The sequence below is a fragment of the Lagenorhynchus albirostris genome, chromosome 9 (assembly GCF_949774975.1).
Source record: "Lagenorhynchus albirostris chromosome 9, mLagAlb1.1, whole genome shotgun sequence".
NCBI lineage: Eukaryota > Metazoa > Chordata > Mammalia > Artiodactyla > Delphinidae > Lagenorhynchus > Lagenorhynchus albirostris.
This window is the reverse complement of record NC_083103.1, coordinates 88431885-88680549: the sequence shown is the minus strand read 5'-3', so window position 1 is coordinate 88680549 and position 248665 is coordinate 88431885. Positions and strand designations below refer to the sequence as shown.

General features: G+C 40.4%; 13 protein-coding genes and 1 pseudogene across 26 annotated transcripts in view; 4 read left to right on the top strand and 10 right to left on the bottom strand.

Moving 5' to 3' along the window:
* The window catches only part of BCO2 (beta-carotene oxygenase 2), a 42956-nt gene extending 36037 nt beyond the window's left edge, over positions 1 to 6919 (bottom strand). For both annotated transcript variants that reach the window (XM_060160393.1, XM_060160394.1), the window contains exons 1-2: positions 6744 to 6919; positions 1257 to 1461 (exon numbers count right to left, since the gene is read on the bottom strand). In XM_060160393.1, coding sequence (XP_060016376.1) covers positions 1257 to 1461; positions 6744 to 6831 — 293 coding nt within the window. In that variant the 5' untranslated portion in view covers positions 6832 to 6919. The remainder of the gene's footprint in view (positions 1 to 1256; positions 1462 to 6743) is intronic.
* Positions 6920 to 10246: 3327 nt separating this feature from the next.
* Positions 10247 to 17816, bottom strand: TEX12 (testis expressed 12). Of its 3 annotated transcripts, XM_060160401.1 has the most exons (6): positions 17734 to 17816; positions 14662 to 14867; positions 12776 to 12851; positions 11901 to 12012; positions 11756 to 11811; positions 10247 to 10997 (listed from the first exon to the last, which is right to left on the bottom strand). In XM_060160401.1, the coding sequence occupies exons 3-6, from the start codon at positions 12833 to 12835 to the stop codon at positions 10857 to 10859; spliced, it is 369 nt and encodes a 122-aa protein (XP_060016384.1). In that variant the 5' UTR covers positions 12836 to 12851; positions 14662 to 14867; positions 17734 to 17816; the 3' UTR covers positions 10247 to 10856. The 3 variants fall into 3 exon arrangements, with proteins under 3 accessions (XP_060016384.1, XP_060016382.1, XP_060016383.1); XM_060160399.1 differs by lacking the exons at positions 14662 to 14867; positions 17734 to 17816 and adding an exon at positions 14582 to 14640; XM_060160400.1 differs by lacking the exons at positions 14662 to 14867; positions 17734 to 17816 and adding an exon at positions 13143 to 13775.
* IL18 (interleukin 18) lies at positions 17806 to 41292 on the top strand. 3 transcript variants are annotated; one of them, XM_060160395.1, is made up of 6 exons: positions 17806 to 17987; positions 32289 to 32375; positions 33167 to 33178; positions 37348 to 37482; positions 38297 to 38430; positions 41048 to 41292. In XM_060160395.1, the coding sequence occupies exons 2-6, from the start codon at positions 32297 to 32299 to the stop codon at positions 41267 to 41269; spliced, it is 582 nt and encodes a 193-aa protein (XP_060016378.1). In that variant the 5' UTR covers positions 17806 to 17987; positions 32289 to 32296; the 3' UTR covers positions 41270 to 41292. The 3 variants fall into 3 exon arrangements, with proteins under 3 accessions (XP_060016378.1, XP_060016380.1, XP_060016379.1); XM_060160397.1 differs by lacking the exon at positions 33167 to 33178; XM_060160396.1 differs by lacking the exons at positions 17806 to 17987; positions 32289 to 32375; positions 33167 to 33178 and adding an exon at positions 33860 to 34017.
* Positions 41293 to 90081: 48789 nt separating this feature from the next.
* SDHD (succinate dehydrogenase complex subunit D) lies at positions 90082 to 101428 on the bottom strand. Of its 4 annotated transcripts, none has more exons than XM_060160387.1 (4): positions 101274 to 101428; positions 98533 to 98649; positions 95661 to 95805; positions 90082 to 91080 (listed from the first exon to the last, which is right to left on the bottom strand). In XM_060160387.1, the coding sequence occupies exons 1-4, from the start codon at positions 101323 to 101325 to the stop codon at positions 90915 to 90917; spliced, it is 480 nt and encodes a 159-aa protein (XP_060016370.1). In that variant the 5' UTR covers positions 101326 to 101428; the 3' UTR covers positions 90082 to 90914. The 4 variants fall into 4 exon arrangements, with proteins under 4 accessions (XP_060016370.1, XP_060016371.1, XP_060016373.1 ...); XM_060160388.1 differs by having other exon boundaries at positions 101283 to 101391; XM_060160390.1 differs by having other exon boundaries at positions 101207 to 101346.
* Positions 101429 to 101437: 9 nt separating this feature from the next.
* On the top strand, positions 101438 to 103471 carry TIMM8B (translocase of inner mitochondrial membrane 8 homolog B). The gene is made up of 2 exons (XM_060160392.1): positions 101438 to 101592; positions 103073 to 103471. Exons 1-2 carry the CDS (start codon positions 101509 to 101511, stop codon positions 103238 to 103240), a joined length of 252 nt encoding a protein of 83 aa, XP_060016375.1. The 5' UTR covers positions 101438 to 101508; the 3' UTR covers positions 103241 to 103471.
* Positions 103388 to 112682, bottom strand: NKAPD1 (NKAP domain containing 1). Of its 4 annotated transcripts, XM_060160385.1 has the most exons (7): positions 112622 to 112650; positions 112075 to 112104; positions 111369 to 111445; positions 109220 to 109320; positions 107525 to 107674; positions 106598 to 106651; positions 103388 to 106075 (listed from the first exon to the last, which is right to left on the bottom strand). In XM_060160385.1, the coding sequence occupies exons 3-7, from the start codon at positions 111435 to 111437 to the stop codon at positions 105568 to 105570; spliced, it is 882 nt and encodes a 293-aa protein (XP_060016368.1). In that variant the 5' UTR covers positions 111438 to 111445; positions 112075 to 112104; positions 112622 to 112650; the 3' UTR covers positions 103388 to 105567. The 4 variants fall into 4 exon arrangements, with proteins under 4 accessions (XP_060016368.1, XP_060016367.1, XP_060016369.1 ...); XM_060160384.1 differs by lacking the exon at positions 112075 to 112104 and having other exon boundaries at positions 112622 to 112682; XM_060160386.1 differs by lacking the exon at positions 112622 to 112650 and having other exon boundaries at positions 103388 to 106072; positions 112075 to 112591.
* A 117-nt stretch (positions 112683 to 112799) lies between these two features.
* On the top strand, positions 112800 to 118639 carry PIH1D2 (PIH1 domain containing 2). The gene is made up of 6 exons (XM_060160382.1): positions 112800 to 112993; positions 113767 to 113969; positions 114593 to 114716; positions 115094 to 115339; positions 116340 to 116605; positions 118440 to 118639. The coding sequence occupies exons 2-6, from the start codon at positions 113793 to 113795 to the stop codon at positions 118569 to 118571; spliced, it is 945 nt and encodes a 314-aa protein (XP_060016365.1). The 5' UTR covers positions 112800 to 112993; positions 113767 to 113792; the 3' UTR covers positions 118572 to 118639.
* A 2406-nt stretch (positions 118640 to 121045) lies between these two features.
* DLAT (dihydrolipoamide S-acetyltransferase) lies at positions 121046 to 145313 on the bottom strand. Its single transcript, XM_060160381.1, has 14 exons — positions 144951 to 145313; positions 144413 to 144514; positions 143559 to 143683; positions 143260 to 143413; positions 140443 to 140569; positions 138205 to 138392; positions 136928 to 137081; positions 131009 to 131076; positions 129493 to 129585; positions 129023 to 129130; positions 128343 to 128458; positions 124224 to 124386; positions 123092 to 123228; positions 121046 to 122530 (listed from the first exon to the last, which is right to left on the bottom strand). The coding sequence occupies exons 1-14, from the start codon at positions 145227 to 145229 to the stop codon at positions 122401 to 122403; spliced, it is 1944 nt and encodes a 647-aa protein (XP_060016364.1). The 5' UTR covers positions 145230 to 145313; the 3' UTR covers positions 121046 to 122400.
* Positions 145314 to 147888: 2575 nt separating this feature from the next.
* On the bottom strand, positions 147889 to 212279 carry DIXDC1 (DIX domain containing 1). Of its 3 annotated transcripts, XM_060160377.1 has the most exons (20): positions 211885 to 212279; positions 192071 to 192200; positions 186317 to 186442; positions 184155 to 184386; positions 183160 to 183267; positions 177676 to 177788; positions 176137 to 176285; positions 173375 to 173464; positions 171579 to 171632; positions 169853 to 169903; positions 167681 to 167785; positions 167257 to 167310; positions 166688 to 166780; positions 166548 to 166607; positions 165799 to 165888; positions 165291 to 165452; positions 164726 to 164792; positions 153708 to 153813; positions 152664 to 152772; positions 147889 to 151132 (listed from the first exon to the last, which is right to left on the bottom strand). In XM_060160377.1, exons 1-20 carry the CDS (start codon positions 211942 to 211944, stop codon positions 151052 to 151054), a joined length of 2040 nt encoding a protein of 679 aa, XP_060016360.1. In that variant the 5' UTR covers positions 211945 to 212279; the 3' UTR covers positions 147889 to 151051. The 3 variants fall into 3 exon arrangements, with proteins under 3 accessions (XP_060016360.1, XP_060016361.1, XP_060016362.1); XM_060160378.1 differs by lacking the exon at positions 173375 to 173464 and having other exon boundaries at positions 211885 to 212278; XM_060160379.1 differs by lacking the exons at positions 183160 to 183267; positions 184155 to 184386; positions 186317 to 186442; positions 192071 to 192200; positions 211885 to 212279 and adding an exon at positions 180390 to 180819.
* LOC132525394 (Krueppel-like factor 17) lies at positions 188401 to 189549 on the bottom strand (annotated as a pseudogene).
* On the bottom strand, positions 199880 to 200221 carry LOC132525393 (NADH dehydrogenase [ubiquinone] 1 alpha subcomplex subunit 1-like). Its single transcript, XM_060157949.1, has one exon. The coding sequence runs from the start codon at positions 200219 to 200221 to the stop codon at positions 200009 to 200011; it is 213 nt and encodes a 70-aa protein (XP_060013932.1). The 3' UTR covers positions 199880 to 200008.
* A 10188-nt stretch (positions 212280 to 222467) lies between the features above and the next one.
* Positions 222468 to 229616, bottom strand: C9H11orf52 (chromosome 9 C11orf52 homolog). The gene is made up of 4 exons (XM_060160376.1): positions 229510 to 229616; positions 224738 to 224775; positions 223630 to 223682; positions 222468 to 223397 (listed from the first exon to the last, which is right to left on the bottom strand). The coding sequence occupies exons 1-4, from the start codon at positions 229539 to 229541 to the stop codon at positions 223149 to 223151; spliced, it is 372 nt and encodes a 123-aa protein (XP_060016359.1). The 5' UTR covers positions 229542 to 229616; the 3' UTR covers positions 222468 to 223148.
* A 3244-nt stretch (positions 229617 to 232860) lies between these two features.
* Positions 232861 to 234205, bottom strand: HSPB2 (heat shock protein family B (small) member 2). The gene is made up of 2 exons (XM_060160374.1): positions 233996 to 234205; positions 232861 to 233505 (listed from the first exon to the last, which is right to left on the bottom strand). The coding sequence occupies exons 1-2, from the start codon at positions 234087 to 234089 to the stop codon at positions 233054 to 233056; spliced, it is 546 nt and encodes a 181-aa protein (XP_060016357.1). The 5' UTR covers positions 234090 to 234205; the 3' UTR covers positions 232861 to 233053.
* An 873-nt stretch (positions 234206 to 235078) lies between these two features.
* On the top strand, positions 235079 to 238486 carry CRYAB (crystallin alpha B). Its single transcript, XM_060160375.1, has 3 exons — positions 235079 to 235357; positions 236491 to 236613; positions 238143 to 238486. Exons 1-3 carry the CDS (start codon positions 235157 to 235159, stop codon positions 238344 to 238346), a joined length of 528 nt encoding a protein of 175 aa, XP_060016358.1. The 5' UTR covers positions 235079 to 235156; the 3' UTR covers positions 238347 to 238486.
* The last annotated feature ends 10179 nt before the right edge of the window (positions 238487 to 248665 follow it).

Here is a 248665-nt window from a genome sequence, read left to right as displayed (position 1 = left end):
ATCATCCAGCCATTAAAAGTAATAATCATTCAGATTTTGTAGCAACACAGATAAAAAGGCTTATGACAGTATGAAATTTTTTTTAATGAGGGCAAACAAATTCAGTTAATATCTAAAATATATAAAGAACTCATACACTCAATAGCAAAAAAACATAAACCTGGTTTTAAAATGGGCTGAAGATCTGTATAGACATTTTCCAAAAAAAGACATACAGATGGTCAACAGGTACATGAACAAATGCTCAACATCACTAGTCATCAGGCATGTGCAAATCAAAACCACAATGACATACCACCCTACACCTGTTAGAATGGCTATTATTGAAAAGACAAGAAATAACAAGTGTTGGGGAGGATGTGCAGAAAAGAGAACACTCACGCACTGTTGGTGAAAAAGTAAATTAGTACAGCCAGTAGATTAGTAGATTAGTAGATTAGTAGGTTTTTTCCTGACCATAGTGGTTTCTTCACATCACTTCATGTCCCTGTAGACACACAGAGAAATAATTCACTAAAGAGTTATTGGATTTTTTCAATTATTTACATATATTTATTGAGTGCTATTTAAGTACAGGGCACTATCCTAGATATTGGGGATATGGGTTTAACAAGAAAACATCCCCACCGTCATGGGACTGCCATCTAGTGAGGAAACACAGCTAATAAATAAATAAAAAAACAAAAATATGCTGGATATTGATAATGCAGAGAATTAAAATAGGTAATATAAAAAATAGTAGCATTTTTAGATTGGGAGATCAGGGAAGGCTCAAAGGATGTGAAATTTGAGCTCATATCTGAATGACAAGAATCAGACTTGGGAAGAGAGATGAGCAAGCCAATGCCAAGACCCTGAGCAAAAATAAACATGCCTGGTTTGAGGAACTGAAAGAGCCATTGTGTCTGGGGAGTACCGGGTAAGGGAGTGGTATGAGGTGAAGACATTGCCCCTTCCTTCAGGAACTTGTGATGAAATAGAGCTTGCTAGTCCTATAGATAGTTCCTGACACTTCTCTTTTAGCATAAACTTTCAGATGACTTAAAATTTACAATATTCTGCAAAGCAGAAAAGTCAAAACTTTTAAAAAAGAATTAAATCTCCATTTTTTTTTCTGTAGACTATAGTTTCCTCATCTGTAATCAAAGGGAGCGCATGGCAATGTTAGCCTCAGAGAGGAAGCAGATATTAATGCATATTCCATAGAACCAGTCCATGCTAAGAAATCCAAATTGTTCTCCAAACTCAAGGCTTACTTATCCTTCCCATACTCGAACTTCCCAGGTCCAATTCGAAGCAGATAGCCATTGAGCCACTTAGGAAAATGTCCCCGGACTCGAGCAGAGATGATCTGCGGAGTCTCCTCCACTGTGGTTAAAAGTGGTGCAATACACGGAAGGCTCTTCCGCTTACTGAAAATCACTTTTTTCTGATGAGTATTTTCCATGTACTTCTTCAACACTGTGAAGAGGAAATCAAAAGCACAAAAATTTTACCAATCTTCTATGAACATTCCTGTTTCTCCATAGACAATATTCTCATCTACTGGTAAGAGAAGTATAAACCTAACACCAAATATAGTCCCCAAATTCCTCTTCTTCCTCATTCTCAGACCACCAACTCTTTGGTTCTCCATTTTTGAACCACAATAATCCTTTTTGTGTTCTTGCAGTACAAATCTGCCTAAGAATTAACTCAGGACTTTAGTTACCACTATTGTCATTTCTCATAGTTGAACAATGCTGGTCTTTTCACAACACTGAATCTACATGCTAAGCACAGATGTACTAATAGCTACACATCATTGTTATAATAAAAAATACCCACCATTCAATATTATCATAATTACATTGACCTCAGTACTTTAGGTACACCAGAATGTGATCCCAAAGATTTCATAGTGATTTATGAGAATTTAATAGGATCTGCAATTTAATTTCTGCCATTTTTTAAAATTTTTATTTATTTATTTATTTTTGGCTGCATTGGGTCTTCGTTGCTGCGTGGCTTTCTCTAGTTGTGGGTAGCGGGGACTACTCTTCGTTGCAGTGCATGGGCTTCTCATTGCGGTGGCTTCTCTTGTTGCGGAGCACAGGCACTATGCGTGTGGGCTTCAGTAGTTGTGGCACGTGGGTTCAGTAGTTGTGGCGCTCGGGCTTAGTTGCTCCACGGCATGTGGGATCTTCCCAGACCAGGGCTCAAACCCATGTCCCCTGCATTGGCAGGCGGATTCTTAACCACTGCGCCACCAGGGGAGCCCCTAATTTCTGCTATTTTAATGGTACACACATGAGTGAACATGGCATTTTCTAGGAAAAAGGTATCATAAATTAAATTATGCAGTGAAACCTGGTCTGAAATTACCTGAAATTCAAAAGCCACAAAAAAGTCATTATTTTATAATAGAGCTGAAAATTATCCCTTTATTTCATATTTATTCAGTGTTCATAGGCAGTATTTCCTAACACAGAGGGGTGGTCAAGTACATAATTAATTAGATACTATAAAATATAGTCTTTTATTTTATTTCATAAAACTTTAACAGTGATGAAGTCTAAACTAGAAAACCTAACTAAAACATAGGGACACTATTGTTTTAGCAGAACATTTTATAATATTGTATCTATTATCCCACTTCTTTCAACTCTTTCAAAAATTGAGTTTAGAGCACTTGAGTCCTTCTACTTTCCTATAAGTAACAATTTGGTCAAACCCAACTATTTCCTGATTTCCCAAAGAAAATTCACTTTCACCCTGAATGTCCTTCCCACTAATCTATCCCTAAGGAAATTTTATCTATTGTTCAAAGTCTATCTGAAATGCTATTTCCTTTAAGAGGCAGCATAGTGTAATACTTAAGAGTGTGGGCCCAGGCTCTGACTGGCTCTAGAATGCTTGGGTTCAAATCTTGGCCTCCCATTTTCCAAATAATTAGCCTTGAGGAAGACCACCTCTCTGTGCTGCTTCCTCCTTCTAAGATAGGAATAATAATAATCCTTATTTCTCCTAAGGCTATAAATAATAAACAGGTTAGGTTATATTAAGTTTTTAGAACATAGTAAATACTCAAACAATTTTTTGAGTCTTTTTTTATAAATTTTTTTTAAATTTATTTTTGACTGCATTGGGTCTTTGTTGCTGCGTGCAGGCTTTCTCTAGTTGCGGTGAGCAGGGGCTACTCTTCATTGCAGTGCATGGGCTTCTCATTGCGGCAGCTTCTCTTGTTGCGGAGCACAGGCTCTAGGCACCTGGGTTTCAGTAATTGTGGCACAGGGGCTCAGTAGTTTTGGCTTGCGGGCTCTAGAGCACAAGCTCAGTAGTTGTGACTCACGGGCTTAGTTGCTCCATGGCATGTGGGATCTTCCCAGACCAGGGATCGAACCTGTGTCCCCTGCATTGGCAGGCGGATTCCCAACCACTTCGCCACCATGGAAGTCCCTCAAACAATGTTACCTATTATTTATGTAGCTTTCAATGACCAATCAACAAGATGTAATATCTTCTTTCTTTGAATTATTTATTCATTCAACAAAGTGATAGGCACTGCTGAGGGATAAAAAGTGTTAGAACTCAGATGTAAAGGAACTCACTGCCTAGGAAACAGACATATAAGTAGATCATTTATACTGTAGTCAGCGTTTTGTTTGAGCATTATTTCTCAAGGTCTGGCCTGGGGTCTACTTGTAACAGAAATACCTGGTATTATTGCTAATGAGCAGATTCATGGACCCCACTCTGGACCTAAGAAATCAGAATCTCTGAGGTAGGGCAAGCAGGTATTCTTAGGCATACTACAATAAAATTTGAGAACCACAAGATTAGAGGTATAAAGAGGATGCTTTGAAAACTTAGAAAAGGAAACCCTCTGGTATTTATCTTACTACTTTTATTATTATTATGCATATTTATCTTATTTTCACTCTTAGATTAAAATAAGTTCCCTGAGGTCAGATCTTTTACTCCTCTTACTTAAGTAGAAGTAAACTGAATACCCTGATTGGGTATTTGTCTTAATACAGATTCATGAACTTAAAACATGTTACATTTTAGAAAACATTTACATGTTTATATGTTCTGTACTCCATAGCATCCTGGTGGCAGTTTATTATATATTCTTCATATTTCCCATAGTGCTTGATATTGTAGGCACCAGCTCCTTAAACCCCTTTCTATTCTTAGCTTCTGAGACATTGCACTTTTCTAACTTTCCTGCTTCCTCTGTTTGCTTTATGCCAGCTTCCTACTTACTAGCTAGCAACCTTGGGCAAGTTACTAATCACTCTGAGCCTCAGATTTTTCAATGATAAAATGTGGATAATGAGAATAAAAGGCAGATAAAACTTCCTGTTCAAGTCCATCATCACAATTAAATATAATAATAATAGATAATTTCCAAAAGTTAATTCCCTTTATTGGTTCCTCTTCTTATCACCTCATGAATGTGTTCCTAAAGTCTGACCTTGGACCTTTACTCTTTAACCTCAGCACTCTCCCTTGGTAATCTCATCTAGTCCCTTATTTTCACCAATTACTTCTTGCAGGTGACTCTCAACATGTCAAAAGAGAATTTTTCATTTTCTCCCTTCCAAATCAATTTTCCCACCTGCTAAATAACATAGCTTCAAAATCTCTGTGGGCCTTGAATTTGTCTTCCTTCACTGTCCCCCTAACATTCAATAAGTGGTTAAATTCTGCTGATTATACCAACACAATGCCAGGAAGAGGACAAGGGGATGATATAGGGTAGCCATTATATATTACTAGGGCTCAGAAGTTTGCAAGGGTGCCTGGGACAAATCCTTTGCAAAGATTTTTACCAGTCCACCTCTCCTGGGTAGGTCCCCCAATTTTTCTTGCAGCCTGAACCTGTTCTCATAAGCACTGATGCTTCATATTCTCTTGCCTAGCAGTAACTTCCTTTCTACTGTCATAATTTAGGTCCTCACAACCTCTTAGATGGATATTATCACAGCCTCTTACATTGAAACTAGATAGGGAAGCTATCATCTATGCCAGAGCTTCCTAATTGGTGGGCCTCTTGATCCCCTTAGTCCTTAGGATGGCCGAGGCCCCATGTCAATCACCGCCAGCTCTACACAGCTCATGGGGTTCCAGATCCCATCCAATTTACTCCACTATGCAGTAAAAATATTATCATTTTCTATGTGAGCTATAACGTAAAACCATTAGGGAACACTGCTACTGAATTCATCTTCTAAGCCACAGATCTGATTGTGTTGTATATTCCTCTATAAAACCTTTACTTTAATGACTTTAAATGACTCCTTTAAATGACTCCTTTTAATGACTCCTCACTGTCTACCAAATAAGGTCTGAACTACTTGGCCAGGCATCGATGAAGGCACTGTACAGTCTCACACCAACCTACCTGTCCAGTAATGCCTCTCACTAATACCTTCTCCTCCAGCCAAACTGGACCGCTCTCCAGTCTCTTCTCATCATAATCGTATACCTGTCTTCACCTAGGATATTTCTCATCTACTTAAGGTGATGCATCCTTCAAGATGTCACCATCTTCATAAACACAATATTCCCATTTCATATAGTAAGAACTGATTCTCCTTAGTCTGAAATCACACAGCATCTGTTTTAGCTCTCTTACGGCATTTGTCTTACTCCACCTAGTGTGATAAAGATGAATATAGTTTATGACTTCTACTACCAGTACTCCTTGAGTACAGGGTCTTGTTTTTGTCTCCATCCCATTACCTAACACATTGCCTTACGTAGAGCAAGCACTACATTACTGAATTAAATAATTTATTTTTTTATTTTTCATTTTTTTGCAGCCCTGAAATTGAGCATTTATTCTTAAATCAGATGCAGCATATTTTTTTATAAGATATATTTTATATACTGTCCCTTTCTCAAAAGAAAGCAGCAAGACTCAGCAATTAATTACCCAAACCTAATGAGGGAAACGTTCACAAGTGACTGCAGCCTGGTATTTATCAGAAAGATATAACAGCCTGGGCGGTTGTTATTTTCCCTCTTCACGTGCCATCCCCCCATAAAGCAGGTTTCAAGAACAATGGGAATGTGTGGTTGAAGGACAATGAGGTTTTCTCTTGTTTTTTTGTTTTGTTTTGTTTTTGAATTTTATTTATTTTTTATACAGCAGGTTCTTATTAGTTATCCATTTTATACATATTAGTGTATATATGTCAATCCCAATCTCCCAATTCGTCACACCATCACCACCACCCCCGAATTAAATAACTTTAAAGTTTTTAGTGCATATCAGTATGATGTCTAATAGCTCTATATCAGCCAATTTCAAGAATAAAATCATGTAACAGTTAGTAGATACAACAGAAAGCTACAAAACAATAAACAGAGGTTTTAAAGCAGTCCCCCAGAATGCAAACAGAAGAACCAAACATTTACATTAGAACATGTAGCAGTGATTCTCAAATGAGAAAATTCTAAATAGTGAATATTCTTCCTATTGCAGATCCAAGAGAATTCCTAAACCCTGAATCCCACCCCTTTATGTTGTATAAAATATACAAAAAGAAAGGCTGTTTCCCTGAAAACAAGTAAACAAATCCTGACTCAATCTTCTTTAACTCCCAGCTCTGCAGTGCTGCCGCCTGTATCTGCTCCACACAGATTGGAAAACTTCAGAAGCCCCTAGTATTCTTCAGGAAAGAGGCACAGAGATCTAAGTTCAGGCTGGTAGAAAAAGGAGAAAGAGGAAGAGGAAGGGGCAAATCCCCTACCTGGAATCCAGTGTACTACCACAGAAAGGAAACCAGTTACAATGGTAGAAAGATTGCTGACGAAACGTAGAAAGATTTGAAAAAACATCTTTGTATCGAGTTCAGTAGCAGCAGATCCTGTGATTTCCAAATCCTCACATTGACTGGCAGTGAAACGCTCACTTCCTGGGCTGTCCCTGGCTCACTGACAGAATAGAAGGGGGTGGGGATTAAAGGGCAGGACTTCAAAATGCCTGCAACCACTCTTGGTCTCATTTCCAGAACAAGTATCCCAACAACCTATCTATAGTAAGTTGCTGTTAGAAATACTGAAATTGGACCACCAATAGTGGTCTCCCTCCCTAAACTTTCCGCTTTCAAATCTGTCCTCACACTACAATTCAGTTGATCCAGGGGATCAATTTCATTACGCCACTCCTCTCCTCTGAATGATTCAGATCTCCTCTTCCTTTACAGAATAAAGTCCAAATTTAATCTGTCAACAAAGGACTTTACAATCTGGCCACAACCTACCTTTCATCCTTTGTCTCTCTGCCTTTCTAGCATCTCACCTTTCCTTTTCTATTCACTTAATTTGCAAAACATTCTCTAACAATCTAGTATGACTAAAGCCCTGTGAAGGTATACCCTTAAAAAACTAATAATCATAAATAATTTATTAATTTAACAAACATTTCTGAGCTCCAATGTATCAAATACTGTGCTACAAATTGAGAACAGATTCTGTCCTGCTCTCTAGCAGTTTAGATGATACACTATTCCCCTTTGTGAATTCTCAGCCCAGTAAAATGACTTACCACGTTTTTTTCTTCTGTGCCTCTGATCAAATTTTTCCCTGCCTGAAATATCCTCCCTCTTTCCTTTCCAAAAACCCATTTCAAAATCTACCTATCTGGGGCTTCCCTGGTGGCACAGTGGTTGGGAGTCCGCCTGCCGATGCGGGGCACGCCGGTTCGTGCCCCGGTCCGGGAAGATCCCGCATGCCGCGGAGCGGCTGGGCCCGTGGGCCATGGCCGCTGGGCCTGCGCGTCCGGGGCCTGTGCTCTGCAACGGGAGAGGCCACGGCAGTGAGAGGCCCGCGTACCAAAAAAGAAAAAAATATCTACCTATCTGGTCTTCCCTGGTGGCGCAGTGGTTGAGAGTCCGCCTGCCCATGCAGGAGAGGCGGGTTCGTGCCCCGGTCCAGGAAGATCCCGCATGCCGCAGAGCAGCTAGGCCCGTGAGCCATGGTCGCTGAGCCTGCGCGTCCGGAGCCTGCGCTCCGCAACGGGAGAGGGCACAACAGTGAGAGGCCCGCGTACTGCAAAAAAAAAAAAAAAAAAAAAAAATCTACCTATCTGACCCCCTTGCGAAAGCCTTCTAGTAACTTCCACTAAAAGGAGTTAGTGCCACAGAAATACTTTTAACATTGACATATCATGTCTTCCTAGCAAAGACACGTAAGTGTATTTCAAGAAAAGAGTGGTTACACAGGGAGATCAGCTCGGCGCCTTGTGACTACCTAGAGGGGTGGGATAGGGAGGGTGGGAGGGAGACGCAGGAGGGAGGAGATATGGGGATATATGTATATGTATAGCTGATTCACTTTGTTATAAAGCAGAAACTAACACACCATCGTAAAGCAATTATGCTCCAATACAGATGTTAAAAAAAAAAAGAGTGGTCAAACTTGTCAGAAGGGAGAACAGAGTATCTTAAACTATTCTGTACTCCCCACAGTGTCTAGCAGATCATGATGTACAAAGAGACTCAAATATATTTTGATTTGTAATTAGTGAAGAATAATTTATAAACTTCATGAAATCTTATTGAAATGAGTGATAAGTATAAATCAAAGGGCAAAATATATTCCTGCAATAGCATATTTCCAGTTGTGAGATAATTATTCTCACATGGATGGTACCAAAGACATCCAATTTGATTAAAAAATAAGCATTAATTAGGCTTTCAGGAACTTTTTCCCCAGGAGGTAGCTGTTCTGACCAGTAAACACACTGTGACTAAAAATCAGTTCCCTAGTCTTATATACACCCAATGAAATGATCAAATTTAACCTACACAGGGAAGAACCAGATGCTGAACAATGGTGACACTATCAAGATATAACAAATATAATGCTAAATCCACTCTGAAACAATGTTAGCCTTATCTTTCACATTAATAACAAATGCTTAGGAAAAAAATAACTCAAGAACATTTCTTAATGATGATAGGCCAGCAGAGTCATCTTTGTATTTACATTAAATAACTCTAAGGTAACAGAGTAACTCAAAATCCAGCTGATTTGTCATATCAACTCAGAGACAGTCTTCCTGTTGCACTATTTAAAAATCCCATTTCTATGGATGGACCTAGACTCTGTCATACAAAGTGAAGTAAGTCAGAAAGAGAAAAACAAATACCGTATGCTAACACATATACATGGAATCTAAAAAAAAAAATGGTTCTGAAGAACCTAGAGGCAGGACAGGAATAAAGACACAGATGTAGAGAATGGACTTGAGGACATGGGGAGGGGGAAGGGTAACCTGGGACAAAGTGAGAGAGTGGCATTGACAAATATACACTACCAAATGTAAAACAGATAGCTAGTGGGAAGCAGCCGCATAGCACAGGGAGATCAGCTGAATACTTTGTGACCACCTAGAGGGGTGGGATAGAGAGAGTGGGAGGGAGACGCAAGAGGTAGGGGATATGGGGATATATGTATAGATGATTCACTTCGTTATACAACAGAAATTAACACAACAATGTAAATCAATTATACTCCAATAAAGATGTTTAAAAAAATTTTTTTAATAAAAAATTTTAAAAATCCCATTTCTAATCTTCATTGACCTCCAACCTATCCTGTGACGTTAACATATCCCTCTACAAACCAAGTAATTTTTTCCACTTAATAACCAATACTTTTAGTAAATATTCTTTTATTTCACTGTTTTCAGTGCTTTCTGGTATGAATATTTATTATATGTGGTATATATGCCTTAAAATAGTAATTTGATGAAATGAGATTTTAACATTTAGAAGGCAGCAAGGCAAACATGCTGTCCACCTGAGGAATACCAAATTCCCTGTAGTACTGCCTGTAAATATGTCCAAATTTGTAATTGCTTATATAGGCAAAATATACAAATAATAGATCGAATTATCTATATGATTGAACAATTGGTGCTGTGATTTTTAAAAATCTGATCAATATAGCTATCACATGTAATTATATAACATTAAAAGTTTTCAATAAAATCATAGCAGTACCTTCCAACAAAGGGAGAATTTTTTCAGCTAGATAAATAGTAGAGATTTCCTAGTCCGAATTCAATTTCTGAATTATAATAGGATTGAAATGACTCACTGAGATTGAATTGTTTAAACAATCTCTTTACTTCTGGACCACTAATCTTTATCCTATACCACACAGCTAGCTGCTAATGCTTCTAAATATACTTCATTAACTGTACCATTGATATGGCTGATGTGTAAAAAAGTCAATTCATATAAAGTTCTGGTTAGTAATTTCTGGTTTTTATTTTACCACAAGACAATAATTTTAAACCAAATTTTTATTAGCAATGTATAATAATAATAGTGAAAATAATCAAATGGTAATATTAAATAGCAATAGCACAGTTTAACTACATATTGAGAAACTGGACAAATTACTTTTGAGTTTTAATTTTTTTCAATGCTGACCATGAAAAACATCTTAAAACCATCTCCAAAGCTATCTATCTGCTATTTAAACAAAATATTCTAAAAGAAAAAGTACAATGTTGTTAAATATTATCAAATTAACTCACTGAGTCTTAGAAATTTAAGAAAGGTTAGGAGGTTTAAGAAAAAAAAAGAAGAGGTTCCATATACAATTTAAATAGTTTACACTTTTATAAAATATGACAAATATTTGACTCTCAAAAGAAAAGCTATGTATCATATTAAAATTTAAATTTTAAAATTAAAATTTAAATCGAGAAAAGAAATTTAAGGAGTTTCCCCTTCTATATTTAAGGTATACATTTTCTTAACAACTGGAGAGCATTCAGAGCACAAATGCCATTCTTTCATTACAACAATACTGGGCTTAAATTCTCAGCTTATTTTAAGCACACAATTTTATCTGTGTAGTGTGTTTGCAATCACCGTAAACCTCTGTCTCAGGAGCTCTCTTTTCTGTATTAGAAAGTTTTCAATAGTATTGGCTTCTTTGAAGAGTCCATCTATCTCGTCAATATAAGATGCATCTACTGCTGCTCTCTCACTAATGGGGAAAAAAAGTTTTACATTAAACTAAATAGTCATAACATCTAAATACACTATCATAGTGACGTGTTCTATTATGCTATATTTGTTAGCTATTTCATTTAAATGGCTTTGTACATCAAAAAGCTTCATTAATTTACAAGCACTGCTCAGTAAAAGTTAAATTAGTTCCACAAATATTTTTGACTACTCAAAGTCCCTTCACACAGCAGAATGTGTATCTTACACATCATAATTCTAATACTAAACTATATACATTATCTTAACAGCCACACAAACCATTATTCAAATACAGTGACTGTCCAGTAGTTTTAAAAAACACCTTATAAAACATGATAGTCTCAGGCCAATAGAATATTTAAATTCAGCCTTCAAATATATATTGATAATATTTAAACATTTCATAAATATATTTATCTCTAATATCACTCTATTATTATGGTTAACTTCACCAAATGGTATCTTTCTGAAAGTTTTTTCATAAAAATTTAAGTGTTTTATCATCTATTGATAGTTAGAGAATAAAATATATCCAGCCTCGTTTCAGCTCTGAGAGTATCAAAAGATGTTTAGTAGAAACGGTAGTCTTTGAAAATAAACAACTAATCTATTATAAGAAACTGAGGTAGAATAAGAAATTTCAAAATTATAATTACTAGATAGGTTTTGTAGCCCCTGCACTAAACTTCCCATTATGGAGTTTCCAGAAGAAAACTTCTGTGTGTAAAATCAAGAGAATATACTATAAGTACTTGCCTTAAGATCTTTGCATATGTAGACAACATTAGATTAATTTCCTTGCTCATATCTGTTCAAAAATAAATCACTAAGTTAACTATAATAAACTTTCCATATTATAATATCAATGTATAGAAATACAAGCACTTTATAGATCACCATTCAAATCTTTCTCCAGGGCTTCATCTTTATAAAATAGTCCAGAGCTTTCAGAGAAAGAAGAATCTGATTTTCCAAGACAGGACAGTTGTGGACTATCTGGCATTTGAGGCTAACAAAAGAAAGTAGAGAAAATACGTAAATTGCTAGCAAGATGCTTAAGATATATACATTCTGTTAAAAAAAAAAAAGCAAATAAAACTTCTTTCAGAAAAAAGCAAACATGCTGGAAATTATATACTCTTGTGTCCTGATTAGTTATTTGTAATTTTATTAACCAGGAAACTTTTAGGCCCAACTTTGTTCAACATAATAATTTTATTATGTGTTTAGACTTTGAAAATAGTATTAATCCCCTGATGAAAAAGTTTCCTGTATCTTGAGCCAGCAGATGTTTTCCATAGCAAAAGAGCAAAACTTTCATTTGGATAACAGCCATATGTTCGGAAATTTTTGCAAGATAACATAATCTTTAAGGGAACAAATAATGTTCCAAATGTAAACAGATCAATTGGTGGGGTAGTAGTGATGAAGGGCAGGATGCAGTGCTCTTTTTCAGAACTATCAGCAAGTATAGTACCTAGGTATCCTACTTAGATATCAAAATAATTATGTAAAGTCTTATGTATTATAAAGGCATGAACCCACTTCTGTCTCTAGATCACAAATTACCACAAAGAAACCTCCCAATAGTTTCCTGGAGGCCTATACTTAGTGAAAAGGCAGCTGGAGTCAACACAGTTCCTGCTGGGACAATCCCAGCTCTGGGAATATGAAGATATTAAATTCCATTTATCAGTAGAATTATCTTTAATGGAAAAAATTTGAGACGTATATAAAATAAAAGAGTAAGGCTCCACAAGCACAAAGATTACCTCCAACTCTCTTGGTCTCTTGCAATTTCTAGAATCAGGTTTTACAAGGTGACTGGCCATATTCTGGAGGCAAGAGCTGAAAAGTTTAGAGCAATGTCAATTTTAGGTACAAACTCATGCTGCAGCTCTCTTGAATCCTTCCCTTTCTTTCCACTCCTGCCACTGTTAGTTTGGGCTCTCATTATTTGTCACTTACCTAACCTACTCAAATTCTCCCTTCTCTGTTTCATTCTACCAACTGCTGTTTGGGCAGTCTTTCAAAACTCTGATTACTGCATTCCCTTAACTCAAAAAACCTTCCCTTGACCATTCATTGCTCCAGAATAAGCTCAAATTCTATGGTAGAGCATCCAAAGTCATATATCACCTGGGCCAACCTGCCATCCCCATGATTTTCTTCTACTCCCTCTATATGCAGTCGGCCAAGCCTGTCTCTTTGGCACTTTCTGCCTTGTATCAGGATTCATTCAGGATTTTTCAGCCTTCACAAAATCCTAATGTTGAAACAAATCTTACAGTTCATCTAATTCAATCTCAATTTTACAGATGTGAAAATAGAGGCAGAGATAGTTGACCAAATTCAAACATGTAAAACCGTGCCAGACTAGAACCAAGATCTCTTCTAGTCTAAAAGAGACTTCTGTTTCCACTGTCCTATCTTACCTTCATATAGCATCAAATTTTACTTTTAAATTACTTTCCCATAAATTCTGAAGATAATTTCCCTGGGAGTCTGAAACATTAAGTTTAAACTTGAAAAATGTTGAAACCTAGAACGGTATAGTCTCTACACCCTAACAGATAAGGATCTCTGTCTACACTCAAGTTATCATTCACTTTGCTTGCTTTTTGAGAAACTCTGCTGACCTGGAAAATTGTAATGAATCTGTTTGCTTAGTCATGTATAATATTCATATATATGACAGAAAGACAGCAACAACAAATAATAAAGATGTCTGTTTTGGGCTTCCCTGGTGGCTCAGTGGTTGAGAGTCCGCCTGCCGATGCAGGGGACACGGGTTCGTGCCCCGGTCCAGGAAGATCCCACATGCCGCGGAGCGGCTAGGACCGTGAGCCATGGCCTGCACGTCCGGAGCCTGTGCTCCGGAACGGGAGAGGCCGCAACAGTGAGAGGCCCGCGTACCAAAAAAAAAAAAAAAGATGTCTGTTTAGTAAATTCCATACAGTGCTTCTACATTCCTGTCGGTAACTTTCTAGTATATAAATTTAAGCGCTATAACGGTAAGACGCTGAAAATACTACATATGCACAGTAGTGCTCACTCTGCCTGGGAAAGTCTGAGAATGTTTCAGAGAAGCGAACACGAGAGTGGTTCTCGTCTCCCTTCCTCTTTTTTCTCTTCCCTTTTCCTTTTACACCTCTTCTCACCTCTCTCAAAGTAAAAGAACATGCATGTATGTCAAATCAAAACTCTTCTAATTAGGTAATTCTGCTTCTGTAAAAACAGATTTTCTGTCATAGTTTAAGCCCTCAGCTGAATCAAGGCCTGGTCTAGAGACTGGGCCTCCCCACCTGTGACAAATACCATTCACAGCCATTGACCCCGGCTGTGCAATCTGAGGTGTTGGTGCCTTCGTCATTACCAAGCACTACCCCCAGGCCTTGTGCAACCGTTTCCTCCTCACCTTCTCTTTCCTCCCACCGCCATCTCGGCCTACCAGGCCATCCCACCTATCTTGCTTCTCACTTCCCGCCGCGCCCCTTCTTTCTTCCCCACTAGCGTTTCAGCCCCACTAGAGACCCTCCGGGTAAGTGTCCACCCTCTCTCACTGCCTTGCTTCACACCCTGTCACACTCCCATCGGCGCTCATCCCCACAGCCCCTGCCCGAGAGCAGTCTGCGGCTCGGCGGCATCGGGAACTTACTCGTCAGCCAGAGCACAGGAACGAGGAAGCCCGGCGTACACGCGAGTGCGCAGGCTCGGGGAGGCGGATTTCCCAGCGTGCAGCGCGCAGATTACGTAAGGCGCCTGCACCGCCTCCCGCGCTGCCGAGGAGAGGGGTTTTTTTCCCGCCTTGCCTCTCGCTTTGGGGTCTCCGTGAAACAGAACTCGCCACCTCCGAGTCAGTGTCTGGGGAAGAAGGGAGCGATCTGAGACTGGTTTCTCAAGAAAGACCAAGGAAGAACTGCCAGAGGAAGGCCGGGTGTGTCCCAGCCTTTTGGAACCTCAGAAAAGGAACACGAAATAGTAGCACACCACCACCACTTTCCAAGTAAAAGTTACATCCTGTCCCAGATGGTGGGTCTGCAGCAACGGTTTAAACCTGAGTTCCCCTGGCCCTCAAGCCGAGACTTTGTATCCAGAACCTCCGTTCCTTCACCTCTTTCTCTTTGGTGCAACCAAACTTTCGGAATCACACCGGTTGAGAAAATGCCCTTCTTGATGTGTTAATAACTAATCAACTTCATTGGCAGCTTTGAAAAAAAAAATTTGTAACACACGTGGCTCATGTATTTGAAGTTTAGCCTTATGGGGAGCTTTAATGTGGTGACTTTGACCTGCAACTTGAAAGACAGACGTTCCACACTTAATGCTCCGTTAGTTGTGGAAGAAAATAAAAAGCATATCACCTCATAAAACAAAGGTCAGTAACACTTCCCATAAATTCCAGGTCCACAATCTTACACCTTAGCAAATTATGTTTAACACATACATATTATTGTTTTTTTCCCTTTGGCTTATTTAACTGTTAGTTGTCAAGATGTAAGTATTGTGTGCATATGTTTATTTATTGGTTTGTGGAAAAGCCAATTGTTTCAAGTAAGCTCCTAGGAAAAAAGTACTCGGTTTAACTTGAGTTGGCATTATTGTGAAATGTAAGTAATTTAATAAAGATAGACTAGTGGTTATGGTGCAGTTATTGATAGTCATTAAAGGATTCTAATCACTATCTGAGGACTGATAGCAATCTGTATTGAAATGTTCCCTATTTGTGATAAAATGAAGGGAAAAGTAATGAGTTTTTCCTAAAGTTAATGCACTCACTTTAAAAGATTCTTTTATTCTGTTACTATGTCATAAATTTTTTGATGTTAACGTGTCCTCTCAAGAAACAAAAAATATAAATTTTTTTAGATTTTTAATGTCCTTACTTGGTAAAATGTAAGGTTATCCACTCAGTGTTTATCTCTTCTTCATTATTGTCATTGTTGTTGTTATTATTCTTAATGGTCCATCAAATCCAAAAGTCTGAGAAATACTGACCTAAATTCCTCTCCCAGCCTTCACATTGTATGATATCTAAACAGGTAGTTATCTAGTTGTTAAAATATTTCCAGGAAAAAATGATTCCACCTAATACATAAATGTTTACATCAGATTAAGAGAACAGCAGAGACATTTTAGTTTTTAAATCTTTTCTCCATTGTATAAGCTACATGAGTGAGAATAAGTGAGAGGGCACACAGGGTTATAGTTGTCTGGTGCTTTAGAATATTCAAAGAATGAGGACACGGGGAGGGGGAAGGGTGAGCTGGGACAAAGTGAGAGAGTGGCATGGACATATATACACTACCAAATGTAAAATCGATAGCTAGTGGGAAGCAACCGCATAGCACAGGGAGATCAGCTCGGTGCTTTGTGACCACCTAGAGGGGTGGGATAGGGAGGGTGGGAGGGAGACGCAAGAGGGAGGAGATATGGGGATATATGTATAGCTGATTCATTTTGTTATACAGCAGAAACTAACACACTATTGTAAAGCAATTATACTCCAATAAAGATGTTAAAAATATATATATGCTCTTATCTAGGATCTCAGAAAAAAATAAAATATTCAAAGAGCTGTCATCATCTCATTTAATCTTCACAAACAACCCTGTGAAGTAGGTAGGACATAGAGACATTTGGGTTATTCTATGTCAAAGGAAAAAATGTTTGTCCCAAAAGTAAGAAATGGGTGAATTATGCATTATATATCTTTATAGCTGGAGAGAAATAATTGGCAATGGACCATTTAAAATGAACTTGCTTAGTGTTCTACTTATTTAAATCACATTTTACTTAATGCTTTTGTGTTAATTGGCCTGATTGGACAACACAGAGGATAAAAACTTATTTCAGTTTCAATCGTGTATAGTCTTATCATACACTTTTTATATATATATAAATTTATTTATTTATTTATCTATCTATCTATTTATCTTTGGCTGCGTTGGGTCTTCATTGCCATGCATGGGCTTTTTCTAGTTGCTGCGCTTCTTAAATGTGCTTTTTTTTTTTCTTCTGATAGTCACTGCACCAAGCACCTTCAGCCATCCTATCTTAGACTTCCTTTGTAATCACTGCTGTGGACATGATGTTTTATGACCTTATGAAATGAAAACTCTATCTTGTTAAAAACAAAAGCAAGCAAATAAACAACGACAACAAAAACACCTCAACTAGCTGCTTATATAAGCATTTTGTTTCCTAACTCTAGAACCCCTCTGTTTCCATACAGTCTCTGTATTGGCAAAAAAGCAAAAACAAACAAAAATCACCTTGTTAATTCCCTTGCTAGCAAGGTAATACAATTTAGCACATGTTCAAGAGAAAATTGTCTAAGAAACTTTGTTTCTGCTAGTTACTTTCAAAGCTGTGATAGTAACGCTCTCTTCTTTAAAAGTTTCATTTTAAGTGGTGTGATTACATTATAGGAATTATCTTGTAGGGCTGATTATTCAGCAGTGGTAGATGAGAAAAAAAAATGTGCTGAGGTCTGAGTGGAAAGTTTCAAAAGAGAAAGATTAATGCGAGAAAAGATGCTTCTAATTGACCAAGCAGGTGCTTTTTTTTTTAAGTGCTTGGATGTATTTCGGGAAGAGGTACAAGCTTTGAAGGGCCAAAACTGCAACAGAAGAAATGATTTCATTAAAACCGTGATTTTACATTAAAAGATATTCCCGTATTCTCTGACACTGTATTTCAGGTTCCACTGCCCTAGGAAAGAGCTCACGTTTAAGGCGGGTCTGAGGCGTGCCAGAACAGTCTCCTCCCTCCACCTTCTTCCTCCTTTCTCCAAAGGGCTAGGCACCCTCCTCCCCCAGACGGCTGCTGGATCCGGAGAAGCAGCGGGGAGTTCTGCTACCCAAAGCTTTCTACATTCCTGGCTGTCTGCTTCGGCTGCTGAAGGGCTGCCTTCTATCGGGAAAAGAAAGGGACTTCAAACCTTTCATAAAACGTCCTCTCCTAGGAAATTATTGAGCACAGGTAAGAAATATCATTACTCGTTATTTAGAAACCCAGGCATGGCAATTCGAGGTAAATAAATAAGCTAGAAAAGCGATTGAGAGGTAACTTCTCTGACATCACTATGATGGGCGACTAGTCAGTAACAACATAAGGAACATAGCATATTCAGAGGAAAATCTTTTTCTCTCTTTTAGCCAGCCTTGGAGAGTATCACTTCAGAGGAAATGTTCTCAAACGTTTTGGTCTTGTGACCTCTTTATACTCCTAAAAATTATTGAGGATCCTGAAGAATTTTTGTTTCTCTGTGTTTTTTACTGTAGTACTGTCATTTACTGTATTAGAAATTAAAGCTGAGAAATATAAAAAAATAGTGACCTATTAATTTATTTTAAGATAACAATAAGCACATAACATGTTAGCATAAATAACATTTTAAATTACGGATAACTATATATTCCAAAAAAAACTACTATGAAGAGTGACATTGTTTTTATTTTTACAAATCTCTGTAATATCTGGCTTAGAAGACAGCTGCATTCTCATCTGCTTCTGCATTCAGTTTATGCAATATCACTCAAAATGTAGCCCCTGGTAAACTTTATTATACACTCCTGAGAAAATGAGAGTGAAAATGACAAATTACATCTTAGAATTATTATGAAAATCGCTTTGACCTCGTAAACCCCTGAGAATCACTGCTTTAGAGTGTTAAAATAAATAAGCTTCTATTTAAAGGGAGTCTCAACTCTGAATCAACTATTTTAAAAGCAAACAAAAAAATTGCAAAAGGTTGATAATCTTGATGGAATCTGCATCAGCACCCTTAGGCTGGCCTACGTTGGACAATATTATAGCATTCCCCAGGAGAATTTTATTTCACATGAAGGAAGGGCTGAGTAAATATCTCCATTTGAAAGTATAAATAACAAAAATTAGGACACTCTTAAACTCTTCTTTTTGCCTATATCTAGCTATTTCAAGTTCTATTAAATCTTTCTTCAAAATATCTTTTTAAATCTGGCCTGTCCGTAATATCCCTACATGAATATTATGAATTCTTACATGAATTCTTATAGTTTCATAGCCTGTCTAATCTTTTTCATAATACCCTTGCCAGCTCAGTAATCTGCTTTCCTATTGCCTGTGAGATTAAATACAAACACTTCTATGTGAGTTCCCAAGCCCTCCATATTCTAACCCCACCCTACCTTGTGTTTACTGCAAGACAGCAGAATTGTTCCACTACAGTAAAAAAAATAGCTCCAGGGCTTCCCTGGTGGCGCAGTGGTTGAGAGTCTGCCTGCCGATGCAGGGGACACGGCTTCGTGCCCCCGTCCAGGAGGATCCCACATGCCGCGGAGCGGCTAGGCCCGTGAGCCATGGCCGCTGAGCCTGCGCGTCCGGAGCCCGTGCTCCGCAACGGGAGAGGCCACAACAGTGAGAGGCCCGCGTACCGCAAAAAAAAAAAAAAAAAAAAGCTCCTTTCAGTCCACCCCCCACCATAATTTTGTGTTAATTATCATATAAATGCTCTTCCATGTTCTCCTCTATCTATTCAGTCAAGCAATCAGGATTAAATTCAATTCTCCTTTTCCCACAAGGCCATTCCAGCAGTTCTATTTTGGCTTCTTGCTTTGAGTCTGTATTTAGCAGTTGATTATACACACCTTTTTTTTTTTTTTCGGTACGCGGGCCTCTCACCGTTGTGGCCTCTCCAGCCGCGGAGCACAGGCTCCGGACGCGCAGGCCCAGCGGCCACGGCTAACGGGCCCAGCCGCTCCGCGGCACAGGATCCTCGCAGACCCGGGCACGAACCCGTGTCCCCTGCATCGGCAGGCGGACCCTCAACCACTGCGCCACCAGGGAAGCCCTATATACACCTTTTATCTTTAACTATTTACCTAAATTTTTACCTGAGTCTTCTTCCACCCCCACTTGTACCACGCCCACATACTTACCTTCGTAAGATGGCAAAATTTTAAAGGACGAAATGACTTACAGAACTGAAAATTTAGATTTTGATCTTGTTGCTGTAGAGATGATTACCTGCCTGATTTTAGTGAATTAATTAGGTAACATGCTTCCTCATTTCATCCCATATCTATTCCACAGAATGAGAATTCCAGAGCAAAGATAAACATAATCATTATTGCTTTTCAAGTTCAAGACATTTTTACTTTTAATCTAATAGTATGCTTTTAAACTCCCAGTGGCTTAGCAAAGCTGGTTATATAATAAATATTCCATCAATATGTGTTGTTTTAGAATTATGAGGAAGTGGCTACTAGGGCATTTGCCACATATAAATAGTTCTCTCTTTGCAGCCTTAACTAGAATCTACAATTACAGAATGCTGGAGCTGGAAAAAAACTTAAATATTGACCATGCAACTCTCTCTTGTCTAAATGAGGAAACTGAGACCCTCAGAATTAAATGACTTGCCCCAGAAAAGATTGGAACACATGTGGTTTAATCTCCATCATGATTTTCTGTTCACTAGCCTCTGGCTAGTTTCCAAGGCTTGTATAACTGAAACTTTTTGTTGTTGCAAAGAATCAATTATCGCTGCTTACTCCTGAGAGGATCTATCTGGGGTGGTTTATAACTCTTTTTTCTTTCAAGTCAATAATCTCAGAATCTTAGATGAAACAGTCAAAACATTTTTATCCAATGGGAACTATAATTTTCACAGATTAGAGTTAAGAAAGCAAAGGAACATGGATGAGAAAGGAAAAGAGGAAAATTAGGGGGGAGGAGAGGAAGAGGAACACAATACTTGTAACCATAGATGTATTGAGATCCAACAAAAAGTGCTAAGAAAATAAAGAATTCAAAATAAACACTCACATGAAATAAAAGAGAAAGTAAAGAAACTACTAGGAAAAGAAAGAAGAGGAAGAATATTAGAGAAATTATTTTATTTTTAAAAATCTGTTTTCAGACTGCCTTCATATTCTTTCCCTTTCTCACTGGCTTTCAGATGGAGTTTAAGTTTTAAGACAGAAAAAAATTTCTGCCATTCCCTTTACACACTGTTGTCATGGCGACAAGGCTTATAGCAAACATTTATTTAACATTTATTGAGCTCCTACTCGGTATAAGCTCTTTCCAGGTGTTAAAGATTGAAAAAACAAGACAACTCATTGCCTTAGAGAAACTCAGAGGGAAGTCGGCACACCTATTTGTAATCTTAATTAAGAGTAATAAGAGGTATTTTAGAAGCATGAACGTGGGGAGGGGGATGTGGGCACTGAGGAGAGAATGATTAGCTAGGAGTGGAGGAGTCAGGGAAGTTTTCCTAGAGGAGATATTTGACCTGTGACTTAAAGGATAAAGGGTGAAGAAGGGTTTGGCAGGCAATAAAGGGAGGGGAAGTTCTGGCCTGGCAGGGGAAATAAATGAGTACAGCATGGAGTGAGTGAGAATCTGAAAGCAAGAAAACCAAGTAGAGGAATATTAAATAGAAAATACCAGAAGTGACAAGGGCTAGATTTAAAATAGTGCTGGTGGAGATGGAGAGGAGATACCAAATTCTAGACACATTTCTGAGTTATAATCTACAGTATTTTTGAGACAGGAGAAGGTTAGACAAAAGAGTTGAGAAGGACTCCCAGGTTTCAGTTTGGGACAGGTTATTTGGACATACTTTAGAAAGTAATTCATTAGTATATCTTACAGTTGGAACTGTGGATCTGGAGCCAGAAATTGAAATTTGCAAGTTATATATCCCCCAGTAACCGCCACCCTCTCTCTTTATAGCTAAACTTCCTGAAAGAATAGTTTATATTCACTGTCTTTACTTTTCTTTTTCATCCCATTCTGTCCTAGATCTTTGTCCACCTGCCTTCCATTCCTCCACTTTCCCTAAACTGTTCTACTGATACCAAAACTTCCTAATTGCCAAATTCAATGAACAAGTTTAAGCTCGTATCTAAATTATGGACTGCAGCTTCAGACTCCAAGCAGCTCCTTTTGACGTTCCTTTGGGTTTTTTTGTTTGTTTTTGTTTTTGCGGTACGCGGGCCTCTCACCGCTGTGGCCTCTCCTGTTGCGGAGCACAGGCTCTGGACGCGCAGGCTCAGCGGCCATGGCTCACGGGCCTAGCCGCTCCACGGGGCATGTGGGATCTTCCCAGACCAGGGCACGAACCCGTGTCCCCTGCATCGGCAGGCAGACTCTCAACCACTGCGCCACCAGGGAAGCCCTCCTTTGTTTTTTGACTTCTGTGATATCTCTTAGATTTGCAAAACTGAATTATTTTCCACTCAAGCCTGTCTTTCATCCTCTGTTTTCTTAATGAGGTAACCACTCAACAAATTGCCCAAGCCAGAAACTTTGAAGTCATCCTCAGTTCCCCCTTCTTCCATTTGACCCACAACCAATCAGCTAAAAAATCCTGCTGTTTAAGCTCTCTTGAATCATCCCCACAACCACTGCCTTAGTTTGTAGCCTCATGAACTCCTAACTGTTAAAATTGCTTCTGCAGTTGTTTTCTGGCCTCTGTCCAACTTTATCCCATCAAATCCGTTCTCTACACTGCTGCCAGAGTGAGGTTTTTGAAACATAAATTTGACCATGTCTTTCTCCTACTGAAAGTAAGTCAGTACTTTCAGAAAAAAAGTTCAAACTCTTTAGCCTACTTAAACAAGGACTTTATAATCTGACTCTCCTTTACAAGCTTTTGGCAAACAACTACACTGCAAGTTACATTTTATCTGAATTGAACTAGTCAGAATCAAACTAATTTAATATAAAAATAATAGTCTCACTTTATAGGCAAAATGAAATATGTGAGCTCCAAATGAAATAGTTTATCTAGAATGACAATTTCAAAGCTGGTAGGCCAAGTAAGTTGTGAACTGTTGACAATATTGCCACATGGAAGTGTCTTGTATACCTGGTAGAAATAGCTGCTTTCATGTCATTATAATGTAAGCTCAGCTATTCTTTAAATACCTCAGAAGTTCTTGAGACATAACAGCTTATTGTGGTATTATTTTTTAACAGTTATTACTATTATAATTTTAGATATTTTTTCATTTATTCATTCATTCAGCAAACATTTATCAGACGTCTGCTATGTACCAGGCACCATTCTAGGTACTTGGAATACAAAACTGAACGTAACAGAGGTTCTTTCTCTTATGGAACTTACATTCTAGCAGGGGAAAAATAATAAAATAATAAAGAATGTGCTAACAAACCATGTTAAAATATTTGAGGCCAGATTTTGACGAAATTGTCAAGAAGGTATAATTTTTCTTTGGGAATCTCAGCCATTTATTTTCAATATCCCCACCCCCACCCCTGCCATGATGCCCTTTCATCAAGGCACTTAGATATTCCAAAAGCTTATTCTTTCTCTCTTTTGTTTTTTTATTTAAACAATATATATAGAGAAGCCTGTGGTTCTCTACACAGGTTTCTCTATAGATATTATTTAAATTAAAATATAAAAAAATTTTTAAATAAATTAAAAACCATACATATGTGTGTGTGTATATATATATATATATATATATGCTTATATATTATATATGAACTGAATCTAGATAAAACTGTTAAATAGCCACCAAATAGAGAGTTGGTTCAAGATGGTGCCCTCAGAAGATCTGGAACTCACCTCCTGCCACAGACAGCAGATCTACAGCTACATATGGATCATTCCCCCTGAAAAAGACCTAAAAACTAGCTGAAATCTCCTCCCCCCAAAAAAAAAAAAAAAGCCACATCTAGATGGGTAGGAGAGGGAGAGACATGGTCTCACCAAAAAACATACCTATGGTGCAGCAACCCACAATCAGGATTGATATCACAAAACAGAGCTACTACCTGAGGAGCAAGAGGTCAGTGCCCCACATCAGGGAACTTGGGAACCGCACCAAAGAGATGAGCCCCCAATACATCTGGCTTTGAAAATCAATAGAGTTTACATCCAGGAGAACCAAAAGGCTGTAGGAAACAGAGATTCCACTCTTAAAGGGCTTGTGTGCTGACTCGCTCACCACAGGACCCATCACAAAAGTAGCAGTCTGAAAAGCACCATATGTGAAGGAGATTCATTTGCTAATCTTAAAGCATCTGAGGGAGATGCAGGAGCGTTTTGGGACTCTTTCCACCTGGATGGAGGCACTAGCAGATGCTATTTTTGCATTTCCCCTCTATCTTGCTAGCACTGGCACTGGTGGGTGCTATCTTTGCACTCTACCTTTAACCTGCTAACACCACTGGGTACACCACACCCCCACACTGCTCTTGTGGCCCTGCCAAGGTGAGGCATGTGTGCACAGCCCACATGAGGGATGCTCCTCCAGCCCCTAGCTCTGGTGGCTGGAGGGATTGCATTTCTGTGTCCCATGAATCTGAAACAATCAGGGAGTTCTCTGAAGGCTACCACCCTCAGGGTACTGCACAGACAACAGACTGTACCTCCAGTCTCCCTGTGAAAAATGACTGATGACTTGTCCTGGGGCTTCAGCCTGAAGGGCACACTTCAGGTTTACCACTCATCTAGAGGCTATAGAAGTGCTCTCAAGGAACACAGGCTGGGGGAACCATCTCTGCACTCTCTTTCGCCTTTGCTACAGTTCACCAGCACCTACCAGAAAAGAGCTCACACACTCTACTGGAGCCCCGATTTTTGCAACTGTAGTCAGAGACACCTTCAGATGGCCAGGTCTGGAGGCTAGCAGAGTTTACAATTGCAGTCCCACAGGGCAATATATATTTGCATATCTTAAAAGCTGCTGCCTGAAGGTCTGGCTTCTAATCAGCCTGAAACTAGGTGCTGACTGACGTCTCCCCCTCTGGAATACCACAGGTCTTGGCACACCCTCAGCACTTAGGACCTATCAAGAATAAATCAGGCTGCATAGACAATCACAAAGGTTGAGTGACAACCAAGAACTAGGGCAAGGTTAAACAGTAAGGTTCATCTCTATACAAGGCCATTCCTTCCAGACTAGGAGAGATAGCTGTTTTGCCTAATACATAAAAACAAACACAGAGGGTCCAGGAAAATGAGGAATGAGAAGATTAGGTTCCAACGGAATTAATAAGATAAAACTCCAGAAGAAAATCTTAATAAAAAGGAGATAACTAATTTACCTGATAAAGATTTTAAAGTAACGGTCATAAAGATGTTCATTGAACTCAGGAGAAGAATGGATGAACACAGTAAGAACTTCAACAAAGAGATAGGATAAATAAGAAAGTACCAAACAGAAGTCACAGAGCTGAAGAATACAACAACTGAACTGAAAAATACACTAGAGGGGTTCAACAGCAGACTAGATGAAGCAAAGAAAGAATCAGTGATCTGGAATACAAGGCAGTGGAACTCACCCAAACACAGCAAAAAGAAAAACAAATTTTAAAAAGTGAAGATAGCTTAAGGGACCAATGGGACAAACATCAAGCAGAATTGCATTCACATTACTGGGTTCCCAGAAGGAGAAGAGAGAAAAGGGGGCAGAAAACTTGCTTGAAGAAATAATAGCTGAAAACTTCCCTAACCTGGGGAATGAATCAGACATCCAGATCCGGGAAGTCCAGGGAGTTCAAAAAAAAGATGAATCGAAAGACACCAAGACACATTATAATTAAAATATCAAAAATTAAAGAGAGAATCTTGAAAGCAGCAAGAGAAAAACAATTTGTGATATCCAAAGAAGCCCCATAAGAGTATCAGCAGATTTCTCAGCAGAATCTTTGCAGGCCGGAAAAGAGTGGCATGATATATTCAAAGTGCTGAAAGAAAGAAACTTCCAACCAAGAATACTCTACCTGGAAAGGCTATCATTCAGAACTGGAAAAAAGATAAAGTGCTTTGCAAACAAACAAAAGCTAAAGGAGATCATCCCCACTAAACCAGCCTTACAAGAAATGTTAAAGGGACTTTTTTAAGCTGCAAAGAAAGTGCACTAATTAGGAACAAGAAACATATGAAAGTAAAAATCTCACTGATAAAGGTAAATATATAATAAAGGTAGTGGATTAATAACATTAGTATAAAGATTAAAAGACAAAAGTAATAAAAAATAACTACACAATAACTATTTAAGGGATACAGAAAGTAAAAAGATGTAAAATATGACATCAAAACATAAAATGTTTGGGGAGGAAGTAAAAATGTAGTTTTATAATGCATTCAGTCTTGACTTCTTATCAACTTAAGATATACTCTTTTATATATAAACTGTTACATGTGACCCTCATGGTAACCACCAAGCAAAAACCTATAGTAGATACATACCGAAAAAATGAGAAAGGAATCTAAGCATAACACTATAGAAAGTAATCAAACAATAAGGGAAGAAAGAAAAGAAGAAACAAAGAGGAATGATAAAAAAAAGAGAAATGAACTATTAACAAAATGTCAACAAGTACATAACTATCAATAATTACTTTAAATGTAAAGGAACTAAATTCTCCAATCAAAGACAGAGAGTGGCTGAATGGATAAAAATATAAGAACCATCTATATGCTGCCTACAAGAGGCTCATTTCAGATGTAAGTACACATACAGATTAAAAGTGAAGGGATGGAAAAAGATATTTCATGAAAATGGAAACCAAAAGAAAGCTGGAGTAGCTGTATTTGTATCAGACAAAATAGACTTTAAAACAAAGACTGTAATAAAAGACAAGGATGATCATTACACAATGATAAAGTGATCAACCCAGCAAGAAGATATAACATTTATAAAGATCTATGCACCCAAAATAGGAGCACCTAAATATATAAATCATATATTAATGGCCTTAAAGGGAGAAATTAACAGTAAAGCAGTAAGCGTAGGGGATTTTAATATCTCACATCAATGGATAGGTCATCCACACAGAAAATCAATAAGGAAACATCAGCTTTAAATGACACATTAGTCCAATAGACTTAATAGATATATACAGAACATTCCAGCCAAAAGCAACAGAATACACATTCTTCTCAAGTGCACTGAAGTTCATGTGGAACATTCTCCAAGACAGACAATATGTTAGGCCACAAAACAAGTCTCATCAATTTAAAATGAAAATCATATCAAGCATCTTTTCTCACTACAATGATTTGAAACTAGAAATCAATTACTAAGAAAACTGGAAAGATCACAAATATGTGGAGATTAAACAACATTCTACTGAACAACCAATGGGTCAATGAACAAATCAAAAGAAAAATTAAAAAATTATCTTGAGACAAGTGAAAATGGAAAATTAACATGCCAAAACTTATGGGATGCACAAAAGCAGTTCTAAGAGGGAAGTTTATAGTGATACAGGCCTACCTCAAGGAACAAGAAAAATCTCAAGTAAACAATCTAACTTTATACCTAAAGGAAATTAAAAAAGAACAAATTAATCCCAAAGTCAGTAAAAGGAAAGAAATAATAAAAATCAGAGCAGAAACAAATGAAATACAAACTAAAATGACAGTAGAAAAGATCAAGGAAACTAGTATCTGGTTCTTTGAAAAGATAAACAAAATTGACAAACCTTTAAGTAGACAAGAGGAAAAGACAAAGAGCTCAAACAAAAAAGATCATAAATGAAGGAGGAGAAATTACAACTGATACAAAGAAATACAAAGTATCATAAAAAACTACTATAAACAATTATACAGCAACTAATCAGACAACCTAAAAGAAATGGATAATTTCTGGAAACACACAGTCTTCCAAGACTGAATTGAATCAGTTATCAAAAAACTTCCAACAAAAAATGTCCAGGACAGAAGTCTTCACTAATGAATTCTACCAAACCTGCAAAGATTAATACCAATCCTTTTCAAACTCTTCCAAAAACCTGAAGAGAAGTGAATGCTCCCAAACTCATTTTACAAGGCTAGCATTACCTTGATACCAAAATCAGACAAGGAAACCACAAAAAAAGAAAATTACGGACTAACATCCCTCATGAATATAGACGAAAAGTCCTCAACAAAATATTAGTAAACTGAATTCAACAATACGTTAGCAGGATCATACACCATGATCAAGTGGGATTTATTCCAGGAATGCAAAGATGATTCAACATCCACAAGTCAATGTGATACACTAGATTAACAAAATAAAGGATAAAAATCATATGATCATCTCAATAAATGCAAAAGTCTTTGACAAAATTCAACAACCATTCATAATAAAAACCCTCAACAAAGTGGGTATAGAGAGAGTGTACCTCAACATAATAAAGGCCATATATGACAAGCCCACAGCTAACATCATAGTCAACAGCAAAAAGCTGAAAGCTTTTTGTTTAAGATCAGGAACACGACAAGAATACCGCCTATTGCCAGTTTTATTCAACACAGTATGGGAATTCCTAGCTAGGGCAATTCATTAGGAAAAAGAAATAAAAGACATCCAAATTGGAAAGGAAGAAGTAGAACTGTCACTATTTGCAGAAAACATGATTTTATATATAGAAAACCCTACGACTCCAAAAAAAAAAAAAACTGTTAGAATAAATGAATACAGTAAAACTGCAGAGTACAATATCAATATACAAACATCTGTTGCATTTTTATACACTAACAACAAAGTATAAGAAAGAGAAATTAAGAAAACAATTCCATTTACAATTGCATCAAAAAGAATACAATATCTAGGAATAAATTTAACCAAGGAGGTGAAAGATCTGTATGCTGAAAACTATAAGACATTGATGAAAGAAACTGAAGAAGACACAAATAAATAGAAATATATTCCATGCTCACAAATTGGAAGAATTAATATGATTAAAATGTCCGTATTACCCAAAGCAATATACATATTCAATGCAATCCCTATCAAAATTTCAATGGCATTTTTCACAGCCATAGAACAATAAATCCTAAAATTTGTATGGAACCACAAAAGATTCCAAATAACCAAAGCAATCTTGAGAAAGAAGAACAAAGTTGGAGGCATTACACTCCCTGATTTCAAACTATATTACAAAGCTATATTAATCAAAACAGTGTGGTATTAGCACAAAAACAAACACATAGATCAATGGAACAAAACAGAGAGCCCAGAAATAAACCCACACATATATGACCAATTAATCTATGAAAAAGGAGGCAAGAATATACAATGGGAAAAGACAGTCTCTTCAATAAATTGTATTGGGAAAACTGGACAGCCACATGTAGAAGAATGAAACTGACCAACTATTTTACACCATACAGAAAAATTAACTCAAAGTGGATTAAAGACTTGAATGTAAGACCAGAAACCATAAAACTCCTAGAAGAAAGCATAGGCAGATATTTCCTTGACATCAGTCTAGCAATATATATATATTTTTGGCTCTGATTCCAAAGGCAATGGCAACCAAAGCAAAACTATACAAATGAGACTATATCAAACAAAAAAGCTTCTGCACAATGAAGAAGCCATCAACAAAATAAAAATTCAGCCTACTGAATGGGAGAAGATATTTGCAAATCATATCCAATAAGGGATTAATATTCAAAATATATAAAGAACACACACAACTCAATAACAACAACAACCACAAAAAACCTGACCTTAAAAATGGTCAGAAGGGGCTTTGCTGGTGGCACAGTGGTTAAGAATCCCCCTGCCAATGCAGGGGACACAGGTTCGAGCCCTGGTCTGGGAAGATCCCACATGCCACGGAGCAACTAAGCCCATGCACCACAGCTACTGAACCTGCACTCTAGAGCCCGTGAGCCACAACTACTGAGCCCACACGTCACGACTACTGAAGCCCACGCACCTAGAGCCCGTGCTACGCAACAAGAGAAACCACTGCTATGAGAAGCCCATAGCCCCCACTCGCCACAACTAGAGAAAGCCCACGTGCAGCAACGAAGACCCAATGCAGCCAAAAATAAATAAATAAATAATTTTATAAAAAATATTTTTTAAAATGGTCAGAAGATCTGAATAGACATTTTTCCAAAAAAGACATACAGATAGCCAACATGTACATAAAAAAGATGCTCAACATCACTAACCATCAGAGAAATGCAAATCAAAACCCCAACGACTTATCATCTCACATCTGTCAGAATGGCTATTATCAAAAGAACAAGAAATGACAAGTGTTGGCGAAGATGTGGGATAAAGGGAACTCTTGTGCACTGTTGATGGAAATGTAAATTTGTGCAGACACTGTGGAAAACAGTATGGAATCTCAAAAAGTTAAAAATAGAACTACCATATGATCCAGCAATTCTTCTTCTGCTTATTTATCTGAAGAAAACAAAAAACACTAATTCAAAAAGATATATTCACCCCTGTGTTCATTGCAGGATTATTCGCAATAGCCAAAATATGGAAACAATGTAAGTGTCCATCAGTGGATGAATGGATAAAGAAGATATGGTATATATAATGGACTACCATTCATAAAAATAATGAAATATTGCAACAACATGAATACATCTTGAGAGCGTTATGCTAAGTGAAATAAATCAGACAGAGAGATAAATACTACATGATTTCACTTATATGTGGAATCTAAAAAAAAAAACAAATGAACAAACAAAACAAAATAAAATAAAGCTCATAGAAAACAGATTAGTGGTCAACAGAGGGGAGGGGGAGGGGATGGGCAAAATGAGTAAAGGGGATCAAGAGGTACAAACTTCAAGTTATAAAATAAATAAGTTATGGGATGTAAAGTACAGCGTGTAGACTATAGTCAATAATATTGTATTGCAAATTTGAAAGTAACTAATAAGTTGTCTTAGAAGTTCTCATCACAATAAAAAAAGAGATTTTTGTAACTGTACAGTGACAGATGGTAACTAGATTTATTGTGGTGATCATTTCACAATGTATACAAATTTTCCATAATAAAAAGTAAAACAAAACAAAAAATAGCCATCAACTAGCATTTGTTTTGTGTTAGCTTAATTTGGATTAAGTGTTTTCTACTGGGTATTAATTTCCTGCTTCCTCTGTATATGTTTGACCTCAGCAAACTATGCTAGAAAAAATTTGAGTCATTTCTCAACCTCTAAGTATAGACGTATGAACACCCCCATATATACCAATTGACAACTGTGACCCAACCACCTTCCTTGGAGCACCAACCATAAAACTGTCCTCAGGAAACCAACGGACTTCTGAACTCTAGAGGAGAATTTCTTAATCATTTCTGTGGCATGGACCCTCATGGACAATCAGGTGAAGTCTGTGGATCCCTTCTCAGAATCACGCTTTTATATGCATAAAATTAAATACTTAGAATGAGAAAGGAAACCCTTTGTAATTAAAGGGTTATCAAAAAATTTTTAACAAATTTTGAGAAGGTATATATGTGCATCTTTATTAACACATTAACAACAAGATGTCCTGTTGGGACTAATAACTTCCATATATTTCAAAGTAGAAATGAGTTTAAACCATATTTCAAGATCTCTGCAACAATTACAATACAGTAAGAAATATGTATGTCTATTAATGATAGTCACAGGTACTGTGAATAATACTGTGGTTTGTTTCCTACACCATAATGGAAGGAACTGTTAAATTTCAGTTAGAAGTTGGTGAAAATAACTGTGTAATTTTTTCCCCATCCAAGTTCACAGATTTCCCAGATTTAGAACCCCTGCTCCATAAACAAAGATCTGGAAGGATATACACCATACTGGAGTGGGGTTGGGTGGGGTGGCACAAAGGAGAAGAGCAAAAAGAATTTTTAACATTTTCAAATCCTATATTATTTGATGTTTTACAGGAAGATTGTATTCATGTATTACTTGTGCAAAAAGCATAGTATAGTCCAGACTCCAGATCAAAAGCTGCTGTTGCTCAGAGAGAAAGAGAGCCATCAGATGCCAGAGCCCTTCAGCCTCCTCCCACCTAGCCCCCACTCCCAGGTAGAAACACCATTTTTTATCATTGCCTCACCTTTAGCACTTTGACAATGAAGTCACAATCTGCAGTCTCTCACTCACAGGATCCCATTGGTTGTAAGACAGAGATAGAACCAGCCCCTAGTTAAAGGACAGGATTAGGTGTGTTTCTGGCATCCTGTATTTATTCTGATAATATATGTATATTTCCACCAAAATACTGGAACAATAATTCAGTTCAATAACGGACCACACATCCACCCTTTATAACATTGTTTAATGAGAAAATGCTTTCTAGATTCCGAATATCTAATGGTTTGCGAAAGAACATTTGAACTTGTACATTCATAAACTGAAGATTCCTGACATTTATTAAATGTCCAGAGTGTTCGTCAGCATGCTGGATTTCTGAAATTGGAGGTAGAACAAGGCAATAAGTGGTAAAAGATTCCTTTTGTGTAAAAGGAACAATCACTACCTTTTAACAGATGACTCTTTGCTTTCATTAGGAATAAAGATGGCTGCTGACCCAGTAGAAGACAATTGCATCAGCTTTGTGGAAATGAAATTTATTAACAATACACTTTACTTTGTAGGTAAGTTCAAAACCGTAGGCCAAATACAGGGTTTAGATAAATGTATTCAACTAGAAAAGATGTTGTAAGGTGAACTATTAAGTGACTTGTTTTTTGTCACCAGATTCCATTGTAACACTAATGACACACTTCTCTTGAAAAAAAAAAAATACTGGATCTCTAGAAATTAACCATAACATATCCAAGGTCCCAGCACCTTGTCCTGCCACATGTCCTGGCACTTAGTTAGTAGTAGCCTACTCACAAGGTGGCTGCAGGTGCACGTCATGAAAATCCCAGAAAATTGGATATACGATTTCCCAAAGCAACCTGGCAAATTATGTAAGAGATACATATCTGAAATCTAGAGATCTTTGAGTTATACCATTTTATGTAAATACATTTGACAAATAAAAACAGATTCTTATGATTAAACTTCCTTGGGCAGTTTAGTTTCATTTGAAAGCTTCATAGAAAGTTCTTAGGTGACTTTCCATTGAAGCAATACATTTAAGAGTAAAATCTATCACTTTATAAAATTTCTTTTTGGCTACAATTTTCAATTTATAAACCCTAGATTTAGGTTTTATATCTAACATACCTGAGATCACACTAAGTCTAATTAGCTTCATTTTATGGGACCTTTTGGATGATTATATTATGTTTTTATGGGGCCAACAAAAGCCATCACCAGTAAGACAGGGGTTAAAGAATGCAGAGGGGCAGAAAAGAGTAATAAAAGAGAAGGGTGAGAGGAAATTGAGTAGAAATATAGAATTTAACATATTTTGTTTCTCTTTTTTCCCCTTTAGCTGAAAGTGATGGTAAAGTATAAATTTATTTCTCTTTCTTTGTAAAAATAAATAGCTACTTGAGTAAGCGTCCCACCAGCACATCCATATCACCATTCTCAGCTGAAAAACTGGTACCAATCTATTTGAGAAGCTAATATTCCCTCAAAGGAATGTGGACTCAGTAGCACTGCCTTGGAATAAAGATGACTATAAGGGAATTTCTAATAAAATACGCTTCTCTACATCTTAGGAAATTCTCAGCTATTAGAATCTACAAAACAGACCTTGCCTGTTACATAGATCCTGAGATTAGCAGAAAGTCATGGATTCTCTGGAGTACATAGGAAAAGGGGTTGAAGCATGAGAATTGTTGTCCAAAATCAGGAACATCTTCCTTCTTCAACCTTCCCTCTCAGAAGTGCTCTGAAAAGAAGCCTGGGAGGCTCCCAGGGTTCAGAGAATTCTGGAAGTAGAGGAGATGGGGGAAAGTAGAGCAAACAGACCTATTAGGTTGAGTCATTGTCTTCCTAAGCAGATGTACCCATTCCTTGTCCTGTTGGCATTCAGGGAGGATCATACGTGTATAAAGCCTATGATCCTCTAACACAGGGGTCCCCAACCCCTGGGCCGTGGACCAGTACCAGTACCGGTCCGCGGCCTGTTAGGAACCCAGCCGCACAGCAGGAGGTGAGCAGAGGGTGAGGGAGCGAAGCATCACCTGCTGCTCTCCATCACTCGCATTACCGCCCAAACCATCCCGCCACCCAAACCACGGCCCCAGTACATGGAAAAATTGTCTTCCAGAAACCGGTCCCTGGTGCGAAAAAGGTTGGGGACCGCTGCTCTTACGGACCCCCAGATTATTAAAGGTCATTAGTTTTTCATACTTTTCCTTAAAAAGCACTTTCTCCATTCTTAAGATGATCCTTACTGGACTGGAAATATACAACAGGAACTTTTGAAAAATACTATTCCTTCCAGTTTCTTTTCCAGATTTATTGAAATGTTATTGTCATATAGCTCCTCATGTTTCTTAAAGATTGCCCTACTTCCATTTATTTGATTCAATAAATATTGGCATCTGTATCTGTGGCACTATGTTAGGCCCTACAATACAGTTGTGAGCAAAACACAGTTCCTATAGGGGGAAGCAGGCACATTAGGGAGGCAAATGGAATGTGGTATGTAAAGTGTTATGAAGGCACAGATGCTATGGGAGCACATAGAAGGGCACCTAATTTAGTCCAGTAGATTCTGGGAGGGCATTTTGAAAGAGGAACAGAATTGAAGAGTAAACAGGGGTTAGCCAAGAGAAGGTATTCTATGCAGAGAGAAGAACACATGCAAAGATCAAGATACGAAAGAAAGCATGGTGTGAGGAATTAAGAGTAATTCAGAATGGGAGTAGAGTAAGAGTAGGAAAATGGTGAGAGAAGAATGATAAATAGGGTGTAGATCGAGAAGGTTCTGTTATTCCAAGATATGGAATTTGGACCTTATCTTTGGGGCAATGATGATTCATTAAGCACAATATGTATGATCTAGGATACAGATTAGCTTGCTGTAACAAAGAGATCCAAAAATACAGTAACTGAATAAGATAGAAAATATTTCTCTCAAATACGAATCCAAGTAGGCAGTTCAGTATTAGTATGGCTGGATGCAGCCTGATGATGTTGGAATCTAAAGTTTCTTCTGTCTTCTTCCATTCCATCATCCCTAGTTGTTGAACTCATTTACATACTTGAAAATCATCATTACACTTCCTGGGTCCATATCCCCGCTAGCAAGAAGGTGTTCAAAATAAGAGGAAGACAGGCCCACTCCTTTTAAAAGCTCTATTTAGAAGTTGTAAACATCAAATCCACTCATACTCCATTGACTAGAATTTAGTCATATGGCACCAACTGCAAGGAAAATATGGAAAATATAATCTTTATTCTGGGAGGCAGTGTCATTCATTAAAATTCAAAGATAACATGATTGTATCTCTGAATTTTAACTTTAATTAAAATTGAATTTTAATTCCTTCTGGCTTCAGTATAAAGAATTGCTGTGGGGGCAAAAAAAGAGGGGAGGGGAATGCCAATTAAAAGCTATTATTGTAGTCCCTATAAGAAATCATGGCGACATGAATTAAGGTAGGCACAGTGGGGTGCCATTGAAGAGCAGTGAATGGATTTTAGGAAAACTTGGAAGAATCAACAGGACATGGATTTGGAAGGGGATGGAAAGAAAGACAGAAAAGATGATGCCTATGTTTTTTCACGTAGGCAATTTGTACCATTAAGTGAAATAAGAAATGCAAGAGGAAGAGCAGGGTAGAGAGGTTTGCAGGGCAAAGAGGAAGACAGATGATGAATTTATTGATGATGAATGATGATATCTGTGGAACATCCTAATGGAGATGTCCAATAGATTCTTGGACATGTGGTTCTAAACTCAGGAGAAAATATGGGGCTGGATATACGGATGTAGGAGACATACATACAATAGAAATTACATCTGAAGCTATAAGAATAACATGACAAATCAGAGGAAATGTGTAGCATGAGGAAGTAAAAGCCAAGGACTACACTCTGAGGAATACCTACATTTAAAGGATTCAGTAGAAAGAGAAGCTAATAAAGAACAGAGCAACCAAAGAGGAAGAAGAAAAACAGAGAATGCCACAGAATCCCAGGAGAGCATTTCAAGACAGAGATAATAGGCACTGTGTTGAATTTTGTAGCCTTGAAAACCAAGAGCCAGAAAGTATCTATTACATTTAGCAACAGGGAGTTTGGTGATCTCGGTGAAAGCAATTTGATGGAGAAATGGAGCCAGTGAGGAGAAGCTTGCAATGAGTAGAAGGGTGAATAGAAAGTAAGGAAATGCTACATACAGTTCTTGCCAGAATCTTGGTTGTTAAAAGGAGGAGAGAAACAATACTAGCTACAAAGTGGGATTCTGTTGATGGAGGTGTTTTAAATCTCAAAATGTAAAGCCTTATGTTTTTCTGATTATAAAAATAATTTGTTTATTATAAATAATTCAGGCAATGAAGATAAGAAAATGAGAAACTAAAATATGAAAAAAACCCAAAATATTCATTTCTATCATTTTGATGTTATATATATATATAAAATACTATACCTAAGCTTCTTTTTCTAGTTTAATACACATGGACATCTTTCCATGGCAATGAATAATTACAATTATATTAAATTCATGATAATTCATAGTAAGGGCATATCAAAATTTATTTGATCGATTCCCAATTGATGGACATTTAAGTTATTTCCACTTTGTTTTTATTATTAAAGTGTTCCCATAAGCATTCTGGTAGAGAAATATTTACACATTTCTCTAATGTTTCCTTAGGATAAAATCCAGGAAGTAGAATTGCTGAGTTGATGGAAGAGAGGGAATAATTGATAAATCAAAGTTTAATTGAAAGTACATGCAGAGCACAAATGGGGTGAACCTTAGGTAGCAGAAGATCCACCTTTTTCACATGTCCCTTGGGACAAGAGGGTAGAGAAAATAACAGGTGATGCCATAGTTAAGTTTGTAAGTGGAGTAGCAGGAAATCATTTGCTGAAAGTGAAAGCAGAGGTGATGATGCAGAGATCCTGAGGAGAATGAAGAAGGCTTGAAATTGAAGCTATGGACTATGGAAGAGAATGCGGAACTGGAAAAGAAGTATTGACAATTGATGTGTTTGTTATGGCGCCAATTTGCACATTTGTATGATTGTTTACCAGCAGCGCACTCAGCAGCCAGGTTTAGAGTTTTGTAGTAAAAGGCAAATGAGTTTGGGATTTAAGATACTGGCAAAAGTGTAGATAAAATGATGAACCATGAGGTCCAGGCTGCATAGAGAAGAAAGGGAAGACAGGAAGAGGTTAGATAGGAAGAAAATGTAAGAATCAGGAAGACTCAGTAAAGTGGAAGAGAAGTATAAGAAGACTAAAAGGATAGGAGATTGTGGTCAAAAGTAGGATATTTGAATTTAAGATTTCAAAAGTAGCGTGGTTCTGAGTGATAACAAGAATCAAGGTATGCCCCTGGAAGTGGGTAAAACACTGTGCAACTTTACCTTAGCTTCTATAACAGAAGATAGTGATTGTTATTGAAAACTGGAATATATAATATGCTTATTTGTAAATTTAGAAAAAAAAGATTATTTTTTAAATGAGATTTCATGTGTGTTGTAGAAGACCTGGAATCAGATTACTTTGGCAAGCTTGAACCTAAGTTCTCAGTCATACGAAATTTGAATGACCAAGTTCTCTTCATTAACCAGGAAAGTCAACCCGTCTTTGAGGATATGCCTGATTCTGACTGTTCAGGTATTTTTTTATATACATTTGTAAACATGGAAATGACAAGCTACTACTTCCCATTCCATTTAACTGACTACATTTTCTGTGATAGACCTAATGCTTACATGAAAAGTCATGGTAGTAGTAATTTCACTTACAAGAAACTTTATAGGGTATCCATAATTTTTAGTTGGGCTGAAAAATTGATACAATAAAGATAGTGCTGGGGTCATGATCTTTGAGCCTACATTTGGATCACCTTCCCTTCACTGTAATTGCATTAACTGTATATGCTCTCCATTGAGTTGGATCCTTAATACCTGCTGGTTATAGCTGAAATTGCTGATAACATTTTCAGAAGTCAAAATTAAATATAAATATACAAGCACTTCTAATAAGTCTGTCTTCCACCAGAAATTTAGAGTGCCTTAGAAAATGAATAACTTTACTGTGCCTTCCAAGGAATGAATTTCAAATAACAGAGTTTAGGCAGAGTTGAAAAAGTGAATGATGTACTCTTGAAACATGCTGAAGTTTTACCTTAACAGATAGAGCTTTAATATTCTCTTTAGCGTTTAAAAGCTAAAGACAATCTTTTAGAATTCAGAATATCTCTAAAACACTATAAAAGTTGCTGCATTTGTATTATAATACATATTTAAATGTGTTTTAAAGAATATGTGTATCACTGTGTATAAGTCTCCTTCTGCTACATGGCTGAATCTCAGAGTGTGGGATTGGTAATGGTCCTATTAAGGATTATCCTTTGGCTAATTTCCCTAAATGCTTATTTGGAAAAATTCTTCTAACTAGTGTTCTCATTTGTGAATGTTTATTTTAGATAATGCACCCCAGACCATATTTATCATATGTATGTATAAAGACAGCCTCACTAGAGGTCTGGCAGTAACCATCTCTGTGCACTGTAAGAAAATTTTTACCCTCTCCTGTAAGAACAAAATTCTTTCCTTTAAGGTAAGACTGAGCCTTAATTTGTTTTAGTTATACTGATGTGCAAAATTAGAAAACCAAAATATCCCCAGTCCAACCTTTTGTCTAGAATAAGAATAGCAAGAAGTAGAGAACCATTAAAATAGACAGTTACTAAAAACTGTCAAGCTCTTTAACCTACTGTAGTAACATCATGGTTTTTCTGAGCCTGCCGTAGGGAGGAAGAGGATCAACACTTGTTTCATAACCTAGGTCTTCTGAACAATTAATCTATAGATAAATAATAATACAGAATATATATATAAATTATCATGTTTAAGAACTGCATGTGATTTTCCAGAATAAGTCCTGCTACACAGAATGAAGTTAATCGTTCTTCTGTAAACCCTCTACTTTGTAAGTTATGATGATAATATTTTAATCCCTAATTTTTTGTTTTTTGTTTTTTTGTGTGTGGTATGCGGGCCTCTCACTGCTGTTGCCTCTCCCGTTGCGGAGCACAGGCCCTGCGGCAATGGCTCACGGGCCTAGCTGCTCCGCGGCATGTGGGACCTTCCCGGACTGGGACACGAACCCATGTCCCCTGCATCGGCAGGCGGACTCTCAACCACTGCGCCACCAGGGAAGCCCAATCCCTAATTGTTTTGTTCCTACTTCTTAGCCTAAGTCTATGTTAGGCTACAACTTTCAGCTTTCAGTTGATGTATGTTATTTTTAATGTTAATCTAAGTGAACAAAGTTAATAGGATCTGTTGTAAAAGCAATGGTATAATGTATCTCAAAGCCAGGTATAAATTATTTCTGACCACTGCTTTTTTCTCTATCCTCCATCATTATTTTTCTCTATTTTTTCCATTATTATTAGATAAACAACCATTAACTGTAGATATGGGTTGACCCAGAAAACTTTCCTCCCAATGAAAGCAGGCAGGGTATGCTCACAAATTGGCAGTGTTTCAAAGGTGAATCCCGTGTCTTGAAGGCTTTCTGAGTGGGAATTTGCCAATAAAGAACCGCAATAAAGATCACCCAGTTCCCACTGAAAGTTAGAGTATGACTTTCGTAGACATGCCAAGGGGCAACTTGGGAGGGAGGAAAAAGCCACTCTAAAATGTAATGCAGATAAGATTAGTGTATCTGTAACAAACAGAGCCTCCAAACAAATCCCTTAGCCATCCCCTTCCAAGCAGAGTACCACCTCTTCAGGCGACAATTTGGAGTCCCTGCTCCCTGACCTGACAGGTAGGAAGCTCAGTTATTGTAATGGCGTTAGAAGCCTGGAGGTGGACAGGCAAGGTGGAGAGGATTAAGCATGTTGTTTCTTAGCAACAAAATCAGAAGGGAAAGAGGGAGATGGCCAAGCTGAAACCATGTGGGATAGAGGAAAACTAATTCAGCTGCAGAGACAGAGTCAGAAACTGGGAAAAGCCTGATCTATATATAAGTAGATTCTTACTGAGAGACTGGGGAGAATGTCAAGAAGATGGAAAAAGTGCTTGGCAAATAATAGAATTAGTTAATTCTATTATTAATTAATTATAATTAGGGAGAACTAATTAATCCTCTCATTAATTCAAGACTCACACTTATTGATAAAGGACAAAGGTCAATAGTTATGGCTATAAATTCCATAATTGATTGAGAAGTTTGGGGGAAAAAAACAGGTTCTTTCAGGCATCTAAGCAGGATGCTGGGATGCTATTTTGGGTCTGAAGGTCTCTCTGTCAGTCCTTAGGATCATGAAGATCTTTGCTTCCAGAGGGTCAAAATTAAGTTCAAATTTTCTGCTGGTTCTGGGATTAACATGGAAAGAACCTGAGGTGGTCTTCACATTTCTAGTCCATCCTGAAAGTAGGCATGATGCAAAAATAGGAAAAGTGCCCGCAGTACTGTCAGTTAGGTGACCAGCCGGATTATAGTTTCAAGTGATCTAGCCATTCTTAGGAAATCCCTGCTCCGCAGCTGAGATATAGGAATCACCATCTGGCCTCCCAGGGCAAGGTCCAGCCAAGAGACAGACTACTTTCAGGATAGAAACTCAGGACTACTATGGAACTGGAATGCTTGGCAGGGAAGCACCAAAAGCTGCTAACTAAGCCCTAGAACAAATAACGGGTCTATTTATAGCCAGTTTTGGTTCTAGGCTCCACTGAAGGAAGCAGCTGAGATTACTGCCACTTCCTGCCTCTCTCACTGTTGGTTCACACACTGGAGCTACCCTAGGCTTATGGGTGGAGGTCATCAATGTCTTTAGCTGTGAATGGCTGGAGAAGACAGGAACTGATATTAGCCTAAAAAGGTTGTGGTCTTTGCTGGAACTCTACTTCATCTTAAGCAAATATGAACTCCACTTAATGCGAGAGGAGAGAAGGAAATCATCTGATGGGTATATTGGGAAAAACTAGAGGCCTGGACCTGAATGTGCATTCCATAGTGTTATAAGCCAAAGTGGACAAGAAGAATGGGAGGTTAGAAATTAAGAGGGAAAGGAGATCAGTATTGCTATAATCAGAGATTTTTTTTCTTAACTCTTGAGAATATAAACCTGTTTAGTTCTGTGTAGTAATATATTTCAAAATAAACTGCACATATTCATATTGGTCATGACCTAAAAAAATTAAGTAATTTTTTTTCTCTATAGGAAATGAGTCCTCCTGATAATATTGATGATGAAGGAAATGACATCATATTCTTTCAGAGAAGTGTTCCAGGACATGATGATAAGATACAGTTTGAGTCTTCATTGTACAAAGGATACTTTCTAGCCTGTAAAAAAGAGAATGACCTTTTCAAACTCATTTTGAAAAAAAAGGATGAAAATGGAGATAAATCTGTAATGTTCACTGTTCAAAACAAGAACTAGATATTAAAATTGCATAATTTGAACTTTCTGAGTTTTTGTGTTTCAAAAGGGTTATAAGAGTTCGAACCTACAATTATAATGATGAAATAAAATGAATACTGATCTCAAAAAATACTACTGAGAAATGAATTATAAGCTTTCATGAAATTGAATGGACTTCCTCCTATCCAGGTGAATACAATATTTGTATAATGTAAGAAGAATGCATAGTTTGAAAACACATTCTACAGTGTTAATGGAAAATAGATTATATTCAATAGAAGTGTTTTGAATATTTTGGGTTATTGGTCCTAATGATGAATAAAACTGATATTTGAATTTTCTAGTTTTTAAGAAAATAATTAAATCCTTAAAGATTTCAAGCTATAAACAGTGATTCACCATGTAGTCTTAATCTATTACCTCATGCTTTGCCTTTTTGTGTGAAAAACTATTCCAACCTCTCTCCAAATATACTTCACAGAGATGTTGTGAGAAATCATATGACTTTCTGGAAATTGCTTTCAATTACTATAAGGTTGCAGAGAAAGATTATGTGTAAAGCAAAATTACATAAGCATTTGTGTGAGGGAATAAACAAGGAAGAGTATTTCAGTTCAAGAATTAATGCTTTGACTCAAGTTATGAATAAAAGGTATCATAGTTACCGGAAATTTTTTTTTAAAACCTTAAAGATTTTATAAAGAGACCACTTCACTTGACTAATTTTTTTTTTTTTCTGGTATGCGGGCCTCTCACTGTTGTGGCCTCTCCTGTTGCGGAGCACAGGCTCCGGACGCGCAGGCTCAGTGGCCATGGCTCACGGGCCTAGCCTATCCGCGCACGCGCGGCACGTGGAATCTTCCCGGACCGGGGCACGAACCCGTGTCCCCTGCATCGGCAGGCGGACTCTCAACCACTGCGCCACCAGGGAAGCCCCACTTGACTAATTTTTGCATTTCTTCCAAAGTCAGGATATCTTTAAAAGTCAGATTTCTCCTGAATCCAGCAACATATAAAAAGGATTATACACTCTGATCAAGTACCATTCAATCCAGGAATGCAAAGATGGTTTAATATTCTAAATCAATTAACGTAATATACCATATTAATAGAATAAAGGATAAAAACCCACAATCATCTCAATAAATGCGGAAAAAGCATTTAACAAAACCTAGTTCATAATAAAAATTCTCAACAAATTTGAAAGAGAATTTCCTCAATGTGATAAACAACATCTATGAAAAGCAAATGCTAATATCATACTTTAATGGTAAAAAAAAAATGCAAGAATTTCAGCTCTTGCAACTTCTGTTCAGCATCATGCTGGAGGTTCTAGCCAGTATAATCACAAGAAAAAGAAATAAAAGTCATCCAGATTAGAAAGGAAAAAGTAAAACTGTCTTTATTTGTGGACAACATGATTCTAAATGTAGAAGATCCTAAGGAATATACACACGTGTGTGCACACAAACCCTTATTAAAATTAATAAAGTTCAGCGAGGTCACAGAAGATTAATATACAAAAATAAATTGTATTTTTATATACAAGAATGAACAATCTGAAAATAAAAATAAGAAAACAATTCCATTCACAAGAGTATTTAAAAGAATAAAATGCTTATGAATAAATTTAGCAAAAGAAGTGCAAGTCTTGAACACTGAAAATTTCAAAACATTGCTGAGGAAAATTAAATATAATCTAAATAAATGGAGAGACATTTCACATTCACAGTTTGGAAGACCCAATATTGTTAAGATGGCAGTTCTTCCCAAATTGATCTATAGATTCAACTCAATCTCCATCAAAATTCCAGCAGGCTATTTTGCAGAAGTTGACAAACTGTACCTGAACGGCATATGGAAATCCAAAAGACACAGAATAGCCAAAAGTTTTTGAAAAAGAACAAAGTTGGATAACTCATTTCCTAATCTTAAAATTTAATATAAGCTACAGTAATCAGAACAGTTTGGTAATGACACAAGGATAAACATATAGATCAAAGGAACAGATTTGAAAGTCCAGAAATAAACCCTTATATTTATGACCAATTAACTTTTGACAAAGGCAATTTGATAGAAGAGGAGAGTTTTCAACAACTGGTGCTGGTACAACTGAATATCCACATGCAAAACAAAAACAGATGAACTAGATCCTTACTTCACACTATATACAGAATTAATTCAAACTCAGAGACATTAATGTAAGGGCTGAAGTTATACAACTTTTAGAATACAACAGGAGAAAATGTCAAGACCTTCAGTTAGGCAAAGATTTTTATAGACACAACCCAAGAAGGATGATCCATAAAAGAAAAAATTTAATATCTTGGACTTAATCAAAACTCAAATTTTGGGAGTTAAACTGGATGAACAGTACAGAGACCTCTTGATAATATCTTTGTAACTTTCTGAGAATATTATTTCCAATTTTAAAATTTAAAAAATACTTTTTTACTCAAAAGATGTCATTAAGAAAGTAAAAAGGCAAGCCACAGAGAAAATATTTGTAAATCACATGTATGGCAAAAAACTTGTACCTAGAAAATACAAATTACTCATCAACTCGATAAGAAGACAATCCAATTTTTAAATGGGCACAAGATTTGAATAGACATTTCTCCAAAGAAGATGTACAAATGGCTAACAAGCACATAAAATGATGCTTAACATCATTAGTTATTAAGGAAATGCAGATTAAGACCACAATAAGATACCACTTCACCTCCACCAGGATGGCTATGATCAAAAAGAAGGACAGGGAGGGGGCAAATTAGGGGTATGGGATTAAAAGATACAAAGTACTATATATAAAATAGATAAGAAACAAGAATATATAGCACAAGGAAGTATAGTCATTATCTTGTAATAACTTTTAATAGAGTATAATCTTTAAAAATACTGAATTACTATGCTGTACACCTGAAACTAATATAATATTTAAATCAGGTATACTTCAATTAAAAAAAACATAACAAGTGTTGACAAAAATGTGAAACAACAGGAATTCTCAAATTTTGCTGGAAGGAATGTGAAGTAGTACAGTCACTTTGGAAAATAATTTTGCAGTTTCTTACAAGGTTAAATATAATTTTTTCATATGACCCAGCAATTCCATTCCTACATGTCTACTAAAGAGAAATAAAACATATGTTCACACAAAGATTCATACATTAAAGTTCATAGCAACATTATTCATAATAGTCAAAAAGTGGAAAGAGCCCAAATTCCATCAACTGGTGAAGAGATAAACAAAATTTGGTATAGCCATAATGGAATATCAATATTAATAAAAAAGTAAAATACAGATAAATACTACAATATGAATGAACTTTAAAAACATTATGCTAAATGAAAGAAGCCATACACAAAAGATTATATATTATATGATATTCTATTTATATGAAATGTCCAGAAAAGACAAATCTATAATGACAGAAAAATAGATTTATGTTTGCCTAGAGTTGTGGGTGGGAATGGGGATTAACTGTAAACAAATATGAAAAATCATATTAGGGAGAAGAAAATGTTCTACAACTGGATGTGGTAGTGGTTTCACAACTTGGTAAACTTTCTAAAAATCCTTGAATTGTATACTTAAAGTTGGTGAATTTATGGTATGTAAATTATACCTCAATAAAGTTACTTTAAAAAAGTCAATTTGATTGAATTTTTACATTAACTTTTATTGTTTTTTCCTCACTATAAAATTGACATTTGTTACAGAAATTTTAGAAAATACAGTATAACAGAAAGAAGAAAATTCAAAGCACCCATCCTTCCATCTTCAGACAACCATTTTTCACATTTTGACATAGGTCCTTAGTTTTCCTTTCTATAAAAATGTGAGCTGAAAAACTAAAAGACTCCCTACCCCTTGACCTAGACAGAATCTGGTATACCTTTACAATAATCTTTCAAAGCTGCAGTTGAAATCTTGGAATACAAAAGGGTAGCCTGAGCTGAGTCTTGACATAAGGAATGGTTCTACCTAAGGAAAGAGGGGGTTCTGAGAGGGAGAGTACAATGAAGGTTCTAACTTGTGTTCTCTGCCCCCCTACACCAAAAACAGAGTCTACTACAGGGACTTGTGTGCAAGTAATTTACTTGAGAGATGATCCCAGGGAGCAAGAATGAGAAAGCCAGAACGGTGAGAATGGAAGGTGCAAAAGCTAGTATAAGGTGTGCTATCAAGGTTCTCACTGTGGGCTTAATTTGTCCAGAACCACCTGAGAAGCATACAAAAGGCCTCCCAAAATTATTTCCCTGGAGGAAGGGAGGCAGGGACATTTACCACCAGCTCCAGACACCCATTAATTGAAGGCTGCCCCTGGGGATGTTAACCCCACATTTCTGAGCACTGTTTGGCCAGGCAGATTTCCCTGCGGCAGAAAGTGAAAAGATACGCAGCACACTCAAGACGGTATTGTTAGTATGAGCTAGCATGGAACTGTCCATTGCAGTTACTATGGAAATCAGTAGTGGGCTAAAGCAATGTGACATAGGGCACCAGACTGGATCAAGCACCACAGCAAGAAGGTTGAGCTCAAGTAGAAAAAAATCACCAGAGGTCTTTTTAAGAACAGAGAAGCAGAATTCCCTTGATCATTGATTGGGAATGATGTCATTGATTATAAGATGCACCATTATTTCATGTACCACTAAGAAAGAAAAGACACTGCCAACTAAACTACTAATCCATGTTCATGGATTGCCTTCGATTGTCAGGTGTATTCTTATTTCAGATATATTAAAATGTGAAAAGTTACATGTCTTAGAATTGATGAAATACAGACACAATTTTGAACTATTTGCGTCACTCTAATGTAAATGCCCCATCTCCATAAACATTTAACAAAGTCTGCTAAACACATAACACTAAGTGCAACTCATTTTTTGTGGAAATTAGGTAGAATAGCTGAATTTCACGTTGAATCAGTATGAACAGGGAAAGAGTGACATGCTTTGGATATCAAGATAATCACTGTTGGAGAAAGCAGGTGCTGAGAACCAAAGGTGGCCCTGAGTCTCAGGAATCTGAAGAAACTTTGAGAACAACATTGGACTTTCTTCAATTCATAGAATGGGAGCTTGGGCCAACCTTAACAAGACCTTAATAGACAGGGAGAGAACTTTTAAAAATATATAAATATAGGATCATATTAAACAGACTATTTTGTGTTCTTTTCCTCTTAATTACATAGTTTGATCACTTTTTAAATTGGCTGAAATTGGAAATCAGTCTTTGCCACAGGCCTGGGTCTGGGAGAGGAAAAAAGGAAATTATTAGCAAGGAATGCATTGTGTTAGGCAAGTTTGCCCTCCTAAGGAAAATGGAAGGGGCCTGTTGGGTGGAATATCCCATTAGCGCTGACAGGTAATTCCAGGCTGACTGGTGAAAGGCTACATTGCTGGAGGACGTTGCAACTAACAATTCGGTGTTATGCCTTGGTTTGCTAACATAGGGCCTTAACACAAATGACTCCATTTGTGGCCTATTTCTTTTTAACAATTCCCCTTTTTGATCAGACTCTCAGCTTAACTGAGAGATGTGATCAAAATTTAAGGCATTAGTGCCACTCTCACCACTCTGTAGTTATTGCAGATTTTGTTGATCCTCTGTATGGTATACACAGGTCATGGCTTCAGGTTCATAGTCTTTAAGTTGTCATTCTCTTTGTTCCTTTTCTGATGTTCTGGTCTTAGGGAGATCATTTGCTTGGTGGTTAGTCGCTGCAAGCTTGCATTGAAAGCTTTTGAGAGAATACAATGCACAAGGGAGATTATTATGATTATAATAAATGGGATAATTCCTAATGTTTGGAGTACACTTTGGAACCATGGTCCCCAAGACCCAAGCCAATGAAAATCAAATAAGTCAAAGAAAGACCTCACTGAAGGAGTCACCATTTTAAGCCAAGTGGGTTCTTCAGCGATCTTATGTAACTGAGTATCAGCTTCCCCAGAATTGTTAATCCAGGTGCAGCAAGTGGTGTTGGCTACAGCACAGACATTTCCCTACTAGGCCAAAAGATAATCAAGGTCTATCCCATTGTCAAGAACAACTTTCAGAAAGATAAATTAAGGAAAAAATCCTATTTACCATCACATCAAAAAGAATAAAATACCTAGGAATAAATTTACCTAAGGAGGTAAAAGACCTGTACTTGGAAAACTATAAGACACAGATGAAGTAAATTGAAGATGACACAAATAAATGGAAATATACAGCATGTTCATGGATTGGAAGAATGAATATTGTTAAAATGACTGTACTGCCCAAGTCAATTTATAGACTCAGTACAATCCCTATCAAAATACCAAGGGCATTTTTTACAGAACTAGAACAAATAATTTTAAAATTTGTACAGAAACACAAAAGAACCTGAATAACCAAGACAATCCTGAGAAAGAAGAACAGAGCTGGAAGAATAAGCTCCCTGGCTTCAGACTATACTACAAAGCTACTGTAATCAAAACAGTATGGTACTGGCACAAACACAGACACATAGATCAATGGAACAGACTAGAGAGTCTAGAAATAAAACCACAAACTTACGGTCAATTAATCTATGACAAAAGAGGCAAGAATATACAATGCAGAAAAGACAGTATCTTCAATAAGTGGTCCTTGGAAAACTGGACAGCTACATATAAAAGAATGAAATTAGAACATTCTCTAACGCCATATACAAAAATGAACTCAAAATGGATTAAATGGAGGCGGAGTCAAGATGTCAGTGTGGGAAGATGCCAAGTTAGCATCTCCCCACAATTAACGCTCCTGTCGGCCACTGGTGGAAGACCCTGATGCCCAAGGAGACGGGAGGAACCCCCAAGTGGGGGGACTGAGGGATGAGGAGAAGTGGGAGCCAGAGAGGATCAGTGCCCCTGAGACCAGGGAGATCAGGAGAGGCAGGTGGGAGGGGTCCTTTGAGAAGAGTGGGAGAGAAACAGAGGGCGATCACCCAAACCACTCGGGCCCAAGGAACCTGCTGAGCTCAAAGTCCGGTCCCCTGCCCTCCAAAGCCCCCTCCAGGCTGCATGGTCCTTGGGGGCATAGGTGGGAGGTCAGGGAGATCAGGAGAGGCAGGTGGGAGGAGCCATCAAGGAGGAGCGAGAGAGAGTGGAGGGTGTTTTCCCTGCTCACTTGGGCCCGGCGAGCTTACTGAGCTCCCAGGCCAGTCCCCTGCCCTCCAAGGTCCACCCCCTCCCCCCAGCCGCATTGGTCCTGGGGCCATAAGAAGGAGGCCAAGGGGAGAATAGGAGAGGCAGATGGGAGAGACCCTCCAGGACTGGAGAAGAAGGAGAGGAGAGGAGGGCATTTGCCCCACCAACTCAAGTCCAGGAATCCTGCTGGGCTCCCAGGTGAGGTCCCCCATTCTCTGACACCAGGGGTGGGGGGAACGCCTGGGCCCCTTCTGTTCTATTAAGCCTAAGCCCCACCCCCACAGTCTTTTCCAGCCATGTGGGTCCTAAGCATAGGCCCCACCCTCCACCCAAACAAATGAGAGAGAGAGAGAGACAGCAAAAAAATATGTCACAGATGAAGGAGCAAGGTAAAAAACAGCAAGACCAAAAAACTGAAGAGGAAACAGGCAATCTACCTGAAAAAGAATTCAGAGTAATAAAGTAAAAATGATGCAGAATCTCGGAAATAGAATGGAGGCACAGATTGAGAAAATACATGAAATGTTTAACAAAGATCTAGAAGAACTAAAGAACAGAGATGAGCAGCACAATAACTGAAATGAAAAATACACTAGAAGGAATCAATAGCAGAATAACTGAGGCAGAAGAACGAATATGTGAGCTGGAAGACAAAATGGTGGAAATAATTGCTGAGGAGCAGAATAAGGAAAAAAGAATGAAAAGAATTGAAGACAAACTCAGAGACCACTGGGACAACACTAAACACACCAACATTCGAATTATAGGGGTCACAGAAGATGAAGAGAAAAAGAAAGGGTCTGAGAAAATATTTGAAGAGATTACAGTGGAAAACTTCCCTGACATGGGGAAAGAAATAGTCACCCAAGTCCAGGAATCACAGAGAATCCCATACAGGATAAACCCTGTAACATAAACAACCATGAAAGGAGAAATCGACAGTAACACAATAATAGTAGGGGACTTTAACATCCCACTTACACCAATGGACAGATCATCCAAACAGAAAATAAATAAACACACGCTTTAAAAGACACAGTAGATGGGATAGATTTAATTGATATTTATAGAACATTCCACTCAAATGTGGCGGAATACACTTTCTTCTCAAGTGCACATGGAACATTCTCCAGGACAGGTCACATCTTGGGTCACAAATCAAGCCTTGGATAATTTAAGAAAATTGAAATCATATCAAGCATCTTTTCTGACCACAACGCTATGACATTGGAAATCAATTACAGGAAAAAAAACCTGTAAAATACACAAATACATGGAGGCAAACAATGCGCTACTAAATAACCAAGAGATTACTGAAGAAATTTTAAAATACATGGAAACAGGGCTTCCCTGGTGGCGCAGTGGTTGAGAGTCCACCTGCCGATGCAGGGGATACGGGTTCGTGCCTCGGTCTGGGAAGATCCCACATGCCGCGGAACGACTGGGCCCGTGAGCCATGGCCACTGAGCCTGTGTGTCCGGAGCCTGTGCTCCGCAACGGGAGAGGCCACAACAGTGAAAGGCCCGCGTACCCCCCAAAAAAAGAAGAAAAAGAAAACAATAGCAAAGATCAATAAAACTAAAAGCTGGTTCTTTGAGAAGATAAACAAAATCGATAAACCCTTAGCCAGACTCATCAAGAAAAAAGGGACAGGACGCAAATCAATAAAATTAGAAAGGAGTAATCACAACAGACACCACAGAAATACAAAGGATTATAACAGACTACTACAAACAACTATACTCCAATAAAATGGACAACCACGAAGAAATGGACAAATTCTTGGAAAGGTACAATTTTCCAAGACTGAACCAGGAAGAATTAGAAAATATAAACAGACCTATCACAAGTAATGAAATTGAAATCATAATTAAAAATCTTTCAACAAACAAAAGTCCAGGACCAGATGGCTTCACAGGTGAATTCTACCAAACATTTAGAGAAGAGCTAACACCGATTCTTCTCAAACTCTTCCAAAAAATTGCAGAGGGAGAAACACTCCCAAATTCATTCTACAAAGCCACCATCACCCTGATACCCAAACCAGAAAAAGATATCACAAAAAAAGAAAATTATAGACCAATATCACTGATGAACATAGATGCAAAAAAGATGAAAAGATGCTCAACATCACTAATTATTAGAGAAATGCAAATCACAACTACAGTGAGGTATCACCTCACACTGGTCAGAATGGCCATTATCAAAATATCTAGAAACAATAAGCGCTGGAAAGGGTGTGGTGAAAAGGGAATCCTCCTGTGCTGTTGGTGGGAATGTAAAATGATACAACCACTATGGAAAACAGTATGGAGGTTCCTTAAAAAACTAAAAATAGAACTACCATATGACCCAGCAATCCCACTACTGGGCATATACCCTGAGAAAACCATAAGTCAAAAAGAGTCATGTACCACAATATCCACTATTTACAACAGCCAGGTCATGGAACCAATCTAAATGTCCATCAACAGATGGATGGATAAAGATGTGGCACATATATACAATGGAGTATTACTCAGCCATAAAAAGAAACAAAACTGAGTTATTTATAGTGAGGTAAATGGACCTAGTGTCTGTCATACAGAGTGAAGTAAGTCAGAAAGAGAAAAACAAATACTGTATGCTAACGCATATATATGGAATCTAAAAAAAAAAAATGGTATTGATGAATCTAGTTGCAGGGCAGGAATAAAGATGTAGACATAGAGAATGGACTTGCGGACACGGGGTGGGAGGGGGAAACTGGGGCAAAGTGAGAGTAGCATTGACGTATATACACTACCGAATGTAAAATAATTAGCTAGTGGGAAGCAGCAGAATAGCACAGGTGGGTCAGCTTGGTGATTTGCGATGACCTAGAGGGGCAGGATAGGGAGGATGGGAGGGAGGCTCAAGAGGGAGGGGATATGAGGACATGTGTACGCATATGGCTGATTCACTTTGGTGTACAACAGTAACTAACGCAGTGTTGTGAAGCAGTTATACTCCAATAAAGATCTATTTTTTAAAAAAAAACTTAAAGGAAAAGAATAAAAAAGAACCAGGGGGCTTTAAAAAAAATGGATTAAACACCTAAGTGTAAGACAAAGAACCATAAAATTCCTGGAGGAAAACATTGGCAGAACACTCTTTGACATAAACTGTAGCAATATTTTTTTGGATCTGTCTCCTAAAGCAAAGGAAATAAAAGCAAAAATAAATAAATGGAACCTAATTAAACTTAAAAGCTTTCGCACAGCAAAGGAAGCCATCAAAAAATCGCAAAGACAAACTACTGAATGGGAGAAAATATTTGCAAATAATATGACAAATAAGGGGTTAATATGCAAAATATATAAACAGCTCATACAACTCAACATCAAAAAAACAAACAACCCAATTTAAAAATGGGCAGAAGAGCCAAATAGACATTTTTCCAAAGAAGACATACAGATGGCCAACAGGTGTATGAAAAGGTGCTCAACATTGCTAATCATCAGTTAAATGCAAATTAAAACCACAGTGATATATAAACTCACTCCTGTCAGAATGGCTATCATCAAAAAGAACACCAATAAATGTTGGTAAGAATGTGGAGAAAAGGGAACCCTTGTACACTGTTGGTGAGAATGTAAATTGGAGCAACCACTGTGGAAAACAGTACGGAGGTTTCTCAAAAAACTGAAATAGAACTATCATAAGACCCAGCATTTCCGGTCCTGGGTGTATATCCCCAGAAAATGAAAACATAAATTTGAAAAGATACAGGTACCCCAATATTCATAGCTGCACTATTCACGATAGCCAAGATACAGAAGCAACCTAAATGTCCATCAACAGAAGAATGGATAAAGAAGATGTGGTGTATATATATATATATATATATATATACACACACATATACATAAACACAATGGAATACTACTCAGCCATAAAACAAAATGAAACTTTGCCATTTGCAACAACATAAATGGACTTGGAGGGTATTATGCTAAGTGAAATAAGTCAGACAGAGAAAGACAAATACTATTTGATATCACTAATATGTGAAATCTAAAAAACAAAACAACACTAGTGGATATAACAAAAAAGAAGCAGGCTCACAGATATAAACTAGTGGTTAACACTGGGGAGAGGGAAGGGGGAGGGGCAAGATAGGGGTAGGGCACTAAGAGGTCCAAACTATTACGTATAAAATAAATAAGCTACAAGGATCTATTGTACAACACAGGGAATATAGCCAATATTTTATAATAATTATACATGGAGTATAACCTTTAAAAATTGTGAATCACTATATTGTATACCTGTAACTTATATAATATTGTACATCAGCTATACCTCAATTTTTATTAATGTACTTTAAAAAAAAAAAAAGAACAACTTTGACCAGAGACTAAAGATTCATGTTGGGCAGCTACTGTCTTAGCAACAGATTCTGTAATATCGTTAAGAATTAAGGAGAGAGTTCTGATCATACTCTCATTTACATTAATCCTGACCAGGGAAGTATGACCTGTAAAAGGAAGTGAATCCTGAGTCATGTACACCTCCCGGCAGGTTCTTTACAACTTGACTGTGTAAATCCAGAGGAGTTGACTAGTGAGGTGTCCCAGTTCATTTGTGAACATTTAGAGGCACAGTTAGATAAGTTAAGGGACAAGGCTCACCTGTGTGCTACCTACCTAGTCATTTACAGGCCCAAGGAGAATGATAACCACCAGAGACTAAGATAAATGCTTTCAGGCACAAACCACTTCCACTAAGGTGGTACACATTCACAGGCATTGTTATATTTGTCTCTTCAAGCCAGGGGTCAGTCAGGTTTTATCCTAGCCTGAAATGAAAGAGTTTTTCTAAATTCCAGAGGTTACCCTCATTAGTAATGGACCGGGAGATATGGATTTCCAGGCCAATGACAGAGTAAAGAAAATAAGGGGACTAAGAAAGGGTTTATAATATTTAAAGTACGAAGCCTTGACCCAGTGTCTTGAGAGGAAGCAGTCTACCTCGATGTCAGCTACTTTTCTTCCTAGTCAATTTGATTTGGAGGTCTCCAGAATTTTTACAAGACCAGATGTAAGGTGGAGCCTTTTTAGCTGTAAGATGTGTACCCAAGGCTCAAGTCCTTGAGGTTTGGCTGCCATCTGAATAGTGAGGAGGACCTGCTACAGTTCCTTCCAAAGGCTTTTTTTTTTGACCACACCGCACGGCATGTAGGATCTTAGTTCCCTGACCAGAGATTGAGCCCGTACCCCCTGCATTGGAAGGGCAGAGTCTTAATCACGGAACTGCCAGGGAAGTCCCCTTCCAAAGACGTTTAAGGATAGTCTTTATTCTTACTGATTCCAAATCAGGAGGGTGAGAGAAAATTGGAAATGTTAGTTTGGAGAGTCATAGCCAAATATTTGAGGAAATTAGAAAAATTCAGGATCCAGTCTAATTTACACGTATATAAAAAAACCTCAAAGACAATTAACAGGATTAGAATCTAATATAGACAATGGTGCAAACATAACTTTTCTCTCTACAATTATTCCCATTTCTTTTTTCTAAGGGGAATCACAGTGAAACTAATTTGTTTGCATTAAACTTGGCCTGATTATTTACATAAGTGCAGCAAAAATTGTGAATGACCATATAAGCTCTTTTTAAACACTGTTTTGCTGGAAGCTTGTAAGCAAGGTAACAGGCCGATTTTTCCAAGCAGTTACTTATAGCTGTCTGGTCATATCTGAGTTTATTAATATCTCTCTCAAATATCTTTAGTTTCTCTGTAAGAGGAATCCAAAAGTGGATAACCTTATGTTCAGTAATTAATGTTTTAGTGTTTTACCTTATTTGGAAATGATCTAGCCATTCAATAAATTCCCATCATTTCACTTAGCAAAATTTTAATGGTATGAGTTACCACAGAGATTTGGGAAACTATTTAAGTAGAAACATCAAAAATCAATCATTGCTAAAATTTCATCTAAAAACTCTTATGTTACATCTATTTAATTCATTTGTTCTTAACACATATTTAGATTACCCACAAAAACTTCATGAAACATTCGACAAAGTCAGCCATCAACCCAAGCTAATTATTTTTGCTGACAAATTTTGCAAGGGATAACATGAACTCATCTGACTAATAAACTCAGGTAGAGGACTTCCCTGGTGGCACAGTGGTTAAGAATCTGCCTGCCAATGCAGGGGACATGGGTTCAATCCCTAATCTGGGAAGATTCCACATGCCACAGAGCAACTAAGCCCATGTGCCACAACTACTGAGTCTGTGCTCTAGAGCCCACGAGCCACCACTACAGAGCCCACGTACCACAACCACTGAAGCCTGTGCACCTAGAGCCCGTGCTCCACAACAAGAGAAGCCACCACAATGAGAAGTATGAGCACCACGACGACGAGTAGCCCCCACTCTCTGCAACTAGAGAAAGGCCACATGCAGCAATGAAGACCCAACGCAGCCAAAAATAAATCAATTCTAAAAAAAGAAGAAAATAATAATAATTATAAAAGAATTTTTTAAATAAACTCAGGTAGAATAAAAGTTGTTTATCTTTATTATATTTAGTGTTGATAAATTTGAAGACATGCCTATTTTAATTAAACCAACAACCTAAACTAGGTTCAGTACCAAATATTTTTCCAGATCACATGAACCTGAAAAGCACTTGGGTTAGTTTTCACTATATTTCTGAGAATTTTTATGAATAATAAATTTATATAAGTGCTTGTTTGTTTAAGCCAATTACACAGAGCTCTTTTACAGGTTAATTTTGGCAATATCATCTGGAGGTAGAAAATACCACACAGCTACAACACACACACACACATATATAGACACACGTGAATATACAGACAGGCACAAACTGATAGTTCAGTTTTTAAATTTTAGCCATACGACAAGTATGATAATGTAAAATTCACTAGTTACAAAAGAACAGTTGGAATAAGTTAAATTTATATGCTCAGATGGCTAAAACTTTTTCTACTAATATTTGTGGAGAAGACACATGATTTTTCATTTACCTAAATTTCAAATAACTTTTCCCCCTTTTGTTCTCCTTCTAATAAGAATTATCTTTCTGTAGTTTGTAGAATATTTATATCACAAAAGCACAGATACTTGTCTTAGAAGAGGAGGCCTTAAAAAGAAAAAATTCTTATTAGGCTCCAGTATCAGCTTCCAATATCTTATCAGGTTTCAGGCAGGACGAACAGTAAATATTCCTGGCAGTATTAAATAACTCCCTGGGCCCAAAAGGCATTCTCAAAGTGGGTGCAAAGTTCCTACCTTCCCAAGATCCAGAGTCACCCCCAAAGGTAACCAAAAGAGAGAACTGACAGCTTGCATGTCCCGAGCAGGCAAGAAAGCCAAGCCAAGCTTTTATTTTTAAAAAAAGTAACTGTTTAATAGTCTCTTCAAAGTGGAAAGGCAATTTACACAGAGGATTACTAAAATGAATACTCAAATACAGGAAGCTAGTGGGGAGAAGTAGGAATTACATCAGTCCCATTGTCTTTTGTTTTGGGTACCTTTTATATCTATAATTTTTCATTAGTCTTTTGCAGCAAAATTTTCAAAGAAACTATTTTGGAATTTTGAAGCCCTGTGGCAGCTTCTGCATGTCAATTAAAATAGGTATCTCTTCTTTTAAGTGCACTTCTTAAATGATGTTATCGAATTAGAGTGTTCCTCATAATGGCCATTGTAATTCTAGTTTGTAATTTTCAAGTGCTAGCAGCAGTTTGGTAGGACCCTAGTTGTAAATGGAGCTTAATCCTGTCAACAAAAAATTAATCAATCTAAGAAAGAAATGGAAATTTTTATTCAAGCCAAACTTGAGGGTTATATGCCAGGAAGAGCATCTCGGAAAGCTCTGAGAACTGTTCCACCTGTTAGAAGTCAAGGCAGGGATGGGCGGGGGGGGCGGGGGGAGGATGAATTGGGAGACTGGGATTGATATATATACACTAATATGTATAAAATAGATAACTAATAAGAATCTGCTGTATAGCATAGGGAACTAGACTTCGCTGTACGGTAGAAACTAACACAACATTGTAAAACAACTATACCCCAATAAATAAATAAATTTTAAAAAAGAAGTCAAGGTACAGGGACTTCCCTGGTGGTCCAGTGGCTAAGACTCTGCGCTCCCAATGCAGGGGGCCCGGGTTTGATCCCTGGTGAGAGAACTAGATCCCATATGCCGCAACTAAGAGTTCACATGCCACACCTAAATATCCCACATGCCGCAACAAAGATCCGGCACGCAGCAACAGAGATCCCGTGTGCCACAACTGAAGACCTGGCATAGTCAAATAAATAAACAAACAAACAAATAAAAGAGGTCAAAGCACAGTTATATAAGTTTTTTGAGACAGGGGACTGTACATCAAATGATGTATTATTGACAGTTTACACAATCCAGATCTAAGTACCATATGACTCCTTACAAGATCAAGAAGGAATGTTATCTTTAAGGAGTTGTCTTGTTGATGCTAGGAGAATGTTTCTCCTCATGAATGAGCAGGTATTTCTGCCAATGGGGGAGATTTGGTGGATGCATAATGCAGGTACACAGTGCACGGTGAGGGGAGAGAGGAGATCAAAGGGGAGAGAAAGTTTTTGTTTAAATTTTTCTTGTCTTGCTATAAGATATGAATTTTATTTCACAATCCACATTTATGTCCAGCTATGTTTAGCCACAAATGGGGTATAACCCACATTTCTGTCCAGCCATATCTTAGGATCCCCGACCTGGAGGCTACCAAGCCAAGCACTCAGGGCAGATTTTTGTCATTTTTGTAGGTATTCATAACTTTCAGGACCACAGATATTAGACATAAAATTAGCAGATGTGCAGGAAGATGGTATGCTTAACTCTTTGGATTTTAAGAATCCCATATTTTACTTAAAACAAAATTTTATTCACCTAAGACATCATGCACTAGACCCAGTCCACTCAAATCAAACCAACAAAGTCTGGGGTTTTGTTTTTTGTTTTGTTTTGTTTTTGTTTTTGTTTTGCGGTACGCGGGCCTCTCACTGTTGTGGCCTCTCCCATAGTGGAGCACAGGCTCCGGACGCGCAGGCTCAGAGGCCATGGCTCACGGACCCAGCCGCTCAGCGGCATGTGGGATCTTCCCGGACCGGGGCACGAACCCGTGTCCCCTGCATCGGCAGGCGGACTCTCAACCACTGCGCCACCAGGGAAGCCCCAAAGTCTGGTTTTTAAGTAGAATCCAGTCCAACTCCGGCTGGTAACCACCACCAATTCCCATGGAACTCTGGACTGAGGAAAACGATTGAACCAGTAGACCTCAACAAATGAGGACTGCAAACTGGGGGCTCCACATTGATGGGGAACTGCACACTGACATTAACTATTCCCACATGGATCTTTGGGCAGAATCAAGCACTGGGAATTGCAGTCTAAAAGGCTAGGGACTGGGCTTTTGGCAGAACTACCAGCTCAGTGGGGCTCCTGGCAGAACCGTCTGCCAGCTCAAGCTGACCTGCACGGTAAAGAAAAGCCAGTTAGATCAGGAGCTCAATGCAAAGAGAGCAGAACTCGTAACTGAGAGGGACTTACACACAGCCCTCAGAAATGGCAAGAAAGTGAACTCAAAGGGTTTGAGGGCTACCATACCTGTGTTTCTCATTGTCCCCAAATGCTGTCAAGTTCGCTTCAGATCCCACCACTGCCACCAAATCTGTTAAATAAAAATTCAACCAGGTAAATTTGAAGATCTAATTGACTTTATTAAATGACTCATGAATCAGGCAACACCTCACCTAGCAAACAGAAAGAAGCTCCGTCAAGCTGCAGAAAATGAAAGATTTTAAAGGCGGAGAGGGAGCAGCAAAAAGGAAATTATTAGTAAAGAATGCATTGTTTTAGGCAAGGTCACCCTCCTAAGGGGAAAAAGAAGGGGTCTATTGGGTGGACTATCTGATTAGTGCTGATTAGGTAATTCCAGATTGACTGGTTAAAGGTTAATTTCCTGGGAGAGGCTGTAACTGCAATTAGTTTAGGTATTAAGTTTGTTTTGCTGACATAGGGCCTTAACACAGTGACTCTATTTGGGGCCTGTTGTTTCTTGTTAATAAAGTGTGCAACATAATGATTCGACATTTATTTATATTGTGAAATGATCACCACAATAAGTCTAGTTAACATCTATCACCACACATAGTTACAAAAATTTTTTCTTGTGATGTTAACTTTTAAGATCTAGTCTCTTAGCAACTTTCAAATACGTCCTTTCGTTTTCTAAGCTCCTTTGGTGTAGCTTCCTTATACTTGACTCCTGAAAATATGGATATTTAAAGAGGCAGCATGAAGTGATGAAATGAGGAGATTGGGTCTTGGAGACATGAAATCTTGTTTTGAATCTTGTTCCATTATCAAAGTACACAAGAGATGTGTGCTTTGGACACATCTCTCTGAGGCTCAGTTTCCTCACATATAAAATGAGAATGAAAAGAAACACCTACTTCAAAAGGTAGTTTACAGATTAAATGAGATAATATAAAGCTCTCAGTAGTATCTGGCACTGGAACATAATGGCTAATAAATTTTATTTCCCTTCTTACATTTCTTCATGTACTAACCACCCACTTCCACCTGAGCTCACACGCACACACACACACAATCACCTGTCAGAGAGAAACAGAGCCTTTCCTTCCTATAAGAAATAAACCCATCCTGCTTTAGGTCACTTATTTTCCTACAGTGTATAAACTCGTTGCTCACTCTGAAGGAATAAAAACATCACTGCTTTTCTTACCATTCTTTCTGGCTCTTAGACATATGTTGCATTTTCCCTATCTTCTTTCAACACATGTACTTTTTAATTGAAAGAGAAAGTGCCAGGACATAGCAGACTGTTTTTTGCTTATTTGTCTTCCAAATTTTAAACCTTTGATTTTGTTGCACAAAAGAATTCCGATCTAAACTAGAATACAGAAAATGGCAATGCACAGTTTGGAATTTTGCTAACTCTACTTATGGTTGTCTCTGGACACACAAAACCCATATAATAGAACTAAATTTTATATCCACATCTGAAGGCATGCTCAAAATTTTGCCTTTGATTTTTCCTAAAATGGTAATAGGTTTGCTCATGAATGGTCCCCATGAGTGGTCCACATCTTTTGTTTCACAGAGTTATTATATCTCACAGAGCTCAGTTGATGAAATGAGAAAGTTAAAACAGTCAAAGGTATAGGCATTGAAAATCATAAAATTGGGGGCAAGATGACATGAAACTCTACCTGCCCCAAAAAAGATCCTCAATTGACCTACAAAGGAAGCATTTTCTCTTTCTGGCTCTTAGACTACAAAATGGTCTATAAGATATTTTTAGAGTCATTAACTCACATTTTTTGCAGCCATTTGATAAAAACAAAAATAGCAGGTGGAGATATTTCCAGAAAGCTCTCAGATACTATACTCTGAACACGATGCCTTTTAAGATCAGAGGTACATATCAGGAAGAGCCTTTGGGGCTTCCAAAGATGTCCTGCAACAAGAGGGACAAAAATAAAGTGCAGAGGACGACTTCTGGTTGGCTGGGTGGGGAAGCCTTCACAGAAAAGGTTTCATTTAAGCTAAGCCTTGAAGGACAAGAAGAATCTCAATAGACAATGTGAGGAAGGACTCTTTCATGCCAAACATGTGAACCTGGATTTGTTAGAAGTTGTCTCTGCAGGTCAGAGTGCTAATTGACATAGCAGGTATGAGTCTTAGTCCTTAAACTCTGATGGGTAAGAAATGGAACCTTATTTTCTACTTTTTTTTTTTTTTTTTTTTTGGCCACAGCTAATGGCTTGCAGGATCTTAGTTCTCTGAACAGGGACTGAACCCCAGGCCCTGGCAGCGAAAGCACCAAGTCCTAACCACTGGACAGCCAGGGAACTCCGGAACCTTACTTTCTATATTTTAATTTCTACTCCAAGTTCTCACTATGCTGAGGTAGTAGAGACTTAATTTTAGTAACTGCTGAGAGCCCCTCTTTTTCCATAGTTGTATCTAAGTTCCATAAAGTAAATAGTATTAATACCAAGGCGTTGGGGATAGGATAGGTAAGCAATCTAGTCCTCGGTCATTATCAACAGATTCTGACATCTGCTGAGATGTCCATCATCCCCTTTTTGTCCCCAACCAACTGTCCACAAAGTTGCTACTGAGCAGATCCTTACTACCACCCACAAAGCCCTTTTAGGAGTAAGTCTCTCTCCATCTACATGGTGTACATTTTTGGTTGCTGTTAAAGGATCCATGTGATCCCTCCCCATTATGTAGCAGCCAGGTGAGTGGGGTGGGATTGACATAAGCCACCACCCCTCCCAACAAGTTCCACTGGCAGATCTTGACTGGCTCAGGTATAATCCCATCCTTCTTGCCCTGATGGCAATTCGATAGTCACAGTGCTTTTTTTTTTCTTTCTTTCTTTCCTTTTTTTTTTTTTTTTTGGCAGCGCCCGACGGCTTGTGGGATCTTCGTTCCCCAACCAGATTGAACCCGGGCCCTCGGCAGTGAAAGCACCGAGTCCTAACCACTGGACCACCAGGGAATTCCCCATAGTGGTTTTTTAGGGATGAGTATGTCACTGAGGTTGGTCCAGGAGTATTTTTCCATGGCTGGGAAAAGAGAACTTCTCTTTCTGAACAGGTAGATATGTAAGGCCTGGAACTGATACAGACATTTTGCTGGTAGGAGGGAAGCCAGCCTGAGGACAAAGCCAATACCCATAAGAGAATAGAAATGGAGCCAGTGCCTGATCAAATCACCCTGTTTCTGAGCTTTATTACTGAGCTAATAAAACCCATTTATTGTATAAATCAGTTTGACTTGGATTTTTTATTACTTCCATACAGAGGCATTCTAAATACTCCAGTCTACTTCAGGGGCACTCCTGGACGCATTGAAAACATTCTGTTTTTTCTGAAGTCACTGGGGCTCGGAGAACTCTGAGAGGCTGTTCAAATCTTATCTATTACGTATACCACATAACCATTTCTTTTATACTGTCATGCTGCCTCTGACAGCTATACCCAGAAGAGGGGGTATAGTTCTCCCCTTTTCTTATATCTCACAAAGCTATTTATTGGGGAGGTGGGGTGTCAACTTATACCTCATTCCTAGAACTCAGTCTGGTGGGAAATCAGGTCTCCATGACCTACTTAACAAGAAAGTTCTCATTGGTTCCACTTCCATCTTTGCCTCTTTCCCTGCCCTGAGGCTTCCTTTCCTACCTGGGGAGGGAGAGTGTGTAGTAGTGTGTAGCCTGCTCATCCTGTACCTCCAAATCATTTGTCTCTCCTTTGGGTCCTTTTCCTTTCCTTGGCTGAATTGTTGGAGGCATGGGGAAGTAAAGGCCAAAGCATAACATATGACAGTAAAAAACAGAAAGGAAAGGGAGAATCATCACAGGGCAGTGCTCACTGTTCAGAGCAAGGTCTGGATCAGAAATAAATACCATATAAAGGTTGACTCCAAAATTTATATTTGAAGCCCTATCTTTCCCCTGAACTAGGCAATATATTCAACCCTCTACTCAACGTTTCTACTCTGATGCCTAAGAGACATCTCACACTTCACCTGCCTAAAATGGAAACCATCCTAGCAGTTTCCTCCATCCATAAGTGCTGCCATAGCCCTGAAGGCCCCCCAGACCATGCTTTGTGGTTAAAGCCCTTGAGAGGCACCTTCTGTGGCATGTCCAAGGAAGGCTCCTCCTAGAAATAGATGTTGTATGGCATCAAACAACAGGCATCTCCGCTGTTCTGTCACCACTAAACCCAGTCCTTTTGCCTAAGCTCTCATTGCATGTCCCAGCAGAGCTCTGCCTGTTGTGTCCTAGTGTCTAAGAGTATACCCTAAATCCACCTTCTGCACCCACAGTCATTGACAGTGAACCTGACTGATAAAAGTACATTCCCTAGCAGAGAAATACAAGCCAATAACGAACCTCTTACTGCACAAGGTCTCCAGTCTGATGTCTGTTTCAACACCACAGGGATAGATGATGGTTTTGGGGAGCCTGAGGCCTACCTAATTAAACAAACACTTTAAGAAAAAAAATACAAATATTATGAACAAAAATCAGGTGCAAAAATGAATACTTCAAATAAGAAATCAAATTATAATTTTTTAAAGCTGAAAAATTCCACAAATATTACTACATATAGATAACTAATATAAATTTCTGAAACACCTACATAATATTTGTAAAAGTTTTAATATTTGTTTGTCTTTAAGTTGACATACTATAAAATTAACGTTGCTTTGACGTGCAGTTTATGAACTTTAACAGATATTAATTCATGAAACTACTAACATAATTAAGATAAAGAACAGTTAATCACAACCAAATTCCCTCACACTGCCTCTTTGTAGTCAAACCCACCCTTCAACCCGAACCACTGGAAAATACTGATTTGTTTGTCTTTCACATAGTTTTATGTTTTTCAGAGTGTCATAAAAATCATACATTATGGAAATTTTTTGGACTAGCTTTTTCCATTCAACAAAATACCTCTGTGATTCATCCAAGTTATTGTGTGTATATATAGTTCAGTCCTATTTACTATTGAATCCGCTCCCCCCCGCCCCCGGAAAAGCCTGCTTTTCCCATCGTTGTTGATGGCAACTTTATCCTTCTAGTTGTTCAAGCCAAAAAGGAAATCAGGTTAGGGACTTCCCTGTTGGGCCAGTGATTAAGAATCCATGCTTCCACTAGAGGGTACAAGGGTTTGATCCCTGGTCAGGGAATTAAGATCACACATGCTGCGTGGCACAGCCAAGAAAAGAAAGAAAGAAAGAAAGAAAGAAAGAAAGAAAATTTAAAAAAAAAAGAAAGAAAGGCAATCAGGTTAGCTTTACCTTTATTTTTTATTTATTTATTTTTATTTTTTTGCTACATCGTGCAGCTTGCAGGATCTTAGTTCCCCTACAAGGGATTGAATGCCGGCCCCAGCGGTGAAAACGCTGAGTCCTAACAACTGGACCGTCAGCGAATTCCCTAATTCTACCTTTAAAGTATATTGAGAATCCAATCATCTCTCAGTACCTCCACTGCTACCACCCTGATCAGACACACATCATCTCTCACCTGGGATACTAAAACAACTTCCAACCTGCTCCCTGGACTCCTTCCCTTGGCTTCCCTACCGTTTATTCTCAGTATAGCAGCTGCAGTGGTCCTTTTGAAAACATAAGTCAAATCATGAGATGTTTCTGCTCAAAATTCTTCACAGGCTCCCCATTCCATCCGAGTGAAAGTCAAAGTCCACCTAATGGCTTACAAAAGCCCTACACAATCTGGTCCCCTCTTACCTCTCAACTCTGTCTCCTACTTCTCCCCTCCTCGTTCATTCTGCTCCAGCCACACTGGCATTCTGCTCCTCAAACACACCAAGAATGATTCCACCATAGAGTCTACCTGTTTTCTCTACCTGGAATTCTCTCCATGCCCCCAAATGTCCACTGTCTAATTATCCACCTCCTTTAAGACTTTGATGAAATCTCCCTTTTTCAATGAGGCTAACCCTGACTACTCTATTTAATACCATAACCTTCCCTATTCCACCTCCAGGTGCTACGGATCCCTCTTAAACTGCATTAGTTTTCATCATAGGCCCATTACCTTCTAATATACTATGTAATTAACTTATACACTATGCTACTGTTTACTGTGAGATTCCCCAATAGAATACTGGCTCCATGAGGGCAGGGACTTCTGTCTATTTTATTCACTGATGTATCCCAAGCACCTAGTGCAGAACCTGGAACACAGGAAGCACTCAATATATGAGTGAATTAAGAAGGGAAAATATAAATTCTGGGGCTTAATGGTTTCTTTCAGACAGAGCAAGTCAGTCAATAAAGTGCACAAACTTCCAAGTTCTCTTAAGTCTTGAGGACTCCCGTCAATAGCCTCAGCTCTCTGAGCTGAGAAACAGAGGGCAGCATCTGTGGCTTTTTATTTTGCCCTTCACTTAGCAGTGGCTTGTAGCCTCAGGATCTTGCATGGTTAAACATGTACTAGAGAAGAGAGAACACCTGCTGGGGGGCCAAGGCCCACTGAGGAAAACAGTACAGGTGGTGCATGACATACAAAACTAACACAGTGGCCCTGGCTGGTCAGTATTCCTTCTCCACCTTGTTGACACCTCACACCCTCACCTTCCAGTATCCAGAAAGGCTCCACCCTTTTCTCCTGGTACCCTGAGAGGGATGGTTATACCCGAGCAATGGGGTAATGAAATTCCCCCTTATTTAATGCCTGTTATGTGCTAGACATTATTTCACTTAACTACACAGATATGTATGAGCAAATTTAATCTGAGAAGTAAGAAAATGCAGAAACAAAGGAAAGCAGTCAAGCAAGACTAAGTTCCTAATCCAGGGGCTCCAAAGGCTAATGTAGTCTATGACAGGTGCTCACAAATTGTTTAAGGAAGCAATAACAACCTGAAGTGTTAGAGAATAGGGCAGTGTCTCCCTACTCCTTTATGTAGTGATTAAGCATGGGCTGCCTGCCAAAGTCACAAACTTCATCCGTTGGTGGTTCCATAAATATATGAGGCTGGTTTCCTGGTCCCTTCCCATCTTCTGACTATCTATCTTTGATCTGCCACCTTACCTCCTCACCTCATTGTTCTCCAGCCAGCTCATCAAGGTTGGAAGCTACGTTTTGCATCCCCAAAGCTCACATGTTAGTTTCACCCACATATTGAGGAAGACCAGCTTAAAAATTATTTGAGTAACTTTCATGCGTCTAACAAATATTTATTGAGCACCTACTATAAGCCAAGCTCTTCTATAGGTATTAATGATTCAGCAAATAGGAGACACAGATCCCTGTTCCCAAGGAGCTTACATTCCAGTAGAGAAATGAGACTAGACAATTTTTTTAAAGATCAAAAATATTAGGTAGTGAAAAATGCATTGTGGACAGTTAAGAACATCTATGAAGAAGTGACAGTTAAACTAAGATCTGAAGGCCAAGACAGAAGTTCTCATGCCAAGATTATGAGGAAGTACATTCTAGGCAGAGAAAACAGCTAGTGTAAATATCTTGAGGTTGGAGCAAGCTTGGGGTGTGTGAGGCAGGGAAAGAGGCTACTGTGGCTGAAGGAGAGTTGGCAGAAGGGAGAATGTCCATGGATGCAGGAGGGGAGGTGATTGGGGCTTGGTCAGAGCTTATGTGGACTCGAATAAAGCGTGTAGATTTAATCTAAGTGCTAATGAAACTGAGCAGGTCTCAGGCTGTCCCTGGGAGAGATCCCCTTTGACCACCACCTCTTGTGTATAGAAAAGCTTTAGCCTCCCAGGCCTTCCTAAGGTCCAAAGAGCAAATTGAATCAGAGAAGTAAGAAAATGCAGAAACAAAGGAAAGCAGTCAAGCAAGACAAAATAATAATAGTTTAGCCATAAAACAAAGTCAAGGACTTTTAGTTCCTCCTCAGGGGCTATAGCCATATCCTTGAGCCATATCCTTGAGTTGTTTGGCAGATACTAAAACCTCCACCAGGTGAAAGAAGTTAACTGCATGCTGACCATCAGCACGTAGACCCCAGATCGGTTGGAACCAGAAGGTTAATGAATGAGATTCCAGAATCATCACCCTGTGACCTCACCATCAACTAATCAGAGAACTGTGCACAAGCTGATCAGGCACTCTGCAACACACATCCCTAATGTTACCTTTAAAAACTTTTCCCTAAAGGCCATTGGGGAGTTTGTGTATTTTGAGCACAAATTGCCCATTCTCATTGCTTGGCAACCTACAATAAACTCTGTACTTCCCTCCACTACAACCTGGTGTCAGTACATTGGCTTTGCTGTGCATCAGGCGAACAGGCCCAAGTTCAGTTAGGTAAAACGTTGGGCAACCACGAAGGGACTCCCAACCTAAGTGAGTATCTGGCCAGTGGCAGCTCTCAGATCCTGTCCAGCAGCTGCCTGAGCACCTTTGTCTCATGGATAACAATGAGCACTTGCTTCTCAATAGGCATTACTGGCTCACAGCACTTTCAATTTTGGGTTGAAGGAAACAAGGTTCTGGTCTTGTTTTGCAAGACATCTCTAGTAAGTGGTGGAACCTCACATGTGATGATACCAGGATATTCTTCCCTCCTGGGTTGCCTTGACTGGAATTTTTCCTTTTGAGGGGGAGAAGGCATAGGACTTGGTCATCTGGTTCTGGTCCCCAGGTGGAGCACCATTTTAATTTGATTTTCCTCTCTGGGCCAAGGAGTTTCTCGGTCATCCAGCACCATCCAGTGAAACTCCCTGTTAGACCTAGGCTTGTCTGCACCCTCATCCGGAATAGTAGGTAGGAAATCCTCCATTCTCATACTAGGTAAATGTGACCCTGAGAGGCTGCTGAGCACTGGGTTACCTGGTTCTTGTCTGTCTATTTCTTGTAATACAAGCCATATGAAAGAAAAAATGGGAAATTAGATCTCTATTCCATCTTGTAGTCCCCTAGGCTGTAGTTTACAAAATTGGGAAATTTTCAGTATGCTTCTATGAAAAGAAAGAAGATGATTTCTTTTTAATAGCATGTAGCCACAGTATTCTTTAGACTTCAGAGGAAAATGACTTGATAAAATATTTTTTCAAAACTCTGACCCTGGGCTTCCCTAGTGGTGCAGTGGTTAAGAATCCACCTACTAATGCAGGGGACATGGGTTCAAGCCCTGGTCCAGGAAAATCCCACATGCTGCGCAGCAGCTAAGCCCTTTTGCCACAACTACTGAGCCTGTGCTCTAAAACCCGCGAGCCACAACTACTGAGCCTATGTGCCACAACTACTGAAGCCCGTGTACTTAGAGCCCGTGCTCCACAACAAGAGAAGCGACCACAATGAGAAGCCCACGCACTGCAACGAAAAGTAGCCCCTGCTCGCTGCAACTAGAGAAAGCCCACATGCAGCAACAAAGACCCAATGCAGCCAAAAAAACCCCGAAAACAAAAAAACCTCTGACTCCAAGAGCACAAAAGTATTCCTAAGAGAAAGGTTGTAACTGTTATCACGTCCTTGAAATGCAAACACAACCCACATTGCCTGAGACTATGGCCTTGGGTTAATTAGTAGAATTTAAAAGTGAATTTAAAAAAAAAAAACAGGAGGGGGAAGAAGCTTTTTAAACTCAAGTGAGTAAATTTAATTTATTCCAGCTGTTATTTATAAACTAATAAGTTTTATGTTGAAATAGCTGATTCATAACTAAGTTGCAAAATGAAGTTATGAGGGAGTGGCCTAGTGGTTAAGATTCTGGGCTTTCACTGCCACGACCTGGGTTCCCTGGTCAGGGAACTGAGATCCTGCAAGCCACACAGTGCAGCCAAAAAGAAAAAAAAAAAAGCTATGAGATCTTTAGTTCTGTCTTTATTTAAAAATCAATCTGTAAATGAGCTCTATTTAATTGGCTTAAAAGAAATTAAGCACTTATATAAATTCTCAGAAATATAAAAGAAACTAAGCCAAATGAATTTCAGATTCACATGATCTGGGGAATATTCAGCATTAAATTAATGTCTGGTATTAAAGTTAGTTTAAGCTTGTTGATTTAATTAATACAGACATGTCTTTAGAGTCATCAACATTAAGCCAAATGAATTTCAGATTCACATGATCTGGGGAATATTCAGCATTAAATTAATGTCTGGTATTAAAGTTAGTTTAAGCTTGTTGAGTTAATTAATATAGACATGTCTTTAGAGTCATCAACATTATGTATAACACTTTTAATATAGCTAGGTTTACTAGAAGTCAAATAAGATCTTATTATAACAGTTGCAAATTTGTCAGCAAGATAAATGACTCAGTATGACGAAAAATTAAATGTAAATGGGATAGAAGCTTTTAGGTGAACTCTAGAAATAATTATGTTTTCATTTTTCCAGTTTTTTGGTAACCTGAAACTTTACAGTTTTGCTAAATTAAGTTAAATAATGAGAATTCATTGAAGGTATATACCATTTTAAATTAAGATAAAATACTGGAACAGTGATTGCTAGGCAAGTCTAAGTTTACCTACTTTTGTCTTCTTGTTAGGGAAATACTAAAGATGTTTGGGTTTATTAGACACATGTCTTGTACCACACTGAGGGGGAAAAATGTATGTTTGTAGAAGTTATAGAATATGTTCATAAATTTGCCAATCAGGAAATTCTGTTATAGCAAAGAGTTCATAATTACTTGCTTCTTGGTTTTTGCTAGAGATTAAGGTTTTTAGGAGTTAAAGATTGTAATATATATTCAATTAAAGCTATTTGAAATAATAAGGAAAAAACTTCACTATACAAAGAAAGTAAGATATTTTGCTGGTAAGAGACGGCATGATGAATGGAGATATTTTTGTTAAGGGAAAAGAAAATAATCTTGTCATGAAGCTGGTTGTTTCTAAATGGGAAAGAAAATAAGGGACAAACTAATATGGATACAGAAAGTTGTGGAAGGTTAGTATAGAAAACCTATACCTGAGAAAAGTTTTGTGCATGGTCAAGACTGTTAAGATTTGGGACTTCCATGGTGGTCCAGTGGTTGCGAATCCACCTTCCAGTGCAGGGGACACGGGTTTGATCCCTGGTCGGGGAACTAAGATCTCACATGCTGTGGGGCAACTAAGCCCTTGCAACTAGAGAGAAGCCTGCACACTGCAACTAGACGAGTCTGCACTGCAGCAAACGATCCCACATGCCACAACGAAGATCCCGCATGCCGCAACGAGGATCCCACATGCCACAACTGATACCTGACGCAGCCAAATAAATAAATATTAAAACAAAAAAAACTTGATCCTCCTCCTGGATCCCACATATTCCCTTTCCCTCATCCCTCATATTCTGAAAATTATTTTTAAAAAGAGACTGTTAAGATTTGATTAAATTTAATTAAGTAAATGAATTTTATTATTAAAAGTAAGCTTGTGTAAGACTGAAGTTCTCTCTCTGTTAAGAAAACAAAGTTTTTGGGCTTCCCTGGTGGCGCAGTGGTTGAGAGTCCGCCTGCCGATGCAGGGGACATGGGTTTGTGCCCCGGTCCGGGAAGATCCCACATGCCGCGGAGCGGCTGGGCCCATGAGCCATGGCCACTGAGCCTGCGCATCCGGAGCCTGTGCTCCTCAACGGGAGAGGCCACGGCAGTGAGAGGCCCGCATACCGCAAAAGAATAAAAAAAAAAAAAAGAAAACAAAGTTTTCTTGAAATGTCAAGATGCTTTTGATACGAGACTGTAAGTTTCTTTACTTTTTAAGTGATCTATAGTAATCTATTGTAACTTTCTGTATTTACCTTTAAAATCTTTTACTGTCGCTTTGGTTAAGTGATTAAGTATTGTTTCACAGTGACCTATGTGATCCTATTTGACCAGGTGTTTTGAAATTTTTTGATATGTTTTACAAACTTCCTCAAATCAAATTCTTAAGTTCTTTTGACCTCTAGCTAACTCTGGGATACTTCAGAGGGCCCCTGAAGTATCTGAGAGAGAGAGAAAAATATTAAGCTAATTGGGATTATTTAGTATGTTAAATTACATGGGAAGCATTGTCAAATGAGTGGTGATAAAATTTCTTAGGTTATAGTGTATGGGTAAATGTCATCAATATAAAAGTTCTAGAAATTATATGAAATTTCTAAAATTTGGTTATGTCCTGGTATAATGTTATCAGTCATAATTCTAGTTATCTCACAATGTTGCATGTCACAACAACGTGGTTAAACTTCTTTGTCAATTGAACTTTAATCAAATCTTTAACCATGCCTTTTAAGTCTTTTGTCATTCATAGCCAGTTATTGCTTCACTCTGATGCTTTTGCAAAAAAATGTTTCATCTTCAAGATTCATAGAAAGGACTTTTTGACAAGTATAGGGTTCTGATAACTTTCAAATCATACTACTGAACTGGGTAAGAAATTAAAGAATCCTAAAGGAAACCCTGATGGTTTTATAAAACTGTTAACAAAAGATTAAGATCAGGACTTCATTGGTGGCTAAGTGGTTAAGAATATGCCTGCCAATGCAGGGGACACGGGTTTGATCCCTGGTCTGGGAAGATCCCACATGCTGTGGAGCAAGTAAGCCCATGCACCACAACTACTGAGCCTACACTCTACAGCCCGCAAGCTACAACTACTGAGCCTGCACACCACAACTACTGAAGCCTGTGCGCCTAGATCCCATGCTCCCCAACAAGAGAAGCCACTGCAATGAAAGGCCTGCACACTGCAATGAAGGGTAGTCCCCCCCACTCACCGCAACTAGAGAAACCCCACACCCAGCAACAAAAACCCAACGTAGCCAAAGAAAAGGTTAACATCAAAGATCAGCTACATAAGACTGAGTGAACTGATTAATATAGTTATAATTTTTATGGGTTTTGTCTGAAATATTATGTTTTTATTGTGTTTTCCAGATATAAGGAAACCTTTTCCCTCAAGCTAATTATGACTTACAGCAACTTGATAAGTTATACCTTTGTAAGTAGAATTGAAATATTTATCTTTTCTCTCTACCTGATCCCTCCAGAAATTGGAAACTCTTAGGTTCCCAGAAGCCTTATCAAGCCAAGTTTATTGCATCCAGACTTATTTTGCAAACAAATTAGTCTTAATTTGGCTAGACTTGTTAGGAATGAGGATAATTCAGACAGAAAATTACGTTTCAATAATATACCTTTGTTGATATTTCATATATATTAAGGTTTTGTATCTATTACCTATGTCAAAGATGATTCTTTGTTGCTATACTAGATTATTGTAAAGTTTAACTGAATTATTAAAAGGATGTTCTAAGCTTGTTTCTGAAACTGATCACAGTAATCTATCTTTGGATGAAGATCAGATGGCCCATGACCTGCAACCAGGGGATCATGAATACTAGGGAAAAAATAATAATAATTTTAAAGACTCTCTCTCTAATCTAGATGAAAAGACTCTTATCAGGTACTCTTAAAACTCATGCACAATGAAACTGAAGGAAGTTGACTCTTGAATTCATATTTCCCAATTAAGAAGGGTCTCTAAACCAGATTGGTCTATTGAAAGGACTACTGACCTCAAACAATACCCAAACCAGGACGAGAAGAAGATGACAGCAGTGGTAGGCAACTGACCCAAGAATCCAGACCAGGCCTGTAAGATCTATCTTACTAATTCAATTGAACTGTTTACCAAATGTTTGTCTCCCTATCAAAATGGAAAGTTATTGCATTACTTCTAACCATACTTTTGACCCCGATGTTCAGGATGGAAAGAAACTTCTCTAGTGAAGTTTTCAGAGTATAACTATTCATGACATGTATCACTGCTTGCTTTAAGTCTACTGCTAAAATCATATGCACAGTGTTTGTGCCATGCTTTGGTATAACTGATAAAATATATAGCTTATAAAATGTTTCCCCATTAGCATACCTCTGTGTTTGTTCACTGTGTCTGGATCAGTTTTTCCCCAACATAGGTAACTAGGCAAATATTTATAAATGAAAAAGAGGCTTAACACCAAGGGACATGATGGACCCAGAGCAGGCAACAACCACCCCAGCATTGAGGGACAAATATTTTGATCATTAGTGCTTTCTATCAAAAACTTTCCAATCAAAAGGGGAAATAGTAGAGGAAATTTTCACATATTGAAGCACGGAGAAGTCATTCTGACTAATACATTATTTAACTTAACTTTTATGCTAACCAGAACAGCATGTTTTGTGGCCTATTAAACATGCATTGTACATCTGTTTTAACCACTGAAGAAAATAATGCATTTTAAGAAATCAAAATGGAGTAACTGTGGTTCAGGCATCCAAAATGGAGCTGAGTAGCCATTATGGACGTGATTTGAGACACTGTCCTGTATTACTGAGAACCTGAATTTTCTGAACTATATCAGACTCAAGGACACCACCAGACATTCTCAAACCAATATCTGCTAACAGCTGCCAATTGCATCCTTATGATCTCAAGGTCTTCTCTTATAACTATGAAACCTTTCTCTTAATTTAGGAATAGTAATAACAAATGAGATAGCTCAAGCAGTAGCCTCCAAGCAGAAGGCACTAGATTTTTTTTTTTTTTTTTTTTTTTTTGCGGTACATGGGGCTCTCACTGCTGTGGCCTCTCCCATTGCGGAGCACAGGCTCCGGACGCGCAGGCTCAGTGGCCATGGCTCACGGGCCCAGCTGCTCTGTGGCATGTGGGATCTTCCCAGACCGGGGCACGAACCCGTGTCCCCTGCATCGGTAGGCGGACTCTCAACCACTGCACCACCAGGGAAGCCCCAGGCACTAGATTTTTTAGCCAGAATAATACTAGACAATAAAATTGCTTTAAATTATATTTTAGAAAAACAAACAAACAAACAAAAAGACATATGTATAGTGGCCAATAGCTTCTGTTATTAATATATTAACACCCCTGCAGAAACTCAAATAAATAGAATAATTCAAAAGGCTACTAGGCTACAGAATGTGCATAAAGAGGACTCTAGAACTTATTTTCCTGGATGCCATCTGGAATAGGAGAACTCTTTCAGGGAATACTACAGTGGTAAATTTTGGTCATCATCCTCATTGTAATATGACTATTAATTTTCAAATGTTTGTCCAAGTGCTGTGACAAAGCAATCAAAGAGAGAGGTAATGTTTTCATAATACAAAATACTGATGCTAAGTCTGGACTCAAGAATTCTTTAAAATGAAAATCAATGACATTCTCTCCTCTAATCCTAAAAAACTGACTTTGCTCCCATTCAGCAGGAAATAGCCAGAGAGGTCATCACCCCCATTCCCCTTAAGATTGAGGAGTACCAAAGAAAAGGAGGAATTGAAACTGAGCAGGACCCTGTGGAGCCTTCCCAGAGACAGACCCTCCCATGTGCCCACCTCTTGTTTGTAGAAAACCTTTAGCCTCCTAGGCCTTCCCTGAGTTCCAAAAAGCAAAATTAATCAGAGAAGTGAGAAAATGCAGAAACAAAAATAGCAACCAAGCAAGAAAAATAATAATAGTTTAGCAATAAAACAAAGTCAAAGGTTTTAGTTCCTCCTCAAGGGCTATAGATGATACCTTGAGCCATATCCTTGAGTTGTTTTGCAGATACTAAAACCCCCACCAGATGACCAAAATTAAATTGAAGCCCATATTTTTCCAGGTCCTTTAATTGTTTCCATAGAATTCAACAGAATAGGTCTTACTTATAATCACAATACCCCAATTTAGAAAAAAAGTTAGAAGCTCTTCCATTGCACAGAAGAGTAAACTGAGGTGCAGAGAAAATAAAAGATGAAAGCTTAGGAAGTACACTATTTTGCCCCAAGATCACATACTAGTCCCTCATAGTGCCAAACTTCCCAGCCCCATAGTCAATCTCATGCTCTTTTCACAATGCCACAAGGTTTTCCCATAAAGCACTATACTATTTATTGTACATCCCAGGGCCCCAAGGAGAGAAGAGAAAGAGATTAATTGAGATTAGTAGAGGAATGCTAGCCAACATCCACTGAGTGTGCCAGAGACAGCAGGCGAGATCTCTGCCCTCAAGAAATTTAGTCAGGGAGTTAGTCATTTGGCAGATATTAATAAGAACCAACAATGTGCCAGGTGTTGTAGGTGCTTGGTATACAAAGATGAACTAGGCTCAGAACCTGCTTTTAAGAAACCTATCTCTAAGAGAACCTATCTCTAATAGAAATATATATATTTGAAAAATGTTAAAAGCAAAGAAATAAGACATTGTAGACTGGATCTATATAAGCCAACATCATTAATCAATTTAGTACATTTAGCTTTTAAAACTTGTATTTTTGCTTGTTTTAATTAGTCAGGCAGGTTATTTGCCATCTTGAAATTAAAGAAAAGCAATTGTTTTACTTTCTTTTTTTTACCTTTACCAGTAATCTTAATAAGTGTTGCAGTTATTCATGGCCTTACAGAGCTACAATTATTTATTCTGACAATAAGCGTCAGATACAGAAACAGTACATTAAACACACACACATATAAATGTTTACTAATGATGATGGCAACAACAGGGAAGCCACGTTCGGTAAGATTAATCAGTGAACTCTTCCTAGGTTAGATGATTTTTAATCAGACTTAAAGTAAAAGACTTGTTTTGGTAGAGAAAAAGAGGAAACAATTACTACATACTGTCAACTTCTCAAAAGTGTCGTCATGTGTGTTTTGTTTTATTTTCTTACAATAAGAAGAATAAGACCATAGAGAAAAACTTGTGTTCAGTGGAAAACTGCATTGTCTTTTTTTACTGAGGCTTAATTGATATACATTATATTAGTTTCAGATGTACAACACAATGATTCAATACTTGTATATATTGTGAAGTGATCACCACAGTAGAGCTAGTTAACATCTGTCACCACACATAGTTACAGAATTTTTTTCTTGTGGTGAGAACTTTTAAGATCTCTCTTGCAACTTTCAAATATGCAATACAGTATTATTAACTATAGTTGCTGTGCTCTCATTACAACCCCCTGACTTATTTAGTTTATAACTGGAAGTTTGTACTTTTTGACTCCCTTCACCCATTTTGCCCACCCCATCCCCACCTCTGGCAGCCACCAATCTGTTCTCCGTATCTATGAGCTTGGATTTTCTTTTTGCTTTTCTTTTAGATTCCACATATAAATGAGATCATACAGTATTTGCCTTCCCCTGTCTGACTTATTTGACTTAGCACAATGCCATCAAGGTACATCCATATTGTCTCAAATGGCAAGATATTCATTCTTTTTATGGCCAAATAATATTCCACTATAATATATACACCACATCTTCTTTATCCATTCATCCATTGATGGACACTTAGGTTGTTTTCATATCAAATTGCATTGTCTTAAGGAGACACCTCCAGTTATCTGGTTCCAATTCTATGGGAGCTATTTTACCACTATGTAAGTTGTACATAACCGATAACAACACAAAATAATTCTTGTCTTTGAACATGCAAGTTCTGGTCTATCTAGTGGAAGGGCAATTGACTTCCCTTCTCCCTTCAGGAAAACCAGTTTTGCTACAATTTGCACATTTATTTCAATATTCTTGATCTAAAAATGGCCTGTTCTTTGGATTCTCATTTGAACCTGTTGCTGCCTCTTCCTGGTTCCCTCACTGATTAATGAATAGAATTAAATCTTTAACATGTGTTCAATTTTATATTAGTATGAGTCAAGACTTTACCTTATTTTGACAGTTATCTTTTAACAGGATAAAAGAGAGACAGGCAATATAAGAAAGTGGGAAAAACTGAGGGGAAGAGTAAGAGACAAAGGGAAAAAAGATAAGGCAGCCGCTCTCTTGTAAAGTCAGAGATTAATAAATTAGAAGTCAGGTCTTCTGAAGCAGGGAGTCAGTTAGACGTAAATTTTTCTTTCTTCACATCTGTTGTTCTTTTGGGTTGTGGCATTAGTGTGTGTTGGCAAATTATAATTAAAAACAAAATTCTTCTCCCAACCCAGAAAATCTCTCCACAAAGGAAGAGAAAGAAAACATTTTTATTATTGAATAAGCATTAAACAAGGATGCAATGCACATCGCAGGCAATCTGTTAAAAGATTACAAAGACAAAAAGAAATCTCACCCACTTATACAACATAAGTACATGTTCTCAAGACAAGCAATAACAAGTTTTTGAGTAAGAAGACATGATAACACCATTTATTACACATAGTTCGTCTTCAGTTCACCTGGTAATTGGGGTGACCATCTGTATTAATTAAATTTCTATCTCTATGACAGGAGGTATTTAGTTCAGGTGCCCACAGAAGTTTGGCTCTTACCGCCCACAGAGAATGAGATAGGGAAACATCTTCCTTGGATGTTTCAAAGGGATGGCCCCCAAGCCCTTGAGAGAGACACTCCTGGGTCATAAATCTAACAAAAGGCTTATTTAACTTTTAAAAGTGTTTACATATATTTCAGAGAGACAGAGAAAAAACTTACAAGTTTTCTAAAGTAAATGCTCTAAGAAAAGGGAGGGGGGACATCTTCCCTTATTTTTCACACGGAGAATTAAGCCTTATTTGTACTTATATGTGTAAACCATTACTTCTTTAACTGTGGTATCCAACTGCACAGCTGGAGTGAACAATGCCCTCCCCCTAAAATGCAATTCTCAGCCTCCCAAGTGCAAGTCTAGTTCAGTCTCCTCAAGGCCTTCTGCTTCCCCTTAAGGGTTCATGAACTCTGTGCAAGGATAGTGCACAAAGAGAGGGAAAGAGAGACTCAAGCTCTCTTGACACTAGTAGCTGAAGGATGCCTCTGTCGCCACCAGATCAGCTGTTTCTGGAAGGGTCACTCTGGGAGCTAGTTGCACAGATGCCCTGAGGAAAGTCTTAGGGACTTTCCATTTGCTGCTACAGTCTAGACTGGAGTTCCTCGAGAGAAGTCAAGCTCATGCCTCAGTGTGAAGTTCAGTTAAATGTTCTCAAGATGACAGCTCTTTTGATGCAGCTACTTCCCAGGAGGCAAGTCTGTCCCATAAAAGCTGGATGAGGTCAGTTTCCAGCACTGTGCCCTTCACCTCCTCATGCCACCAGCACCAAGGCCAGCTCACTCGTTCCATCTCCAGCCATCCTGGTTATTTTATAGCAGGGAACTGGAACTCCTGGCATTACCTGTCATGAAGTCTTCAAGTCAGCCATGGAGTTTCCCTCCCACTACACTCCCTAACCTTGAACGTTAGGGCAAAGATTGGACTCTTAGAGATGTATCCTTTCAAGAGGTTCCCTGAGTTCTTCATATAAGTTTTCCACCTCTCACTCAGAGCCATGCACACTAAGGAAATTGGAAGAGGGGAGGGAAGATATACGCTCTCCCTTGGGCAATGGAGAAAGGAGTCACAATTTCACAGTCAGGAAAAGCCAATCAAGTGATTCCTTTGGGTAATTTCTGCTGTAAGTGATTGACTGCCTCCACTTCAAGTCAAAAAGCAGCATAATCTTAAATTTCTGCCCCACCAGGCATCAAACTACACTTAGAATCAATTATCTTAGAACTTGAGAAATAAGATTTCTGTGTCCCCAGTGTAAAAATTCAGGTTTGAAATTAAAGGTTACTTTTCATTGCAATGAGGAAAAGAAATGAGGTAACTTTCAGATATAGATTTTGAGACCTTGAGATAGGTAATCAGATTACTAACTAGTCCTACCAAAACAGTCACACTGCATCCCACCACGCCCTCCTTTTTTTTTTCTGAGAACACAGGACTGCTTCATTCTGAAGCATCCCCAAATTAGAATGAAACAGCATTTAGTTTTTGCTACGGTTCTGAGTCCTTTTCTTAATCATCTTTCCTTATAGTTGGATATTACAATATTCCTAATAATTCATACATTTTAAAGCACATAAAGGAAAGGTCAAATTAAAATGGATTAACTACTGTGATTATTCAAATAGCTACAGCTGCCACTGCAGTATTGCCAGAGTACTACTGCCTTAGCTCACCCTTGCAGCTGCCAAATTGAGCAAGAGTTTTGGGGATTTCCACCCAATTTCAAGGGAAATGATCTGAAGAGAAAGTTATATTCAGATTAAGCAGCTCTACTACCCATGTGACTAATCTTGGTTCATCAGTTTCATGTGCTCTGCTGACTCACTTCTCTATTTAAGATGTTTATTGCCCAGGAAATAACACTTACACCATCAGAATCCATTTCCACTTTGAATGATGCCAGAGTTACAAAGCAGCACGGGAAAAGGCTTAGATCCTTATGTGTGAGTTACAACACAGATGCCAGCAAAGGAGAAAAAAAGTTTTACCTTTTACAGGAATCCTTTGTATATTTGGCATTATTGGCCAATGTTGAGAAGTAAAGCAGGAATAGGGGACTGACCAGACTGGGCTCCCCTGTTTGTGTGAGCCTTGGTGGGATCACCAAGGGTCATGGATTACAGGCTTCAAGTTCAAGGATCAGGTCCTTACATTTGTCCTGTTACCTAGTAGAGGTTAAGTTTTGGCTGTGCTCTTAAGAGACTAATCTATAAGCCAAAATGCTAATTTATTCAGTTTTTATGCACACACATGCACACGCACACACATACACACACAATAAAACTGTCAAATGGAAAAAATGCCAGTGTCCATTAGTCAATATATTCACTTCCCAGTTTTAAAGAGATCTATTTAAAATCCAAACCATGATCAGAAGTTTACTTTTGAGTATAGTATCCTGTCTATTGCCTTATGTGCCTCCCTGTTGAGCCTGTGAGCTCCTGGAGATCAGGAGCTGTGTCTCTTTGGTCTTTATAGTCCCAGGGCCCAGCACAGTGCCTGGTATATAGTAGACACTGAAATATTTTTTAATATATGAGTAAATGAATAATAATGATTTGTGTGAAATCTCTTTGCAAATTGTAAGGCACTATATGAACAAAGAATTACGACTATGAAAATATGAACAAAGAATTTTGTTCACTATATGAACAAAGAATTACGACTTAGTTTCTTTTTATGAATAAAGACTTACATCATTAAGCTACAACAGACTAATGTACCTATCTTCACAGTAGGAGCAATGAAGTGTGAAAGCAAACACTAGGAAGTAAGTGAAGATGCACATGTATAAAAGCAAAATTAATGTCATAATATCAATGTTTTTAGATAACATTGTAAGAGATATAAAGTACAGAAAATGAGGTTTTAAAATCATTTTAGGTGACAAAAATATAAGAATGAATTGATGTGAAGAGAGAGAAGGGGAACCCCAAAACTAAAACTTCAAACCTCTGCATCACATGTCTACCAACTCAGAAAACTTGGTTCTCGGCCTAACAGGAAACTGGGCAATGTCTCCAAAGGAGATTGTTTAAATTTTTCTGTTTGCATTTCTTTTACCTTGAAAACTGGGAATGAGGAAAAACAAAAATACGGGGCAGTCAGTGAGTGTAAAATTTTCAGAGAATATTGTCAGGATCACCTTACCTTAGAAAAAGATAGAGGTCATACTGATTGTGTTTACGTGAGATGTTGAGTATAGTTGGGTTAAAATGTACACCTCGTCAGAGATAGTCTCTAGTGGTTAGACCCTGATCTGGTCAGAAGAATACTTTGAATTTTTTAATGTATTAGGTAAGACAAAAAAGCTAAATAAAAAGTTATTGAATTCCCCAAGCCTCTAAGTCACAGGAAGAAATAAATCAAAGACAAATAAGCCCCTAATGTGCTGCAACAGCCTTGAGAGATAAGAATGAGTGATGGTCATAGTTTGGGAATGAGGAGGAGGCACCCTGGCCATAAACTTGGCAGAGCCACTGCATGGTTGAGTCATGGTTCAGGAAGCGCCATTAATTCAATATCAGCCGTCAGTCCCATCCATCTGCTTCGGGGAAGAATATTTAGACCAGAAGCAGGAGGGCTGGTGGACAATAGAAAGTGCTATTTCTTTCTTTATTCACATCTTAGTTTCTTTTTAAGTGTAGGGCTGTTTTTTTCTTTTTTTTAATCTTAGTAAAATATTGAGATAGGCCAGGAAAGATTTGGATAAGCTAATCTTAAGTCCTTTTGCAAAAATATCCCTTTCTTTCCACTAGAAGGAGCAGTTTTCTTGCTTCTTGTCCAGTTTCTCTCTCTCAAAAGTCACCACTCTCCACCCCTACCCCCCCTTCAAGAAAAGGAAAAAAAATCATACCTGTAGCTGGGATTTTTTGTTTTGTTGTGTGTGATTTAGAGTTAGAGTAGGAAGCAGGGAAAATCTTACTAGGGCAGCATTTTTTAGAAACCACAATTCCTCATATACTAGATTAGCTGGGACTAATAGAGAAGCAGGCAATAGGAGTAAGGGAGAGATGCAACTTCAACAGAGCTGAAGTATTCTAAGTAAAAAGTTGCTAGAAACTGGGAAAGAGGCTGGGACCCATGCATATCGGTTTGCCCTCCAGTTACAGATTTTAAAGAAAGAATCACTTACCATGCCACTGGACAGAAATCAGAACAAAAGGAAACCTTCACTCACACTGCCTTGTAACACACACTGAATTTAAATAGCTATCAATATGTTCAAAGTTGAGAACAGAGAAAAAAAATCAGCATGGTACCTATTAAAAAACAAAACAGGGCTTCCCTGGTGGCGCAGTGGTTGAGAGTCTGCCTGCCGATGCAGGGGACACGGGTTCGTGCCCCAATCCGGGAAGATCCAACATGCCGCAGAGCGGCTGGGCCCGTGAGCCATGGCCGCTGAGCCTGAGCGTCCGGAGCCTGTGCTCCGCAACGGGAGAGGCCGCAGCGGTGAGAGGCCCGCGTACCGCAAAAACAACCAAAACAAACAGGGCTTCCCTGGTGGCGCAGTGGTTGAGAGTCCGCCCGCTGATACGGGGGACACGGGTTCATGGCCCGGATCCCACATGCCGCGGAGCGGCTGGGCCCGTGAGCCATGGCCACTGAGCCTGCGCGTCCAGAGCCTGTTTTCCACAATGGGAGAGGCCACAGTAGTGAGAGGCCCGCGTACCGCAAAAAACAACAAAAAAAAAACTAAAAACTAAAGATCTACTAGAGATAATAAATTAAATCGGCAAAATTGCAAGATATTACAATACATAAAGCCACAAAAAATAATTTCATTTAAATATATGAGCGATATGAGTAAGAAAACACGATTTTTAAAATCCCATTTATAATAGTAAGAGAGGCATATTGGGAATAATCTAATTTAGGTAATAAAAGCTACTCAGAGAAAAATGATAAAACTTATTAAGAGAAATAAAGGAACCCTAAAACAGATAGAGAAATACTCAAGTACAAGAAGACTAACTGTAGTGAAGAGGACAATGCTTTTCAAGTTAATATACAGACTTAATACAATACCTAAAGCAATATCACATTAATGGGTATAGGTTAAAATTTATTATTCATATGCTTCTTTGTCATAACATTTCTTTTAAGCTCTAGGGTCTTATGTATTAACCATATTTTTTATTGTCTAGGTTTTATGATGTTTTGACATCTCCGGGGGCCTTGCTGGCTGGGGAAGGGACTGCCCTTCAAGGCTAGCTAATTCCTGAGACAGTTGGCTGATGAGCCCACTTTTCCTATACAAACCAACCAATTCCAAGCCCATACCCCCAACCACCTCCTTTATCTAGAGCCCACACACATAGCCAATATTTCCCCTGCCCTAAATCAACCCAGGGCCAGATACCAGACAACAGAGACAGACCTATCCCCCAAAGCCCACTGGAATTACTCAACCAATCCTAAAATATTTTCCTTTCCCTGCCTTGTCTTTCCCACAGAAAACATAACAAAGGCTGTGGTCTGTGCTTTTCCTTCCCTCCTCTCTGCCTCTGACACTGGTGCATCCCCTGTGGCCCTGAATGGCATGACATGCCTTTCATTTCTAGGGCAACTTTTCTTACAATGGCATTGACCTCTCCGTGTTTTTATTCAGTCATTTTTATAAATTAAGAGCTGGGCACAAATGATCTTACTTTTCTGCATTCTCTGGCCTCATGCCTAACTTGTTTTTATGTCTAGTTCTTTTTTCAGAAGCAGCTGCTACTGTAAAAAATATTTATTTACAATGTTATGGTATTGTTGAGCATCTGTTGATCATTCACTAACTGCACAATGCATGAGTTCTGTTTATAACCTCCTTCCACACAGGCGTGCACTAATCATTTGCTGATTTAAAAAAAAAAAAGAGAGAGAGAGAGGCTACAGAAGCCACAGCTTGTTCATACATTCTACAACTTTTTCCTGACTACTTAGCATGTGTTGGACAGGGTGCTGAGTGCAGGAATGGAATACAAAAGTATCTGAGACATGATCCAAGCCCTTAAAATATCAAAATTTAGCTGGGTACGAAAAACATGAACAGAAAATTTCTAAATTATAATAAAACGTAAATTTAACTTAGAGACAGCTCTTTTGCTTTCACATCCTTTTTAAGGTTCTCCCAGAGAGCTGTTTCACAGACATAATGCTGATACTAAAGTCCAAATTATAAAAGTGCTTACTTATTTTTCCAGAGGAAGGAAAGTGGTTAGTAGGTACTTTCTGAGAGTGAATGAAAGAAAACTATACAAGATTCAGAGTCAAATCTCAAGACTTGTGGAGATTGTTCTGTTTTGCTACTGTTGAAGGGGAAATATGGTTCTGCTGAGTTTCACTTGGCTTCTAAGAATAGTTGCATTTTTTTCTTCTTAAACTGGGAAGCATGGCTGGAAACCCAGAGGGAAAATACAACACACACACACACATTTTTGTCAGGAAAGCTTCACATTATATGACAATAGCAAAACTTTTGCCCATCAAGGAAGTATATAAATACAATTAAATTCCTATAGCAACAACTTTAATTTTAAAACTGGGTTAACGTCCTGAGAATAATATGTAACCAAATTAATTCAAAAGGGAATCTAAAACTCTCTAGTCAATTAAACAAATTATTTGGGGATAGAAAAAGGCAAAAAAAAAAGATGAAGAGACACTGATGGAAACCACATACACACACAGTTCTGGAGGATGAGAGACATGAATAAAAAATGAGGCAGAGGTGGCACAGAAGATGGGGAAGGTCATTCCAGGCAGAGGGTACAGGAGATGCAAAAGTATGATAACATTTTTACTTCAGCTTCTGATTGCTTGCACACCTGTGACCATGCACCCTTGCTCAGTTTTCCTCTTAGGCAGCACCTTAACTTCAGTTCATTATAGCAGATGTTTTATGGTACCCACCAGAAGCCTCTCTTCACTTTCACTACAACTATTAGGGCACCTTTCAATGGGCTGGCCTGGGAGCTTTACTATTGCTCAATCCTTTCCCACACTGTAACTTTAAAATGCTATGTGGGGAAATTAAATGCTGTGGGAATCTCATTCTCTATTCTTTCTCCTCGGACTTACCTTGTGAACTTATTCACATTATAGCCCTTTACAGTCTGTATCATAAACTTCCACTTACTTCTCTGTGTCCCCCACTGGACTATGAGCTCCCGGGGTGCAGGAACTCTCTTTTTTTCTGTGAATATTAACATATATGTTGAACAGAACCTGACAGGACATCGAATGACTCTACCTCCCTCTTTCTCACAAGATCCATCAAGCTGATTTGTTGTCTTCACCTTTTCTGCTTTTCTGCCTGTTTTACTATAATATATAACCTCCCCAATTGTGTTATTAAGCCTTATCATCTTTGGTAATCACATAAGTGCTTTGGTATCTAATTATGGTTTTAGTTATTAAGTAAAGTTATTGCTCCTTTCATGTATTTAAAAGCCACTTGTCTATCTTTAACCATTGCTCAGTTTTCTATAGAGTTGTTTGTCTTTCTCACTGATTTATTCTCTAAAACACCAGTTAATTAATCTGTGAGTCAATCCATTAATGATATTTAACCCATTAAAAGGATAGGTTTGGAGTCAGATAAATCTGTGTTCAATCCTTGTCTCTGGGTATATATTGTCATTTCTAAAATGGGAATGAAGATAATACCTCCTGTCTCATAGAGACACTCATAGAAATGTCATGAGTACTAAATGAGAAAATTCACAGTGTACCTGCTATATAATTATAGGTACCATTTAAGGTTTACTATCATTGTTATTATTAGAAATAAAAACACTAACACAGTAATGAATGTTTATATTGGTATAGCATTTTTAAATGTTCTAAGTATTTTAACATCTTTTAAAATCTTTAGAGCAATCCTGTAAAGTAGGTAGGACTTTGCTGAAATAATGCCTCACTTGTGCTCTCTAGGCTCAAAGAGTGAATAGAGTTGCAGGTAAGGTTTTTAGGTCAGAGAGGAGAGAAGACAAAGTCCAGGTAAGCTAGGTCTAGGAGCTAATTTAAATCACACCTTGTACGTAATGAGAAAATGCAATGCACAAGCTGATCCTGAGTTTTGACAAATATAAAGAAACGCTGGACAGGGGTTTTGCATAGTGTAACCTAGATGTCACCTAAAGTTTTCCACATTGCATGGGATATTAGATCCCCACCCCAACCCCCAAGATTTCTGCGAATTCCTAGGAGGCTTACATTCTCATATTCACTTCTGGCTTCAAACTCCTTCTTCCAGTGAATTGGTAGAGTTTGTGGATCATCTTGGCATCTAACATGTGCTCTGTAATAAGGATATTGCTTTGACCCTGATAGAAATTCACTCCTGATATAAAATATCCAAAGTAAAATAAAACAAAAACATTCATACTCTTTCAAGACATAGTAGATATTACCAAAAATATGTGAGGGACAAAAGAATGAATCATGTTGTCAAAACGGAAAAAAAAATTCAAATTGCACACAGACAATCTTGTCCGTCTTTTGGTCACTCCACGACCAGGAATTTTTTTCCCTGGCTACTGTTTCCCCATTGTCCCCCAGATCCCAGCCTCACCCCCTCTTGCCACCTCTTTCCTTATCTGTCCCTCTGATCTCTCCTCTTTCCCAAGTTCCTTCCTGGATTAGTTCTAGGAACTTCAAATTCTCATTCTATTTTGCAAAACAATTTTTCATACCCCTCAATCTTTGCTCTAAAAGTTGGGCTCACATTTGCCTTTCCCAATCATTACATGCTCAGCAGAACAGAAGGGATTTTCATGTAACTAATGTTTTTAGAAGACTTTCTTTGTGTGTTGGCCCCATTCTCTCAGTTATGATTATACAACACATTTTTTTCCTCCATTACCTCATCACTTAAAATTTCATACAGTAGCAACATATTTGTCTCCATGTCTGTCCCCAGTGCTCAAATGCTAACAATAAGTGAACACACTTTCTGGAGAGTAAGGATGAAGGAGGCTCCAGATACCAACATGCTTTAGTCTAAAAACAAAGATTAAGATAACCAGCCTACGTCCGCTCACTACTGAAACCCACCCAGCTAATTTCATCAAAGAATACAGAGCAGGAAGAGGCCAACCCTAGCAGGATGATAAAATACGCACTACCTGTGTGTGCACTGTTTTATTTTTTTAGTTTATTTTAAAAATAAATTTATTTATTTTATTTACTTATTTTTGGCTGCGCTGGGTCTTCGTTGCTGCGCACGGGCTTTCTCTAGTTGCAGCTAGCAAGGGTTACTCTTCGTTGCGGTACACAGGCTTCTCATTGCGGTGGCTTCTCTTTGTTTCAGAGCACGGGCTCTAGGCGCGCAGGCTTCAGTAGTTGTGTCGCATGGGCTTAGTTGCTCCGCGGCATGTGGGATCTTCCCGGACCAGGGCTCAAACCCATGTCCCCTGCATTGGCAGGCAGATTCTTAACCACTGTGTCACCAGGGAAGCCCCACTGTTTTATTTTGTTAATCTATTTTTCTAATTGGAATATATATTCATTGCCAAAAAATAAACATTACAAAAAGATATAATTAACCATTGTTAATAGTATATGTATATATATATATATGCACTATATATACACACAAATTTTCAAAACAAAATTGGAATCAAATTATAACTGCCACACTGTTTTTAATTAAAATATAGAAACATAACTTACACATCTTAATTTTAAAGGTTAAATGTTTTTATGTGTGCACTTTGGGAGGAAGACAAACTATGAGGAACCTTCTACTAAAATTATTCCTTTAAGTCACATTGCTTGGAATGTTAGATTATATCAAAACAGAACCCGACTATATCATCTTCATCAAGCAATGGACACTTCTTTAATAAGCTATGGTAGCCCAAAAAACAATCTGAACCATTAAGGCATGGTAGAAGATCTCAGTGTGTTGCCGTCTCTCTGAATGTGTTAAATGGATCACATTTGCTGCAATGAAATAAACTGTTGAGACTAAAATCTGCAATGAAGTGAAATGTGAACCTTATGAAGAAATACTAAGATTAGTAGGCAAAAAAGGCTTATAATTCTTTTTTTGGGGAGGGTACGCGGGCCTCTCACTGTTGTGGCCTCTCCCGTTGCGGAGCACAGGCTCCGGACACGCAGGCCCAGCGGCCATGGCTCACGGGGCCAGCCGCTCCGCGGCATGTGGGATCATGTGGGATCTTCCCGGACCGGGGCACGAACCCGTGTCCCCTGCATCGGCAGGCGGACTCTCAACCACTGCGCCACCAGGGAAGCCCCAGTCATTTTTAAAGAGAAAATTGGTAGTACAGGATAAGATTGATCTTTAAATATAGTTTTTGTGCCTTTATCATTCTCTGAATCAGTCTTAGAAAAAGTTCCTCACTTCTGAAAGTTTCCTGTTGTGCATATTGTTACTCTAAAGCAAGATGTTTTATGTATTTTGGTATCTTTGACTTAAGCCTATATTTAATAACCAATATTCTCCGACAGGTTTTTTTGTTGTTGTTGCTGTTGTTCATTTCCTAAACTCAAGGCTTAAATTCAGAATAATAAAATTGTTAAGAGGACTTTTACATCCAAACTTTCTTTGGGGTGTCCTAGATGACTATAGTATTTTCTTACCTCATGAAAGGAGAGATACTAAAAATATTAGTTACGTTTTGTATTCTTCATACTTTGGTTAGCTAAAACACTATATGAGCTGACTTTATTTTTGTTTTAATTTATTTTTGCCTGCATTGGGTCTTCATTGCTGTGCACGGGCTTTCTCTAGTTGTGGCGAGCAGGGTTTACTCTTCGTTGCGGTGCAGTCTTCTCATTGCGGTGGCTTCTCTTGTTGTGGAGCAAGGGCTCTAGGCGCGCGGGCTTCAGTAGTTGTGGCACTCAGGCTCAGTAGTTGTGGCTCACGGGCTCTAGAGCATAGGTTCAGTAGTTGTGGTGCATGGGCTTAGTTGCTCCGCGGCATGTGGGATCTTCCCGGACCAGGGATTGAACCCATGTACCCTGCAGTGGCAGGCAGATTCTTAACCACTGAGCCACCAGGGAAGTCCCATGAACTGACTTTAAAATATCCAAGAGCTCTGCTATGGGCTACAGATGTTCAACGGGACTTTTCTTTCTTTAATAACCTATATTCCATTAACCTCTTAATTTTGGACATTCCTAACTATGATAAACCATTCTTGTTGACATGAAAGACAGACTTGTGTTTTAGTGATACCTTACTCAAAAGTAGGAACCACATAAGCTACCTTTTATAATATTATTTCATTGTCTGCTTCCTTTATAACTATGGAGTACCACTCCAATCTAAATCTAGTTGCCATACTTCCCCTTCATGATAAAGAGTAATTTCAGTATTGTTCAACAGCTGTTAAACTCTAAGCAAGCTCAGCCACGTTTTAAAAGTTATTCTTGTTGTTTAACATTCTTAGGTGCGTCATAGCAAAGTAATTCCTAAAATTTAGTCTGTCATACTGACAAAAAATGCAAGTCTACAAATTCTCTCTCTTCCTGGATATCTCACAAATCCAAAACTTTTGTAGTGACCTATCCCTCCACTACCATATCTAATTTTCCTTCAAAAATTAATGACATGACTTCCCATTTTTCATTTTTTACAACAAAAAAATTGGGCTAGGCTCGCTCCTCTCTCGATCTTTCATACCCCAGTATAACTTATTGATTCTAAGTTCTAGATAACTCTTGAATTTATTTTCATCCTCACTACTACTACCTTCAGAATTCATAATTGCTTTCTGGATCACTGAAATAACCTGTTTCCTCCTTCAAATCCACACTGTGCACAGCTGCCAGCACAACCTATTTAAAATAAACATCTGGGGCTTCCCTGGTAGCGCAGTGGTTGAGAATCTGCCTGCCAATGCAGGGGACACGGGTTCGAGCCCTAGTCCGGGAAGATCCCATATGCCACGGATCAACTAAGCCCGTGTGCCACAACTACTGAGCCTGTGCTCTAGAGCCTGCAAGCCACAACTACTGAAGCCCGCGCACCTAGAGCCCGTACTCCACAACAAGAGAAGCCACCGCAACGAGAAGCCCGTGCACTGCAACGAAGAGTAGCCCTCGCTTGCCACAACTAGAGAAAAGCCTGTGTGCAGCAACAAAGACCCAACGCAGCCAAGAATAAACAAATAAACAAATTTATTAAAAAAATAAAATATACATCTGACCATGTCATTTGCATAATTAACAATCTTCAGTGACTCAGTTCTCTCAATTACTTACCATGGCATAGAAGGTCCTCTACAATCAGTCCCTCTCTACGTTGCAATCGTACCGAATCACATGCAATCTTCTGCCTGATCTATCTACCATCCTCTAGCCTCCTCACACCTCACCCCAGCTTCCTTGGCCTCGTATCAGCTCCTTATCTTTCAGAATCCAGGTCAAGACTCTTGTCTCCCATGAAACTTGCAAGCAAATTCTTCCTGTACCCTTTGTTACATCACTGCTCAATGTGCTTAACTATTCTTGCACTTATTACACTGTACTGCAATCATTTATCTGTTGCCCCAATTAGACTATGAATTCTTTCCAAGGAGAGAGAAATTCCTACCTCTTTAGCCACAGTACCTGGCACAGTGCCAATTACAAGATACTTAATACCTACCAAATGAATGTTGATTTCTACAATATGTTTTGAAATTGACTCCTACTTTCCACTGTCACTGTCTTCTACCTCTGTCTTCTTATACATCCTTCTGCCTCTAGTTCATCAACCTTCCTAATGCTGCCTAAATTCCTTCTGAAGCACAATTCTGATCATGTCCTGCCTAACCTCAGAAACGTCTTATTGCTGTTAGACCCTGCCTCATCTTCGCTGCCGCTCCAGCAACTCACAGCAACCCACTGATTTTCCAAAGTGACAGCTCAGCTCCAACCTAATTACAAAACTGACCAGGACGTGGGGCAGGTCCACTCTAACCAGCCTCCACTCTAACATTCAATCATGATCTAATGAAGCTTATTAGCATTAGACACCCTTCCAAAGCCAAACTACGATCTGATGGTATTGGTGATAGCTACTCTACGGAAAAATCCATTTCCCCACTCCATTTGACAGCAGTGGTGTACTGGGGGCTGGAGGGATGGGGGAGCAGTGGGGGGGTGGTGAGGAATGACTCTAAGGGGGATCACTATAGAGAATTTTAAAACAATAACGAAACTGACTAAAGGTCAGTCCGCTTTTTTATCATCATAATGAACCACCAATTCTAAACCAAGTCAGTAATAAAATACTCCTCCCTGCCAAGGCGGACTGGCCCACCACCATGACTCCTTGGTGAACTACTGCTACTCAGGCATCACCCCCTTCTGAAACCTTTAAACTGCCCCAAAACAGAATTAACCACCTCTTCCTAAACCCTTAATAAATATCCTACAAGGTTGTAAGCACATTAAGGGGACCTTATCTTTAACCTCCAGCATGAACACTTACCCTTCTAGCCAGCTCCCCTTCGATAGTTTGCCTCAGTTATCCAGTAAGGTCCTCAGTGAGTGAAATGCACCAACTCCCATTTCATCTACATTGCTAGATGAAACCATCATGCATTACACTCATCCCTTAAGACCAGATTAACTGCATACAGTATAAAATTTGAATATAAAGGCTGGCAACCACAGAATACCATAATCTGGACCCAATTCTGATTCCTACTACTTAATCTTATTACTTTCCTCATACCAAACTACTTATACTCAGTATATTTCTGCCTATTACATGTAAGTCTTTTCTGTATTACAGCACTTTGTATCTGATTTACCTAACTGCTAAACTCAGAAGGAAATTTAAACACTCAGTCCTGTTTCCGTGCTATAGATGCAATAGACACTCAGTTCTACTGAATAAAACTATGGACAATTAAGACATAAAAGAGTAGAATAAATTTTTATTATACAGCATTTTTATTTTTAAAAAAACTTTACCTTCATAGAATACATTTTCACATTAGAGATTCCCACGGTGGGAAAACAACAACTTATTACTTACAATTTTATATTTGTGAACAGATTATTTTAGGACCAGTAAAATAAACACATTTGAGGATTAAGTCTCCATTTAGAACCTGTAACAATTTGAAACATCTATAAAGGGACCTCCTCCCTACATGAAACTTCTCTATATTCAGAAACTCTCCAGGTTCTTCTTCCTAGGATCTAGAAATCAGTAATGTGAAATATCAGCATTTCTAATTTTCAAATCTCCCTAGGACACGTAACCATCAGTAACTGGTATCGACTGAAAAGAGAGGGGGGATGTTTACAAAAACAAAACACTGCCTAATTTTCTGCAAAGTCTTTACTTATGAATTAACAGTCGTTCCCTTTCTCCATCATCCTAGGACAAATATAGAAGTTTGATCAAATATTGAGAGTAATAAAACTGAATTCCCTTTAAAAGTCTGATAAATTAACAGGCAAAGGCTCATATATAATGTTTAGTTATACTGTGAGTCTTCTGAGAAGCTGTGAGACACCCCATTAACTCTCCAGAATACAAAACTCAGTCTCACAACTTCTTGGATACAATTTCTCTCAAATCTTTCTTCAAAGATTAAACTCTAAACATAACTGGCTGATTAGGAGAAGAGGTTTACCAGCAGACTAATCTGTTATTTCCTTCTTATTGCGAGTTGAAATGGCATGACATAGCAGAGGCAAGCAGGTGTACAATCAATTCTCAAGGTGTTACGTCTAAAGGGTCAGAGCTTCCACAGCATAGCCACAGCTTTGCAGATGCCCACATCATGATAGTTGAAATAACAAAGCCCAGCAAAGGTGAACGCCGAGAGCACCAAAAAGCCTGCCTTGGCAGCTTTCTGCAACGCAGCCCCTCGAACATAGTCAGTAACAACTTGTCCAATGCCCCTAAAGAAAAAAAAAAATCACAGTACAAATGAAAAACCACAAGTGATGTTAGAAGGCTATTCGGTTAACTTGGCTGCAAAAAAAATAATCAGTCAAGTCAAAATGCAACTCATGGTAACAAAAATCATAAACCAAAATGAAGGAATCAAGTGTACCCTAACAATAAAGACACCTTCCTATCCTTCAGATTCAATTTTCGAGTCGTTTATATCAAAGACAGTAACTAATTCCTACTCTATTTATAAAATTTTGTTTTTTATTTTTAAACCCAAACAAATGGCCTACAGACTTTTTCATTAATTGAAAAAGAATTTATTAAGCAGATACGTGCCAGAATCTGTTACAGATGTTGAGAGCACAGCAAATAAGACAGCATTCCTGCCCTTGTGGAACAAACATTTTAGTGAAGAGAAAGAAAAAGTACATACGTGCTATGAAGAAATATTTTAGAAAGGATGGCTTGAATGAAAAGAACATCCCAAACAAAAGTAACAATGACCTTGGCATCTCTGAGGAATCGTAGAAAGGTTATGTGGCTGGAGAAGAGAGAGACCAGAAGGCAGGGGCAGATCGTATAGGGGCTTGAAGGTCATAACAAGGAGTTTGAATTTTACTCGAAATACAACGGGAAACCACAGCTGTGCTTTAAGTAGGCAGTGACCAAAGTAAGCAGTGACCTAATTTTACTTTTTAAGTAACAGTTCTATTGAGATATAATTCATGTACCATAAAATTAACAATTCTGTGGCTTTTAGTATACTCACACAGAGTTGTGCAACACCATCACTGTTTAATCCCAGAACATTTTCATCAGAAACAAACTCTGTACCCTTTAGCCCATTAAGCAATCACTAATTTGTTTTCTGTCTCTACATATTTGCTAATTCGGGACACTTTTTATAAATGAAATCATACAATATACGGCCTTTTGTGTTGAGTTTCTTTCACTCAGCATAACATTTCCAAGGTTCAGCCATGTTGCACCACGGATCAGCACTTTAGTCTTTGTATGGCCAAATAATCTTCCTTTGTAAAAACATATCACATTTTGTTTAGCTATTCATCAATTAAGACACATCTGGACTCTTTCGCCTCTTTGGCTATTATATAATAACACTGCTATGAACATTATTGTACAAGTTTTTGTGTGCGTGGGGACATATGTTTTCAATTTTGGTAGGTATACACCTAAAAGTGAAATTGTCAAGTCATATAGCAACTCTCTGTTGTTAACTCATATTATAACTCTTTGTTATAATAACTTTTGTTAGACCTGCCAAACTGTCTTCCAAGGTAGCCGCAACGTTTTACATTCCCAGCAGAGGTATATGAGGACTCCCACTTCTCAACACTCATTATTGTCCATCTTTTTGATTACAGCCATCCTGGTAAAGTGTAAAGTGGTGTAAAGTGGTATCTCGATGTGTAAAGTCGGTGTAAAGCGTAAAGTGGTATAAAGTGTAAGGTGTAAAGTGGTATCTCAATGAGGTTTTGATTTGCATTTCTCTAATAACAAACAATGTTGAGCATTTTTTCATGTGCTTATTTTCCATTTGCATATCTTCTTTGGATAAATGTAATTTTACCTTTTAAAAAGGTCACTTTGGCTATACGTGGTGAAAGGACAGTGCGGGCAGAAGGGTGGCAAGAACAGAAATAAAAAACTAGTTAGGAAGCAGCCGGAGTAGCCTAGGCAAGGCTGCTGGCTTAACTTGGCTCAGACTACGTTCTGAGGAGAGAACTAACGCAAGCTGATGGACTGGTTGTGGGGTTAAGACAAAAAGTAATACCTAGAATGACTCCCAGGATTTTTGGCTTGAACAACAAGATTTAATTGAATTAGGGAAGAACGGGAGAGAAGGAGGTTTTGAGGGGAAATCAAAAGAGATTTCGGGGGGGGGCGGAAAGAGTGATTTTTGGCAATATTAAATTTGGGATGACTATTAGACATCCAAGCGGATAAGTCGGTCAGACAACTGGAAATACAAGTCTGCAGCTCAGGAAAAGAAGTCTGATCTGAGCTCACCTTGGAAAAGTGTGTCAACAGAGAAATTTTAAAAAGCCTAGAATGAGCCTGGAGGTCAGGCCTTTATTATTCAGAGGTCAGACAAGAGGAAAAGGAGCTGACAGAGGAGACTGAGAAAGTACAGCTGGTAAGGTAGAAGAAAACAAGGTGAGTATAGCATCTAGGAAGCCAAAGAAAATTTACTTAAGGAGAGAACGGTCGATTAAGTTGAATGCTGCTGAGTTTCAAGTGGAGGACAGAGAATGGACAACTGGATTTGGAAAAAATGAAGGTCTTTAGTGATTTTGATAAGAATGACTTCAGTTACACAGTTGGGATAAAAAGCCCAATTAATGTGGGTTAAAAAAGATGGGATGCTGGGCTTCCCTGGTGGCGCAGTGGTTGAGAGTCCGCCTGCTGACGCAGGGGACACGGGTTCGTGCCCCGGTCCGGGAAGATCCCACATGCTGCGGAGCGGCTGGGCCCGTGAGCCATGGCCGCTGAGCCTGCGCGTCTGGAGCCTGTGCTCCACAACGGGAAAGGCCACAACAGTGAGAGGCCTTCGTACCGCCAAAAAAAAACCCAGCAGATTGGATGCTAAGGAACTAGTGCACAATTATAGACAATTCTTTCAAGTCTTTTCTGTGTATGTTTGAAAAAGGAAGAGAGAATCAGTAAGGTAATTGGAGAAGTCAATCGTAATTTTTAGAATGTATGACTTTAGGGCTTCCCTGGCGGTCCAGTGGTTAAGACTCCACACTTCCACTTCAGGGGGCACGGGTTCAATCCCTGGTTGGGGAACTAAGATCCCATATGCCACACAGCACGGCCAAAAAAGAAAATGTATGACTTTAGATTTATCTCTTATTCTGATTTTTCACCGATTTAGATGGATCTCCTTTCAAGAAACACACATCAGAGAAATCCTACTGTAGCTGTGAGCTAGTATTTCCATATGCAACTGGAATCTTTTATTGTGAGAGGTCTATCTGGTTAAAGGGTAATTCTAACCAACCCTAGAAAACTAGGTAAGCAAAATCACCTTTAATACTAGCTAGAAAATGATTCTGACAAGTTACTTAACTTCCCTGGGGTTTAGTTTCTACAACTGTAAAACAATAGGGTTGGTTAAGATACTCCCCCAAGTGCTTTCAGTACTAACAATCCAAAAAAAACCTCTCCCACCCATGACAGCATATTGTCCTTGCAAAACAACATAAAAGGGACAACTTAAGGAACCCAATTGTTATTAACAAACTTTCTAGAAGGTTCATTAACTTAGAAAGTCTAACAAACTACACTGGGTAAAATAAATAAAAACCGGAAATTCATCCATTCGACAAATATTTACTTAGTGCTATGTGTGAGATACTGCCCTAGGCACTAAAGATATAACAACAAATAAAAACAGTCAAAACTCCTATTACATTTCTTTTTTTAAAAAGAGCAAAACTGAACTATAGTGTCTAGTGATGCACATTTAGGTAATAAAACTATGATGAAATGTAAGAAAACGATTGCTATAAAAATCAGAATAAAATTTTTTCTGGTGGGAGGATGTTGAACCATTATGACTGAGATACAACACAAGGAACAGGCTCCTGCAGTAGGTGGCAAAGGTCTATTTCTTGACCTGGGGGGTATTACTGTTATAATAATTCACTAAGCCATAGATTTGATTCTTATGATTTTCTGTATCTGTGCTTTCATTCTCGTGAGGGGAGACAAGAAATATACAACATAAACAGATGATAAAGTATATTAGAATGAAATAAGTGCTACTGAGACAATAAAGACAGGGGAGAGGGATAAGGAATGTTGGGAGAGACACTGCAATTTTGAGTAAGTCGTTAGAGACTTCTTCATTGAGAAGGTAACATTTAAGATGTGAAGGAAATGAGGCAACAAGCCAAGTACATAACTAGGAAAAGTTTCAAGTAGAAGGAACTGTAAGAGTAAAGCCCTGAGGCCTGGAGTGACCCAGGTGTGTTCAAGAATTAGCAAGGAAGCCAGTGTGAATGTGACAGAAAATCGTTGCAAATGAGGAAAGAAAGAGGGGCCAAGACCATATAGAGTCTGTAGATCATTGTAAGAACTCTGCCTTTTAGTTTAAGTAAGATTAGGAGACAATGAAGGGTTTCAAGGAGTGTCTGGACCTGTCTTAATATTTTAACAGGATCACAGGGGCTGCTGTGTTGAGGACAGGAGACCAGTTAGGAGACTACTTCTGGAATCAAGCATGATGACCAGGTTTGGGGCTTGAACAAATAGAAGAATGGAAATGTCATTAACTCAAATGGGCAAGAATACTGGAGGAAGAGATCTGGGGAAGATCAGGAACTCAGTTTTATGACATGCTGTGTTCAAAATGTGTACAGATATGAAAGCAAAGACATCAAATAGGCATGTGGATACATAAATCTGGGCCTATAAATAGTTTACATATGTTTTAAGGTTCTCTTCAGATCTTCAGTATCTCAACCAACTTCTCCCTCATATGCAATAGTGAGACAAGCTCACAGCAAACAAATTGAGTTGACAATGAATGTAATACTGAAAGGACTGCTGTACTTGCCAGTGACTATGAAGAGTGAGGGCTGCAGCCAGAGAGTAGTCCACCGCAGAGCAAGGATTCAAATAAGCAGCTGGAATTAGGCCCAGGAGCAAAACACTGACAACCCTCTCACCAGTCCAGTGGAGAGATGCAGCCTTGGAACCAGCTGTAGAAAGGAAGGACGAGATTCGTAAGAGTTGCAGGGGGAAACACACATCTCAGTATTTGCCACAAAATAACCCACTGACATAATGGCAAACAGAATGCATGGAAGACTTAACTCTGAGCATAAACAGGGTAAGATAAAGGTAAGTGAGAGATGCAATCTCCTTTCTTTGAAGCCTTTCAGCACAGGGTGTCTCAACACCTACATATGTTAATTAGAAGACAGATCCACTTTGCTTATAGGCAAGAAGATGGACAAAATATCTTTGCAGAATTACCAATCTTGGACTTCAGTGTAATAGACAGATACCTTATGAATATAAGTTGGTGACACCTATGGAATTCCTTTAAAACATCACTCTTTTGTTTACACCTAATCAAAAGTAAAGTAATATTGTAAGTAAAGTAATATTAAAGTAAGTAAAGTAATATTAAAAATCCTCCCAAAAGAAAATTAAACCAGCCAACTCAAAGAGAAGCAAAGTTCTCGGGCTTCCCTGGTGGCGCAGTGGTTAAAAATCTGCCTGCCAGGGGCTTCCCTGGTGGTGCAATGGTTGACAGTCCGCCTGCCGATGCAGGGGACACAGGTTCATGCCCCGGTCCGGGAGGATCCCACATGCCGCGGAGCCGCTGAGCCTGCGCTCCGCAACGGAAGAGGCCACAACAATGAGAGGCCCACGTACGGGGTGGGGGGGGGGGAACCTGCCTGCCAATGCAGGAGACACGGGCTCGAGCCCTGGCCTGGGAAGATCCCACATGCCAAGGAGCAACAAAGCCCATGTGCCACAACTACTGAGCCTTCACTCTAGAGTCCGTGAGCCACAACTACTGAAGCCCGCGTGCCTAGAGCCTGTGCTCCGCAACAAAAGCCACCGTGATGAGAAGCCCGCACACCGCAACGAAGAGTAGCCCCTGCTCGCCACAACTAGAGAAAGCCCGCCCACAGCAACGAAGACCCAACAGAGCCAAAAATAAATAAATAGATAGATAGAAGCAAAGTTCTACTGTCAACTTTTAGGGTCATGGTTCTTCTTCTGTTCCGTTACTTATAAACAGCCAAAAATAGATATGGAATGTGAAAACTTCTTTTATTTATTTTTTTTATACATTTATTTATTTTTATTTATTTTTGGCTACACTAGGTTTTCATTGCTGTGCATGGGCCCTCTCATCCAAGCTGCGGTGAGCGGGGACCACTCTTCGTTGCGGCGCGCAGGCTTCACACTGTGGTGGTTTCTCTTGTTGCGGAGCATGGGCTCTAGATGCACAGGCTTCAGCAGTTGTGGCTCACAGGCTCAGCTGTTCTGTGGCATACGGGATCTTCCTGGACCAGGGCTCAAACCCGTATCCCCTGCACTGGCAGGTGGACTGCTAACCACTGGACCACCAGGGAAGTCCCTGAAAACGTCTTTTAAACAAGTGAAAATAAAACGGGCTTTAAACATCTCTTTGAGAGCCTCTACCTTTTTTTGGTTACACACCCCATTGGGAATCTAATAAAAGGATGGAGCTACTTCCTGGAAAAGTGCACATAGATACACACATTAAAAACTGTGTAGGGGGACTTCCCTGGCAGTCCAGTGCTTAAGACTCTGCGCTCCCAATGCAGAGGGCGCAGGTTTGATCCCTGGTCAGGGAAGTAAGATCCCACATGTTGTGCAGCGTGGCCAAAAAATTAAAAAAAAAAAAAATTTTTTTTTTTTTTGGTGGCTCAGTGGTTAAGAATCTGCCTGCCAATGCAGGGGACACGGGTTTGAGCCCTGGTCCGGGAAGATCCCACATGCCGCAGAGCAACTAAGCCCGGGCATCACAACTACTGAGCATGCGCTCTAGAGCCACGAGCCACAACTACTGAGCCCACATGCCTAGAGCCCGTGCTCCACAACAAGAGAAACCACCGCAATGAGAAGACCGCACACCACAATGAAGACTAGCCCCTGCTCGCCACAACTAGAGAAAGCCTGTGTGCAGCAATGAAGACCCAATGCAGCCATAAATAAATAAATAAATAAATAAATTTAAAAAATAAAGACTGTGTATACAACTTTGGGGGAACTTCCTTTAGTCCCATGCACCCCAAGTTAAAACCACTCTGCTAAATCTAACTGAACGAAGTTCAGAAACAAAAACTTTTCAAAGATAACATAATTCTAAAAAGCAGGAAAACTATACTTGCCTAATTACTCATAACTCAGATGCAATTATAACTGGTAGACTTAAGAATCAAAAGAAGTCTTCTCTGTAAAATACTGATCTTTCTAGACTTTAAAAATGAAAATATAGTTAACTTGTTATTCACCTACAGATTTTCTAAGATTTAATACCTAAACAGTATTCATCCAAGAAATGCCATGATTTTAATATCAACCTAAATAAAAATAAGCATGTCAATTACAGCTATAAATATGCATGATTTTTTAAACTGTCTACTATGCCAAATTATTTGGATCTGGCTCCTCTCCATTAGCTACATAAATAAAAGTAACTAAACTATATTGAACAGATTCTTCCCACAGAACTACTTTCTTTTTAAAAAGTTAAAAAATTTAAAAAGACTTAGACCAGAAGTTTCTGTATGAGTGTAAATGGCATGATTCAACCATGCTAGCACTGTGTGCCCAGGTGTAGGCTAGGTCTTCATTTGACAGAGTTGGACACAAGAGTTCCTCTCAGAGACAGCAAATCCTGCCAAAGGCATGATAATCAGCCCAGATGAAGATGGACATACAATGGTGGCTGGGTGACAGGTGAATGTGCTGTATTCCACACCATCCTGGGGTTGATCGGTCCTGGAGAAATGCTGAGACATGAGCCGGTCTGACCACTGGGGTTCGGAGGAAGAGAGCTAAGGAAAGAGACATAAGGGGGATCATAAGCACCTCTCCTTTAACAGGATTGACAGACTTTCTAAATGACCATAGGCAAGCGATTTAACCCCAAACAGGGAATGACCAACTCATCTGTAAAATGAGGATAGCGTCTATTTCACTGGGCTGCTATGAGATTAGACTAAGTAGCCATGGAAATATTGAAAAATCAATGAACACTTACATAAAAGGGCTTCACTTTGACTAATTAAAAAAAATAACTTATAGCTCCTTTCTTCTCCCATTTATTCATCTATTCATCCAACAAACATTTAATACATGCAAGATTATGCTCTGCACTATAGCAAGAGAGATAAAAGACAAAGTCTTTGTCTTCAGGGAAGTCAGTCTAGTTTGGGAAATACCATCTTCCTTTTCAAGATCAATTTCTCTGCTTGCACTCTTGAACCCATCCCTTTCTGTCCTCTTTTAGATCTTGTCTCTTGGTTTAAAAATAGGCAGACCTAGGTACACCCAACCCTACCAATGCTGCTGTGAGACGATGAGCAATTAAGTTAAATAGGCTCTCCAAGAGTCAATGTCCTCTCTTTTGTAAAATGAAAATACTGGTATTTACTTCATAATACTCCGTTGAAAATTTTAAAATATATGTAAAATGTTCAGCATAATTCCCAGAATGTTATAAGTACTCGATAAAATGTAATTTCTCTCCTGTATCTTTAACCTCTCCTTCCTTCCTACTGACCATTTTCCCTCAACTGATGTAATATAATTAACCCTTCCCTTGATCCTATGTCCTCTAATGCCCATGCACTCTTCCCCTGCTCCCTTTCTTCACTTTCCAAACATGCTTCTTTAAAGTGTTGTCTAAATCACATCAACTTCCTCATTTCCTTATCATTCTTCAACTCTGAAACTCGTCTTTATCCCCACCAAAGCTGCTTTAGTAAGTCACCAATGGTCTCCTGTGGCCACATCCAATAGACACTGTTTAGTCTTCATCTTATTGGGCTTTCTGCATCACGTGGCACTGGTGGCCTCTCCTCCCTTCTCTTCTCTGAAAGAACTCTCTTCTGCTTCTCCTTTTGATTCTCTCCTCTGCAGCCGCTCTTAAATGTTTGCCCAGGATTCCATCATCTGCCCATTGCTCTCCTTGCTTCCTATGCCCACCCCTAGACATTTTGTCCACTCAACTTCTAGTGCCTTTAAGCTGATGAAACCCAACTCTGTATCCCCAGGCCTGATATCTCCCCAGAGTTTCAGAAGTTTAAGTGCCTGGAAGGCCTCTCCCCTGAGATACCCCACATGGTCCTCAAACTTACCATGGCAAAAACTAAAATCACCCTTCAACTCACTTTCTCATTTAAAATTGCCCCCCATCTACATGCTTACCACTTTATTTAATGACATCCCAGCCACTCTTTCACTTTACCCAGAAATCTGGAAGTCATGTAGGACATTCCCTCTAAATTCAGTCAAATACCAAATCATACGATGTATCTCCTAACATTTCCTGAGACAATCTTCTCTTTATGTACAACTTTCCAAGGTCAGGACCTCACCATCCTTGCCAACACGGCTACAACAGTGTCTCAACTCGTCTCCCTGACTTATGTCTTAGCCTGCCCCATTTCCCATGATGGCCATCTACCACATTGTTACCAAAGTGGTCAATGTAAACTGCAAATCTATGTCAAATCTTTCAAGGGCTCCCCTTCACACGAAGTAAAATGCATACTCCAAATCAAGACAAGTTCTTCTCTGATTTGACTTCAGTTCACCTTTCCAGAACCATCTCACTCCTCATCTTGAGCTTCACACTCTAATATCTGATTTGTTTTGTTTTCTCTCATAACAAGCAGTTTCTACTCCTTCATCATTCTTTTGCTCATCCCAGTAGCCCTAACTGTAATGCCCTTCTTCCTGTGGCCTTCCTTACCCTCAACACTCAAATCAGGCACACCTCCTTCAAGAACCCAGACAGGGTGATCCTTCCAAAACACAGAGCTAATATATTCTTCCTCTGGACTGGCATACAATTTACTTACTGCACAGTTTTCTCTTTATGTTATGTTTTCTCTTTATGTTATGTTTTCTCTTTATGTTATGTTTTCTCTTTACATTATGCTTATATGTGTTTTCTCTACAAAAACGAAAACTCCTTGAGGGCTGGAACTATGTTTTTTCACATTTGTAACCCAACCATACTACAGTGCCTGGTATAACACAAATGCCCACTTCTATAATTATCGAACTCAACTCCAAGGGAAATAGGCAAGACGTGGATTGGGACTTTGACCCTGACACTTTTGCGATTCAGGGAGGGAGCACTCTAAAAACAGCGAATGGGGAGAAAAAGAGAACTCATGTGAATAGCCTCTGCAAGACCATAACTTTCAAATTACCCCATCACCACGTCAGCCCAGAGCAGGGGAGATATGCTCTCGGGTAAATATCTGGGCCCGCAGGCAACGCTGGTGATGCCGTGGTTTCGGCAGGAGCCAGAGCTGCCAAAGGGAAGGAGGAGGGACACCCCCGCCCCGCCCCACCCTACCCCCGCTCAAAAGGTCTCACCGCCCAGCAGACGAATCCTCATCGCATTCCCTTCCCCCTAAGCACCTCCGGCTGCCAGGACCCTCACCTCGCCCACCTCCGGCACCGCAGAGGACACTCAGCCTCCAGAGAGTCGCCATGTCGCTCAGGAAGGCTCAAGGTCATCCAGCAACCCGGAAGCAGTCATATGACAACATCCACCCGCAACGACGAAAGAAAACGAGGAAACGGAAAACGCCGGGTGAACCGGAAGTTGGTGTTGGCTCGGTCCCGCCGCACATGCGCACACAGCTCGTCGGAAGGTCCCGAGCTGGACGCAGGCAATGGCGGAGCTGGGTGAGGCGGATGAAGCGGAGTTGCAGCGCCTGGTGGCGGCGGAACAGCAGAAGGCGCAGTTCACTGCACAGGTGCGGGGACAGGGACCAGTGTGAAGAGAAAAGAGGGTGAAGTACAGGTTCCGGGCACCCGCGGAGCTCTGAACGGTGGCGGGGCGGGGCGGCCGCCCTATGCTCCGTGCCTGCTGCGCCCGGTTCTGCTCACGAAAGAAACGAGTCTTTCCTGCCGCTGGTGACCCGTAGTGCTCAGGTACCCTCTAAGCAAGCCTGGAGTGGGGGGAAAGAGAAGGTGTAAAGCGAAGAAAGGCTCTGGCGACACAAAGGCACGGGGGCCTAGCTTGGCGGTGAGCTCTCTGGGCTGGCATTCGGAAGATTCCGGTTCTAAGCTTGCCTCTGCCCCTTACAGGTCACGTGCCCATAGACAAAACGCCCGTCCACTGTAAGTCTTGGTTTCGCAGTCGCCCGCTGCCTCACTGGATATCGAGGATCATATGCAATAATGTATTGGAAAACGATAGAGCAGTAGAGCATTATTGGATCAAGGTGGGCTTTGAAGTAGTCGGTCTAGACTGTTAGTTTAGAACAAGGATTTTGGAGCATGGTTCCAACCGCGGCGTTGCCCCTTTCTAGCTGCATGACTAACCCTAAACCTAGTTACTTAACCGTGCCTCTTAAACGGAGGTGATAGTCATCTTTTAGGACCGCAGAAAGGATTGACTGCTTAGTACCCAGCCTCCCAAAGTAGTTAAGCCCTTGGTAAATGATTATTCCCCCGTGTTGGGAGGGGGGGGGAGGGGTGGGAAGGGGAGAGTTCGCTGAATGTAAGTAGCAAGAACCCTGGTTAGAAATCTTTGGGTGCTGAACATTATGAAAGTGCACACATTTTCTGTGCCTGTGTGTGCATTTTTCTGTAGATTGGGCCCGTAACCTTCATCGGATTCTCAGATATGTCCATGACCCAAAAAAGGTTAAGAACTACTTAAGAATAGGTTTAGAATGAGATGAGTGCAGTGGTTTGGGGGAATTAATTGGTACCATAGCCTCCCAGCTTACGCTGGTGCTAGTTTGGAAATATAAAAGAAGGTATTAATCCTGCCTGAGATTTTCTATCTGACTAAGGAAGTGACACAGTTAGAAAATAATGGGCAGTGCTCTCAAGGAGGTAATAATTTAAACTGTGGAAAAATCTTTAGGGAGGAGTATTGAGAGTCAAGTTGAGTATGCTGTGTGTGGACCTCATTGAAACAGATGGGTTGGGTGTTAAATAAGGGAGTGCCCTCAGTGGCTAACAGAGAAACTGATGCATTAAGGTGACTTGATGGAAAGTACATATTTTTTAATTACTAAGAAAAACAGAAAAGGAGAGAATAAAAGGATTGTTTCAATGTAGGGATGAGGAGTTGGTCCATATTGGTGACAAATTAGAAGTGAGGAGAGAGTCAAAGAATAGTCAGGTGACAGAAAATGAGAAAAATGGGAAGGAAATAAGAAAATTCATAGAGTTAGGCCTGTCTGCAGACCCCAAGTTGTTACTATTTTTCTTTCTTCTTAGGTGCATCACTTCATGGAGTTATGTTGGGATAAATGTGTGGAGAAGCCAGGGAATCGCCTAGACTCTCGCACAGAAAATTGTCTCTCTAGCTGTGTGGACCGCTTCATTGACACTACTCTTGCTATCACCAGTCGGTTTGCCCAGATTGTACAGAAAGGAGGGCAGTAGGCCACCCCGTGGGAGAATGACTGAAGAAGCAAAAGACTTATTATTAAGCAGGTTGAAGGGCCAGCAGGGGAATGTTGTCAACCCATTGTCAGGTTAACTTCAGGCTGTTACCAAGCCTGTTGGTGCTAAAAAGTAAGAGATCAAATGTTCAAAAAGTGAAATTTATTTATTGGGAATTCAGAAATTCCATCTTGTATCACAACAGTTATTCAATAAATGTGAATTCTCCAACTCTCTTTTTTTAAATCCCATTTTAGGGTTTAATATATAGATCTCTGATTGGCAGGAACATTAGAAACAACTATGTTCCAAGGCCAATAGTGCAAATGAGAGATCTTAGGTTTTGAAGAGCCACCCTAAGCCATATTTAAGGGGGCTGGAAGAACCATCAAAGCCTTACCCTAAGGCATAGAAAAGAATTTGGGGTTGAGAAAGGTGAAGAACAGAAAACAGCTTTATTGCTTATACAGGACCAAGAAAAGGTAAACATGGCAAAAAACAGAACAGGCAAAATGTGTATTCACTGGGAAGAGGCCTGCTAGTATGAGAGGAAGGGAAGGTCAAGACCCAAACAGAACCAACTTCCTGGAGAAGCCTTGTTCCAATGGCCCATCTTCCTGAGTCTGTGCTTAGAATCAGTACTTTAATAGCACAGAAACTATGCTAAAAAAAAAATCCATGTAGAAAACTCCTTCCCACGAAGATTTCACTTGCTCCAAGAACAAAACAATTGCATTAGGTTAAGAGGTAGTAATTATATAGACTATTCATCCCTGCTTGGGCCACTAATAATCCCAAAGGTAAAAATATGCACCATGGGACATCAACAATTAAGTACCAAAGTATTAATATTTCAAATAAATATCCCAAAAAGTAGCACCTGCTTATAATCAAGGGATAGGGAACCTCTGGCCAACCATGTATTTTATGACTAAGCATTTTATTAGAAATCTGTTCTGTAAAGAGAACAAATTTAATAGTTAAGAACTACAAAATATTACCACCTCATGGAATGTTGTCATAGTCTATTGCTGGTGTCGTACAGTCATGCTACCATGAAGTATTTCTGTATTACACATAGGGAAAGTAAGGCCAGGGAGGTTGACTTACCTGCTCCGGACCTCATAACCAATGAATGGCAGACCAAGACCAAAAGTCTGTGCCTTCAAGCTTTACTTCACCCATGAAGTGACGACCAAGAAAAAACAATGTCACTTGATCTGCCGTAATGAAAATAATTCATGTGTTCTGCCAGCCTTCTTCCAGTGATATTTTGGTTTCTTAAGAATTAACATAGTAGGGATCACAGTATATAGCAAAGGGAAATAACAAGGTCTCTGCTTGGTGCTTTAATCCAAAGGCAGACTAGGAAGAAACGGATATGTCCCTGAGAAGCCTATTTCATTTTGGAACTGATTCAATCTAGTTTCAGGAAAAATCTAAAGTTCATTAACAGATTAAGAAATGAACAAGGAAGACAACACTTAAATAGCTGTTGCTGCCCTGAATCCTGTTCAGAGCACCATTAGCACAACTAATGCCTAATTCTTCCTCATTTGGTTGAGGACTTACCTAAGAGAACTGAAGAAATAATTCTGAACACAAGTGCATTTAAGCAATAAACAATGGAACTAGAAAACCTTTTACTATCCAATTACCATGTTTAGGGGTATACTGAGTGTAGCCACAGACCCTGTCCAACAGGGAAATTTGTCAAAAACTCCTAGTCTCCCAATAACAGCTGTCTATGGATGTTATCATGAATGGAAAATGTTTGTTCTTATGTTCATTTCCTCATCAAGTAAACTGGACCACACCTGTGGGGTCAAAATACAGAAAGATCAAAAGCACCAAGGCTAAAGACAAAGTCAAGTTGTGGCACCTACTATGTAAACAGACAAGAGCAACATGATGTTCCCTTATCATACCATTGTATACAGCACTAGTTCCAATCCATCTCTTGACCCCCAGCCCTTGCTTTCCCCAAATTCAACATTCCAATTGGTATACCCAGGTCATTACTGGATTCAGCTTTCCGGGTCCTTTAATTTGCTGCATATGCACTCTACGCTAAATGTGATTAATCACAAAAAATAATCTCTTCAAGAAACCTTCATAACAAAATAACCAACTCCCTATTAACAATAAGAGGATCAAGTTTAACAGGCCAAAATAGAAGACAAGAAGTCTGTCAGAATGTATATAGATGGCACAGGACAGCTCAGACCTCAGGCCCCCTGTGCTGAGCAATAGAGTCACTGGCAAATCCCCAAGGTGTAAGAGCTGTAAATATCCAGAGTCATGCAGGAAACATGTTTCTTTCTCATTTAGTCATCCTCTGAACTCTCAGCAGATCTTTCATCTGTAGCCACTTTCCAATTTGTGCGTTTGTTTGTCCTCTCCTGTATTTCACTGTTAACTACAGGGATGTGGGCTTTTTTATCTCTCTTTTTCCTTTTGGTTTTCTTAGTGTCTCTTTCCTCACTTTCCTCAGAACTGCTGGATGCAGAATCATCTGACTGGGAAGTGTTACACTCTGCCTCTAAGAATAAAGCAGATTTCTTGAGAGATTTTTTCCTGGATTTTTTCTTGCGCTTATGTGGTTGTTTCCTTTTCCTGGTACTAGAAGCCCCAGTTTCTTCTGAGAACTCACTTGAGGAATCTGCTGTTATATCTGTGGCTTCCTTTTTGCTCTTCTTCTGTTTTTTGTGTGACTTTTTTTTCTGCTTTTTTTTGTGGGATTTCTTTGACTTCTTGTGTTTGTGAGATTCATGGGTAGATGATTTTACCTGGGGAGATGTTTTCTTCCCATTGGTAATATCCTGCTGATCACTACTAATAAAAAAGAAAAATTGCTTTACTATAGAAAATAAGTGTATTTATATAATTTTTATATTCTGCTTTCTAGATGGGAAGTTGGGGTTAACATCTTTCTCTGGTTACATTTTTAATGGCAAATGTTGTATACTTTATAAAAATTACTAACTCGGGACTTCCCTGGTGGTCCAGTGGGTAAGACTCTGAGCTCCCAATGCAGGGGGACCGGGTTTAATCCCTGGTCGGGGAACTGGATCCCACGTGCATGCTGCAACTAAGAAGTTCGCATGCTGCAACTAAGAAGTCCGCAAGCTTGCTGCAACTAAACATGCCGCAACGAAGATCCCACCTGCCTCAACTAAGACCCAGTGCAGCCAAAATAAATAAATAAATAAATAAATACTAAAGTAAGTCTGTAAATCATTTATACATATACATATATCCACTCTTTCAAAAAAAAAATTAAGAACTCAATTTATAATTCAGACTGTGTACTAATCTTACTTTCTAACTTTTTTTCAGTAAGTGTACTTGCCTTACCTGTCTGTTTCAAATTCTTCAGGGTATAACTCTTTATATCCACTGTGACCCCATCTGTAAAATAACATTTTAGTACATGTATTGTTAAAGCAATGCATACATTTCTTAAAAATTAAAGACAAATTAGACTTAGGAGTGTACATTTACAGAGACACACAGAACCAAGAAAAAAGAGATATGGTAGAGCCAACACCACATTTATAGCTCGGTAACTTGGTTACATTTTCTGTACTGAACGCTCATTTCAGACACAAAGGATTCCTTTGTCCATTGGTAAGAAAACTTGACATTTTCTTCCTTAAGAAACACTAAGGGGCTTTTATATTCTACTCTTCAGCTGTGAAGTACTTCTCCAAAAACACTTCATAACATAATGCTGTCTACCTTAGGACAACTTTTTTCAGTAACAACTTTATTGAGATATAATTCATATACCATAAAATTCACCCTTTTAAAGTGTACATTTCAGTGGCTTTTAGTATTTTCAGAGTTGTGCTACCATCACCACAAATTTCAGAACATTTTCATCACCCCCAAAAGAAACAATCCATTAGCAGTCACTCCATTCCTCCATCTCCCGTAGCCCACGGCAATCACTAATCTACTTTCTATCTCTATAGAATCATCATGAGTGGCCTTTTGTGTCTGCTTTTCTCACCGAGCATAATGTTTTCAAGGTTCATACATGTTGTAGCATGTATCAGTACTTTATTTATACTGCCAAATAACATTCTATTACCATCCCATATACCACATTTTTTTATCCATTTATCAGTTGATAGACATTTGGGTTTCCACTTTTCTGGCCATTATGAATAAATATGCTATGAACATTTCTGTATAAGCTTTTGCAGAGATAATTAATTTTTAAAAGTACACATTCTCAGGCCAAATACCATTAATGGTCACAGGAATTTAGTCACAAACCTGTCTGGCATGTTAGCTTCATAATCATGTAACTTCTTGTTCCAGGATTTAGCCTTAAGAAAATCATCATCCAGTGCCCCAGAAATTTCATTCTTTGGCCTCCAATAGTCTCTTTGACTTTCTTCATCAAAACCATCACTACGCATCCGGCTGTAAGAGAAAACAGAAGAACTTTTAGATAGAAAAGCAATCTGTGAGGTTATTTTATGGAATATCATGAACAAAACTCACTGAACAGGCTAAGGGGAGACAAAAACAACCTGATACTTAATGTTAAAAAAATACTTTTTTTTTAACATGATCTGTTCCCCTCTATTAATTTGTACAGTTAGGTGTTCAATGAAAATATGATCATCACTACCCGTCCTATTGCAGAGTATAGACGAAATGACTTTTCGACTGTGGCATGCTGTACCTCACTCACTGATCCTCAAAGAAGGAAGCAGAGCATAATCACAGCTGGGGACATTTCAAACTGCCCTAGAGATTCTGAAATACACTCCCTTCCCTGAACATCAGCAACCTGCTGTAGTTAAGTCAGAGTAACAGTGGGAGCAAGGTGTAACCCATGAGTAAGTTGGGGTGGATAAACAGTTGAGAACCACTGACTTAGCCTGTACTTACAATATCCACTAACCAGTCACTAAGCCAGTTAATTGGTTATCCAAAATATTTGAGGACCTCCTATGTGCCTGCCAGGCACTGTTCTAGCTGCTGGGACTATAATGGCAAGTGAGACAATCAGAAACCTGCCCCTAAAGAGATTATGTTTTAAAGACTTATTCATTATGACAGGCATTAATAGTCCACTCCAAAAGAACAATATTTTGTTCCTGGAAATGCTGCTTGTAACTGAATAACCAATACAAAACAAATCATCATCTGCACTAAGTACTTCCAAATTCTCAAAGAACCATCTTCAGAGAGAAAACAGACTGACAAGGTATTTATTTTTATGTTGAGACTCTGCCTTCTTTACCATGGATACCCTGAATACTTTCTTGTCAAAAGCCATTACACACAGCCAATCACACTCCAAAGTCCACACACTGCACAGGCACACTCTACTTAAATATCTCACTATTAACTATTTCCCTGTGTGGTTTTAGAAATCAGCATTATTACTTTATAATCATTTTTCATACACACAAATCTATACTAACAGGCATATGAGACGCAGGAGATGTTCCCAATACTCAGATATTCCTACACCTCCACAGGTAAGACAACTAAGCCTGCATGATCCTTCATATCCACACTCAAATTATTAAGAAGGTAATGTGAAAGGTTGTGTGACTAAGATAGTAAGAAGATGGGGCAAAGAAAAGGCTGAGAGAGAATGAAAGACTAATAGGGGAAAGGTGTGAATGATCAGCTAAGTGACCATAAGATACCTATAGAAAATCTTAATTTAAAAGCCATCAGATAAGGTCAGAATCCACAGAATCCTTAACGTTTACAATTGTTCAAGGCAGAATTTTTAAGTTCTCCATTGCAAATAAGTGCAAAAAGTGGGGCCACATGCATCATAGCCATTACCTTTATGATTGGGTCTAGATTTATTGAAGAGGAAAGGCTTAAGGGACTCACAGAACTGAATTCATCTATCTTTAGCATACCATAATGTTTTTAAACAAAAGTTGATGATTCTGAATGAGATGAGAATTATTTTGGTTCTCAGAGTTGCAACTTCACCTTGAACTGCTGGGTAACATTTTCCTTTTCGCCCCCCGGTACGCATCTTCCATCTGTTTCTCCAGTTCTCTTATTTTCCACATATCTGATTCCTCCTGAATCTGGATTTTTTTTTTAAAGGAAAGAAATAAAAATAAGTTACTAAAAATAACACATTACATCACCAAAAAGTAACTGAAAATACGGTCTGCACTAATTACTGGATTACAAACTGAGTTTTGATCAGGAACCTGGGAAACAAATTCTGGTTTCTCTAGAGTGATTAAACAATCCAATCTAGTAAATCTCAAATATGTAGAATTCTGCAGCAACAAAAGAGCTTTTTCACCCCTGCATAGACACACTTATCACCTTATTAACTAAGCAATTATGCTGCAATTAGCAAATGATAATCCCTTATGTTTCTAAAATGCTTTATGATTTTAACTATATCATCTCTCTATTGAACTTTAAGCAATCTTATGAGGAAAGCAAAGCAGGTACCATTATTATATTTTACTGAGAAGAAACAAAAGCTCAGAGATTTTTACCGAAGTCAAAAAGCTAGTAAGGACGGGTCTTGAAACTTTCTAGGCTAAGTCTCTTTTCACAACATAATAATTTTTGTTAAAAACAAAGCAAAACAAAACAAACAGCATGGGAACTGTTAGAGAATTTCCTGAAAGGCAGAGTATAGCTGCACAAAGAACAATAATAAATTTTATTTCTAAGTCCTCCTGTAATATTTTGTTAAATCTGTCCTAGATTTATCTTTTTTAGCCACTGCTTTCAAATCTAAGCTCACCATCCAACTGGGGTGGTTTATGCAATTGCAGAGGCTGCTTAGGTAACAGTTATACCCTCACTCACAATGAGAATATCAGGTGATATGACAATAATAACATTTGTGGTCAAACTAGTTGTACGGTTCACCAAAGAAAACCAAACAAGGGTGCTTGACCCTTGTTTCATTATATGTGCTCTCGTAGGTGACCTCACCTACACTCATGACCTCTATCATTTCCTATATCAGTAATCCCCAAATCTTTATATCCAGCCTCAACTCTTCTCTAAGACTGAATTGCGAACTATTTGGACATCCTACAAGCATTTCACCATCAAGATGTTCAAAACCAAACTAATTACCTTTCCCATCACACTTGTCTCTTTTCTTTAGTTCCCTAACTCAATTAATGGCACCATCATCATTCACCCAGTCACACAAGGTGGTTATATTTGATTCCGTAATTATCACTATTATCCAGTCAATCATCAAGTTCTTTGAACTTTATTGCCTAAATTCCTCATCTTCATCCCTGTCACTGTTTTCAAGCGAACCACTCATCATCTCTCACCTGGAACATTGCAATTGCCTCCTAACTGGTCCTTCTGCTGTTTCAACCCATCTGATCTATCCCCTACCCAGCTAACAAGTCATCTTTCTAAAATACAAATACAATCATGTCAAACCCTGCTTAAAAATATCTGATGGCGGGCTTCCCTGGTGGCACAGTGGTTGGGAGTCCGCCTGCCGTTGCAGGGGACACAGGTTTGTGCCCTGGTCCGGGAAGATCCCACATGCTGCGGAGCGGCTAGGCCCGTAAGCCATGGCCACTAAGCCTTCGCATCCGGAGCCTGTGCTCCGCAACGGGAGAGGCCACAACAGTGAGAGGTCCGCATACCACCGAAAAAAAAAAAAAAATTTGATGGTTTCTTTATTGCCTACAGGAAGAAGTCTAATCTCCAAGTATCACAATCCAACTCAATTTACCATTTGGGCCTCATCCTCTGCCACTACCTCCCACATTCTCTACTTTCTGGATGCATACAATTTCTTGCCCCAAATGCTTCATGTTCCTTGCCATACACTAGTACATGACGTTCCCTCTGTCCTGAATGATCTTTTACACCTGGTAAACTTGATCCTGTTCATCAAGAACTAGTTCAAATAACACCCATTGTGTGAAGCCTTTCCTAATTCCCCAAGGCAGATTTCATTATTCCTTCCTCAGTGCATAAAAGGACTTTGTGTACGTCTGCATTACAATACTTATCAAACTATATTCTAATTATTTTATTGATCTTTGTCTCTTCTAACTGTATCAAAATAATTCCTAGCACACTGTATGCCCTCATTAAGCATGTGGAATAACTAAGTTGTACCTCTCACCTTATTGTGAGCATCTGTGTGCCGGATGACGTTCCTCAGGAGGACTTTCCCCAAGGGAACTCGGGACATTCTTCAATCTGAAATGAATCAATAAGTAACATTTAATAATAATTTATTTTATTACCTTATATTTTATTACTATGTTATAATGAAGCATGAGATAAAGGAAAGATCACTGAACCAGAAGTCAGAGGTCCTGAGGAATAGTTTTTCCTTCACCATTAAAAGGGGAAAACACCTGACCACACTACTGTGAGGATAAAAGGAGATAATGTTCATGAGAGTTCTTTGAAACTGCACCAAATTAAGTGCTTTCAAGAGACCCATTTTATTTAATCCTCAAAATAACTATGTTTTATGAGGCAAGTATCTTCATTCCTATTTTGTAGATTAAATTCCATTAAAGCCATAACTTGCCCCAGGCCACATAGTCCAAGGCAAACATGGTTCAGACTAGAAATCAACTCCCGAATCCCAAAATTAGTTTGCAATTAAACACCTAGATTTGAGAGTGTCAGGACCACAAATGTCAACAGTAAAAAAAACTGACGCCTAAAAACATTAAATGCAGAGATGCCCTAAATTTCTTCATTCAAGAGAATTTTATGTTCTATTTTGTACAGAAGCCTCCAAAAAAAATAGATGACAGGGATATTCACGTGTGTAGCCAGCAGGGGCTTTGTGCACCACTCCAACGCTCACTCACCCCTCGATCCTGGGGAAATCAGGCATCTTGCTAGTGTGAGACGAAGAACCACTCCATTACAAGATCTCCTCCGACCCAGAAGCCAAGCAAAGGCAGCTCTGCAGCTTCACCCGAGTCCTTCGTGAAAACGCAGCCTTCCCACCGGTTATTCCGCCCTCACCCGTGGCCCAGGCCACGGCCGCCTTTCCCTCAGCCCAGGCCGACAGGCAAATATCTCTCCGGACTGAGGCCGGAGGCTGCTCCGGCGCGGAATCCGGACGGCCTGGTTGGCTGGGGCATTCCCCGCTCACGCTCCTCTGGGATGGACCCGGGGGTTGGGTTTCGCTCCCCAAAACGGATGGGGGCACTTTGGACGGGTACGACCCTCGACTGGGCCCCAAGATGTATCTAGAGTGGCTGACGGGGGGGTTGGGGCTTCCAAGTGGAAGACAGAGAAAATACCCCCATCTTCGTCACCGGGACCCCTGCCCCCCAGCGGCCACGGAGCTCCCGGTAACCTTCCCTCCAAACGCCCTCCCCACACAAACACACACAAACACGCCCATACCGTGCGCCGCAGCCTCGCGTGGCGGGGGTGGGGGAGGAAGCGGTCTGAGAGAAGAGGGTGCCGACTTCCCCTCCAGGCCGGAAGTCGTGCTCTTGAGAAATTCTTCCCACCAACAGGAGTCCCAGAGACTCCCACAGGAGGGTTTCCAGGACACTCTAGAAGTCGACAGGTGTAGAAAGGGAGGCGGGCGCCTTCCTGGAAAAGAAATGGGTCGGGCTCAGCCGAAAAGCAAGCCCAGCACCAGCAGAAGCTTCCGGAACTGGATGTAAAAAGACCTTTCTTCCTGGAGCTTTCCGGACTCAATTAGATGTTGTACCAGTCTGGTTACCCTGGTAACAGGCGTCGCCGTTTGTCAAGAAACCGAGAGAAAAGGTGGGTTCGCCGGCCTCTGGAAAGATGATTAAATTTCCCGTTTAGTCTAACCCTAATGTAGTATTTGGAGAACCCAAACCTCTTTTCCTCACTCTGTGGATGCTGTGGGACACTTCTTCATTGAGGGAGGGAGGTTATTCAAGTGGTAGAATATTATTATTCTCATATAATGCTTACCAAGTGTTCCAGCCTCTCTGTATTACCTTACTTAATCCTCGCGATAACCCTATGAATAGGTATTATCGTCTTCATTTCGAGGAGAATAAACTGAGGCACATATGTAAATTAATTTCTCAAGATCACACAGCTAGTAAGTGATAGAGCTAAGACTGGAATCTAGGCATTCTGGCTGCAGAGTCCATGCTTTTAACTCCTAAACTATGCTGAGGATTGAGGAAGTCTCATGTGGCCCTCGACCCACACAAAATCAGGAACTGGATAGGCCCCAGTCAGCCAATACCCAGGTGTTGGAACAAGAAAATTCCAGGAAATACAGACTTTAAATGACTGTTCTGTCCTCTCAGGGCTTGTGAGGGTCTAGGCAGAGGTAAGGCCTTATTATCTGAGAGAACATCTTGAGAATGTAGGGAAAGGTATTAGATAATTAGAGCATAAGGAAAAGATAAAGTGGTGCTGGTCCACAATCTTTTACACACAGGGGTTAAGGATAGCTGCTAACTCCAACAAAACAGTTCCTGAACTGTTCCTCCTCCCCCAAAAGAAGAAATGAATCAATAGACTTTTTTTCTTCCTTAAGTCATGTCTTTCCACAGACTTAAGAGGCCTATTCATCTCAATCATGGAGTCATCCTCAAAGGGTCTGCTCACCCAAGTTACTCAATTCTGGAACCTCCTAGATGATCTGGCTGAAAGTAACCCTGAGAGCTATGAGAAGTTCATTCAACAGCAGATGAAAGAGGGGAAACAGCTCTGTGCTGCCCCAGAACCACAGCTCTGTCTACAAACCAGGATCCTGGTATGTAGAGTTGGTGCCCAGGGAAAGGGAAGTCCTGAATGAAATGGTCCTGGAATAATGAGAGAATGGCTTACCCTTAGCTATTACTACCTTAACACAAGAACACTTGAGGGAAACTGCCACTCTGAATGGAAAATTAAACATAGTGTGGAAGATTGTGTTGAAGGAGTAAGAATGGGAATTTCATATTTATACATTTTGGAGATCTCGAAATGAGCCATTTTTCTGCTAGGATGAAAATTAAAAGTCACGTAATTATGTAAAGGAGAATAATACAGTTGGAGATTTTCCAAATAAAGAAAACTGATTTGATTGAGGAGGTAAGGAAGTGGTGAAATAGGGTCAAATTCAAATTCATCTGGAATAGCTTAGATCAATTCCCCCACCCTCCTCCCACTTCCTGTGGGAGCAGCAACTGGATGCTTAATGAAAAGCCAGCAGCTTTAGGGAAATCAGGTAACAGTAATTTCTTACAGTTTTTCAAATGCAGTTTAAATCCATGGAATGACTTATTTGGAGCCTAAAGTTCTCACTCTTCAAATTCTGTGATGAGTTACCTTTAGGATATTATTTTAAAATTTAAAAACTAGGTTTTGAGATATGCAAAATTATTTGCTTTCTAGAAACCGAAAGAAAAAATACTTTTTATCAACCTATGTCAGTGGAAAAGGATCCCAGCTCCCCAGTCAGCCACTCATCCAGTACCTCTACGTGTTGGCAGACCAGAAGATATGTCTGAGACATCAGGTACATAGAATTATGGGAGAGAAAGCACATTTTAAAAATTTGGGGGGAAATAAGCAAGAACCAGATTTTCCTTGGTAAAAGGCATTACATATTTTTTTTGGTCATAATATACTTAATGACTAATAAGTATACCTTTTTGAAAATTGAATACTGTTTACTTTTCTAATAATATGAGCTATTTTTAACCCATATAAAATATCAAGAAATGCTCTAATTGGAATTTTATGTATATAGCACCATTGTGATTATCTCTGAAAATATAGAAATAGAATTTATACTTTTCCAGCTTTATCAGGATATGGCTTAATATATTACCTGATGATATCATTAGTGAAACAAATCGTTTTCATTTCACACCCTCTGAATTACACACACAGATGTTTACACAGTCATAGATGTTGCCTACCATCCTGATGTTCTCCAGGCAGCAGAAAAAGACCAAGTGAAAAAAGATCAACTAATACAGATGGCCATGAAATGCATTGAGGAAAAACTCCAATTCACTCTCTCAAACTCTTACCATGTTACCAAATTTAGAATAAAAGGAAGTGTTCACAGAATGAAACAAAATCTGATGGGAATCCAAACTGATTCCACAGATTTAAGAGAGAAAATGAGAAAGGGTAAGTTAATGAATGTAATGGAAAATTAAACTGATTTAAAATGTTTTCTTGCCTCTGGTGTACATTTTGCAGATTAGAAGTCTCAATTGCAAAAGATGAGAAATTTAAGATAGAAAAATATAAATGTTAGATATTAGAAATATTAACATGTCCTAACATGGATGGACCTAGAGATTATCATACAAGGCGAAGTCAGTCAGAAGGAGAAAGACAAATACCATATGATATCACTTATATATGTAATCTAAAATATAACACAAATGAACTTATCTACGAAACAAAAACAGACTCATAGATATAAAGAACAGACCTGTGGTTGCCAAGGGGGAGGGGGGACAGGGAGAGCTAGATTGGGAGTTTGGGATTAGCAGATGCAAAACTATTATATATAGGATGGATAAACAACAAGGTCCTACTGTATAGCACAGTGAACTATATTCAATATCCTGTAATAAACCATAATGGAAAAGAATATGAAAATAATATATATGTATAACTGAGTCACTGCTGTACAGCAGAAATGAAACACGACATTGTATATCAACTATACTTCAATAAATTTTTTTTTAAATTAGCATGTCCTTAAAGATGTTTAAATCCTGCAAACTTTTAAACCAGATTCTTTGGTTTAAGAGTCTTTTAAGGGCTTCCCTGGTGGCGCAGTGGTTGAGAGTCTGCCTGCTGATGCAGGGGACATGGGTTCGTGCCCCGGTCCGGGAAGATCCCACATGCTGCAGAGCAGCTAGGCCTGTGAGCCATGGCCGCTGAGCCTGCGCGTCCGGAGCCTGTGCTCCGCAATGGGAGAGGCCACAACAGCGAGAGGCCTGTGTACCACCAAAAAAAAAAAAAAAAAAAAAAAGTCTTTAAAGATTTCCAAAACCGATTTAGCTGCAGTTTTATCTGCCATCTTGGCTAACACTACATCTATTACAGCTCATCGCCTGATAGTACTTCATGTTGTTGATTGATTTTGTGATTTCATCTTTTTTTTTTCATAAAGAACTAACCCTTGAACAGATAAGAAGCAGTACTGTGAGCAATTCAGATCAGTTTCCTCAACTTTTACTGCCAAAAGACGAAGTTTCAAGTAAAACAAGGTGTCTGATAGAAGAGATTTCTAGTACAGAGATTGAAGTGGAGATGAAGAGACCAGCCTATGAATTAAAAATTGTGGCAGATCAGAATGAGAAACCTCTGAAAATTGAATTAAAAGTTGAACTACCTGGTATTAATTCAGTATCTCACTGTGACCTTAGTGTTTCTGAGGTAAGTTGAATGGTTAATACTGTAAATTTGTATCAGTCAATATTCACTATATTATGCTTTAGTAACAAACTCCATAATCTCAGTGGCTTACAATAATTTTCTCAGGTTACATGTCAGCTCAGCCTGCTTTGCTTCATGAGTGTTGCACATTTTAAGATACAGGTGAAGAAACAATTCCTAATTTAGGTAAGTCATTCTCATGGAAGAGGGAAAAATAGAAATGGCCAAACCATGCAATAGATCCTAAAACTTCCTCTCAGATATGTACTATATTACTTTCACTCACACTGTACTGATCAAAGTAAGTCACAAGGCCAAGTCCTACATCAACAGGGCTGGGAAGAACATTCTTCTCACAGGTAGTCACTGGAAGTTACATGGCAAGGATATATAATCCTCTTATATAAGAAGAGTAACAATCCTACAGTCTACCACAGTCCACCCTCTTGGTCACAAATATTTGCTTCTTTCCCCAGAACGACACATCCAATCCCAGTATCAGGCGCCAAAGTACAGGATTTTGCCATCATAATCTGCGATAGACAAAGTTTGCATAAACTGCAAAGACACGTTATCTATTCCCGTAACCCCATGCACCATACAATGTGGAATGGGGAGACGATTACCACAATTAAGAGTCTCAATTCAGAAATTGGAAAAAATATGAGGCACACAGTAGTTGCTGATGCACGGCAATTCTGAAATCCTGGTAGGCAGATATTGCGAGGGTCCCTTTCCTGGAGGTAGAGGATGTTCTTGCTTAGGTCCCTTGACAAGGTTCCTTGATTACCTAGCCTCCTAGTTCCATTGTTTTCCATGACTTTCAGCTCCATTCTTTGGGACGTTTTTCCTTTTTCATAATCTACCTTAGCCACATCTGAAAAGAGCGTTGAAGAATATGCTGTCATTAGGTGCTGAGCAGCTTACTCAGCCTGTTTGCTGCCCATGGAATGCTGGGGTCAAAAGATTATTTTAAATTAGTTTTAGTCCAGACTGGTAGCACTTTCTTTCTTTGATTCCAGTCAGTGCTACACCTCTCAATTCTTTTTTAGACATGTCCATTTTTCAATAGCTTCTTTTGACTTAATTGCTGTCATCTGGGCCAAATGTAAGGCTTTAATGAGGTCCATCTTAATCCAGTTAGAGGTTTTAGCAAAGGGTATAAAGACTTATGATTTAGTATTTGCCTCTAGGCAGCTTTAATCAGCCTTTGTTGATAAATAATTTCTCAACTTTATTGTTTACTGGTTGAAAATAAAAATTAGTTCCATTTTTCATTCCTCAAGTCTTAGAATTTCTGGGCTCTGTATATTCCCTTTCAATTCTGTATTTTCCCTTGCAAACTGAGAAATTCTTTTCTAAGCTCATCTTTTTGTAGTACCTTGTTAAATGTGGCCAATAGAACCAATGCATGCAAATAACATTCTATTTTCCCACTTCTGTACCTAAAGCCACAAATTAACCGGGTACATTATGTCTTCCAAATTATTGTGAAAAGGGCTTTGTCACCATAAAACATAGATCACCATCTTTCCAGTCTCCAATAAGTTTCCTTGCTGTTTGCTGGTCAGCCCCAGAGTCAATGCTACATAATTTAGGATGGCAACACCCATCTTCTGGTACTGTATCAGTTAACTTTTGATATACTGAGCAGCAATAATCACCTCAAAATCTCAGAGATTTACAACAGCAACTTTATTGCTTTTAAGTGGGATCCTCTTCTTATGCAAAAGGAGTGAATAACTGGGAACAATAAACAAATAACACAAATTTTAACCAGGAAATATTTTTCTATTTTCATCTTTAAAATTTTCTCTTGGTTTATTATTCTTAGGATGACTTATTGATCGAGGTTTCTGAATACAGATTACATCTGAATCTTCCAGAATCTGTGGATACTGAAATGACTACAGCAAAATTTATCAAAGAGAAAGCTACATTAATTGTCACAATGCCATTGGTGTAAGTTAAGAGCATCGTGTATTTGGAGTTTTTGGAGTTTTCAGTGATAAAGTCATGTGAACTAGAGGGCCTTCATTATGGGTGAAGAGGTTTATCTTAAACACTAGTTTCATTTTCTAAGAGTTCCTTTCGATGGAATGAGATTTTCTCATCAGCCGTTTTTTTTGTTTTGTTTTAATTCTTTCTCCTTCTCAAGTAAACTTAGCATCAAGCAGAAACTACTGAAAACAGTACTGCCATGATATACTTGTTTCAAAGATATTTGTAATGGTCTTAAGTAACTTAAATATCATTTGGGAAAAGTCTATTTGTCTCCAAGTATTCAATAATATGTGAGAATTCTTGCTTTACCAGTTGAAAAAAAAATTTTTGTCTCTAGTAAATTTCTGCATCAGGAATAAATCCCACACTGTGAAAGAAGTTTTTTATTACCAAGATGTGCCTTAGCAGTGACAGTTTCCTCCAGCAATAAAGATGTAGGGCCAATGTAATAGTATGCAAACCTTTGCTTCTATTAACCTCTGTACTTCTATAAAACAGCTCTGGCAGGAGTCCAAGCCTACCTACCTTTTAATATCAGATATGGACTTGTCTGTGGATTAGATACAACGATGCAGTAACAGTACTGGATGTTATTACACATAAGACACAAAATACATCCAACTCTAGTTTAAGAAAAAGGAGCTGACTTTGGGACCAGTGCCTTTCTCCTAAGAAAATAATTTTTAAAATACAGAAGTGATGTACTTTTTAAACTCCCATTCATCTGTCAGTTCGTTCAATACAAAAGTATCAACTTTCCAATTTATATCCTAAGTAAGGAACATTCACATCAAACTTTAAACATCTCTTGGTCTTTTCTAGATATAAAACAACTTCCTTGTAATTATTAGTTTCTAATTCAACATAAGGTCTTTAAAGTTCTCATTAACTTTAAAACTTTTTAACTTTAGAAACTAATGTATGTGTAATAGAAATAATTGAAATGTGACAATTAAAAACAAATATTAAAATTTTCTTAAACCTGGCCTGGACTTGAATTTTTCTAGCAATAGGATAATTTATTGTCTGAAAGTTTTCTAGAACTATATGATGTCCTAAAATTAACAAACCTATTATATTCTCCTTATCCCTCAAAAATACCTGGAATGCTTTGACCTTATCTTTGCTTCTACAAAATCACTGTGGAAACTTATTTCCTATAAACTCCCATACCTAACTATATTGAACTGGCTGACTCTACTCTTGCACTCTCGCATTTAGGTGTTACTTATGTCAGCAGCTATATAATTGGATACTTACTAATAAAATGAGTACAAGATCTAACATGCTTAATGTTAAAATGGTAAATTTACATCCTAGTTATTTTCCAAAATACTTTCACTTATATTCTAACATCTCCACCTCACCCTCCCTACAAAAAGCAAAACTTTGTCCAGGAAGAGCATTAACTAGTGATGAACTGTGGAGTAGTTTAAATTGGAATCTTACCAAGATTTTTCTTCTTCAAAACTGAAAACTTTGAGATGGACATGAATTAGCCTTGATTTAGATACCAGATTTTTCTGTAAACTTGGTGTTAGAGATCGGTAATCAGCAGTGATTATTTTCCCATGTATTCCAGAGTTCACGCGTTACTGGGGGATGAGTATTCCTTACAGCACATTCCTATTATCTCTTGCACTGGTCAACTCCTCTTGTAGACCATGCCTTGGGATATTTTAACTTCACTCACAAACCTCAGGAATGGAAGTACCTAACAGAGCCAGACCACACTTCCGTCTTGCTATGTGCCACCCCCCAACAAGAGAGCTCCTTAAGCCTAAAGCGTTAGGTTATATGCTCCTAAACTCAGTCCTTATTTTACCAATTCTATAAACTCAAAATGTTTCTGTGTACAGCTTACCATGTACACAGCTGTTCCTGGTCTTAAATAATCTAATGTGAGAAATAATTACCCACAGATCAAAAATATTAGACCAGAAACATTGAAATCATATAGTTTAATTTTTAAACAATCTAATTTGAACCAAAGCACTATTTCTAACTTTTGTTCATTCAGTTCTGGTAAGCAAACTAGACTGAATCCAGATTTAGATTATAGCTCAGATTAATTTTTAACTCAGAACAATTTTTATTAGAATGCAACTTTTTATTTTTCTCTCAAGGGAACAATAGAGCCATAAACATTAGCAAAGAATGAGTTATCTTTGAAGTTTCATGTATTTGAACCAGATATGGCTCATACTGGTGATGGTCCCTTGTCATAAGTTTGTTCCTTCTGCATAATCTTCAGTTCAAGCTAAAATTACTAATTACTGAAAAATCAGATTAATGTATTGAATTGTTTTCATAATAATACAGCAAGGAAAATATTTCTGGAATATTTGGAGTGTCACTTGTGCACCATAAAATAACGAACATTTAGAAATAGATTCAACATTGAAAGACCTAAATTTCAGGGAACAGCTCCACATATTACAATTCCAAGTATTTATTAAAACACATCAATTCAGTAGAAAGTCTAGAATTGTGATGTTTCTAATTCAATTTTATTATCCTGAATATCAACACCATCCACCCCCCACAAAGAAAGGCAAATCGTAACAAAATGGAAAAAACAAATTTAGGTTGATAAGGTAGCAAACAACCTAAATAATTTTTTTCTCTCCGATAGGATTTTAGGGCTTTCTTATTTTACACGAGACAACACTGGGGTGGAAAAACACAGAACACTTTTTTTGTACACATTTAACATTTTTCACTTTATCCAAGTAGAACTAACCACTTCGTTTTGGTCATCATCTTTTATCACTCCAAACTGTTGAGCAGCGTATCTCTCCCCTCTTCTTTTCAGATAGAACCTGGTGATAAATGGACTTTGGCACATAGCTCACTAGGAAACATAGTTTACATATGCACACTTAATTCCACAGTTACTTGATACAGCTTTTCAAAGTTATTTAAGTAATAAATCCTGGTAATTAAGTTCATTTGCAAGTAACCACCAGTTAATTTTGGAGGAAAAATTCTACTTTCACAACTTTACTCTGTTAAATTCTATAAGCATATTCTTTTATTTGGAGGTAATTATAGAATTCTGCTCTCAGAATGACACATTTCAATTGTTTAAATAGATACCCACACAAATTCTCACTTATACCAAGTAGCTGGCTCATATTTATATCTTCATCTCAAGAGGGGAAAACAACCATTTCTGAATTCATAGAAAAATAAACAAAGAACAGCTGGTGGAACAGTTCTAAGAAAATGTTGACTTTTAAAATTTCACTTATTTTCCTTGAAGTTCTCTATGCTTCCCATCCATGATAAACTGAGATTATGTAACAGAAAATTTTAAATTAGGTTTATGTTCCAAAATCAAGCTTCAATTCAAACCGTTTCTCCAAGAGAACTAATTTTCCCGACTTCTTCTCTTTTTCTCAAATCTAAACAAAACATTTGAGGTAATTAAATTTCAAAACCTCAAGATCTCATCAAGGTTACTTTTATGTGCCTGTCTCGATAGGGAACCACAATTCTACCTCTACATTTCCCAGTAGAAGTCCTTATGACCAAAGGGCTAAGCCACATGCCCCCTGACTAGGAGTATACAGCTTAAAATTTGGTATTGATTAAATGTGCACAATATTTGGATGTAATTGGCATTTTAAAAAATTCAGTAATGCCCATTACAAATAACTTATCTGGACAGACTCAAAAGTAACTGGTCAACCTTAAAATAAAAAGAGAACCACCGTTTAATAACATATTTATATCTTGGTAAGAATGAACCAGTGTGACCTGGGAAAGTCTAGAAATTCTTGGGTTAATTATAACAACATGGTGATAGGTTTTTCAAGGAACTTTCTAAACTCAGCAAGCCACTGGGCTCCAACTGCTCCATCCACAACCCGATGATCGCAACTGAGTGTAACAGACATCATGCTAGCCACATCAAATCTAGAAAAAGATAAAAACATTATTAGGAATTCTGAAAGCAATCACTAGATTTTAGCTAGTAACCAGCCCAAATGACAACACCTAACTTATAATCCCAACCAGGTAACATTATTTTCCACCTATTCTTCATGGGCTGTACACCTCTAGCTCAAATTAACAGTTTGAAGAAACAGACCAAACAGCCATCTAGAGGATACAGGTCCGCAAACAACAGCCCTCAGACCAAATCCCACAGGTTTACTGGAATACATTTATGTATTGCCTATGCCTGCTTTTACACCACAATGGCAGAGTATTTGCAATAGCCACCGTATGACCCAGAAAGCATAAAATAATTTACTAACTGGCTCTTTAAGAAAAAAGTATGCTGACCCCTGACCTAGAGTAAACAAGACTTCCCATCTCAAACAGTAAAACAAGAAGAGTTGTTGACTGAAGCTCCAATATGCCATGGCAATAATTATAAAAACTGAGACTCAAAAACAGGTATATTAAAAAAAAAAAAACAGGTATATTGTAATGAAAGTGAGTTTACAACTCCCTCTCCATTTTGGCACTTACCCTTTTTCATTATCTGCTGGAACCAGTCTATCCTCTGAAGCACCAATTGCCAAAATACATGCTTGAGGTGGGTTAATAATAGCAGAAAAGTTCTTAATTCCAAACATTCCTAAATTTGAGATCGTAAAAGTGCCACCCTAAAGAAAAAAAGATTAAAAACAGATCATGGTAACTGCTTGTCAACATAAATTAGAAAAAAATGACAAATGTTTTGTGAAAAGACCTTAAGATAATATTTTACTTTAAGGACTCTCAGCAACATGGATTGGACCTAGAGATTATCATACCAAGTGAAGTAAGTTAGAGAAAGACAAATACCGTATGATATCACTTATATGCGGAATCTAAAATATGACACAAATGAACTTCTCTACGAAACATAAGCAAGACTCACAGACAGGGAGAACATACTTGTGGTTGTCAAGTGGGGAGAGAGGGTGGGGGAGGGATGGATTGGGAGTTTGGGATTAGTAGATGCAAACTATTATATACAGAATGGATAAACAACAAGGTCCTACTGTATAGCACAGGGAACTATATTCAATATCCTGTGATAAACCATAATGGAAAAGGATATGAAAAAGAATGTATATACATGTATAACTGAATCACTCTGCTGTACAGTAGAAATTCACACAACACTGTAAATCAACTATACTTCAATAAAATGAATTTTAAAAAAGGATTCAACTACCATAAAAAAGAAAAGGAAAATGGTAAATATATGAGGGGATGGATAATTAGCTTGTCATGATCACTTCACAGTGTATACATATATCAAAACATCAAGTTGTACATCTTAACTATTACAATTCCTATTTGCTAATTATACATAAATAAAGCCGAAAGGAAAAAAGGAATGAATGGAATACACTTTACTGAAAACATACAACTATAGCAATATGAACGAAAGTCAGTTGCGCGGCTTTTGCACACTACTTGAAAATGTGTTATTTTCAGCTTTTGATAGGTTACTCAATTTTTCTTTATTTTCAAGACCTTGTGTCAGTGAGAACACAAGGCAGAATCAAAAGGCAGAAAATGCAATAGAAACATAATACCAAATTTTAAAATAACATAATTCATTAAAATAACATAATAACATTCAGAAGATAAATAATTATTACCTTACCTGGAACTCATGTGGTTGTAGTTTACCCTCTCGTGCTTTGGTTGCTAAAGAAACAACATCATTAGCAATGGTTTCCAGTCCTTTTATGTGTGCGTTAAATACAATAGGTGTGATGAGTCCTGCAGGGGTACTGACTGCAACACTGATATCAACAACGTGATTTCTATTTAAAAAGAAAAAGAAAAGTAAACCTCAATAATCATCAACAATGTTTAATTGTTTGTTTTAGGTTACCCAAGAATAGTGGTATTTACTTCAGTTTGTGCTACTTTTCAGCCAGGGAGAGCTCTTTCCTGGTTTTTAAATTTTGCTGTGGCCTCCCTTAGACCTGCACTTTTAAAAAATGAATGAGAGATATGTCAGTAGGTTGGTTTCACACGTACTCACTAACTACCCCTCATCTGCCTTGACTAACACCATGGGTACAGGTGGGGAAAAAAAGGTTCAGCATCGGTGAAAATTAAAAAGAACTCCTTAGATTTTGAAACGAAATGGACTGGCTGGAGCTGAGTCTGCAAGCAGAACTTGAGCAGATGAACGGAAGAGTGAAGGGAGAGGACTCCATGGCGGGAGAAACAGAAGTACTCATGTGGTAGGGTGGTGGTGTTGTCTCAAAACATAAAAGTAGGATTCTTAATCCTTTCTACGCCATGGGGCACATTTGCATTTGGGTCCCTTCTCAGAATATATATATTTTTTAAACACAGAAAACAAAATACACAAATTACCAGAAAAACTTTCCCCAAAACAAACTATATTGAAATTCAGTTATCAAACTATTCAAAAAACAAAATTGTGATATATGCACTTCTGTATTAACTCAATAATCTTGCAGCAGGTCTAATTATGGCTATACTTTTGAAGTAGTGATAAGAAAAAAATATATTTTAAGATATCCGCAATAACTACAATGTGATACGAAAGTAACTTGATTTTTATTTGGTCATCAGCACAAGTACTATTAATACCTCTTTGATTTGTTCTTTATATTTATAATGGGAGGAAATGCTAAATTTCAGTTAAAGGTTAGTAGAAAAGAATGACTTTCCCCCCCCAACCAAGTTCCCAAACTCCTGAATTGTATCAGAGTCTCCTTAGGGGTCGTCTATGTAAGGGCCCCTGCTAAAGTGATCTGCAATAAAGAAAAAGTTAACAAATGCTGGTGAGGATATGGAGAAAAGGGAACCCTTGTATACTGTTGGTGAGAATGTATCAACAAATTGGTGCAACCACTGTGGAAAAAGAGTATGGAAGTTCCTTAGAAAACTAAAAATAGAACTACTATATGATCCAGTAATTCCAATCCTGGGAATATATCTGGAAAAAATGAACATACTAATTAAAGACATGGAAGAAGGGACTTCCCTAGCAGTCCAGTGGTTAAGACTCCAAGCTTCCACTGCAGGGGGCTCAGGGTGGCTCCCTGGTTGGGGAAGATCCTGCATGCGTGGCCAAAAAAGAAGACATGGAAGCAACCCAAGTACCCACACACACACATGAATATTACTCATCCATAAAAAAGAAAGAAATTCTGCTATCTGCAGCCATGTGGACAGACTTAGAGAATATTATGCTTAGTGAAATAAATCAAAAAAAGACAAATACTGTGTATCTTATATGCGGAATGTAAAAAATAATACAAATGGATGCACATGCAAAACAGAAACAAACTCACAGATACAATACAGAAAACAAACTAGTGGTTACCAAAGGACAGAGGGAAGGGGGGAGTGACAAATTAGGGGTATGGCATTAACAGATACAAACTACCATGTATAAAATAGATAATCAACAAAGATATATTGTATAGCACAGGGAATTATAGCCATTATCTTGTAATAACTTATAATGGAGTATAATCTGCAAAAATACTGAATCACTATGCCATACACCTAAGACTAATATAATATTGTAAATCAACTATACTTTAATTAAAAAAAAAAAGAAAAAGTTAAAACTTCACATGAAGGAAGAACTCCAGCTCTTTGGAGATTATGGGGACCATACCCCCCAGTGTGCCCAAGCTCGCCAGAGGCAGCAGGCTTTTATCACTTGCAAACACAGGGACCTGCTCTAATAATACAGTGTGTGACACTTAGCAACTACCGTAGCTGGGCTCTGGCCAAGGTATCAGACAGCAAACACTTCTTTCTTAATTAAATTACCTTGTCATTACAATATTATTTTTTCAATAATCTTCCTCCTAAGACAGTAGGGATGGTGTTTCCTATCTTGTTCACCACTAAATCCAGCAAACAGTATATGTTCAATAAATATTTGTTGAATAGCTGGACGAACAAATTGAAGGGCATTTGGTAAGGATTAATAAATAATTTATAGAACTTGCCCTGCAATGTCCATCCTTTCATCTACGTAGTGTTTCCTTCAGATATTCCTAAAAGATTAAACATAAATTTACCCTATGACCCAGTAATTCCACTCCAAGGAGTCTACCCAAGAGAAGTGAAAACATATGTCAACACAAAGAACTGTCCTCAAATGTTCATAACCATGCTCTAAAAGATATGTCTATGTCTTAATCCCAGAATCTACTAATGTGACCTTATTTAGTAAAAAGGTCTTCGCAGATGTAATTAAGTTCTTGAGATGAGACCACCCTAGATTATCTGGGTGGGCCCTAAATCCAATGCCAAGTGTCCTTGTAAGAGACAGAAGAGAAGACATAGACACATGAAGGCCATGTGAAGTTGGAGCTGTGCAGCCACAAGCCAAGGTATGCCTGGAGCCGCCAGAACTGGAGAATGCAAGCAAGAGTCCACCCGAGAGCCTGTGGAGGGAGCACAGTCCTGCCGACACCTTGATTGCACACTTCTGACCTTCAGAACTAGGAGAGAATAAATTTTTGTTAAGCCACAAATTTTGTGGTAATTTGTCATGGCAGCCCCAGAAAGCTAATATAGTCTCTAAAAATATAGTAAGACCCTCAGATGTTCTCTAAGAGTGGGGTGACCGAGGAAAAAATTAGAATCAGTAAACCATTTTTCAGTCCTGTGAAACACGTTTAGAGTTCTCTTGGGGAGTTTCAGAAAGATTTCATGATGAGTAAGTTAAAAATTAGCCCCTCTTAGGCAATCATTAAAATCAGGTCAGTATTCATGGTATACTATACTTCCTTAGTCATAAACAATTTTTCATAGTCATAAAGATATTAACACTGAATACTGATTTGTCCAAAATTTGTGCTACAATCAATTTGGTAGGATGATGGGTTGTGTGTGTGTGTGTGTTTGTAGAGAGGGTAGAACAAAGCTAAATCTTAACCTTCTTTAATAGGACGTCAGTTGATAAAGTAAATGAAATGAAAAATTTATGAAAGGCAACAGAAAAATGTTTAGAAATAGGAAAGTAAATACCAAAAGAAATAACAATTTAAAGGCTGTGTTTGCCTCTTGGGAGTGGACCTCAGATTAAAGGTTGAGCAGGTCACCATAAGCCATGAATTAATATTCTAATGTACATACTATTATTGTAAAAAATTTTAAATTAATAATATAAAAGCATCTACATAGTAGAAAAAACCTAGGCTGAGTCAGAATCCTGGTTCCAATCACAGTTCTGCTACCTACTAACATATTAACTCAGCGAGTAACTCAACTTACTGAGCCTCAGTTTCTTCATCTAGAAAATGTGTAAAACCACCTAACTCATAATGTGGTCATAAGGATTAAATGAGACAACATGTGAAAGACACCAAGAGCACCATGCCAGTCACATGCTACCATAATATTAACAAATACTGTTTTTTTGGTTTTGTTTTCAATTTTGCCCCCACTAAAGTTTAGCAGAACTCATTGGTGAACAAAACCATTTCAATCCTGCTTTGTGAGAGTCATTATCAACTTAATTATACATATTTGTACACTTATCTCCCTTTTCTGAACTCAAAGAACCTGTAGTCTTTACTAACTAAATTTGGCATTATCTCAGAAATAGCTTTATGTTGTTTTCAAATTGTCTTGCCTGTGGAAGCCATCTCCCCTCCATCTTCTGCTTCTCCTTACTCCCTATACTCCTAGTTATATGTGAGACAGCCCACAAAACACTGCTGATGGATATATACGTATATATATATACCTTCCCCAGAAGTGTTATACTTACTGTCTTATAACTGTGTCCAGCCAAGAAGAATTTGCTTCAGGAACTTTTAAACATGCCAAAGCTGAAGCTTTTATAATGAAGTCATTGACAGAAATTTTGCTTCTCCCTTCTAACATCTGCAAAGACAAGAAACCATAGTAGTTTCTTAAATTCTCTTCTCAAAGACTGAAACTATATAATCTTGAGAAGGTGGGAGGGGGTGGACATACCTATGTCCTGAGGTGGAAAGGATGAAAAGAAACCAAAAGTTGGTTTTCTTCATCTATTTTAATGTAGACCATTACACCTGTACATTTCCTGCTAAGCACTGCTTTAGCTGCATCCCATAAGTTACTAAATAACTAAACACTAAGTAGGTGCTTGGTACTAACTATAAACACAAAGTAAACATACTATTTCCTACCAGAAGAGACTCAAGTAGTCTCATAGGATCATAGTGACTATGTTAGGCTAAAATGGATCCATAGCAAAGTCGACTTTAATCATAAACTTTAATCAAGGGTTAGAAAATGAAAATTCTCCAGGATACTCTCTGTCAGTTAAAATTAAGATGACATCCATTTTTCCATTATCAATTGGCGTTTGTAACAAAATACAATATATGAGCAAAAATGTAAATATTCAGTGAGGGAAAACAAGATTTTTAGAATTTATGAAGGTAGAATTTCCAGACCTTTTACCTTATTAAGTTCTTTCCGTACCAACAAAACTTCTCCCATATTTACATCAACAGAAAGGTAATAATGAGGTATGGTTTGCTTAGATTGCATTAACCGCTGTGCAATAACCTAAAATCAAAGAGATTCAAAAATCAATTATCTTGAGTTGAAATGAGACCTCATCTCATTCAGGGCTCTGTTTGCCCCTTTACCTTGCTCCCTGGTAATGCTTACCTCAAGCATTATTAGAACTGGAAGATGGAGGACTGCACCATAACTTAGCCCCTTCCAATAGTATTTAATCAGAACACAGTGTTTGTGTATCCCAAGAATTCTATTGGCCAAACCAAACACCTATTAAATGAATCATCTAAGGTTCCCAATTTTAAAAAAGTCTCTTCTTAGTGTTTCAAACTGTGGATGCAACTGAACAATCAGAGTAAAGATGTCCCCAACAGCTTTGGGTCGAAAAGTTATGGTAATACTCTTACTCGGCGAATGTTGCTGATTGGGATATCTGTGAAGACACCTGTAGGAACCGGCGCCACTCCTGGACTCGGGGGAGACACAGCAGCTGCTGGAGTCTAGAAGGAGGTAAAAAAGTTCTTAGTCTTAGCATAAGCAACTGTGAACAACTGTTAGTGACTCTTTTACAGATGGCAAAGTGAAAATTAAATGGTTTATAGGAAAACAGCTATTTCTATCCCAAGGGAGCAAAAGGAACTCCGATTTGGACTGTGCTTGTTTAAGAGTTTTGTTTCTAATTTTCATACTTAGAATTGGGTAATCATGTTTTAAATGTTTCTATGACTAGTTTATATCAAAATAATTTTGTTTTCACAAAACTTTCTTCAAGAAAAGCAATCAAAGCATTCCTAAATTGAAAAGATTAAGAGATAAATACAAAGAAAGTAATGTATTTTCCTGAATACTGTTAAGAAAAAACAATGACAGGGGCTTCCCTGGTGGCACAGTGGTTAAGAATCCTCCTGTCAATGCAGGGGACACGGGTTCGAGCCCTGGTCTAGGAAGATCCCACATGCCGTGGAGCAACTAAGCCTGTGCGCCACAACTACTGAGCCTGTGCTCTAGAGCCCGTGAGCCACAAATACTGAGCCCACGAGCCACAACTACTGAAGCCCGCACGCCTAGAGCCCGTGCTCCACAGCAAGAGAAGCCCATGCACCGCAACGAAGAGTAGTCCCTGCTCACAACAACTAGAGAAACGCCACACACAGCAACAAAAACCCAACGCAACCAAAAATAAATAAATAAATTTATTTTAAAAAAAGAAAGACAAATCTTATTTTAAAGCAAACATCTAAATAACTAAATCATTTTCCTTACTTATAGTTGATTATTTTAGCACCTTTACTGATCAAACGGAGTTGGCTATGTGGATTTAATCCCCCTGTGAACTAATTAACTACATAAAACTCAAACACTAGCCAACCAACTTGCAAGCATGCTTTAAAAAGTAGGGCCTGGGGCTTCCCTGGTGGCGCAGTGGTTGAGAGTCCACCTGCTGATGCGGGGGACACGGGTTCGTGCCCCAGTCTGGGAAGATACCACATGCCGCGGAGCGGCTAGGCTCGTGAGCCATGGCCGCTGAGCCTGCGCGTCCGGATCCTGTGCTCCGCAACGGGAGAGGCCACAACAGTGAAAGGCTCGCGTACCGCCAAAAAAAAAAAAAAAAAAAAAAAAAAAAAATTAAAAAATAGGGCCTGAATAAGATGATAAGTTAGGAAAAATTTAGTATCACTACTCAAAAAAGAACAAAAACAACTTGGAGTGGATTTCAATGTGGTATATCATCTTTGCTTTTGTGTATGAATAACAGCACATTCATATGTACTTATTACTAGCCAGTGAAATTAGACAAAAGAAACACAGTTCTGATTAAGCTATTTCACTCATAAATAATGTATGCAAAGGTCTAACAGGCTGGACAAAGCACTCTGCAGGGACAAACTGCAACCAAAATTTAGGAAGCGAAATATAACTCACAGGAGCAGTTTTAATAGGCACAAAGGAGTCGACGTCCTTCTTGATGATTCTGCCGTCTGGTCCCGTCCCTGGAAGAGACACAGGAATACCACACACATGACAGCGTACCGCTAATTCCTCAAGGAGATCAGCACTGTGATCCTGAAGTGCAAGTTCCTAAAGGTTCTCTAACAAAGACCCTCTAAAGGGGCCACTGCCTTAATCATGCCCCTTAAACTTTTCCCTAAAAATAACACCTTTTGTTGCCCTCCTCTCCGTTAGCTCCAAAACACCCTTTTTGAAATCCTGGAATATATCTCATTTGGGTTCTACATTCATTTGCTCATAAACAATTCCCTTGCTACAGAGTCGACAGATATGATAACAATTATTTTGGACAAATCAGGCAAGTCAACTGTTTTTACCCTGAAATAGCATGAATAACTCTCAAATGCAATGATCTCATCTTTAGAACCATTCGTTCTATATGTGGTCTCCATTATTCACAGCTTTCTCACAGTAGCCAAGGCGCTATATTGGCTTGTGTTAGAGATTATGAAGGAAAAAGGTGCCATGTTACACATGAAGAAAGATCTTCAAAGTTCCCTCAACAGGCTTAATTTTACTTTCATTCAATTTCTTTCCTCCTCCCATCCACAACCTCTTAGGTTTAACATTACACCTAAGTAGATAATCCTGAACCTTAATTCTAAGGAGATTCAGAATTTAGTTATTAAAATACCTTTTACACTGGCCCACTTCTAGAAAATATTTGGTCAAATTGATTCATCTTCCCCCAAGGCAGACTTTTAAAAGGATTCTCGTTGTGTGCAGTTCGTCCCAACTCCTTTCCTTCATTATGAAAACTGAGTTGGCTAGGATTGTGTTTATCCTCACCAGGAGCTCTAGAACAGAGGCAGCAGTATGCCTATTAGATTCCCTTCCTTATAAAAGACAGAAACCATAACCTCCCCTTACAATCAAGGCTGATCTGGACACTGCAGCCCCTCAAGATGAGGAAACTGCAGTACCACCTGCCTTATACTAAGCTTCATCCACCTATAAGAATTTCCTATTAGGAGTTAGCTGAAATCTTTGAAATTCTTTTGTCTCTCTCCCTAAGAAGGCACAACAGACCATCATAAAGCAATATGGTATAAAGGGAAGAACACTAGACTAGGAGTGAAAAACGTAGGGTTGTTGTCAAACATAAACTAGACAGATGATTGTGGTCACTTAATCTTATCTGGTCTTTAGTCTCATCTGTAGGACAGATTATCATACCAGCCCCTACTCATGGGAATGCTGTGAGGATAAAATGGGACAGTGATGTGAAAATGCTCTGCATCAAAGAAATATAAACCATAATATGGGTAGCTCTGAGACAAATCAAACTCTGAATATCAGGGTTTAGGCTTTCAGAACAGTTTCTCCCCAAATGATTACATTTTGGTCAAATTTGGTAAGCAATCTGTCCCTGGGGGAAAGGGGTAGGGGTGGGACTGGAGATTGAGTTCAATAACCAATGGCCAATGATACAATCAACGATGCCTATAAAAATAATAATTGACCCCTATAAAAATAAAACTCTTGAACAACAAGATTTGGAGAGCTTCTGGGTTGGTGAACACATTAATGTGCCGGGGGCGGGGGGGTGCTCCCAGAGAGGCACAGAAGCTCAGCACCAACCCCCCACTCCCCATACTTTGTCTCATGCATCTCTTCTATTTGACTGTTCTGAGTTGTATCCTTTATAATAAACAGGCAATAGTAAATAATGTGCTTTCCTGAGTTCTGTGAGTCATTCTAGTGAATTATCAAACCCGAGGAGGGGGTCTTGGGAATTCCTGGTTTATAGCCAGTGTGTCAGAAGTATGGGTGATCCTCAGGACTGGCATCTCAAGTGGGGGCAGACTTGTGGGACTGAGCCTTTAAACCTGTGGCGTCTCGGAACTTCCCTGGTGGCGCAGCAGTTAAGAATCCGCCTGCCAATGCAGGGGACACGGGTTCGAGCCCTGGTCCAGGAAGATCCCACATGCCATGGAGCAACTAAGCCTGTGCGCCACAACTACTGAGGCTGCGCTCTACAGCCTGCGAGCCACAACTACTGAAGCCCACGTGCCTAGAGCCTGTGCTCTGCAACAAGAGAAGCCGCCGCAATGAGAAGCCCGCACACCACAACGAAGAGTAACCCCCGCTCGCCACAACTAGGGAAAGCCTGTACGCAGCAACGAAGACCCAACGCAGCCAAAAATAAATAATTTAAAACAAAAACAAAAACGTGTGGAGTCTGATGCTAACTCTGGAGAGTGTCAGAATAGGATTGAATTGTTGGATACTCACGTGGTGTAGAGAACTGATTGCTGGTGTGGAAAGAAAATTACATTTAGTATCAGAGGTGGTGTCATAAAACACCAACCACTGATCCTCTCAGCTCACGTATTTCAGGCCACTTACTCCCCCTAATGCAAAATTTCTTCCACTCCACTAATTCCTCTGCTCTCATCATGTTGTCAAGCCTCCTGTCTTCACTTCCTCCTTACCCAGCCTACACTCTATGGATCACTGTTATAATCACTCCCTGGTCAAACTCTAAAACATATGCCTTCTCAGTGCCAGCACCAGAGTAGCTTAATATTGCTGGGGGGAAAAGTACACACCTAGCTGAATGACTGTACTATAAATTCAGAGGCACAAAACTAAAATAGACACACAAAACTATCCAGAAATTAAATTGTTTCCCTTGAATTCACTTTCCCTGTCTCTGAGAACACTATTTCACAATCTCTCTAATCTCAGACCTTCCCACACTAACTCTCCAGCAGATCCCCTCACCTTATACTTTTTTAATTTTTTTGGCTGCGTGTGGGATCTCAGTTCCCTAACCCGGACTGAACCCAGGCCACAGCAGTGAAAGCACCGAATCCTAACCGCCAGACCACCAGGGAACTACCCCCTCCCTTTATATGTTACTGATCAAATAGCAGGAACCAGAGAGGTACTCTCCTCATCTGCTACCAACAAACCTATAAACCTACCCCATATTCTCTTCTCTCCTATAAAAGTAGACAAACTGTCCTAATTCCTACCCCAAACCAATCCCATCCCCTCTTACATTCTCAAAAACTTTGTACCTTGCCAATTATTCTGCTCTTTCTCCTTTTCTACATCACCAATTTATCCCTTTCTATTAGACCACTGGTTCTCAGCCAGGGCAATTTTGCCCCCAAGGGGGCATCTGGCAATGTTTGAAAATATTTTTGGTTGTCCCAAGTGGGGTATGCTACTACCATGTAGCAGGTAAAAGCCAAGGATGTTGCTAAACATGCTACAATGCACAGGACACCAGCTGCCACCCTGCCAACAAAGAATTACCTGGTCAAAAATGTCAACATTGCCACAGCTGAGAAACTCTACACTAGACCTGTTCTACTATCACTCATTTTCAAAAGCTCTCTCTTGAGCCCAAATGCTCCCAAAAGCTACACTTCTATTTCTATGCCTTCCTTCACAGCAAATGTTCTTGAATAAGTTGTCCACAATGTTATCTCCACTTCTTCATCCACTTTTCATTTTTCAAGCTGTCCAGACCAGCGTCCACTGCGCATTTCTTTTTTTTTTTTTTTTCTGCGCATTTCTTTTGAAGTTGCTGTTGTCGAGTCCCCATATCCAATCCCTGACTAAGTTCTGTTGATTCTATGGCAGAAGTGTATGTTGAAGCTGTCCATTTCTTTTCATTTCTACTCTCACCACCCTTGTGTAAGCCACCATCATCAGCTCCAGCAACAGCATCTTAACAGGTGCCTTGGCTTTCATTTAATCCATTTGCACAGAGCAGCCAAAATGATCTTTTAAAAATATAAATCATTTTATGCCACTTCCTCATATTAATCTTTCAATGGCTTCCTACTGTACTTTAAATAAAATTCAAATACTATCATAACCTGTAAAATCCTTTATGTTCTCGCCCCTGAGTTTCTTTCTGACCTCATCTCCTACCACTAGATCATTTGCTCACTATGCTCCATTAACACTGGCCTCCTTTCTGTTCCTCAAACATGCCAAGCTCTTTCCACTTCAAGCTGGTCTTTGCTCAAAATGGTTTTCCTCCAGTTCTTCACATGGTTGGCTCATAGCTGACTCATCTTTCAGGTCAGATCAAATGTCACCTCATCAAAAAGACCTTCTCCAACCACCCCGTCCAAAAGCAGTCATGACTACACATATATTCACCCTGTTACTCACTAGTATATCACTTGGTTTATTTCTTTCTTAGCACTCAAATCATCTTATTTAATAAGTTATTATCATCATAGCTAATGCTATCATCATAGCTAATGCTTTCTATGTACGGGCACTGTTTATTAACTTATTTAATCCCAACAAGCTATAAGTTATTATTTTTATATACAAATGAAGAAACTGAGACACAAAAGGTAACACACCTAGTGTTCGACAGAGCTGGGTTTTAAATCCAAGCACTCCAGCTCCAAAGCCAATACTCTTAACTACTATGCTATAACTCCCTGTCCATTTAATTCTTTACTGTTGGTAATATGAGCATCTGAAACTGGAATCTTGTCTGTCTTATGAACAAGTGTTGGACACATAAACAATACTCAATGAATATTTGTCTAAATAAATGAATCACTTAACTCTAACTGCATGATAAGAATATTGAGATTTTTCCACTTAAATCTCTCCTAAGGCAGTCAGTATTGCTAAATATCTAATAAATGGTCCTTGTTTACTTGTCTAAATTCTTCAGATATAATTATTAACCTAGTCCCTCCTCCCCTTAAAATGTATTCCAATTTAAATTGCTGTCCCTGATTCTAATCACATGTACATAAAGAATGGCAATACACTAGTGAAATAATATTAAGGTGAAAAAAGGGTCTTCCAATATTACAAGAATCCTCTGAAGTAAAACAGCGATAACATTCTATTCTTGTGCCTTTGGGGATTGGCTTGCTTTCTAACCATAAAAACAATAGATTGCAGACAGATGATAACCACTGATGAGTGCTCATAGCTGGACAATAAAAAAATGGGAAATGATAATTCTTACTTCAATAAATGTTATGCAAATTAAATCTGGTAATTAAAAGACTAGCACATAGTATTAGCCATCAAACCATGTTCCAGGAATAGTAATTTCCCCCCTTTTCCAAAGTATATTAATTACCTTACATTAAATTTTAGCTTAAAACATTTAAATGCCAGCCAATAATAGTAATAATGTGAACAAAACTAATATGTATTGAGTACTTATTACATTCTAGATACTGTTCTAAGCACTTCACCTGTTTTAATGTAAACTATTATCTAGTTTTACAGATGGAAAAACAGATGGATTAAAGTAATTCATCAAAAGACATATTACACAGAAAATGATAAAGCCAGGATTAAACCCTAGATGGTCTGATTCAAGACCCCATGCTCTTATCACTAAGCTACACTATCTCTCTGGGGAGGAAAAGATAGGTAAGACATTTTCCTTTGCCCTCAAGGGGCATTAGTTCAGTTTTGTATGAACTTTATTATTTTAAGTCACTTCAAATCACCCCAACTTCATGTTTTGTTCTGTGTATTACTACATTCAATCAGCCTGGCACTAATACAGATTTCTTATTATACAATCAAGTACCATAACCCAACTCTGCTGAACAAACACATCATACTTTCACCAACAATTTAGCAGTTCCCGTTAACAGGGAAGGAAAAAAAGATCTAAATTATATAGGTAGATCTTAGACAGACTAAACAAAGCACAGTAAATTTTCCTACTCTGTGGTGGCACCAAAGGAGATATTTCCCTCCCTCATCCTTCCCCCGACTATCGCAGATAAGATGACTATATACAGTTGTACCCTCTGGTCCTAAGGAAGAAACTCTACTAAATTTTAGTAAAACCCCACTCCATAGAAACAGACTTACCTTTTACTTGTGTAAGGTCAATCCCTTTCTCTGTTGCCAGCTTCTTTGCAAGAGGGCTAACAAACAACCTTCCCTTTGGTCCAGCAGGAGTAGCTGGGCGGGTGGCTGAAGGTGTAGGGGCTACAGGTTGGGGAGTTGGAGGAACAGGAGCTGCCTTTTGAAAAAAGTTACAGATTGTTAATTCACCACTGCAAAGATTGGTCTGAAAGATTTAAGACTTTATAGTTTATTTAGTCAAACCTATTTTAATTAAATAACTTTCATCTTTTTTCCAAATATCAAATGCACATTTTTCCTGCTTAAACATAATACAGCAATATGAATAGAATAACATTATTTTATGTCAAAGACAGAACAAAGTCAAATTCTCTAACTCCATGATTAACAAAGAGAAGCATGGAATTTAATTTTGGTAACCAGTATATAACATCCTTATAGCCTTTCTTCACTTTAATCACTTGTCCCTTCTTTATTCTCATTCTCTTATGTCACCTACATGGCTTTTGTTTTTACTTAACCTAATTCCAAAATAATAAATTATTCTGGAAGGTTCCATGTTGAAACACATTAAAAAATAAACCACTACAACTACTTGCCAGCTCCCCATATATGTACGGCAGTCAGAAATCAAGTTTTCTCTGACAGAACTGTGTACCTCATCTAAACTCACATGATTCTACACCTGCAGAAGCTTCATTATAGCGTTACTGATGCCTGGAATTCATACAAGCTCATGTTACAGGTATATAGTATACAGTGCATAGAGACAGACTAAATTCTATGCAAAATAAGCCATTTACGTGAAGGTTCCAATGTATTACAAATATAAGCTTGACCTACTATATGTTAATACCAAGAGGATTGACAATGACAAAAACTACAAATTCTACAGAAAATGGGTGACAAAGCATTACCTTCCATGTATGTATGTATGTATGTATATATATATATATATATGTATACGTATGTGTATATATACATATATGTATATATATATATCTACACCTAAAGCAGAAAAAGAACATGTCACCTCAGCTTTGTTCTCAGCAGGACTCAAGACACCAGGAAAAAAAAAAAGCTATACAAATCAAACTATTGACCATTATGTGAATGGTGCAGTGCCACACACTGTGTAGGTCTCCACAAATGTTAACTATCTCCTTCCTTATTCATAGAATCTTAGAGCTGGAAGGAACCTAGAATATCATCTACTTTAATCCCTTAATTTAGAGATGAATAAGGTTTAAGTGTTCCCTCAATTCTAGAAGCATACCTACCGGGGATGGGGTAGGTGGTGGTGCTGGTGGTTTTGAATCAGTTACTTCAGTTGGCCGATAGTCAGCAAATGCTGGTATATCTGCCTCTTTTTCTACAATGATACAGAGTGGGGTTCCTAGAGGGACGTCTCTTGTACCTTCAGGGATCAGGATTTTTGCTAGGTAACCTTCTTCCTGTACTTCAAAACCTTAAATAGAAAGAAAAAACCATTATGGAACTTAAAGGACTCCACTATCCTACCAAACTCAAAGCACAGTTTTAAGTAAAAGGTTCTTCTTCAAAGTAGCTATATAACCTTTTGCAAGCTATTTAGCCTCTCTGTGTCTCAGCCTCTTTACCTACAAAATGGGAATGACAATAGTACCTACCTCACGGGGATATTACAAAAATTAAGTGAACATTTTCCAAGTACTTAGAAACAGTACCTGGCACAAAGTAAATACTAAATAAATATCTGTTAAAGAAAACTATAAGAGATTACACAGTGGTTAGTTCTGAACGTTTTCTTTAAAACATCCCCAGGGGCAGCCCCTTGCAGACCCACAAGACTCCAAGATGGCATCAGTTGTACTGCTAAAGATCAGAACCACATGGTTAAATTAAAAGACCTACTATAGTTGATAGTGACATGGGATTACACTCCTAAAAGCATCTTTGGAACTTTTTGAGAGGTCATGCTTGGTATTACACCAACTATTTCATTATGAAGAAATACAGCATAACTAGAGATTCTGTGGTGTTGACTTTATTCAGCTACTGCTTTTCTTTTCTTTTTCTGGCCACACGGCTTGCGGGATCTTAGTTCCCCCACCAGGGATTGAACTCAGGCCCTCGGGAGTGAAGCATGGAGTCCTAACCACTGGACCGCCAGGGAATTCCCAGCTATGCTCTTCTTACAACTCAAATATGAAGAGTTCCGAAAGTAAAACTAAAAGAACCCATTGGAGAGGACAACTTTTGCCTTCCAGATCTTGGCTTTCTGTGGCGTTGTGCCTCTCCCTGACAAACACATCTTTGATGAATCCTTCCATATCCCAGGTGAGAATTAATATACAAGACATGTATAAAAAGAAAAGACTCCAAGGCCACAATAGAGTTTAAAGAGTTTGACCAAGGTAATACTTCTCTAGTGACCAGAGTCTTTAGACTACTAGTCTCTACAGCAACATTGGTATTCAAGTTAAAATGCAAAGCAGATCTATTTTTGCCAGAGTTTTTTTGTTTGTTTCTCTCTTTTCAACAAACAGAATCCTTTCTTCTAATAAAATCTTATGGGAGGAAGCGCAATATGCAGAAAGATACAAAGGAGGTGTCCTGGTGGAAGTGGGGCAGCGGGCACGGAACAGTAGAGTGCTGTTCCTTAAGTTCTCCTTTACCTCAACGTGCCATCAAGGGTTTGAATAACAAAATCTGAAAACAACCACTGCAGAGGATGCCCAGAATCTCCTACTGCATCTCTGAGAACTGGACAGGAAATACATTTATCTACAAATATCTAGGGCTTCCCTGGTGTCGCAGTGGTTGAGAGTCTGCCTGCCGATGCAGGGGACGTGGGTTCATGCCCCGGTCTGGGAAGATTCCACATGCCACAGAGCGGCTGGGCCCGTGAGCCATGGCCGCTGAGCTTGCGCGTCCGGAGCCTGTGCTCCGCAACTGGAGAGGCCACAACAGCGAGAGGCCCGCGTACCGCAAAAAAAAAAAAAAAGAGAATACAAATATCTATACATGGTATGACAAATATGATTATCTATATGGGTTTTGTTCTAAGCATAAAAATAAATCAGAGAGGGAATAAAAGGAAATGTGATATGATATCTGAACAGGTAATACATACATTCCATCACTCATTCTCAAACTATGAAAACAATCTAAGCCCTGCTTTCAAGTCTTCCCTCAAAGTCATCTGAAATTCTTTGGTATTTTCCTGCCTTTGATGTTATTTTCTCCTGTTTCTTCTTTTTTCCCCCTTGCCCAGTTTAGACAATGATAAGGCTAATAAATAAGCAAACTCTGGCCTAAAAATAATCCCTGACATATCCTTGATCCAATGAGACTACAGTATGGTACTGACAAATCCAACTATGCACACTTTTGTTATGAAATATTGTTCCAGGAAATGAATCCCAAGAATTAAAATTTTTCATGTTATCACTCACTCATTATAGGATAGGACGGCAATCCTCTTCCCTCATTGGAAAACTCAGTGCCTCAACCATTAAGAGCTGAAGAAATCTCACCTATAGTGGCCTTGTCAGTCTCTATCTCTGCCAATAAATCTCCTTCACTTAGCTTCTCACCCACTTTTTTTTCCCATCTCTGAACTGTGCCCATGGTCATGGTGGGAGAAAGGGCAGGAAGAAGCACCTGTAGAAACAAACACATTTTATTACTGTGTAATAACTAGGAAGCTGTGGACACAGTGGAACTCAGGCCAGCGAACAGTTTTATGGAATGATAGTGACTGTGACCATCCAAATTCCCATGCCCCCACAGCAGTAAAAGCCCACTGCCTCAAGTGTCCCTACACGTGAATCTTTCAAATCTCAAGCTTTTATAGTACCAGCGATACTCTGACCCACCTTCGAAATACTTTTCCACCCTCCGAACGTAAAAACAATGGGCAGATGGGAAAGAGTTCTTACTAAAAATTAATTCCTCAATAAATATCTAAGCACAGAACATCTTTTTGTCTTTCTTAACACTTAGATTAAGCTACAGTTTTTCATTTTCACAGAATGACCTTAGTCCAGACTTTCCACTAAAATTTTACTGTGTGCTGTATTGGCATCTATCTCTTCACTCAGGGGAAACTGAATTTCTCCCAAACTTCCCAGATACTTTTTCAAGATAAAAAAAACTCTTATTAAGAACTGTTTGGGACTTCCCTGGCGGTCCAGTGGTTAAGATCCTGCACTCCCGATGCAGGGGCACGGGTTCGATCCCTTGGTCGGGAAACTAAGATCCCACATGTCACACGGTGCAGCAAAAAAAAAATGAATGAATGAATGAACAAATGAACAAACTGCTCTTACAATAGTCACTTCCACCCCAGTAAAATCTAAACATCAGATTGGCTGATCTAAATTTAAAATTGCTTTCTTATTTATATGGCTTGTATGTCCACTGAATTTGGATGCTTACTCATTATGGGTTTTCTTTGCTATCTTTTAGGTTTGTTTTGTTTTGTTTTGTTTTGTTTTTTTGCGGCACGCAGGCCTCTCACCACTGTGGCCTCTCTCGTTGCGGAGCACAGGCTCCGGATGCGCAGGCTCAGCGGCCATGACTCACAGGCCCAGCCGCTCCGCAGCATGTGGGATCTTCCCAGACCGGGGCACGAACCAGAGTCCCCTGAATCAGCAGGCAGATTCTCAACCACTGCACCACCAGGGAAGCCCTCTAATTAACAACAGGATTATGCTGAGAGAAAAATCATTTCAATTGATGATGTCTCAGGAAGGTGAGGGGGGCAATAAAACAAAACTTAGAACTCTAATTAGAAAATTTTTAAAATGCTTTTCTTGGTCAGAATTATCTATCTTATCTATCTACCTACCTACCTACCAACACCGGGACTTAGTTGTGGCACTCGGGACCTTCGTAGCTGCGTGCAGGATCTTCATTACAACCTGCAGAATCTTTTTTTAGTTCCCTGACCAGAGATCGAACCCGGGCCCCCTGCATTGGGAGCGTGGAGTCTTAACCACTGGACCACTAGGGAAGTCCCTCATCTTCATCTACTTCTTAAAAATTAGTGGATCCAATAATCTCTATACTGTATCTTAAAGGATAATTAAGACAGAACCCTAAAACTTTCACAAAAAGCCAAAGACATAAATTATAGAGAAATGTACTGTCTTGTGTAGTGAGACAGAATTTGCAGAACAGGATGAGATAAATGCGTGAACTGACCACCAGGCAAAACTTTATAATGAGTGAATGTTAATAAAAGACCATGGAGGACTTCCCTGGTGGCGCAGTGGTTAAGAATCCGCCTGCCAATGCAGGAGACACGGGTTCGAGCCCTGGTCTGGGAAGATCCCACATGCCGCGAAGCAACTAAGCCCGTGCGCCACAACTACTGAGTCTGTGCTCTAGACCCCCGCGAGCCACAACTACTGAGTCCATGTGCCACAACTACTGAAGCCCACGCACTCCAGGGCCCGCAACAAGAGAAGCCAACACAATGAGAAACCTGCACACCTCAACGAAGAGTAGCCTCCCCTCGCCGCAACTAGAGAAAGCCCGTGCACAGCAACAAAGACCCAATGCAGCCATAAATAAATAAATAAATAAATTTATAGGAAAAAAAAGACCATGGAATAGAACATGATGTCCAAAGGAGAAAATTATTCCTATACAAAAATTTCTACAAATAAACTAAGTGAAGGAAAGTTCTAGTCTTAATCCTTTAGAAAAAGTGCAGCTGGCTTTTATCCATTTCCAGTATCTGAAACACAAATATAGATGGGATAATCTTAATATCTAATAAACTAATTAGCTTCTTAGAAACTGATTTAGTTAATAGAATCAACAGTGACTATATTTACCACCTTCAGCTTTGTTGCAATGTTATTATATATGTCTATTTGACACATATTCTTTATTTTAGTTCAGTCTTTTATTAATACTACTGGACTACTTCACTTACTCTTAGAAAATAGAATACCACATGTCAAGGAAAAACACCAATTGGGAACTTTCATTCAACAGACAGTACTTGGGGCCTACTAAAAACTCTTGTTTATACAGGGAGTAGTATAAGTACAAATCATCCTCAAAATCTAACAAAATGTTCTTGAATGAGAAGTACCAAACATTATCCTATCTGCTACACTGGGGCTGTGAAAGGTTAAAAGAACTAGCCAAGTTCACACACCTGGAAATAACCACCAGGAATAAAAGTTGTCAATTTGCATGTTTAAACCTCTATTTACTTTCAAATGACAAAAACTAGCCATATTTAATGCCAGTTCCCAGGATGTGAGAGCCACCTATGAAAAATAATAAATGAATAATAAATTTTCTAGAGCAAACACCCAGAGGCTGAGCCTCACCTGCATGTGAGGAGGATATGAGCTACCAGGAGCCTGAGCGGGAGGCGCAGGTGACGGAGCAGTGGCAGCAGGGGTTGGTGCTGGGGCTGCTTGTGGGGTAGGTGCTGCTGAAGAGTCCAGTGTATAATTTTTAAAGGCCTCAATATCTTCAGGTCTAAGGAAGAGAAAGAATGCATAAGTATAAGGGGGTTATAAAGTGGATTCAGTAGTCTTAGAAGCCTTTAACTAACTTCTCAATTCTGGGTTAAAATACTCCACTTGAGCATCTAAGTTCCACAGATTGCCATGGTACTACTCACTTTTCAACTGTGATACAGATGATTGCTCCAATTGGAACATCTCTGGTACCTTCAGCAACAAGTATCTTTGCCATGTAACACTCCTCCAGGCTCTCAAATCCAACAGTAGCTTTATCAGTTTCAACCTTTTAACACAAAAGCAGGAGCTTAGACTTCTGCTGCCAGTATGAAGTTTATTAGCTTGTGTCTAAAATCATACAGTTCAAAGTGCAGTAAGTCAGAAAGAAAAAGAAAAATACCACACGCTATCACTTATATGTGGAATCTAAAATATGACACAAATGAACTTATCTACAGAACGGAAACGGACTCACAGACACAGAGAACAGACTTGTGGTTATGGGGCGGGAGGGGAATGGAGTGGGAGTTCGGGGTTAGCAGATGCAAACTATTACATAGAATGGATAACAACAAGGTCCAACAAGGGAACTTTATTCAGTTTCCCGTGACAAACCATAATGGAAAAGAATATTTTTTAAAAATGTATATATATGTATAACGGAATCATTTTGCTGTACAGCAGAAGTTAACACAACATTGTAAATCAACTATACTTCAATTTAAAAAAAATCATACAGTTCAACAGTCACGAGAAAATAAAGCCTCTATCACAGGTTTGAAAGAATTACTATTAAAAATATCTTAGCAAAAAAAAAAATATATATCTTAGCTAAAAATCAGTTTGGCTAGCTGCTGCTAACTTATTTAGCTAACCAACCTTCTCTAATATCAAGTTGTAAAAAACATCTAAAAGTTTCTTAAGCAAAAGGGATAACTACTCACTCAGGAAGTTAATGCTCAGTTTAGCTAAGCCGGTCCCTTCTAACTCATTTCCATATTTTAAAACAACTTACCTCTGCAATTAATTCACCCTCATTGATTTTTTCCCCTTCCTTTTTCTCCCAGCGGGCTATGGTGCCTGCCTGCATTGTGGGGGAAAGAGAGGGCAATGGAACCTGGAGAAGACAAAGGAGAAACACAAAATTTACAAAGAGCTACCTAACTCTCATTCTGGTTTAACGCTTCACTCAAGTCACTACAATTTAACGCAAAGAGTTTGAGTCCCAACACACAGTGGGCACTGGGGATATAAAGGGGGTTCCTGCCACCAGAAGCTCTCCACCAGAAGGACAGGCTTCCTGCTCCATAGGCCTGCGTGGGTCTCACAGCTTGTACTCAGCAGACGTTCCACATACCGCCCCAGGCTTGGCGCTCTTCAATGGAATAGGTCAGGAGAAGGAAGCTCAAGAGCTACAGCAAAGCTGGGTAATGGAGAAGGGACACTGACACGCAGTATACTTGGAGGGGGATGGAGGATCACTGACTGAGGCCTCTGAGGAAGGATCCCATGAAGGACAACGGGGTCCCGCGAAGGACAGGTATGGGGCTCACCTTCTGATGCGGGGGGAGGCTATACCAGCGGCGCCTAGGAGGTCCCCAAAGCTGCAGCAAGACGCGATTCCGCGGTGTGGCCCAGGAGCTGGGGCTCCAGCCGCAGAGTGCCCGGAGCCTGCCATACCCTGTGGTCCTGCTGCAGCAACGAGCCGGAGCCGAGCCAGCCTGCGGGGTCACGCACCGAGCTCCCGGCTCCTCCCGCAAGGCCGTCCACCGAGCCCCAAATCCTGCCCTTGGGGCTGCATTCTGGGCCTGTCGCGCACAGACGCGCCACATACTGCCGCTGACCCCCACACCCCAAAGCCAGCGCCGTCTCCGAAGTGACCTCTCCAAGAGCAGCGCGTCGTTGCCGTCAGCCGCACCGCGCGGCCGCAAGTTGTCGTAAAACGGGCTCCAAAGATTCGCCTTACACCCTCCGTGGACCAGAAACGTGTAGAACGTACGGTCTTTCTCCCGGGTGTCGGGAAGAGGGTGGCCCGGGGCGGGTACTGTGGAGCCACGAGTGGCAGGGGCGTTCCAGCGGAGCTTCCGCACGCCGAGTCTGGAAGAATTAGACGTGGAGAGGAGTGGCAGGTGGTGGGCTCGCAGTGGTGGCCGCATCTCAGAGGAGGACTTCACCTAAGCGCTGTGTAGGGCACGGCCGAAAGGGAGGGGCCTAAAAAGGTGGCGAGAGCGGGGCTGATACAGGCAGAGTGGTCAGAGGTGGGCTGAGGGGCGTGGCCCGGTTTTGAGTAAAGAATGGGAAGGGTCTCGAGGACCAGCCGGGCGCGGAGAGCCTGCGGCCGAGGGGCGGGTCTAGGCGCTCCGGCAGAGAACTGCCAGAGGGCGCGTCACTGTGCTCGCCGGATGCGCTCGCAGCCTCAACGGACCCAACCGCCACCAGGTTTGGGGCTTCGCTCCGCGCAGGCTGTACTGGGTTACAAAGATTTAATTTCAGGTTTGTAGCCCAACAGGAAACCGGGGTGAACAGGTTTTCCAGCCAAATGATGTGAAGGGCAGCCGAATGGAAGATATATTCCCACATTCTAGAGTACTGTAGCAGGATTAAGCATATTCTATGTATGAAGCTACAAGTTTACAAAACAGATTTCTGTTTCTAATTTGCCATGTAATCCCGTCTACCTACATTTGTTAGGTACCCTTCTGTGTAGGGTTATCCTATAATTAGAAAATGTCTCATTTCTCAGCTGAGAGTGACATTAAACTAGAAGGAAGCACGTGTTATATTTATATCCCTAAATCCCCAGTGTACATCAAGAACACAAGAAGTAAGAAAAACCAACATTTGAAAACATGTTCACCTTTGCTGGTAATTAAACATTTGGAAAAATAAGGCAGCCAGAAGGCACTATATCATACCTACTTAAATTGGAAACTTTAAAAAGTCTAACATCTCAGTACTAATGAGATTGAAGAGAAGGAGATGCATTCGTCGGGAGGTTGTTTTTAGAGATGGTAGGATAGTAAGGAAAAAGAACCAGGGAAAAAATGTTTGCACATTTCCCCAAAATCCTATTCTAGTATCCTTAAGGCATCCAAAATAAGGTTAAAAAAAAAGTTTTAATATCTTCATGACAGAAAAAGAATTGGAAAAACGTTAACTATCCAAAAATGAGGAAAAGATTAAGCAGGCATGACTGTCTGGCAGAATAATATGCAGGGAGTACAACTGAGAAACAAAATTCCCAGATTAAATGGAAAGGCACATTTGAAATACTAAGAGTAGAGAGACTTCCCTGGCGGTCCAGTGGTTAAGACTCTGCATTTCCACTGCAGGCGGCGCAGGTTCAATCCCTGGTTAGGGAACTAAGATCCTGCATGCCCCACGGTGTGGCCAAAACATTAATAAAATAAAATAAAAATAGGAGTAGAGCAATTATATTGTTACCATAATGTAAAACTACTTATGAGTAACAACTGGAAGAAGCAACGTAAGAATAATTGTGATTAGTGAAAGGGCTTATACTGTAACTGTAAATTATTATAAAAATGTTAACGATTTTGAATTGGCTAAGATATCTTACTACAGTACTTCCACTGCATTTGAATAACTGGATCTAAATTACTTTAAATTAGTCTTTGTATGAGATGATCTTCAGTTTGCTGTTCAGTTACTTAGGTAGCCTTGCTTAAACCTGTTTTGCATCTTTCAGTGCATAGCGAGTTTGCATTTTGAATATACTTTTTACAGGTGTAGCTAAATCATGAGAGGGCACAGGTCAAACAGTCTAGGAGTGGTAAGTTTACCCCAGAGGTAAGCTAGGAATAATTAGGTTTGTCAAATCAGTCCTGAGACTTGTAGAATGATATTACTGATACAGAATGGGTTAGATGTAAAGAGGAATTAGTTGGTAGTGAAAGTTCTTTACATGTTTAATTTTAACATAATAATGGAATAACCCAGTTAAAATGGCTTATAATTAATAGTTGAAAATATGTAATTGGAAGGCAAGTGAAAGCACCCAGGGCTAAAGATTTAGCTATATAAAACATTTAAAGTGATAAATGAAGGCTAAGTTTTAGGAAGGCATCTTTCAAATTAATTTGAAAGTTCTGGTTCTTTTAAATACACATTCCTGAAAGCCTCTTGTTAATGTTTCTTGCTTTTGCATTAGAGACTGTTTTGTCATACAGTTTAGAGTCTTGGGTTCTTACTTGTTTGCACATTTATATATAATGTCAAAAGAAGTGCTACGTAAATGAATTTTCTTTGATAATATAACCTATTGATATTTTGCACTTACATTAGAAATACCAATAGTAATATCTGTAGCAATAAAGTAATCCTTATCTCTCCAAGTAATCCTATTACTCCCCAAGTAATGAGTAAACATGCTACCAGGGAGATCACTTGAGGAAATTTACTTTCACTAAATGTAAATGGCTTTCTTGATTAATTTCAGTCAGTAAACACAAGTGAAAATTATTAATGGTATTTAGTTTGCAAACTCCATTTTATTCGTAGTTTGTTTCTGGGTTTTTTTAAAATTAGGTCACAAATCTGGTACAGACAGTTAAAACTGTTTATCACTTTGATAATCAGAAGCCTCTGGTATAACACAATCTTCATGAAAACGTAAAACAGAATACATGGTAATAATCTCTTTGAAAGCAATGGTTGCAAACATCCATGTTTCTAAGAAAATATAACTTTACATATATATTTTAAGCAAGCTGTACCTCTTACATAAATTCAGACAATAGAAGGAGTGTGCAATCATAAAGCTTATTTTATGGAAAAAAATGAAAATTATTATTATTATGACCTAAATGATTTTAAGTAATTAGAGTCCTCTTGGATTGAATACAGAGTATAAAGATATTTTCCTTAATTTACAACCTTCCTGGTCAAAAAGAGCTGGAAAGTTGGTCAGTAAGCAGCATTGATATTACCAAGTAAGTTTAACCTAAATTCTTTAGGTAGAAATTGTAAAGTGTTCCAATTCCAGCTACTTTAGTTAACTGAGTGAGAGCAGTCTTCAGTTTTTAAATGAAGACTATTTAAGGAATTGAGCTTTTTACTTAGTTTTTGTGAGAGCGTCATTTTTTAAATCAGGTTTAGAGATTATTTCATGAACTCTAAACATTCTAGTTCCTTAGTTTTCTCAAAGAAAGAGAACTTCAGCAGTAGCAGGATGGACTGTCCCACACAAATGCCAGTAGGGGGTAATGCTCTGAATAAGTCAAAAGGCCTCCTAGTGTATCAAATAGGAGACAATTCAAACCAGAATGAATCAATGCACACTCCTCCTAGAAGGCTCCTCTGTTTAGAAACTGGAATGAGGATTACCAACACATTTTATACAAACACTCTGGTGTGCCATCTTGTAATGGGGGTGCTTAGTTATCACCCGTGGCATGAGATTAATGAGCTATTAATTCAACTTCAGCTTTCTGTGGAGGCACTAAGGCCATGCAGCTCCTTTTCCAAAAGACATAGAGATAAAAGACAAAGAAGGTAGAGGACTCTGAAAATTTTCTCTGATTTAATTTTCTCTGAAAAGTTAAATTCTACATAATAGTAAGAATGTTTGCTGAAAGAAAACTGACAAGTAAAACTGAGTTAAGCGACAGATGTTCAAGATAAATTGTACTGAAAACACAATAACAAATTTTGGCCTGATAACCCTCATGCTGTCTTATAGCAAAACACTAAAATACATGCAACAGAGAAACTGGTGACATGAGGACTTCTTCTCCAGATTTCCTGGGGGGGCTGGCTGGGGGGGGAATGGAGAATATACTGTTTTCTTCTGTTTGCTTTCATAATGAATTATTCTTGCTTATAAATGACTTTCCCAAATTTTCCCAGTCATTTCTGATGAGAAATCATTCTTCAGTAGGAGGAGACCAGGTAAACTTACATGAAGGACATCAGGTGTCTTTTGAGTTCCTTCTGTCAGCTAGAGGAGCCATCAAATAGGTTCCGTAAAATTAACTCCATAACTAAAAAGGCTGGTAGAATTGGAACAGGAGTAATCTGTCATTAGTATACTTGTAATAAAATAAAGCTTGTTCCGAAACCACAAGGGCTGGTAAGAAGAGCAGAGCCTGTATAAAAGCAACTGGGTTCTCTAGAAAATGGATCTAGTATACAGAATGTGAGAATATACAGAACTCTCACTCAAGTTATAAAAATAGACATGGTTCTTGGACAAAAAGCAAATGAGTAGAAAAGAATTCTCCAAACATGAACTTAAAGACACATCTATATAAAACAACAAAACGTCATCTCAGAGCTCCGATCAGTCGTCTGTTGAAATGGCTGAAAAGGGGAGATGAACTAGAGACAGACAGGTCAAGAACCCACAGCTGATCTGTCTGACTCTTCTGGTTGGCAGTGTACACTGGTGATCACAGGCAGAGAGACTGATATATCTGATTGGTTAATGGTGCTTGGTGAATGAATGAGAAAACTCAAGATACAAAGTAATCTCTGAAAGTTTAAATCTTAGCTTCTACACTTGACAGTGTTGCACATGAGAAAGGATTCTAGGTGTTATCACCCAGAATCAACCCTGCCATTCACAACTCATGCTCCATGCCCCCATGGTTTCTTTTGTGGCCAAAGGATCAGCCTAGACTAAATATATAATAGAAAATAACTCTGGCCTTGAAATGAAGAGGGGTAGACCAGTAACTCATGCTCAGTACTTATAAATCACAAATACTGAAGCTAATGGTCTGTTTCCTTTTGACTGCAAAGGAGATGCCATGAGCTAAAGAAAGTCATGAGAGAAAGAAAGTCAAGAAGACATGGGTAGCAGCACCTTTCCATACCCGCCTGGATTTGAAAGGAGACTTTCACTCCTTATTCCTTTCAAACACAAAGTTCATCAGCTGGAAGGGGAAAAAATGGCTCTAAAGTTAAAGAGTCCCCAGAGAAAATGAGCAGTACATGAAATATGCCCTCTGTGGGCTAAAGGACAAGTTGCAAAACCAGTTAAGACACAAGAGGCAGCCCAAGGTCTTACTTAATTATGGTTTTAGCGTAGTATATAGCACAATATGGGCAGCCCTTTTTCAATCCATTCAACAATTCAGCACCATCCATGTCCAGTCCAAAAAATTCCTGAAGAGTGGGCTTTCATCTTTGGTACCACCTTACGAGTTATTCTTGGTTTGCAATAGCTGCAAAGAAGCAAAAAAGCTGGTACCTTCACCTTGTCTGTGAGTACAAATGCTGGTACTCTGCTGCAACCACTGAGGCCAATTAAAATAATACTGTAACACACAGGAGTGATACATCCAGTTCCCAGGTTCCAGATAATAGCAGCCATGCCCATAAAGGAGTGGGATCATCCATCCCCATTGGTTAAGGCCTTCGGTTTGTTGTCCTCAGAGTAGAATAAAACACTGTGTTCCCACGGACAAGGAACTCCACAAGAACCCATGGTCTACTTTTGGACAGGGACTTTAAGTACCACACGTGCCAGGCACAGAAATAGGACTGGCCTATAGCTGTCACACTTGGAGAAGCTTCTGTTTTGGCAGCACAAACTAAAAACTTCCTAGCGTATTCTGGTTTTAGTCTTCTCTCCTGAGTGAAGCAGCCAGGGACTGCCAAGTTCCACAAGCCCTCAATCTAATAGTCAGCATTAATTCTCTCCATGGTCTTCTTCCACCCAGGCTACAATTTTCCCTTCCCATCCAGGGATGGCATCGTCATCATGGAAAACCTGGAGAAAGAAAAAAAGCCACCATGAAAAAATTGTAAGACAGGGAGTCTCACTAAACATCTGTGGTTGAAAGAGAAGATCTCAGACATAAAGGATAAAAAAGTATAGAGGAAAGCCTTGAGTTAGAGCCTATGTCCCTTTGGTTTTGTCCCTAAAGTTATAACTGGTTAAAAAATATATATACAGTTGACCCTTGAACAACACTGCGGTTAGAGACACTGCCCACCCCCCTCCCTGCCCTGGCCCTGTGCAGTCAGAAATCCACATATAACTTCACGGTTGGCCCTCCATATCCACAGTTCTGCATCCTCAGATTCAACCAGCTGCTGATTGTGTAATACTGTAGTAGGTATTTATTGAAAAGCGTCTGTATATAAGTGGATCCATGCAGTTCAACCTCATACTGTTCAAAGGTCAACACTGTATGTGTGTATATATACATATGCCTTATATATCCTTAGTTCCGCATCTATGAAATGGTAAACGCATCCCTCTAGTACTGCTTTGCTCATAGAGATTTATAAGAATTAATAAATTACTAACCATAGAGCACTCTGGGCTTCTCCAAAGAAAGCAGTACTATAAGCATTTAAAAAATGAGAAAGGGGAAAATTTTGGCCCGAAGCATTGTAAAGAAAGGGTTAGAACGAAGACCAATCTTAACATATGTGCATGCAGTTCTTTTCACTCATTTGTTCAATTCATTTCCTAAGCCACTAATAAATAGAAAGGGTTATTAAAACATTTCAGTGAGAAAATCTTTTTTTTTTTTCGGCTGCACCACGCAGCGTGCAGGATTTTAGTTCCCCGACCAGGGATTGAACCTGTGGCCCCTGCAGTGGAAGTGAGGAGTCTTAACAACTGGACCGCCAAGAAAATCCAGGAAATCTTTACAAAACAAAGTATTGGCTTTTCCAACCTTTTTCATTCTGTAACCACTATGAGAGCACTCATAATACGTCATGACTCAGAACTCTCTTTCAAAAAAAAAAAAAAGAAAAGGTCTGTTTTTGGCAGATATATTACAAAGAGAAGTATAAGCTAAGAAAATAGCCAAGGAGTTGAGAATAAGCATAGATGACTTTGCAGAATTTCCTCATTTTCATTATATGAGAAACTACCACCACAATATACAGTTTCATATATTCATGCCAGGTTGTTTATTTTGCTCTACATAGGAAGCAGAAAGTTTTCTAAGGTTTGGTTACAGATAGAAAAGAGACTCGAAAGCCAAGCATTTGTTCAATGTAGGTTCTTTATTTTCCCTAACAAAACTTTTTCCTTTTTAAAATAAAAATTCTATCCAAGTTTGATTAGAGTGATTAAGACCTTGAACTAAAGAAGCTATCAACTTCTTGGGCCATTCCCTGAACCTTCTCAGTCTAGAGTAATCAACTGGTCGGAGGCACTGGGAAACTCCTCTGACCTGGTTAGGGAACTGAGGTACTTCTGGGTACTAGTCCTTGAGTAGAAGTCTTTGGGGTTCAAGAACAACCAGCAATACCACCCAGACTCCCTGTGGATTCTGTACCTCCTCCTTGACAGTGCCAAACTCAGGATCCAGTGCTTTGAAGTGATACCGATGATTTCCCTCCCGGTCAATAGCTGCTTTAAAATCCTTCAGTGTCACCTCCCCCAACCTGCAACAAAAAGAGAGAACACTAAAATAGACTCTTTATCAGTAGGTTGGAAAGATAAGATGTCAGCTTTAAATCCAGGCCCCTGCCAAAGTCTCTGGAGGCAGAAACAATGTGGCCTTGTTAGGTCACCATCCTTGATAACCCAGATGATTCTGAAACAGCAGAAGTTAGGGAGCCAGTCACTATTAGGGAATGAAAATGGCATTACAAATGGGTTGATCTGAGAATTTAAAATAGATTTATTGCTTTGGCAGCAGCCAAATTACTTTTTTTCTGTTTTACTCTGAAAATAAGACACAAAGTCTCTGAAATCTAATTTGTTAAACTATCAATATGTCTAAGTTCTCTTGATTTCCTTATTTGCAACAATTCCATTTCTATAGGCTGGTAGAATTAAATCAAGTATCACCATCTTTACTTCAGAAAACTCCCCTCTAACAAAAACCAAGCAGACTCTTTAGGAAAGGGAAATCTTATCACCTCTCTCAGCAGTTGGTTCCAGAGTTTAAAAATCTTTATTTCAAAGCCATTTACCTTAGAAGGGAGTATATTAATTGAGTGTTTAAAGGTTTTTAACATGAATTCTCTATAGGTTAGCTGCAGTCATCAAATAGTAACAAAGATCAATGAGTAATAAGTAGCCCTGGAATGCCAGGCTGTAATCCAAAGCTATCAGCAGAAGCTATTTTGAACACTTAAAAAATTGCTTTCCTAACTTGGAGCATCTTTGCATATCAGGATTGGAAGCACTATTATTGTGTCTGTACCTTGTAATGCCACTGGTTAGTGGTGAAACTAGAACTTGAATCTCTATCTCCTGTGCCCTTCTCACTACACTGCTTCTCAAACACCTTACAGCTGGTTAGATGGGCAGTAACTAATGATTCTGCCTTCCTGTCCTTTTTAAAGGAGAAATAATGATCCCAGAATCTCACCTCTTTGGTATATTGACCATGAAGGGCGTAAGTGACCGGTCAGTGAAATAGAGCACCTTCGTGCAGGCGCTGCTGACAGTTGGAGAGCTCTGTGAGTGAGACAACTCTGCAATCAGAGAGAGACTTTGTGGTCAGAACATTCAATTTGCTTCCAACAACCCATCATTTCTAGTTATTCAAAATGTCCCAGGAGAATGAAGCTGCCTGAGGTCATAGCACAGTTTTCACACTCTTGCCAAACACCTTGTCCACAGGGTGTGTGACCCACAGGAAGTCACCACTGGGGCCACTAAGACAAGAGGTGCTTCGGACATGGATGCTATCACAAGGACCATCATTTCTCACCCGTCACAGGTGATTCTAACAGGGGAACAGCAACTGTTCTGACAGGCACTGTTGCCAAGAGTCAAAAGAGGTCAGAGAAGCCAGGCAAGATTTCAGCTAGGGCAGAATAGACACACAGCAGGAGCTGCAGACACTGCCAGCATTTAGACTGCGGAGGTCAGTGGTAGAGAATGCACATGAACTTCATGAAAAGACAAATGATTACGAACAAGAAACACAGAAGCAAAGTAACTGTAGAAACTCAGATTCCAAGAGGCCTTATATTTCCAGTCTAAAAGGCAAAAAGTCTACTTTTATCCCTTAGCTACATAGGATCTATATGTGTTGGTCCCCGTGGTTTTTTTTTTTTTAATAAATTTATTTATTTTTGGCTGCGTTGGGTCTTCATTGCTGCGTGCAGGCTTACTCTAGTTGCGGTGAGCAGGGGCTACTCTGTGTTGCCACGCATAGGCATCTCATTGGAATGGCTTCTCTTGTTGCGGAGCACGGGCTCTAGGCTCGCGGGCTCAGTAGTTGTGGTTCACGGGCTCTAGAGCACAGTCTCAGTAGTTGTGGCGCCCGGGCTTAGTTGCTCCGCAGCATCTGGGATCTTCCCCAACCAGGACTCAAACCCATGTCCCCTGCACTGGCAGGCGGATTCTTCACCACTGCGCTACCAAGGAAGCCCGGTCCCCGGGGTTTTTAACTTAAATTTCTTAATCCATATCTTGTCTCTATTCTTTGTATAGGTACTTATGGAAAAATTTAATCAATGAGTTATTTGTGATTATGACTTTAAGAGAATAGAAGAAAAGACCAATTAAAAACTTTTATCACAAGGACCAAAAATAATTAAACTTTTATTAAAATAACTCCTGCAATTCCAGCTACACGTTTTCTTCATTTATTCTAGGCATTTATCCCAATCAAACAGGCAGCCACCAGAGAGCAGTTCTAGGAAAGGGTTTTTTGGTTTTTGTTTTTGATTTTTTGGCCGCACAGTGCGGCTTGTGGGATCTTAGTTCCCCAACCAGGGATCAAAACAGGGCCCTCGTCATTGAAAGCATGGAGTCTTAACCACTGGACCACGAGAGAACTCCCTAGGAAGGGGTTTAAAATAAGGAAGTAGGAGGGATGAATAATACAGGAGAGAAAGACAAGGGAACATTCTCTCTTTGCACAGCAATCAATCAGTTTTCAGAATTTTTTTCAAAGAATGCCAATTATTGAAACCTACATGCCATGATGTTCCTTTGTCTCCATCACCTAGAACAGGGCCTGGCACACACTGGCTTTTTAATAAAATAAAATATTCACTCTTATCATTAAATTTATGATGGATCCTTTCACTCATTCATTCAACAAACATTTATTGAGCACTTACCATGCACTAGATTTTGAGAATATAAAATTAATTATATGCCTCTGACCTCAAAGATTTCACAGTCCAATATAGATGACAGGTATGATAATAAATAATTACAATACACTAAAATCAGATTGGTACAAACTGCACAAGAAGACTGAAGATGAAGTAGTTAATTCTACCTGGAAGAGGTCAGAAAGGTCCCATAGTTGGAGAATTGTTAAGCAAAGCACCTAAAAAATATATCAGATATAGAAGTTGGAAAGGGCATTCCCAGAATGAAGGATACTTGTAAAGGCATGAAAGGGGATGGATCATGTATTTATAAAACTGAAACTCAACTAGTAAGGCTGGAGTGTAAGTAATACATTGGGAAGTAATGGAAGATGAGGATAATAAAGCAGGGCCCAGATCACAAAGGACTCTGCCAGGCTAAGATGTTTAGATATTAGTCTTAAGCTCTGGGGAGATATTCAAAGGAAGTGATACGATCAGACTGGCATTTTAGAAAGGTCAGTCTAGCAGCAAGTATGGGTCTAGTATGGGTTGGATGGGAGAAATTCTGGAAACAGTAATCCCATTAAGAGGCAATTAAAATAATCTGAAAGATGAGGAAGGGTAAGATATAGCCCTGGAGCTAGAGAAGGGATGGATTTAAGAGAACTTTAGAAGGTAAAAGTCTTAGTACTTTGGATATAGTTGAACATCAAGGATAAAAGGGAAAGGGAAAAATAACTAAGATTTATAATCTAGGAAAACAGATGCATGGTAGTTACCAGTACCTAAGATAGGGGAACAGAAGTATCACACATTTAAAATGTTTACTGGGTGCCTATTATGTATCAAGTACTAGAGATACAAAGATAAACTAGGTACAATTCCCACCCATTAAGGAGCTCAAAGTCTAGTGGGGTAAAATAGCAAAACAGTTATAATATAATAAAATAAAACATGAAAATAATATTGCTATGGACTCAGTTGTGTCCTCCCCACATTCATATGTTGAAGCCCTAGACTCCCATGTGACTGTATTACAGATAGGGCCTTTAAAGAGGGATTAAAGTTAAATGAGGTTATAAGAGTGGAGCCCTGATCCCATAGAACTGGCGCCCTTGTAAGAAGAGGAAGAGACACCAGAGCGCTCTCTCTCCACCACGTGAAGACACAGCAGGTAGGCAGCCATCTGCAAGCCAAGAAGAAAGCCCTCCTTCAGCAGAACCTGACCACACTGGCATCCTGATCTTGGGACTTCCAGCCTCCAGAACTGTGAGAAAATAAATTTCTGTTGTTTAAGTCACTCAGTCTATGGTATTTTGTTATGGCAGCCCAAGCTGACCGATAAAATGTTATGTACACATTTTAGGTGAATTTGAAGGTAAGAGTATGTCAAATGCCACACAGAGGTCTAGTAGATAAAGACAGGTTTGGTAAACAGGTCACTGATGACATTAGTGAGAGGAGTTTCAGGTTACTAATGAAGAAGGCTGAGTTGGATTGCACAGGCTTTTCGAGTAAAACAGAAAAAGATTAATGAGGGAAAAATAGTCTTACTCAACATTAACTCATGTGATAAAATGATAATTGCTGTTTCAGGGTGACAATACTATAAAAATCATATACAAAAACCTCAGCGAATAAACGACCCAGAAACATAGCCTTGCGTATACATGTGTGTGTAAATTTAATACATGATTTTAAAAGGCATCACAAATCAGTTTTAGCTTTTAAGTTTAGGTTTATGATCCATTTGGAGTTGATTTTTTATATAGAGTATGAGGTATGGGTCAATGCTCTTTTTCTGAATAATTTGTTGAAAAGCCTATCCTTTTGCCATCAAATAGTTTTTGCACTGTTGTTAAAAATCAACTGGCCAAATATAAGTAAGTCTATTTCTGAACTTTCTACACTGTTCCAATGACCTATGTGTCTATCCATTCACCTATACTGCACTGTCTTGATTACTCTAACTTTATAGTTAGTTTTGAAATCAGGTAGTGCAGCACTTCAACTACTTTATTTTTTCTTAACTTTTTTTTTTGAACTATTCTAGTTTCATCCATATAAATTTTAGTATCGGCTTGTTTATATCTACGAAAAGTCTGATAGGATTTTTATTGGAATTGCATGAAGCTATAGATCATTTGGGGAGAATGAACCATCTTCACAATGTTGAGCTATGTTTTCCCCATCAAACAAGGCTGCTTCTCAATTAATATGATGCTGATAGACAATAATTTTGTAAGTGGTAAAAAACTATGTAATAAAAACCAGATTATTTTTAAAATCTATCATCTCCCTTGTTTCTATTTGTTCCATGTTTTTTGTTCCTTTTCTCTTTTATCCTCTTTTTCTCCCCGCTTTTGGAGTGTGTATGTGTGTATGTGTATATATGTATATATATGTATATATGTATGTGTACATGTATATATTTTGGTATTGTCTTCAAAGCCCAGTGTGTTTAGATTCTCAGTTTGAATACACCATTTCAACATGGAAACTATATTTTAAATAGTGAGATATTTTACTTCTTTTGCTATTGGATTGGGTATTTTTACAATTCCTTTTTATCTCCCCTATTAATTTAGTTATTTAATTCTTTAAAAATTTAGTGGTCGCTCTTGGATTTAAATACACATCTTTAATTAGTCAGTCAGCTTTCAAATGATATTTACTGCATCACATGTAATGTAAGAACTACAGAAGTGACAACAGTAGAGTCCTAATTCCTCCATCCCAATCTCTGTATTATTGTCATACATTTTACTTTTACATATGGCATAAACCAGTAATACATCAATACATTTTTTGCTTTAAACAGCCTGTTATCTCTTAGAGCAATTAAAAATAAGTGGGGGAAGGTCTTTTATATTTACCTTCATTTTAACCACTTTTTTTGCATCTCCCAGTTTCTTTCATATCATACTCTTCCTGTCTGATGAAATTACTTTAACATTTCCTGCCGTGCAAGTCTGCTTGTTATGAATTCTCTTGGTTTTGTGTAAAAATATATATATATACTCTCTACCTACGGAATTCTAGCTTTTTATAGAATTCTAGATTTTTTTCTTTCAGTGCTTTAAAAATATCCCCCCACTATCCTATAACCTGCAAGGTCTAATAAGAAATCTGTAATTCTCATCTTTGTTCTGTATGTAGTAATTTTCCCCCTCTTCAAGGGGGAAAAGATTTTCTCTTTTCTTTGATTTTCAGCAATTTGACTCTTTTGTTGTTTTTGCTATTCATACTTCTTGGAATGCTCAGCACTTCTTGGATCTGTAGTGTGATGTTTTTAAAGCATTTCTGGAAAAATAATTGGCCTTTATCTCTTCAAATACTTCTTCTGCCCTGTTCTATCTCTTCTTGTTCAGGGATTCTAATTACTTGTATCTTAGTCCATTTGATATCGTCCCACAGCTACTGGATGCTCTAGGTTGTTTGTTTTTTCCTCTCTCCTACTCTTTTTCTTTTTGTATTGCAGTTTGGGTAATTTCTATTGACCTATCTTCAAGTTCACTGATTCTTTCCTTAGCTGTGTTGAGTCTTCTGATGACCCTGATGAACTTGCTGAAGGCACACTTTTTTTTTAAGTTAATTAATTTATTTATTTTTGGCTGCACTGGGTCTTCGTTGCTGCACGCGGGCTTTCTCTAGTTGTGGTGAGCAGGGGCTACTCTTCATTGCAGTGCACAAGCTTCTCATTGTGGCGGCTTCTGTTGTTGCAGAGCACAGGTTCTAGGCGAGTGGGCTTCAATAGTTGTGGCACACAGGCTCAGTTGTTGTGGCTCAGGGGCTCTAGAGCGCAGGCTCAGTAGTTGTGGCACATGGGCTTAGCTCCGCAGCATGTGGGATCTTCCCAGAGCAGGGCTCGAACACGTGTCCCCTGCATTGGCAGGCATATTCTTAACCACTGCACCACCAGGGAAGTCCCTGAAGGCACTCTTCATCTTCGTAATATTTATTTTTATTTCTAACATTCCATTTGACTCCTTTTCATAATTTCCATATCTTTGCTAAAATTCCTCACCTGTATATGCATTATATTAACATTTTTACTTCAGCCATTAACACAGTTTTTAAAAATTCGTTTTCTGATGGTTTCAACATCCTAGTCATATCTGAGTCTACTCTTGAATAGACGCTTATTGACTCTTGACAGTAGCTTATATTTTTCTTGCTTCTGTGGATGCCTCATAATTTTTTATTGACTATCAGATATCATGTGTAAGACAGTAGAGACTAAGGTAAAAAAGGTTTATGTCTAGAAATGGGCACACTGCTTGTACTTCCCAGCCATTGGTGGGGACAGCTGAGCCAATCTAGTCAGGAATTGAGCTGGGATTGGGATTTTTGTTAAGGTTACTTTCAGCACACCATCACCTTCAAATTTCTCTAGGGTTATGTTTAGGAAGGTAGCTGGATTGCTGGAGGGTTTTTCCTCAATATTCCTGCTCCACCCTCAACTTTAGACTTTACTTGTGTGCCTGTGCATCAGAGTCAGTCTCTTCACACGTGTGCCCCTCCCACAGAGGCAGACTGCTATTGCTTCTTACACAGTACTTGCTCATCTGGTGGTGAGGGATAAGGGGGGCTTCTCTGTTGTCATGATCCAACCTCAGTCTTGAGGGTGGGGCTTTCTCAGTGATCCTACTCTTTCCCCAGTGGTAAGCAACCTCTAGTGATCTGAGCCCAATACAGTTTCCTGCCACTCCCCTGGGATAGAGAGTGCTTTCATCCTTTTTTCTTCCCCCTAGCTGAAATAGGTCTTCACCTTTACCTGGGAAAGCGAGGGAGGGGCAACAGAATTTGCTGCCCTTTCTTAGTGGCTTAAGACTTTTGTTCTTTAAGGGACAAAGGTCCAGATGGGGCTTCACATTTTTCCAGCAGTGACAGGTGCTCCCCTGCTCTGGGCCTCCACCACCAAAACAGGTTTTCTCTAGACTCTCTTCCCACAACAAATCTTTGTCATAAGCACCCAAATGGAAGTCGATGGAAGAGTCAGCAAGGAGGTGCAAACTATTCTTGCATTCATGGCCCCCAGGGTTCCTATAATCTCTGCAAAACCTTTCACAATTCATTAAAATCTTAGCTGTGTGTATGGTGGTCCCATTTTCCTCCCATGCTCTGCCACAAGTGAACAAGTGCTGTAACCTATCTGTCCACTAAGGGACCTGTTTACATTTCTGGCTAGTTAGCTACCCTCTGATTTCATCTCTCTGATGGATTCAAGAAAGTTATGGTATTTTGGACTATTCAACCTTTTCTTTCTGTTAGCATAGGAACAAGGCTCCTTCCAGGTCTTTTTTAAAATTCACATTTTAAAAATTGAGGTAAAATTCACATAACACAAAACTCACCATTTTAACCATTTAAAGTGTACAATTCAGTGGCATTTAGTACATTCACAGTGTGGTGTAATCACCACTATCTAGTTCCAGAACATTTTCATTATCCTTAAAAGAAATCTTGTACCCATTAAACAGTCACTCCCTTCCTAATCCTGACATCTGTCTAATCTACTCTACTTTCTGTCTCTATGGATTTGCCTGTTCTGGACATTTCATATAAAAGGATCCATCCAAATTGTGCCCTTTTGTGTCTGGCATCTTTCACTTAACATTTTCAAGGTTCATCCACGTTGTAGCAGGTATCAGTACTTCACTCCTTTTTATGGCTGAATAGTATTCCATTGTCTGCATATATAAGAAATTGTTTATCCACTCATCAACTGATGGACATTTGGCTTGCTTCCACCTTTTAGCTATTGTGAATAATTCTGCTATGAACATATATGTACAAGTTGTTTTTTTGAACACTTGCTTTTAATTCTTTTGGGTATATACATAGGAATGGAATTGGTAGGTCATATAGTAAATTCTATCTTTAACTCTTTGAAGAGCCACCAAAGTGTTTTCTATAGTGGCTGTACCATTTTACATCCCCACCAGCAATGTATAAGGGCTCCAATTTCTCCACATCCTTACCAACAATTGTTATTTTCCATGTTTTTGGAACCACCTAGTAGGCATGAAATGGTATCTCACTCTAGTTTTGGTTTGCATTTCCCTAATAACTAATGATTTTAAGCATATTTTCATGTGCTTATTGGTCAATTATTTATCTTCTTTAGGGAAATGTCTATTCAAGTCCTTTGCCCATTTGTTATCAGATTTTTCTGTCTTTTGTTATTAAGCTGTAAGAGTTCTTTATATATTGTTCATCCCAGGCCCTTATCAGATATTTGATTTTCAAATATTTTCTCCTATTCTGGTTGTCTTTTCACTTTCTTGTTAATGTCCTTTGATGCAAAATAGTTTTCAGTTTTGATGAAGTCCAATTTTTCTATTTTTTTCATGCTTTTGATGTCTAAGAATCCAAGGTCATGAATATTCCCCCCTGTGTTTTCTTCTGAGACTTTCATAGTTTTAACTCTTGTATTTAGGACAATATGCACTTTGAGTTAATTTTTGTACATGGTGTGAGGTAGGGGTCCAGCTCTATTCTTTTGCATGTGGATATCAGTTGTCCTGACACCATTTATTGAAGATACTATTTGCTGGTCAAATGATCATAGATATATGGGTTTTATCTGAACTCACAATTCTATTCCACTAGTCTACTGTATTACTTTTAAAATAATTATTGTTGTTGTTTTTCCTTAAGAGTAAATGGCAAGACAGGAAGTGGGTTCAGAGAGAAGATTACTCTTTTAGGAGATTTGACTGTAGTGAAAAGGAGAAAGAGCATAGCCTTGCATATCTCACATGCCACACGCAACACCAGATTATTTACATATAATATTGTACTTAATGCTCATAATCCTTCACGATTATCTCCATTACATAAATGTAAAAACTAAAATACAATATTAATTAATACTCTTGCCCATGATATACTCTGCCGGTAGCTACAAGTGCATCGCAGATCTGTTTGATTCTATACTCCATCTTTTTTCCACTCTATTGTTTTGTGTCCAGTTTTGCACATGAGTTTGAAGTGCCTTTCAACCTACAGAGATACCCAGTTGGCATTCAAAAATATAGCCCTGAAGCTCAGAAAAGGTTTGGAGTTAGAGATGAAAGTTTAAGAATAATTGGCACATGAGGTGGATGGACCTAGAGTCTGTCATACAGAGTGAAGTAAGTCAGAAACAGAAAGACAAATACCGTATGCTAACACATATATGTGGAATTTAAGGAAAAAAATGTCATGAAGAACCTAGGGGTAATACAGGAATAAAGACACAGACCTACTAGAGAATGGACTTGAGGATCTGGGGAGGGGGAAGGGTAAGCTGTGACAAAGCGAGAGAGAGGCATGAACATATATACACTACCAAACGTAAGCTAGATAGCTAGTGGGAAGCACACGCATAGCACAGGGAGATCAGCTCAGTGCTTTGTGACCACCTGGAGGGGTGGGATAGGGAGGGTGAGAGGGAGGGAGACACAAGAGGGAAGAGATATGGGAACATATGTATATGTATAACTGATTCACTTTGTTATAAAGCAGAAACTAACACACCATTGTAAAGCAATTATACTACAATAAAGATGTTAAAATAAAAAAAGAATAATTGGCACACAAGAGTAGCTGAAGCCATGGAAGTAGAAGGGATCACCTATAAAGAATATGAGACCTAAGTCTAGACCTTAGTGGAATCTCAGGGCACATTCAAGGGTTAGACGAGAAGGAGAAGAAGAGGAGGTTGTATCTACTTCATGAGACTACAATCCAGTGAGGGCAAGTACCAAGTCCATCTTGTCCATCTCTATACCTCCAGTGACTAACAAGGGTGCTACATAATGGATGCTCAGTAAATATCTGTTGAATGAATAACTGTTTGGTAGTGAAGTTAAAGGAGAAAAATGTTTCCAGAAGAAGACTATTCAAGGATAGTAAATGCTTTTGAAAAGTCTATGGAAGATAAGGTAACCACTTTGATTAGGCAACGAGAAAGTCAACAGTGATCCAACAAAAAGAACACTAAGTGGAGTAACTGAGTCCAACTAGTCCAACCAGTGGTTTAAGAATTGAATGGGAGGTAAGGATGAAAAAAGAGCAATTGCAGACTACTCTTTCAAGAAGTTTGACATAGGGGAATAAGAGAAGTAAGCCAGTAGCTAGAGGGCTAGCAAGTTACACAAGTGTTTGTATTTCTAGATGAGAGACATTTCAGCTTATCTGTAAATATAGATATTAGATTAACACCCTAGTTTATAAGAAGCTCTGAATTTATTTGTAGTATTTTAAATAAGTAATTCATATACACAAGAGAATTATTCCAGGGAGGGAGAAATTTATTATACTTCTGAAAAAGAATTTCCAAATATTTAGCCGACGTACATTGGCAGTTTATACTAACCTAAAGGAAGTACTGAAGAGGATAACAATAAAATAAAAACCCTATCAAGAAAACAGAAACGACTGGGTCAAAACAATGCTAGAAAAAGAAACTGAAACAAATTTTGGTACTAACATAATTTGTTTCATTCCCAGTGTAAAGATCTCATTCAAGAGGAAAAGATACCTGGAGGCTTGAGAATGCTATCTTATCTACTCTACAAAAAAATATTTTACCTTTCATATTTGTGCAAATGCTTTAAATGTTTTACTTTAGATTTTGTTTATTAATGTGGTTTTAAAAATTATATATTTAACATATAAATCTGGTATGGTCAGCCTTTAACTATTTGGTTTTTATAAATTATTATTTAGATATTTTAAGATTAGGCCTGGGTAAACTATAAAAGGTAAGAAAACGTGAATGCTATTAGACCAAAAGGTAAGATACAAAGTAAAATAGAAATTACTAGGCAGGGTAGATGTCCAACCTGTCAGAATTAACAAGGCAAAAAGATGTAATGAGTGGGCACAGAGCAGGTTCAAACAAACGGAATGACCTATGCACTCAAAGTTTTAATGAAAGTCCACAAAGAAATTAAACTTCTTGCCTCTAGGAAGAACTGGAAATATTCTGTGCTATTTGGAACTTTAGGGTGATTTGTAAGTGTGTTTTTTTTATATATATATTTTGCTTTGCTTGGTGTAACTATTTTGAGCTTGTACATTTCCAAAGATATTTTATTTAAGATATTTTAGCCTCTCTGAATCAGCAGCACCTTGCACGTGGCCAAATGGTACTCAGGTGGTGGTGATGATGATGTTATGGGTCTTCACAGTCCTAGAAATAACTCAATTCTAGTATTGCTACAGAAACAACATATTACAAGAGTGAAGTACTACAAGAAAAACTCTATCCCCAAAATATCAGTAGCATAATAAATACTAAGTTTCTGATCTAATATGCTAAGCAATAATGAGTACTTACTTGAATTAGGGGGCCAGGACTCCCGGTATTCACTACCTGCTTGAGTTCTGGGTGACTTGCCCCGAACCTGGGGAGCCACACAAAAATCACGAGAGTTATAATTAATGGGAGAATTCAACCAAGAAACTTAAATCCTAAAAGTGTACCTAAAATATATACTTTTCTACCACATCTTTTTCCACAGTATATAAAATTGGACATGTTTATTCTAACAATAAAAATGTACATTTATAAAAAGCTTTTTAGTTTCCAATGTTTTCCCCATATATTTCCCATATATAATGCCAAGTTCATTCGGGGGGAAGAGGACAGAGAATAGGCAGTAAAGGGACACCTGTGGGTCAAGAACCACAGTTCCTTAGACAGTTACACAGCTGCCAAGAGCAAGAGTTACCCGTGAATTCCCTCCCTGGACTGTCATACCACGATGAACAGTCAGCTCCCCAGAGAGGAAAACCAAAGAGAAAAGCAACTGTATATCTTAGCACTGCCTTCATCTACATTAAAATTGATAAGACCAAGCTTCTTTGGGGGAATAAGAGAAACACCACCGAAAGAGGGTTACCCTTCTGTCCTGTTTCCTCTGGGTCTCCATGGCGTGCAGGCGCTCCATGAGGCTGGAGATGCCCTGCTCCAAGCTGTCGATGGTGTGGTGCTGAGGGTCGTGGCCACTGAAGCTGTTGCGCAGGCTGCGGAGGGCATCCCGAACAAGCTGCAGGTCACTGCTCTGTGGGCAAAAACGTGGTGCTGCTGGCATGGCACGCTGCCATGTTATTAACCACATCCCAACTGCTGGGCTTAAGAAGATACAGGTGAGAGGTTTCCAGAAGAGATCTTTTATTTTTGAGGGAGGAGGTGTAAAGTGTAGAAAATTTTCCTCCACAGATACAAGCCCACTGTTTGTCCACTAATTCTTAATTTTGGATAGCAAGTGCCTCACAACTTTACACACCCAACAGATGCAAGAATTGGGGAATGGGGATATGAAAGGCCTACTCCACTGGCGATGGCTAGGCTACTCTTCTGGTTTTGGCTGGAAGTGGCAAGTCTGTACTCAAATCCTAAGCACCTACCCCTCTGTGAGTGACTGAAGCAGCTCCTTTTCCTGCCACTGGAAGGAGAAAACCATTGCTTTGAGGGTTGTGACTGCTGCAGTGGGTCACCTATAGCGGCAAGAAGAAATGATGCTTCTATAATGGAGAATTCCAAAGTAAGATGTCCCACCTTATTTTTCCTCTTTACACTGGTCACCTCCTGACACAGTGCAGAGATGTTTTTCCCTTTTGTTCACTGCTATATCACCAATACTTGACACTCAGAAGGCACCGCAGAATGCAGAGTGAACAAAATGAAAACCTCGCCTGGAGGCCCCAACCTAGCCTCTGCCTGGCCCCTGGAGGGCCTGAGAATGCTGCTCCAGCATCTCCTGCCTTTGCTTCAGTAATAGAAAAAAAAAAGAACACTGACTAGTATTTTTTGAGCCTAACTCTGTGCCAGGTGCATCTACCAGGACTGTGTTTAGTAACTCAATGGGTTATCTTATGTACACTTCATAATGTCAGAGAAGGCCACTGTCATTTTCCAGATGAACATTATTTCTAAGGTTCAAAAGTGAAGCAAATGAAGGTACACAATGGTAAGAAAGTAATAAAGCTGGAATTTGAAACCAGACTTTCTTATCCCAGAACCCGCACTTGTAAGTGCCTCGCCAAATCGCCTCCTGACAAACTGACCTGTGGTGTTGGTTCAGCCCTGAGTCGATAACAGAATCTCCCTCTCTGCCCTTGTAAACATGGGAGGGAGACCCCGAGTGGTAGGTTACCTCCTCTGCCTCTCTTTTCATACAGTGAGCCAGAAGGACGTCTTTGTGTTCCAGATCCACCTGCAAATCAGACACTCCATCAGAAAAGGACTTGTTCAGGTCAGAGGGGCAGGAAAGTCCGTGGCGGAACGTGTCCCCACCTGCTGGTAACTGGCCTCAGAGAGTTTCCGAAGTGCTTCCTCCAACTTGGCCTGGTACTGCTTCAGGAGGCGGTCCTTCTGCCCCAGTTCTTTCTGCAACAGAGACACAGCCTTCAGATGCACGGCAAAGCCAAGGACGTCCAACGCTTCACCTGCTGTGATGCAGTTTCCACCTGAGGAAAGCAGAGCCTCAGAGGGAACAGCCCTTTCCTCAAGCTGCACGGGAAGACGTTATACACCATGGGAGCCTCACATGGAGCAAAGGATTCTGGGAAAGGGAAGGAGGATGGGAACTACCATTAGCAGGAGGACCACTGCATGCCATCCATGCTAGCTAGAGGTAAAGGTTAAGACTGAAGTGAAGTTTCCAGACTCCTAGTTCTGTGTTCTTGCTCCTAGCCATGCTATCTACCTTCAGGGTTAGTGGATCAAAGGAACTCAGAAAAGGATTTCCTTGCAGAAAGCAAGAATGAGAACAGAGTACTTAAGTGCTGTTTGAACAACAGCAACAACAGGCTGTTCACCAAAGGTCAGATGGAAATAATTTCCAAACTGATATACATTCTTACTTTATATTCTCCCAAGAGCCGATTCCTCTCGTCTAGCTTCCTCTGCAGATCCACCTGCAAGAAGAATAAGAAAGCATTCTTTGGTGTGGAAGTATTGTCTGCCAATCCAGTAGGAAACCAGCTACTTAGTAACTGGAGTTGATGTTGGCAGTTACAGCATACAGCACAGAGAGGGCATGACTATGGTAAAAAAACACACAGCCGCTCTCCACATCTTCAGTGAGATAATCAGACTATAGAACCACAATGCAGCCTCAGTGTCTCAGTGCCCTCAAAGTTGAAGGGCTCGAGGCCAGTGTGGCAATGGGCTTTCACCTAGGAACAGAGAGGAGTCTGATGGGGAATAGATCTAAACGGACTTTATACTGTATCCTACTTTGCTACCTGGGGCTCAGTGAAGTCCAAGTTCACTCTTTCAACTCACGTTCTGGTTGTGCAGCTCATCTTTGTCCATATTTGCCCTCAGTAGTTCTTGTTTGAGCTGAAGGACAGACGTGTCCTGCTGAGTCAGCCTCTGCTGCAAGGCATCCTGGGGAGAAAGCACACTCACTACTGCGGTCCCAACTCATCAATCGGCCAGTTATCACTAAACTGGGAGACAAAAAGGGTACAGGGTCTTGCCACAGGAGATGAGCAGAAATTTTTCAGTTCCCTTCCAGGACACTAGAATCTAAAGGAAAATCATGTCCATTGTCCTACCAAGCTGATGGAAACCTGATTTTTTCCTCCATCCATTACTTGCCCCTACTTTCCACTGCATTGCTGACAGCATGATGGCCTAGAGGAAGAATAAGTGGTCTTTGGGATCAGACAGACCTAGTCTCAAATTACACGTCTACCACTTGCTTACGTGACAGTGACCTTGGACAATGCACTCTCCCTCCTACCTCCCTGGCTTTCTTCTCTGTATCTTGGGCCTATAAATACTCAATCTAGATGAGCTCTTTTGCCCTAGAGGGCTGGGCCCTATCACTGTCTGACACCCTTTTCATATAGGAGCCCTGGAATCACTGCCACCCTGCCTTCTACAGCCCTGCTGCTGCCCTGCTTCCACTGCCTTCCAGTGCTTAGTGTGGACCAGGACTGGGATTCTATTTCCATGTTCAGAAATGTTCTTAGACTGATGCTTCCTCTTCCCAGTGTCATAGGATCCTACAAGCTTTAGGCTATCTTTCTCTTAGCTTGGACCATCTTGGTTTCCACCAGGCCTCAGACAAGGTGGGTTGTACATACTTATTTAAAAGGATCAGCTATGACACAATCCTCCAACCGTGGTGACTTCAAATGGAACTAATGGGCTGGAGCTGCATCACAGGGGATTTGCCCTGATTTTTCTCTCTTTACAGACTGCAGAGAAACGGTGTAGGCTCTGGAAAATGTGGGAGCCCACTCTTCAATATGCTGTCTTGCCATGACAGTACATGGCAAGATGGTCTAAGATGCCCTTGGCACTAGTGGTGCAGAGGAATGTTTCCCAAAGTGTGCTCCATGGGATGTTAATAAGTGTTACATGGGGGAAAAAGCACTTCTGTGGTTAATAGTCTAACTTTTTTTAGGCCAAACTCTTTAGGACAGACCTTCTCTGGTCCTTTAATATGCTATTATTCATTGTGACTCTTCAAGCCTGTAGAGCACTGCTTCTTATTTGAGCATGAAACATGCTGTTTTCTGGAGTATCTCAAAGGACTAAGGCTACAGAATATACTCTGGAAAACGATGCTGAGTTATACCCTAGTCTAGCCCATGAATGGGAGTATCGGGAAGAGGAGAGGGAAAAGCAGCAGCTTGAGAACATCTTTTTCCACGTCCAGGTATTCATTCAGCACATATACTCCTACTTGGGTGAAATAACATATAAGCAAGATTATTAGCTAGATCACTGTTTGTATTGGCAAAAGACTGGAAATAACCCAGAAGACTATCAGTAGGAACTGATTAAATGAATTATCCGATATACACATACTGGAATACTAAGGTCTTTATGTACTGAAATAGAATGATCTCTAAGATACATTGCTAAGTGAAAAAAGCAACGTGTCAAACTGTATTTATAATATGTAATTATTTGGGGAAAAATCACATGCATACATATTTGGTGCTAACTGATAAGTTGCCTCCAGGAAAGAGAACTAGGTGACTGGGAGGACAGGGCCGGAAGGATTATCCTTTTGTACCCTTTTAACTTCAAACCATTTGAATGTTAACTATTCAAAACCTAAGTAAATTACAATTTCTAAGAGTATATTCTTCTTAGAACTGAAGAAAACTGACAAAAAACTGTAACTGAAGAAAACTGTAATAACTGATTGTTTTCACACATAGAAACAATCAAGGTGGCAGAGGGAAGTGACAGGACCATGAGTCATAACCACCAGAAATAAGCCTCAGCAAAAGAGGTATATTCCTCCACCTGTCTCACTTCCCATCCACAAAGCCCTCTCTTTACTAGTAGCACGGAGCCTGTGAAAGGCCCCATCAGATGTACACAAGAAAAGACTATAGGACCCAGCTAGCCCCCAAGTACCCACTCTTATCCACAGACTGCTTTACTTTGTAAAGAGTTTATTTAAAGAGTTATATGTCTTTTTTTTTTTACCTTTATCCCCTGTAAGTTTCTGCCTTCTTGTTTATACTTCAGCAGCTCCTTCTGCAAACCAAATATAGTTAGATCAGATGGTAGCATCTGGGTTGCTTCAGAAGCATTACCTCATTCCGTCAGTCAGAACACAAAATTCAGATAACCATTCCAAGAAAAATCAACCTTCCACCGAGGCAGAAGGCAGCTCTGCCTTCTAGTAAACAGTAAAGGCTGACGCACAGAAACAAACAGGACCCATTCCATTCTTCCCTGTGGCACCCAGGCTCAGCTGTCCAGTCGTCCAGGCTCAACTGCCCATGCTCTTTCTTGCCAAGAAATAAGATACCATACATTCCCATAGGCTCTCATTCCTACATTTAGCAATCCTCACCAACAGGGAAACTTAATCATAAATCATAACAATCTAAATCCCTCTCACTGAAATATATGATCATATCTTAATATGGCTACCCCCAATTTCATGAAATAATTATCTTCATTTTTAATGTTCAGAAAGGATTAGAGTGCTTCTGTTCTCGAAGAGTGTATTGTTCTTTATGGACCAAACAAAAACACATTTAGCCCAATAATAAAATACTTAGTTAACCCTCCCTTACAACAGATTATGACTGTTACTAGGACAGAGATTATAGGAGAGGAACACCCACAACTCAGACTGTACTCTCTTCTTTTCCTATTGCACCCCATCAAGAGTTTGGAATTAACATATCTAAAATGGGGATTCTTGACCTGGACTCCACAGATGGGCTCCAAAGTTACTCCAATCAAAATTCAAGTCAGTGAGTGGGTGTGTGCGCTTTCATGCAAATTTCTGGGGAGAGGGTTAATGGCTGTAGTCATATACTTACGGCCTCAAAAAAGCTAAGACCCACTGAACTAAAAGAATTTTGGAAAGTGTTCATTAAAAAACACCATACTAGGGGTCTTCCCTAGTGGCGCAGTGGTTAAGAATCCGCCTGCCAATGCAGGGGAAACGGGTTCGAGCCGTGATCCGGGAAGGTCCCACATTCCACGGAGCAACTAAGCCCGTGTGCCTCAACTACTGAGCCTGCGCTCTAGAGCCCGCAAGGCACAACTACTGAGCCCACACTCCACAACTACTGAAGCCCGCACGCCTAGAGCTCGTGCTCCTCAACAAGAGAAGCCACCGCAATGAGAAGCCCACGCACCGCAATGAAGAGTAGCCCCCGCTCGCTACAACTAGAGAAAGCCCATGCGCAGCAATGAAGAACCAATACAGCCAAAAATTTAAAAATAATTAATTAATTAATTAATTAAAAGTTCTCATCGCAAGAAAAAAATCTGTAACTATGTATGGTAACAGATGTTAACTAGGCTTATTGTGATTATTTCACAATATATACATATGCTGTATACCTGAAACTAATATAATGTTATGTCAATTATTTAAAAAACGACCATATTGATATTAGATCCACTGTTTATTTTAATTAAAAAGATAAACAATATGAAACATTTCAAATATACAGAAAAGTATAAGCAATAATGACACAGATACCTATTACTAACCACTGAGATTAAAAAGGTATCACCTTTTTGCTATATTTAGGACATATCTCTCTCTCTCAATTAAAGACATAATACAGATACAGCCAAAGTCTTGAGTCTGAATCCTTCCCTGCTCCCCATTACTGTCCTGAAGTTGGTGTGTAATAGTCCCGAAATTTTTTTCAAAGGGCAAAATGTACATTTCCTGACATACCTTTAGGTCCTGATTCTCCTCCATACTCTGATCCAGACGACTTTGGATTATAATCTGAATGTAAGGCAAAAAGAGATAGTTATGTACCTATGCTGTAAAATTCAGACAGCATTCATTCAACAACTATTTATTGAGCAGTTACTAGATGCTAGCCCTGTACAGTGGCTGCAAAGAACAGGAAACAGTCCCTGCCCTCCAGTGATGCATATGGCAGGAGTGGTGCAAGTAGATGAATGTGGATAAAGTTTAGAATGAATATGTGTGTGTTGTGTGCAGGGGCTGGGCAAGTGGAAAGAGAAATGACAAGAGATGAGGCTCGAGAGGAAAACGAAGCAGGATGATGAAGGGCAATGGGGAACTGATGAAAAGTTTTAGGCAAAGGGATGACAAAATAAAATCTGCTTTGAAGTCAAATTACTCTTGCTGTCTTATGGAAAATGAATTAGAGGAGGACAGGACAGGAATCAGGAAAAACAGTTAGAAGGCCACCAGAATACTGGATGGAGGCCTGAAATTAAAGTAGTAGCTGTGAGGATGGAGAAAACTGGATGAAGATATTTAAAAAGTATACTGAAAAACTTGGTGGCTAACTGGATATAGAGGGAAGGGCCGCAAAGGATTCTAGGACGAGATTCAGATTTGTTTGGGGTATTTGGGTAGATGGATAGTGATAAAGAACAGAAACCTAAAAGACAAGTAGTTTTGGGGATGGGGAGAGAAAGAAGAGAAAGGTATTTAATTTAGGACTCATTGAAATTGAGATGCTTATGGGGCATATAGTGGAGATAATCAACAGGCAGGTGCATGTTACATTTATAAATGTAGAACTCCATGGAGAGAGCTAGGCTAGAAATAAATATTTGAGAGGCAACATATGAGACAGGTGGGAAGCAAGTGAAGTCATGGCAGCAGGTATTACCCAGGTGAATGGACAAGATAGAAGAGGGCCCAGAGTGGAACCCTGAGGAGCAGCAACATTTAAGGCACAGGCAGAAAAAGAGAAGCTTCAAAGGGGATGTGAACTAAGAATGCCACCTGCCAAGTCAATAAAGACAGCCAGCAAGCCACCGCAGGACAACGGCCTGGGCGGTGCGCCCTGAGAGAATTCAGGGTGGACACAAAGAATGCCCACATCTAGCAGTCAACTGCTGCAACCACCTCTGAGGAGACTCAGGATGAGAAAGCGCAGGATCCTGGCCCCAGATAGCTGAGGTGCACATCAAAGGAACGACTTCAGTGAGCCCAGACTCTTGCATCTTCCCATACATAGAAAAGCACGAAATTCCTTGAAATACCCGGTTTTCTTTTATTAAGAGTAATCTTTTGATGTTCTGACTACCTGTTTTTGTTGCAAAAACTCCTATATATCCTGGCTTCCCCCCTTCCTTTTCGGAGCAGTCTCTCAGAGTTATCTGAGATGCTGTGTCCTGGGCTTAAGTCCTCAGTTTTGTCCTTAAGTCCTCACCGAATGACACATAAGCCTTGACTTTTACGTTGTGCATTTTTTATCAGTCGACAGGGACCTGAATGTAGACTCCACAAGGAGAGGGCCTGAGGTCTGATCTGTCCTTCAGGTGTCTCTGGCTCTTTGAAACAGTGTCTGGGACATAGTCAGCACACAATAAATATTTGTGGGAGAAATGAAGTAGTAGTCAAACATATATGAGGAAAACCAGAATAGTGGAAGTCAGGGAAGAGAGCATTTTAAGAGGGCACAGATGAGTGTCCAATGCTAAAAATAAATCAAACACTCAAAGCAGATTATTCAGTGTCCAGTCACAAAAGAAGGAGCTCACCAATTGTTCCTCGGGATTGACTCCTCGTTCACAGAGGGCCAAGGGCCTCTCCTGTTCATCTTCGGGTAAGGATCCACTGAGCAGTAAGGCCTGGACAACCACAAAGGCAGAAAGAAACTTAACTCCCATCAGATGATGGAGTCTAGAGTTGGCCTTGGTAAGCTCATCCCAAAATGAAACTACAACTGGGCTTCCTCTAGAAATCTCCCTGGTAACCGTGGACCCTTAGATACCTCCAACTGCTCATCCTGAATCTGTCTGGAGTGCTTTTGTCCGGCCGGTGCTCCAGGCCTCTTTCACCTCTCTGGATACACCTGAATCCTCTGCTCCAAGGCTCCTTGGCCCCAGAAAAAAATTCTAAAAATAAACTTTCCTTTCAAAAGTGACATTTCAAACCAGAGCTGTTTAAACTGAATTCTACCAGCTGGAAAGTGAACTAGAAACAGTGTAGAATTATCCTGGCATAGAAAAGTTTATTATAAGGAATTATTTGGAATACATTTAGAGCTTGGACTTGGGTTTGTTTGATTCTTGTTTCATTTAAAAATTCTTCATTTTTGCTCCCTAGGGCAACCTGGATAGAACAAGAAGGAAAACGTATTTGTGGAAAGGTGTCCGTATTTATTTCAAGGCTTCACACCAGGCTTTGTTTTCATTAGAATATTGGCGGTGGGGTGTCGGGTGATGCAGATTTACCCTGAGGCTAAGGAAGCTCAAACCTCAGGGCGCCTTCCCAGTCCTGCCCCTCCCAGGGTCCTATAGCTAACATTGTAGTCATAATCTGTAATCTTAATTCTTAAAGAAGCCCCCCCACAAATGGTATGCTTTAGGACCCCCAAAACTTGGATCTACCCCTGCAGGTAGGTACAAGACCTACGGGCTCAGTGAAAGATTTAAAAATCTAGCACCATTTTGTATCAAGATTTTTTTCTCAATCCAATCCAAAGAGAAGAGATACAGAGGTTAAACCTTGTTTCAATAAATATAACATAAATTACATCATAAATGTTGGTATATAAAATCATTTTAAGATCCAGCCACTACCAAGTCTACCAAGTACTAATTAATAATACAATTTTAGCCAAGCAAATGAATTTGGTTATCCCATGGAGTTGTGGCAGGGACCTGGGGAGAACGACACTACAGAAATACGGACTCTAGGGTCAAAGTGTTCACCCAGCTCTAATAACGTACACTAAAAAGTCAGAAATCCTGGACGTGGCTCAGGATGCAACTTGGTCATCACTGAAAGAGTTAAGAAGCCCAGTGGATGCTGTGAGCCCCATTGTATTCTGTAATGGAACTGAATTCTCATTGTGATCCTGAGGCTGTGAATTAAAACTCCTCTGTTTGCAGGGAATATTAGGATGCTGACTTTCTGCCTGTTGATTCTCTTCTTTTTCTGTCTAATCCGCTATGGGATTTCTCCCAGATTGAAAAATGCAAACCAAACTGAAAACCAAATTGATGGATATCTATGTTCATACAATGAAATTATCCTGGGAAAAACCTGGTTGAGTACAATCCCAAAAGTCTCCATGCTTTAATCCTTCCTATTAAAGGACAGCACAAAAAAACCATTCCACTAACTAAACCATTCCTTATTGGAGGGACAGAGAAGGGAACTAAAAGGCAGACATTTAAAAATACAGAGCAAATGAGGGAAGAGCAACAACCTCCTTGGGAATGTTTAGGCAGTAAACGTTCCTCCAACCCCTCTCGGTTCCTGGGGCATACATTATGCAAATTATTTTACCACTGCACGAATCTCCCTTTTTCTTTAGGAACGCTTTGTGTCCCCACCCTGTTGCTGGCTGGCTGGGAGTACGCCCTCCACCGCCTGCAGGCTGCCAGAGCCACTCACATAATGTGGGCTTTGTTTACGTGTCCATAAATATTTGACAATTCAGAAGCAGTGCAGTTCCCAGCACAAACAGAAAGGAATATTCCTAGGCAATTTCAGGGTCATCAGAACACTATAAGGGCTCCCCCAAACACGGACAGACACACAAAGACGGAGGACTGAGGGGGGTCATTCAGGGTAGGAACTAAGTCAAGTGGGTCAGTTGGCCTCTGGGGGAGATTTGCTGGCACAGAAGGTATAGGAAAAACTGAAGGGCTTTGTTGCCCTTCTACCTGATCATTATGCCTTGGCGTCCACTTACAAATGCACTAAAAGTGAGCTAAATCCCTTAGCTAGACCAGGCAGAGACCTGCAGCATTACTGGCATTTACAGCCTTCCTGATGGTGAATTCCTAGGAGAAAATCCTGACTCTTCACAATGCCATTCTTCGGTGAAAGCTGCCATTGCAGGTCTGTGGCTGCAGACAGGGGAGAAACCCACCCACAAAGCAGAGAGCCAGAGTAGATGTTTGGTAATGGTGGATATGGCTCCCATGCTTGCAGAACTCCTAACAGCTGTGCTGTCAGCAAGAGTCCGTGAGGCCCATTTAAGCATACTCACTTGTAAGGGGTTTTCTGCTCTTCCTGCATTACTCCCTCTATGTAAACTCCCCAATTCTGACCTCATACATAACTGAGTCAGTTTACTTTCAACTGATCCTAGTGACTTAAAAATAATAAACAATTGGTGCGGGAATTCCCTGGTGGTCCAGCGGTTAGGATTTGGCGCTTTCACTGCCATGGCCGGGCTTCAATTCCTGGTTGGGGAACTAAGATCCCACAAGCCATGCAGCCCCGCCAAGAAAAAAAAAAGGAAAAAATTGGTGCACCAAAGACAAACTACGAGGGAAAGAGCTACCTGTAATCCTGATATCATTTTCTTGGCTTCCTCCATTTCTTTTTCCAAATGTTCTTGTTGTTCCAACAGCTGTTCTTCCCATGAAGTCTCCAGATAGGGCCGGGGGCTGCCTGGTCTCCAGTCCCGGGACAATGGAGAGTCTGTCTCCTCTACAAGAGGAAAGGAGGGAGTACAGTTCATGTTGAAGAAAACTGAGCTGCAGGCAGAAAGCAGTTACAGACCTGCGTGTTCACAGGGCCAGGTCACCTGCCTGCTGAACCTTCTCTCACGGCACAGACTGGACTCTCCACCAGGTGGGGTTGTGAGACAGAAGGAACTGGCCATTGACTGACTCCAGGCTCACGGGAGTGACGCTTATTCTGTTGGGGAGATCCACCCTCTTTCAAACCTTCAGGAAGCAATAAGACTCCCTGGGAATCTTGGTATGGGACAGATTTTACTCTTAATTCTCTAGAATTGGCATTCCTAGAGCTTGATCCTGCCGGCTACAAAGGGGGAAGCTGTCAGAGGCAATGAAAACAAAATTCCTGTTGGTTGCTCTGGAGCTTCAGAGGGAAGACCTCAACTCAAATTCCTTCGACCGTTCTGTTATGACTGAACCCCTTTCACGTATAACATTGTGTGAGTCACAAAGGAAACAAACCATACTTGTACAAAGTGTTTCATCTCTCTCTCTGGTTTTATTTCCCTATCTTTACAGTCTCTTTGCTCTGATTTCATTCATAAGAATGAATATGATAAGTATAATCCCTCTGGCTTGTTGTGCGACTAAATGAGGTAACCTATGTGCAGGGCCCGCGGTAGCTGGTTCAGAGCCAGCACTCTGTAAAGGCCTCCCTCTCCCTCCCCAGGGTGCCAGGAATTTCTGACTCAGGAACAAGACTGACTTTTTCGTACTAACACCAGGGCTAGATGGGAAATGGAATAAGGAAGAATTTAATTCCAGTTTTCCTTCAGAGGGCTTCAGTTTCATTATACTCCTTACAGGCAAATAAAACTCTAAGTCTTGTGCTTTGCTTCTTCCATGCTTTCCTCTCTGTTTAATGTAAGAAAAAGATCGACTGAGACAGAGGAAGAAGTCTACACAAAGGGAACTCTGTGGTCCTTTCTGTAGCCTTTATACCAAACATGATGCAGACCTGCTCTGTGCTGTATGTTCTCACAGATGCCTCACCTCCTACTATATATTCCTGGCCCCAATTTAAGTTAGAGAAGCACTGAAGTTATTTGCATAACACAGAAATAATAAAAACTGTTAACTTGAGTAGGCTTCTGCCTGTTTCAAAGTCATCTCCTAACTCATAGGCAGCCAGCTAATGAACAGCCTGTCTACACGGCTGCAGGATATTTGACAGCTAGGACATCAGAAGTGACAATCTATGAGAGGATACAACATTCACTGGCTACAAAGCATTAGAGCTCTCTAGAGTGGACCCTGCATGCACAGAATATGGAGGGAGAAGGCCAAGGAGACAGTCAGGACCCCCAGACTCTTGAAGCTGTTCCTTGAGCCAACCCAGGCAGGCTGAGAAATAGTACCTGTTTTGTTCTCTATTCCTTCAGAAGGAATAATCACGAAATCTGCCTTCTCCTCCAACTGGGTTATAATAGAGTCGCTCTTTGCACTGTGGATAGGACTGGGGGAAGTCAGGCTGTGACCAAAGGAAAAGAAAGAGAAACAATTACTGCGAACCGTTGTTTAGAAGCCAGCTTTCCTAATTTATCCCAGAAACGTGTTCTTATTCATCTAACTCCTACTGCCTAACACAGTGCCTGGCCCACAGCAAGAACAAATGTTTGTTGAATGAATGATGAGCTTGTTAAATGAATGAAATGAATATTGAATGAATGAATGACCCAGTCCCAGGAAGTCTTTTCCACAACAAGGCTGCCTTTAAGCCTAGCTCACTGAGAAGAGATTTACCAGAAGGATGGATAATCTAGCATTTTAAAGAACTCTAATTTTGTTTGGTTTGGCTTTTTGTTTTTGTTTTTTACTTAACCACCACCTCCTCCACCATCATCCCTGGGCCCAAGTTCAGGGGCTGCTGTAGTATGTGTTTTAGTAGCTTTGGGAGCTGGAAGGAAAATCTATTTCCAATACGTTGATCTTTCACTGACACATGCAATACCAGCAGAGTAATCACGGCAGATCAGCTCTGGGCTGATCCCAAAGTACGGGATGGTGTGGAGGGTGCCTCAGAGGGGAGAAACTGCTGGAGTGTGGACAGTGCCAGGCTGGGCAAAGGAGCAGTGACATATCAACAAAGCTAGGACATGATACAGAAAAGGATGATACGTCAAAAAGGGGAAAGACCTGCTAGGGGATGGTAAAGGTTTACTTGATTTACTGCCATCAAGGAGTTATTCATATCTCTGCCACACTATTTTCAAATTGCCATCAGAAACCTTGCAACAATTCTTAAATTCTAGTATAACTACTAGCCTTGGAATGAACTGTTTGCATTTTTAGGGAAGCAGAATTTTAAATCTCCAGAAGCAAATCTACAGGACACGATGGGAATGTGGCTGATGCTTCCATCTGAAGAGCCATCTTTCTTTGCACCACACCTTGAGAACATCAGCACTGAAACAATCTCAGGGGTTGTGGGGTCTGCAGACCCAGCCCCCTCTCAGGAATTCTTTCCAAATCCATCACCCAGACAACAGTGCAAGTGTCTTGGATTCATTGACCCACTTAATGTGCCCCTGAAGTCTCCCAGCCACGATCAGGAGTTAACATTTCATCTTCCTAGAAACCACTAAAAATAAGAGCCAAGCACACTGGAGTTAGCAAGAAATTTCAAAAATCTCTGAAGCAGCCTGAGGACTAGTGTCTCAACCTCCTCGTTGTCCAGAGTTTTGGGCTTTGGTGGGAATGACCTCAACCAGTAACACACCCTCATCCTTATTAGAACCACAGAAAAAAAAATTAGTTTTTTGCTTCTTCAAATTAAAAAAAGTCACTTAATCATATCTATAGATCTACAACCCAAACAGGCAAGATGGGAGAAGAGAGGCAAGAAGTGGTATTCAGAAAAGGTAATTGCTTTACAGAACTCTCTTATCCATCTTTCACCACTTAGACAATCTGACTTCCAGGCCAACATGCATTAGCTGCTAGAAAAGCATTAGTCTAAGGGTACTATGTCATTCATAAGAAGAACAGATTTATGACACTTCAGGCCTCAGCATCCGCCTTCTTATAGAAATGGGGGTCCAAGTGCAGAAAGAGGTCTGCACCAGCTGCTCCTCTTTGAGAAATGATAAGACAACACTTTCTCAGCTGACAAGGTGTTATGGCTGACATGTTCCCTTGCCTGCATTTAGCTGGACCACTAAATGTGGGTATGTGTGAGACGAAGGGGGCGGGGGCGGGGTGGTGTGAACCTAGGATGCAGGCGGAAAAATGCTTTCCTAAAAGCAGAGACGCATGCTCAGCTCCACTGGCTCCCTCCTAAGTGAGCTGTCTCCCATATAAGGGCAGAAAGAGGCGGATGTCTGCATATCCAACCCCACTGGGGGAGTGGCAGAGCAGCCACAGGAAAACAACATTTCTCTTTCTTGAATTGGGGCTGCCAGTGTGTGAGGCCACGGAGAGGTAAAACCATGAAACTAACTGGCCAAGTCAAAAGGTAAAGGATCTGAGGAAGAAAAATCCTGAGGCACGTGTCAGAGCAGGCATCTTGCCGCCTCCCCAAGACGAACCTCACGGATGAGGATGGTACACTAAATCCTCTGCCTCAAGTCAGACAAAAGTATTTTAATGCTAATTAATTATATGATTTCGGCTCTCCCTGATTAGCTTTAAAACCCTATTTTATAAACAAGTAATTTCCTACTTGCCATCATAATCCTGTCAAGGAACAAGTGATTACAATATTAATTCCCACAGGTCTAACATCTCTCCAATCTTATCAGACAAACAATCTCCCAGAAAAGCTACCTTCAAATTAGAGTCAAATCAATTTTTTTAAAAAAAACGGGTGCTGGGCAATATGAGTTCTGTTCCGTCCTGAAGTGCCTCCTTCTGTAGAGACCAGACAGGGTCAAGGTCCACTCCTTCCCCTATGCTGGTTGCAGCTTCCTAAATCCACTGTATTTTACAGTGATAATCCCAGGCCAGCAGCCTGTTCTCCCCAATATAGCGCCCTCACCGATCCCCGCCTGTCTCTGGCTAACAGCATCCTCCAGTCCTGGCCCTGCTGCCACCCATGCCCCCCACCTCCAAAGCCAAAGTGGCTTCACCTCACCATTTGACTTGCGTCCCTCCCATGGTCCCCCTCGTGGCTCTGGCTTCAGCAAGTCGGCTTCCCGGGGTGAAGTGGGAGGCTGAAAGTCACAGCGCTCCCCAATTCGGGCATGTCTCCCCGCGCTGAGGCCCGAAGAACGACTCCACGGGCAGGCCAACTACCAGAGCCGCTCGCCCCGGTCCCGAGAGGGAGGAGGGAGGACAGAGAAGCAGGCGTCTCGGCCCCAGGGACGGGGATGCTCCCGGTTCTGAGGCGCGCTGTCCCAGCAGCTCAGACACTGCAGCAGCCCAGCCTCGGCGGAAGCCGCCTCCCCTCGCAGGCTGCGGGTCCCCGGCAGCGGCATCGTGGTCTCCGCGGCCGCGCGGCTCCGGGCGTGCCCCCGGGCGCAGGCATTTCAACCCATCTCCGACCCACCGGAGAAAGGCTGCCCGCAGCTCCGGCTGCGCGGTCGAGTCCCGGTCGGGCGGCAGGCAGCGATCCCAGCTCCGCACCGCCTCCCCGGTCCCACCCTCCCGACGCCCTCCCCCGCTTCCCAGGCTGTCACTTGCGGGCAGGCAGCGCCGGGCTCGGACCCAGGCTGGCGCTCGGCCGGCCGACTGAGCTCGAGGCGGAGCGGGGCGGGGCTGCGGGGCCCAGCGGGAGCCCCTGGCGAGGCACCGGAGAGGCCGCCGGTCGGCAGAGGGAGGGGTCTGTGGTCCCGGTCTGGAGAAGCCCAGAACTGATAGCGGTGCCTTCTCCTCTCTGAACCCTGCCTTCGTGGGCACGGAGGTCGGGGTGGGTCTAACGCGGCTCCTTGTGGGAGGGGGCTCGCCCGGAAACCCGCCGAACGCCTGTCTCCCGCACCCGCCCCTCGGGCGTTTCATGTGTTCTTTTTTCCCAGCTAAGGATCGTTTTGCTTGGATATGGTGAGAGGCTGGCCCGAGGTCTACAGGTCTACGAAGCAACAGGCGGGCAGTCGGGCAGGGCTTTGCCAGGATGTCTCTCAAGGAGCAGGGGGAGGGGATGGGACAAAAGGGCCTGTCTTTCCTACCTTCTGAACCACTCCCCGTTCTGAATCACATACCAGGGACCTCCTGGCCTTCATGGATCACTTAGACATTAGGTGGACTCCCCCTGAGTGGGGGGTGGCGGAGGGGGGGAGGGGTGCAGAATGTGCCAGAGCCTTCTGGGTCCCAGCGTGCTGCCTGAGGATCCCAAAGAGGTGAGTGAGAGGTTGGCTTAGAAGAAAACGGCCAAATCAGGAAGGAGAGAAAGAGGAAAGCAAACTATTCTTTGACCCCTCGCCTAGAAAACTGTCACTGTCGACCCACTGGAGCCTGATTTCCAATGGCCCCTAATTCACACGGTCTCATACCCCTGCTCCCAGTCTGAGTTCTGCCAGACAGGAGGAAAGCAGGTGCTCTCAGGAAAAAATCTAGACTCTTTTTTTCTCTAACTCTGGCAAGCACTATCAGGCACAGAAAAGTAAAAGGCCTGAAGCCATGCAGGAAGCAACAGATCTCATTATACAATGAAATATCCTTTGATTCTGTACCAAGTGATAGTCCAAGCAGCAAGCAAGGAAGGAATGGTTTAGATTCTCAGTAAAAGCACATCTATTGCTTAATGGGTACAAGGGTTCCTTTTAGGGTGATGAAAATCTCTTTGGACTGGAGAGAAGTGATGGTTGCACAATATTAATGAAGGTACTACATACCACTGAATTGTACACTTTAAAATGATTAATGGCTAATTTAATGTCATGTGAATTTTAAAAATAAAAAAACACAACTATTAAATGTGAAAATTAAAGTCGAGCAAGGTTACCAGTATATTAAAATGATGGAAAGAATTCCATGTGACCTCAGCAAATTAGAAAATGGTCCATCAAACTAAGATGGAATTTTATTAGGAAAAGAAATAGGAGGAAGGAAACAAACACATAAAATACATACATATTAGACAAAGAACAATTAGGCTTAACTATAACAGACTAATCCTGGGTTGAGGTAAGAGAGAAAAGGTTATAAGAGCATAAATTAAATATGATTCAGCAATGAAATGAAGTTAGTAAATAAGCTAACATGACCTGGGGATGTGTTTATAGGAGCATGATTTACATGAGCCAGGAGAATAATCTTTTTCTGCCACTATACTTGGCATTGATCAGGCTTTTATTAGAGCACTGTGTCCTGTTTTGGTCTCTGCATTTGGGTCTAAGGGATATAGACAACATTTTTCAGCTAGAGTCACACACATTGTTAGCCCACTCAAATGTGTACTAATCGGCCACAATTCCCAGCCCTGTAAATGAAAGGTGGGAACATTCTAAAGGCTCTAAGACAACTCTGTTCATTTTCTCTTGCTATGAGCTTTATACAGCCTTCTCAGGCCATAACTTAAGAGTCAGACTCAGGCACAAAGGCAGTGCAATGGAACTGGCTCTCACAAACACTGGCAGCTGATACGCAAATATCAGGGCTGGGCCCTAGGCAAATATCGGGCTGGGCCCTAGCAAGTCCCAGTCATGCCCCCACGTGGACACAGCAAAGCACTGGCACTGATGTGTAGGAAATTCACAAGCATCCCAGCCTACCCTCCTGTCAGCACAAAACCACAGACCGTGCTGAGGGCTACCCCTTTAAAGCCAAACATAAACTGAGGGAAAGAGAAAGGGCTTCCGTGCCTTATTGCCTGTTGCATTACTACCTGAAGCTGACAACCCTGAGAATCCCCACAATTCAGCTCTTAGGGAGGACTGTGGTGGTGAAGAATCTGAGGCCACAGTTACCTGGAGCAGCTGGACTCGGATGGGGACCTTTGCTGCCCTTCATACTGCTGCACCAGGGCTCGCACGCTCCAGCATGGATTCCCAATCTCCTCATCCACGCTGCTGTTCCTAAAGGCAGAGGGCACCAGCGAAGGAGAAGGTGTCAGTCCTTCAGGTCAACCCAACAAGTACTGATAGACACCACTTTGGGAGCACTATGGGAAAAAAGATGAATAAGGCAAAGCCCCTGCTTTAAGGACACTTGAAACCTAGTAAGAAAGGTAGATACAAAAAAACAGTAATTTCACCAATCTCTGCAACACCTCAGAGTCGTGTTCCCTCTCAGCAGACGCACACCCACAAAGCATTTCCTGCCATGACTCTCTAGGACAGCCCGCCCTTTAGGATACACTCCAGGGGGAGACTCAGGGATGAATCGGGATGTTGCTGCCACATATATCTCCCAGTGCAGAAAACGCACTGTGCCAAAGGCATCTATTTAAAACTCTGGGTACTTCCCTGGTGGTCCAGTGGTTAAGAATCCACCTTCCAAGGCAGGGGACATGGGTTCGATCCCTGGTCAGGGAACTAAGATCACACATGCTGCGAGGCAACTAAGTCCATGTGTTCTAGAGCCTGCATGCCACAACTAGAGAGAAGCCTGCGGGCTGCGACCAAGAGTCCGCGTGCCACAACTAAAAGATGCCGCAACTAAGACCAGATGCAGCCAAATAAATAAATACATGAATATTTTAAAAAATAAAATAAAACAAAACTTTGCACACCAAAGCAAAAAATTACATATACGATTCCTTTACTTTCTACTAAAGGCAAAATAAACATCTCTAAAAGAGAGGGCCTTTTTTCTCTTTTGGAGTGCCCTCTCCAACCTCCATTCCATGCTCTTTTCTGCAATGTGGGCTGTTTAGGTGGTATTTCCCTTTACTGCACTATATCATTTAAGGGAAGAAATATCAGAGTGGGTTGAGTTCCCATCCCCAGATTTCCATCCTTACCTCTGTCTGTATCGAAAGACATCCCGCCCTGACCGTGACATGTCGTGACACACATCAGCTAGGGCGGCAGCTGCTCCCTGGGCCACAGCAGTGGCACAGTGCGGCTGGTGACTCTGCAGAGGGGCTCTGGCGTCCTGTCCTTGGTTCACTGTCCTGCTGGAGCCTGGTTTGAAATGAGCTGCCAAGGCCAGGACCAGCCTCATGATAGACTTCAGGTTGCCTTCCACGATATCTGAAGATCGGAACAGACCGAGAGGTCCTAAGAGAGAGGTAGAGAGCTGAGGACTCCTTCAGTTACTACGTATTTGCTAGTGAGCAGGTAAGCAAGGCAATCAAGCTCTCTGTGTTCAACAGGGAGACAGAGTATTTGAAAGCAATTACAATAACGTACAATAACGTGTGAGAGGAGAAGTACAGGATTCTCTGGGAGCTCAGAGAAGAAGCATCTTGTCTAGTCTAGAGGGCTCTGGGAGGGATTCCCTGAGGAAGTGAGTTCTAAACTGAGACGTGACTGACCAATAATGGTTTATCAGATGAGGGAAGGGAAGGAAAAGAGTATTCCAAGAAGAGGGAACAGCAGGCATGAAGGTCTAGAGGTGAGACAGCACGACACACCCGAACTGCGCCCTCCAGTATGGGAGCCACTAGCCACATGTGGCTATTGAGCACTTAAAAGGTAGCTGTAGTCTGAGCTGAAACGTGCTAGTACTAACCTAGCACACACACAGAAACAGAATGAAAAATCTCATGAGACTTAGTACAAAAAATAGAATGTAAAATGTCTCATTAATAGTGTTTTACATTGATCATATGTTGAGCTGATAATATTTTGGATATGTTGGGTTAAGTAAAATATATTATTAAAATTATTTTCAACCATTTCGTTTTTTTTTTTTTAACCGTGGCTATTAGACACATTCAAGTCATGTATGAGACTCACGTTATATTTCTATGGCACACGCTGTGGAAGAGGAACAGAAAGCAGCTCAGCATAGCCAGAGATCAGAGTTCAGGGGGAGAGGGTGAAAGATGGAGGAGGATGAACAGAAGGTGAGGTCAGAAAGGGCATGGTGAGCCAGAGGAAGGACTCTTAGGATTTTCTCCTAAGGGCCCTCAGATGCAGAGGAATGGCATGAGCATATATACTCTTAGAAAGATCATTCTGGCTGCGGTGTGGAGAGCAGAGGGGAGGGGGACAGAAATGGATGCAGTGGGACTAATTAGGAAGCTGTTGCACTTCTCCAGGTAAATGACAATGATGTCCTGAACGGCAGTGTTCCCTCAAAATAGCCGACTTTAATGGGCCAGATCCCCAAGCCCACTCCTCGTGGGGACCAGATCTGAGATATTATGGCATTCTAAATTTTGTCCTAGAAAAAAAAGAGAAATGCAGGCAGAAAAAAATATAATAGGTCTGGTTAACATAAGGAAATAGGTAAAATTCTATGTTTTAGTTTCATAGCCTTTTAAATAAGCAAGGCTTCCAAAAGGATTGATTGATACCTTCTACAGGCACTCTCAATGGTCAGTATCTGCCCCGCATGAATGAGCCCAACACAGAGAACACTAATAACACACGAAAGGAGGGCTCCCTCCTGCCCCCCATTCTCATTAGAGCCACAGGCAATCAGGCCCAGAAACTGAAGCTGAAACAGAACCAGATTATAATCAGTTCGACAGAAGCAGTGAGAGGACCTGGGAGCCTGTGCCTTCTGAGGACACCTACACCATTTCTTCCCTGAAGCCTGGGCTCAAACTGGATTGAGAGGTGTCCTCTTCTGGCCATGTGGCTCAAAAAACTCAAAAAACATAATCTATCTTAATTTTTGATAGCTTAAACAAGACATTCTAAAATTAATATCACAATTTTATAATTTCTTTTCTGTTAATCTTCCTACACACACTCAAGCAAAACTTTACTCAGTTAAAATGAATAGAGAACTTCTATCTTCACCCAGGTTTCCAAAGCACTTGGATTTTGATAATCGCTCTGTCCCAAGAGGATAACTTTCTTTATGGAAAAATGATACGAGGTCGTGGGCCTAAGCCTACTCGAGTCTACTCGGAACGCTCAGCTACATAACAGATAGTTCTTCTGAGGGTGACAGTCACCAGGTAAAGACGAGTGTACTCACCCACCACGGACAGGATGAAGCACTGACCTTTAGCTGAAGTCTGGTGCATACGAATCTTTTTGGAGGCTACAAACTGTAACACTTTCTCCACATTATTTTTCATCTCCTGCTGGTTACTGGGACTCAGCTGTACACCACTCAGCTTTTCTCCTGCTGTTAGGATAAAGAAAATATTTGAAGTTATGGGGAGCAGTACTGTCACAGTTTCATAGTAGCCAGACACACAGAAAGAGAATATTTGATGTAAACACTAAGATTATCTATAAATATGCAAGTGAGTTAGGCCTTGGTGTTTGTAATTTGGATGGGGAATAGGAAAATGAAAGTCTTTTGCAGGGCCTTCAAATTTTCAAATTTATTCCCAGGGGCCTGTGAAGTTGCTGTGCATACATTTTTTCATTCAACAAATATTCATGAATATTCATTCAACAAATATTCATGAATATTCATTTAACAAATATTCAGCACAATATTCACTGTGTGCCAGGCCCTATTCTAAGCACCAGAGAAACAGCAATGACCAGGACTTCGTCTTTCCTTCCATCATAGAGTTTATATCTGTAGGGATGACAGATGACCAAGGTAACAAATAAATCTTCAATATAATTTCAGGTAGTGATAAGTACTATGAGGAACAACAAAGAAGAGTGATCACGGTCTCTCTGATAACACATTTGGGCAGAGGCTTGAATAAAGTAAGAGAGGTTAAGATTTGCGGAGGAAGCATTCCAGGCTGAGAATGCACAGATCCCAACCCCAAGGTGGGAATGAGCTCAGCTTATCTGAGGAACAGCAACAAGACCATAGGGCTGGAGTGGAGAGAGCAAGGAGTCGAGTCCTAGGGTAAGGTGGAGAGGTGAGCAAGGCCAGGCCATGTGGAGCTTTAGGGACCAGAGGAAAAGAGCAAAGACCTTGAATTTTATTCTATGTGTAATGGACAGCCAACAGAGGGTTTGAGGTAAGGGAGTTACATGATCTGATTTATGTTTTTAAAAGTTGACTCTGTGTGGACATAGATTATGTGAAGAGGAAATAGGGAGATTAGCTAAAAGGGAAGTGAAAACAATCAAGCAAGAGATAATGATGGTTTGGGAAGAAGCTGAGAGGTGAGAAGTCAGATACTGGGTACATTTTTTTTTTAATTTTTAATTAATTAATTAATTTTTTAAAGTACCAATGTTTATATGGGTGATTACAGGGCACTGAGAGGAAGAAAAGGGACTCAACACAAGGAAGAACAGGAGGTAATGCCAGGTGATAGCGGGTTGAGTCTGCTTCATGACAAGCCTCGAAGAGGCACAAAAGCTGTGTCCACTGGCTACTTGGGAGGTCTCCCCAGCGGGAGAAATGGTATCTTGCACCAGTTCAGGGAAGGGAGGGAAGAAGGGGGAATTTATCCCCTGGATTTCTCCCATCTCCCATTAGTCAAATGTTATCCCAGGAGCACTAACTCTTCCACATTCCTGGGTTGCTAGTGGCTACTTGAGATACCAGATCCCATGTCCTGTGGGGTCATTCCATCCAAGTCTGGAAATGATGGGAGGAGACAAACTCTGGGTATGCGGCTGGTGAGTGCTGGAGAGAGAATCTGGTTTTGTACATAAGATGTGTTCATGACAGTCCAACAGTGTTTTTCTTTTACCAGAAGAGGGAACCTGGCATAATGATCAAAGACCTTTCCCAAGGTCACATAGCTAGTAAGTGGTAAATTCAGGATTTGAACATAGTCTTGGCTCTGGAAACTGGCTCTGGAAACTGTCAAAGACCAAGATAAGGAAGTTGGATTTTATGCAGCAGGCAAAGGAGAGTCGCTAAAGGGTTTCAAGCTGGGAATGATGTAAGATAAAGAGCTTTTTATAAAGCTCCCAATCTCTACTTTGCTCCATCTTCCCATGTGGCTGAACTTGGCACAAAAGTAGGTGGCCCCAGAGATGTGAGGACATCCAAGACAGGTTTTGAGCTCTGACTAGATCCAGAGCTCACATGGGCTTCAACACTGCCTCATAATCTTTCTGTCTTCATCAAAGCCTACACCTACCAAAGAGACTAGCTGGTCAGAGGCAGGCAGGATCTGGACGGAAAGGTCAAAATGAGGGGAAGAGTAGATTGACCTAAAGACCAGGAGCAGGAGAACCAGCCATACATCCACTGTCAGCCAGTGGGTCTGGGGATGTTGGCACCCACATATGAGCCCTTTGGTGCTGTCTGAGATGGTCAGATCTCATGAATTGTCGGCTGCACTGGTCACATTTATGTGGTCGGTATTTGGCATGTATCCGAGTATGTCTTCCAAGTTCATCAGATCGGAAGAAGGACCAAGTACAAGCTTCCCACATGCATTTACAGGGCCTTTCACCTGTGTGTTTGCGTTGGTGACTCACGAAGTGGGAGCCCTTAGCTTTTTCACAGTTCTCTCAGTTGCAGCGGTTAAGGCCTTGAATCTGGGCATCTCTTCCTGGGAGCCCTTTCCTGGGCCCCGGAATACTGCTCTGCTCTCCGTGGAGCAGGTAAAGACTACTTAGGTAGGAAGGGGTCTTCCTGGGAGACTGGCTGGCTCACAAAAGAGCCCTGGGATTCCAAAGCCAGCAATAATGGGATCCAGCTGGGGGCATCCCTAAGTTGTGGGGTTTCTAGACTGCAACATCTGAGCCAAAGAGGGGAGCATTGCCTGGGCCTCAGTGGAAGGCACGGTTGTATACAATAATGTTTTACGTGTTAAAGGGTCTCTGTTAGAAGTTACTGTTGGGAAGCCAGAATAAGGCATTGTTCGCATTCTGATGTGGGACGTCATTGGGATTCCACTGGCAGGTGAGACTGGCGGCCCATTGGGGGGCATTCTTAGATTCCCACCAAAGGTCGTGGCCCCTGGAATACTGGGCTCTCCTAAGGGCATTGCTTGGGGCCCCTGGAAAATCATCATTCCTGGCTGGGAAGGAGACATTCCCTGAGTAAATCATCTGGGAAGGAGTGAAAGTCACTTGGGGGCTCACACCGTGGTCAGGCAGCAACATACAGAACTGTGGTCCCATTTCACCGGCATTCTGCCTGGGTGCCTCAGCAGAGACCAAGGGGATCCTATCCAGCTCTGTGCACTGACGGACATGTTGAAAACCTGATGGGCCATGGTTCCAAGAGGTGTGCACTCCACTGCTTCCAGGAGATGAAGACATGTCCAAGATAGACATTGACTTCTCAGTCTCCTCTGTGAACTGGTGCAGAGCCACATGCCACCGGCTCAGGCCCTTGGCTCCCTGCTCCATCTTAACCTGGGATCAGTTGCACATTGAGACTACACAAGGGTCCAGACCCACACCTGAGCAAAGCTCCTGGGTACATTTTTAATATAAAGCGCACAGCACATGTGAAGGACTGGATATGATATATGAGGAAAAGAGAATGATAAAAGACAACTTCTAAATGTTCTGCTTTAACAGCTGGGTGAATGGTACTGTGATGTGTTAGATGAAGAATCTCGGAGGATAGAGGGATCAGCGGGGAGAAGGAAAAACTCTGATTATGACACATGAAGAGAGCTGCAGTTTTTTCTTTTGGCCCAACCAGAGATTGAACCCAGGCCCTCATCAGTGAAAGTGCCGAGTCCTAACCACTGGACCACCAGGGAATTCCCGAGAGCTGCATTTTAGACATCCAAGCAGAGACGTTGAACAGGAAGTTGATATTCATGTCTAGAACTCAATGAAAAGCTTAGGGCTAAAGATACAAATTTGGGAAGAGCTCACTTAGGGGTAGAGAATATATAAGGGCTAAGGTCTAAGCCTCTAAGGAGAACTTCAACATTTAGAGGTCAGGAAGGAGGAGATAGCCAGCAAAGCTAACAGGAGAGGCCAGTGAGGAAGGAGGAAAACTCGAAACCACAGGGTCCTGGAGTCCAAGGGGAGAAGGTGTTTGGAGGAGGAGGGAGTGATCCACTGTCAGGTTCTGCTAAGTTGAATACAGCGAGGACTGAGGCCTGGCCACTGGATTTGACAAGGCAGAGGTTGTGACCTTGAGGAGAGCAGTTTCGGGGGAGTAGTGGGATCAAAAGCCCAGTGAAGGCTGGCTAAAGAAAGAATGGAAAATAAGGCAGTGAATTCTGTGAATTTTTCTTTATAGCCAAGTCACAACAGAACGCAGCATTTAAGAACCTGGGTTTGGGGTAAACAAGAATACGTATTCATATTGCTTGTATATGCATAGAATATCTCTGGGAAAAAAAAAGCAAGAAACTGCTAACACTGGTTGCCTCCAGAAAGAGCAGGTAGCTGGCAGGGGGACAGAGGTGGAAAAATGGCTTTCGACTTTATATCCTCTTGTGTTGTCTGGATTTTCTAACTGATTACATTTCCAGTATAATCTATTCAAATGAATGAAGAATTAAATGAGCTCATTTTAAAATGAGCTTTGGAATTAAAGCAGATCTAGGTTTGTATCTCTGCTTTGCCACTTACAGTTATGTGACGTTGTAAAGTTGCTTAACCTTTCTAAATCCTATAAAATGGGTGAAATAGTACTAACATCATATCTATATCATAAGTCCATCAAAGTAGCATGCTTAGCACAATGCTTGATATATACATTACATATATATATAATATATAAAGTACTCAATGAATTTACATATTTTTATAAATTCTCTTTTAAGTTTGTTTCCTGAAAATGGGGCTATTATGTTTCTCAAAGGTTGATGATCAAATGAAATTAAATGAGATAGTGTTCAATAAATAGCAGCTGCTATTACTATTACCATGGTTATTATAACCATAAGTGAATACTCTAATGAATCCATGAGCTGTCTGAATGAGGTATTCATGGACAGGCTGTCTGTTGCAAACCTGAATTCTTACATACCACTTGCAAACCCCACATCCCTCAAAGACTCTAGGCAAGGTAAGCTGACTTACATGACAATGAACGTTTGAGTACCTACTATGTGTCTGGCACTTGGTTAGGGGTTGTAGAAACAGAAAAAAAATTATACTGTACCTGCTCTTAAAGAGCTCAGTCTATACAGGAGAAATAGATAGTAAATAATTACCTTTTGGTGAGAGAAATAATAACAGAGCTACAGACAAATGCTATGGAAATAAGGTTATGATACCATCTAATAAGAATGACCGGCAACAACTCCAGGGCTTCAAGAAAACAAGGTCTCTTGGGAAGCATCATGGTAGTGAATACCATAGAGGGGTCCTTTTGCTGCTAACACACCTTCTTTTTGCCTGGCTACCGCTTCCTTTTCCAGCCTCAGTCTAGACATCAAATCTTCTGGCAAGCCATCCCTCAACCCCTAAGACTGGGTTGGGTGTCCCCCATGGGCTCCTATCTGTACTTGCCCCATCAGAATACTAAGTACATTAATGGAAGTGACTTCACTTTCCAGTCTTTCCAAATAGATTGGGAGACTCTTGAGAGCCTAGACTGTGCTCATCATCATACTCCCAAAGCTTAACACGGCACCTGCAACACAGTGTTTATTGACGATAAATAAATAAAGTAACCTTGGGCAAGTATCTTAAGTCTTCTCTACTTCCATTTCCATTTATTTTATTCATTTATTTTAAAAAATTTTTTTGGCCGCAGTATGCGGGATCTTAGTTCCCCAACCAGGGATAGAACCTGTGCCTCGTGCAGTGGAAGCTCAGACTCTTAACCACTGGACCACCAGGGAAGTCCCATTTCCATTTATTTTAAAGAAGGAGCAATCTGCTCTGAAGGGTATATGGAGGATAAAAGAGGCCATGTTCTGGTTTACGCTAACATTGGAGTCCAGGGCCAACTGACCTACAATCTCGATGAGATACGCCAGGATCACCCCATCCCGGAGATCCTGTCGCAAGTCCTGCACAGGCTTCACTGTTGGCCTCTTCTTCAGCTGTGCGTTCACCCAGGCCACATATGCCTGCAGCTGTTGCTGGAAAATGAAAGGTGGAAATAAGGGAATAGTTGCATATTACTCTTATCCTCTACCCTGCACCCTCGAAGGCAGCATTTGAGATTGGGCAATCTATATCCAGAGGGAGGAGGAGGTTTTAAGGAAAGAAAGAAAGATGGTCAGACATGGAGTATGTTCTAAAATTCTCTAGTTTTATGCTAGTCTCCAGGGATAAGCTAACCTCTGACTTGGGTGGCAGTGTGGACACAGGTACGCAGATGAGTGTTTCAGTGACTATGACTCCTGCTTTCCTTGAGTTTTGCTCTGTTAACCAGGGATAAAGGCTGGGCCAGAACCACAGCCAGTTTTCAAGTGTAACCACTGCTGCCAGCAACCCATTATGCTTCTCAGGAACAATCACTCATGTCCTGTATGCACAATGAACTGTGACACTCCTAAGAATTGATCTTGGGGAACCAGGAATCAACAGAAACCAAGTTCAGAAATGCCTCTCCCATAGCTGATTTCTTTACAATGAGACTTAACTGAACCCAATCCAAGGTTTATTCTCCTGAGCCTATAATCCTGGGATTGCTACGGAGCTAGTTTTAATCCATGCTTTATATTGTCAAAGAGGATCTAGTTACCTGAAACCTGCACAAAGAAAGAAAAAGAAAGGCTATGACGAGCAGTGTTCCTGAAGACTGGGGCTGCAGATGGAGGGAGGTTTCATTTTTCAGACAAAGCTATGGCCCAGTACCATCAGAAACCCATCAGACTCAGGTTGGACACATAACTCATCCCAACACTCAGACAACCTTACATATTCCATTTTAAACACAGCTTGCATTCAGGTGTTTATTCTGATTATCTGGTCTGAAGATGGGCACTAAATATCAAAATAGCACATGAACAATGTCAGTACAGGCAGCAGTTCTGTCTGATTTCTGTAGAAGCCCAAGACCCTGAACCTAAAAATTAAGTTCAAAGGCTAACAGTATTAAACTATAATTTGGTTAAAGTACAGTTGATTTCTAAGCCCCAAGTACTTCCTTAATGAAATGATGTTGGAAATTACTCACTGGCTGCTTCCTGGGCTTAAACGAAATCTTCACTATTTTCTTTCTCTATGTCGATTTGTGGGAATAAATAAAGTCCTTTGGAAGGTAGTGCTAAGGCAATAATCTATCAGCTACGGACAAACTATAGGAAGTGCAATGATCAGCAGGAGGTGGGGGGAGGAATCTGATATTTACTAGTACCTACCATGAACTAAACACTATTTTTGATGTTTTATATATGTTTTTTAAAATAAATTTACTTATTTACTTATTTTATTTTTGGCTGGGTTGAGCCTTCGTTACTGCACGTGGGCTTTCTCTAGTTGTGGTGGGCACGGGCTTCTCATTGCGGTGGCTTCTGCTGTTGCAGAGCACGGGCTCTAGGCACTCGGGCTTCAGTAGTTGCAGCACGTGGGCTCAGAAGTCGTGGCTCGCAGGCTCTAGAGCACAGGCTCAGTAGTTGTGGCACACGGGCTTAGCTGCTCCGCGGCATGTGGGATCTTCCCAGACCAGGGCTTGAACCCGTGTCCCCTGCATTGGCAAGTGGATTCTTAACCACTGCTCCACCAGGGAAGCCCCTATATATGTTTTAATGAGTTAATAATGTACCTGGAACACAGCCTGCCACACAGTTGATGCTTACTAAATGGTCATTATTATTTTCATTATCATTATCTAATTCAGTTCTCACAAAAGCACTGAAGGGTCGGTATCATCTCCATTCTATGGATGAGGTTCAGAGAAATTATGCAACTTCTCTAATGTCCCCATAGCTAGGACCTGGCAGACCTGGTAAGGAAACCCAGTAAAGATGGTCCAAGCACTTACCAAGGGCCTCTTGCTATTCAACTCACTCTGCAGAATAGAGGCGGCTGCACCTTCTGCCTTAACATGGGCCAGACTCCTGTCCAGGTCTGCTCCCACTGTACAGCCAAAACACTGTGTGAGGCAGGCCAGGCAAAGGGCACTTCCATAGCAAACCACTATGCTCCAGGCCAGAAAGGCATTATGGGTAACAGCTGGGTCAGATTACCAGGCTTATATACAACTCTCTGTATCAAATCTCACCCCCAACCCACCCTCCACACATTCCTGCTTAAAATCCTTCACTGGCTTCTCATTATCCTCAAGATAAAACCCAATCTCCTTAGCTGCATTTAAGTCTGTCATGTGCTGGCCCTTACCTCTTCTCCAGCTTCACTCACTCCCTTCCCCCACTTTTGCCCCCCATGTTTCAGTTCAGCCAAACCATGTGCAGTGCCCCAAATGCGCCATGTTTTCCAGCCACGCTACCTCCCCCTGCTTGCCATCTCCTCTTAAATCTCAGCTCAAGTATCACCTTTTCCAGGAAGCCTTCCCTGACCCTCCCACACACCTCAGACTCCGATCTCCTTGAGGATGTCCTGTGTCAAGCAATCTATTCAACAAGTTGAGTGCAGGCACTGTTCCGCTATGGGGCTACAAAGAGTGTTATGCCTTTGAGAAGTTTGCAGGAAAAATACGAGAAGAGAGGGAGAGGAAGAGAAGCTTGCAGGCTGGTAGAGACAAGCACTATGACAGGGGTGTACAAGGTGCTAAGAGAGTATTAGCCCAACTGAAGCCCATGCTCGGCGGTGGAGGGGTTCCTGAAGGAGGAGAGGAGGCAGAGGGGACAATGAGCTCAAAAGGAGCTCAGGTCTGAACTACGCTCTATGCAGGAAGTTGTAAGAGTTCAAGATTGTTGGACTCAGAGCAACAGGTGCTCAACAAATATCTGTTTGAATCAGTGAATCATTTGTCACATTTCATCAGGCCAAGACTTAAAATGATTGTAAAAGTTAATTATGCAAGGGCAGACAAGAACAAGTATTTTTCATCATCAGGCCAAGACGATTTTACTTAAGTAACCATAGCCTTCTTTTGGTCAATGAATAAAAGTAAGTTGTCTCTGATGCAAAACTACTTTGAGGCTCCAAACAGTAATGTTCACGCACATTAATCACAGCTCTGGTCTTCCAGTAAAGAGGATTCTACAGCATAATAACTGTCACCACTTTTCTGAACACCTACGCTGTGTCAAGAGCTATGCTAGGTCCTTAAACACATTTTCTCTAATGCTAATCTGCCAGCGATATTTTACTGTATCTATTTTGCTAACTGGAAACTGAGGCTCAAAAAAGGTGAAATAAATTGTTCAAGGCCACCCAGACTGTAAACCATATGAAATTCACCCTGACTCCCAAGCCAGTGCTCCTTCCACTCTACACTCGACTACACTGCCAGCTAAATGAACGCATCCCGGAGGTTCAAATGACCTCACCAAAACTCTTAGAATGGAAGTCACTTCTTCCACCACATCCAATGTTTGAGTCTCTTGTGTAATAATCTACAGTAAGTAGTTGTCTACTAATCAAAGTGTGCTCCCTGGACCAGCAGCATCAGTATCACCCAGGAGCCTGTTAGAAATGCACTCCCATAAAACACTGTAAATCAACTATACTTCAAAACAACTATACTTCAAACAGAATAGAATAAAATAAAATAAGGGCTTCCCTGGTGGCACAGTGGTTACGAATCCGCCTGCCAATGCAGGGGACACGGGTTTGAGCCCTGGTCCAGAAAGATCCCACATGCCATGGAGCAACTAAGCCAGTGAGCCACAACTACTGAGCCCACATGCCACAACTACTGAAGCCCACGCGCCCAGAGTCCGTGCTTCTCAGCAAGAGAAGCCACCACAATGAGAAGCCCGTGCACTGCAATGAAGAGGAGCCCCCACTCACTGCAACTAGAGAAAGTCCACGTGCAGCAACGAAGTCCCAATACAGCCAAAAATAAATTAAAAAATAAAAATAAATAAAAATAAAATAAAATGGAGGGCTTCCCTGGTGGCGCAGTGGTTAAGAATCCGCCTGCCAATGCAGGAGACATGGGTTCGAGCCCTTGTCCGGGAAGATCCCACATGCCACGGAGCAACTAAGCCCGTGAGCCACAACTACTGAGCCTGTGCTCTAGAGCCCGCAAGCCACAACTACTGAGCCCACATGCCACAGCTACTGAAGCCTGCGTGCCTAGAGCCCATGCTCTGCAACAAGAAAAGCCACGACAATGAGAAACCCGCGCACCGCAACGGAGAGTAGCCCCCGCTCGCCACAACTAGAGAAAGACTGCGCGCAGCAACAAAGAGCCAACACAGCCAATAAATAAATTAATTAATTAATTAAAAAAAAAGAATAGTGGGACCCTTGAATTGGGTCCCCAATTTCTAATAAATAAATAAAATGGAAATGCAGACTCTCAAACAGTGCCCCTGCCCTAATGAATTAGAACCTGGTTTTGTTTTCTGTGTTTTTTTGAACCTGTATTTTTAAAAGAGTCCCCTCATCTTGTATTTTCTCTGTCCCAGCTCTGTAATCAGCTATTTCTCAAAAGAAAACAATTCTGGCTCCTTTTATTGGAGAACAGTTTTTAGAATCCAAACTTTGGGCATGAGGTGTACTCATTCTACTTGGGTAACATTCTGGGCCCTCTCGGTAGCAGAGTAGGAAATATGTGTATGTATACACACATACACACATATCTGTATCTACTTATCTTGACAGACTGATGGAGAGACATACCATGAATTATCCTGATCCCGCCTCCAGCCCAACACCATAGGGTTCACCTCTCTTTTCCCTTTTCCTTATATGTAACTCCTTTCTCCCACAGTGAGAAATCTGACTCTATTCACAATATATTTACCAACATTTCCGCAGTCCTAGAAAACACATCAAATAGTTTGACTTGCTAATCCATACCTTGCGAAAAACAAATTTACTAACCAGAACATAATATTTGTATATAGTTCTTTTTGTCTTTGGCCTTACAGTGTACACTCAAAATACTGATTCCAAAGTGACTTAGGTTAGTTCTTTTCTTTCCACCACCTTCAGTGTGGTTATATTACTAACTGCAATATGGTTAGGTACATTTATTACAATTTACAGTCCATTTTGGGTTCTCCTCACGTCTTGGTGGATTTTAATTATTTATTTTTGGGGTAGGAGAAAGATTACCATGATTCTAAAAGTCAGAGCTATATAAAAACATATATTCAGAAGTATCACTCCTCCATCATTCTTTCTACTCCATTCCCTTTTCTCCATTCTTTCCACCCCATTCCTATCCTCCCCTGTAGGTAGCCAATCAGATTCGTCCTATGTTATCTGGGGAAAAAAAAGAGATGTATATTTTCTTATTTCCCTTTCCTTCTTATGTGAAAAACAGCATAGCATTGATATTCTTTTATCATCTGCACTTTTCACTTCAATTAATATTCACTTAATATATTCTGGAAATCACCCCATAATGGTCTAGAGATCTTCCTTATTTTACAGCTACATAGAACTCCATTATGTGGCTATACCATAATTTATTCAACCACTCTTCTACACATGGGCATTCAGGTTTTTTCCAATATTTTGCAATTAGAAACGCTGCAGCAATGAGTAACCTTATGCGTGCGTATTTTCATGTTGATGGAGGTCTACCTTCAGGGTAGATTCAAAGAAGATTGCTAGGTAAAAAGGCACATTAAGTAGATAGCTTTATCATATATTGCCAAAATCCCCGCCAAAAGCATTGTATCCATTTGCATTCCCAACAGCAATGCAAGAGAGTGCATTTTCCCACAGCCTTGCCAACAGAACATGTTGTCATACTTTTAAATTTTTGCCAGTGTGACAGATAGGTGAGAAATTGTATCTCAGTGCTGTTTTAATCTTCATTTCTTTAGTTATGAGTTTGAACCTCCTTTGGTAGGTTTAAGAATTCATTTTATATTCTTATCCTTTATATCTTTTTTATATCTACATGAATTGTCTGTTCACATCTCTTTCCCATTTTTCTATCAAAGTGTTTGGTCCTTTGTGCCTCCATTTTTAAGAGTTCTTTATATATTAGGAATGTTACCCTTTTGTCTTTGACATATGTTGCAGAGATTTCCCAGTTTGTCAGTCATCTTTTGACTTGGTTTATGGTAGTTTTTTGGCCATGAAAAGGTTTTCATTTTTATATAATCAAATTTACTGATATTTTATTTTATTGCCTCTGAATTTTGAGTCATGGTCAGAAAGCCTTTCCCTACACTTGAGGTGAAAGAATTCACCTCTGCTTTTTTCTAGTTCTTATATGGTTTCAAAATTGTTTACATTTAGATCCCTGATCCATTTGGAATTTATTCGTGTATGATATGAGATATGGATACAATTTATCTTTTTTCAAATGGCTACCCAGTTGTTCCAGCACCATTTACTAAAAAGACACTCTTTACCCCAGGGATTTGAGATGCCACCTTTATCATATACTAAATTTCCAGAGTTTAGGTTTATTTCTGGACTTTGTATTCTATATCACTTGTATATTTGTTTATTCATGCACCAGTACCAAAATGTTTTATTTGTAGAGGCTTTATAGTATATTTTAATATCTGGTACTAGTCCCTCCCCCTTGAAATTTTTCTCTTTTTAATGTTTTCTTGTCTATTCTTGCAAACTTATTTCCCCATACGAACTTCCATAAAGCCTGTCAGAATTTTTATTGGGATTATATTAAATTTATAAATTGACATAGCCAGAACTGTTACCTTTATGATGTTGAATCACCCTATTCAAGAATAGGGGGTGTCTTTCCATTTGTTCAAATGTGTCTTTCAGGAGTGTCTTAAAGTTTTCCTCTTGTAGGTTTTATACATTTCCTGTTAAGTTCACTTCTAAGTATTCAATTCTTCTTTATTGTGATTATAAATGTGGTTTTCTCTACCATTACATTCTGTAATTGGTTACTCTTTGTGTATGTGAAAGCTGTAGGTTAATTTTATATTCTGTTACCTTATCTTCTATTGTTTATCAGTAATTCTCAATGCTTTCCAGGATTACTGTCATATCATCTACAAAAAGAAATAGTTTTACTTCTTTACTAAGCCTTGTGCCTCTAATCAATTTCTAAATACCCCTGGTACAATGTTGACCAGTAGTGGAGATAGTGGGCATCCTTACCTGTTTCTGGACTTAGAGAAAATACTTGTAGTGTTTCCCAATTTAGAAAGTGACTGGTTTTTAGGAATAAGGTATGTGTGTGTATATATATATTTATTTATTTATTTATTTATTTTATCATGTTAAGAAAGAATCCATCAAGTATTCTTTTCTTTTTATTTTTTCGACTTCTTTGGGGTTTTGTTTGTTTGTTTATTTATTTATTTTTGGCTGTGTTGGGTCTTTGCTGCTGCACGTGGGCTTTCTCTAGTTGCTGCAAGCAGGGGCTCCTCTTCATTGTGGTGCACAAGCTTCTCATTGTGGTGCACAAGCTTCTCATTGTGGTGCACAAGCTTCTCATTGCGGTGTACGAGCTTCTAGCTTCTTGTTGCAGAGCACAGGCTCTAGGTGCATGGGCTTCAGTTGTTGTGGCATGTGGGCTCAGTAGTTGTGGCATGTGGGCTCAGTAGCTATGGCTTGCAGGGTCTAGAGCACAGGCCCCGTAGTTGTGGTGCAAGGGCTCTAGAGCACATGCTCAGTAGTTGTGGCGCACGGGCTTAGTTGCTTCGCAGCACGTGGGATCTTCCCAGACCAGGGCTGGAACTCACGTCCCCTGCATTGGCAGGCGGATTCTTAACCACTGCGCCACCAGGGAAGTCCCTACTTTTTTGTTTTATTTTTATCACACACTATAAAATACAGGGCATGCTACACAATACACTGCATAACCTTCTAGCAGGGGTAGACGAGCGTAACTGAGTTATTTTTCATCCATCAGGAAAATGCTTCCTTAATCAATGTTCTCCAAACCCTTTAACACATAGTAACGATTAACTCCAGAGATGCGCCTATGTCTTTCCATCAAGTTCCACTGATACGAATAATGGGCAACCATTTTTTCCTTGCCCCTGTTAGTGAACCTGTGGATGCGCGCAGTGGCCTTTCGCAGTTTGAACAAGCACATGGTCATGATGGCGATCCCAGAGTGAATCTCGAACCACATCTCGATGCCGTTACCAAGCAAGTCTTATTTTCTTGAGTGGTTTTATAAGGAACGGGTGTTAAATTTTGATGAAAGTTTTGTCAGCATTTATGGAGATAATTCTATGATCATTGTTCCTGAGATCTAGTATATGTGGATTTCCTAATAATGAACCTACCTTGCATTCCTGGAGTTAATCCTATTTGATCATAATAATTACATTTTTAGTGTGGTTTTGAATTTTGTTCGCTAATAAAATATTTACTAGTGCTATATTAGTACTATATTTGTTGTACTTTTTCATGGGTATTCACAAGTAATATTAGTCTGTAGTTTTCTTTTTTGCACTACCATGTAGGTATATTCATAAAATGAAGCAGGAAGTTTCTCCTTATTTTCAATCCTCTGACATCATCTGTAGAGCACTGGGACTGTCTGACGAGTGGAGGTTTGGTAGAATTCCCCTGTGAAATAATCTCTGCCTGGTACATTTTTTGAGGAATAGTTCCTTATTAAGGTTCTCTATTTCATCTACAGAAATTGGTCTGTTTAAATATTCCATTTCTATCAATTTTAGTAATCAGAATTTCCCTCAGAAATTATCAATTTCACCAAAGTTTTAAAATTTATTTGTACAGACCTGCAAAGACTGTTACAGTTTTTTCTGTTTCAAGGATTACTTCTCCACTCTCATTTCTTATTTTGTATATTTGTGCTTTCTCCTTTTTTCTTCCTCATTATGTTTATTTTCATCATCTTATTTTGTCTATTTTTACAAATGGTTTCAAGAATTATTGCTATTCTGGCCTAAATCCCTCTAAAACCATAATATCTAGAACCAAACCCAATACTCTGGCTATAAAATCAGACAAGATATTTCACATTCTTTTCTCCTTCTCTTCCCCTTCTTCCTCCTCCTCTTCTTCTCCTTCTTTTTTTGTTACCACCTCACATAGTTGACTCAGTGCTATCAACCAAACCTCTAAAAATTTTTAACACATTCTGCTGTGAAGCCAGTCTCCTCTATTTCCATTCTTGTATAACTGGTCTTCTTGACGCATATTTACCTTTAACAAATTTCAACTGGTTAGATCCCATCTCACAAGATCCTTCCAGACCCTGTCATTTCATGTATTCATTTATTCAAATCAACCAACATTGCCAGGCATTGTGCCAGGCCCACTGATTACAGGCATATAAATAACTCTAATACAAAATGATTACTGCAACAATGGAGAAGTGTTCAAAAACGCTATCTATGCACAGAAGGAGCAACAGGATGGAAGGATGAGGCTATTAGGGAAAGATCAAGAGGAAAGAAGACATTTGTCTGGTTCTTTAAGGATATTTGCCAATTGGAGAAGAGTAGAAGGGTATCCTAGTGAGCAGTAATAAAAAAAAAAAGAAAGAAAGAAAAGAAAAAGAAAGGAAGAGCCTGAAGGCATATGGTATCTTGGAGGAACAGTCAGTTAACAAATCAGTGTGTGGGCAGAGCTGTAAGTGGCAGGCAATGATTTTGGAGAAATAGGTCAGCACAAAACCTACCAGAACTTAGACTTAAAGCCTAAAGAGCTTCAAAAGGAAAGCATGGAGTTTTGGAACAGGAGAGTGAAACGGTGAGACATGTATCTTAGAAAGGTCACTCTGGACACAGCAGAACATGGGACAGAAAGAGCAGCATCCAGGCAATAATTCAAGTGAGAGAAGATGAAGGCCTAAACTGAAGCAGTACAGTCAGAAAAGGACAAATTACAGAATTAAGTCAGAGATGACTGACAGGAGGTAGGCAGGGACGAAAAGAGAGAGTCTAAAACGTCATACGTGTGTGTGTGTATATATGTGTGTGCATATATATTTATACAGTTGACCCTTGAACAACATGAGTTTGAACAGTGTGCATCCAATTATAAACAGACTACTTTCTTTTTTTTTTAACCTTTTCATTAATTTATTTTTTTATTGCAGTATAATTGATTTACAATTTTTTTTTTTTTTTTTTTTGGCTGTGCTGCGCAGCTTGTGGGATCCCAGTTCCCCAACCAGGGATCGAAGTTGGGTCCTCAGCAGCGGAAGCGCAGAGTCTCAACCACTGGACTGCCAGGGAATTCCCTACACAGATTCTTTTCAAGAGTAAATACGACAGTACTATAATGTCTGCGGTTAGTTAATGCAGATGTGGAAGGACTGTGGGCCTCCAAAGGGCTAACTATAAGTTATATGCAGTTTTCCCACTATGCGGAGGGCTGGCGCCCCTGACCCCCAAGTTGTTCAAGGGTCAAATATGTAAATATTTATCCCGCCCTTCACATTGATTAGAGATGTGGAACTACTATTACCATATTACAGATGTGGAAACCACGGTTCAGAGCAACAAGCCCAGGGTCACAGGGCTGGTAAGTGGCAGAACAAGGATCTCAACCCAGTGCTAACTCCAAATCCTGGGATCTACAACACCCACAAAAGTAAGGTGAACCATAAGAAGTTATTTTGGCAGGAAAGGGAGTGGAGAGAGAGGGCACTGAGGGAAAGAAGAGAATGAAAATGCACTGAGTGCCCATCCCGGTCAGCCACTGAATGAAGCTCTTTGTATGCATTATCTCCTTTAATCATCATATCCAGTCATTAAAATCGATATTATTAGTCCCATTTTTCATATGGGAAACATTGCTCAAGATCACAGTGCTGATAAGTGGTGAAAATGGAATTTGAACCCACTCCATCTTACTCTAAAGAATGTATTATTTCTACTACAGCAAAGAAAGCATACAATGAGAGAAAAGGAAGGAATGCTCAGGTCAGAGGCTGGGGTATATCAACATCAAAGGGACAAGTGAAGTGAGCAGCAAAAAAAATTCTTTTAGGGAGTCCCCTGGTGGCCTAGTGGTTATGATTCTGGGCTTTCACTGTAGGGGATCGGGTTCGATCCCTGGCTGGGGAACTGAGATCTGCAAGCCTCGCAGTGTGGCCAAAAAAAAAAAAAAAAATTATTTTAGAACATGCAATCAGAGAGACAGAAGAAGAATCAAGAGAAAGTGTTATGTGGGAATCCAGGACCAGAGAATGTTAAGACGGGTGGTCAAGAAGGTCAAATGCTATAGAAAAGTCAGGCTGAGGACTGGAAAACCCATCTCATTTACATTTAAGAGGCTTTGGTGACCTTTTTGAGAACTGATAGCATGCACGGTGGGGTGAAAAGTCAGATGGCAGTGAACTGAGAAGACCTCAGGAAGGAGGAAAACAGAAATGGTGAGAGGAGGAGAGAGGGTATTTGCTGGAGAGGAAGGTAGGAAGGAATGAGGTTTTTTTAGGATGAGAGGACATTTGCAGGCTGAGATGAGGGGTTAGTGAAGCAGAAACAGATACAAGGGGAGGAGCATGAATGAGGAGGGAAGAGGGCCACTTCCTCTGATGATGATGAGAGCCAGGAATAGGTACCTCTGTGGGGAGACGGGGAGGTGGGGAAGACGGCAGCTGAAGGAGCTCAAATCCAATTGCCCCTCTATCCATTATAAAGTAGGCACGTCTACCTGTTGAGAGTGAAAGGGATAGGGAGAGTGATGGAGGCTTCAGGAAAGGGACCCTGTGGGAAGCTGGAAAGAGCTAAAGATTTCCTGGCAGCACCAAGGACTCAGCTGGGGCTGGAAATCATAATTTTGTAATTGAATCAACCCACAAGGTTCTGTGTTTCCTCTAGAAGTGCTCAGCAGGCCTGGGCCCTGAGTGGAGGAAACCAGAAATAGGCTAATGTAGGACCAGAACTGGTCAAAGGAGAGGCAGAGATCGCCAAGGTAAAGGAAGTGAGGATGGTGATGAGAGTGTATTTGAAGGGATTGATCGTGGAATCTGTACCTGCGAGAAGAAACTAAATGAAAGCTGATAAACTGAGAAGATGGAGAAGAGTAAGGAGAAGAGAACTTGATGCGATTGAAAATAAGTTTCATGGGAATGGAGGAGTGTGGAAATTGGGGCTTTGAGCACCGAGTGGAGTTTCAGAGTTCAAGATTTCAGGGGTAGGGCAATTCTGTGGAATAAGATGCAGGATGTGGCCTCAGTACGTGCCCTTAGTGAAGTGGCACAGAGGGGGACAATCATTGCAGTGGGGATGGTCAAGGAATTGCAAGGCAGGACTGTCTTCATCATGGATCCTGAAGTCATTCCAGAAGAGTGGTAGATGGTTAAATCCTGAGGATATTTACTACTCTGCCCAGAGTCATGTGATTTTTAAAACTGATAAACATGTCTTCAGTGCAATCATTGATAAAAAATTTTAGTTGGGGCTTCCCTGGTGGCGCAGTGGTTGGGAGTCCGCCTGCCAATGCAGGGGACACGGGTTCGTGTCCCAGTCCGGGAAGATCCCACATGCCCCGGAGCGGCTGGGCCCGTGAGCCATGGCCACTGAGCCTGCGCATCCGGAGCCTGTGCTCCGCAACGGGAGAGGCCACAACAGTGAGAGGCCCGCATACCGCCAAAAAAAAAAAAAAAAATTTTAGTTGAAGAAAGGCCTTTGTCATGTCACTACTATGTCTGCATGTTGATCTGTTAAGTGGCATCTAACAAAGAGATCAGAGATTCACTCATGAGTGGGACTATTCTTGTCCACAGGTTAAGGGTCACATTGACTTCAGGTCTCGGCCTCTCGCTTTAAATCTAACTTGGGAGCCAACCACTAAACCAAGCCTCAGTTTGTCTCCTCTTTGACTTGAAGATTCCTGTACTTCTCACCTAGGGGGCAGGCAAGACCTAGTTCTTGCTATAAATGTCTGCTGCTGGCTCTGAAAAAAATTGATTTGAAGGACAAAGTAGACACTTATGAGGACCAACCACACCACCCACTTTCCTTCCCCACAAAGATGTTTATCTTAAAATAGGCCTGGGGTGCAAGCCCAGGCCCTGAGTAGCTCTGCTGCTAGGTTTTACAACTGACTACACCTGCTCCTGCAGCAGATGAAATAACATGTGCTTTTTGTAAGAGGCTGTTACCCTCTGGGGTGTTGGACTAGTAGTTTTATTCTTATTTTCCTCCTCCTCCTTTTTGCTTCATAATCTTTTTTCAAATTATAACTTCTATGAACTCCAGATATGTAGAATAGGGAAAAGCAGAGCTTCTCTGTTAGGGCTGGGGTGGGAATCCACAGGTCAGTTCACTTACTTTCTTTTTCTCTGACTCCACCCGCCCCCCACCCAGACCCCCCAGACATCTGAAATAACTCCTTAGGGTTTCTTTCAGCAGCCGGGGGAAAAAAGCACTGCATTTTGTTTCCTTCTAGCACTGTCATTTTGTAAGTCTATTATTCAGTGAAGACAAGATGCAACAGGTTCCAAAATATGAAAGTATCTTGGTTATTAAGAAATATATCTTGAAAATGCCCCCCAGTCCTTGATCTGTTTCCAACAGCAGCTGGAGAAGCACAATAGGACCACAGTCAGGTTCAAATCAGGCCCCTGGGGGTGTTGTAGCTCACAGCTCTTGGGGTAGCTGCCCAGCTCACAATAATTCCCTTCTCTAGAAACACGCCCCCTCTGCAAAAACAGTGGTGGGCCCCAGGACCAGCTGGTATCATGTAACCCCATCTACTGGCCACAGGTGACTGGTCTAGCTGAGTTGATTGGTCAAATCCAGCCAATCCCTGGAATTTTTTGATCTGGGATTTAGGAATTGAATCAGTTTTCTCTCTCTGTCTCTGACAAAGTTGTACGATATAAAAGTTGGATGTTGCCATAAGCCATGTTGCCCACCTGAGAGAAAAGTCATTTGTAGTGAGAAGGAAGCTACCCACAGAAAGTACCAGAGATAAGAGACAGAGAGCAGAGGGAGAGATCCTGCCAGTGTTTTGAGTTCTTGATTTTCATTGTTTCTGGGACACAGCCCAATCCTTGCACTTTCCATGGTTTAGTTTTTCAGCCTTTTCCTTGGATTCCATGAGTCAGTAAATTCCACTTTCTATCTCTGCCATTTCAAGATGGGTTCTTGGCACTTTACAACCAAACTAATAAAGGAAACAAGACAATCCAACAGACGATGTCAGTGGCAGCACAGAAGTAATCTCAGTCCAGGATTAACATCTCTCATTTGTTCTGGGGAAGCTAGAAGGATGCCTGTGCAATCCAGAAGTTAAGAAAGACAGAGTTTTTATGACAATCTGAGTCAGCCCTCAGGGGGAGGAAAAGTAGACATAGCAATAGTCAAAACCGTGTGAGCAGGATTTTGCGTTGATGAGACTGGACCGCTAAAGCTGTGAGAGCAGTGGTAATACCAGGGAGCGGCTGGAGGTATCTCCATCAGCTTCCTCCAGGTCACTCCAAAACCGAACAAGAATATGAGATAAAACTCTTCCAGAACAGACAATTCTGTCCACATTCTTCCTTTGTGCAAGGAAGCTTTCTTGTCACCAAATGTAACTTTCTTTCTGTTTTTCTTTGGGACCTGAACTTCCTTCCAAACAAGTCTGTAAACCCAGCCTCTGCTCTCTATCTACTCTAAGCCTCTAGGTCAAAGAGAATTCCTGCAGGGGACTTATGCCATTAGAGTTGCAAAAGCACTGACTGGGCTTCACCAGGGAAGTCTGTGATACCTAGTGTTCCCAGTGGAGAAACATCCAAGGAGTTGGCTTTATGGCTCCCTGCTGGCCAGCAAGAAAGACAAACATGAAAATCAGCGCTGGAGAGAGAGCTCAGGAGGAGGCCTGAATGGCTCAGGAAGGAAATCAGTTCTACAGTGAAACCAGATACCTGTTTAGAACGCTGAGACCCTCCTCCAGCTGCAGAAGATGAGATGGGGGTGGAGACATTGCTGAGAAACTGAGAGGAAGGCAGGAGGTTTGGAAACCTGTAGTTATTACTGGCCTAAATTCTCCCAGTAAAAGAATGCAATATTGTATTTCTTTTCTATTAACTCTTTCAGGCCTTTACTGAACCAGGAAAAGCTATTCATTGAACCTGATGGGTAATCACTTAAAAATAAAGTTAGTAAGTAAAAATATCATTAAATGTCTTCTTCCCTGTATGGGCAGAGCTCTTTGTATTCCTGTTCAGCCCAGTGGTCAAAGAATAATGATATGATGAAATCTGAAAACATACCATCTCCTAACTTATTTTAACATTTCCATTAACTGTGAGTTCAACAAACACTCTGTTTCTTCATGAGTACATGTTACAAGGTAAGTCCTCAAAAAATGCATGTGAATGAATGAAGTATCACTGTATGGTCTACGAGTGTCCCTTATAGAAACAGAGCATGGAGCCCACCGTTAGGGCCTTTCGGATTGGTTCCCTACCCCCTTACCATACCTCACCACTGAAGGTTATGTCCATGACCACTCAAAGGGGGCCTGGTTTAGAGATAACAAATAAGGAAATACACTCAGGAAAACGTTAGTTGGAATCTTTGGTTTGCACAGCCTAGACAACAAGGCCAGTCAAGGCGGCTGAAGCACTTCCAAGGCTCCCCAGCCTCTCTGAACTGCCTGGGGGAGTGGCACCTGGCAAACCGCACCCTATCACTGATCCACATGCCTGGCCAGGCCATCACTCACCGCAAGGAACATAAAACTGCCTGACAGCTTGCTGCCAGGGAGCATCTGTTGAGCTGGCATTGACTCCTGTGGGAACAAAGCCAAGGAGCCTGGGTGAGGAGAGCAGAAATCAGCCAGGAGAGAAAAAAGAAGGCTAGGGGGTATGGTGCTCTGCTACACTGAAGATTTAACAGGCCTTTACTTTCTATAGTAAATCACAGAGGAATGCATTGTGGAAATGACTGAGAGCCTCCGACTGGCCCATGCTGCAAATCCTCCTCCATGGAAGGCATGGGGCACTTAGGAGAGACGTGCCCTGCAGCTGCTCCACCTGCCAATCCCCTTCCTCACTCATTCTGTGTCCCCCTTATGGGCATGACACCACAGAAAGGCCCTTCCTGTATTTCTCAGGGCCTGCAGATGACTCTGAGGCAGATGACTCTCAATGTGGGATTTAAATTTCTATTTTTCTAGTTGGAGGGAAAATTGTAGGGAAAGTCTTCCAAGTCATCTGTTGGAATGGTTAAGGCTCAGACAACTGATTTCCTGTCAACCAACATTTTAATAAACCATTCCCACAACTTCCAGTCCCTCAGGCCATTACACTGCAGCCGGGCACAAGCTGGCTCTGCCTGACAAGCAAGATTTCTGTATAGTCAGAATTTTCCCAAGTTTCCACTCTGAACACTTGCTCTATTTTCACTGGCCTGTGAGCGCCACTTGGGCACAGATTCTATGTTATTTGCCTTCTATTTCCAGAGCTTGGCACAGTGCCTGGTAAGCACAGTAATTCAGTGACTGTCTATCGATTGAGTGTTTGCATGCATGTTTACCAAATGAGCAGGAAAAAAAAGTCTGGCTTCAGTGATCAGGTAGGTTGGTAAATATTTGGTGCTTTTCATGATATAATTAGCTGGAAGATATCTCTTTCATCTCCCCAAAACACTACCTCTTTTATGACACTTAGCACATTAAGCACCCTTTATGGTTTTTTCAGTACAACTATAAATCTCTCTCCCTATAAATTCATTGGCAGCAGGGACCAGGTGTTTTTCAATTATTTTATCTATCCCCTCGCCCAGTAATGAACTAAATAACTAAGTGAATGAATGCTTACTGGCCAAACCATATTGTAGTCTCAGGTCTGTTAAAACCTTTCAACACAAGCACCAAAGTCTTTTTTAAAAGAAAGTTCAGCCCCCAGAAAAAACACTGGCACGTGAATCAAAGACAACATTCATATAACATCAATACCAAGAGGCAGAGAAAACAAATAAACAGCTTTGAGGCAGAGGCAGAATGGGGAAATTCTGACCGATAGAAAGCCTGGCCAGGCCCAGAACATAGGAGACAGGGGACGACAGCCAGGGTGAGCTACAGCATGAGGCAGTAGCCAAAACTTGTGGATAATTCACAGTGCAGATTTGCTGTATCAATAAAAGCAACTGCACTGACAGCCCTGACATGGATCAATCCTGTGAGTAATTTGTTAGGTGTGTGGAGGCCAGGAAGGTGGAAGAAGACAGGTGGTAGAAGAAAGAAAGGAAGGTGGTAGAAGAAAATTCTGATGTGCATAGTGATCCATGAGTGGCAAGTGGACTGAGAACAGAGGCCAACAGTGGGTAGAGGGAAGCCTTGATCCAGAGGGCAGAGTTTCACTGCTGCAGGGTTCGCCTATAATTAACCAATTAGGGCCATAGCTTCATTTCCTGTGGCAGTTTTCTCTGCCATAGAGAATGAGGTCACAGCCCTAACCACATAGACCTATAAAGCCTCTGGGTGATAAAGAACAGCTTCAGATATGCCTGGCTCATTCCCAGGGGATGACTGGGTACGTAAGTGGTATTCTTTGCCCCAGTAGGAAGAGTTTCTCAAAGAAATTGAAGTGTATTCTGACATTAGCTTTTAAGTGCCTCTTTACACCCTTATCACATGACTCTAACAGAAGAGACTGAACATTACTGGATCTATTAAGCAACCCTAGAGGCTGGAATAGGTCAAACAGGGCCCCACTGACTCTGAAATGATCAACTGTACCATTATTCAGTAGCACTATGTGTGATCCCATATGAGAAAAGCATTATTTAATATAATTTATTATGTATATGAAAGAATTATTTAAACTGTAAGGAATCATTGAGATTAAACATATTACTATTATTTAGACAGTGTCAATTTCTCAGAGAAAGCGAAAGTACCTATTGGCTATCAGAGTTCAAATCTACTAAGAAAAGGGAGTGGACTGTACATTAGCCTGTGGAGGGCATGGAGGGAAGTTTACAAGATGGGTAGAAAAATCCAATGTCAGAGAGGGAAGAGAGGCATTACTGCATTATTCTAAAGATGAATTAATTATAAAGTTGTCTGTTGTTTTTATGAAGACTCTATTACCACCACAAAAAGAAAACTCTCCCACTCTCCTTTTCCCTTATATTTTATAAGAATTGGGTGTCAGGAGACATTTATGGAAGCACCAAAGCGTGAGAAAGAAAAAGACAGTCTAGCCTCTTGGTTTACCTGGCTCTTCAGCTGAAAGGTTTGGAGGTGAAATGAGCAGAAGGCAAAGACTAGGACTCACTCTGTGCGGGTTTCCTCTTCCTAATAAGATAGTGGAACCTGGTCCCCGGGGACTGACTGACAAAAATGGGAGACTATAAGATGGCCTAAGGAGCTTCTATGAGGCTCAAGACCAGGGGAGGCCCAAAGGCAGAGAGTGAAAAAAGAATACTGGAAGCACTCAAAAAGGTGGCTTCCTGGCTCGTCTGTGTTTCAACTCTCAGACTGTAGCTCTTTGTTAACAATTCCCTTCCACGTGTTCAAAGGGGAATGACGCAAAGATGAGGACCCGTGCAGTGCAGATGGGACACAAGCTCTACCCTTCAGCGAAGGCTGTGACACCCCTCAGCCAAAGGAAAATTCTGTCTCAGTTGGTTAGGTTGGGACAGCATGTGTGCAGTTTTCCTCTCTGTGTCAGGAAAAAGGCTGGGGCACAGGGGCCAGGAATGGGGAAGGATCTGAGGCAGGTCAGGCTGCAGAGCTTCTTAACTAAAAACAGGAATTAAGGAAAGAGTCTGTAGTGCAGATGTAGAAAGAAAATCTTATACACAAATTCATGAGAATGGTTACCTCCAGGGAAAAGGCCAGGATGGCAGGGTGGCCAAGGCACTCGGTCTTGCCTGCAATGTTCATATTTAAGAAGAGAATGTATTCATATGTTAACTGCTTAACAAAAAAACACACTTTAAAAAAACTTAAACTTAAGAAAGAGCGACATAAAGGGAAGAGAGGGAGAGGGAGAAAGGAAGAAAGACACAACTAACAGTCCAGCTCTCCTCGTAGGGGTCTCCCTGGATGCTGGGATAAGGCAACCCAAGGGGTGGGGTGCAGAAGCAGTGGAAGACATATGGAGCAAATTGCAAGGGGCAAAGGTCCTAAACCAGAATGTCCGGAGTCACAAGAGAAGAAAATGGAATAAATAACAAAATTCTGAGAGAAAACATTGAAGAGAAAAAGACTCCCCGCCAGCCCTAGCCCATACTGCCTGTCAGATTGGGGCCCCAGTTTCCCACTCTCACACAGAAAGGAACAAACACTGCTCCCCTGAATTGGGCCCAGAAACCTCTCTCTCCTCCTAGGTCCTGTCTGCCAATCACACCCGGGGTTGTTGGAGAAATGTACTGCCCTAGATTTAGAAAGAGATGTGAACATGAAGCGGGCACTTCCTGTGGACCACCTACTCACCCTGCCCCCTCTCAAACTTTCTACCAATGCAATGACACCCCACCCTCCCTTGGCTCACCCACTTAGCTCCTGAAACAGAATGAGCACCTCTGCCATATATTCACAGGCTTCCTGGGGATTTCCTTAAGGCAAAGCCTGGGGAGACAGGAGACCACTTCCTTTGGAAGGAGATGACCTCTGAATTTGTGGTCCTGTCTTCTGGGCTCAGGCAAGCTACCAGGGAAGGTCATCGCCCAGCTCAGCTGGAAGTCGGCCCTTTTGATTTCACCAGGCTCGTCTGTACGGTACCCACCACCTTAGCTTCCTTAGGGCTCTGTGGGGGGTTTGTTCTGGGGTCCCGGTGAGGATGGGGGCAGAAGAGGACCCCTCCCAGAGACTAGGCGGGAGGCGCTAGGGCAGGGGAGCTGGGGTGCGGGAGGAGCGGACAGTTACCTCATTGAAGCCCTCCTGCAGGACGTCCAGTAAGTTCCCCCGGGTTAGGCAGGCTAGCATTGTTCCTGCCGGGCCCCCGGGGCGGGGTCTCCGGGCCCAGCGGCCACCGCCTCCTTCTCCCTGTGCACACAAAGACTCTCGGCTCAGCTCATTGGGATGTCTCCGGAGTCCCGCATGCCACTTACTGGAAACCTAGACCCGGGCCAAACTAGCGGCTTCCACTGGGCATGCTCGCACCCTGGCTCCGCAGGAGGGGCCCGGGCGCTGTCGCGGTTCCTATAGAAACTGCTGGGCGCGCACCCAGCGGAGGGGCGCTGGCTGGGGGCCCCCTGCCCGGCGTGCGTCAAGGAGAGCCCCGCGGCGCGCACACACACGCACACTCTCACACACCGGGCCGGGGGATGGGCGTGTGTGCGTACGCTGCACGCACACACACACACACACACACACACACAACCAGGCTGGCCTGCCGGCGTGTGTATGTGCATGTCCTGTGCGCGCGCGCGCGCGCGCGCACACACACACACACACACACATACACGCACACATACAGACACACACAAGTTCTGATGACTTAAGGCCTCAAGTGCCCCACCACAAGGTGGGTAGGAAGGGGAGTGAATCATAAGATTATTTTTTCCCCCAGACTAGCTGAAAATAGCAACCTTTTTCCACATGGGGCCTGGACAGTGAAGTTAGGCTAAAGAAGGGGAAACAGAAAGGAAAGACACAAAAAGAGGATAGAGAGAGCTTTAGTTATTGATGGTATTAGGGTACATTTAATAAAATAGTACTAAACCAATCACAGGATCACAACAGAAACATCAAGGGTGAACCAAGGATGAACAAGGTTTTACCAAAAAACCTGTCTTTCTTTTTCAAATGACTGCTAAAATGTAAAACCCATATTTTAAATGAGTTTTAAATTAATTAAATGGGTTTTAATGAAAATGGGTTTAACTGCAAAATGTCCTGGTACTTTTGAAAGGGTTAGGTAAAAGCTTCCTCAAGTGACACAGAGAGCTATTCCCCTGTTTTTAGTTATTCCAGTCACAGTCATATTTATTTTTAAAAATACTAATCATCTTTTCTCTCAGTGCACACCCTTGTCTCTATAGGAAAACTGGAAGCTGAAAGAACACCCGTATTATGTTACACCTCGTGATCCCAGATGGGCAGAAGGGTTTACACAGTGTTAAGGCGTGCAGAAGGTCAGGCCTCGCCCAAGGACACAGCTGGACAGTGACAGAGGCTATTTGAGGAGCTAGGACTCTACACTGGTGATTTTGCAAAAGGCCCAGATTCCCTCCCCAAATCCCATTAGTACCTTAGGACGAAAAGTCAGTCATGGCTCTTGTTCAACCTAACTGACCTCCTCCTCAGGTCACTAGAAAAGAAGAAAATCCTTATCCAAAGCAGCTGGAACTAACCACATCTGCCTGAATGTCTAAAGCTGCTAAGCACAAAGAGAAAAGACACCCCTCCCTCTGACCACTGCAAAGAGGAAGCAGAAGTCAGCCGAGGTGTTAAGTGGTTGCTGCTGGTTGAATGCTGTGGGTTCAATTCTGGCTAAGGCTGGGGAAAAGCCATGACACCTACTCAGACTGAACCCGAACAGCCCACAAGTCAGAAGACCACTGTCCTTCATCCTCTAGATGGGGAATTTGGTTGCCAAGAACTCCCCTCGCGGCCACCACAGTTCATGGTGTAACACCCTCAGTTGAGTCACTAACCCATGTTAATGCAACAAGGCCCCTTTTGAAGGGAATTGTGAAACTCCCAAGAGTATAAAGTTGTATGCAACACATCTACATACTTAGTGATGCAAGTCCAGAACACCCAGTTGGTGGATCCCCGGATAAAGGATTCTGATTGGTTGACAGCCCATCATGCTTTGGATACAGCATAAAATATTGAGACATCAGAGGGAGGTTCTGCTGACAGTTATCTATGCCAAGAGGTCACTGTTTCTCAAACAACAAGCTATTTATCAAAGTAGGACCTGTGAACTCAATATTCCTGGGGAAAGACATTAAATCACTGAATTTTAAAGCTCCAAAAAAAGATCTCATCTGGCCCAACTCTCTCATCTCACAGATGAAGGAACCAAGGCTAGCAGAGGGGCTCACAATCACTTAGCAAGTCAGTACAGGAGCTAAGATCTGAACCAAAGGCCTCTGAGGCCCAGTACTATGCTGTTTGCCCTATGCTGGAGGAATTAGAGAGAATTGTGGTAAATAGATACAAGATCTATTATAGGGCATATGATCCAAGACTACTATTCCTTGGAAGTCTATAGTAATACCAACCACATATTCTACAGCAAGAGTATCCAATAGAACTTTGTGTGATGGTGGAAATGTTCCATATCTGTGCTGTCCAATCCAGTGGCCACGAACCACAGGTGGCTAATGAAAACTTGAAATGTGGCAAATGCAAGGTTGGAACTAAAATTGACATGGCATTTAATATTAATTCATTTAAATTTAGGTAGTACAATTCCAAAATATTCTGTTCCATTGTCCCCACACAACTACTGGAATGTTCCAAAAATTATAATATGTTCACATAGAGTCTGCCGCTCAGACTTGGAAAAAGCAAAAAATTCTTGTTGGACCAGATAATCCCAATTATTTTTTTTCCTCAAAACATATGTTCACCATACTTATCATGGTCTGACTTAGAAAGTGACCCAGGTAAAGAATTAAGCTTTAGCTCTAAGCAGAACTAACATTTACTATTCCTTCTATCCTCTCCATCTCACCCTATTGTGATATCAACACAAGAGCTGGGAGAATCAGTGGGTTAGCTAAATTACCTAGGAATAACTAGGACAATGATCTGCATCCTGTAGTGCCCCAGCCAGGGAAAACTGCAAGCCAGTCCAGTAGCTGGAACCACTCCCGCCGCTACAGGCCTCTTGTTCATTCTGCCTGGAGCAGAGGCAAAGAGTCCAAGCAAGCTGCTTTCTGCATATCTCTGTCATACTGCCTGGTTTCTGAAATTATACCAAGCTTCCTCAGTCCTGCATTACTTTAACAATAAAGGCAATGGATAAACAAGATCCTACTGTATGGCACAGGGAACTATATTCAATATCCTGTGATAAACCATAACAGAAAAGAATATGAAAAAGAATGTGTAAATATACGTATAACTGAATCACTGCTGTACAGCAGAAATTAGCACAACATTGTAAATCAACTATACTTCAATAAAATAAAATTTAAAAAAAACAGTAAAGGCAGATACTTTCCTCACCAACTAAAAGCTACCCAAATATCTATCTACAAAAGTAATAATAGCAAAATTGAGCTCTTACTATGTGCCAAGCCCTGTACTCAGCACTTACATACATTAGCTCATGTGATGGTCACAGTTACCACAATCAGTAGGTTATTTTTATTGTCCCCACTTTACATACGCAGAAAGGGAGATCTGGAGGGTAATTTGCCCCAACCCCATAGCTACTAAGCAGTGAAGCCAAAGTCCAGGTTCTTAATCATTATGCAATATTTTTATATGATGTTACAGAATAGAAGAAACTCAGCATATGTTTTTAGTTGAATGAAAGAATGAGCCAATGGAGGAAACACTGGCAAACTGATTCGTCACTTCTATTAATACAGATAATAACATGTTAGCCTAAGTAAGACTTTGAACCTCCAACAAAACTGTCATTTGGTGAAAATATTGACTGTGACTTCTCCCTGCAGAGAACTAAGAAGTGTGAAATTCACACCTATGTAAAATTTAACACATCTATTATGGGCAATCATTAATAACTATCAGGAAGCAGAAAGGCAGTTTGAATAAACAAATAATTAAAATTGTCAATGGAAATATTTTAAATGACTCTCTGAAATAATTTCTCAGTCTTTTTCTGTTTTCTCACATTAGCAAGTTCCTTGGCAGTAACATATGTTTACAATTTCTATTGCATTTATCTTCAGAGACATCACCATAAATACATATACACAAAAGGGTTCACGTCCACCGGCAAAGGTCCCAAACGTGTCCTGGCTCCTAAACTGCTCTCTTTTGTCTCCAGGCTTTTCTGCCAGTCTGCATCCCTTAATCTTCCTTAGGCAACACATTCATCTTGCTGTTCAACTGCTCAAATGTCTTCAAACACTCCCTTTTCCTAGCATGTCAGATATAAATTCCTCATGCCCAGCTCTTAAGGCCTCCCCCCTCACTGCCTATGCTCAGTTCACAGGCTCTTCACCATTTCACAGATGCACAGGGCTCATTTTCACCTCTATACCTTCATGACTATCCCTCTGCCTAGAATGTCCCACACTTCTGCTTCAAATCTATTTACTCAAATCTTCACTATGCCTAGTTTAAGTTCCACTTCCTCATGGAACGCCTCTGACCACTCCTGAGTTTGTTAAAATCAAGACAGATCTGACCATAATCTGTCTGGAACACCCACCTCTCAGATAACCGATGGTGCATCCCTGCTCTTCTTTCAGGTCTCCGCCCAAATGTGTTTATTCTGTTTGGCCTTCTCTGACCACTCTACTTAAAATGATACCACCTCCTCACCTCAGCACTCCCAAACTTCTTTGCCTGGTTTATTTTTATTTTCCTTCCTAACATCCATCACCATCTTGCATACTCTAATATTTACTTGTTTACTTGTTTATTGTCAGCCTCCCTTCTGCCCAGAATGTAAGCTGCATTAAGGGCAGGGAGTTTTGTATGTTTTGTTACTGATTTATCTCTAGAACCAAGAATATTTCATGGCATATAGTAGATGCTCAATAAATATTGGCTTCTTCTCCTTAAAAGTGATAGCATGCTATATACTGTATCATTTAGCACTTTATAGTTAATTTAGGAATGTGATTTTTTTATCTCTTTTACTGCATTTCCAAGACAAATATAAACAATTTCTGGTATTCTTCTATACTTTCCTCTCCTTCACCAATGCAGTCTTTGATTAAACATATATTAAATGTATACTGAGCACCTATTATATACAGCAGGTCCTATTCTTTTAGCAAAAACTTCAAGAAGTCACAGTTACACATAAATACACACACATACAAACACACAGAAGGGCAAGAAGACTAAAAGAAAGAATAGTAACAGGAAGACTAGTAAAACAGAGAATCCAATATTAGTATGTAGGAACAGAGTATACAGGGTGATTGTGACAGACTGAGTGGGGAGAAAAAGGAAAAAAGAGACAGAATGGTGTGAGACTAGAGTAGGATGCTGCCAAAGTAGTCACCAGATGCTAGTGCTTAATATAAACTGTACCAAAGCAGATATGCAAATATATTCTACATGATTTTTTAAAATTCACATTTCAAACGTTATCTGTCAACTATCCCGTGGGTAAAAATTAGATTAGGACTAGCACCATCTGGTGGATATTTTGGAAGTGACCCTGAGTTTCTCTAAATAAAAACACCTGTAAATGCCCCCGTGTCTCTGGACTGCCATTTATAATGTGTTAAGGTTCCACATGACTAATTATACTACCGTGAAATAATCTTTCTGCAGGACGCTGGGTCTCGTTGCAAGATGTAGCCAGATTTCTACCAAGGACCTTCCTATCTCCCAACTGACGTCGCTCTGCCTTCGGAAGGATGTATACAAAATCTGACACTGCAATTCTTCTTTTAAAAAGTAACATTACTTAAAATGTTCACAGCCTTTGACCTATCATTCTACTTCTGGAACTCTATCCTGAGGGGAAAAAAGTCTTAAATGAGAAAATCAATTAGTTATTCACAAGGCAGGGAGGGGAATCTAAAAGTCCAACAACAAAGGAATGGTCAAGAAATTAACAGCCATAACAAAAAGAATAAAATACCTAGGAATAAATCTACCTAGGGAGACAAAAGACCTGTATGCAGAAAACTATAAGCCACCGTTGAAAGAAATTAAAGATGATACCAACAGATGGAGAGATATACCATGTTCTTGGATTGGAAGAATCAATATTGTGAAAATGACTATACTACCCAAAGCAATCTACAGATTCAATGCAATCCCTATCAAATTACCAATGGCATTTTTACAGAACTAGAACAAAAAATATTAAAATTTGTATGGAGACACAAAAGACCGCAAATAGCCAAAGCAGTCTTGAGGGAAAAAAACGGAGCTGGAGGAATCAGACTCCCTGACTTCAGACTATACTACAAAGCTACAGTAATAAAGACAATATGGTACTGGCACAAAAACAGACAAATAGATCAATGGAACAGGATAGAAAGTCCAGAGATAAACCCACACACCTATGGTCAACTAATCTATGACAAAGGAGGCAAGGATATACAATGGAGAAAAGACAGTCTCTTCAATAAGTGGTGCTGGGAAAACTGGACAGCTACATGTAAAAGAATGAAATTAGAACACTCCCTAACACCATACACAAAAATAAACTCAAAATGGATTAGAGACCTAAATGTAAGACCAGACACCATAAAACTCTTAGAGGAAAACATAGGAAGAACATTCTTTGACATAAATCACAGCAAGATCTTTTTTGATCCACCTCCTAGAGTAATGGAAATAAAAACAAAAATAAACAAATGGGACCTAATGAAACTTAAAAGCTTTTGCAAAGCAAAGGAAACTATAAACAAGATGAAAAGACAACCCTCAGAATGGGAGAAAATATTTGCAAACAAATCAATGGACAAAGGATTAATCTCCAAAATATATAAACAGCTCATGCAGCTTGATATTAAAAAAAAAACAACCCAATCAAAAAATGGGCAGAAGACCTATATAGACATTTCTCCAAAGAGGACATACAGATGGCCAAGAAGCACATGAAAAGCTGCTCAACATCACTAATTATTAGAGAAATGCAAATCAAAACTACAATGAGGTATCACCTCACACCAGTTAGAATGGGTATCATCAGAAAATCTACAACAACAAATGCTGGAGAGGGTGTGGAGGAAAGGGAACGCTCTTGCACTGTTGGTGGGAATGTAAATTGATAGAGCCACTATGGAGAACAGTATGGAGGTTCCTTAAAAAACAAAAAACAGAATTATCATATGACCCAGCAAACCCACTACTGGGTATATACCCAGAGAAAACCACAATTCAAAAAGACACATGCACCCCAACGTTCATTGCAGCACTATTTACAATAGCCAGGTCATGGAAGCAACCTAAATGCCCATCAACAGATGAATGGATAAAGAAGTGTGGTACATATATACAATGGAATATTACTCAGCCATGAAAAGGAAAGAAATTGGGTCATTTGTAGAGATGTGGATGAATCTAGAGACTGTCATACAGAGTGAAGTAAGTCAGAAAGAGAAAAACAAATATCGCATATTAATGCATATATGTGGAACTTAGAAAAATGGTACAGATGAACCAGTTTGCAGGGCAGAAATTGAGACACAGATGTAGAGAACAAATGTATGAACACCAAGGGGGGAAAGCAGCAGTGGGTGGGGTTGGTGGTGTGATTAATGGGGAGATTGGGATTGACATGTATACACTGATGTGTATAAAATGGATGACTAATAAGAGCCTGCTGTATAAAAAAATAAATAAAATAAAATTCAAAAGAAAAAATAAAACAACAAAAAAAGAAAATTACAGCCATTATAATGTCTACCAAACATTTGTATTCATACGAAAACAAATATTTTAACAATTTCATATTAACAAATATTAAGCCAGAAAAAGCAAAAGGCAAAAGTATGTGCATAATATGATCTCAAATATGTAAATAATATACATAGAAAAAAGACTAGAAGAAAATATTCTAAATATTAACAGGATTGCTTGTAGTTGGGAAGATTATGTTTTTTAAAAAATCATGGTTTGCACTCTTTCCCAAATGCTCTATAATTCACATACATTATTTCCTTTTTTTTTTTTGGCTGCACCATGCAGCACACAGCATCTCAGTTCCCCAACCAGGGATCAAACCCATGCCTCCTGCAGTGGAAGCATGCAGTCCTAACCCCTGGACCACCAGGGAATTCCCATGTACATTATTTCTATAACACATGTTATTGAAATCTTTTAAACAATCCATATGTTCTGATTAATTGCTAGAAATTTTCAACCTCTGCCTGATTTTATTAATTCCAGAAAAAGATAATAAATCAAGTGAGCCAGAATTTCCACAAGAAGGGGAAGCTAGAAAAGAAAGTAAATATATTATAATTTTGTTCCAGGATCTGAGTACTGATGGAGAAATCCCCCAGTTGTCGAGCTGTACTGAAATTCCATTAATGTCATCACACTCCTCTCAATGGTACCAGAACTTACAGAGGGCTCTGCTGGTAGCAGGGGGTTACAGAGTCTCTTAACCACTTGGGTACCCATCTTCAGAGTCCCTAGAAGAGCTGCATCAGGGCCACCTTAAAATAGGAAGAGAAAGATCCATGCCAAAATACAGGTCAGGAAAAAAATTCCAAAAGTTAAACCAATTTAGAGGGGTCAGGTTCCTGCCCCAAGCCTACCCATTTAAGTCATCTGGAAGTATGAATAAATAGGACCCCGGTGAGCAGGAAATCCAGCCCAAGGTAGTATAATTACAACAGGGCTATCACAGTGGCATTTTTAATACTAGTGACTTAGGTTTTAATAGTAATAAGTAAAGACAAGTGCTTCCCTATCAGTCAAGCAAGAATGCATTTTCCTTCCTCCCTAAATGTATCAGTCTGTTGACAGAAATAATCAATAAACAATCTATAATAGAAATAGAAAAGAGTTTTATTTGAACCAACCTGAGGACTATAGTCCAGAGATAGCTTCTCAAATAACTCTAAGGAACTGCTCTGGAGAAGCATGGTTTTCAGCACAGTTTTAAATCTTGTCAGAACAAAGAACATCAAACAAATCAGAGATTCGTTCCTTCAATCTTTCAAACAAACAGATCAGCATGTACACAGCAAGTCAGTATGGCCTTGGCCCCTGGGAAGGGAGTCTTATCATCGAAGGAGTAGCAGCATTGGTGTCCCAGGAAGGGAGGCATTTAATCTTTACTTTTAACATGGCTATTCTTTACTTCTAGTCAATGCACCCTTTTCTATAATGATTAAAGCAGATGTACAATGTATGTTTGATAAGCCACAAACAGGCTGTTATAGTTAGCACAAAATTCAAGTTAAACTATGTATAAGCCATAATGACTTTCCCATACCTCAATATGTGAAAATTTCTTCCGTTAAGTCACAGATCATAGGAAGGATTCTGAAGACGATGAGGAGAAATAACCGGGAGCTCTGCTTCTGGCTCACTCTTCCCTTCATCCTCAGGAATTCAGTTTTAACCTAGAAAGGCAGCACTTACATTCCAAGGCAGAAATTTTTATAAAGCACTTGAAGTTTATAAAGTGCTATCACCTATATCAACTTATTTGACCAGCATAGTAAACAACCCTTGGAAAGCGAGTTCATTTTATTACCCGCAGCTGACAGGAAACAGGCTAGTGTGTTGTTCTGCCAATTAGTAGTGCAGGCAGTGTTCTAGCCACCTCTCCTGAATCCACTTGCACTAAATCTGTGCCAGAGAACAGGCCTAGAATGGTGCCTAGCGGTGGTGGTGATGATCATGGTGACAGGCATCATTTGCGCACATACTATGAACTCTTCCAAGTGCTTTAAATTCTCACAAATACTCTAAGTACTTGATACTATTATTTCCAACTATTTTTTGTGCTGTGATTCCATTTTTCAGTACTCTATCCATCTTAAGGAATCTTCCCTCTCAGGAGCAAACCCAGGGGCCACCGTATTTGGAGAGGATGGTGTGCAGCTTGAGAACGGGAAGTCTTCAAGCTCCGAAAGTCTGAATCAAGAACTGCACACTAAGAACCTGCAAAGCTTGGAGAGGGTTCGGAACCTGAAACTTCCACCTCCTTCTTCCCACCACACTCTCGCCCCTCCGTTTGTCCCCAGTTCTGGTCTGGAAGCTCAACCGGTGGTAATAATACTTTCCTGGTAGGTACCCGCCACCTTTCAGCACCTACCTCTTAAATCGTCGATGTGTGGTTCCGCCTTTCTGTCCCCAGCCCTTCTGAGCACGGCCTCCTCCTGCTATAGCGTCGCCTCTGCGTGCCCGCTGCCATGGTGACGGCGGAGGCCTGCCCGGACCGGTCCCGCCTCCAGCCATCCGGAGCCAGCCCTGGTCCACCCGGGCTCCGCCCCATGCCTGCTCAGACCCCGCCCCCTGCGTGTCCAGCCTCGCCTCCTAATGGCACAGAGCACAACCTCTGCGGGCCTTCACCCCGTCTCTTGCCGGCCCGGACCCCGCCTCCCGACTGCCAGAACCGCGCCCCCTGCCCGTCTAGATCTGCCTCTCGCTGGCTCGGACTCCGCCTCCTGATAGCCAGAACCTTGTCCCTCTGCCCGGACCCCGCCTCCTGCCGGCCCCGACCCCGCCCTGGGAGCTCTGCCTTTTGTAGATGGGAACCTGCCGCCAGTCCGTGCAAACTACTGCCTCCGGCGCTCTACTCCGGCCGCAGCCGGTAGTGCGGCAGAAAGTGGCTGGCCTTCCCTACTACCCTGAGGCTGAGTGAGACCCGCTGTGCTTCGAAGAGCCCGCAGACCTCCACCCAAGAAAACACACCAGGCATGTTCCTTATGCGATTTATTGATCCTAACGGCTCTGCACCCGCGAGAGAAAACAGTCCAGCTAAAGGGAGTTTCTGGGCCTCGCAGTGCTGTCAGCATCTGTGACTTGACGTCCTTGTAATCGATGGTCAGAAGACGCTTGCTCCATGCCTCAGCCCCTGTCCTCATTTGTTTGTATAGGTCTGGGACCCTTGACCCAGCTACTGAGGAAATTGCCCAAGACAGCCGTAGAAGCTGTGTACGAGAGCTCTGAATGCTTTCCAGAGCACCTCTTCTTCTTCAGCTTTGGCGTTTAAGGTGTGTAGAAGGGATACCATCAAATTAACTCCAACAAAATCAGCTCAAGTGCAGATGCTTCAAGGGTAACCTGTTCTCTCTGCACTTTTCTAGAGAGCAGGAGCAAAGGAGGGGGCAAAACCCTACCTTCCCGCACACTCAGCCTAGCCCCCTCATTTTGTAGAACTCCATCCACCCCCAGGTAACCCAAATACAACCCCAAGCTAATGGTGGCAAATAAGAGAGAGGCTTAGGGAGAGCGCAAGACTGGGGCCCTCAATTCCAGGGGCTCTGTAGTTCTAAAACGTGTCCGCCATCCCTGGGCTGCTAGCCAGTCCCCCAAAGCAGTAGATTCTCCCCACAGCCATAGTGATGAAATGATGCAAGCAGGTCCATCCTCCCCAGGGCTCATACTAGAGTCCCGTTCTTGCTGTCATAGCGGGGTGTGGACTGGGGGAAGTAAAGCGTCGCATACTCTGTAGCATTTTCTAGCTGTAGGTGCTTCACCTCCTGGGCAGAGCGTGTCTGGGTTAGGCTGCACAATTGAATGTCTGCATAGTGTAAGCTGCTCTCCTCCGACATGAGGCCTTGACTCATCTCCTGAGACACAGGCTGCTTTAACACCTGCTCATACGTACGTCCCGTTGGGTCATGGCCCTGAGAGGAATGGACAGCATTAAGGGAGATTCTTGACTTGGTTTTGCCCCTCACCTCCAATGCAGGGTCTATTAAATGACACTTTTCTTTGGTGCTTTGGGGGATGGAGGAAGATGGGCAAAACCAGAAACTTCTACAGATGACTGAGACGTTTCTGTCCCAGGATGGAAAAGCTGAGTCCTGGGATCCCATGTCTGAGCAGCCTCCTGGAAGGGACGGAGGTTGTCATTACCTTTGTGCCATTCTGTTGCTGCTGCTGCTTTAATGTCCGTCTTGCTTGGCTCCCTGAGAGGAAGAAATCCGACTTAAATCCACCGACTTAAATCCATTTTCTCTTCCTGTCTCTACTGAGATTGCCTTCTTCAAATCTCTGTGAAATTATTATGGTGGGCTTCTAACTAATCTCCCTGCCTCTGCTCTCATCTCTTACTTCTACCATTCCCACATTCAAACTCCTTAGCAGAGTATACAATCTGGCCCTTTCACAGTCTGCCCGTAATATCTTCCATCCTATTTTTTCACTGGCCCCTAACATAGTTCAACAGGCATATGTTGAGAGCCCACTGTATGCCAGGCTCTGTGCCACATTCTGGGGATAGAAGGATGAGTAGGCTGTTTTCTCCTGTGCAGGGGAGCTTGCAGTCTACTAGGGGAGACAAGTAAACAGACTATTACAGGGCAATATGGTAAGAGCTCAGCTACACCAAACATTTGGTCACTTTCCATAAAGTCACTCTCTTCTCTTGTCTTTCTTTTCTCTGCATGAGATAATTTCCCGGCCTAAAATACCCTCTCCTCCCTGCTCCTCTTCCAACTTGTGAACTTGCTATTATTCCTTCAACATCGGTGTTTTCTCCCCTTCTCTCACAGCATGCATCTGGTGCTGTTGGGAGCACTAGTATCAATACATGGTATTATGGTTACTTGTTAACGTGTATAATACGTGGTATTATGGTTACTTGTTAACGTGTATCTCTTTCTCAAACTTGATTTTCAGTTCCTCTAGGGCCGAGACCATGTGCCCTTCCTCTTGTGCCTCTCTGCCTCCTTGGAATCCTGCCTAGTGCTTCATATACAATATAAGGGTTGAATAAATTTTTGCTAGATGAATGAAGGAATGAGCAACCAACCTTGCCACTCTGAGATAATGGAAAGGACGAGACTCAGAGTTTCAGAGCTGGTCTTGAACACAGTAACCTAACGATTCTCTTTGGTGTACTATCTCCCTTTAGCCGCCCCCCACCCTATGCCCCTTCTAAAGACACTGGTTCTCTTATCTTCTTTTCTCAAATTTGCACTCCCCCTAGCATCCCCCACCCCACCCCCCCAACACCCATTACCCATTTTCTTTTTCCTCTGGAAAGTTGATGGGCAGCTCCTGTGAAAGGAAAAACAGATCACTCATGTGTAAGAGCCTGGCCTCTATCTTCCCTCCTTCATCATTTGCTCTGTGGTCTCCTTAGCATTCTGGTAGGATGACCTTCCCTCACCTCCCTCTAACAAAGATTCACCCTGAGCCAGTCCCAAAGCATTTATCAAGGGTACCATAGCTCTCCCAAAGGGATGGTTCTGGAAGGTGGAGTGGTACAACTGACATAACCAAACCCAAAATACAGCCTCAGGCAACCAGGCGCTACATGCCAGGTATGTAGCTGGGTTGAGGGCTATTCTGGGATTGTCTAACAGGCTAATCCCAGCAGAGGGTAAGGGAAACTGGCCAAATAATGGGATATTCCTGGATTCAGAGACCCTCTTGCTTCTTCTCTGGTGTCTCTCCTTCAGGGTCTCTGCCAACCTGGGGTTCTCATTCTGGGAGTCACAGAAACTGCCACAACAAGGGCTGACTAATTAGAGCCCTGCACAGCCCTTTCCTAACAGGTGACCTCCCGCCCTGCTTTTTTGTCCTTGTTTTTAATTAACAGAGAAAGTGAGAGATGTTTAAGCTTTAACATCCATAGCACAGGAAGTTCTGAATTTGGTGAGTGACTCAGCTACATTGCCCTCCCTGCAGGACAGACCTCTTATACTAATTTCTGAGCCCCTGGGGTCCCCGATGGAGCCAGTGTGTCTACGTGATTGTCAACTGTTTGATGGCCAGAGAAACAACACTTGTCTGAGGAAATAGGCTGAATAGTTTGTGGCTTACTCCGGATGCTTTTTCTTGCTAGTACATTTCCAACTGTAACAGAGCCAACCCTATTTATCTGACGTCTGTCTCCCCAAGGAAGTTTCCTTCTTTTGCTAATTAAAAAGAAAGAGGGTGGGGACTTCTAAATCGTGTTCATTTTACTGATATAGAAAAATCAGGATTTTTCCACACATATCTGTCAGAGGTTTGTGTTTTGGTTTGATTTTTGGTTTTACTGCAGCTTGCTGAGCTGAGAATAGTTTGAGTCTCCATTTGAACACTAGAGGTGGTTCAGAAGAAAAGCTTTGAAACTATTTCTGGGTCTTTCTACTTCCTCGTCTTCCACTTTAGCTCTTCCTTTCCTTTACCACTGCCTAGTCATAGCCTAATCCTAGCCTCTAATTCCTTGCCCCTGGTCACTACTGTCTTCCTACTTACTTCTACTTTAACAGATAAAGAGAATATTAATTCTAAAATAACGTAGACTTGGGTGACTCAATTTTAGTGAACAGAGCCTGTTCCCACGTTGGATGTTGTACAATGCCTGGACACGGCCCAAATGGAATATTCAGCTAGACTCGCGGGTGATAGGATTTTATTTTTAGCCCAGAATTAAGGAAACCAAATGGGCACTCTCCTATATTGGTAGTAGGAATAAAAATTGGTGCAGTCTTTCTAGAATGCAATTGGCAATAAGTATAAGAAGCCTTAAACGTCAATGTGTGTACCCTCCGATGTAGCAGTTCTAATCAATAATCAGACAGGTGCAAATATGGAAGCTCATTGTAGCATTATTTATAATTGCAAAAAATAGGAAATATCCTAAATGTCCAACATTGGGAACTAACTAAATAAATGGCATCTCCAATCAATGGAACATTATACACCAATTTAAGAAAGATGTTATGTTGGAAGAACACCTAATAGCATGGAAAATTTTCCTCTTTATTAAGATAATATAAAGGTAATATGTTTGGGGATAAAAACTATGTATATAGGCATTTAAAAAGGATTACATGGAAATACACTAAAATGTTCCTGTCATCTCTGGGTGCTTATATTTATGGTTGTTTCTTATTTTCTCCTCTTTGGTGCTTTCCGAATACACAGTGAATGTGTATTACATTTGTAATCAGAAAAAAAAATTTTTTTAATAAAAATCTCAATTGTCACAGTGTCTTTAAGTTTCTGAAGTTTATTGAGATAATGAGAAATAGAGAGGAACAATATTTATCCAGTCCTACTAATATTTTAAGAGGAAAAAATATATTTTGGTTAGAATATCTGGTGTAGTGTTTCTAGCCAGGCTCTAGCGTCTGATTGACGGTGTCAGACTAGCTGTATGACCTTTAGCAAGTTTTTTACGTCATTAGGCTTCCATTTTCATTTTATTTATTTAAAAAATTTTGGCCATGCCACATGGCATGCGGAATCTTGGTTCCCTGACCAGGGATCGATCCCAGGCCCTCAGCAGTGAAAGCATTGAGTCCTAACCACTGGACCGCCAAGGAATTCCCTCCATTTTCTTATTAATAAAATGAAGATAATAATAGAACTTAAGACTCATGGGATCATTGTAAAATTTAAATAAAATAATAAATGTAAAATACTCAGCTAGGTGTCTGGCATATAATGAGTGTCAATCAAAGCTGACTACTATGACTACCACCATCTGAGGAAGAAATAACCAAAAATGAAAACTATGAAGACTTGGGAAGAAAGGGAGTGAAAGATGCTTTACACCCCCTTCTCTGGAAGTTTTCATGTTTCTAGATGTCCCATGTCTATAGGACATCTCAGAGTTTAAAAAGTGCTGTTCTCGGGCTTCCCTGGTGGTGCAGTGGTTGAGAGTCCGCCTGCCAATGCGGGGGACACGGGTTCGTGCCCCGATTCGGGAAGATCCCACATGTCGCGGAGCCGCTGGGCCTGTGAGCCATGGCCGCTGAGCCTGTGCGTCTGGAGCCTGTGCTCCGCAATGGCAGAGGCCACAACAGTGAGAGGTCCGCGTATCACAAAAAAAAAAAAAAAGTGCTGTTCTCATTTTATAGATGCCCTAGAACTTTGGTACCTTACTCAAGAAGGCAAGAACCAAATTTCCTATTATTGCTATGTCTTCTGCCTCTATCACTATGCCTGATACATATAGGTGTTCAATAAAATATTTGTTTAATAAATGAATGAGTAGTAAGAACAGGACTTGAATCCAATGTACTGACTCCAAATTATATGTGCTTTTCAATGTACCTCACCTATCTCTCTAAACATAATGATACTTTATTCATAAACAGGACACCCTCAAGACAGATGCAGGCATGGAGTGGTAGAGCTAAGAAGGCAGTGGACAGGATAAAACTAGGCCCATGGGTTTATAGTGTTAAAAAGAAAGAACAGGCCGAGACTTCCCTGGCGGTCCAGTGGTTAGGACTCTGCACTTCCACTGCACAGGGCATGGGTTCGATCCCTGGTCGGGGAACTAAGATCCCACACGCCAAGTGCAGTGTGGCCAAAAAATTAAAAAAAGAAAAGAAAAGAAACAACAGGCCTCAAATGGTGTTGCTTGTGCTAAGCTCATACCACCAAACCATGGCTTAATACCTAGCCTAACAGGAGTTTCAACCTTCCCCAGGAATGTAGTCTTAAACGTCAGTTTGGAATTTTTTGGTCAGCATCAATGAGATAATCTGACACACAGACCTTTTCCATCACCCAAAGGAAGATGAGGTCATCTGCTCTTCCCTTGATCCCTTCCCCCTTCTGCCTATAAAAGCCTTTCATTTTGTACAGCTCCTCGGAGCTCCTTTCTACTTGCTAGATGAGATGCTGCCCCATTCATGAACTGTTCAATAAAGCCAATTAAATTTTTAAAATTTACTTGGTTGAATTTTTGTTATTTAACAACAGTGATGACAATCCTGGGAAAGAACAATAAAGACAATATGATTCATTTATTGTGAGGCTTTCACATATAATCTGCTCTTCAAGTCCGTGATCTAAACAACACAGGTTGTGTTATCTACATATTACACGTGAGGAAAAAGAGAAGTTACAGAATTTGCCTAATGTCACACAGCAAACAAGTGTGAAAGTTATATTCAAATATTGTATGGATATTCTCATTTCTGCCCTTTTATTTTTTATTTTATTATTAATTATTTTTACTTCTACCCTTTTTTTTTTTTTTTTTTTTGCGGTACGCGGGCCTCTCACTGTTGTGGCCTCTCCCGTTGCGGAGCACAGGCTCCGGACGCGCAGGCTCAGCGGCCATGGCTCACGGGCCCAGCTGCGCCGCGGCATGTGGGATCTTCCCGGAACAGGGCACGGACCCGCGTCCCCTGCATCGGCAGGCGGACTCTCAACCACTGCACCACCAGGGAAGCCCACTTCTACCCTTTTAAATAAACATTTCTCCAAAGTTGATTTGCTTGATTCAGGAGGCAGTATTATGGCATGATTATAAGTATGGGCTTTGAAGTCAGATAAACTTGGGTTGGAATCTTGGTTTGTTTGCTTACTAGTCATGTGACCCCAGACAAATTAGCTAACTTCTCTGAATTTCAGCTTCTTAGCTGTAAAATGGGAGGAGTAAGACCACATCCCTCAGAATTGTTGGGAAAATTAAATGAGATTATAAAGTTCCAAATGCTACAATTATTACCATTATCTGGAGGAGAAAGGAAGAGAATAAAGGGAAAGAGGAGGCAGAAGAAGACAAAGAGAAAAAAATGTCAATTTACCATTCCAGCCCTGTCCTAGCCGTTGGACAGACAGCTCGCTTGGCTGTTTTTTGAGGTTTCCTGAAAGGAGGGAGCACAGAAGGGGTGCTGCTCTGGTGTTTGCCCCTGGAGGTGCCACGTGGAGGAGGTGCCATGTGGAGAAGATGACAGTGGGAAGTTGGCAGAGCACTAGCTGCAGGCTCTCTCTTATTCTTGGGACCTTCATGTCCACCAACAGAGACCTTACCCTCCGACCCTTCCCCCTACTCACCAGCTTCCCCCGCAGCCGAGCCGGTTTCCCATGGTGCTCTGTCTCCCAGGGAGCCCAGCTGTTTTGCTATAGATAGGGGCTTGTGCATTTCCTGGTTCCCGGTTCAGCTTTCAGTAGCAGCTCCCAGGGAGTCTCCGTCAGGGTCAGATTTCAACCTAACAGGTTGGACTTTGGAAGCCACCTGCTGGAAAGATTCCCAGGTGACTGCTCCCAGCCAAAGGGTAGAGGAACACACACGGGCTCCAGGTGAGAGCAATCTCACCTTCGGGATTTGGAGCTGCTTTGATGAAGCGTTAACTTTTGAGCTTCAAGCTTCAGTGAGAAGAAACCTGAGACAGAAAAGGGCTCTGGGTTTCCTTAGGAAATGTTTCTCTACTACTTCACACTGTCATTGAAATGTATCGTCTATAATAAAGAGTCTTACCTATGTTTCCCCAGCAGTAAGCAGGTCTAATTGAGTTTCACTTTCAAGGTAATCGGTGTCAGTCTCTTATTATCCTTGTCCAGAATCTGGGATTGAATACTGGACTCTTTTGGAAACTAAAATTTAGGGAAATGTATTCCTTTTGTATTCTCCCTTGCTATTGGAATTAATGTGGGCAAATCACTTTTTTCGAGGACTGTAAAAATGGAGGGCTGAACTCATTACTTAATCCCCTTTCTGGTCAAAAATCATATGATTCTATGATTGGAATGGTCTCAGCACTTCTTAACCACTCACTTCCCCATCCCCGGTACAGAACTACGGAATCTCCATTTAACCTCAACTCAGCTTCTCCTCCAATGACCTGAAGCTGATTCATTCCACACTCACTGGCAACTAGGATGAAGTTGAGCAAATTCCTCTGTAGAAAATAGGGGCTCTAGGAGAATTTGTGGAACCTGTATGGCTTGTCTTCAGTGTTCCCACCCCCTCTTTAGTGTCTTGTTCAGATGCCCAGTTATTTGTGTGTCCCTTATGGATGTTCAGGACCCAGCACTCAGCCCTGTACTCCACGGAGGGTACCCTGGACGCTTCATTCCTCCCCATCTTCTTTCCTTATGAAAAATGGAGATAATAAGAGTCACAGCCTTGTAGGATTGTGGTGAAGATTAAATGAGATAATGTATATAAAACTCTAGTCCAGGGCCTGGCACATGGGACCCTCTCAGTAAGTCCTAGCTATTGTTATTATTATTACTTCTTTTTCTCAGCTAATTGTTAGATGGTAAAGCATCTTACTTTATTGTCTGGTGATGGATCATTGCACTAGCCTCTTATTTCATGGCCGTGCTTCTCCCTGGCAATCCATTCTGTACTCTACCATTAACTGTATTCTTTTCATCCTGTTACCCAAACTTCTTAGTTTGGCACTCAAAGCCCTCCACAATCTCGGTCCCTTTCTAGCTACTTTCTCTAATTTAAAGAAAAAATTTAAAGGAAAACATGTGAGATTTTTATATGACCAGAAATTCCAAAGGAACCAACACTGTGTTGTGGTGGCCAGAAAATCTGATATACCCAAAGCACCATTAATAGAAGTCTAGAGTGATAAACAATGGTATTGATTATTCCACTGAAGTCTGTACCAGTCAGTCCATGATTGGAATAATAATTTTAGGTTTACATGTTGAATTTCAAGTTACAGTGTCAAGAGGCAGTGTATTGAAGAGAAAGTTGTCTGAGTTATAAGTGGTATGGAAAGTCCTATAAAATATGTTTAAAAGAATCAGGCATGTTTAGTTGGGAAAGGGAAGCTTTTGGAGGACAGGATGGTTACTTTTAAATATTTGAAGGGACTCTCAAGTGAAAGAAGGATTGCATTTAGTTTCTGGACATAACCTGAACCAATGGGCAGAAGTTACTGAAATGCAGATTTTGGATCAATGGAAGGAAGAATTTATAACAGATGTGTCCAAAAAGAAAATGAAATGGGCTACCTTATGAAGTTCTAAGCCCTCGGTCACTGAAAATGTCCCAGAAGTTGGCTAATAATCTTCAAAGTATTTGAATGGGATGGGGATTTGGACAAAATCAGAGGTTTCAAATTTTTTTCTAGCTAAGGAACCCTTTCTTTTAAATGAAGCTCAGGTAAAAATTCCAACTACGAAACAGATCAAAGTGAAGCTGTTCTGGTTGAAGTCTGAATAGGATCCTTTTATAATTCTTTTTCTTCTCAGCTAGACGTTAAGATGGAGCATAGTTTTAAATTTATATTTACAATGTATAACCTCCACAGTATATTACTTGGGGTTTAATTTGTTGAATGAGTGAACAAAAGAATACATCAATAGTTATTTCTCTAAGGCATGCTTTAATTTTTAATAGATGGCAATCCTTTAACCAAGAATTGTATTCTTCAAGTGAGGGTTCTTATCCTGGGTGTCCACAGATTCCCTAAAAGGGGCATATGAATGGATCTCAAGAGCTGTGTGAACCTATTCAAATTATATGCCAAATTTCGGAGCATGTGTGTTTTTCTGGAAAGAGGATCTATTGCTTTTATTGTCCATAAAAAAAGTTAAGAATCAACCACTTTAATGGAAGAATTTCAGATATCCATCACAACCTAGTAAAAGATATATTTGGGGGCAGGGAGGTCTTCTGGACACTCCTCAAAGCATACACATGCATGTTCTCTTGATTACAGAGAGCAATTAAGAGGTCAACCCCCCCCCCCCCAGGCTCTCCTGAATACATCATACCCCTAGTATTAAGACTCTACTTCCAAAGGAAGTTTCCCTGGCCATCACCACCATACCAATAACCCTAGCTCCCCTGCATTTAGACTTGGATTGGGTGGAGTGATGCAGCAATTCCTCTCTTTGGGATGTTTCAAGGTTAGAAACAAATGCTTTCTCTCATAGGCAGAGGGTTGGGAGGCTTTGTGATTTAGTGACAATGGCAGAGGCTTCTGTGTCTGTGCCCCTGTGTCTGCATACTCGATCCCTCAGAATCAGAGACCATTTACAGTGGACAGACCTTAGTATGGGAAACCAGGGCTTTAGGCAACTCTGCAGCCAAAAGCTGATTTCCCAACCCCTACCCAAAACAGGCCAGACAGTCTGGAGACCCTTGTTTTTGTGTCTCTAATCACCAGCTCAGACAGTGCCCTCTGGGCTGTTTGGATGGCATATCCCTTTTCCCTCCCAGGATCACTCTCTCTTTTGTTGCATTGTGAGAAAATTATGGCCAGGAATTTGATCTGGAGCCAGTGTCAGCTTCCAGGTGTGATCTCAGCATCCAAGTGTGAGCTCAGGGTGCTATGACATTGGGTACATCTAACTGAGGACCTTTTTGTCTAGCTGTCCTTTTTGTCTCCCTCCCTGCCCATCCCATCCTCCAGGCCACAGAATAGGGAGCAGCACAAATAAGGCCCTGAGATTTGGGTTTATTCAACTCCACCCAAAACTAAATGAAAACACTATGACACGTCCCAAAGGACCAAACCATACATTGTGACCATGCACTTTTCCCTTCCCCCAAGGATGCTGCTACCTCTGGGGTGGTGAGCAGCTAGTCCTATCACCGCGGGAGCTAGAAAGGGTGCTGGCTCTGTGGCACTCAGGGCTCAACACTGGCTTCCTCCTCTTCCTCTGGATCAGGAGGTGCAGGGAGCAGGGAGATGTAGACCTCATTGACCTCTGTGTCCAAATGTCGGCCACCCCGAGGCGCCTCCAGGTTGAGGATGCCATCATGGGAGAGAGCAGCGCGGACCCGCCAGGGGTCAACATCAGCAGGCAGGACGTAGGTTCGGCAGAACTCTCTGGACACGAAGCCATGGCGGTCCAGGCGCTGGGGGTGCCGGGCAGACACCTCCAGTAGGTTGTCCACAGTCCTCACGGTTACCTCATCGGGGGTAAAGTGGCTCACATCCAGAAACGCCTGGAACTTGCCCTCACTGAGCCGAAGCTCAGAGGCCCCTGCCCTGCTGCCCTCCCCAGCTTGGACAGCCCGGGGCCGGACATAGTAGCCATGGTAGAGGGTGGGGGTCAGGATCTCTTCTGGCAGGAGGCCTGAGGGGCAGAGAGAGAGAGAAGGCAAGAGTTAGAATGAGGGAGGATGGGGTGGGAAGGAGGGCGACATGAGAGCAGATCAGGAGGTGAGGCCTCGGGAGAGCTGGAGGGGAGTCAGGAGAAGCAGGGAAGGGGAAGGAGGGGTCCCAGTGGCTGGAATGAGGCGGCTGGGGAGAGGAGATTGAGAAAGGGAATGAGTTGGGATGAAGAAGAGCAAACCAGACAGGGTCTGGGTGGTTCGCAGGGGAGGCATCCCGAGGGGAGCAGGGGCAGGTATCAGAGCACAGCGGGCAGCAGTCCGCACCGAGGTCAGTAGGAAGGGAAGCGAGCCCTGCCCGGAGGGGTTGAGGGGGGAGTCTGGGGTGGGAGACGGCTCGCCCCAGGAGTTCAGTTAAGCCCAGAGTGGGGTGGAGGCCAGTATCATTGGGAGGTCAGCCCAGAATTTCAGCAGGTGGGGGTGGGAGGCAAGGGGGTGGCGTCCGTGCCATACCTTCCCCGAAGCGCTGCTCGCCCAGGCGGCTCGGGTTGGCAAACTCGTACTCGGCGGTGGCCGGGTGGGCATGTGGCACCGAGCGGCCCGACATGGCTGCAGACCCGCCGGCGGCCCCGGCTCGAGGTGCGGCCCCAGCAGGCGCAGCAGCACCCCTCCAGCTGCCGCAGAGCCCCAGCGCACTTGGAGGTGGGGGCGGGGTCTACACCACCCAAAATAGTGCCGAGCCCGGTGGGGGAGGGGCGGGCAGCGCCCGCGTCGAGTGTGTGACCCGCGCCGCCTGGACCCCCGTCCCCTCCGCTGCACACCCTTCAGCTGTCACGGGGGGCCCCCCCGGGGAGGACAGCTGGGGGTCCTGGCTGCGGAGCGAGCTGGGGAGGGGAGGCTGGTGCCGGAGGCCCCGGAGAGACCACGCTGAGACCCTCCCAAAGAGTTTGCACGTTTTCCACGCCCCTCTTCCCCTCCTCAGTGGTAGGCAGCCGGCGCTCTGCTTCATCAAGCTCCCCTGGATTTACTGTTCTGCCAGGCCTGTAAAGTGAACGACGCAAACAACTTTCTCCCCTTTCTCTGGGGTGGGGTGAGGGGCCTTCTTGCCTAGGTTAAGGTCAGGGTCCTCTCTGAACCCAGGGCGACCCAGGGCACCACGTGGAAACCTGCCGTTGACATGTTGGTGATCACTACTCTCCTTCAGGGACCCACAAAGAGTTAATATCCTGGGGCCCAGCCTAGGAAGATTCCAGTTCCTGCCAGGCCCAAGATAGTCTCTGGCCGCATTCCCTTGGCATGCTAGGCTGCAGAGGAGGAGGAGGGGCCCACTGCCCGCCCGCCTGGGATTCCTGCCTCAGTCCCAGCTCCAGAGAAGGGGGGCGGGGGGTGCCATGGGGTGCGGACAGAAAGCGAGTAAAACAAGACCAGGACAAGTCACTGGCCAACTCAGGCGTGTTTGTATTTCTCTTTTCTTAGCTCAGTGAGTACTGGGTATGTGTCACACTGCCAAATCCCCAATCACAAGTCTCCATGAACGGGCAGTGAGCTGGGATAATAAAACCCCTGACATCACCATTCCAGAAGCTTCAGAAGACTGCGTATATAAGGGGCTGGCTGTAGCTGCGGCTGAAGGAGCTGACCAGCCAGCTGAGTCCCCACACTCACCTAGCCACCATGGACATCGCCATCCACCACCCCTGGATCCGCCGCCCCTTCTTTCCTTTTCACTCTCCCAGCCGCCTCTTTGACCAGTTCTTTGGCGAGCACCTGTTGGAGTCTGATCTCTTCCCAGCTTCTACTTCCCTGAGCCCCTTCTACCTTCGGCTGCCTTCATTTCTGCGGGCACCCAGCTGGATTGACACTGGGCTCTCAGAGGTAAGTCTCCCCTCTGCCAGGACAGGTGAGCTCATTCTGGAGCCTCCTGGAAGCGTCTCCATCCACTGTCCTTTTCCTCCTGGCCTAAATCTGACTAGGTCTAAGGGTCCCAAGTGTCTTAGGCTCTTGTGTGTCCTGCAGTGAAGAAAGATGAGGTCCCTAGTTCCTCTCTTCCCCAATCACCTGTTTGTATTCGATGCACCTCTGTATCCTTATTTATTACATTTTTTCCATGTGTTATGAAGATCATTCTCTGTCCCATCTTCTAAGTAGGATGTCCCTTTCTGGTTTAGTTCATAATGATCTACAGGGAAAGAGCTGCCTTTGCTCAGACTCCTTCGCTCACCTCTTCTAATACCTCACACTCCTGACAAATACTATCATCTCAAGTTCCAGAGCCAGGAGGCAGTCCTACCTCATCCTGAGCTTTTCATCCCAGCTGCATGGAGCTGGAGACAGCAGCCACTATTTTCTTCCTTTTTATTCCCTCTTCTATGATTTTCTGGGTTTCTCAGGGCTGTGACAGGGCACTGGCCTGGGTCCAAGCCTAATGAGGATAGAAGGTAGGTCAAGTTTAGGGACCCCCCTCCACTTGTCCTGAGAGGGTAGGAGAATGGGGCAAACAGATAAGATTGATAGAAGATGTCACAGATAACACTCTGGTTTAAAAATATTCAAGAGTGAGTAAACAGGAGCCAAGTGGGCAAGGGCTTTGGAAGGACAATCAGAGCTAGCAGAACATTCCAGATTGAGTGGGTGGGAAACTTGGCAGAGACCTGAATAAGAAGAAGGGGCCTTTGTCTCACAGACAAATGACAAGGCCAGGCATTGGGTCAGAGAAGCAGCAGAAGCCATGCCCAGACCCATCCTTGTGATTTGTCCCCTGGGTGGTCTGTCTTCTTCCCTGTCCCTGTAAATAAAGTTTGGCCTGATGACCAAATGGTGTGCCTTGGGTACCACTGTGGTGGCACCCCTGAACTAGAGAGTCATGTTTATTCAAAAAGGGATTTTTAGCTAAAACGAGGAGGATAAACTACCTGGAAAGAAAGCAAGTCTGCAGAATGAGACTGTACTAGTGTTGTTCATATTCCTACTATCTTTTGTCTTCCCCTCCCCCACCTTGCTATTTCCAGATGCGGCTGGAGAAGGACAGATTCTCTGTCAACCTGGATGTGAAGCACTTCTCCCCAGAGGAACTCAAGGTCAAGGTGCTGGGAGATGTGATTGAGGTGCATGGAAAACATGAAGAGCGCCAGGTACGTAGCTGACTTTCTCTTCTGCTCATTCATCCAGCGCGTACTATATGCCAGAGACTGCCATCAGCCCCTGAGGCTGGAAGCATTCCAGTCCTAAGCCATAAGAGTCAAGAACAGGGATAAACCTGTTGTTGTTATTGTTGTTGTTGTTTTGGCCAGAGAAGTGATCTTTGTTTGTTTTGATTTGATTGCCTCAGATGGGATAGATGGGATGTTAACTTCCTGTTTAAGCCAGTGGTTCTCAACCTTGGGCACATTAGAATTGCGAGGGGAATTAAAAAAAAAAAAATCCCAGGGCTTCCCTGGTGGCGCAGTGGTTGAGAGTCCACCTGCCAATGCAGGGGACACGGGTTCGTGCCCCGGTCCGGGAGGATCCCACATGCCGCGGAGCAGCTGGGCCCATGAGCCACGGCCACTGAGCCTGCGCGTCCGGAGCCTGTACTCCACAACGGGAGAGGCCACGACAGTGAGAGGCCCACGTACAGCTAAAAAAAAAAAAAAAAAAATCGCAATGCTCAGGCATATCCCAGGTCAGTTAAATCAGGATTTTTCAAAGCTCCCTAAGGGATTCTAATGTACAGTTAGTCAAGGTTGAAGACCACTGATTTAGGAGTAGTGGTTGTCAGACATCTGATCGCTTTATATAATTACATTAACTGCATGCACTCGGAAGGCCCTTGAATTTGAGACTTTTCTTTCAGATGTTTTGGAATTCATTTCTCGTTAGCGCATCTTAATGCTGAACTACTTGCTTTGCCTAAGCTTCAGAGCTCTACTCACCTCCTAATACCCTAGACCCATGTGGAAATCAGTTGAGAGCCTGTCTGGATAAATGCTTGAGATTCAGCAGGTGTAAAGGTTAGGGTCAGAATTCTTTAGCCAAATTCTAGAGAATGGAATAGCTTTTCATTACTTTCTGGGAGAGTTTTTCAATGAGTTTGCTTCCTACCAAAGGCAGTGAAAGTGCAGAGTCCTTACCACTGGACCGCCAGGGAATTCCCACCTCAGAAACTTGTGCATCAAACAGTATAGTGTGAGGTCCTCAAGCTGTTTCAGTTTTGCTTGTATGATTCAACTCTAGATCAGAGCCTCCCTGGAGGGAGTCTTTATTGTTGTTGTTGTTGTTATTAGGTCTATTGGTCTGGAACCTTCTGGAACATTCCTGAAGAGTCAGGACAATTTCTGGGTTTCCTCAGGGACTCAAATCTTCAAAGCCAGATGATATTCCAAATCGTGTAGGCCCAAAAAACATTGATCTAAACCTCTGGGAAATACCCCTGAACATGTCCATGCCTGAGGGTTTAGAGAGCTATGAAGTTTTGGCTGTTCAGACTTCTCAGACTCTCATTGGTAGGAGTGACCACCTAGGCAATTTCATCTTAGCCCCAAACAGAACAGCTATTTAGCTTTCTCTCATGTTGCCATGCATTTGGCCACACCTAAGGGGAAGGAGGATGTCTGAGTTCTAGGCAAGTGATGCTATTTCCTGTTCTTATCTCTCTACCTCTTTCCTTATTCTCTTGGATTAGGATGAACATGGCTTCGTCTCCCGGGAGTTCCACCGGAAGTACCGGATCCCAGCTGATGTGGACCCTCTCACAATTACTTCATCCCTGTCATCTGATGGCATCCTCACTGTGAATGGACCAAGGAAACAGGTCTCGGGCCCTGAGCGCACCATTCCCATCACCCGTGAAGAGAAACCTGCTGTCACTGCAGCCCCCAAGAAGTAGATGCCCTTTCTCTAACTGCATTTTTTAAAACAAGAAAATTTCCCCACCAGTGAATGAAAATCTTGTGACTAGTGCTGAAGCTTATTAATGCTAAGGGCAGGCCCAAATTATTAAGCTAATAAATATCATTCAGCAACAGATGACTGTCTTGTGTTTGAATATTTTGTAATAATCATCACATATGATTTAGGGGACTCCAGGAATATTAGAGTCAGAATGACTGTTTCCAGCATTTACTCATGGGATAAATTTAGCAAGTCACTTAAGCTTTATGGTCTTTAGGTCTTCCATTTATAACATGGGGTACTGATTTGTACACTAGTTGTAAGGAGTAAATTAATGAGAAAAAGGAGGTAAAAGCCCTTAGCAGAGTTCAAGGAATATTAGTTCCTCTCCTCCCTCTTTGATTTTGGCCCTCAGTTCCAATAACAAACCTGAATGAGGTCTGGATGACAATGCATAAAAGGCCCTAGTGCGTCTCTGAAATTAATCATGTCACCAGGGAGGAGATGGTGTCCTCAACTTTGACATTTTGCTACTGATAAGCATTGCCTTCAGCTGATTCACAAGGTGGACAGGTGATTATCACAATAGGACAAGTGATTATCTCCAAACAAGCCTCTCAGGTGTAGTCCCTTAATTAGCCAGTAACACCTATTAAAACTAAGACTGGGGAATATACAATCCATTGACCCACAATTTAAAAAGTTTAACTTTTGTTTTTTATTTATTTTTAAATATTTATTTATTTAAGCCACTCTGGGTCTTAGTTGTGGCATGTGGGGTCTTTAGTTGCAGCATGTGGGCTCTTAGTTGTGGCATGCATGTGGGATCTGGTTCCCCAACCGGAATCGGAACACTGGCCCCCTGCATTGGGAGTGTGGATTTTTACCCACTGGACCACCAGGGAAGTCCCTTATTTTTTTTATTTTTTAAATTTTATTGAAGTATAGTTGACTTATTATACAATGTTGTGTTAATTTCTGCTCTTCAGCAAAGTGACTCAGTTATCCACATGTATATATATATTTTCATATTCTTTTCCATTTTGGTTCATCACAGGATATTGAATATAGTTCCCTGTGCTATATGGTAGAACCTTGTTGTTTATCCATCCTGTATATAGTAGTTTGTATCTGCTAATCCCAAACTCCCAATCCTTGCCTCCCCCATCCCCCACCCACAGGCAACCACAAGTCTGTTTTCTGTGTCTGTGTGTCTGTTTCTGTTTCGTAGGTATGTTCATTTGTGTCATATTTTAGTTTAGTTTTTTTTTTTTTTGGCCGCACCACGCGGCATGTAGGATCTTAGTTCCCCGACCAGGGATCAAACCTGCACCCCCTGCATTGGAAGCATGGAGTCTTAACCACTGGACAACCAGCAAAGTCTCTTTTCATTATTTATTTATTTATTGGTGTGTCATATTTTACATTCCACATATAAGTGGTATCATATGATATTTGTCTTTAAAAGGTTTAAGAATTACAGTGAATAACAACAGATCAATAAGTGATCATATTATTTAGCTTAAACAAAGACATACTGCTCTACAAAAACACCTCTATTTCACTTTTGTGAGTCTAGACAAACTTCTGATTCAATTAATGAAAAATAGCCCTGGTATAAATGTTTAGAGACAACTCTTATTTTTCCTGCACCCTCTTCCAGCTGATTTCTGATTTCTCACAAGGACTCTTTCCTTCACAAAACCTACAATTTGGGGATTGGCCATGCTTTTAAAATATGACACATGAAACAACTGTCGAAAGTTTTTATGTTGTAGGGGTGTGGAGCTAGGACAATATACATTGCAAATCTATACAGGTTCAAAATGTTTTATCTTAAAAAACAACTTCCTAATAGTCTGAAATGCTGTGATCTAGCCAGAAGTCAGATTTCTCTAAACTTAGAGCCAATTTTTATGGCTGTGTAGCAGACGTTGTTGGCTGCCTAAGTAACCTATTTACCACCTTCAGTCTTGCCAACAGCACCCCAGATTGGTTTAGGTATCCACCATATTCTTTCTCCCAAGCTCCAGCCAGAGTTGGTCTAAATCAATCACAGAAATTCCCTTCCTTCTGTAGGGATTAGTCTTGAAAGGGCTACAACCCAATTATGATCAATGAGACAGGAAGGAAATTCGCTATAGATGCTTCTTGAAAAGCTTTTTACCTTTAAAAAGACTTGCCAAAAAAGAGACAGGGAGGGAGGGAAGAGGGAGAGGGAGAGAGACAGCGAGAAAGAGACAGAGACAGAGAGCGAGATTGATTTTTTTTCTTCCTCTGCATGTTGGAGCATGAGAATGTGATACTCAGATTGCTGTAGGCATCTGGAAATCACGAGGGAGCATCCATGATATACTGATGATGGCTGAGCAAGAAGATGGTAAGACTCCGAGACCTTGATGGGTCATTGAACTGCTTAACTGGTCACCTTTAGAGCTTCCTTACTTCACAAAGTCTTATTACATCTCGTTTTTGTTTAATCTTTTTTGATGATGGTTTTATGTTACTGGTATGCAAAAACACCTTAACTGATTGAGGCTGAATTAAGTAGTGTAAAAAACTGAAGAATGCCCTGGAAACCATGTGTCAGCTTTAATCATTTTAGTGAATTACCAGATTTCTCAAGCAGACATAATCTTAATGATTTGATCTTAAATGAATCACACTTTGTCTATTAGAGTATGATATTTATGTTTTTGACAAATTTGTTCAGAATGTGCAGGGTCACCTTTTTTGTTTATTATTACCATCCCCAAGTTAGACTAGTTTTTTGTTGTTATTCTTTTCCAGATCACATGCTTTGCTATAGCTATTTGTTCACTGCTATTAGTATAGGACTTTTCGAGTCTAGCATATTTGAGGAATTTTTCTTTAGCTTTATAGCTAGCTCTTCCATAATTCTACTTCATTCCCTATGTCTGAATTATGCCAGAAGTTTGTTGAGGCAATTTTAATTAGCATTTATTGTTTTTTTAATATGAGCTAACATTTATTAAGCACTTACTATTAGGTATGCACTGTGCTAAGAAGCGCTTTACCTTTTTTAAACTATCTTTTTTTAAAGAAGAAATCTGGGAAATGTGTGTAGAGTACATACATATAATTTCAATAAGATGTAACATTTAGAAACCAAATGGATGTTTTGCCTAATGGTTTGGGAATGATACATATTTTCATGCTTAGAAAAATCCTATTCTATTTAATACCTCACATTTTATTTGAATATTGCACTGGATTTGATCTTTGCTTTGAAGATTTACAATGACTATTTTTTTGATGTATATATATTTTAATTAATTTATTTCTTTTTATTTTTTTGACTGCATTGGGTCTTCATTGCTGTGCATGGGCTTTCTCTAGTTGTGGCGAACGGGGCTACTCCCCGGCGGTGCACGGACTTCTCATTGCAGTGGCTTCTCTTGCTGCGGAGCATGGGCTCTAGGCGCGTGGGCTTCAGCAGTTGTGGCTCGTGGGCTCTAGAGCACGGGCTCAGTAACTGTGGCGCATGGGCTTAGCTGCTCCGCAGCATGTGGGATCTTCCCGGACCAGGGCTCGAACCTGTGTTGGCCGGCGGATTCTTAACCACTGCGCCACCAGGGAAGTCCCTTACAATGACTATTCATTCAAGAATTATTTGAGTGCCTACCATGTGCTGGCTACAAAAATAAGACATGCTTTCTTGCCCTAACACAATTAAAAATTCAGCAGAAGAACAGGCAAGTAAAAAGACGTAGATTTCAAGTTTCTACGATGTCCACTCAAAATGTCTGTTATGGGGACCCTTAAGAGGATTACCTACTCTGGACATAGAAGGAATCCTGGAGATGGTTACCCCTGACCAAATTTTTTAACAGCTTTATTGAGATATCATTCATTACTATACTATTTACCCATTGAAAGTGTACAATTTAATGGTTTTATTTATATTCACAGAGTTGTACATCCATCACCAAAGTCAATTTTAGGACATTTCATTAGCCAAGATGCTAACTTATGCCCATTAGTTATCACCCTCCAATGCCCACCCCTCAGCCCTAGGCAACCTCTAGTCTACATTCTGTCTCTATGTATTTGCCTATTTTGGACATTTCATATAAGTGGAATCATACAATATGTGGCCCTATGTGACATAGCAGAATGTTTTAAAGTATCCGCCATATGGTTGCATGTATCAGTACTTCACTCCTTTCTATTGCCAGATAATATTTCTTTACATGGATCTACTGCCTTTTATTTACCCATTCATCAATTGATGGACATTTGAGTTACTTCCACTTTTTGTCTATTATGAATAATGCTGCTATGAACATTCATGTACTAGTTTTTGTGTGGACATGTTTTCATTTCTCTTGAGTATATATCTAGGAGTGGAATTGCTGGATTATATGGTAACTTTCCATCTAGCCTTTTGAGGTACTGTCTGATTATTTTCCAAGGCAGCTACTCATTTTTAAAAATTAATTTATTTTATTTTTATTTATTTTTGGCTGTGTTGGGTCTTTGTTGCCGTGCACGGGCCTTCTCTAGTTGTGGCCAGCGGGGGCCACTCTTCATTGCAGTGCCCAGACTTCACTGCAGTGGCTTCTCTTGTTGAGGAGCACGGGCTCTAGGTGTGCGGGCTTCAGTAGTTGTGGCTCGCAGGCTCTAGAGTGCAAGCTCAGCAGCTGTGGTGCACGGGCTCAGCTGCTCCGCAGCATGTGGGATCTTCTCAGACCAGGGCTCGAACCCATGTCCCTTGCATTGGCAGGCAGATCCTTAACCACTGCGCCACCAGGGAAGCCCAGCTGCCCATTTAAAATTCTCACCAGCAGTGTATGAGGGTTCCAACCTCTCAATATCTTCACCAACAGTTATAATTATTTATCTTTTTGGTTATAGACATCCTAGTGGGTGTCTGACTGAATTCTTAATGGTTTATAGGACTTAGCAAGGTTAAGAGGGAAGAAAATGCATCTAGAAGGCGGAACAGCATGAAGTGCCCAGGCAGGTATTGATATTTATGTTTGGTTGGAGCACTAGATATATGAGAGGGAATGTGGGAGATGAGGAATAAGAGTCAGAAAGTAGAGAAAACTCTGCTAAGGAGTTTGAAATTTATTTTGAAGGCTATAAAAGCCAGTGAAAGATTTTAACCAAGAGAGTAGCATGATCCACTCTGCATTTTTAGACTTAATCTGGGAGCAATATAGTGATTGATAAATACAGACCAAAATGGAAAATAGAGACATCAACCAAAAGGGTAAGAGCGAGAAATAATGGGAAAGTGGAATATGGCAAAGGCGATAGAGATGTAACAAAGAGGGACATAATCAAGACATAATGTGGAGATAGAATTTCTAGGGCTTGGTATCTGTTTTAATGGGAAAGATGAGAAAGGGGGATTCAAAATAATTCCTTGCTTTCTGTTTTTGACAGCTGTGTGAATTTATTATGCAATATGTAATATTAAAAATAAGAAAGAGTGGTTAAGACACATAAAAGAAAACTATGGAATTCACCAAGGTATGAAATATATAAGATGGACAAATTTGAGACTGAAGATTATGAACTCAGTTGTAGGTATCAGGAAATTACCTCAACCATATATGAAAAACCCACAGCTAACATCATACTCAGTGGTGAAGATTGAAAGCCTTTCCTCTAAGACTAGGATCAAGACAGGGATGTCCACTTTTACCACTTCTATTCAATATATTATTGCAAGTTCTAGCCAGAGCAATTAGGCAAGAAAAAGAAAAGCATCCAAGTTGGAAAGAAACAAGTAAAACTATTTCTATTTACAAAAGACATGATCTTACATATAGAAAACCCTAAAGATTTCGCCAAAAATATAAATTAGAACTAATAAACAAGCTCAGCAACATTGCAGGATATAAAACCAACAAACACACAAAAATTAGTTGCATTTCTATACATAACAATGAATAATCCAAAAAGGAAATTAAGAAAACAATTCCATTTACAATAGCATCAGGAAGAATAAAATATTCGAGGAATAGTCGAGGAATAACCTCGACTAAGGAGGCAAAAAACTTGTACACTAAAAACTATAAGACATTGCTAAAATAAATTAAAGAAGACATAAATGGAAAGACATCTATGTGCATGGATTGGAAAACTTAATATTGTTAAGATATCAATACTAGCTAAAGTGATCTACAGATTCAAAGCAATTCTTATCAAAATTCCAATAATGTTTTTTGCAGAGATAGAAAATTCCACCCTAAAATTCGCATGGAATCTCAAAGGGGCCTGAATTAGCCAAAACCGTCTTGAAAAAGAGGAAAAAATTTGGAAGATTCACACTTCCTGATTTCAGAACTTATTACAAAAGTACAATAATCAAAAAATATATACAATAATCAAAAAAGTGTGGTACTGGCATAAAGGCAGACATAGACCAAGGAATAGAATAGAGAGCCCAGAAATAATCTCTTGCATATATAGTCAAATGATTATTGACAAAGGCACCAAGACCATTCAATGCGGAAAGGACAGTCTTTTCCCATGGTGCTGGGAAAACTGGATATCCACATGCAAAAGAATGAAATTAGACCCTTACCTTATATAATATATAAAAATTAACTCAAAAAGGATCAAACACCTAATCATAAGAGATAAAAGAAGAAAACATAGAGACAAAGCTTCACAACATTGATTTTAGCAATGATTATTGGATATGACACCAAAAGTTTAGGCAATAAAAGAAAAAATAGATAAATTGGACTTCATCAAAACTGAAAACTTTTGTGCATCAAAGGACACTATCAAGAGAGTGAAAGGACAACCTACAGAATGAGAGAAAATATTTGCAAATCATGGAGTATCTGATTAGGGATTAGTATCCAGAATATATAAAGATATATAAAGAACACGTACAACTCAACAACAAAAAAGCAAACAGCGCAATTCAAAAAGGAGCAAAGGACTTGAATATACATTTCTCCAAAGACAACATACAAATAACTGATAAGCACATGAAAAGATGCTCAAGATCACTAGCCATTAGGAAAATACAAATCAAAACCACAGCGGGATACCATTTTACACCCACTAAGATGGCTATTATAAAATGAAAACAAACAAACAAAACACCAGAAAATAAGTGTTGGTAAAGATGTGGAGAAATTGGAACCCTTGTGCATTACTGGTAGGAATGTAAAAAAGTGCAGCCACTATGGAAAACTGGCATTTCCAAACTGTTAAACAGAATTACCATATGATCCGGCAATTCCACTTCTGGGTATATACCCAAAAGAATTGAAAGCAGGGATTCAAACAAATATTTGTGCACCAATGTTCAGAGCAGCATTATTCACACTAGCCAAAAGGTGAAAACAACCCAAGTGTCTATTAACAAATGAATAGAGAAGCAAAATGTGGTATTATACATACAATGGAGTATGACTTAGTCTTAAAAAGGATACATGCTGTAACATGGATGAACCTTGAAAACATGCTGAGCGAAATAATCTAGAGACAAAAAGAAAAATATTGTATTATTCCACTCATATGAGGTACTTATAATAGGCAAATTCATGGAGACAGAAAATAGAGGTTACCATGGACAAGAGAAGAGGGGAATGAGGAATTATTGCTTAATTGGTACAGAGAATCAGTTTGTGATGATGAAAAAGTTCTGGAAACGGATAGTGGTGATGGTTGCACAACATTATGAATGTATTTAATGCTACTGAATTGTATACTTAAAAACAGTTAAGAGTTTCCCTGGTGGCGCAGTGGTTGAGAGTCCACCTGCCGATGCAGGGGACACAGGTTTGTGCCCCAGTCCGGGAAGATCCCACATGCCGTGGAGCAGCTGGGCCCGTGAGCCATGGCCACTGAGCCTGCGCATCCGGAGCCTGTGCTCCGCAACGGGAGAGGCCACAGCGGTGAGAGGCCTGAGTGACGCAAAAAGAAACCCAAAACAAAACAAAACAAAGTTAAAACATTTTTTTAAATTTTTTATTTATTTTTGGCTGCATTGAGTCTTCATTGCTGCAGGTGGGCTTTGTCTAGTTGCAGCGAGCTAGGGCTACCCTTCGTTACAGTGCGTGGGCCTCTCATTGCGGTGGCTTCTCTTGCTGTGGAGAATGGGCTCTACGTGCTCACCTAGAGCTGTATTGGGCCACCGTTGTGGCACACAGCCTCAGCAGTTGTGGCTCATGGGCTTAGTTGCTCCGTGGCATGTGGGATCTTCCTGGGCCAGAGCTTGAACCCGAGTCCCCTGCATTGGCAGGTGGATTCTTAACCACTGCACCACCAGGGGAGACCCAAAATGGTACATTTTATGTTATGTATATTTTATCACAATAAAAGATATGCTGAATCAGGCTCCTGGACTTTAGACTATACTACAAAGCTACAGTAATCAAGACAGTATGGTACAGGCACAAAAACAGAAATATAGTTCAATGGAACAGGAGAGAAAGCCCAGAGATAAACCCGTGCACATATGGTCACCTTATCTTTGATAAAGGAGGCAAGAATATACAATGGAGTAAAGACAGCCTCTTCAATAAGTGGTGCTGGGAAAACTGGACAGCTACATGTAAAAGAATGAAATTAAAACACTCCCTAACACCATACACAAAAATAAACTCAAAATGGATTAAAGACTTAAATGTAAGGCCAGGCACTATAAAACTCTTAGAGGAAGACATACGCAGAACACTCTCTGACATACATCACAGCAAGATCCTTTTTGACCCACCTCCTAGAGAAATGGAAATTAAAAAAAAAAAGGGACCTAATGAAACTTAGAAGCTTTTGCACAGCAAAGGAAACCATAAACAACACGAAAAGACAACCCTAAGAATGGGAGAAAATATTTGCAAATGAAGCAACTGACAAAGGATTAATCTCCAAAATTTACAAGCAGCTCATGCAGCTCAATATCAAAAAAAAAAAACAACCCAATCCAAAAATGGGTAGAAGACCTAAATAGATATTTCTCCAATGAAGATATACAGATTGCCAACAAACACATGAAAGGATGCTCGACATCACTAATCATTAGAGCAATGCAAATCAAAACTACAATGAGGTATCACCTCACACCAGTCAGAATGGCTATCATCAAAAAATCTACAAACAAGAAATGCTGGAGAGGGTGTGGAGAAAAGGGAACCCTCTTGCACTGTTGGTGGGAATGTAAATTGATATAGCCACTATGGAGAACAGTATGGAGGTTCCTTAAAAAACTAAAAATAGAACTACCATATGACCCAGCAATCCCACTACTGGGCATATACCCTGAGAAAATCATAATTCAAAAAGAGTCACGTACCAAAATGTTCATTGCAGCTCTATTTACAATAGTCCAGAGATGGAAACAAGCTAAGTGTCCATCATCAGATGAATGGATAAAGAAGATGTGGCGTATATATACAATGGAATATTACTCAGCCATAAAAAGAAACGAAATTGAGCTATTTGTAATGAGGTGGATAGACTTAGAGTCTGTCATACAGAGTGAAGTAAGTCAGAAAGATAGAGACAAATACCATATGCTAACACATATATATGGAATTTAAGAAAAAAATGTCATGAAGAGCCTAGGGGTAAGACAGGAATAAAGACACAGACCTACTAGAGAATGGACTTGAGGATATGGGGAGGGGGAAGGGTAAGCTGTGACAAAGCGAGAGAGAGGCATGGACATATATACCCTACCAAACGTAAGGTAGATAGCTAGTGGGAAGCAGCCGCATAGCACAGGGAGATCAGCTCGGTGCTTTGTGACCGCCTGGAGAGGTGGGATAGGGAGGGTGGGAGGGAGGGAGACGCAAGCGGGAAGAGATATGGGAACATATGTATATATATAACTGATTCATTTTGTTGTGAAGCTGAAACTAACATACCATTGTAAAGCAATTATACTCCAATAAAGATGTTAAAATGAAAAAAAAAATGGCTTTGAAGAGCGGTGAAGAAAGTATGGTCTTTTTAATAACTAATATGGGGACAACTGGATAGCCATACAGAAAAAAAATAAAACTTTGTCAGTACCTAACATCATATATAACATAATTCCATATTTATACCCGTAACATAAAATAATGGTTTGGGAGGTAGTATATGGGAGATATCTCTCAAATATTATATTGTTATCTTAAACAGGAGAGCAAAAAAATTGGAAAATACTGATGTTTAGCCATGTTAAGACTATTGTCTCCCAGTGTTCACCAACCCTAAACTATTCACAACATTTTCTCAATCGCTGCCAGTTCCCCACAATGCAAGACCCATCTTAAAGCAGCTGAGTCATCCCAAATTCCTAAAAATACCCTACCCTAACATCACCCTTTTCAA

Excerpts from the sequence above, each read along its gene's own strand:
- TEX12 (XM_060160399.1), bottom strand. The coding sequence starts at position 14,607 with ATGAGCGCCGATGGGAGTGTGACAGG. Across the intron at positions 12,852-14,581 it reads GCCGATGGGAGTGTGACAGG|CTCTTGCCTCCAGAATATGG; the intron begins GTGTGAAGCAAG and ends TAAACTTTTCAG. Across the intron at positions 11,812-11,900 it reads CCTGGAGAAAGATTTGAATG|ATATGAGCAAGGAAATTAAT; the intron begins GTGATCTATAAA and ends ATTTTTGAACAG.
- IL18 (XM_060160395.1), top strand. The coding sequence starts at position 32,297 with ATGGCTGCTGACCCAGTAGAAGACAATTGCATCAGCTTTGTGGAAATG. Across the intron at positions 37,483-38,296 it reads GCCTGATTCTGACTGTTCAG|ATAATGCACCCCAGACCATA; the intron begins GTATTTTTTTAT and ends TGTTTATTTTAG. Across the intron at positions 38,431-41,047 it reads ACAAAATTCTTTCCTTTAAG|GAAATGAGTCCTCCTGATAA; the intron begins GTAAGACTGAGC and ends TTTTCTCTATAG.
- SDHD (XM_060160387.1), bottom strand. The coding sequence starts at position 101,325 with ATGGCGACTCTCTGGAGGCTGAGTGTCCTCTGCGGTGCCGGAGGTGGG. Across the intron at positions 95,806-98,532 it reads CCTGTCACCCAGCCACCATT|CTGGTTCCAAGGCTGCATCT; the intron begins GTATGTCCATCT and ends TCCTTTCTACAG. Across the intron at positions 91,081-95,660 it reads CTCACTCTTCATAGTCACTG|GGGCATTGGACAAGTTGTTA; the intron begins GCAAGTACAGCA and ends TTTTTTCTTTAG.
- TIMM8B (XM_060160392.1), top strand. The coding sequence starts at position 101,509 with ATGGCGGAGCTGGGTGAGGCGGATGAAGCGGAGTTGCAGCGCCTGGTG. Across the intron at positions 101,593-103,072 it reads AGGCGCAGTTCACTGCACAG|GTGCATCACTTCATGGAGTT; the intron begins GTGCGGGGACAG and ends CTTTCTTCTTAG.
- NKAPD1 (XM_060160384.1), bottom strand. The coding sequence starts at position 111,437 with ATGTCCCGAGTTCCCTTGGGGAAAGTCCTCCTGAGGAACGTCATCCGG. Across the intron at positions 106,652-107,524 it reads GAAGCTAACATGCCAGACAG|ATGGGGTCACAGTGGATATA; the intron begins GTTTGTGACTAA and ends GTTATTTTACAG. Across the intron at positions 106,076-106,597 it reads GAAGAATTTGAAACAGACAG|TAGTGATCAGCAGGATATTA; the intron begins GTAAGGCAAGTA and ends CTTTTTTATTAG.
- PIH1D2 (XM_060160382.1), top strand. The coding sequence starts at position 113,793 with ATGGAGTCATCCTCAAAGGGTCTGCTCACCCAAGTTACTCAATTCTGG. Across the intron at positions 114,717-115,093 it reads AGATATGTCTGAGACATCAG|ATGTTTACACAGTCATAGAT; the intron begins GTACATAGAATT and ends TTACACACACAG. Across the intron at positions 116,606-118,439 it reads GTGACCTTAGTGTTTCTGAG|GATGACTTATTGATCGAGGT; the intron begins GTAAGTTGAATG and ends TATTATTCTTAG.
- DLAT (XM_060160381.1), bottom strand. The coding sequence starts at position 145,229 with ATGTGGCGCGTCTGTGCGCGACAGGCCCAGAATGCAGCCCCAAGGGCA. Across the intron at positions 143,684-144,412 it reads AGGGTGAATTAATTGCAGAG|GTTGAAACTGATAAAGCTAC; the intron begins GTAAGTTGTTTT and ends TTGTGTTAAAAG. Across the intron at positions 122,531-123,091 it reads CCAGCAGATAATGAAAAAGG|ATTTGATGTGGCTAGCATGA; the intron begins GTAAGTGCCAAA and ends ATCTTTTTCTAG.
- LOC132525393 (XM_060157949.1), bottom strand. The coding sequence starts at position 200,221 with ATGTGGTTCGAGATTCACTCTGGGATCGCCATCATGACCATGTGCTTG.
- DIXDC1 (XM_060160377.1), bottom strand. The coding sequence starts at position 211,944 with ATGCTAGCCTGCCTAACCCGGGGGAACTTACTGGACGTCCTGCAGGAG. Across the intron at positions 167,786-169,852 it reads GAAACTTACAGGGGATAAAG|GATGCCTTGCAGCAGAGGCT; the intron begins GTAAAAAAAAAA and ends CTTTCTCCCCAG. Across the intron at positions 152,773-153,707 it reads ATGGTCAATATACCAAAGAG|GTTGGGGGAGGTGACACTGA; the intron begins GTGAGATTCTGG and ends TTTTTGTTGCAG.
- C9H11orf52 (XM_060160376.1), bottom strand. The coding sequence starts at position 229,541 with ATGGGAAACCGGCTCGGCTGCGGGGGAAGCTG. Across the intron at positions 224,776-229,509 it reads CTCGGCTGCGGGGGAAGCTG|GAGCTGCCCATCAACTTTCC; the intron begins GTGAGTAGGGGG and ends TTCCTTTCACAG. Across the intron at positions 223,398-223,629 it reads AGCAACAGAATGGCACAAAG|GGCCATGACCCAACGGGACG; the intron begins GTAATGACAACC and ends CATTCCTCTCAG.
- HSPB2 (XM_060160374.1), bottom strand. The coding sequence starts at position 234,089 with ATGTCGGGCCGCTCGGTGCCACATGCCCACCCGGCCACCGCCGAGTAC. Across the intron at positions 233,506-233,995 it reads CGAGCAGCGCTTCGGGGAAG|GCCTCCTGCCAGAAGAGATC; the intron begins GTATGGCACGGA and ends TCTGCCCCTCAG.
- CRYAB (XM_060160375.1), top strand. The coding sequence starts at position 235,157 with ATGGACATCGCCATCCACCACCCCTGGATCCGCCGCCCCTTCTTTCCT. Across the intron at positions 235,358-236,490 it reads TTGACACTGGGCTCTCAGAG|ATGCGGCTGGAGAAGGACAG; the intron begins GTAAGTCTCCCC and ends TGCTATTTCCAG. Across the intron at positions 236,614-238,142 it reads GAAAACATGAAGAGCGCCAG|GATGAACATGGCTTCGTCTC; the intron begins GTACGTAGCTGA and ends CTCTTGGATTAG.